This window comes from Myzus persicae, unplaced genomic scaffold (assembly GCF_001856785.1).
Source record: "Myzus persicae strain clone G006 unplaced genomic scaffold, MPER_G0061.0, whole genome shotgun sequence".
In the NCBI taxonomy this organism is placed as follows: domain Eukaryota; kingdom Metazoa; phylum Arthropoda; class Insecta; order Hemiptera; family Aphididae; genus Myzus; species Myzus persicae.
The window spans coordinates 198,608-486,965 of record NW_019101288.1 but is presented as its reverse complement, the minus strand read 5'-3'; the positions used below and the strand labels follow the sequence as shown (position 1 = coordinate 486,965).

Sequence of the window (288,358 nt, the reverse complement as noted above, 5' to 3'; positions counted from 1 at the left end):
CAACAGAAAAAAAAAACCAGTGTATAATAATAAAAACCCGATTACAGTGTGCGCGTGTGATTGTGTGTATTATGTGTCTGTCATCACCTTGCGTACCAATAAAAATGTTTCAATTTTCAACGCTGGAGGTATTTTTTTTATTTTTTAAGGATCTGGTTGAAACTTTGATTTTGTGGTAATTCAAAAATGAACAACCTTGCTATTTTTGGTGATCATGTATTATCTAGAATTGATTTAGTTTAAAAAATATTTTAACTGCTAGTTTTACCTAAGCTGTTTCTAGAAATTTTAAATTTGTTACTCTCGCTCGGTCAAAAAGTTCAAATGTTAAATACGAAATTCCTGTCGTGAATTGCTCTGATATAAATTTTAAAATATCTTAGATACATTATGAGCATTTTATTTTGTACAGACATTTTCGTGTTTAGATGTTTTAATTATTTTGTTACTAACAACATATATTGTTATATTCGTATACGGAATAAGGATAAACAACTTTTCACCACTACGTAATAAATATTGTTTACTATAAACAATGACATTTTTTAAATCTTCAGATTGATTTTAAGCCAGTATCCCACAAACTTATTTACACCATTCTACTTGGTCGTCGGTATTGACTTATAATCTACTCAGCGTATTGAATTCAAATTACATCCATAGTGACTTACTTAATTTAGGATGGTACACTCGACACCTCTTTTATTTATTTTTTTCATGTGGCAGCTCAACATCCTCATATGTCTTAATACTTATGTAGCATAGTTTATATATATAAAAAAAAAAAACTATAATACTTACAACTTACTTAAGCTCTCATAAGGTTAGGTTGTGTATGACAATTGACAGCTGATACAGTCGACACCTATTATACGACAGAGTGACTTTCTCGGTGTTTATATGATATTTTGATGAATATATTTCACATTTGTGTGTATTAATATGACGATCGTATCATTTGGGGTACATTATTTGCATACTATTTAAAGGTCAATATTATAATAATATGTGCAAAAAACAGCTCATCAATTTGTACTCGTCTCTATTCTGTTATAGTAATTCAAATAAAATATATATCGTCTGTTGTTCATCACTTATTTTATTTTTCTTGATGTTTTAATATTATTATTTGCAGTACGGCAAATTAAATCTAAGCAGAAAAATGTGAAATTAACTGTAGATAAAAAAAAAAAAAACACGAAAAGCTAAAATAACGTCTGAAGAGGATTTTTGCAACTACTTTAAGTAATCAGTACAAATGAATATCATTTGTCATTGTGTGCATGCTAAGTGAGTGAAGTTCGTAATAATTTATGTGCATCTTTTTTTTATCACTCTATGTCACAAATAAAACAGTCTAGAGAGGGGACTCGCGTTTACTCCCTCTCACCCTCAATCACCACTACCCTCTCTTTTGAAAATACGAACTCCGAGTTCAAGTTTTGAGTGGTCCCGGAGGACAGTGTGGGCACACACCTACCAGCGACACACGCGTATCTGTGGGGGTATACGGGCAGAAAAAACACGACGAGAAAACAATGTTCCGCATACGTGTCACCTTTCCCGCCGGCTGCTCAAAAACGGCTTGTGTTGTTTACGTGCTATAGATTTTCCTTAGTCCTGTTTAATACCAGTGTATAATATATAGGGTGGTTCATCAAGTAAGCAACCCCCCTCCCTGCACACCAGGTTTACCTTTTTAATTTATTAAAATCCTGATTTTTAGTTTTTTTAGATACCTAGGTCAAGTACAGGTAAGTCATTTTATTTTTAATGTTCCGAATAATATTTTGGTTTTAAAATATCAAATTATATAAATGAATGTTGTCATTTAATAGAGTAAACAGAACTTAAAATAAAAAAAAAACGACAACAACTAAGAAGAAATAGTTCAAAAAAAATTTTTGTACCGATATAAAATTACGTAAAAGAAATATTTTTACAAACGTTATTCGTTTTCTAATATCAAGAGTTTTATAGGTTAAATGGATGACACCTTGTAAAGTCAGATGGCTTACTTTTTTGGCATATGTTAGGTGTGGGAAGTTAGACAGCTGCAAACTTATAGGTGTTGTATGTTTAGGGTGAGTTTATATTTTTATTATTATACACAGAAAGGTCTACCCGTTCAGGAAAAATTATTATTTTTTATTTTCGTGTGGATCGACGATTGCCGCACACAGAATATTGGACGCGCTCAACGAGCGGAAATGATGAATTGATAATAGAAAAAATGTATACAAATAAATCTGCCGAGGTCGTGACTGTATATAACAAAATAAATAAATTATCAACAAATTAATCAGACGCATTTGAAAGTTGATGTTATACGTTATTACAATAATTATCTCGATGGCTGTCTGTATAATATTATAATGATGGCGTCCATTTTTTTGATTTGACAGGATGAGAAACTGAAGATTTAAGGACACCGATCCTTTTAGCATTGTACAACATTCGATATAAACGTGACGCGATTTTTCAACGAGTCATTTCCTCCGATCTAAGTCGTTGGCCCACTCCTACTCGCATAAATTTGTAAACGTCGGAAAAACGTTTATTTTTTTCTTTTCGTTTAATAAAGCGAACGGAAGAAAAAAAGCCGAGTAAGTTTATTCTAAGTTTTCGTTTCACTCCTACGCCGTAGTAAAATAATAATTTATTATGAAATATGAACTCACTTCGTCGGTTGTCCGCGTTTAGGATGTGCATTTATTTTTTCTCGGCCGTGAATAATAGTAATAGTAGGTAACCAGCTACTTTAATCTCATAATAAAAATAAATTGCAATGTTTTCAATGAAATTTAAACTGCCTTTACCGGCGTCCATTTTATGCATAATAGGAACGTATATACCGGGGGTGGCCTCTAACCTTAATTTTGGAAGCAGCAAATTTATAAAGTTAATTCGAGGTGTGCCACATTGCAAAGCAGTGTTTATAAAATGAAGATACATTTTTCATTTTGAATCAAATGAATGAACTCTGCCGTGGTCGAAACACACAGTGATTATTTTTGGTTAATTTATACATATTAAAAGCTCCGTCGTCGCCGTTGCCGTGCCAATCTATACCTAATAACGACTGAAATGATAACAAAACCGACGGCAATAAAAACATATATCTGACGGTTCTAATTAAATTATATATATTTATTCATTTTAGTCTAAGTTGGGTACAAGAGTCGCACGAAATTGATTTAATAGCCACTTTCAGCTCGCGAGTCTCGTTGTGGCCACCCCTGGTATATATTGTAGCCGTAGCTCTAGTAAAATCTGAATATAACACGTCATCGTGCTTTTCCTTCCGGGTTTCTCAACATTTATTAACAATTAATTACCGTCAACAATGTTACAAAGTGATTGTTATATAACAATTGTATATTGTTGTTTAGCCCAAAATAAAGTGTTACAATTAGACAGTTGTTACTGACCAAAATGGAGAATTCAGATAAGGATGGGCTATAATAATATTGTGGATAGGTATGATTGAAAAAATATATTTGCTATACATGGTTATAATAATATAATATTTAATAAATTTGAAAGTATCAATAATTATTATCAGAAAAAACTAATTACGAAGACCCTGCTTCTGTTAAATACTATGACAACCTACAGAATTTTTATTTTTCATATTTTTTCGTGATATATATTTCGTCCATATACCCTCATACAGTTTGAGCATTACATATTTATCACATTTTATCGATCATTCTTCCTTCGTTTACTAAACAATTAATTCGATTTTTATTTTATTTCAAACGTACTCTAATAACATTATTTGTGTGTCTCAAAAATACATTTGTGATGCACATAATATTATTTAAACGTGGTAAGTTACATTAACATTTATCTATTGGAAAATTCCATTTTAATAACATACATTGAAAATTTGAGATATTTAGTAGTTTAGTACCTTCCTACTTTGGTGAGTCAATAAAGTAAAAAATTCTCGATAATTTGAACAAATTAACCGGAAGGAACAAAAACAAATTATAGAAAAACAAATAATTTACACAAAATCAGTTTCTATTAATTCAATCTTACTGTATATTTATAATAATTGAAAAACAAACAACCGTACGGAAATTACATTTTTCATCAAATATTTATTTAAGACAAAATTTTTATACTTTCCATTAAATCGCGTTACTGAAATTTTTCCTCAAGTGGTCTTATAAAATAAATAACGAGCAGGTTTATGGAATACATTTTGAGAGATTAAGAAGTTGTATTCTTGTATCGTCAATGGGGAGAGGGGTGAAATATGTAGATTGCGTTTTCAAACTAATTGTATTCTGCAATGTTTAATGTATTGATATGATACAAATAAGAAATGTCAAGTCGTAGTCCAATCTAAGGGCTCAAAGTGTTCTTATAGACTACTGTTGAAAAAACTAAATTTATGTAATTCCTACTTTATTGATTGTCACTGACACGATTACAACGATACGATTAGGACTTTTCAGAAACAAGTGTATAGCCTTCTGATACTTCTAAAGGCTTCTCGCCATGTTTGTCGTTCGTGTTGACTATAATTTATGCTGTCCAACCGTTTTCTGTGAGTGAGATTGTCAAATGTTTTTTTCCTGTCCATACCACTTTTACAATGAATTATGGGTACATATAATATTTGCCGGGGTATAATAACCATATAGTTAAATCTCAGCAGATGAAAAATAAACAGTCTTCTGGCTGAACTTTTAAGACTATTGTATTATTACTAACACTAAACAGCAACTGATAATTCAACGTTTGAAATATTTACATAAATTAGCCCCAATAATTTAGGTCCGTCAGATTTTGTTTGGCCATGCGAAAGTATTTATGTTTTAATAATACATTTGGACTTTTAATACTGTACAGTATTACCGTATAATATTCAAATAATTCGTATTATCAATCAGAAATAATAATCCATGCATGACAATCGCTTAAGCTTCTGAATATCCCGAACACGGAGACGTTAGTACAATGCCAACACAACGCATCATTAAATTATATGCCAAAATGCACAGAATAATTGAGGGTTATAATAATAATAATAATAATAATATTATTGTTATGTTTAATGGAAGAAAGCTTTAGTACGATATTAGCAGGATGACGTTTCTGAATCGATTTTTTTCAAAAACCCAATTTTTTACGAATAAAGGATTTGTTGATAACAATCATGCTTTATGATTTAAACTCGTAAACAACCATTTGTGGAGAACTAAAAGGTTCAACATCGTTTAAGAATTTGTTATTTATTCAATAGTGATATAAAATAAAGCATATTTCAATTCTTCACTATATAGCGTATTAACACAAATAAATTATATTTGTAAATGATAAAAATGTATGAAATAATGAATGCAATCTGAAAAGCACTATTTTATTTACACTGTGCATATTATATCAATCATACAATATAATCATAAAACCGTGCAATATTATTATTTTACATTAATAGTTATCAATAAAACAAACAATAATATCATAACTAACCAATTGTTTTGCTGTTAACATCACAAACATTTAATTCAGGACAAACAATTTTCAATCAGGGGAAACAAATATATTAACAACCTGCAAAATGTTCTACCTTTACAACTTTTGGTTTTTTTATTGAGTGTTCCTTTGGACAAAAACTAAATTTCAAGGCTTAACTTAGAGTAATTTTGTTACCTAATATTTAGATTTGGCAATCGATATTTTCGTGTCGTATTTTCATGTCGGATTTTGCGCCGTCCGCTAACAACCATCTACAACGTCTCAGAATAATATCAATATTTTGATATTAAAATTCAATAAAATAGTTTTAAAAGAGTTTTTCTCGTTTATACTAATTAACTGCATATTATACTTTTTACGCAAAAATAAAGTTTAAATAAATATATTCAAAATATTCATAGTATTCCCTATACGGATGTATAAATGTATAGTAAAATAATATTTTTGCATAAATTTCAATGATTTGAATGCATATTTTAAGATTTTTTTTATGCATATTTCATCAACTTTTGCTCCTTCATTACTTCTCAGTCCTAACTCTGATCAATGAATTATACTATAATAATAATAATAATAATAATTTTTTTCACCGTATACATTATTTATTATTAATAAAGTTTTTGCTCAGCTTTACGGTTAATAGTTATAAGTAATTGTACACAATGTTCTAATTATTATAGTAGCACAGCAGTATCTACGTAAACATAATAACAGTAGGTATATTTGAGATTCAAATAAATCGTTTGAAGTGAGCTAAAGTTTAAACACCTTTTCTCTCGAAGTTTTTCACTTATATTTACCGTCTAGTGAAGTATTGCCTTCTTCTTTATGAATTTACTTGTCATAATAATATTATATATCATTACACCTTACACAAAGAGATTCATTCAATCTGATTTTTTGTGCTTTCAATCAATATTTTTTTTTTAAATAAAATTATCATGTATTTATATAATATTGTTGTTCGTAGCAATGTTCTGAAATAATTTTTTACTAACACTGATTTTGTAATACTTGTTATTTACAAAAGCAAAATACTTTACTGAAATTGGATTTAAGAATTTTAAAAATTTGCCTTTTGAATTTTGATTCAAAATGTGAAATTAAAATGTATAAGTTACATCTCACTATTATTTTATAAAAAATCTGCAACGGTGGCACTCGTACGGCGAATTTTAATTCATATATTTTGAAAACCTACGACCTGTTGATATGAAGCAAATTATCATATTATTTTGTCAACGGCAATAATCTTTTAATCTTCTGTGCTATTTCTCACTTAATATTATAATAGTATATTTATAACTTTATAAACTAATACATATAACAACCGAAGTATTAATCATGATTTGTTTTTTTTTAATTATTGCGCATTTTAGTTAACCTGTTATTGGTAAAAATGGACCAAGTATATTAAATACTAATGCCAATATTAGGTAAGTACGTCTATTTTATATTTTTATAAAACCATTAACTTTAAGGACTATTATACTTAGAGCATACATTTTAATAACTAGGAAACTATTATTGTCCTCGAGTATCTCCAAAAATTCCAAATATCAGAATTTGAATAAATTCATTAGGTATTAAAGGCAAAAACAAGGAAGTGGGTGCTCGGTGAATTATCACGTGTAAACATTAATTATCAAATTATATGAATTACAAAATGTCAATCTAAAGTGATAGCTAATTTTAAAATATTGAGTAACGTGAAAAATGTTTACCCCTCGAAACCAAATTGAATGTATAAATAGAATCATGAGATCAGCGGCGGGTTGAGCTTTTATTATGCAAATGTCAATCTACCGAATTAAATTAGGTACGCAACAGTATTTATATACATATATATATACATATATATTGTATAAGATATGGAATTCGTGCAACTATTGTTTTTATTTAATTGAATACACTCATCAAATTACATGCATAGGTAATAGAAAACGCGAAAATGTTCATGCTCATGAAATTTACATTTTTTTTTATAAGAAAATTATTGTTTTTATAACATTAAAACCCTACTCGTCAGTTCGAAAATCACATGACTTTTCGCGAAAGATTCCGTGAGGGCTGCGGTCGTGTCGACAACACGGCTAGCATCATAATATTATTATTATTATTATAACAATGTGGTTCTGACGAGACGACATCGCCGACAAGACCTTTATTATATTAGATTAGTATTATAATATTATCATTATATTAATAGTGTGTACAACGCACAGGTCGAATCATTTCATTCGCGTGCTCTCCCGGTAAATTGTCGTGCTTCCGAATAATTCATGAATAATTTTAAGTATTTAATCATTATGAAATCTACATCATTGTAAAAAAAAGAAATTGTCTATAGGTACATAAAAAAAAAACAAATTAACCAAAAACCTTTTTTTTTTTACTACATTACATTTTAGGTTGCACACACTTGTTTTTTACACGCGAAAACCACCCTCTCTCGCGTATGCCATTTCAAGTATTGTTATTACGGTATATTATCATGTTGTATAGTATTCACATTTTGAAATTATCTTTGTTAGCCCAATAAACTGTTGGAAAATAAATAAATTAACTACCTAATCAAACAATGTCGATAGCAAAAAACATAAAATTCCGTTCCAGGGTATAATATAATAGCTAGGTAATAATATGTTTTTCACTAACAACTATATTATACCGATAAAATAATAGGTAGTTGTTTTTATATGCGTATTTGTTTTTAAGCTCTCGAGGGAACAACTGTGAGTTAGTACATAATAATATTATACATATGTGGATAGCTATTATATTATCCACGGCGGGTATTGAACGTTTAATAAATTGTACGTAAAGTATTATTATTAATATTGTAGAATACGTCGTAATTTTTTCAAAACTCTATCACTCGTTATTGCTCTAGGGCTCATTAATAATTACTATACATGTCTTCAGTCATTACTTGTTTAAATATCAGCAATATTATCTAGGTGTACATGTATAATATGATTTATTATTGTTATTATTATTATTATTATTATTATTATTATTATTATTATAATATCGGCTGCCGTTTGGATTGTGTTTACTATTATCAACTACATTGGTTTGAAGTCACTTTGAACCGATATTTCCCGTAGCCCGTGGCTGTGAATGATAATAATTACAGGATTCGCTGACAAAACCATGAAATATAATAATATGTTAAAACCGTTTTGAACAAATAATTTCTATCGGCGGTTAGCTTTTGACGACAACTGTAATGATAATAATAATAATAATAATAATAATAATAATAATAATAATAATAATAATAATAATATCTTCGTCTAATAAAGGCATACCTACCTATGCCTTAAATGTATTGGGTTATTTCGATTATTATTTTTTTTTTTGTCGCTTATCAACTTACGATTTGTTGGGGTTTTCCGAAGAAAAAAAAACTATTAAATGAGGTAAACGATTATGGTAATCGATTCTTTGGTATCACGATTAAGTGTGGGTGGGCAGGTGATGGGTGGGTGTGAGTAAATTCAATATAAGCAATATATATATATATATGAAGGTGTCATAAAGAGTGGAATTGAGTATGCACCGACGACTTTGCTCGTGAATACTTGTTTTCAATATAACATATTATGTAATATGAATATTATGATATTCATAAATCATTAAATTTAATCTAAAAAAAAAAATACGCGTAAAAAATGTTCAGATAAAATGTCTTACATTTTTCATAGTTTTCAAAACCTGAACTGCATAGCTTTAGCTTTATAATTGCATCATACTGGTTTATCTATTTCGTCTTCATTACAATCGAATGAAATATGGTTAAAAAATATTTTCTGAAGTAAGTGTGTTATTTCCAACTACCAAAATACGCATAAAAACAACAAAGTATGCGCTTGAAATCAGAAAAATATGCCCTTAACGTCAACATCTGCAAATTCTGGTTAGGTCAGCAACGTCGAAAATTGTATTCACCAGCACACATCGACCACACAAAAATATGCTAATTCTTTAACAAGTCCTTCCCCGTATGATTGTCACTATGCAATAATCAATCATCACACTTCACTCTTATTGTTCAGATCATTGCTAATCTAGGGTCACTGGTCAATCAGCAATCCACTATTTTATAGTGTGCTCTTGAGATGTACTATTTGAATTTAAATTTCGGATAGCCGATATGTTTTGATTAGCTTCAACTTCCATTACAGGCCGTATGACGTATAAATAAATAAAATATTATGATGACGTACTGACTGCAGGTCACGCCTACGAACTTAACTTCATCGCGTCCAATAAATACGTTAAAACATTTTATGCTCATACATTTAGTACAATTTACATTATTATATTGGCGTTCTTAGAATATACAGTTGTATAGTCTCGCTATTGAATCTACGCTCGGGACGACGCTTTACAGGAAATATGATAGAAACGGTCCATAAACGCATTTAAAACCCCGTCCATCCACCATTATATTATTATTCGCGGGTTCGGGGTCCGTTCGTTTTTCTTTCGCCAACTCTATGCATTTTTGTTACCCGCTGTCCGCCGAATAAATTATCACCCGCCCCCCGCGGTGGGCCTCGCGGGGAATAAGAATCATTACGACTCCTTGTTGTATGGGACCGGCCACCGGCGATTCGGCGCTCTGCGCACGCGCGTGTAGTGGAAAAACCCTGTGCCCCAATCGTATAGATTTTGCAGAGGCTGAGCCCGGCGTATAATAGTTATCGGCGACAGGGGGGGGGGGGAGTTGATAAGTAAGCCCGGGCACGTATACTCTCTTGTAATGGAATCGACATCAAGCGGATGTTTGCGGAATCGAAGCGATTTTTTATTTTTTTCCATTCTTTTTTTTTACATATTTTTTACGTCGGATCAATTTGCGACGAAGAACACGCACTCGCGGCGGAAAGCTCTGGTATAGGTGCACGGCACGTTACACACGGAACGAATAACCGTGACGAGCTGTAATAACATTGTACGTATATATAATATTATTTAGACGGGGTGATTTGCCAAGCATGCTCTAACCCCCATTTTCTCAGTAAACAATGAATTCATTAGAATTTTGATTTTGGAAAATGTTCAAATTTACCTGGGCAGAGACCATATTTTTAAATTCTTGGCATTTTTTATACTATAGGTACTTAAAAATATAGTGTCATGTAGCAACTCAAAATTCTATTTTTCAAATGATAACTGTAAATTATTCAATAGCACCAGTTCTAAGTTCACCACATTTGCACTGCACGTGTAACAATAGTACTAAGGCCTTACTGCATAATCGAATTGTACAATGTCAAAAGCTCATAACATAAAAAAAATCTTCAACTATTAAATACCATTTTGAAAAATAATCATATTTTTTCTATTCTTTGTTATAATAATTTTAAGTTTTTACTTTTTTGAATTTTTTTGAGCGTGTCAATAGTCAAAAATTAAATTTCGAACAAATAACTGATTAGTTAATAAATTGTTTACGCCTCAGATAAAATAGAATCGCCTTGCACTCAATATTGCATTATAAATGTATGTTATATATATATTGTTATTGGATCATTACAAGTTTGTTAAGTGGTTATGTAATATATTATAATCTAATAAAGCGCATGAAAAGTGTTATACTCTGATTCACTCTAATTTGTTTAACAAAACCTGCTGAATACCTACGAAATGCTTTGGGTAGACCTGCATTTTTTTCGTAACACATATTTTAATCTTATATTTTTAGAACCAAAACACGTACCAAACGCGCGTTCGAACATTTCACTTATTTCTGTGACAATTTGCCAGAATGAATACTTGTCATGTATAGTTTTTTGATCCAAAGTTGAATAACAATGGCGTCTCTACAATTATGGTCGAAAAGGTTTTAATGTAATATATATACCACGACTATACTTACTGAAGTGCAGTGTCCTTATTTCTGTTATAAATTATGTGAAATTACCGATATGCCTGTTAAATACAATATAGCAATGCATATAACGACTGTAATTGCACTTGTTCTGATTTTCAGCTTGACAATATCATGCCATATAATATAACAGATATTTTTATCACAATAATTACAGTTGTTGTAAAAGTCGTGACAAAATAGATGATAATATTATGTATCATCGTGGTTTTTTGATAAACATTTCCCGTTCTTTACTTCACCCATATCATCTTAATCCTCCACTTTTTATTGGCTGTCAATCATATCCATAAATTTGCCTACCGTAATGGACAAATATAAACCAATCAAAAGTGGAAAACTACGAAGTGGTCCGGAGTTGTAGGAGATGCACATTCTGAAAAAAACAGTTACAACTGACGATACCTATCTATTTTGTAGTGGTAAAAGTGTCGCATATATTATATTTTATTTTATTCACCTGTTGGACGCATCGTCGGTTATTATAGATAGTAGTTTTGAACGATAAAATAGTTTCGCTAATTATTAGACCATTTCATGGTACAGTATCCGGCGATCGGCCAGTTCGTGAAACGCACGCAGTAGATGTAACAAAATTACGACGAATGGGAATAAACGTTTTTGTGAAAAAAAAAAAACAGCAAATACGTGCACGTAGGCACAACAAATAATAATAATAGTAAATTTTATAAATCCGGTTTATCCGAATGAAACTCGTGTCCGTCCGTTTAAAAGTTCAATCGGCGTTTTCCGAAGTCACATCACTATAATAATAATTAATAATTGTGTCACGACCAGATTTCAAATTCGCCATTATTGTAGGCACCTACCCGGACAATAATTATTTCTTGAGTACCCGTTTTACGCGAGGTACCATATTTAATACATTTGAACGAATAAAATATATTAGTTTCCTGACACTAAAAACATTTTAAACACACATATGTGGCACTCTTAAATATATTTTTGCGGTATTAATACTCATTTGTGTACTATATTATAGAGAATAATCCAAAACTATTAACTTCACTACGGATAAATGTGTTTTAAAATATACTTCTCAGAATGTTTACGGTGTTCTATTTTTTTCAAACCTGTTGTCCAAGCGGTTTTCAAACTATTTATTTTATGAATATAATAATATTTAATTGATAAGAGGCGTATATTCAAATGTTATTGTACATAATATCTGTAATCGAAACAAACAACATTATTATACAGTCGGATCGAGATAACTCGAATCTCAAGGGCATAAAAATGAATTAGAAATATGCATATTTGTAGTTGTTAACTCTCTGTTAAAAAATTGGAGTATCAAGGTTTTCGATGAATCAAAAGTCTATTGAGTTATCAAGACAGTCTATTACATGTATATGCGATTTACAGTATTTAGCGGAGAATAAAACGATTCTTCGTCGGCTAAGGACATTAAAGGCGACTTAAAGTCTCGTTTGACTTTGAGGAATATTTAAGTTAATAAGCTTTAACTACTATGGTCGAGGAAATCGGTTTTATTGCATATAGAATAAGGCCATCAATGAATCGGAGATTAAGCCGTAAACGGAACTAATCCTGTAACCTCAAATGATATGTTACAATTTCTTATAATACACATTTTTTTTTTTATCAGGGTTATTCAGAGAATATCGAGAGAAACATAATAATATGTGTGTTTCTGTGTGTTTTTTTTTTTATTCAACTTACAAACGAGTTTTCTTAACCACATGTTTTTCAACGGTTTTAGTAATTTATTTTACATTAATTTTCCACAATATTCGTAATAACTTTTGACTTTCGAAAGGCAACTTATAATTTGGTTTTCAAACTCACAAAGACAACGTATTTTTCGAAATTGCTGATATAATGTTTGGCATATTTAAACTATTTACAATATCGAATATTATAATGGTTATGCCAATTGCCGGCTGTTTAAAGTTTTGATTGCTACAGATCAAACGTTTGCCGAAAGACATTATTTTGTTTGTGGATCTGAAATTAACATCGTCGGTTTCCATTTAAAATGTAAAAGTTGTTACTCTCTCAGCAAACAAGATATGGATATACAACTAGAATAATATGAACTTATATCGCGCATATTATAATTCAGAGTTGTTCTGAGTTTATCAATAATAAAACAAAATAATCAGTGTTGGTTTGATAAACAAAAAACCTCCCTTGCGATTTAATGTCGCGTAAGTCCTATAAAAGTGTGCACAGTACGTTATTTAACTGACTTTTAGTTCATAAAATGTACCTACATTAATACTAAACTAATTATTATTTATTGATAAAGGGAGGCAACTGGAAAAGTGGGTGTCGAGTGGTTCATAAGTCTTAACCCTGCAATGGATATGTTGAATTTGACTTTAGTGATGATACATCATTCTATACGAAAAACGATTCTGAGCTTAAAAATGTTCGTAATTTTAACGAATTTTGTGACAGTTTTAATTTTAAATGCTTACAATAAAACATTGTTTTCATATTAAATCATTGATATTTTTTAAAAGATATAATAACAACTTATAAAGCACCTTGTACTCAACGTTGAAGCTTTTTTACCGAACGAATAATTTTTTATCGACATTTAATGGAAACAACTAAAATAAATTGAAGACAATTCAAGCGAAGATAATCTAACCTTTTGGAAGGTTATTAGAGAATTAATTTAATAATACTTTTACAATTTTAACAATTATTCGTATTAGTTATAAATGTTATTGCATAACCTCACAGAGTATGTATTACAGTTCTGTGTCGTTTTCACAGTAATAACATAATGTCAATAATAAATTATATTTTGCTATGGCTACAATACAATGTACAACAAAAATATTTAAATATTTAATAAAGTATGGCATTTTTGTGAAAAATAGGTCGGGTTCAAAATAATATTTTTCGGTTTTGATTTTGAAATTAAAGTGTCGCGGTATGTAGGTGCTCGTCTATCGTGACACATATTTATAGAATTCACGAATATGAATGGCAACCGGGATTATGACGTTTTTATTGCGACAGGCGCTGACTTGACAAATAAACTCGGCATATACCGTAAACGCGCATACCACTATTATACACATGAATGTTATACATGCATAATATTAATACGACGAGGGAGAACCAAAGCGTGCGCAAATTAAACCATCACACGAGGACGACAGATGATGGCGTCGGATATACACTTTACAATATTGTTATTATTATTATTATTATTATTATTATTATAAATCACGAGCAACGCCGTCGGAGTGGCGGAGAGATGAAAGGATTCTGCCGCCGGCCGGCAACGCGTCGGTGGCGGCGGCGGCGGCGGCGGCGACACGATGTCTATATATATAATATGTATACGTGTTATATAGGCTGCCGGCCGAATTGATAATAATAATAATAATATTATTATTATTATTATTATTATTATTATATCATACAATGTATATGATATAATATAAATAGGTATAATTTTATATGATATTTATGCACGCGCGTTACCGCGAGTGACTCGCTTCGAGACGACGTCGGAAGTATCCAATTATATTATATAATAACTCGGACCGACTAAATATTTCCGTTTTCATCTGCATATTGTAATAATAAATAATTATAATACAACAGTAATAATTATTACCGTCTTTACTGTCGTGATTTTGTCACTGCACTCGTTACTGATATTGACGATAATATTAATGAATAATAATATTATTCTATTCCACAGAAGTCTGCAAAAACCAGTCTTTAAAATCGAATTTCACAGGAGGGACAAAACAAACGGGACATGGTACTCGTATTTTGGTTACGTTTTTGCTTTGTGCTTCTTTTCGAAACTATTATTCATCAAACATAAATACCCTAACTAAACTAATGTGACGCTATACTGGAGTAATTTAATTTGGATTAGAATTAATAATATATATTCGTTCATGCAACTAAAAAAAAAAAAATAACAGTATATTATAATAAACAGTTTATTTGGTGGTGAGTTCATCGGCATAGGGACTTTAACCATATTTTTTGGTATGACTACATTATTTTACACCGACGAAAACTGGATATGAGTTTCAATATTCCACAAACAATTTAGGACTTAGCATTATGTTAATAGTTATAAAGCCTCATACTAGTGATGGCTAACGATATCGAAACTTCTGCACGATATTGAAAACGCTGCAAATACTCGTATTTGATAGTAAAAACATTTTTTTTTTTTTAATGATGGTTATATTCCAAGTAAATTAATATTTTCCTAGCAGTAATGAAAAGATATCGAATTGTGAGTATTAATAGAGTCATACCTACTAGCCAATATTAAAAAATATGAAGGTTACCAACCAAATAATTTTTAAATTGTATAATATTGAATAAAAATTATAGTATACATAATCTAACTTTTCTAATTTGTTTCGTTTAACAACGAATCGATTTGAATAAAATTCTGTTTTTGAAAATATCGTTAAGTATACTCGAGCTCTGTGTTTTCATATAGGTACTTTGGTTTTTTTTTTATTGAGGTCTTTCCCCGTGGCAATACAAACAGTTTTTTTTCCAAATGAGAATCACCCTTTATGTTCGAACTACGTTCAAATCTTCATCTCCCGGAGTACCCGTCGTTTGTCATAATTATTACTATTTTATAATTAATAGTGTTATTATTTTTATTATTCGTTATCTCCCAATTGTTGGCAAAAGTCGATCGAGTTCTAATAGGTGTACTATTAATCATTATACATTACAATATTATTGTCGACCATAATTTCCTCTCTTGTGTACGGATGTTGTGTGAGGCTGTTTATAACTGAAAATTAACATTACAATTTAGCAGCCGATCAACTGTCATGTCGACAAGGCACATGGTGACATATTTGTTATATCGTATATTTATCCCACCTAAAAATGAGAAAATCGATTTAACTCAAAAGTGGATGATTCACAATAACTAACGAAACTCGATTTGCAATATTATTTGGTGGTATTTTGATGTTGAACTTAAACTTTAAATATATTAAAGTAGGGGAGCACATTTGCGTACATTCTAAAAGCGTCTATTTTGCACTCTTCGCATTCTTCGCCTATTTATTGCTTTCATATTATAATATATTCCATACAATTTTGGTCGTTATTCTTTTTATTTTTATCGTAATTATATTAATCTATTCATTTAAAAACATATTATGCAAACGTCTTATCGATGTTTTTTTTTAATGTTGTAGTTTTGACTGATTGAGGTCCTAAATTGACCGTCGGTTCCGTACGTGAAATTGCCCCCCCCCCCCTCCCGTTTTGTTTTTTTGATTTCCAAGGTTTCAGGTGATTTTTAAATTCGGAGAATTTCTGCATGTATAGATAATAATATAAACCAGTCTTAATTTTTATTAATATACCTAGTTATTCATCATTAATAATATATCTATTGCATTATAAACTTGTGAGTATATGAGTTCTTAATTATGTACCTATAAATATCTTCGAAACTACATAGTCCACTTAAATTATTATTATTGTACTTCATGTACTACGATGAACCCTAAGAGGGTTTTTCGTACTCAATATGAACTGTAAATATTATAGGTAGTTGAGGAGATGATTTTTTTTTTGAAAATCTTTATATAATTCAAAACTTGAACGTGAATTCTGAATTATTAAATATTTTGAAGTAGGTAGTTAACCTTCGAAAAATAATAATTCTCAGGGGTATGAGGTGACCGAGTGGTCTGACGCGTCCGCTGCGACGCAGCCGGTCGCGGTTCGATCCTCGGCTACCTGGCGGCATTTTTCTCCGGACAAGTCGCGGTGACCGGAGAACAAGTGCTGCCATCCTCCACCCCCGGGGCATGGCAGAAACCTACGGGTGCCCCATTCGAAATTCTGCCAAAAACAAACACACACGTGTTCCCCCCTACCGTCCCAAAAAATATACAATACAAACCTACAATACAAATTCTACTACAGCTAATGGCCTCAGTTGCCGAAGCATAAGATTAATAAAAAAAAAAAAAAATAATAATTCTGTTATATGTAATAATAGGTACAGAAAATGTTGTACCTATATTGATTTCAAAATTACTGCAATAAATAATGAATAAAAACCCTCAGACTATATAAGAAATCTGAGTACTTATTGGAAAATATTGTGTTAAAAAAACGGAACAATTTTAAAAACCGAAATTTGAATAAACGTGTTATTAAATGGGATGACAAGGGGTAGGTCGTATGTATGACACTCTTGTGTAACAGCTTCTCGTAGTATTGTGTGTTTCGGTCATAAATCTTTTTTTCTGGTCTAAGATTAACCACAGATACCATATTATTATTCTTGTGTCGTTATTACGACGTCCAGCTCGTGTGTATCGTACAGTATTGTGCTGCGATATACCTACGCGATCTGCCGCGGTGCGCGCCTCAAACGCCGACGACTACGCTCGACACGCTTCAACGGGACCGGACGTGGCGCAATAATTCACGTTAAATTATAATAATATCGTCATGACATTATTATAATGTGTCGCGGTAATAATACGAGTCACCGGGACGAGGAGTGACGTGTGTGTAACATAACGCTGTGTGATGAAGCCAAAATTTGTATCACATTTTCATTTCCAAGTCGAAAAAAAATATAAATTTTTTTCTCCTGCGGCCGTCTGAAAACTTGTGGTAAGATTCTATTCCGAGAATTAATTTTCTCCAAACGCCAAAGATAAAAATAAACAGAACAAACAGTTTTTTTTTATATTTTTTTCGCTTGAGTCTTATATCGCTTTCGTTCCACGATTGTATTACTTCCACCTGGGTTGCATCGTTCAAAGTACAATAATAACAAGAAAATCATACGAAATCATCGATATACATACAATACATATATACATCAAGCATCACCATTTAATATTATTGGCACATCACTTAAGGAATTCAAGAAGTTTTCAGGGCCTTCAAAATTGAATTAATCTACAAGTTTATAAAAATAAAAAATATAATACAATCAAAATCAAAAAATGATTTACCTACTGGTTTGTTAAATCCGCTTTTATAAACTATGTACCTCACATAAAATTCTAAAATTTACGTAACCTCAAAAAGCCTAAGCATATCATAATATGATTACATTCACTTAAAAAAAAAAATTATGTTTATCATAAATATGATTTAAATCATTATTATTTTTACTATCACTTATTAAATCATACATTTTTACTAAACATGTTTAAAAATATGAATTATTATCACTTGTATACTATTTATTATTATTATTATTATTATCTTGGACGTTTTTTTCGATTTATTTATTGTTTTGGACAGTGGGTAGATGACAAACCAGTACCTAATATGAAATAAAATATAGTGAAAAACTCTTTTCTTAATTCTCCATTAAAAAAATAATAATTTAAATGTCCTGTCTGGGACCAGATAAATTTTGTCCACTGGCCACTATTTGGTAACTTTTGGCCATGATACGTGTGAAATGTTAGTTGGAGCCCATATCCAAATGAAAACACGTAAATGCATATTTTAATACGATAGGGTAATAAACAACAGTGAAATCACATTCACCTTCTTATATAGACGAGGCTTCGTCCCTCCGAACCAACGCCGTCCATCTAAAAAATCACGAATAATGGGTTGCGAGTTTGTATATGACTAAAACAAATGAACAATGCGTTTAAAAAAAAAAAGCAAACTGTTATAGCTGTACATATTTAAACCCACGGGATATTTGAACATGACGTTCTATAATATTGTTGTGCAAAACGATATAAATGTTTATACCCACAACCAGGTAAAATATTTTATATAAGTATGATGCAGAATTAACGTGCAGAATATGGAAAAGGTAAAATATATCCGTGAAAAAAAGGTAGATTTTATGTCCAAAACATTTTTTAATACTTGAAACTTACAGAAATGAAAGTTTTTTTTTACATCACTAAACGATATTAATTTCTTCTATTAAAAGTACTTAGGTAGTTGCTTTACTGTTTGTGAAGCTTTTAATTTGTTTCATTATTACCTACTCCCCTCTAGGCTTTCCGGTAAAAGTTTGTTTTGAAACACAATGATTAATAATATATTATCGTAATTATTATTACTAATCACATTAAGTTAGGTTTACTGCTGCGGTGTTAAAATATTTATAAATTTGCGGTTTTCTAATGCAGTGGTTGAGTTAATGGTGTGAAGCAAAGTGCGAATGGAGTGACCGGCCATTTGTATCACTGACATACATCACATTATTGTTTTTTTTTTTTTTTTAAATTGCATTCTCTGTGCCATAAATAATTGTACATAGATTAGTGGTTAATTAAGTTCAAGCGAGTATAGCCACTGTTATGTGCGAGGAGAGTTTTCTGTAAACGTGTACCGACAGGCTTGGGTGCTTATAAATTTATACTTCCATTTATACTTATACCGGGTAGAGGGTACAAATTATTTTTAATTATTAAATAAAACCAACAATTATCATTTATAGGTTATCAGATCCCTATTGGAATGCTCGAAAATAAATTATTATTGGGGTTCACTTAAATATTAATCCACCTTATTTTTATGGTATAACTTTGTGATTACCTAGTACCTGCATGGGTTTCGAATTTGACGATTCACCAACTGTCCTGCTATTTTAGGCACCTGTTCTTTATGGCGAATTATAATAGTATTTATTTTTTTTTTATTATTGTACTAAGTTTCAATGAGTTATTCAGTGTGACATTTTGACATTTCACCCACCAAAACCACTCTCCATGTCCACGTTACTCAACATGTCAAATAACAAATATTACTAGGTAACCAAGTTTGGACATATTTCCTATTATTTATATGTATACAGCTCTTATTACAAATAGCCGTACCTGAGTTATAACACATAACTCAATAATCTGTAACAGCTAAATAAACGTAACAGATAATATGTTAAACTAACTAAGTATTAATAGTAAGTTATGACTGAGAAAGTGAAAAATATCAATACTCAAGGGTTTTTACTACTTGTTGATAGTGGACCTGTTGATACTTGAATATCTAAATAATAATATGTATATGGAATTCACCCCTTCATTTATTTAAACATGCACTTTGACCCACATCATGCCCGATCATGGCTTTTCATATATACATCTATATATTAATTAATATACGAGTACATGCGTAATGAGTATATTATTTGGTTAAAATCAGTACAAGGGTTATATATAATAAAGTGGCTTAAATATAAGTGAGTCTGGACGGTGCTCGTGAAGCGATGAATTAATGAATAGAATTTAGTTCAAAAATAATTTGTACATAGAAACACTACTTTATATGTATTATATATTGCATATAAATATATAATATATGCTTTTTCCTATTAATTATTATCAAAATATTATAAATGTCTGATTCGACAACTGAGGCCATTCGCAATATATATTTAAAATGCACTGATCTAGCATAATAAACGGTTCATACATATTGTTTTTTTTTTTTTTTCATTGAACTTAAGCCCGGCAACTATTATAGCTGTTGTAGAGGTTATGAACTGTGATAGCGGTAAGGTTGGTGTGGTAGGTTGTTTTTACGATTTTTAGGGGTAGGTAGCAAACCCGTGTATGTGTGGCAAGGTTTTTAACTACTATGAACCCTGGAGGTCACCCATCCAAGAGCTAGTAGCTGTGGCCGTTACTTACTTCCAGTCGCATTTCGCGACTGGTAGCAGATATATATTGTTATTACTTATTATTAGGGCCCGGATTTAAATGCACTTAAAACCATACAGATATGCTCTAAAAAATAGCCAAAAATGCCCTTAAGAAATACATTTTACCACAAAAATGACCTTAAAAATGCCCTTAAAAAAAACAAATTACCACAAAAATGATATATATTTTTTTTTTGTACAAATTGTAATTTATAAATGAGACATAATAATTATGTTTACATAATTATTTTATTAAAAAAAAAAACTGAAATTTTGAAATATTCACTGATATGATGTTGATACGCATGTTTTGGCCGTTGTACGGGAAATATTATTCATTCTAAACATACCAAAATATATATTAAAATTTATGTAAAATTAACATTCTAAGTAAGTCTTTTGTACTTACTAAATTTTGAGCATTGCTTTGAACAATAGTATAATGTTTAATATTTTCAAACACCAATGACCTTCTATTGTCCGAAAGAATATTTTTGTAGTTTTTTTTTTTTAGTTTTATATCTATTTTGAACAAATATGCATTAAAAACCAACAAAATGACCCAATAATGCTAAAATTGCTCTAAAAAAGAAAAAACGTCGAAATGTGAAAAAAAATGCAAAATAAAATTTGTAGCTTCCAAACCCTCGTTACATAGAACGAATTATGTACTTAGAAAGCATTGTATATGATCAACCAAAAAAATATGCACTTTGCATTGAAATCCGGGCCCTACTTATTATTGTTATAATATCCACGCATGCCCACCAGCTATACTTATAAGTTATAAACAATTTAATAATATTTAATAATAATGATAAAATAATATAATACATTTTATAATATACTTTTAGGTTAAAATGTTTACTATATTAAGTATTAATAATTGTATAGTTACACGTTTATAATAGTTAACACCTCCGTGTGCCACGATAATCGTTCCAAAAAGCAAGTTAATAGATACGGTTTTCGATTTTCCACTTCGATTAATTTTAATGATAACAGTCAATGGCGTCATTTTCTGGATGCAAGAGTTTGGATGGTCTTTATAAATTATTTCTCATATTTTTTTTTGAAATTAATGACCCTTTTTGACACAAATAATATACCTTTGTGATAGTTTAAGATTCTAAAAAAGTCACAGTCGTTTGAAAATTCTTAAAATATCGTTCACTCATAATATATAATTATTGGTATACAGGTACGATACATTGACTGGGGAATGTGCGTAATGTAATATTTCAAGTTTGTTGTGAGATGAGCCGAATCTATAAATCGTTAGCACATAAAAATTCCTTAAAAAAAATTGAAAATTCCCTAAAAACTCCTAAACAATTGAGTTTAAAAATTATTATTATTTTTAGAGATACCCGTGGCTTTGATATTGGTCGTCTGAATAATTAAAAATATGATTTGTAAAATTAATAAACATTACTAAATTTCTAAATTTTAAGTTTAATTTGCACTAAAAAAAATTTCTAAGATTATAAAAAATAAATAAATAAATATATTTATGAAAAAAAACTAACAAATATAAAATTTGAGGAAAATTCCGCATATTGTACAAAAACTAAAAATGTCCTATAATACATGAAATACAGATGTGAAAATATAAAATAATTAAGTTAAAAACCAGAAAATGCTCTTATATCTAAAAATGCAAATAAACACAAAACAAAATTATTTTTCATTCTGAGTCAAGGGAGCATGGGACGAATTTTTAGCTAAGATTGCATTTCATAGGATCCGGGGGATATCAAATGAAAAAAATCCGAAAGTCATCAACATAGTCATAACTCTAGTCATAATCACAAGTATAAGTAATAGCGTGAACTAAAGTGCTATATAGTACCCTTTTTGGGAGACTGCGTTCTTAGTGGTTTCGCGGAATGACACGTAATATTAGTCTGATTGGCGTTTATTATTATTACGCAAGTTCTATCGTCGCTGTTATGACTGTTGAAACATTTTTCAAGACACGCTCAGGAACGGCGGCACCGACGTCGCACGATGACTTATAAATGACTGTGTGATGGCACCGACGAGAGTAATATTGCAAACAGTATATTATAATCGCGCCGGTCTGGCGACAACTGTTTGTCACTCGCAGACAACGCGTCGCCATCATTAGCCAATTTATTTATTATTTACAAGTTGTGAAAACAATTCGGGTTTCCGGTGTAGACGGTGTAGTGTAGGCCTCAGAAATAGCAGATTAACGTTACGCGAACACGGATACGATATTGCACCGCCGTCGTGGTTTTTACGATTTTTAATCCTCAACAGTGTGGTCGAGCCGATCGTTGTTTATCCGTAATCTGGGCTTATGATGACATATTGTTATGGTGAAAGCGACCGATAAACAAACACTTCGGTGTAGTCCATCCAAGCGATACGAAAATAATTGACTGACACGACAAAACATTATGTGTAACGCGAGTACAGTCTTTTTTGACAAAAAAACATAGGACCTCGCAGTATCTGATGTCGGCGATAAAAACATAATAATAATAATTATTAGAAATATTATTTACAATGAGTGTATAGGAAAACAACATTAATTGAAAAGCATAATACTGCATAACAATATACAACATATTTGGGCAACGAACAAAATGACCTGGCAACATCTTGTATTCTGAATACAAAATATAGTCAAAAATAGTTTTTTTAAGATATTGATATTATTGTGTTCGAATGCTATGTTATCAAGAATTTTCAGAGGAGCCGAAGCAGATTAAAAATATCTACGAAACTTTAGCTGTCATCATTTTTCAAATATGTATAACAATATTAGGCATGTAGGTACAAAACATTATGATATTACAACGCGAAGAAATTTCGAAACGATTTAGATATTATTATAGTTAAAACTGTTGTTACAATTTAATGCATTTGTCACCTCATTGTCGTCAATATTTCCGATTATTTTGAACCCCGGCACAGGGTTCTGGTTTTATCACTTATACTATTTAAAAATTAAAGTCATGTTTGAAAGTTTGAATTCTTAATCAAAATATGATTTCGTATTTCGCTGAACAATTAAAAGTTTGGTTAACACCAAACGCTCTCAATCGGAATATTAAAATATGATGGCAATGGATGTTGTTTTCATGAATTCGCTGTAAACATTTGAATTCCACTTGTCTTCCGCCGAGAGATTTGAACGATGACATGAGTAATAATTTAGAGTCCACCGTCGCTGGAACAGATGCGTTGGACAAAACTTTCATCCAAACATAGATAGATAGGTAATATATTCGACGAGATCGTCTGATTTTAGTTCGAGGCGAATACGTACCGCCGCTCTGAGTTTCACTGGAACAATGACTTTATAATAAACTAGAATAGGTTCCAAGTCGTATAATAATATAATAATCATATAATATTTATGTTGCCATTATGCGGCGATAGTGATGATTGAATATTCAATTTTTCAAAATTAAAAACAATTTAACTTGACACTAAAAACGACGACAACAAACGTTATTTTACATTGGCAAAACTGCAAGAATTTGTTCAACATAGTACATTTTTAGTTAAAACTAGACCGACTCAACAGAAATGCTCGTGGGGGTAAAGATAGCCTGTCCATGTGCATACCAAGTGCAACGAGATTCTTAAAGTATAATGTACGAATTATAATATGCAGAACGACTACTCGAAGAGGTCTACTTTTATACAACGATAAGACGTGTGGAGTGCACATGATAATATTTTAATATTGTGCCAATAACATGAAACTATCGCCGAAGATACACGCACGCCTACTGCTTTTGTTGAAATGAGGTCGTTTACACTATGAATAATTCGTTTTAAAAGACTTTTGCAGCGGACTGAAAATTGTTGTCTAAAATGGTTTTTCCGTCCACGATCGTTTGGCCTGACGCGAGACTTCAAAGCGGATTCAATCAACTATGTACATAATATTGTATAGAAAGCGATAAAAAGGAGGTCGTGAGTTCGTACGGTGCCTCGGTAAAACCATAAATGTGTAACTATTATTTCTGTACGAGTAAAAATTATTTATGTTAGTGCGCCGTATTAAAATCTAAACGGTTAGATCTTCTACAAGAAAATGGACGAATCTCTTTTCCAATATTACATCTATAGACTTAAGACTTACAACGCAATATGTTTGTAAAAATTATTATAGAAAAACATCAATATAAAAAATGATAAATACCTACGTATTACCTATAGTCTTTTTTCCAAACACATACTAATATTATATCTATTATTGTTTGTGTTTTTAAATATTAATGTTTTTCTAAATGGTATATCATTTACCAACAGAAACTGAAATTTCCTTTAATTGTTGTCAGATCAGAACTAAATCAAATGCGAAGGAAATGTATATCATTCTGAGTATAAGAAATTAAGTACTGACATTTTACATTTTCACGCAGTGTATGAACTAACATAATATTATATTATCATAATATTCTAATATTTAATCTCATAGAAACAGATGGCATTGTTTTACTAGATATATAGGTATGTCACGTGATGGAATTTAATATGTTACCATAATAATAAATAATAATATCACATTATAGGAGGTAATGTTAAGAATGAGGTCTACTAGCTAAGTCACTAAAAACCAGCTTCGGCGAAAAATGATGTATATGCAAACCTATATATACCTACTTTACACCATAACGTCACGTAGTGATCATATTTATTTTGTTAATGAAACTTGATAGTTTTAAAAATAATTTTCTCTATATTTTATTATCGTTGCATAATTATTATTTTTAATGATAAATGTATCGGGAATATCAGACTCGTCATCATGGTGTACCTAAATCGCCTATCCACAACGCCGTGTGATATTGTGTACTAAATAATACTTCTAATAACTTGATGCATATGTACAGTTTACTAAAATATATAGCAATATAATTTATATTTTCCAAGTAAAACGATAATAATTAACATATTATTAATATTATATTATCATATTAAATTATTAATATGTTTATGCAGTTGTAGTCATAGTGTGAGCGTTGATTGGAAAAGAGGGCAATAGCCCACTATTTTTTCCGCCTTACATAATTTTTATCACTATTTATTGTTCTGTGCAAATTGATGTCAGATGTTCACATTAACGAATTTCAATCCAGAAACCCTAATTTTTCTTTTATTATAATTATTATACTCAATTCATTTCACTATAGAATTTAAACAATTACGTAATATTAAACATTGTCATTGTAGAATTGTCAATTGATAAAATATATTTTAAAGTACTTAGATAACATGAAATTAGTAGATTTGATTATGACCCTGACAGGAAATAAAGTACGTCAATATACGTATAAGATTGGATAACAATTATTTATTGTTATACAACCATCAGAATGAACCAATGTTTAACGTGAATAAGGTTGTCTCCTGGTATTGCAATACTATACACATTCAATATTTTAGTTATTTTTTTGGCTGAATTTTCAATATTGTTTTCCACAGTTGAGTGACAAACGATGTGCAAACGTCACCCGTGAAAATGTCAATTTTCCGTAAACACAAAATTTCCAAGCTTAGTGATTTTGGTAACCGATTCGCAGGCGTACCGCAAAATATTATTGTTTATTATACGCGATTTGTCATTAGGCATAACCGGCGAGTCACATTTCCATAAACATAAATATATCATAATACTTCCTACCAGTCAACTGCCAAGCGTTGAGATGAAACATATAATTATCTTTATTGGCGTAGGTACCTATATAGTTCGTTAATCTTGATGGTGAATCACGAAATTATTTTATATTATATATACAGGGTGATTCACTAAGCACGCTCGCCCTGTTTTCTTTTTCGATAATGCATCTATTTAAAATCTAGTTTTAGGAATTTTTAGTAACACCTGCTCAAAGACAATATTTTTAAATTTTTGATATTTTTGATATTACTTTATGAGTTTCTTGTGAGGATACAAACTTCTGTTTTTCAAACAAAAACCACCCCCCTCCCCCCTGTTGTCTGCAAATTATTAATTCGATACATTTTCTGAAAGATTCAATTTATCAGAGTCAAAATTCTTACCAGTGGTTTTTACGTTATTTAACTTTGTGTTTTAAGGATAAAAGATAAGTAGTAATGGTTACTCATTAGATACGAGGCATGGGGTGATTGTAAAATTGTACTCATCAATATGAATATATCAACCTCAATAACAAGTAAAAATAGCCCAAGTATAAAAAATACTAATTCCAACATGACGTATATTTTTATCTTAGTGAAACCTTTTTCAATTGCTATTTTAATAAGTAAGAAACTACTCATTTGAATTTTGGATTAGGTACATAATATGCATTTCCAAAAAAATATCTACTTAATAATTTACAGAAAAAAATGGTGGTTATTAGACACAAAACGGACACTAATTGAATAGTACAACAAATTGAAAGAATTAAAAAAAATGGTCTTTGAGCATATTTAAAAATTTCAAGAATTAGAATTAGAACAAAATAATTGTTTAAGGAAAAATGGGGGCGAGCTTGCTTGGTGAATCACTATGCTTGTGTAGTATGACATTTTTTTTTTGTACATTTACGAGATTCGTCTAAATTATTTGCGTTATGTGTTTTTATTATTATCATCAGTTTTTTTATTTCGAAGTTATCTTGACGTCCCTTTTGATGAACGCGCGCAATTGCAACAGTAATATTCAGGAGACGAAAAAACCTTGTCACTTCAAACAGCCAACTGCAGTTAATGGTTCGTGATGAGAGCATGTCTGATCGAATCGCTTCTGCCCCCTACCCTCCCCCACAGACAATCGGGACAATAACATAATACAATATTATTATTATAAATCATTATTATTATTTCGCTATTCTATATCGTCGTCATCATTTTTTCCCCGTCGCTGTACCATATTTTCAGTCCCATCCCTGCCCCGAACTTCACGCTTCACCCGGCCATATGCAAGCTGACTCGGGAACAATATTAATATCACGCACTACCAAGATGCACCGCAAAAAAGAATTTAATCCTGATGGATAATAATAACTTCTGGTTTCGATGTTGTTATTATTATTATTATTATTAGTTTTTAGATACTGAGCGTAGCGATGAATGGTATGGATTTTACAATGATGTGGGTGAATGTGTCATCACGTTTTGTGTCAGTTAGGGTTAGCTGAAATCCTCATCATTGAGTGTGGTTTCTGGTAGCAAATAATTTATCTGGTTGGTATAATTTTTTTTTGGAAACCGTCAATTGCGTCTGAGACACAGGTAAATGATTTTTTTCTTTTGTCTGTGTTCTAGTAGCGTAAAAGTTTGTATATTTATTTATATATATATTTATATATTTTAAATCGCTCGCCGAATCCCACTTGCAGACATAATCGAAACGCTGAAAAGGTATAAAAGGCAATCGAATGAAGAACATTTATTTATTTTGTATTTTTTTTGGAGGGGGGGGGGAGAGGAATGGTGATAGAACATTGGTATACAAAATTGTAGGTTTCCTATACATATTTATAGACCAATAATGTTTCGATTTTTAACTTCAGTATCTTTTCTGGTATGAAACTAGTCGGTACATGGGGGGGGGGGGGTCAAAAGCGAAAATCACCAAACCGTTCTTAATAATTAAGACTTAATTAAGTATATGGCATTTTAAATGATCAATTTTCTTATAATAGGTAGTTAAATGTTGAATTTGACTATCGTCTGTGATAACAATTTTGATAACAGTATAGTTATAATGGTTAAAAAAAATGATAACTCATTATAAATAATTTTTATTGCATATGTTATCAATTACCATAGTTCATATCGTATTTTAGTGATTTCAAATGCATATATAGTAGTGTATTTTTAATACATTATAACTACGCTGTAACTTAGTTACTATTTCGATAAACCGACGAGATAATAACCACTGCCACGACCATTGGTCTCATGTCAGGTGCAAACACATATTTGGGTACTTTTATTATGTCTAATGTCTATATATATGTGTAATTCTTCTAACAATACAAAATAAAAGCAATTTTTTATTTTTTTGTTTCTCATTCTTAATGACACATCCATAAAACTTGTACTTGACCACAAAAAGTTTTGTGCTTAAAGATTTTGGGAGATAATATGAGAGGGTGTCCCTTAAGGGTTATAATTTGAGAAACACGAATGATGGTTGTTATTATTACGTCGTGTTTTTCCTTTGTATGGTATTATGCATAAAGCGTAATGGTCAGTTTCATGGACCATAAAAATAAAAAGTACTTATAGTCTATAGCTGATAACAATAATGTTTTTATTTTATTTTCTTATAGAGTAGAGTCCATTTTAGTTTAAACGTTCGCAACACTTAATTTAGACGTTTTTATCAACGTATAGCGTTGTTCTTAGATATTTTCAAAAGTATGTGGACGATTCTATTGTTTAATTTAATATACTATCCGTGTTGTTGTGTAATACATTTAATGTATTTATAAATTTATCTTTTTCCCTGTTTTGGTAATTATTCTTCAGTTACAGTAATAGTTATCTTAACGACTGCAGTGGCTAATTATTATAGTTGAAGCCTACAAATAATACCAATGATGTACTGTCCATCACTGATATTACTTGTTGTATATAGAATGTAGATACCTGCCTAGTTAGCAAACCTAACTCATCTGAAAACTAAAAATTTCTTATAGTCCAAATGTACTTCATAAATACATATAATAATATTATCGTCGTTGACACGAAAATACCTCCTTTATGCCAGGAGTACAATTTGTTTGTTTTTTGTTTTGTGTTCCTGGATTCAAAAAAAACTTAAGCTATTATTTGATAATATATTCTAAGTACGTACCTTCATCGAAGAATTAATGATAAGTCATAAATAAAACATCTTATGTGTTAACTACAAGGCTACAACTATAAATAGTTTACAAAATTAGTCCCGTGGAAAAAAAACATATAATAACATGACATTGTCTATCATTCAATAAACCTCCTATGTGAGGTGGCAAAAAAACATGTTGACTTATCAACCTTTAATGTTGCCAGGCATTGATAATTTAATTAATATTTCATCAAATATTGATTATTGAATACATGACTTGATGTGGCTTTAATTTTTTTAAATCTCTTTCTGTAGATCGTTGAAAATGTTTTCAACGTTTTTGGCGTGTCTCTAAATATTGGGTTTTAATGCATAGGAGGTTATATTTTCGTTTCAACGACGATATTTTCCTACATTGGTGTCTATCAGATAACCTTTATAGTATTGAACTCAATAAAATCTTAACTATGTATCCACGTGTATAAATACTTTTAATACTCCTACCTACCCTATAGATACGGCTATACGTTAAGTGTCATACAATACGTTTTGTTCGTTGTGATATAAATAATATAATTTACTTTAAAAATAAAACATAGAAAAAAATAGACACTTGCACTCACAAATAATTGTAAATATTTATAAATAAACTGTAGTCGTTTTTTTTTCAACACCAGTGCACTTATTTGCATAATAGTATATACTTCTCCGGAACGTAGCTTTTTATGCGATCGTTAACGAAAAAAAATACAAACAATACGGTATCTGTCCATTAATAATAATAATAATAATAATAACATTACCTATATAAGCTATATTGTTATATTATTATAATATTATTATAGGGATCGACCTTTGTTACTTCTGCATTCGTTTTAGATTTATCGTTAAGCATAAGCTATTAACTTATTTCATGGTTTTACAATTATTAATGATTAATAACAAAAGTTTTTTGGTGCATAACTTAAAATTCAGATATTTCTTTATTTTATGATATTTCAGTGGATATTGATGAATTTAGGGCATGTAGTAATTGATCAATACAATATTGCAGTCATAACTGTCATAATATTAATGTTGAGCAGATTAAAAATATTTCTAATTAAAAATAAAGACATTGCGCAGTCATGTATCGATGTCGAGATTAACAATGCACTGTATACCTCTATCCCATATTTACGTGTTTTATAATAATTCAAATCTCTATTGTACAATTAATTGTAGATTTATTATTCATGATTCAATAATCAACAAATAAATAAGAAAATTAAATTATTATTCTAAGTGAACGGATGGATCAGAATCTATTTTTAAAAACACTTTATGTGTTGTTAAAGTATTTGTATTGTCGTATACGCCACGCAAAGGCTTGGCGTTAAGAACAGATTCATTTCGGTTTCTGCTTCCCAAACCGTCGAACGTGAAAATTAGCGACACCTGCAGTGTTAGCATTATATTTAATTAATCTCATTGTGGTGACATTAAACAAGGTCAAACAGAATTTACACTCTGTAACACTAAGGTTAGTTTGCCTCTCAAACAACTGACCACGATAAAGAGTACTGGATGTCCGAGAGTGAGATATCTTTAGCATAGACAAAGTGTAACTATTTCTCAACACGTGAGATAGAATTATACTAAAACAGGATTGAAGAAAAACAAGTAGCACTTTAAATAAAAACCAAAAAAGAATAAAAATGGTCTTCCAAAAAAAAAAAAAAAACAGTTAATAGTAAAGACTTAATAACATAATAACGACACCTTGATAATCATCAACAACCCCATTACCGTAGTTTCTGTCGCCTTATGTAGCCATTGAAATTTTGTTCACTCGAAATTCCTTGACGTCTGCCTTGTATGTAATCATAAATTGTGGACAGTATGATATTATATTGTTTTTTTAATATGCGTTTTCTTAGAAGTTGTGTTTTCACACAGCAGCCCCGTTGCTTTAAATAAAATATGTCCTTATATTTTTAACTGTTGTATGAACACGTATTTTGGTATTTTGTTCTAGGAGTTATACGTATTTATGTATGTACCTATTGTACCTATTTGTAAGTAAGGTACGATATGTTATTGTTATTATTATTACTTATTTTTATTTTTGTTTTTTGAATTCTTTTTCTTTGAAATGCACTAGGTTTTTGAATCTTTTTTTAATTTCTTCTTCTATTGCAATTTATTATGCAGTTGTATTTATTTTTATTGGCTGTTTACAGGTTCAAATTTTCGAGTCATTCTGATTTTATTTCTCTCATATACTTTTTTTTATCTTGTTCTATTCGGTTTATATTGTATTGGACACTCTTGATTTTTCCGGGAGTCTTACGATTGCTTATTTTTTATCCATCTGTACGATTGGGCTGGTATCTGTAATTTATATTCTTCTCTATCTGTTTTTGGTAATCATTATTTTTATGTACATTTAAAGTAGTTTTGATTTTATATCAAACAATTTTTTCATATCTTAAATTATTAGCTTAGGTATATAATATTTGTTTTACAATTTTGATTTAAATTTAGTATTAATTGTTTTTTTTTATCTCAATGGGTACCTACCCCCTTTTTTATAGTGTATGGTTAGTTTTTCTAGCTAAGCTCAAGTATAACACACTTATTATCGAAATTAACTAATGCGATGACAGACAAACAAACAAAATCCCACACACACGCACACTCGTCGTTATAAAACCATAAATACCTCACAAAACGTTTCTGTCTCCGCACAGAATAACAACAATAATAACGAATATATTATTTTTACTCTACAATAATTGCAAGCTCAGTACGATTTTAGAGCATAGGATTTGAACCACAATCGGTGAGTTTGTGTCGTGTTATACACATAGTAGTACCAGCTAGACTTAAAAACACGAGCGAGAACGTACGTACTCAGTCGTCGCGCGTCGTCCAAAACACAATATTTTCTCGTATGGGCGTTCATTCGTGTGACGTTGCACTCATCGTGACAGTCTCGCCCTCGCCGTCGTTTGACAACGAAAATAACACTGTAATGTTCGTGGCGACGTGTCGTCTATCGGCTAACATAACATTACAGTATGGTGGGGTATACAGGGTTATTCGAAATAATGATTCGTCAGATTTCAAATGATTTTACATTTTTGGTTTTTAATTTTAGAGTTGCTAGGTAATATCGTACAACATTTGTACCTATAATAATATGTATATTGTATATATCTTTTTGTGTGTGTGTGTTTGAATCGACAGCGCCGTGGGAACTGCTTTATGTATAAATCTATTTGTAATAAATAATAATATTGCGAATTAGCAAGGCTGAGCATTAACACGTTAAAAAGTTAAAGTTAAGTTAATTTTACTTTTCAACTTAATCTGTTAATTTTTTTAATGATTATTAACTTAATTATTAACTTTGGAAGCGTTTGAATTAACTTGAGTTAATTTTATGTTTAAGAAAGTTAAGTTAATTTAAATTATTATGCAATATGTTTTCAAATTCGTATAAAATAAAAATACTTACCTATATTATGAAATGACGAATATTATCAATGCCCGTTATTTTTCAGCATCGTCGCCATTCTTTGATTTTTATCATTTTTTTTTTTTTAAAATATTTTATTACATACCTACCTATATTGTGTCTGCAAGGGATTCTTAGACTTTCAGCTATATAAAATATATTTTATCATATTTATACAATTTAAATTAAAGTTTATAATGTTATTTTATTATTATAAAATTGAAAATAATGAAAATGAATACTTAGGAATATTTTCAGAAAAACAATAAGTACAAATTCAAATGTATAAATATATATATGCATTTTTTTAAAATTATGTGAACTATTGTAGAAATACAAATTGCTGGTACATATTTTATAAGTTATAAGTATGCTAAAAAAATGTATACTGTTACCTTTTGAAACACATAAGATAATAATAGTTCCTTGGTCTAATAACATGAACAATTTTAGGTACCGATTATTTTTATTTTACCTATATGAAAAAAAGAAACTTTTTTTAACTAACTTAAATTGAGTTAAAAAGTTAATATTAAATGTTGGTTAACTCTTAACTTATTTCAATTGATAGATAATTTTGGATTAACTTTTAACTATTAATTTTATTTAGATTTTAATCAAATTTAACTTAACTGAGTTAAAAAATATCATTAACTTGCCCAGCCTTGAAAATTAGTAATGGTACCTATAATTAATGTTCTATAAGTGGCTTCTTTTATTCACAAAAACAACAGCATCTAGTAGAAACTCAAATTAATTTCATGCATATCCTGTTGTGACGTCGAATTCGCTAATTTTTTAGAGTTGTTTTTTCTGTGATCATGGTGGAAAGCACTTACTCGGTATTTTTAACACATCTAAAAAATAAGTAGCAGGCTAACCTGTAGGCGTGGGTCCAGGGGGGGCCCAAGGGGCTTTATAATTCTCCTTGGAAAATGTTGTGGATTATGTATTTATATGTATGTACATTGTACATATTACGCTATATACGATGCAAGTATTCGTTTTAATATCCATAGATTTATATATATTTTTCCATTATTCAGATTTTAATATTCAAACTATTATATCTTGACTTTTAAATCAATAAAATGAATATATAATTAAAAAATGTTAATATTATTATGGAATCTCAATTTAATTTTATCTATACTCTTTTATATGTAGGACCTAAAACTATAATTTTATTTTCATATTTTTTCTGAAAAAATATTATAATTATTTAATAACTTAAAATATTTCAAAGATTAATTTATTTTGAAGGGACTAACCCCTCCCCCCTCCCCCTTTAGTAATCGAATTTGTGATTATGTCAGACAATCCTTATCGGGTTATTAACACGATCACAACATATTATAATATTCGTATACTTGCAGCAATTACCTCGATGGTAATCCAGATCGGATTGATAAGCGAAATAGATCGAATAGAGATGAAAAAAAAAACCGTCGATAAATGTTTAAGAAATCTAGTCAGTTGGTGCTGTTTGATCTGTTAACGGACGATGTGAAAATGCCTATCCACCGACCGCACCACATTATACAATAATTTAATTTCGGGCACTTGTTGAGCTCTTTCACCACCGTTTTTTAAACCGTCGGTTTATGATTACTATTAGGGCAACTGAAAGGTAATAATTGTGTAGTCCTTATGACATAATATAATAGTATATACTCGGGTAGGTAGGCGTACAACAAATAGGCGTGAAACAATTTGCCGCGATAAATGCTATACCGTTTCGTCCGTTTCACCCTGGGTATTATTTGCGTTTGACCCATCGGCGAATTATTCGCATACTTAGTTTCGTTATTAAAATTGTAGACAGACATACGGGTATCGGATATAAGGACGCATATTTCCTATATCCTGCTCGGCTGGATTGTTGATTATTGATACACTGTTTGCACTGTGTAATCTACGACGACGTCGTCGCGAGCTTTGTCTCCGTTCGCCTTTGATCGGCGCTGATTCAAGTGCAATCGTGACACGACCCCTAAGGTACTTTATGCCCTGTGTCTCGACAATCGACGACGTATCGACCGTGCCGTGTACACCTTCCACCCCTTCGTCTACCATTACCACCAATTTGAAAACAATCGAGACAAAAGAGATGCACATACGTATACAACACCGTATGATACTGTCGTCGCTAAAACAAAACAATTAAAGTCGTGCAATGATTTTTCCACTGTTCTCGTCTACACCCACACACGACCAACAAACTTTTTCCATCGCTAAACGTTAAAAATTAAACGGGTATTCCAACGAGCGTAAAATTACAAACAAATGTATAAATATTTAAATCCACGTTATGAATAAACAATATATATGATTAAATGTGCCAAGTATATGATTTATGTACCTATGTTGTGTTATAATTGAGTGCAAACAGCGCAATATCATTTTTTATACCCTGGATATTTATTTATTTATTTATTATCAATAACGCCGTACAGTTTTTGTAATACAACACATAATATCAACGATAAGTTTATGAAAAACAAACATAACGATGTTATAAATAACAATATAAAATTGTACATTTAGGTGAATAACAAAATATAGTGTTAATGATTTAAATGAAAGAGAATAGGACTGTCTAAATTCGCTTGTAACGTACTGCAGCGACGGAGAGATTAGTATTTCATATTATATATATTTTTTTTTATTCGAATTTTAGCCTCGACAACAGGACCCATATTGGCTTGAAATTTCATATTATAATGAGACTGAAATGCAATGAAATATTAAGAGGATATCAGAGCACTAATTGTTTTTATCTGTAGTTCAAGTGCAACATAGACGAAACGTATATTCACGCAAAATCATGTATTGTCTTCATATTTTTGAGTACCTTATATTAGAGTACAATTCCTCCTAACAAAGACAAAAGTAAATAATATTTTTGAGGTTATGACATTCCGGCCTATAATAATAAAATATAAGTTAAGCTTAAGTTTACGTTAAGTCCTCAAAAGTATTGTCCTTAATAATTATTGCATTATTTATAATCAATACTTCAAGATTACTTAAAAACTATTTTACATAAATGCATTATGTATATAATATGTTGCGAGTGGGTCTGAGAGAGAAACAAATATTGCTCTGACATCCTCTTAAAAATTATTTTGTATCCATAATATTTCTTGACAAAAATACTTTTTAAGTTTCAAAACCGTAATATTTATCCTAGTCAATGTTTGTTCTACATTCAATTGAATTAAATTTTCATAGATTGATTCACTGGTAGTTTTCCTACAGATTATAAATAATAGTGGAATTATTCAAATATGATTACAAAACTATGGCCTTTAAATTATAAACAACTTCAAACTGAACAGAAATCATTGTTAAATATTTTGTTGTTGTTTAGGTACCTTCCGACCAATAACTTGTAGAAACGTAGACAGATACATTTTCATAATTTAAAAATGCAATTACATTCATTTTTAGGAAGTATCTCTGCGTGTTTAATTTCCATTTGCATTTATTTTGTGAACTGTTTTAAACAAAAACTAGTGAATTATCAATACAAAAAAAATATACACAACACCGTTTTCCTAACTCAAGTAAATTGCTTACTTTATTTTATAATATCCACGACGTTCTTTAAATTTAATATACGTTTGATGAAAATCACATTTTAAATAATATTGTTGTAATTTGTTTTGTTAATTTGATGCACTTTGAATAATAATATTGTATTCAATGGCCCTACCGATGATTAGTCTAAGTAATAAAAAAAAATGATGTTAATAAAATAAAATAAATATTATGTTTCTTCTCTTTCTATACAGTTATACGGCAATCTCTCTTAACCGGACTAAGGTATCAAAAATTGAATAAAATTTGTAATTTGAATAATATTTAATTAATAACAAAAATATTTATCATAGTGTAAAATTGTTTGCTATAATATAGTATTTATTATATGAATACATTTTAATCCCGATTTCAATCAGATTTTCATAATTTAAAATAATATTATCAGTAAATTATCAATATATTTCAATTAGATTGAAGTGATTGAATATAAAACTACATTTTATAATAATAATATAATTTATTTGTTATTCGTCTAATAATTTATTATTCATTTTGTTTGAATGTGAAAAACTGAACATTTGTTTGAACCTAACTTTACCTAACATTTGAATACATCATACAAATAACTACCATACTACCATCACGTGTTAAATAATTGAATTACCGTCCGAATGAAACGAATTAACCAATTTGGTCATTTTGTTTTAAGCAAAATAAAATTAACTCGACTAACAAAAATAAACGAACAAATAATGTTCTAACTAAATTCAATTTTTAGGGTCGATTTTCATTACGTTTGTTTTTAATGGTAATTGTATTGTACTATAATTGATTATGCAGACGAGTAGGTGGGTAGGTATTGTTTCAGAAAATACACGTTTGCGTACAAAAACGGCGAACGCGAAACATTTCCCACAGTCGCAGTCGCTGATCAAAACCAAATTTTTGAATTGGATAAATGCGACGGAAAAACCCAGGTACCTAGTTCTCTCTATGTACAAAAAATAACAAAATACAATGAATAAACTATTCGTTTCATTTTTTAATTTATTTTTATTTAAAATGCAGACACGACGGTGGCGACGTGTAACATATACCTCGTCGCCTTGCTGTCATTATATTAAGGTACCAGCTACGCTTATTACACGTCCTTCGTGTTGGTCTGCGTTAAGCCGATATTATTATAAAGCTGTTTTACTTTTGTTTCTCGTTTACTGCTGTAGGTATTTAACTTGGTTTTATTATTTTTTTGTCTAGCAACGACTCGCTTGCAGTATCTGTCTAAAGTCTGAACTATGCGAAAGTTTGTCAAGTTGTCTAGCTATGAGACGACTATAATACTATTCAGGGTATTATTCACCAAGCATGCTCACCCCCATTTATCTCAATTTAATAATTCATTTATTCAAATCTCGGTTTTTGGAATTGTTCAATATACATGTTTTAAAGACCATATTTTTAAATTCTTGAGTTTTTGTACTGCATAAGGATTGTCCTGTGTATTTGAAAACTTCTGTTTTTTTAATGGCGACCATGCTCTCCTTCCTTTTTACTGTAAATATATTTGGTGTATAATTGTTTTGAAAATCTTGTCGTGCTTTCAATATGAGAGTTCTCGTATGAAAAAAACAGAAGTTTGTAAATTCACAGTGTACTCCTTAAGTATTACAAAAACTCAAGATTTTGGAAATATGGTCATATTTAGAAATATAAAACTATTTATTTATTTTCCATCTATTTAAATAAAAGATTTTTAATAGCTGCATTATTGAAGGACAAAAATAAGAGCTTTGTAAATCACTTTGTAAACCATGATACCTATTTAATTTAATCCATGTTATTTGCTATGAATGTCGGCTTTAAAAATAAAAAATAAAAAATAATAATTCATTTTACAAAAGGAAATATTAACCAATAAATAAATGTCAGTAATTGTACCGCCGTCCATATGTTTTTTCCGTAAACTATATGTTGGTGTATATTACAATGAGCCTATACTCATAGTTATTAAAGCCTGTAGGTTATAACATTTCATCGTTACCCGCCACGGTAATATTTTCTGAGAAGGAAAACAAAACTCTTGTGCACTGCAAAATCAAAGATTTTTTGGGTTATTATTTTTTTTTTTTTAGGCTGTAGGAGAAAAAAAATAGTCGCAGAGGTAAAAACTCGTGCACAAACGCTGTAAAATTATTAAGAATACGTTTAAAGAGTTACGTGTGTCAGAAATCATCTAAAAAAAAATAAAATAAACCATACAAAACATTCCAGGCCAAAAACCTTCGTCTATTCACAAACGCCGCTTATATCGTATCCAAAATCATAATGTATCAACTTTGACCTAAATATGAAAACGGCTTAAGACACAGCAATCTGATTATACAACTCGTCACCCTTAAATCCCCAAAATCCGCCTGTATGTACGTGAGCTGTCACGGAAAGAGCTATTCCCAAAAAGAAAATATGGTAAAATTTCACAGATGAAAGTGTCACTAAATACAATAATGAGTGACTCCTTATATCAAGGCTGCATGTTTGAGCATTTGTTTAACAACTTACAAAAATATGATACTAATGACATGAAAAGAAAAATAAGTACTTCCACGTTATCCAATAATACACGATTTTCGTTTTAATTCACAAGCTGCATGGAAAAAAATGTGCAAAACCAAAAAACGCATTTTTCTTTTAATATTTTTTTGCGAAGAAACTTTCTAAGACAAACGAAATAATGACTATTAAAATCTCATCATAAACGTTCCCGAAATATAGTATTTTAGCTAACATATATATTTAAAGAAATACAGCCACAGTTTATTTTTACGGCATACCTACATCATTGCGATAATATTTCAATTTTATTTTGTGACCTGAGCCGTTTAATATGATTGGTTCGTTTAAATGGACTTTCGGTTCATGAAAAATTATTTTCAAATTACATCCGATTAATTCATAAATACGTATTATATAAATGTGATTCGTCTGTCGAGGCAAGTCGAGGTCTGACGTACCCATAACGTAGTCACTGGTCGCACCAAATAGCTGCTGTCTTACACTCGCTGGACATTATTACACAATAATTTATTATGTTATTGGTAATAATATCCGAGAGCCATCGTAAACGATTGTAAAGCGACTTTAGAGTAGTTTAACTGCCACTTTCTGTGTACGGATATTATCGAAAATGTAATTTTACAAGGCCTCAATCGTAACAATAACAACTAACAATACAATAATAAGAAAACTTTTCTTAGCTCTTTTTTCATTGTATTAAATCACTTAATATACACTGTACACTATAGTCAGTTTTAAAATAATAATAATACAATTTTTAACCAACTATAATGATAGGGACGATATCCGAAGTGGTTCAAAAAATATTATTTTCATCATAAACGTTGTAGATCTAAAATCGTTTGTAAAACATTTGAGAATTGAGAATTTCGTGTTTTCACTATTTTTCATGGGTTGGAAAAACTTAGGTGGCGGTGCCTCTCTCGACACAATAGATAATATTATATCTTATTTTAATATGCATAATTCAATTTCTGTTCAACAATATTAGTTTTAAATTTCAGTCAAACAGTTTTGCAAAACTGTTCTATAAAAGCTGTGCTATAATATCATGTTAAACATATATTAACAATTTTGTTTAAAAATACACACAAGAATAGTTTTCATCATAATACATATACACGATTTGTGTAGCTTCAAAAACAAGTATAACAACATTCGCAATACCCATATTTCACTAATATTAAATTCATAAAAGTTGGCATATTTCTGTTTAAAAAGTACAATATTATATTTGATGGTTTATCGCATGGGTAAAAAAACGTAGTTGTTCGGCTGCAGTTAGTTTTACAGTTGACTTAATAAAACAAAAAAAAAACTATATCAATAACAATTGTCAAGTAACACGGTATATCTATATTTGTATAAGACAAACATCGAAGATTGAACCATGTATAGTGTGGACATACTGTTGAGATGGAGGTAAATAATAAGTAAATAATAAAATACATACACAAAAATCATATTTACTTAGTTTTTTTGATCAGTTTATTACATACGTATTTACTGGAGTCTGTAGAAATCTACTTTAACGTTAAAATTATACGGTTTAGTAAAACAAATAACATATACATGGACACATGGTATATTAATTATACTGTGAACTCATGTGAACTGTAAACATGTAGGTAATCTAGTGAAGAATAATTACCTAACATAATAAGAATAAACAGAATTGTTATGTTAATTAGAAACGAATTATTATCGTAAGCCTGTAGATTGAAAAGTCTTTGGTCAAATTTGCGAAACCTCAGAGAACGTACGGACTCTAAGTCGTACTTATCTATTTTATAGTGAATTCTCAAAATATTATATTTTCATAGTATCAGGTCATCAGTAAATCGACGTAATGAGTGTATTATTTTCATTTACTCGTCAAGTAAAATTTGAAAACGTTTTATGCCATCCGCTAAACTCCCCCACTCAAAAATTGTATTGATAACTAACGTCTGCCAATGAATTCGGGAAATCCGAAGTCCTATATTCAGCAGTCGACAGAAACAACTATTATTATTATTTTTATTATTATTATTATTATTATTATTATTATTATTACTATTATTATTATTATTATTATTATTATTATTATTATTATTATTATTATTATTATTATTATTATTATTATTATTATTATTTATGCACGCGGCTGTGTATAGTCTACAGGGTGAAAAATGTTGAAGGGGTTGACATAATTATCTCGTTAGTGGGTCGTTGGACGAATGATGACGACCACATATTATCTGCACTGAATCGAAAACCATATACGATATGCATAATAATTTCCGCCACCGTCATCATCGTTTATTGTTGGACATCGGTGTACCTGCCGGCGATGTCATCGGGAAAACCGGAAGTTGTTAGTGTGACATTATATTACTACCATGCGATAGAGAGGTTATCCGGTGTTGTTAGAGGCGACAGCCAGATTTGTCTACAGTCATCGGCTTAAATTCGCAAGTCAAGTCACTATTATACGGCATATAGCACTACCGTACCATTAATGTGCGTTACATTCAAGTGCATCCATCATAGGAATCAAAATATCAAGTCAAATTTGTAAAAATATTTCACACGGATCCCGCAATATTATATATATATTATTTGTATTTCAAAAATAATGTGGCCCATCTATACAGCAGAAACTGAATTAATATTTAATATTTTCGAGTTTATATGTGTGTGTGAAAGTGTGTGTGTGTGTGTGTGTGTGTTTGTTTGTGTGCTTGTGTGTGTGAAATATTAGTATCATCAGGTATATAATCTACCTGCAGGTATACAGACTCGGAAGTTTCGTTTTTATTCCGATTACGACACAACCACAGGGATTTACATAATATACATTGTGCTGTGTGTACATACGCTTGATCCGAATATCCGATACGAGTTACGTACGATACGACCGGGTCTGTGGGTGCCGGCATGGTGATGGGTGGTTGGGTGAGGGTAATGCTGCAAGGGGGGTATTGCTTTTGGTGTTTGCGTAATAACATAAAACGGAACACCGTTTGTTCTGCAAAGGTTCGTGCATTATGTAAATATAGAAGTATTTCGGAACAAGTATCGATTTATATATAGATATATGGAAAACATTGCACGAAAGATATGTCGGTATTGATTTCGTATATTATAATACAATATTAGAATATAATATATGTACCTAACTCGCTATGTGACTTGTAATGGCGACTCTGTGAAGAAATGTCCTGCAATCCATTTCACTGTATTTTTTTTTTAAATGTCTGCGATTTATTTGAACAATTCGTACATTAAGTAAATAGGTACTTCTATAAACACCATAAAAAAAAACACATCTCGGATATGTAACAAAAAAGTTATAAAATCAAAAGTGGTGTTACAAGTGTATAGTAGTCTGGATGAAAGTCTGATAAAGTACAAATTATTATTATTTTAATTTTATGAAATATCAAAATTAGATAAATGATCTTGAATTTTCATCATAATTTCTGAGAGACTTGAAGATGTGGAACGTAAAAATAAGACTCATGAAACGTGAAAGCGTTTATAAAATAATTTAATAATATAGTTAGTAGTACCACTAGTACTTAAGAGGGTCAATTTTACCACTTATCGTACTGTTGGTAGACTGCCCTAAGTTAGAAAAATGACGGCAGTCAGCTTAAGAATTCTGCAAAATTCGTAGACGTATGTAAATAATAGAGTGTTGTTGTGGTGAAGAGGACAGTCTTTTTCAATAGTAAACGGCTGACAAACTTCGAATTATTGGTGAACCATTTCAAATCGACGAAAAATCGTTGCTATACATTTTAATAAACCTTCTGTTGGGGGGGGGGGGAGCTTGACAGTCATTGACGGTTATAATATAATGATATAAGTAATATTATAATAATAATAAAATGAGTAACAACATAACGAAGCTGCAGTGTACAATGTGTATTGACCTTTAGTTTATTTTTTTGCACCATCTATGCAAATATCATTGTTAATTAAAATCGTATTTTTAGTTCCTACCGCCTGTTCTACTAAACCTAAACCTGTAGAGTTCAAACATTCAAAAAAAAAAAAAAATCGTTTTTTCAAACCCTGATTGTTTATTTTAATTAGATCTCTTACTTTGTTTGCGATGGCTTTCCAAAGGTCCCTTTTAGGTTATCACTTCATCAGTGAACCCTACCATAAGTATTTTTTTTTCTCGTAGAACGCCTTTCATAAAGTACCTACCAGCTATTATCAAAGAGATGAACTCGTATAATGTGCATAGAAGGTAAAATATTGTTTCGCAGTATTAACGCTCACGAGTTTTCAATCATATTATTATTTTATCACAAATCAAATTATAGGCTGATTACTAGCAAATAATAATAAGGGTAATAGCAAATAGTCCTTGACTTATATTTTATTATAATATATGAATAGAAAATACAAATACAATAAAACATTTTTATTTTTTATTGATTAAATAAGAAAATAATCATTGCCAACATTACTATAAATACGTAACCGTGTACGTATTATATTTTATCTATAAATTATGAATAAGTACGTATCGGAAAAAAAATATAATTCCTGGTAAAAACAAATCGAGTGACAATATTATTTGTAATAGTCTTAACAACAGATTGGTTTTATTTTTCATTAGTATTGGCAAGCTCTCGGCACTGTTCCTGATCAGATGAAATTGAATATTACAAAAAAAAAAAAAACTATGACGAACCGTTTATGAAATCTATAATGTATCCTGTCTTCGGTAATCAATTGTTTTTATCGTAAATTTAATATAATTTTAAAATCCACGACGTGATAAAATAAATTGTATATAGGTATATATACATTATCGACCTACATCTACCTTATATCTGCGAGTTGTAAGTACATTATAAAATCTGTCGATAATTCGGTAAAGTGTACGAGTGACAACCAAAAAATATATGAATATTATATTATTTATTACAATTAATTCAAATCTATTGTCTCTTAACTCAACTATTCCCAAATCTAACAATTATGTTTTCATATTTAATCTATATAAATAAAAGCTTGTGTGCATGCGTATGTGTGTGTGTACTGTGTAATATGTCCGCAGCCTAATCCATCACACCCGTGGTTCTAAAATTTGGTGTTTAGATAATCCTATATATACAAGAGAATGTGCACTTTGAAGTCAAATTTTTAAATTTTAAATTTTAAATTAGGGGGGTTTACATGGAGGTTTTTTATTTTTATGATGTTTGTGTAGCTTGGAAGTTGAAAATATAATAAGTACATGCAAACAAACAGTAATTAGGCCACTAACTGCAAATCAGCCACTTTATCCTTCACCAGTCACCCCACCTAAACAAATTTCCATATACATTTCAATGGTTAAAAAAAAATTTGAAACTTCGGTGTGATGATTATCTGCATAACTAATACCTTGGGTGATAAACGTACTCGCCTTTGTATGGTAATATATTAATAATCATGATAACATTGTTGTCGTTTAATATTTTTTATGTAATGTGAACGGACCATACGGACGTATGTTTTTTGTAAAACCTATTAATAACAAAACAAAATGGTAGGTTGACTTTAATAGTTGTTAATAGTTGTGTAGACTATAGATAAATTAAACAAATAATTAATTTTGTTTGGACCATATGGACAAAAATCATAACTCTGTTGCATTAGTGGATGCGATAAAAAACTCTTGCATCTCAGAAAAATATGTAGGCGAGTTTTACCCCCCCCCCTCCCCCCCCAGTAAAAATTCTCGGGGGTACAAATCGCCAGTGACACTGGCGTTATCTATAGAATAATCTCAGAATATATTATAAGGTTGTAATAAACAGAAAAACTGCATCAAAACAGTATTATACAATGCGTATATTTACGTGCCAGCTAAAAATCCATTGCATTATTATAAACAGTGTAATAACTTTGAGAGTAAACATTGTTTAGATATATTGAAAAATGTAAATAACCTTATCGGAATTTAAAAAAATATATTTTTAAAAATTATTTAGGATCACTTTGCTTTATCATAATACATCTGAGCGAGTAGCTTACGCACATTTTAAAACCAGCCGATAAATCAATTAAAAAAGTTGACCATACTTAAGGATATGTGGATATAATATTGCGTTTGATTAATAAAAACGCCAAATGTGTCTCCTTGCAATACCAATCCGAAATCAAAAGATGTTTTTTTTTAATTTGATATTATATAACATAATAAATTATGTTCCCTTTATTTTCGAGTGTCACACATTTATGCACATTTTATTATTATGCGCCGAAATTATAATACGTATATATATAATATAGTATGCCAGTTTGCGTCTCTTTGATGAACATAAAAAAATTACGGTTAGGTCGGATGAGACGGAAATTATAAGTCTGCCCGTGATCGTCAAAAACAATAAATTCGTCTCTACTCCCATATAATATTATTATGAATTATTTTTCCGACTCCTCGGCCATAACCGTTAAATATTCATCAAAAATTATGACAGTCGGCTGTCACAGATGATTAATAATCAAACATTCGAGTATTGCTAATTTTAGGGTAATAATTTATGCAATAAAAAAATTATTATAATTATTATAATATTATTCGGAGCTTAATAATGTTTTGTTTTTATCGATATTTTTATAACTGTCCGGTGCGGCGTTGCAATGTCAACAATAATTTAATTTTTAAAGTTTTAATCAAGTATTTTATGAAGTTGATTACAAAGTTTTTCTCGATACACAATTGTTATTGTTGTTTTAATTATTGGCTGTGGCGAAACTCCCGAATTTGCCGAGGTCACTAATTCTCATATAATTTTTTTCCTTTTAAGGAGATTGGAAACGGTGATTTTCTGTCTTTGTCTAGCACACGTGGAACACAGGAATATAGATGTGTCTTAATCCCAAAGTACAGTTTGATCTAGTGAAGGATAAGAATTATAAAAACAGATTTGAATTTGTCGTCATGTCTACTTGAGATTGATTTCCCCACGTTTTTGATTTTATACCCTTAAATCCCGAAAGAATCCGCACTAAAAAAATAAACGATATACATTTTTTTGTAGAAGTTAAAATCAAACAATTAAAAATCTTTGAAAGTAAATCTCAAGTAGACTTGACAACAAATGCAAATCTGTTTTTAGAATTATTTTCTCTTCACTAGATCAATTGCGATAGGTCGGAATAAAAACTCATCAAATTTCTTATGTTCCACGTGTGCTAGACAAAGACAGAAAATCACCGCTTCCAATTTCCTTGATTTATATAAGGGTTTCGCGAGAGTAAATATTATTTTATTTACTGTGTATATTGTTTATATATAATATATATACTCGTATATATAACGATTACACTGTCCAATCAAAACAAAAACAGTAATTTTGGAATAATTTATAACTCAGATTTATTTATCATTTCAATATTTGAGATTGATTAGGCCAACGAGATAAATCAACTCCCGAATGCCCGTCATCCGAGATACCTATAACTACCAATATAATATCTATATATCATAATATTATACATTTATAACAAGGCTGCTATATATTTGATGTTATGCATATTTATTATTTACATCGGTAATAATAATGCCGAGTCATTCAAAATGATTCATCCGATGTTGGTCTGCACCTCCATGCCACCGGATCTTAAGCATAATGAGGCAATATAGAATTGGACGAAGAAACGCATTTACTCATAGTTAATGTGTGGTTCGCAGTAGAGAGGTTTAATAACCGTAATACAGGTAACAGTGGTTATTGAAATAATATTTTATGGTCATCAATAATATCACCATAATAACATCAACAACAAGCTAGCAATTTCAGTTCATAAAAACCGTAGCCAACCACAAGCGTCACCGCTTTCCGCCAAAGGGACCATAGTCTTTATCATCATAGTGTCTGTTTTTCAGTTGTATTGAAATTTTTCTGAAATAAATTAATGCATTTTTGAGAGACCCTGAACCAAAATTCATCAAATCGCTGTGTTAACGATATATGTCTCACGTCCATCGTATCAATTAATATAATGTTCCCATTATATTTTCTAACATTACACTTTCTTCATTTAATAATATTTCCACTCGTTTTTAGTTCATGCACACATAATATATCTTATTAAATATAGGTTCATACATTTGTCTGTACATCGTTTACCGAATTTTAAACCCACTTAAAAATTGATAACAAATTAGGGTGACTTTGGTACATATTGGTGTATTATGGTTGTCACATTATTTACATATTAAAACGTCATGTTGACAGTGAAATTATAAATATATTTTTGTATACTCGTAAAGAAGTGAAATATACTTCTAAAAAAAAAAGTTTGATTATAACGAAGTAGGAAACTACTCTTCAAATATTCAATATAAATATATATGATATTTTATAAGAGGTAGGTCAAAAACACAAAATATATTGAACCAATCATTATTTAATTCTTACGTATGTATGGTTTATTAAGTATAAAATACAATTAATTCAAGTTTTTGAGCTTCTATAGATCAATAAGTTGGGGAGGGGGGTTTTGAATAATCCCACGATTCGTGAACTCTTGAACAACAAGTGCTCAGTGATAACTATAATATTATATATTGGTACCGCGAGCTCGTTGAGAATAATGCAATCAAAAAATAACTTTAATAATTATACATAATATTATAATATATGGTAATAATTGAATACTAATAATCAATAGTTATATTTTACCAATTACGTGGGACGGGTTTACATGCATTTGGACAGCGTTGTTTTACTGTTTATACGTCATTATTATGTTGAATTTATTATTTTCGTTAGTGAATGTGTTTCTCAGCGATAATGACGAAATAAAATGTCGTCACAAAATACTGTTATTATATAAAGATTGATTCAACAAACATGCTCATTGCTCAATAGTGAATTTATTTAAATTCTCATTTTTAGAATTTTTAAATATTTTAACTGTTAAAAACCATATTGAAATATTTTGTGTTGCTACCTAAGGAGTGTCCTGCGGCGGTACAAGCTTCTGTTTTTTAAATGAAACCTGCCCTTAGTGAGAATCTATCATAAAAATTCCAAATATCAGATATTGAATAACTGCATTTTTGAAGGAATAAAAGAGGGAGAGATACCCGCAGAATACATCCTGAGGGTTAGGTTTAGGTATACTAATGGACAGTGGCGAATACAGGGTTGTATACTCTATGTATAGTATTCAGATTTATACAAAATATGTTGCCGTATCCATATGGTTTCCTATCATATTCGATATTATTAATATGATGCATTAAATTAAGACACCCTCCTAAAAAAACCCTGGTTAGGCGCCTGATTATTCGCCTAACGAATTTTGTCTACCGTGAACAGCATACAGGTATAATGAAACGACAATAAACAACGAAATTATCCTCACAATGCTATTATAATTATAATTATTATTATTATATAATTTTCGGCGGATTGTTTGTCGAGTGGGCGAAAACACTCTCGGCGATCTACGTGTCGGGGATAATTAATTTCAAACAAATAATTATCTCTCGTATATAATAATAATTTTATATTATTCGTTTTTATCGAGCATAATAGAAAACCGTTCTCATTTTCGACCCCATTAATATTGTAATATCCTGCTCTCCCTAATTATTATTAATTGTTTTGCTCCTTGTCTAGGTAGAAAAATCCAGTCGTCGTGCAGTAGGTAAAGATGCGAAATAAGCCAAGCCGCTTCAGGACAGTAATAATATCATGTGTGCATTCGATTTTCTAAAATCTAGTTTATATTATAGGTACCTACGAAGGGAATAATATAATATAATATAATATTTTTTCGTTGAATTTTTCCTTCAAATTCATTATTTTACACGTTTGCTCAGAGGCGTCTAAAATTATAATAGAAACACTCACACGCACTCGGGTAAAAGTTCATCTATGTACGTTTATCACTCTAAAGCAGTGGTTCCCAACCCATGGGCCGCTAGCAGCTGGGCACTGGGCCATGAACCATATAATATTATTATATTATTATAACTACCGTATATATATGTAAATATATGCTTACGTATATAATTGGGCCTCAGAGATTTTTTTTTTTACAAAATTGGTGGTCCTGCCCAACTAAAAAAGTTGGGAACCGCTGCTCTAAAGCTTTAAGTGCCATCTATATGATACAATACACATAAAATATAAGTTAATATCGAAAACATACCTAAAAAAAATTTACCACATAGCATGGTACTGTCTTTGGTAAAAATTGGAAATAAATATTGCATCCTGCTGGGAATACAATTAGAATAGGATATAAAGTTAGATAATATTTTATACTTTTGAAAAAATAACAAAACATAACATTCTTAAAATCAATAATAAATCATATTTAAATACATTTTTAGCAAGTTAATTCTTTCTAAAACTTGTCCATGTAATGTACTTTTATTATTTTTTTAATGAACATTTTAAAAACCAAGTTGTAGTGTAAAAGGGGCGGGTTTGATAAAAAATCAGCCTGTTGGCAACTCAGCTCTAAAATTGAAATCTCCACAAACTATTTGAAATGAATAATAGTATATAACTGAGGTTGGTTCAAAATTATTAACTTCGACTCTCATAAATTACAACAAAATATGTCCACGGATTGTAGTATCCAAAATCTTTTTTATTTTTCATAAATAAAAAGGCAATACAGTTTATGAATACAATTTGTTATAATTTGTTTTAAAACAATACGTATTAGATCTACCTAATATACATAGTAATATAAATAAATAAAAACTATAATTAATTATTAAAAAATATTTACAAGGGAATTGATTTTTTTTTTTTAGAACATTTACATTTTATCCTATGCATAAGAATTAATTGAAAAAAAAAACGCAAAATATCAATGTCAAATGTATGTAAGTTTCTGTTGGATGGATATATAAATTATACTTCATTTTAAAAAATTGTTCGTTAAAAATAAGTAATATTTATTATCATAATGTTTTAACGTGTTTTTATATGAACACAATTGTTATAGGTATCGTTTGTGTCGTATTTGATGTAGGCACTATTCCATACAAGATTCAACTGAGTACATCTATGGAATTTGATCTAAAATCGAAAATGGCTGAAACACAAAGGCCAAAGATTGTCACTTTTTTATATTCTCACTAGAGTTCTCGCGTCCCCTGACAAATCAACTTGAATAAATGTTAGGGTTTCCTCTTGTTCAAATTGATCATTATCGACAAGTTAAAAAGGGAAAATATAATTTATTAATTAATACACACATCCAAAACTTATTCGTGTCAATCGTATGTAGGAACTTTCATACCCGACTACCTGCGTAACTAACTATTTGTCTCGTATAAAAACGAAGTATGAAAGTATGAAGACGAGTCATGAGTTTTACACAGGACATTTTAACTACATTTTAAGACAGACTTTAATTTATTTTAATTTATTTAAATACCCATTCAAACTATTTTACAGGCGGTTCGGTGAAATTGCCGTCGACTGTTGTCGAGCAATATTACAAAATGTAATTAAAACATTTAGTCGCAGATCGGAGATGTTATTACTGCATCTACTGCAAATGTAGAGGTATATCGTGGCACTTGTCATAAAATCTTAATAGCGTCGACACTTTGTATGAAATACCTTTCTTTTGACATTATATTAGTACGTCTTGTTTTATTAAAGGATTAAATAATCGTTATGCGCACTATTTCGAAAAACTTGATCAGTCGTCGGATTGGTCGTTATATGACGTGTCGTTAACATGTTTAATTTTAATACAATAATAATGCGACTTATTGCGTTTTCCCCTAAGACCACTGTATACTATAGTAGTACAAGTATAATCTTTGTTCTCCGTTTATATTGGTGTGATTTTACACTGACAATTCGGGGGGCGCAACGATGTCCTCTTAAATCCACCTCCTCGTAAAACGGACGACGGGTTGTGTCTTAAATTTATCCAGTCATTTATACAGGCAATAATATTATACAGGGAGTGTACATGAAGGAACCTATATATATGGGTATGGGGTGTGTGTGTGTGTATACAGAGAGATTCGCCAATCGTGCTCGCTCCATTTTTTCATTTAAAATAATATAATTATTCCAATAGTGATTATTTGAACTGTACTTAATAGATTAATAATAATACTAATATTACTTATATTTTAGGTTTTGTAAACATTGCCTGAGTATAATATTAAGTAAAACTAGATTAAATATTATTTATAGTCTCTTAAAACCATTTTAGATCACATTATCCTTATTTTAGGTATATGAAAACATTGTGCTAACTCAGAAACTTCGATCTTCGCATCAGATATATAATAAAAATGTCCAAAGACATCACTTGCGAATTGCAGCTTCATAATATTTAAGCACAGTTGAAGTGTACGGTTCTCGTATGAAAACTATGGGGCACTTCTAGTTATTATATATTATAGTGTAAAAAATTAAGGCATTTGAATTTAGTTGGGTACTTTTGCTTTTGGCGAATCACTCTGTATAATATTTGGGGTACACATTTGGCCGGAGTGGTCGTCACTACAGCAGCCAAGTTCTTAAACATCGAGCCGCCCAAGTCACGTCCGAACGCTTTCCATATAAGCAGTTAGCACCCACGATAACATCCCTGAATATGACCGCTATTGCCGTCCTAGTGCACCTATATCCCGCAGTAGACGAATTTCGTCCGAAATGGGATTTTCACTTGCTTTTATTTCTCGTCGTTGTTCCGCCGGGGTCAGGTGGATGGCAAAAATCGTTTCTTCCGAAATAATAACAGTGTAATAGCACTACTAGGCCCGTCGTACAACGGGGTCCATTAATACTCAGCGAATCCTCCCCTTTGTCGAGAACGAGCTGAAAATCGTCCGCTAGCCCCCCGGACACAGCGTCGGCGTTCCTTCTTCGTCTTCTTGTTATTATTATTGTTTTTTCTCTCACTCGGTTTCGTTTTTTTTTATCGTTCACGCCTCGCTTGTTTATACATATATACACACCTTACCTTTATAAGCTCCGTTATTAGACCCAAAGGACAGTGATACTGCAGCAACAACCTGCGCCGAAGTTTTTTTTTATTTTTTTTTTTAGCATTCGCTGGCGAACTTTTTTTTCCGACCCTAAATCTTATACCTGCGTAGTATATACTCGTGATATTCTGTACAGGTGTCGGGATAGGAGAAAAAAATTGCTTGACTCACTTAATTTAGTTGGGTAGGTATATAATATAATCTATTTCAGGATTTTTCCGACTTACGATATATATTAATTTATTTTAATGATTACAAAAAAAATCACTGGTCGACTTAAAATATAAAGTGCCGTACATAATATTATGATATACGACTAGGGTGATTATTTTAACATTAAACTTTCACAATAACTCAAAAAATGATGATTTTTCACATAGTTCAAAGTCAATAAAATAAAATGTTTTTTTTTTTTTTTTTAAATAAGGTAATTTTTACTATTTTGAAATAACAGCATGCATTTAAATATATTTCAACTGAGTATATCGATGACTAATAAAATCAACTCAACTTAAAAGGTTAGGTAGTCAATTGATAATTCGTTACAACATTATCCAAATCTTACACGAATATAGACCAGTGATCCAACATTTTGGTATCGTTCACATGCTCCACTCATATAAACTTAAAAATGCTTACAGCTGATTAAAAACTCTTGGTAGAAATTCGATTTTTATGTGTATTGTACATTTTTAGGGAGCAAATGTTTTTAATATTCTGTAGTTTAAATTTTTGACAATGTTAGTACTTTTCAATATAATTATTAGTGTTTAATCTCGGAATAATCAGCCCGTAATTTTTATATTTAGGTACCTCAGTATGCATTGTAATGTTTTGTGTTGCAATTGCAGTTATTCTCTTCATTACAACCCTTCAATACTGAATAGCGGCACACTGCACGTATATATATATGATAATATACATTAAACATAGTATGCGATGACAACAATGTGATAATTATTAGTGACACATTATTATAGACAGGTACGTTTATCACACATGGTACCAGGTACCATTATCAGGTAACATTATCTGCTCACTCCGAACGTCCAGAGTATTGTTTTTCCTTAAAGTTGGAATGATTACAGAGTGTGCTTTTGACAGTTTGTATTATAGCACTATCAAGAAATGTTTACTCTAAGCTAAAAGGAGACTATTATTTGCATGTTTTGTTTTTAATATAGTTCAACAAATTACAAGGTCTAGTAAAAATCCAATTTTAAATTACAGAGCAGTCTAAGTCCAAAATTTGGTTTTGCATATTTTAAAATTATAAGCATGATCGTGTTTTTTCTCGAAATATTGTTAGTAAAAAAAAAATTGATTTTTCATTTATTGGAGGATAGAACAATGTCGATGTGGAAACACGATGTACAAAATATATACTCATGATAATACAGAAAAAGGAAAACGAATAACAATAATAAGTATAAAATAGAGGTTGTAATAATGCAGTGAAACATGTTTTATTTTGAAACTTGCTTAGTGAACATCTGATCATTTTTTACACATGCATAATTTCTGTGTTTTTAAAGCTGTAATAGTATTATTATATTAGTCTTTGGACTGTAACAACATTACTCTCAATATAGTTTGTTGATCCATAATAACGAAATAGACACTTATTATTTAAAAACCTATTAGCATTTTTGACTTTTGTATTTCATTTTATGTCACTTTTTCTGGATATTCATATGTTTACTATTTTTTATCGTATATTTTTGTTTTTACTATCCTTGATAATAACATCATACATATTTTGTAATCTCTTATTCCAAAGCTGAATATTTTTTACTTTAGCTGCACTTTAATGTATACGAATCAAATTTTGAGCGAGAGCCATGAGTTATACCTAATAGTACCTAGGTACTTAAAAATTTGAACGGAGTGAAGTAGTAAGGTTGTAATCGTAAAATGTTGGTCCAGTACTCTGCTCCTCCAAACTTTAAAGAGCATAAGACACAAAAAAATGTTTTCTTTAAATTATTATTTAATAATTTAATATTGTAATTTGAACTATTAAAAACGATTTATTCAAAATTCAACGTAAAAAAATATTATTTAAGACGTCACTCTTCTTTATTTAATTCCTTATAACTCATTGAATAGTGCGAGTAGAAACACTAGAAACAAAACCTTAGTCTCTTTCTTGGAATTGATTATAATTTTAAATTAAAAAACTTATTTTTTGTGTTTAGTGTTTCTTTATTAAATACTTATAAGTTAAAAGACGTATAACTAATGAACTACTTGTCCGAAATTTGATTTGTATCCTTCAAATAATAATATTCTGCTTCAAAATATTAAATTAAAAATGTATTCTCAAAATAGAAAAAACTTGAAAAATGGTAATTATAAAAAAAGAGTAGAAAATATATTTTTTCATTTCCAAAAATGCTGTTGTCTTGTTACGATCTCAAATTATGAAAGTAAAATATTTTCAAAAATTTCAGTGTTTTCTGAAATAACTAGTGAGTCTTGTTTAGTGGATTACCGGTCGTATATTCTGTCGTGTACTGCAACAGAGCCGCGTGTAGTGTATAAAATGTTTCGTGTTGTCGTTTTTGTTTTGTTTTCCGGCGAGACGGTAGCAGTGTTTTTTTTGCGCAATAAAATGTTTAAAAACCAAGGAAAAAAATGTTAATAATAATAATAATTTTATTGCTCGCAGTCCACCGCCGCCGCCGCTTGTTGTTTTTACTCGCTGTACCTATTATTGCGTGCGCGTGTCGCACTGACAGAGTTACGATACGACCGTCGGTCGACCAGACAAGACGTCTTCCTCCGTCCACACCGCAGCAGTTGTTGAAGTTACAATATTATTATTATTATTATTATTATTATTATTCGTGTTCCGAAAACGATTAACCGACCGCAATACGTCGCGAAGATAATAATATTAAGACGGAGGTAATATATATGACGCGAGCGTGTTACACGCATAATATATTATTACGACGGTTTTGTCGGTTTTAATATTATTATCACTATTATTATTACTATTTTTTTTTTTTTTTAAATTTGTTTATTGGACAGTATTATAGTTATTGTTTTGGCAGCCACTGAGAGGCGTTGACGGGTTGATGCTTCAATTAGAAATGTTGAGCGAGGCTAGGGATTCCGTCCGATCGGTCCGCTAATGAACGGGATTACTCCGCCGGGACGTCGTCGGGGTAGATAAATCAACGCTATTATTTCGCCGACAATCGTCACGTCGACGACGATGATAAAATAATAATAATAATAGTGCGTAATGCGACGTTTTCTGTGTTTTTTCGCTTTTTTTTTTTATGCGTCTCGTCAGACAGTACGCGCGATAACTGTTCGAGCAGTACACAATATTAGTATACACACACTTTAACGATACTCTATAATAATATGACGAGTCGGCCGAGTTTCGTACGACATTGACCGTCGAGTTTATACGGTGAATAATATTATAATAAAATATTATTAGCGACTCGCGCATGCGCAAGACGTAGACGCGCAGTTACTATTACACTAATATCGATGGAAAATACTCGATTTTCACTTATGTCCACACAACCGTCATGTCTCGGATAGCTTCGACAAGACGACTTGGCGTTTGCGATCGGCCAATACTGTAGTAGGTACAGTGAAACCTCCGAATACCGGACACTCTCGACAGCAGAACTTTTGAACGTTGGAAGAGGTTTATAACTGTATTATATTATGTAACAATCGGACGGGAAGCGCTGACTACTGCACTCTGGAGCATATTATCTGGCTAGTACTGAATTGGTCTTGAGATCCTACGCCTCACTAGCTAAATTGGTTTCCGTTTAAAAAAGCTATTTTGTTAAATTGAGCTGAATTGATTCCCATTTCTGTTCGGTTCCCACTTAGTACCCCTTTCGGGTAACCCATTACGGTGTAAACTTTACAATATATGACCGTGTATATTACGTTAACTGGCCAAGTCATCAGGTCTGCAGATCATAATTTGTTGTTACCCAACCTATAGAATAGATGATATATGCAATACTATGAGGCAATAACATGATTATATTTTACTTTAATAATAATGTTGGACGATAAGGGATGTTTATTTATTCGTACGGTGTGATAGGTACAACCAGCAGCAGGTTAGCAGTAGAACATGATGTAACGTCATATGATAAAATAACTCAAAATACAATTAATCGAGACAAAATAAAGTAAAATAAAGTATATTTAACATATTGAAATAAACTTATATTAAATTAAATTAAAATTATCTTATAGGAAATATTATGTAGTAGACGGCAATGATGGTTGTCAGAGGATGTATTCAACTCGGGTATTATAGATTTATGACTTGATTTTCGATCCAATGGATAGCTTCTAGACCGGGTAGTAAGAGATCTCTTTCGGAGCCTTGAAACGCTCGGATAGGACGTGCAGTCTGTCATAATGTGGTGACCGGACTAACGGCTCGCTCCCATGTGGGTGACTCGGTTAGACCCATCTGTGTAACGTCCGATTGCAACGGCAATGTCCCAATCTAGCCTAACCTGTAAGGGTGCAGGTCAGTGGTCACCAAAATATATTATAGTCATCGCGGAATAAACTAGACTTAACAATATAAGTAATAAAACCGCCGCTGCGGAAACTATAAATCCAGTAGGTACATATTTCCTCCGCGGGTAGAGTACGCCGTATTATCGCCTTCATTCGTTGTTAATTGACTTTTAATATTACATATTTATGATTATCGTGATATTATAATACTATATGTGTTAATCATTAACGTTGCAGGTGCGGGTACGTATGACGTGGTTCACGGATAAGTTAACGAGGCTGTGGTATAGTATAACCTTGGAAACGATTATTTTATATTTTAATAATAATATTACTATCAATAATTAATTACTTGGTTTGGTTCGATCGTCTCTTGCATTTATTGTTTATAATTACTGTTATAATATATCGCGGTAGACTAAGCTATTTGGTGGCCATAATAAAATATCCGATTTATCTGAGCCTGGGTATAAACCGACTAAAATGTAACTCTTTAACCTAACTGATTTGTATTGATGTACACTTGACAAATAATAAACGTAATAAAATGTTATTATTGATGATTCAAATTGCATAAACATTAAATTTTTATTATGTTAAACAATATTACTGCCCGTTTATAAATTATTAACAAAAAATAATAATTTAAGTAAGGTTAAAATAAAAAATAATATAACTATTATATTTTTTAACTTTTAAAAATATATTATCTTAACGTAACTTAGGTAACTCAATTCAAAATTATCATGAACTTACCCAGGCCCGAATTTATCTAACCTAACCCTACCCACGGCGTTGAGACTACGTACACCGTGTGTACACCAATGAAAATGTGTTTGGAACATTAATTGTACGTGCAATAAAAACCAAACTTATGCGTAAGCAATTTTTAACTACATTTATATAAAATGTTTGACACGGTACTTCATGGATTATTAATTCATTTATAATAGGAGATGCTCCGCCCCACCCCGCGTCACCACACTATTCGAGGAATGATTCAACAACCACGACTTTTTTGTCGGAGAGCTTGTTTTTGAGTGGGTGGGTTCCCGGGTAACCAAGTATGAGGTATACGATGTGGCATGTGGAAACATAATATTGTGATTAATATTCTTATACGCATTCCTTACTTTTTATTGTTATTATATTAACACACATACATATATGACGTGTCTGTTAAGGTTATTGAATATTTTATTTTGATTTCGACACAATTTTCTCATGTAATTTTTTTGAATTTCATAATAATTATTAATGTGTAAATAACCTATCGAACTCAATTTGATCTTGAGAAAAATGCAATAGGTAAAATGTGTACATATATTATAATAATATTTTATCTTATCGTTGAGCTGTAATAGTTTTAACTCGAAGCTAAAAGAAAAAAAAATATTTTTTCTGATTGAAGTGATAATTTTTCGATTACCACATAAATAATATAATAAACATAATATGTTGTAATAAAAATACATTTATTTAACGGTGTATGTTGAGTATTAGTTCATCCTCAACGTTACAATCGTTGACGTTTATGAAAATCAAAGATGATTATGAATCAATACTTTATTTTGTTTGCACGAGTTTACTGTAATAATATATATTTCATTTATGCAAACAATTTTTTAAAAATTGGTAAATTGTGAACGTACGTAAGTACATAATACTATTACGCCATAACTCATATCATGATATAATAATAAATAATCATTATTGTCGATTCGTTGAAGTTGTGACTTTAGAAACATAAGAGTATTACTGCAAGTGTCGTAATTGTATAATTCACAAATATATACCTAAACAATATTATATAACTAGCACTTTCTGGGCTGAAAGTTAAAATTTAGCTTAACAACTTTGAATTCGATAATGTTACTTAAATTAAAACAACTAATCAAGTTTCACGATAAAAATAACATTTTAAATGACTCGTAAATTAAAGTAGTATTTATCAGTGGACTTCATCCACCCGCGTATGGTTAGTGCTGTATAATTACTTTGCACGCACTTTGTAAAGTCAAAGCCATTGTTTAACGTTAGCATGACCGAAATTGTTTGGCCTCACTTAACATAATTTATGCCCTTATTTTTGGTTTTAATTGTATGTATGTGTATTCACAATAAAACTCAAATTAAAGACCGTAAAAGGTAATGTGCCTTTTTAAATGTTTCTGCAGATGATTACTGTTTGAATTTAGCCTTTATCATTTATCAATTAGTTTAAACAATATTTTAGTATGTTAAACTATTATAATCAAATATCAAAATAGCATAATAGCTTAATAGACGTAATCGTCTCTTTTTACTGTGTATTGTAAATCAAATTATTCAATTTAAGTTGTAGACTCATTTAAACCAAAATTTTAACGAATGCTTTCTGAATCATCAAATACTTACTAAGAAATAAGAATAATTATTATATATATATATATATATTTATAATTGTATTCCTTTATCTTATATTTTACGAATACTACATAATGTATGTAATTCCTATTTAAAATGTATAATACTTGGACGTATTGGAAATTTGTACAATTCTGATAAATTATCTAATATCAAATAGCAATTAATTGAATGTTAAAATCATCATAAATCTCATAATATCTTATGAATATATTAGAACTATTAGACCTAGAAACTATTATCTATAGTAGGTAGTAGGTACTTAAATTCTAAAGCTGGATTCGAGAATTATGATAATTTAAAAATATAGATTTATATTCGTCAATAAATCATGTCCGTCACAATTAAAAGTAAAAAAATAGTCGATCTATACTTAAAATAGAAGTTTTAACCCTTTAGAATAAAAATCTTTAAATGGTCAAATGTTACAAACAATTTTTAGTATATGTAAGATCTATAGGTTAAGATAAGTCAAATTTAAAAAATTAAAAATTATGCATTATTAAATTAAAAATCGCTATGAGCATGCTATGGTAATTGGTTAATCACCATGATTCCATTATAATTATATTAATTACATGTATGGCATTCATGACAATCTCATCGACCAATCAAACTATATTATTTACATTATTTAGATGATATTAAATTAGTTGAGAGAGATGCAATTATTTTATTAATTACGTGATGAGCCTGTTGACTATTTTTGTCGAATACACGAGGATTTCTAGAGAGTTTCTGGAATTTGATGTTAGTGTCTTAATAAGGTAGTTAATAATTAAGAAATATGTATTTGACTGAGATGAGTCTACCAAATTCTGCGAAATCTCTCTCGGCTAAGGGGTACCGTGTATTATACGAGTGTAGCCTATATCCAAAGGTGGTTGATTATAATTAATATAATTTGAATTGGTCTAAGATACGTATGATGGACTGTTTGATCCCTTTAAGCTTATTATTTTGCTTACTAAACCATTAAACCATTAGTTTCGCCATTCGATAATGTAATTGGATTTACTGTGTAATTTTGTGCATTGCATAGTCCTATATATGAAGGGCCATAATTCTAAATATGGGCTCAATGCTGCAGCTTTTTTTACTCCTAGTTCTGTTTTTTCATCTCTTTTTAAGGCAACGTCTTCAGGAATCCATACAAGATACATTCGATTTGTTGTGATCGTTACATGATATTTAACTACTATAATATAACAAAGTAAAAAAGTTAACTATAAACCTAACATAAAAGTATAAATGAATACCTCTGAGTACAACCGTCTAAAATTGGCACACTTAAGTCGGCCTACCATAAGTTTATGATTGAATGATTGCCTATTTGTCAATAGGTAATAAGTTTAATACCGAATTCAGTTGTTGAAACCCTGAGATACGTATATTATAGCTCGCTAGACTAAAGAAAGGATTAAATCGATGATTAGATATTTTTTAACTCTGTGTTCTGTATTATGTTTTTAATTATTTCGTTTTTAATTTTTTTTTTAAATAAAAGCTTGTATTGTCTTACAATTATTTTGTTTTGTCTAAAGTGTACCAAATGAGATGAGCTCGAGGCACGGGTAGTTTTTTATTTAATGATTCAATCATCAACTGGATTTTCTTGAATTTTTTGACATTTTTAATAGGAATGTTTTTGGCTCTTTTTATAAAGGGTTTATCAGCTAAGCTAAGTTTACTCACTGTCATGTATATAATAATAGTCACGTACATATAGTGACTGCAGTATTTATTGTATTCAATTTAATTTGAATAAATTAAATTTTATGTTAAATTTCATAACGAATAGAAAAGTATTCATTTTAGTAGTAACTGGATATGAGCGGAAATAAATTTTTTTGTGATACATAAATATCTAGTTTATAAATTTAAAAACTAAATGATGTAATTACAATATAAATTATGAATTAAACTCCTAAAATAATTATTTATTTTATTTTCCAATCAAATTTTATACAGCTTTGACCTCTGGACCATGTTTGAATTATATTATGATTTTTTTTTTTACAAAGTCAACTAAAGCCATTGGCTATAATAAATTTAAAACCATATTTCATTAACAATGTAATATTATTGAAATACATTCAAATATAGCTTTATTTAAAATTGTATATTTGAGTACGTTTGATGAGGATGAGCATTAGTTTTGTGGATGAACGTTCCGGACAGAATCCAATGACTACAAAACAATTGCAAAATTGTGAGATGAATATTATTATGATTTATTTCCCCTAGGGTTAAATGGGTATTAACATTTTTCTATTTGATTAAATGATTAAACTATTCATCAAACAATGCACTATAACGAAAATTAAAAACAGTCAAATTTCTTTAATGTAGTACTTAATAATATTTGAAAGGAATACATAATATTATAGTATAATGTCTACTACCTAAAACATCGTCTACGGGATATGATATTGAACGAATGACTACGATAAATTTGCAATAACCTTAACCATTCAAAATCATAATGAAAGAACCACAATTATAAAATGGTATTAAAAAATTGTTATTTACCTGCAAACACCAGCGGCAGTCATTGAGGCAAATCGTGTATTTTAAATATTTTTCACGCCAATTTATTTTAATTGTACACTAAAGTGTGTCGCAGAACGCTAACCCTGAACACTGTAATAGAATATATTAATTACAATATTTGCCGTGGTATTTGCGTTGAGGACTTGGGGATAATACACCTATCCGGACCTGGCCACCCATCCACCCACCAAACCATTACAGACATGAAGCGATTGCTCGAAATAGTTCTCCATCCCTCCACCACTGACACACGCATATCGTTTGAGCTGTGCCGTTATATAGTATCGAAGCCTGTTGAGTGACTGCTTTGGTACCTATTCATTGCACGACCACGACTTTGAGCAGAGATGACATCTTGATTGTGTTGTATTAACATCCCTCCTTTAGAGGAAAATCCTCATTGTTCAATAGAATAGCAGTCTTCAACACAATCTTCCACGACCATCTATTGCACGCAAATCCCGCGGCTGACTTTGTCTTAGATTATACCTTGGTTAGGGCAAACGTATCATTATAAAATTATGTTACCGAGCCCGTATTGTATCGGCACTTGTACATTATTTAGCCATCATACGATGCAAGTATAAACTGTATCATATTATTTACTGTATGCCGATTCAGTTCTGTGGGTGGGTTTACGTTGAAATGTACTTAAAATTTTTTGTTGCACTCGGCATAGAAAAAAGTCGTGCTCAAGTTGCACTGTTGTTCCGAAAATTGCGCTCAAAACCTATTTATTGACGAATATCAGTTGACGGTTGGAAGATTATATTTTCTATTTTTAATGTCTGAAGTTCATGTTTGATATTTTCATTGTAATAATTACATATAGGTACTATATACCTATTGTATAAAATTGTATGTTAGATATTTTAAATTGTATAGTCAATTATATAAAAATTAGTTAATTTTTCAAAATTTGTGCGAGAATAAAAACCCTACAACTTTAAAACTATGTAAAAACTAATTTTTTTTTTTTAAATATTAAATTACACCATAGTTAGCTATTTTTCTGATCAACTAAAATCTTGACTGCATTAAGTGTCGATTATAATAACACAACCTTTTCCTAGTTCATTTAAAAAACAATATCACAAGTTAACACTTCACCGTTCTTAAAATTAAAAACTAACATTATATTTGTTTTTCATTTAATCAAATTCTTTACAATGATTTTAAGATAAAAAATATAAATTGATAAATAATAATTATTATTATTCATGATTTAATAATTTAATAAACACACACAGACACACACGCTTAAATATTCCCTAACAACTACTCTGTTAGTAGTGGTGCATTTTGAACATAATAGTTTTGTTAGATAATAATATTATATAATAGAATAAAATTCAAAGTTGAACAATTACTATGTATGATTTAAAGGATAATTAAAAAAAATTAATAACATATCTTACTAGTTACGTAAAATGTTTTAAGTCAAATGCATATACTATACACGTATTACAGTTTTTAACATTGACTTCACTTAACAACTAATAACTACCCATACCCCAGGTCCATTTATTCATTGACTTACACACATTTTAAGTCTTATATGAATTTATGTATACTGGGAACATGCACAGTGAAATTGGGAAGATTTCGGAATCGCATAAAACCATCCCTCTTTGTAAGAAACTGAAGTTTGAGACGACTACACTATTTACAGTTTACTTGTCCCCGCAACGACAAATGAGAAACGCTTTAAACTTTCCTGTAGGTAAATACATATTTGAGTTAGGTCACGTGGGCCACGGAATAGTTTTTAAGCCCGATTTGTAGGTAGCTGTGAGTTTTCATCGAACAATTTCGCTTACGACCGAAGGATGCTGAAGAGTGGGTTCATTTTCTCCACCATAATATCATGTTGCACGAACAACTTTTAACCCTCATTAAACTTATATTTATTATTATTAAAAGCGTTTTAATTACTGTTCACAGGTATAATATTATATTATGGCCTTATATACTTGTTATAGTCTTATGACTAAGTCAGATATAATGGATTTTTGAACGCAATGATGAAAATATCCAATCGACATTTTCCTCTCGAAAAAATATCATCATAACATTTTGGGAACAGCCAGCTGTAGAATGCGGTAACCCATCGCAAATACCCTGTTTGTTGTTATATTATATAAGTTATTTCCACTGAATATTTAATGAACACGCAAACTATCATAAGCGAACTTAAGACACAATTTATTTCCATTTAAAAAGTGTGCTGAATTTAATGCCAGCCTATTTTTCTTTATAACGGGTTCAGACGTTTTTCCAGCCAGTATTAAAGATAGGGGTAGATTAACACAGGTATATAAGGTAGATAGTGATTTACCAAATAAACTTAATCCGTTTTACTTTTTAAAAACGTGTTTTTTTTAAATTCTGATTTCTTGAATTTTTATAAAATATGTTAAAAGACCATATTTTCAAACACCTTAATTTTAGTTTTTCCATTCAAGTATATAGTGTGTTGTAGCGGTACAAACTTCTTTTTACAAACAGGGACAACCTAGTTTTTCTATTAATTGTTAAACAGATGTTTTTGAAAAATGTTGATGCATCTAAATCGAAATTCAAACAAAAATATTCGCTAAATAAATTTATGAAACATAATGTACTAAGATTAATAGTGATCATATCTTATATAAAATATAATTAGAAGTTAGGTTTTTTTGAGCTTCTGCAGTTGCTGCAAATGTTCTCTTCCTCGTGTCTTGCATGTAGCATGTCTTTGTTCTTATATTCTTCCGTAGTATTACTTATTGTTCATTTATGTGCCACAGATTAAAATGTATATTTTAATAAAAAATAGTTGATAATGCAAAATTAAAACAGTTTTGCTGCATTTTTTTAAATTAAATGTTATGAAATATTATAAATGTACAGTGATAAACGATCGTATAATACTATTATATAGGTACGTATAACACGAATTGACTCAAAAACTAAATTTATTTCCGGGTATTGAGTAGTAAAAAAATTCGTATGTGTGCATTAATGCGCAACTTGTAACCCACCCAATAACTCTGGTGTTTCAAAAAAGAAAACGTTGCACAATCTAAATAAATGTTTAAAATTGAAATGTTGCTAATACATTATTACATCGTTGATATTACCTGCATGTGTTGTTTTATGGCCGATATCAATCAAAAGCTACACTATGTTGTAATAAAATACCTAAGTGCGCATGGATTCGTTAAAAATAATAATATTTGCGCCCGTGATAGATAATTTAATCCTTGTAGTCAATATTAAAGCAAAATATTACCTTCCATTGTCGTATATTATTGAAATTTCTAACTCGGCCCCGGATTTTAAATTTAACACTCTTTTAAACGAAGTATACCAATATGTAATTATCACCCTTTGATGTTTACTAATTATCACTGATTAATATATTTGTTAGGTTAGGTTACGAAGAAAAATCGATCATGCAGTCGTGTCTCTCGGAGCATATAATAAATAATTAAATTGATAGGACATGTACATACCTACCTGTTTCTACGCTCATGTATTGTTGTCGATTTTAAAATTTTCCCTCGAGACTGGTAAAATAATATAGTCTATATATTATAAGTAATACGAGGAAATTATGACAGTAATCCATTACTTCCTGTTTTTTGAGAAAACAATAACCTAGTACTAAAATAATTAATAATAACACTGGAATTGAAGTAGATACTTAACATTTAATTATAATATTTTGAAAGTATTTGTTTTTAATGTATGCATACGTACCAGAGGAATTCGAAGTATGTAGTTAATCAAGAATATTATGATACCAGCATATGTGTAGTTAGTATTTTTTATATTTTATTTCCATATTGCTCCCATAGGTTATACTGACAAATTAATTAATTTTTTTATTATTACTATGACATATTAAAGTTACTGCAAAATAATATGGGTTAATTACACATGTAGTAAATACTGTTAATGGTCAATACATATATAGTTACTTATAATTGATTCCAACATTTGTTTGTAAACAAATAACAGAATTTAAATCTCTCCAGCACCAAATTAAATCAATTTTTTTTTTAATGCCAAATACATTTCATACTATAAATTGAACTCAATATTTCCATAATATGACCAATTGTAACAAACCGAGAGAAATTAAATAATTGATGACACCACCACGTCGATGGATTGAAAAATAATCGTAATTAATGTAATCGCAAACGCGTGATTGCTATTTCCATAGTAATATTATTTTTACAGACACAAATAATTAATAGTAAATTCGGTAAATTTAATAATCAATATTATCAACCACAGTAATTAATTTTCGAGCCGTCGCCCCTACAATATACTACGTTGATTGGGCTGATTTTCAATTTAATTTCAGATACCTAGTCGTAACGTTTAATATTCCATATTTTATTATGATTAGAATGTACAATTGAACGAACAGTATAAAGTGTATACGAGTACGAATAATGTAATAAGTATAGTGTCTAGCTTTTAGGATTAGCGTTTCAATGAATTTACGGGTGGAATTTGTTAACCCCCTATGTATTTTTGTTATTCACAAAGGGTTGTATTTATTTTGGTTAGGAAATCTGGCTTGGGTTATAGAATATAGAGATGACTCTCTACTGGTATCGACTTTTATGCCACGTATCTATAAAAATCAGTATTTTTGAGTAAAATTCAACCTAAAAATAAATCTTTTCAAATTTTATATACAAACAAGTGTTGATATTTCCAATTTATTTTTATCAGTTTTTATGAACATACGAGTATAGGTTTATTATATTATGAAATGTCAAAAAGAAAAATACAGGTTTTAAAAATGTTGAAAATAACATAAATACATAATATACAATTTATTATATTTTATACAAATCACAGAATTATGGAAATACTTGCATTTTACTTTTGATTCGAAATTTATTTGATTTTTATTATATTAGTACTTTATATTTTATAAATTTAAAAACAAAAGTTATATCATAGTTTTGTATAAGTACACCCACCCCTTATTTGATGGGTGTTTTTTAATAATCTACGGGATGGAGTTTCGATGACTTTTCATTTTATGATAATATAATTAGTGTATAACTTCTTATCTCTGGGCTATTTTTAATTTTTTTTTTATATATCTTGGTCTTTGAAGTAATAATGCACTATATCATGAAGTTATCAACGGTTTTAACCTAATGACTAAATTAGAATATTATAATAGTATATGTACATTGGCAGTCTTGTCTAATATCTAACGATGCCTGCTGTCGAGGCTTGACTCGCCGAATATTCCCATTATTTACGCAATATTGTTGGACGTACGATATTAAACTCGTGGACTCGTGTTCATTCGTAAGAACAGAAAAAAAAATACATCAACATAGCAGTATAAGAGACGAGATAACTGTAATAAAAATGTTTAATATTATTCTGCTATTATAAAAGAAAAAAAAATTACACGCACTTACGTTTGAGAGGACGATGTGGAAGGTATATTAATAGACGACGGCAGCGTATGGCCTCCAAATATAATATAATCGGTATAATATTATACTTAACAACACCGGCGAAACATTTTTTTTTCTAAAAATTCAGGGCTCCTCCCCCCAGCCCAAAGGAAAGAAATTCCTGGCCACTATACCTATTATACACTGCAGCTGTACGCCGACATACGTTACACCGGCCGACTATACACGATACGTGCATCGCATTTTTCGGGTTACGTGCGCTGTGATTTTTTTTTTTTTCCATTCTCTCTTCATTTTTTTTTTCTCTCCTGTCTCTTGGCTTTGAAACAAAATACGTGTACTAATTGAATCGGAACCCGTCGTGTATTTACGTTTTCTGGAATCGTCCCAAGTAAATCACAGCAGTCGGACCGTTGATTGACGCCGACCGCAGGCGGCCGTCCTACTGCTGCGTTCACTGCACCGCACCGCCGCCGACTGTCGTACAATATTCGAGCAGTATTATCATAATACCCACTTCGGCGGGGCCCTGTTGTCGTGCTGCAGAGACGGTCCATATAATATTGTACCGTGGTCCGTGGCTGGTCCATATACCGGGTTAATGAGTCGGAGTTTTGTGAGATGAAAAAAAAGTCACGTACTGTTCGCCCCGGCCCCAAAAATCTAAACTTTTGTTTTTATTTTTACATTACGCGTATACCTACTTCTAACCGTTTTTTTTTCTTTCCCCCATTCAACTCAACCGAGCCATTTAAAAATTGTACGATAATTAATTATTAACGTTTTGACTCGTTCGTTTTTTTTTTCTATACCTATGCGTGGAGGTATATTTATTTTCGACTCAGTCCCGAAGGTGTACATTATAAACTGCGCCCGGCTAGACGGACGGAAGTGCAAATAAAATATATAATATATATATAACAACGGCTGCTCGGACATAAATATTTAATGATTTTTTTTTTTTTTTTGATTATTTAGACGTTTTCCTGCAAACTCGACGCACATATTATATACAATGTTAATTAACAGATGCACACGTACGCTTTGGGACTAAGTATAGGTATATAATTTATACAAAAGGGCGGAGAGACGAATTGTTTGTAGAGTGTGATTGTATAATAATACGAAAGTTTTTTATATTGTTATTACTATTATTATTACTACTGAGATATTATCATAGTAACTGTACACATATAATGTTAAAAAGGAAATTTAAATTAAAAATGTATTTTTAAATTTTGAAACCCGAAAGGCCAAGATTGATAACGCTATGACTGTATCAAAAAGTGTAATTTAAAAAAAGAGGGTAAGTAGTAAAGCTTTGCTGTACATTAGGTGTTTAGTGGGTCACAGTAATAGATATTATATTAAACTTGAATTTGTATTCGAAAAGCGATTCTAAGGAAAGACAGTTTGCAAACTTGTATAATAATATTACATTTTACTTTTAGTACCTATAATATATTATAATGATTAAAGTAATTAATTTTACTATTTATAATAAAATTAGTACTACACTATAGTAGGTCGAATTCATTTTTTTCCAAAAAAATTACATTTAAAAATGCCATTGTGTATATAAAATATAATATTATACTCTAAATATGTCATATATACCCCCAAAATAACTGAAATCATATGTAATTTCGTCCAAATATGAACTTAAAATGACTGTGAAAAATGATTGTATTATATATTTTTTAAATGTTCGGTTACAGCATAAATTATTAATGAGAATCGTTGTTTTAAAATGTACGTAGCAATAAAAATTGAACATTTTATAATTGTTGACTATTTCCGATATTTTGATAAATTTGAACTTAAAATACTTATAAAAAAATAATGCTTAATATATTTTCAATATTTTTCAACTGTTATTGTAATAATTTATCAAGATCTTTGTATGAAGTTTTCGAGATTTATGGCTCAACGAATAAATTTGTACTGATATTTATAGGAATTTTATCTATATACCGTCTTATAAAAACACATCTATAATTATTCATGCGGTTATCGCATTATAAACGAACATTCAAGATTCACCCTCTCGCTCTGGATTACCGGTGTAGTTGGTTTTTAGAATTATGCAAGTTCACATTTGAAAAAAAACTATTAAAAACGGTTTACATTTAAACAGTAGGTAATATACCTATTTGGTGAGTGAATTTGTCCAAAACAAAACGTTAATTTGAAATTTAAATTCACCTACGCCCGACTAATCAGCGGATAATTGAATGATTCAACTTAAAAAGATTCGAAAAAACCTCTTAAGAAACTTACAGCAATCCATATGTTTATGATATTCTTTTACGAGACGCAATAATGTCGAGTTAATGTCATTATTATACATAAAAAACAACAGCAAAAAAAAGTGTATTATACCTATATAGCTACACGTTGTTGGCTACAGTCCACTTTCGCGTACCCGTGTAACCTATGTCTGGGATTTTTGTCGTCATTGACCCTCCCCCGTTCAAAAATCGCTTCTACGCCCGTCACTATATCCCAGCAAAATTATAAAGGTCAAGGATTATTATTAGGCTTGCGGTAGTTTCCACCACGTAACTTCTTGTTCTGTTCGTTAAACACACACGCGCAATACTTATATTGTGTGTCCACAAAAACAGAGTAATCCAAAACCCTGTATTATTTTTATTGATTTGCTCACATTCAAGAGTTGGAAAATTGTTATTTATAGGTAATTCCAACAGTCAATAGTTTAGTCTAATGTCCCTCTCAAGCAGAGTTCAAAAATATGTAGGTATAGGGTACTGAGTAGAGTGGGCAGTTCAAGTAACAGAGTTATAGAGTGTACCCTGTGTTTGTGGACACGGGAGGTACATTGTTATATTATGAACTGTATCGACGAGCTCAAAAAAGAGTATATTTTACGCACCAATAATAGTCTCTATGTATGTAGTTGTTTTGGGTAGTTAAATGGCATAATATTATTCCGCAAAGGCCGGCTGACGACGATGTATATTATTGTAATGGCATTTTTCTTTGTCATGAAATAATAGTATTTTCTGTCCAAATAGATCAAAAACTATAAATTTGGCCATAAACAAAAAATGTATACTTAATAAATAATTATAATGTATAATACCTAATACATGGGGTTGAAATCGAAAAAAATCGATTTTAATTTTTCTTTTCGGTATTTGTGGTTTTTATTGATTTCAGTTTAAAAATAATTTACCTACCTATTAATATTAAAGTTGTATAGTTTTTATGTTATTGCACAATACAATATATTTAATAGTTTCCTAATTCGTCTTTGTTTTCGATTTAAGTTTGGATTTTAAATACCACTTTTACATTTTAACGATCTCATATTTCTATATATTATTTTTAACTTCGGTTATTTACCGGTTTGATCTATAATCGTTCTATATCGTCTTAACATTGCAACAAAAACGTATTACCTACCGATGAACAATATACTATATTCTTTTTGGTTATTGTTGAATTTTAACTATTACAATTACATTTTTAAATTGATTTACATATAATACAAATTATAAAACGGTTATTGTTTTGATAATTTACATTTTTTTCTATTTCAATATCAATTTCGAATATATTTAACAAATATTTTCGATTTTTTTAAAAGTTTTTTTTAACTTTTTTAAAATCGATTTCATGCCCTGAATTTAATACCAATGTTACTGCGTTTTTGGTGTAATTTCTGTGTGTCGGTTTCGAATTTTGAAATATTTTTTTAAACATGAACATCAGTTGATTCTATACTTTATAGATTTATACAAAAAACATAAGACTGTAGTTCATATTTTGTCATATTAAAATCAACATGACTCGGTTAAACGAGGTGCACAAATTGTACAGTAAAATATTTAATAGATAATATTATAATATTATCCGTTCGTGAAGTTGTGTCGTTTGTTGATCAAGATTTAAAACATGATGAATAATATCGTATACATTTTGAAATTGTCAAACGAAAATCATGTTGTATATATGCAAATCTTTGTTTGAATTTACAATTTCGAACTTAATTTAATTTTACGTCCAACGTCTACGTAAGTCCAATCGTGATTCCGCGAAAACTGAAATCACAAAACACAATATTATATCTTATTGGCGTTCGCAATTTTTTTGTTCTGTACGACATTTATGTACAAACGATTTCTGCGGATTATACGATGATGTATATTATTTATGACACTATATAGGCCAGCTCCTTCAGAATAACTGTTTAAATAGTTCTAAAAGTGCTAATACGGGGTTTGGCTTTTATCCAATTTGTCGGATTAGTAAAATTGTATTCCTCGCTGTCTGAGATTTTATTATACGTTGTAAATAATTCAACGTCGTTTTTGAACGCATCAAGAATGTCATATAATTTAATATAATAGTATTATATATTGCAGAACGTAATTTATGGTTTACTTTACCTAATCAAACATTTAGACATGAAACGTATTTTGATCTGTGACACATCAATATAGGATGGTATGCGGACACAATCTAGATGTTTACCGAATAATTTGAATAATATTCGTATAATGACAATAATAATACCAATAATACACAATTTGCAACAAGTATTTTTGCAATTATTTCCTTTTTGTAATGATGTTATGATTGTCGTAAAATAATAAAGAATCGAAATATATAAATAGTAGATATGTGTCAGTGAGATTGGAGAACTTCAGTTTGAAACCAAATAATACAACCGAAATGGAGTGGAACGTTTTATTTTTTATGTAATTCGTACATAATATATTTTATTGTGGTCTGATATTGACTTGTAATAATAATTAGAATCATAATTATAAATATTATCACGACGTACCGCAATATAATAATAGTAAAAACGTTATACTTATTGCGACTAGTGAAAAATATTATATAAAAGTGTATACAGTAGGAAAAATCAACGAAATTAATGTTACATACAAAATGAATGACAACCAACAACAAATACTGACTTAAATATTTAAAAGTGAAGATGGGCATGGGAAGCAAATTCAGTTTATTCTATCCGAAAGTAAAACGTATGCAGACGAACTGAAACAAAGTTTATCGCATGACTCTTGCAGGGATGAAACAAGAACCTCAAGTGCATTGCAAGGAATATACCTGTTTCCTTGTTCTCCGAGATAATATTATTATATTTTTATTCTCTTAAGATTTTACATGAAAAACAAACTCTACAACAGTAGTTGATTTCAAGATTTATTGCCGAACAGTTGTAAGTGTGCAGCTGTGTCGCCCGTGATTTCGAGCTTATAAATTCACTTTTGGCTATCGAGCTCCGTTTTATAGTTTCACGTATTTTCTATTTATTTTAATCAATATATTATTTCCGTTAGAGTAATTGCATTTCGTATCCGCTGCGACCTTGTTAAAAAAAAAAAAATCAATCAGTGTAAAGTGGTTTCTCCGTATGATACAATAACAAAATATATGTTGCCAGGTGGAGGTATACAATAATATTATATATTATTATTATTTATTGTGATATTTTTTATGTTGACGATTTTTTTGTGTCATGTTCGTATAAGAGGTGTCGTGTGAAAAATAAATGATTATTATCATGACTGTTTTGGAAAAACCACCATTACGCCGTGCTCAACGTCGATAGGTACCTAGTTACAAAAGAAAATTGCTTTATTTTTCTCCATGGGAATAAATACGCTCAACTGGCCCGATTTTAAAAGAAGTCTATCATTTTATTATTATATCTTCAATACTATTTTTCTAGTAGGGGAACATTATCTGTAGGTGATTTATTCGGTATTTTGATTTTCAAGCGAGATATGGGTAGGCATTTGAATTATTATAAATTAAAAATACTCACATCTCAATTAAAAATTAAAATATCCAATAAAAACAGAAACTTAAGCACAGATCTTTTTTTTACTTAGAAGTTTGATAATAGGTCAAATCACAGTAATATTAAAACTAATAGCACGGTATTGAAAGTAGTGAACGAAAATTTGGCATGTCGTACGCGTGTAAGAGGAGACAAGAAATGCATTGGTAGAGTCCTCTTAAAACATTAATTTTATGTCAGTTTTTACAAGTTCGTGCGGCACTTTTGCAGTCCTCAAAAATCTGTTTAATACACAACTATAATAGAGCTATTAAAATAAATTTTACCGTAAGTATTGAAAGGTATGCTTTATAAGTACACGTATTATTCATAATAATATGTCTATGTCTATATTGATTTAGTTACCATGTCAATTTTCTTTAAAATTTCGTACTTTCAATGGGTAATTAATGTCTCCTTAATATTGTTTTGTAAAATAGCAATATAACTATAGTATTCAGTAAAAAATAACTCTCTCTGTCTGATACGGTCTCGCGAGAACAACATCGATAGTGAGTGGGTATATATTATATTATATTTATTTCATGTTCCTCAATTCTGCAGGTTTGATAACATTTTTTTGACGTCTATATTATCGTATCCAAAAAATTAACGACTCGACGTCTAAACGCGTGAAAGGTAATAAAAGTATATTATAACAGTTGTTCAAACATATAAGTTGAAAACACTAAACATTTATATCGTCGTCACTGTCATCCTTACAGGCGTGAGTGTGTTAAACATGCAAACGTCACTATGTGAAACTACAAACAATATTACATTATGACCTTAGGTACATATCACCTGCGCAGTAGTTGAGTTATTCCGCATTAATTCGGTTCTGGTTAAATTTCACAAACAAATTACCAAATTCTCGTGAGTTTACTACAGAATAGAGCCGAACAGGGAGGCTACACGAACCTTCGAACACTCAAATAGAAAATAACAATCAAAACATATAAGGGCAAAAATGTATTATCATTGTCGTTAGGCACTAATAAAATAAACCTATTATTATAAAAGTGTTTCACCAAATATGCTCACCAACATTTTTTTTTTTTAGAATGGTGAATTTATACCAGTTCTGATTTTTGGAACTTTTAGATACCTATATTACCTATATTTAAGTATCTTAATAGTATGTTCAATGTTTTAGTTTTTTATTCCTTAAAAAGGTATGTACAACAAATAGAAATTCGAAGGAGTATGATTTCCGAGTTATTAAAATGTATCTACATTGTATACCATCTGAAGATAGTCAATTTTCTTTAAAAATGACTGTTGAATCTATAGTACTAATTATTGTAGGTACACAGACATTTTTTATAAAATAGGTATACAATGTTTTGACAGTTGATAGATTAAATAAATTATAGTACAATAAAAATATTATCAAATCAACAAAGAACCATACCTTCCAAAGCCATTATCATATATATAACTAAAAACTACTAGTTTTTAATTTCAATTTGGATAAATCACATTTTTCAAAAAACGGTTGACTCTCATTTTGAAGAATATAAGTTGGCAGTTTGTATTGCCACAGATCACTCCTTAATAATGACATAGAGAAACCTAAGTATTTGAAAATATGGTCCTCGAGGTCTATGGGTATTCCAAAATGTATAATTTGAATAAACAATGCATTACTAAAGGCAAAAAATCGGAGTGAGCGTGATCATACATCTTATATGCAGGTACTCTTAATATACCGCCGAAACTGGTGTAATACACGACTTTTGTATAAAATAAAAATCGGATGTATAAATAAATACGCTAAATCAAATATTAAAATGTTTGAACATAAATAACTTATGTTTAAAAACGGACCTGTTGAAAAAAAAAAAAATTATAATTTCGGGTCCTCAAAAGTTTTCTACTGTTTTTTCAAGCTTTCCCGTTGACCTAATTTATTGTTATATTTTTCGCTGCAATTCCGCGACGGACGTATTATTATTGTGTCCACCGACGATAGATCAATATATAGTGACCCACACGCCATGACCAGATTTCCTATAAAATATAACATAAAGAACAACGTTCATAATATTATGCCGTCGGGATGTAAATAACGCGTGTCGAACCTTCGCCGCCTTTGGACTTTCACACCGATCTTCCGCGCGGGTACGTGACAAATCTGAACCGTCGACTCGTAAAAAACGAACACTTTTACCACCGCCGCGATCGTAATAAACTAATAACTAGTAGTAATAATAATAATAATAATAATAATAATAATAATACAAAACGATGTGTATGTGTATAATATGTACGAAATTGATTTGTACGTCACGAATAATATACGACTACGCGGCAATAATAATATAATTATTTATTAGCGATTTGCGGCGTGCTCAGCGCCGCGCGTGTGTGTGGAACACGTTCAAACGATTATTGCAATTTTCACGATTATAATATAATAATAATATTTTGCTGCGTCGTATTATTATTGTACAGCTTTGCCATTAAAATGTCCAACTATAATACGCATCGCCGGCACATGTGCGGTGAATATTGTAATGCGCAAAAACGTGCCTAAAAAATTTAATTTCTTCGTACGCATCATAATGTTTTGAGCGACTTGATGCTATGAAATCGCAATTATAATAATGGACGGGTTAGGTGAAGTCGGCGGGTACGATTTATATCTAGAAAATCGTATCGAATAATGCATTTTTTTTTGATCAGTTAATCGTATTTGAGACCAACTCTATTCATTACATATCGCTGTTATATTAAATGTTTTCGTACATAGAACTCGTCGGTTTTGGTGCGTGAATGTTGATTACTGGCTGCGTGGGACGAACCAAAAAAAATTATTTTGTTGCTCGATGATTATTATTGTAAACCATTATTGGCGCTTTAGTTGATTGAACACCGACCGTTCTCAAAAATAAAACTAATATTTTTAATTCTCTAACGAACGTATCGATTTTACGATGTTGTGTGTACTCATAGTACCTACATGAAATGCGCCGACCAAAGGTGGTTGAAGGTAGAAAATTATATATTTTATGCCACGGACACATTATTCGCACCGGTCTAGGCGTAACGTTGATGTCGACTCGTATAAGTTAATAACAGCCAATAATATTATTAGGCGATTAACGCTGTAACAATAAATAAATAATAAATAATGCAATTTCTTTTGACAATTTCTTTTTTAATCGATCGTTACCATTATTACCACACTATTCCCAAACGATGGGTTGCAATATTTACATAATATTAAGTATATACATATGTGTATGTATGCAAGCATAATATACAGTACATACATACATAATTTCTTTCACTATCGCTGACGGGAGCAGCCGGAGGACGGTAAATATATTATTTATCAATAGGAAGATTCCTAATTTGATTTTTTTTTCAACGATTCTCTACAGAATCGAAATCGTTACGGCTTTGAAGTGATGTGAAACGGTTCCGGTGTACAAATACCGAGGTTATCATGTCAGAAACAGATGACACAAAATACACGAAAAAGATACTTTTATTTTTGTTCTGGTTAAAATGTTCCAGATACTCGATTCTACTGACAAAACCACCAATAATATGAACGATAATATGTTATATGGTATTATCTTTTTTTGGAAAATCCTGAAATGCAATGTACTAATTTTGCGGTGTCGTTAAGTTAAAATAATGAAAGACATTTAAAACAATGACAAAGCAACAGACTAAAATAGTCTAAGTATTTTAAAGTATTCTACTTATTACGTAGAGTTTTACAACAGATGTATTGATGACTATACAAATAAAACCTATCAAGAGAATAATACATTTTTAATTATACTTATGACAGTTGATAATAGTTAACGATTATTCGAATGCAAATATTTCAGTACCGAATAAAATGGCAAAATGTTCGAAACAGACAATAGGTACACACATATACGTCACCGTCTTCGAATGTGCCAAAACTTAAATTCGGAGGAGGGGTGACGCGATCGTCATAATATTATGATAGCTATAAATATTAATATCATTCGTACACGAATGGTAGGTTACACGAATTGTGTCTGCTGGTATTGGCCTCGCCATTATACAGGTATAGTTTATATGGTATCGCGGTTAAAGCGTATTAAACATAATATTATAATATTATAATGACGTTGTGACATGTCATTAAAATATATATCGTCGGGAAACCCTTCGTCGCACACGGTTGATCGTAAGTTTACCGTGGTGTTGGTTACGAGCATCCGCCTAGATTTTTTTACCCGTCGCTTGTCGCCAAAATAATATGGCGAGACGCTGTTTATGTACATGACATTGTCAGCTCGGTAGTAATTACGAAACGAAAACAATAAGACCATTGACATTTTTATTATTTGGTCGTTCTATGCGCCTTATGAATAATTAAGAAAATAACGACAGTTTAATAAGCGGGACATCTTACTATGTATTATCATAATTATAGGGCTTAGGTTCAAAGTTAAAGACCATTAATTAATCGATTAGATATAATATATATATATTCGAATGCTCATCTATGTTTTTTTCTCTGTGATTGTCTTCAAACGATCACATCCTCAGAATTAATACCCTGATCGTCAATTTTGATATAGGTTTCTTGTATCAAATTAGATCCAGTTTGAACAGTTAGGAGTGCAAAACTGAAAATCCTCAATTATTTTTAAAATAATTGGGACAAAATAATAATTCATTACAAACAATAATATTTGTTAACTTTTTAATATTAAATTATTTCGAGACGTTGGATATCAAAAAATTAGACCGTCTTCGTTTAAAACCAGTTTTCATCTTTTTTGCAAGGTGCACTTGATTCTACAACAAAGCGGTGGTTACCTATGAACTTTCCAATGTTTTTGTTAAAGTTAAATTTCAATAATTTTGAAAAAAAATTCTATGTTAGAACATTTTTTCTGAAACTTTGCTGTATAAAACATCGAACATTCAATGATTATATAGTGTTTTATCCGTGTAATAATTTGAAATCTAGATAACCCCCTCCCATTCATACACTTTCGAAGTATTTACTCGATGCTTAACTTCTCCATAGTCAACGTGTTTCAATGTCTATTCGATATATTTTTTGATTTTTACACAGACATTTTCAGTAAAATATGAAAAATGTCGTCTGACATTTAACATTCTAAAAAATGATATATCCTTTTACAAAAACTTATGTTGTACTTATATAACCATAATAATATATACCAGATAATTACCGCCTATACTATTAATGTATGCAAAGTTATTTTTCATAAACTCACGAAAAACGTCAGAGAAAATCAATTTCTCGAGTTAAAAATTGCCGTATGTATTATGTAATGCAGCAGCTGCAGACATATTATAATATTATAATAATATATCACACCACATATAATATAATAATGCGTTATAGTCGTACAAACTCCGTCGGCGTTGTTATAATAATAATACGATGTCAAAAGATGACTAATATTCGATATTTTATTCTCCTGCCCGGATATTTTATTCATTTTTCGTGCGAAAGCTGCAGTTTTAAATTCGATCGATTCTGACGAGGCACTGTGCGCGGTCTCTGTTATTTCATCCACGTCACGTCAATATGTAGACATTAGGTGGGCACTCCGCTCTCGCTGTCAATTTATATCGTGGCAAATTTCCGAAATCATATTTCCGGCTATTACGACGTTTCCGGGACGTCGTATTGTCATAGTTAACTGACAGATACTATGGGTAGAGTACCCAAATAGTAGGGTATGTATAGCGCGTTCTGAATAAATTTTCATTTCGAAAAACGGTGGGCGATTCGTTGGTGTGTATATTTTTTTTGAATCAATCCTGGCGATTGCCACGGTGAGTAACGGAGAATGGAGATGCATATACTCCGTATTATACAATAGTAGGAACGTCATAAAAATTAGGGTTATGAGTATGAAGTATTTCACTTAGAAATATCACCCTTCTTGAAATATTTCAATGAAAAATTGAAATATATTTTTTTAATTTTGTGTTTTTCGTACGTCTTATAAAATCATCACTAGATGACTGCTGTCATAATTGATTATCAATATTTAATTCCCGATCACGATGCAGAGAAGTTACATAGGTACATAAGATAACATTTTACTAAGTAGAGGTGTTCACTGTAATTCCAACAATAGTTTTGAATTAAAATTGAATTTTTTATTTTTCATTAAAATGAAATATTTCATAAAACTTTCATGAAATATTTCAAAAAATTAATTTCATGACATTTTAGAACCTTAAATATATAATGTAGCAATATTATACTGATTGCTTAACCGACCACGCTCATTACCATTTTTCCATACATTCATTCAAATTTTGATTTTTAGAAAATTTAAGTTTTTAAGTATAAGTACTTGATGACCGAATATTTTTAATTGAATTTTGTACTTATTAGATCTCATGGAATTGGGGGCACAAACAGATGCTTTGTTTTTTAACGCTAATCACTCCATTTTTTACTATATGTACATTTTTAAGAAGTAAAGTATATTTTAAAAATGTTGATGTATTTCAGTCGAAATTCAATAGAGTAGTTGAGTTATGTACTATGCGGATAACTTTCGATGATCGGATTATATGGAATTTTATGTTTGTTAAATTATATTTAATATTAATAAATATTATATTCTAACATGTTTTCTAACATTTAATAATTTTCAAAAATTTTCATGTAAATATATTATTTAAATTGAATATATTTATATAATAAATTAATAATAATATTATCTACCTATATCTTAGTAAAACAATTAAAGGACCACGATATTTAGTAATTACATACATTCATATTTTGTATCTTAAAAAAATCCATCAACTTCAGTTTTGGGTAAAAAGTTAGTCCTCATAATATATTATTTTGAAAATCATAACAATGTATCGCTTCGGGACACTGGTATAAAAAAACTAAGTGAATATTTAAAAATATAAGTAACAATTTCAGAAATGTACTAACTTCATACTTTCAGTTTAACAATAAAATGGGATAAGCATGGTTGGCGATTGGCGAATATTAACTTGCATTATATATTTGTATATTGTTGTGTGTTTCTAATTTATAGGCTAATAAAATATCAACAGGAGTATTCTATAGCATTAATCAATATTCTCATTATTACTTATTGTCGTCACAGATTTAAAATATACATACCGTATACCTATACCTACCAACATCTGTTTATGCGTCTTAAACTTAACCACAAACATAATAATTATATTATGCAATTACCGAAACTCGTCACAGATGCTTTCAATTATAGCCTATAAATTATTTTCTTGTATTGTTCCACCGAGTGACGTATATTTTCGTGAGACGATGTCATTTGGAAAATTTAACGTCGCACATGATACGTTTTAGCTGTAAAATATGGCAAACAGATTTATAATGAGTTACGTTCAGATCAGGTGACAGGTACATACCACGTATACCTATTAAGATTTCATTTTCATTTTATAACGCGTGGCATGTAGTAATAATTGCAGCAAGACGCTTCACCGTTGTATTTTCATTCCAAATAATTATTGCTTAATGATCACCATTATTGATCACTTAATAATAAGTTTTATTTTGTTTGTAATTGTGCAAATACATGTTGTTTGTACTATATAAATCATACAATGAATAATAATATAATACATCCAGTGTAAAGACTATAAATGCATATAAACGTTAAAGTATTTAAATTGCGATTTAATTGAAATATTAAAGTAAGCTAAACTATATAATGAAAAGTAGGTTATGGTTTATCAGGGCCAATATATTATGATTATTATTTTATTTATTAAAAACTATGGACTTCAGTTTTCGGAGTTGTATACCTATAACGAGTTCATAATACAATATGATAGTGCGCCATCATATTCATATATTATCCTGAATACAATTCTTAAATATTCTTTAATTAATTTTTGAGATGCATAATTTACAAAAAAAAAAAATATTGGTAAATTTACCAATAAAGTGTTAAAACGGTCAAATATAATCTAAGATTAAATAATAAAATATCATAGAGCCATATTTTGTATTAGTAAATAGTAAATACGAATGTAATTTACGAGGATATTGTTGTATACTTGACAAATTTAGTTATTTCTAATAATAACAACAAAGAACTAAAAATGTACCTATTGATCTGAATCAGTATAATAATTTTGATTAATTAAAAATAATCAAATATTAATAATACAATTAATAAATAATATTTGTTAAACTAACACAGCATTTCCTTTATTTTTGTTTGTACAAAAGTCAAAACATTTGTATTTATTTACTTTTAATTATTAGGTAAAGTCTATACAGTGTTGACAAAATAGAAAATATGATTGGTATAATAATTGTTGTAATTTTGTTTATTATCAGTTGATACAAAATATAACTCTTTACAATTCAGCATACCTAGGCATTTTTGATTAGAGGGGGGCCACACAAAATTATTTTGGGTGAAAAAAATTGCGAAATTTACAACACTCACATATCTACTGAACTTATAGTAAGCTCAATTAATTGTTTTAACTGTGAAAGTTAGATTTTAATAAGAAGATGGTATACCATGTGAGATTGAACCTATTATAAATTATTTGAATATCTTAAATAGCTTAGTGTGTTTTATTTCAATCGCATTGATATTTGTGCGCTTGAATTGTTCACAGTAGTATTTAAGTATGATTGTCATAATATAATCATTCAAGTATTTTCTATGGAAATATGTATTTGTTCACTTCAAAACCCTTTAAAAACTTCTAATAGTTATGAAAGGATTATAAATGAAATTAATGTATTATCGGAGAAACTTACATAACAAGTAACAAGTTGTGCAGCATAACATACGTATTAGATACGTCTTCAATATTACATTATATTTACAATAAACACACAATGCTGTCTAAATTATAATTTTTATTTTTCCATGGGGTTAACCGTTTTGCAGTTTCTACTGATATGATTGATTAGTTTTGAGAAATTACTGTCCATACAACAAACATAAAATATGATTATTTGATCATTTTAATACTTAATAAATAAAATATAAAAATACTAGGTATATAATACTTATACTATAAATTTAAATTACAAAATTCACAATATTTAATTTAAACAAGTGAATTTATTTTGCAATGCATTATTTGGTATATTATCAAACTTATATTATACTCAAAAATCGTCCAAAACTCATATTTCCAAGTCTTTCTAAAAACAACCACACAGAATTCGAAATCATATTGCAGCCTCGTCGTAATTAGATCACCGTAAACACACGTCACACATCATGCAATATAATAATATATTTTCTATTATTTTATTATATAGTGTCGTCCGACTACCAAACGCAACTGCCATTGTTGCCAGAAAATAATAATATTATATGTTCGACACATATTATCAATCCAGACTCGGAGAATATATTATGTAAACGAAACTGCTAATTTTTAGCTCTTTAATATGCACATAAAACGTTGAAATATGATCTAAAAATAGCATTGCAGATATTGTAAAACAAATTTTAAAAAAAAATTTTGATTTTTTAATTTAAATTTTTCAAAATAATTCATTTTTATCATAGTTATTTATTTATATCTATAGTATTAGTATAATACGGTAGATATAATACGATAGATACTATGATACATCAAGGTGCTCACTGTTCAAGAATTAAATACCTCGGCTGTTTCTTAACTAAAATATAAATCATTATAATTCAAAATTAGCTTCGAAATATTATGAACAATTTCATTTAAAACCGTAAATATAACGAAATTGGATGTCGTATACAACATCAAAGAAGTGTGAAATTAATCATAACATCTTTCTTTTGAAGTTGTACTACTTTTCAAAGAAAAAAAAATGCATTATTTGTTAGAACTTCCGAGCCCTGGATTTATTGTAATATTGTGTGTATTGCAAACCTACACAATGTTGACTAGGTCATCGGTCGTTATGAAAATAAAAACTGGTCCGTTTGTGTAAAATATCTGCTTTACATGTCATCAAAATGGTTCCATATATTATGAATGACCGTTGATTATAACTACTATAGTATAATATTATTTAATAATCAATAGTTCAAAGCATATGCTCCCTCCTCCAGTGATCGGCAATATACGTCAGCAAGAGTTCTATAAATTCCCATCCGAATTGAAAATCGTAATATTGTTGACTACTTGGACTATACAGGTGCACGGACAAATTGCATTAGAGCAAATATTTATAAAACACATTATTTGTATAAAAATTAAATACTCGGCCATTAATCATAAATCGTAATATATAATTAGTATACAATAACGCCGTGGGTTGAAGGTACACTTATCAGTTTTGGGTCACACCACATTACAATATTATTATTATATTTTAATACGTAAAATGTCGAAAATAATTTTAAAACAATTCATCATCGAAAATATACCAACACATTACCAAAGTTTTGTTTACTTTACTGTTTAAGTATATTTTGCATATTGTAGTCGGTGACTTGACGCAATAGGTGCCTAACATCATACATCAATAGGTTTAGTACGTTTTTGTTGATATTTGTCTTTTAACATCTAGGCAGGAACATCAAGTCCAATACGTTTTAAAAACAACTACCGTCCAATACTTTCTCATATTTTGACATTTCGTCTTAGTGATTTCAACGTAAATATTTAAACAATAATGTTATTGCGACTTAATGTGTAATCGTGCGAAAAATGAAGTAATATCCTAATAATATAAATGGCAGTTTTAATTAATGTGTATTTTTAGTTGATGATGAATTTGTTTAAAGAAAAAATCAACGGATTATCGCATGCATCGCGTGAATGTATCTCCGCAATTCCAGCGAAAGTAACAATGACGCATGATACGAAATGATGGTTTAGTACGCCGTCGATGTTTAAATCGGGACGTGCATACTAATTATTTTAATTATTTAACGTATACGCCCACACGACGGTCGTTTTTTATTTATAATTCATAATATTATTATCATTATCATATACCGACGCACGCTGTGTAAACGATGTATAATACATGCGATGATAATGACGGCGACGATGATAATGATAATAAAATATATATTATTATTGTAATCCTGCAAAGTCAGCTGCAGACTCGGGACTTGAGGATTTTCACGCTTCGGGGTGAAAATTCGTTAAGCATAATATTATTGAACTCGGTGATCAGTTTGCGACTCCAATAGCGTGTGGGGGAGGAGCAGCTCCCCGAATCGGCGCCATCGTGTCGTAGGGTCAACGTGGTCTTATTAGAGCGACTTGGGCGGGAGCGGGAGTTTTCAAATTTGCATATCATATATTTGACTAGAAGAACGAGATTTTAGTTTACGAGGAACGAGTGCCGTTACATGCATAATATTTTAGATTTGCATATTATTCAAAGTTTCTTGTGTGTCTACGCACGCACGCACACTGCACACGTACATTTATAGATTATAGAAGCTCGTTGTTAATCACTGCGTATACCGACTTGCTGGTCGATAGGTAGGTAGGTTACCTGTGACCTGCCTTTAACCGCAGTGAGACGTTCAAAACAATAACGTTTAGATACCGGCTTATACCGCATCACACTGCACACGCGTTCGTCGAGTGTTCCCAATAAATAATAATATTAGTAGGCGATGGGATGTCTGTGATTTTCTTGCGATTCGTTTCTCCTTTGGCCCCGGTGATTGATGAGTCGTGTGACGACGATCGAGGTAGATAAGTCATACTTACCCTACAGTGATGGGGAGGCCCCTGTCCTGGATGTTGAACGTCAGCTAAATGCAAACCATTTATTTAATATATCGAATGATTGTTTTTCGAAAAATATTTTTTTATCTTTGACATTTTTCTAAGTATGTTGATACATAAAAATCAAATTTAGGACAATAGTAGCTCATGAGGTATAAGTATTTAAAGTCTTGATGAGTGGAGTGGAGTCATACCTGGTTATTCCGCAAAATGTTGGCCTACTCCTCAGCTCATCTATACTTTACATACTTATAACTCATAAACTACTAGTCCGAAATTCGATTTTTACGAATCGAAATACTTTGCAAAATATTCTGCTGTCGAACATGAAATTAAAAATGTACTTGTTGTAATTCAAAAATGAAAAACTTCAAGATTACAAGGATAAACATATGTTTAAAAATGTATTTTTTTTTAATAGAACATTTTTTCTTGTAACAACTTGAAAACTAAAAAAACATATTTATAAACATTAATGATTTTTAAATAATGAGTTTCATGCATCAAATGAAACATCCAGTATTAATATGCTATACACATCTTAAAAAATATATTGTCACATGGTTCTATTTCCTATTTGATATTATTATTATGAAAATTGATTACTTCAACGGAGATATTATATTTATATGACTATATTGTTATATATGTTATACATACGTTTTAGTACAATTCGATGGTGAAGGAGCCACAAGTTCTTTGACACAACGTCAAACTTCATCTGTTATAGGTCTTTCAATTTCTTGAAACTTTCTTTGTTCGTAATCTAAACTAATTTAATTTTAAAAAAATGATATTTTATGTATTTATGATATTATTTTTTTCCTGAAAATGTTGATTACAACGGATTTATATGTATTTTTGCATACAATATTTTTCAAATTAGTAATCTTCATAAAAAGTGTTAATGGATATTCCAAAAACTTGTTTTAAATATTATAAAATATCAATAATAATTTAAGAAGAATACAATATAATGCAAACAATTTCTTTTTAATCTATGTTGTATTATGTATCCATAACAGTAAAATACGTTGGAAACATGTCCGGGCACATCAGTTGTATTATGTTTAATCTTAAATAGTACATTTTTATCATATAGTAAAATATTTTACATTTTGCAACCATAAACCAAAACCCAAAATTGGTAGATTTGTTTTTGACAACAATTTCAAGTCTGGACATGTTGTATGAGTACCCATATATGTGCGCTTTATGTTCACGCCGAGGCAAATCATTTTTAAAATGTTCATTAATTTCTGTTGGTATTGCCCATTTTTTCAGAGACATGTTATATTAGTGCAGTAAAATATAGATGTATAACAAAAAAAAAACTATGAAATTGTCGTCATAGACTTATAAAATTGTACCTATTTGACGAAACGATTGTCAAATCGACTCTGCAGATTGCAGGGCTCATAAAACTATACCCTGAGAGAAAATAAATAATACAATATAGACTATTTTAATTACTGCAACTTTTGGCTTCTTCTGTCCATTCCTCTTATATTATTTTGTGTTTGAGTATAGGTAGGTACAGCGCACTTCCCCGTGCCCAGTCGTTATCGTCGAGACTGTCTGGCTGTATAATAATAATATTATCGCAGTAATTATTATTATTATTATTATTATTGTGTGCTTTATAATTATCATCAACATCATCGCCAACACCACCGCCGCCGTCGTCTTCGTCTTCGTCGAATAATAATATTACAAGATACGGAGGCTTTAATGACCACACACTTGAGAGTTTGTCGTCCGCGCGTGTTCATAGAATATAATGCATTATATTATATCAACCGACCGCGATCGCGACTTAAGCGACGGCATAAACGAGTTTTGATTGATGAGGGTGCACGAAACACGATTGGAGACTAGAAAATTACACGGTTCCTGACGGCGACGTGTTAAAATGTGTACGTATAATATTATAATAATATTATTATATTGTTGTGGTGGTGATCATCGACTACGACGATGTGAGGCTCAGCGTTTTGGCCGAGATAAGAACAACTCGTACAGCGTATCTGTAGCCGGCGACCGAGAGCGTCGGAAGATTTATCGAAACTAAAATAATAATAATAATTATTATATATGCCTTCGCGACATTATTTCATAACGATGTATCGCTGCTATTTATCTTTGTATGTCGTGTACCCGGTTGCTAATACGTAGGTACTATCGGGAACACGGTGAAGTACGACGATTTTAAATATTTCTGCACTGCAAGATGTGTTATAACTTATAATATTATTCTATTATCACTATGGGTGGGTGAAAGAGACCTCCCTCTAAACCACCGCCCTCCATCCTCACGAGGTCCATAATGCAATCCGCGGACAGAAGGAGAGCGTTGAAGACGATATCACAGCACAGCAACCGTTGGAGGGGTCACCCACCCACGTTCTTCTCGCATCCCTTTTGATACCACAGCGATCACGACACCGCAGCACGTTATTTCAGGGAGTCGGACTCGGGTCGGCCCGCGAGACCGACAGCAGTGAACGACGACGCCCTAAGTGATTTTTTTTTTTAATGTGAGCTCGCCGACCTCTGCTCCCAGGTGAGCACACGCCTAGTGATGGGGCAAGTTCATTTGATAGTGGGGAGGGGCGCATCCCAGTATGCTATTGGTGTAATATCTACTTTGTTTTTGTTGCACAATGAACGATGGGGACCATGAGAGAAGCAATGCCAACACCAGTTCCTCCCCCGGTTCTCGATAACAAGGGGGAACAAAATGGTATACTGCAGCTACACAGACGTGGGCAAGGTGTGCAAATTAAGCTGTAAACATCGATCGTACATTTTCATACTTGTTAATTTGTATTCTTCATAAAAAATGTATTTTGGGACTATTTGGTAATCTGAAATTGTCTGCCAAAAGTAAATTACGTACCTCGTTAGCACGACTATGATGGCAAGACCACTAGGTAGAATAATTAAAGATTGCTATTAAGTATGTTTCATTTGATTTCCATTCTAATGCTTATCTAAGTCCCATGCCTATAAATAAAAGCCAATCGTTTTAATGGGGAAATTTCACGGAGAACCTTACAATATGGGTACATGGAACCAGTAATATGGGCACGCAAATGACATGCAAATGTGGCAGTGTCTCGTTGTATGGTCTGAAGTTCAAATACAGGTGGGTGGATGAAGACTAAAATACTTTTAAAAAAAAACAAATATTTTTTTCATTTAAAAAGTGATTAGGCACTCATTAGTGAAATAGAATAATAAAATAATTTACGCATGTATTCCTACTTAAATCATACTCAATGGTTCCGACCATGGTATATAACTGCTCCAGTTTTAAGAGTTTAAGTGAAATGTCCGTGTTGTCTCCCTCCCCCAACACACATGTACATTTCAGCCGCATATAGACACTTCGATCATCGCTCGAATTATACTTATTTGATAGAACATATACTATATATAGGTAAATATTAATTGCGTGATCGATGTGGTTGCAATATTCGGAAGGTCTAACTCGTAGGAACCACGATGAAATGTCGAAATCGTGATGGAGACGAATGAATCGTTTATGTAATCTGAAAATACATAAACTATATACGTATGACGTATGTATATAATAATATATATATTTATACTTACCACGACTAGTGATCGTAAAAATGTATAATTTGCTTTCATAAATAATATTTCGTCTGCCTGCACGATTAGATTGCAATCATACTATACCTGTGCATTATAATAGCTAGCTACGTAGGTATAAGTACTTACATTCTCCGCGAACTAATATTTTTTTTAAATCTACAACAAACTCGTACATCATAAAATATACTAAACGACTATGTATGGTTAGTAGTTTCGCGCATTATTCATCTACCGAATAATAAATACATTAAAGTGCGGAAATTGTTGACTATTATTACGACCTCGACAAACCTTTTACAGCTAATACGCATTTTTATTTCATTTTAGATATTTATGTATTCTCCTATGAGTTTTTATGTAAAAGGTAGAAAATATTATTCTATTGCATATAATATTTAGAAATCGTATCACAAATAAGTTTATTTGATATTGGTAAAAGGGGTATGAGTTGAGGAGGTAAGGAGATAATCTTCCAACTGTCCGTTTCCGACACATTTTTGTAAGTAGTCGTTATCTCCTCACCATTTCCTATAAATACTCTCCTCTTTGGACCTTTATCATTTTTACTTGATTCGGCTAGGGAGCTTAAAACCTTATACTGCAGATCGGTAAATCTGCTGTAAACATAATAGAACTCAGGGTTGTATTATTATTATAATATAATGAATTAATATCCTTACAGTTTATTATTCTCATAACAATGATAGTATAATACAGCCACTGTTATAATAATCTTACAATATTTATTTTAATATGAGAGACTTCTCCTCAGTTATTTTTGTTTTAGTTTTATCAATGCCACTGTATTATTTTCACAAATTTACTTTTGTTGTATAAAAACAGATTGCACAACATTCAATTAACCAGTGCATAAACAAAATTGTATATAACACTGACATATTTTTCTGTAATTAATTCAACAAGTAAAATACTGTTCAAATTGTCATAACTATGATAATCACGATTCGTCATAACTTGTTATTTTTTTTGTTCGTCATCTGTTATTTCACAATTATTCGAACGAACACTAACGAGATCGTTAAAAAACGCAAATTTTTATTTTATAATAATAATCTTGATTTTATGTTTATGGAATATATATATTTATACACAGTTATTAAATTGAAAACGAATAGAGATGTGTATGACCCTACGTATAACATTTCACAAACGTGTTTATGCGTACAATCGTATTCGGTGAAAAAGATACCATAAAAAAGTCCAGAAAATAACCACAAAAAAATTAATGAAACCTCTAAAAAGGCCTAAACAAGTGATTATACATAGAATTGTACTATACGTACTACTAATATTATAATATATTATACATCCAATATTTAGGCACTATAAATATGATTTTTAAACAAGTTCAATAAATGACTGTTCTACGTTATAACATATCAGTCACCACTTTTATTTGAAGTTATAATCTCCATTTTCATGAATTATTTTTGTATATATTATATCAATAAAATAATATTTAAAAAGGATAACAATACAAACATTTAAATACCCATTCTTAGAACTTTTATGACAAATAATTATTTTACTAAGTATACAGTATATAGACGCAAATGCACATTTCATATCCAGCAGAGAAGGGTTGATTGTTAAATATTAAAATAATTATTTTGGTGAATTTACCTTTCAATAAATTGTATATCATTACCCACCTGTTGATAAATATGTTGACATATTGATTGATTTGAGTGAAATACAGTTTACTCAATTTATATACCGTGTTGGGTGCCTATATATACATAGATAACAGAAATAAATAGATAAAAAAGAATTTAATTGAAGCCAAATTTAATTCAAATCTTATTTTGTTGTGCGATTTGTTAAATTGTTTTACACTATTGCGAGATCCCAAATTAAATCAAACATTTAAACAATTATGGAATTTTGTCCTATAAGGTAAATTTTTTCGGTGCGTGTTTTTTTTTTTTTTTTGGCCTTTTTTTTAATTTTAGGAATCTTATAAAATGTGTATATAAACAGTTCGTTAGTAATACTAAGTAAAATATACCCTGCAGATTTGAAACATATCTAAAACTAATAATAATATATTTTATTCGGGATATTCAGTTGTGTTAAAATATTAAAATGTCAATGAAATTTATACTGAATTTTTTTTTTTCAGGTAAGAAATTATGAAAATTTCGTCGTTGGATCCCAGGAAAATGGCATGTCATATCGCGAGATCCTGGTATGAGATATATTTAGATTATATCATATTGTATATAATATTTGCAATACGGATTTCAAAATACACAAATTTTTGGATTTTTAATAACAGTTGTGTTTACACGCACGTTATCGCTTGGGTCCCGCCTACTACTTAGTATATTCGTTTAATATTTATAGCATATACTAAAATAAATACTTTCAATAAGGTTTTTTGATAGGTTGTAATATTATAACATTATTATGTATAGCAATAAAATCCTTAAAAATGAAATGCAGTTATTAATCTGTTTCACTGTTTATAATTAATAGGTGAGGCATACTATGAGTATTATAGGTATTTTATCAAATCATTAGAATTTTTTTATATTTTAATAATTAGTTATGGCTTTTAGCAACTGAATTTTAACATTATAGCGGTTGTAAAGTATCGTGCATAGTAACAAGTCAAACACACACGTACACACACACACACACACATGCAAAGAACATCAACGTCGATCACGTACCTAAGCCATTATACGATTACGATAAAAAAAACCGCAATCACGCATGTGATAAAATAGTCTGTAGAATTTGTTTGAACGGTTATAAGAAAAAAAAATACTCGAAAGTGTGCTATTTCACACGTCGTTTATTTTGAGAAAAACCCATTTTTCGTGTCCATAACGTAGTCGTAATGGTGACATAACAGCATTCACCTAAAAATCGTCATATCTGGGTTCTTTATTTTTTCCCCAATGATCCTCACGTGTAGATATTTTTAGGGACGAGAAACTATTAGGAAAAACTAATAAGATATTAAAAAATGTAAACTAAAATAAACTATTAAGCTATTAAGCTAGTAAATTGTTAGAAATATTATGAAATTCTAATAATTGTTGGGAATCAGTTCTAGACTTGCCGACATTTGCAAGCTTTTTTAATCTTTTAGAAAAATCTGGTGTATTTGGACTAGTCTGTAAAATGTATTTTTAACCACAAAATAAACATAATGGAATCGTTATGGAATTATTATGGGAACAGTTTATGGAGTTACTTAAGCTTTAACAAAATTTGTACTTTTAGAGAACTTTAAATTAAATTATTTTTTTATTGGATTGTAAATGTGTACCTTCCTACGTACAAATTAAAAATTAAAAAAAAATATTTCTGTAGATAGTAGGTAATTCATTTTTAAATAAATATTTAATAAACAAAACCAATAAACTCAGACGTAACGTGAACGTGTTCTTTTGAAAAATAATGAATGTAAACGCCTTGAACGATTTGATAATTGAATATACATTGAACGTGAATGTGAACGAATTTAGTTTTTTAAGTAAACTTTTCGAATAATGAATGGGATTTAGTGATTTTGGAAATATATTTGAGCACCATTGTTAAGCAAATAATATTGCTTCTAGTTAAAACACTTTAAAAAAAAAGGAAAATAATATTAATAATAAATAATAATAGTATCACAATAATATTTTTATTATTTTAACAAATTTATTTATTTATTATTTTCACAAATTGAAATCATTAGACTTAGTAGGTAACCTATTTTATTATTGCATAGGTATTTTAAAAGTCCAACATTCATTGATATCGAACAAGCTGCATACCTGCAGTTCAACAGTTTTGATAGGCGTTAGAAGTTCAGATTAATATTGTGATGTTAACTAATAATAGTACGAATTTATATACATGTACTTACTTTAAGATTGTGAAATGTTTAACCACGATAAAATCACAAGTTTGAGTAGTATTTTATGTAAACTGTCGTGAAGGTGTTTTCGGCCTAGGTGACAAAATACATGTAATTTTATGTTTCAGCTAACATTATGGTGACTCTTCTGCGGTTGAGTTATGCGAGCATATTATATTAGAGAAGTGTTTTAGTTGTAGTTGTAGTATCACATAGTACATGTTAGCTATTATAGTTGCCTTGAAGTCACTTGATCTGATTGTGAACAGTCAGATACAGGGAGGAGGTTAGTTATACATAATATTTGTGGGTATTATTATGAGTACAAACCGTGTGTTTTTGTATGAAATAATGTAGTACCTAAATGATCATTGATATTAGTGTACCTTTCATAAACTATCGTACACTCTATTTCTATAATCACATGAACTTATTACATGCAACTTACCAAAACTAGTTGCATAAAAAAAAAAAAAATACTGTTCCTTGCTAAACGTATCTAGATAACACTTTATCCATCATACCAATTAATAGATGTATTTATCGCGTATTATTGACTTATCGAAACAAGTTTAAATATTTTGTCAATAATTTCGTATTTTTTTTCTGAAATAAACTTTATGAGAAAACTAGGTCTGTTTTCAGAAACGCTTTATGAGTTGTTTTCTTTATATAAGGGGTATCATCTATGTTTGATACAAAATAATGTCGGTTACTTACCAATATTTTTCTACTAAAAAATTGCAGGTAAAATTTTAGTCTATAAAAGTATTGGCCGATATTGTCACTTGGCATATTAAATGCATTATATCCCATGAAACTATTCAACAACGAATTAGATACAACATTAAATACGTTTAATTGCATTGTAAGCGCCAAAATACAAAATCATTATTACCTACATAATATAATAGTTTAGAAAATAATTACTACCGGCAACGACAGCAGTTGCAGATATTCGATCACCTATGTGTTTGAGCGATGAAAAACCAATATTATTCTTGAAACGAATACAAATGATCCGACCAATACTGCTGATGGTACTTAACCTAAAAGAGAGGTGTGTTTAGAGTGTAGGAAGTTGGTTAGTGTAAAAATAACGTTCAATTACAGGCTGTAAAACATTTTCTGACGTCGGCGGGTCGCTGCTTGTGCCGGAAGTACCGTCGGCTAAGCTTGTGCATCAGCTCATGGAAAGCTTTACTGTCAGAAAAGGCGTCTGCATGATATTTCTTGGACGATACCATGTTGACGAAGCCCATAGAACTGGCCCTGCAGCAGCTGACCATCCACTTAAAAAAGTCCCCCATGCAGCGGATGGTAGGCAGTATGTTGAGGGGCGGTGGTAAATCGCTGTGCATTGAGAAAGACAGGAACACTTCCGTCCGGCCGAACACCCATTCTACATACGAGTTTCCGGTGACTCGCTGGAAGGTGTTGGTCATGGTGGCAATGAGCATATTGAGCGTGACGATCACAGACAGTGTCTGGAACACGGAATAGAGGAGCGTGCCCACGGCCTGCGTGATGTAGTGGTTGTTGACGGGCGTCGAATCTTCGCCGTCTTCGGAGGGTGGGTTCTCAATGACCACCGAGCCGGCCGTGGATGACGTCATGCAGAAAACGCCCCAGAAGAGCGTTTTGAGCGTCGAGTACACGTTGATGAATGAATCGTCCTGCTTGGTCTCGAAACCGGTGACCGGATCGACTCGTGTCATGCCCCCGTAATACTGGTAGAAACGGCACAGGCCCGCGGTGAACGCCACGATGATGATGCCGAATACGGCGGCTAATCGAGCAAAGTCTGTGGTCATCTTTCCCAAGGACACCTGCAGTGGGCCCAGAGAGTAGCTGAGCTGACACAGGAACAGAAGCCGCAGGTACGACATGACTGTGACCACGGCTAGAAAACCTTCGCCAACCAGCGTCGGGTGCAGTGATGTCCAGTACTTGCGCTCGATGGGTGGATCGTGTGGGTGGAAGTAAGACGACCACCAGCACCCGGCTGTGGCGGCTAGCATACACAGTTTGACACAGTCATAGATGTTCCACAGCATGCTGAAGAACCGCCAGGGACCCTGAACCATGACCAGCTTGACAGTGCGCAACACGAACGTTACAGCGTACACCACGATGATAATTTTGAGCACCAGACCCACCGTGTCACCTGGACAATCGACCGTCGACTTGTCTAGGTTGTTGGCCCACGTCAGCACCACCAGGTACACGGCGTACGATGCCAGGTAGTTGATCATCCTGTTCACGGGCAGTGAGTAGTACTCACTGCTCTTAGAGTACGGAGCTACCAGGTACAAGAGGAGAATCCACAAGAGCAGGGGAACGCGCAACAGCACAGCCCAGGCCGCTGTATGGGACCAGCGATCCCGCCATTCGTACCAGTTACCCGCCCACGCCACCTCTAGAATTTGCTGCACGCTGCCGTGTGCCACGAACTCTTTCTGCTTCAGGTCCATGGCCATCACCAGCCGGTGATAAGGGAACGATCCAAAAAAGTTGCAGCCCTCCTTCCGGGTCAGTATCAGCTTCACCTCGCTCGAAGACCGACACAGCCCAATCAGGTCAACGGCGAAAAGCCGAGTCTGCAGGTTCAATGATTCGTAGTCGGACTTGAACAGTCGATTCACGTTGCCATGTTGTAACAGCTGCTTGCTCAGCTGGAACGCGGTGAGGATAGGGTCTTCTGACGTTAGGTAGATGTAAAACGGATTTGACAGAGCCCGAAACACCGATAGTTTTAGTTCAGATGCCTCGAGGCCATTGTTGAGTTGGGCCAACGACTTGCACACCTGTTGTGATATTATTTTATAGATAGAAAGAGGACTACGCGTGAAACATCCAAATGTTTGTAAGGAAAACACAAGTGTCAGAATGAAAAAAATTAACAATATTTTCGACAACCATCTGTTTTTCAAAACAGTGAAAACAAAAAAAAAACTTAGAAAAATAATATTGGTTTTACCTTAAATCTTAATAAATAATAATATTATATAAACAAGAAATAAATATTTAAAAAAATGGAATTCTTAAAATGCCGTTGAACTGTCTCATTTACTAAATAATTCGTTTGAAATATATTCCTCGGATTACTATAAAGAAATGCATTCCTACTGACCTCTTTGCAAAGACACCGGGCTTTGTGTGGTATCGGTATTGTGTGGCCGCGTTCTAGCAACAGGCTGATGATCTGATGGTGGCCGCACTGGGCCGCCAACATGATCGGCGTGAGGTACTGTGGAAACTCTGTGGAATGCTCATATCCCAACTCGGCTCTTTCCGGACTATTCGCTTGGAGGATGTCTAACAGTTTGATTACGATTGGAAAATAATTGTGACGGATGGCGCGCATAAGAGAGTCTCCGATTTCGAGACCAGGCTTCGACAAAAGGAGATCGATCATCGGTTCACAGTTGACTTCGATGGCCAAATTCAAGCCCGTTATGCCCTGATAATTTTTGCAATTCAGGTCAAAGCCACTATTATTTTCTAATAGTTTTTGGACTGCGGGCACATCGCACATTTTGATCATGTTCAAGTATTTTCTCTGCAGTTCTTCCTCCTCGTCGGGATGAAACTCATTAGTTGTGAACGATTCGTCTTCCGTCGACGAATTGTTAGTAGTTACCGCGCTCGCCTCATTTTCATCTAACGTTTCAGACGCCATGTTCTACTCTGTATATACCGTTAATCAACGATATATTAAATTGATCTAATCGTGTTTAATTCTAAATTTGTAACCTCGTAAACATTGGTTGATGTATAAACAAAATTAAATTACCATAACAAATAATTAATTAAGTAAGTGTAAACTATATTTCATTTATAAACAACACAACAGAGACGTGTTGCCAGACTTTTGTTTTATAGGTGTACTTGCAGTACACAAATCAAAACCGTATATATTGATGTAGTGTATTTCTGAGATGTGTATGAACAGCGGTAATGACGCAGTTACGAACCTTTTTTCATCACTAATAAAGATAATATTGATCACACCATTGTGAACAATTTAAAGTAATTACCTACTTAAATTATGCAAATATATTATACTAGCTGATCCAGTGCACTTTGTTGCTCGTTAAAAATGCAGTGGGGGCAGAAAGATTAAAAAAATACTTAACGACATATTCTCAGATCTACCAAAAACACACAAAAAAATGTCATAAAAATCAGTCGGCCCGTTTCGGAGGAGCTCAATAACAAACACTGTGACCCGGGACTTTTATATATAAGATTATGATTTATTTATTTTTCTTTAGATAATTAATTCTCGATATTAAAATATGACTGTTGAATTCGTTATTGTCTATTGATGGTATTCAGGTATAGATGATAGGTACCTAGTAAAGGTAGTTAGACAAAACTCTAAGATTATATTACCATACATAAAGTTCTTAATATCAAACGTGTGATAAAAATATATCTAAAATTTGATAGGACTGTGTTCGATATATTAAGCAGAAATGAAAAAATACTACCTAGTCGAAATAGTGCTGTTTCACAAGTCGTTTATTTAATATATATACTCTATTATATACCTAATGATTTTGCATATCATGTACATTTTTTGTTAAAAGTTATCATATTTTCTTAAAATTTCAGATAACTCTAAATATTAATAACAGATTTAATTATTAATATTTTTTAACTAACTGTTAGTCTGTAATCTATATATAACTATAGTCATACAAGAAGCTATTATATAGTTTATATATAATTTATATAATTTTTTAATTAATGTATAAAAAGTTCATCGAATTAAGGCTTTTTATTATTTTTTTAGGATTATTTTGACTATAGGATTTGTATAATTTGTTTTCTACAAGTTCCAAAACCGAACAAGTACTCCTTTTTTGTTATTAACATATATCATACTACAAATTCATAAAATAAGCATAATAATATAAGTGGAGTCCCCATGTTGCCCACAGCACACCTGCTGCCGAAACAGTAGGTATATACTTATTTCACCCTGTAGCTCCTGAGCACAATACCGAGCGAATACGGTCGTAGACAGATTGCGACCGTTCGGTGTCCCGCTGCGTAAAATAAAAAAGTATCACAGATTTGAACAATGCCGTTGTAGTATTATTTTGGTAAGTCCGCAAACTTTTTTTTTCTGTGTGGGAGTAAAAAAATTGCTTAGAAAGTTTCATTACAGAACACCACATCGCTCGTTTCTATACATCGGATACAAATGATGTACAACTTTATCTGTATTTTAAATAATATAGGACAAAATCGTAGTTGGGGTATTGCTGCACTACATGCGGTGACGTGTGGATCACGTGCAATCCCTCCGAATTCTCTACACCAGGCACATCAAAATAGCCCTCGATTCTTTTGATCATTGGGAAATGAAGTAAAAATAAAGGGAAAATAAACAAAAAATAATAATTCAATTTTGTGACGCATCGGTGTTAAAGAAAAACATTTAATTCATGTGTAATATTATACATTATGGTATGTACTTGCAGTATACTGTGTTCAAAAATATTAATTTGTTTATCAATAGGTTTTTTTTTGTGCATGACCCATATTATTATTCTATTCAATATTTTTGTCCCAGATGATAATGTGCGTCTATACGGAGAAAATACGCATCAAATGCATTATTTAAAAAAGAAACAGGTGGTTATTGTTTCCGTGGCTAGACGCTTACGACACTTACGAGATGGATCTACGCGGGATTCGAACTACACCAGCCCATATCATATTATGATAATATTAAACTGTCATGTCCGCATGAACGGTATCTGTAGTAACATATAATATTATACTATGGAGGTACGTTGTGCTTTCGAAATAAGGACAAATATTTCAGGTCTGACGTGCGGATACCGCGGAGTAAAGGCTCGTATTATTGTCTCGGCTGTGACATAAAATCTATTTCGTTTTCCAATTATTATATTTAAATTTTTTTTTACTTTATCACGTGCGAAAGACTTACTTATGATTTCTTTTTTTTCAGAAAATATAACATTGCTATTCTGGCTAGTGTCAATCGTTAAATCTATTAATTAATTCGATGTTGATTTCAATTGAAGTATATATGTGTCAATTATAGTTAACGGTTCACGAAGTCGATTTTATGTATTGAAAACTATACTATGGTATTTTAAAAACCAATAAGTACTTGAAGACCTATAAAACGTGAACTTTGATGTGCGTTTAAAATCTACCACAGCCTCGAAAAGCCCAAAAAAATTAATTAGTATTGTTTCGACGGCTGGGGTATGCGGTTTCTCCTATTGAGAACCTAACCTAACCTAACCTACGAGATTCAAACTGCATATCATATCATAATATTATTACACTTTCATATCCCCACAGGCTGTATATAAGCTTATGCTCTAATAAAGTATAATAATATTAAACTACATAAGTATCTACTTTGTGATTTCGAAATAAGGATAAAGATTTAAGGACTTGACGTCTGGATACGGCTTGGGCGTATCTATAGGATATTTTCGGTTTAAGATACGTATAATATTATATGGGTAAGTAAAACATATAAAATACGACCGATCGGATCATAAACATAATCAAATCATTATAATATTGAATCTAATATATTATAATATGAAAGAAAAAAGACCTTTTTTGCCACCGATTTGCAATCTAACCTGCTATTGTATTTTAATATATTTATCGTTATAATATTAAAACTCAATAAATAATTGAAAAAAAAATAAATTTTCACAACAGTAAAAATGAAATTCAAAGGCACTCGCTAATATTTTGCGTGCACTTTATATTTTGTTTACGCAATTCAATTCCATTCTCGGCCATTATAATATGTCTTGTGTTATACACTACAATACGATACACATTATATCCATGTATTTTAATCTGAAAGCTTTTTATATGATAATGATATAATTATAATAATATTTTGAGAAATTATCATCAGACACATGATACGAGTCTGTACGCTCGATGATTTATATGGTAATTCCAGTGCATATTATTATTACGTAGACCTTGAACAGTTTTAGAAAACTTTTTGAAGTTTATTATTAAACTCAACTTATTGTGAATGTCGAGCTTCGACCACTAACTAAATACTGGACCGATGTGGCCATATGGTTAGGCACTGGGTGATTGCGAAAAAAAATTTAAATTGTATATACGTTACAATTATATTGAATTATATTTAAGAATTATGACAATATATCAAGTTGATACTTTCTCCGAATTGAATTAACTTTAATTGGTAGTTGAATAATTTTTTTTCTTAAATATAAACTATTGTAGCTACAGGCAATAATTCTGAACTTTGACTTATCTACTTGAGTTAAGTTTTTTCATTATCTTTCCGACCTTTGAATATTTCATAGATATCGATTTGATATTGTGTTTTTTTTTTTATCACAAGGGAATTCTAATCTTTAGATAATATGTAGGCCCTAAGTCCAACTGTCTAAGATGATCAAACAGTTTGCTATTATCGTAAAAATGGATATGCATTCTGAATAAAATATAAGACTCTTATGGCTGTTAAAAAAATAATCGTTTTGAGCATGTGAGGTTACATAAATGCATTTACATATATGATAGTTAATGCAATATATGAAATATTTTCCACAGAACGTTTCGAAATAATAATAATACGATAGGCGCATTTAATTTTTTTTTTATCATTTTTCTCCTACATCATGACCGCATGGCTTGATTTATAGCAGAAATAATACGCTTGTGATTTTACAATACACTCTTACGTCATCCGGACTCAGTACAGGAACATTATGACTAAATTACAATACTATTTTATTTGCCAATGATTTTTATGAATTACCAGTGATGTTCATAGCGATTTAAAATATATTGGGCCCATCTTAACAACAATATGAAACATCGCCCGTTGATCATGTTTCATTGTACACGATAATTGATGTATTTAATACGAGGGCAGGTACGCTTGTGATGTAAACATAATTGAACAACGGTGCGTACAGTGTAACTTTACATAATAATATTATAGGCAATAAAACCATTTAAACCACTCATTCCCCAAATTAAATTAGCACTTAAATAAACAATACCAAACGCATGAAAACTGTTCAGGTAGGTACCGGAGCCGTGTATTGAAAGCTTCTACGAATGTGAAAACATAATTTAATTACAGAATTAACGAACATTCAGCTAAAATATTATCATACGCCTGTTAGTTTGTAAACGTTTGAAAATTTAGTAGATCAAAAACGAAAATTTGTTAGAACAATAATCGTCGAGTTTCACGTTTACGGTGGAGTACTTAACCTGCACATTTATTACATTTTAATATTGTTATTCATTGATGGCATATAATTCAACAATTTTTAAATACACATTGACTTGTTCGTTTGCATTACGATTTTGTAATATTCGATGTATGTTTAAATCAAAATACGTCAATTAATACTATAAAAAAATTACCCGCGTGCCATGTACATTTATAATCAATATGGGTTACGGTATAATCAGTGTTGTGATTTATCTAGATAATCCTCTGACTGTCAACAGAATACCCTCATTCCGCTCTTGAAATTTGAATCGATCATAAATCAAAATGATTTTCGATTAATAATAATAAGTATTCCCTAATATAAAATAAAATACAATACTAATTTTGGCATTGCATGGCATCTATATGATTAATATATAAAATATACATAACACTATAACAGTGTAATGAAGCTTATATCCAATACACCAATGACCAATCTATCAAATTATTACCAGAATTTTAAATACTGAATATTTATATAAATTGTTTATTTAGGTATGCAAATACCATTCTTATTATCATGTATTGGCGTATTGCCATTAAAAAAAGAAGCAATTATTAATTTGATTTGCCTGTTTAGTTTTGTTCAATGGGTTAAACATTAACGAATTATTCAAAAATAATATTTTATGTATACAGAAAATTTCTAGTCTAAATAATTTTTAAGTTTTGATTTTTAACACCAAATTTTGTTATGTTCTAAAAACTGTCCTTTACTTTTTAAACTCAAGTTAAAAAACAAAACATTTTTTCAGAAAAAACTTTTATTTGACTCATAAAGTTACATAAATCATGACTATGATGAAATTCAGATGCGTTACATAATATTATCTGATATAATTTATACCGTTAGTTTTGTGATAAATACTTGTTACAAAAAATTTTTTTTTTAATTTGGATAGTAAATGATGGTTTTTTTTATCTTATCTAGATAATTAAATTATTATGCATCTTCATCTAGATAACTATTTTAACAATTATCTTTTATCTTTATCTAGATATTTATATTAATCTTTGTACAACACCTTAGGGAACTGTGTCAATAAACGGTTTTCGATTAATGTGAGATGGAAACATTTCGTTTTTAAATTATTGTTTTTGCTATTGTTTCATTCTATTAAACGCTCAAAACTTCCGTTTATACTTTCTGTTTTTCGGAAAATACAACTTTGTTATTATCTACGGGTTGTGTCAATCGCGTGAGGTCTAATAATTATTCAAATTTTTGCATTTGAAGTATTTAATATAGCTGATAAATCATTCATTTAGTTTATTTTATACATTAAAAACTACTACAGCGCTGTAATAACTTGTAAGTAAGTACCTGTAAGACGTGAACTTTGTTAAGCATTTAAAATCCTCATCCTGCCTCAAGCCTTTGCTCGGCGTCTTGAAAAGCTAAGAAAAAAGTGAGTGAAAATCACAAGAATCTCTCATAAATTGTCGGATGAGAAAAGAAAAATACCGAATAGCGTTAAGTTTAATATCGGTAATTGTTGTGATGGATGTTTTAAAAATATTATGCCGTTGTGTTCGATCAACTTCGATAAAGTGCTTCTGCTGGGAAAAAAAAGTCGAAAATAATCGACTGTCGATTAAACAGAAGCTCTCAAATCGTTTGTGATTAACGTCTATCCATTAATTACTATTGAATGGAACTGATCGGAAAAACGTTCAACGGTATGGTATTTAACACTCTCTTAACAATGGTTGTTTTTCCAATAATGACTAAATTAATGAGGGTTGTGATTCGTGGATTGTGGACACATAGCGTGGAGGGTGGTGTAAGATGTGTTTACTATATAATAAATAATATGAATTTTGATTTGGCAGAATGGGTGTATGCATAATATACGGTATCGACAAATATGATGATTTAGGAATCGCTGTTATTCCCTAACCATGGTCAAATATGTCTTATTAGGTTAGCCAATATTGGATATTTAGATATTATGCCATAGTTGCATTAAAATGTTCATTAGGTATCAAATCATTATTATATTAGGCAATGTTATATACAGTATTTTCTAATTAATCCCAAGTTCATTAAATGACTTAACTAATATTAATTAAGATGTTTGGTTTTAGCACCAGTGCATTTTCTTGTTGTTAATTTAATACCAACCTACATGTTTTAATCTAAAATTAACCTTTTCTCAAAAAGGAAAAGAAATCAAAATGTCAACCAACTGAGAGTGTATAAGTTAAAAATGCGCAATTATTTTACTATTTGTAATAATAATCAGTTTCCTCGGAATTTTAACTTAAGATTCGAATAAAATATTGATGAGAATATTCCTAAAGCATAGTTCTAGGCGTATTATAATATTGTGTCTTACCGAAAAATGATTTGATGAATAATCTCATATTATATGATTTGAATATTTTTATTTTAGCATCATTATATTATTTTTCTTTTAAAAATTAACGTCAGTGACTAAATTAATTTACGTAAATTCCTTACCAAACCAGGTATTATCGTTACCTTGTTGACTTTAGTCGTTGTTCGCGTTGACTTACCTATTGCCTTATTGTTCGGTAACTTACTTCACATAAAAATATATGATACTGAAATTTCCGTTTAATGTGATCACATTCGTACAGGACATTTTGATCGTATGAACCGTTAATTCCATAAAACAACATTTTATAATAATCCTGTAGTATTCATATTCCAAATTGTAAGTGTAATAAATAATAATAATAATAACAACACATTACATAAATATATTATATTGTGGCAAAACAAAATCTATGCAAGATGTCGAAGAAAAGAAACTATATATAGAATTTACAATTGTAGATTATGCACTGCAGGGGCGTGATCGGGGGGGGGGGGATGTTCAATGTTTATACTTGACTAATATATATGTAGATACTTACTATTTACATTTTAATTCATAATGTATTTTGATTATATGATAATAAACAAAGTTGAACTGAACCTCCCCCCAATCAATATTTCTGATCACGCCTACGATGCACAATAATATATTTTATTATCGTAATAATTTACGGCTCGGCCTGTGTTTTACAAATCTTGTCATTCCATTAAATGGTTGATTCAATATTATTTTTATAAATCAGAGTGACCACATTCACATAGTTCGTTGTACATAAATAATTATTGTTACTATTCCCAAAGTACGCCATACTACGCATGCAGAACAAGTCGTGCTTATCAATATTGTTTTAATATTTTATTCGTTAAAGTAACCAATATAGTGACTATATCGGAATACGTGTGTAGGTAAGCGTGAGCTCGGAAAATCCTGAAGGGTCCATGACTATATTATGTTGCGCACTTTGCGTATTATACGTATACCTGCCTTTATTATTGTTTTTCAAATGTGTATTTATATATTGATAATATTATTATCATGAAATGTTATATACTTTACTCCGACTTTCAATGCGATCCGTATAATACGCGTCTACGGACTTCGTTATCATATTCTATCCATAAAAAATGTTCACTAGCTATTATTGCCTACCACTCTATACCTACCTCACCTGTTACGTTACACCTGTGACCAGATACCGGGCACACACCGCTTACCATTACCGCACATCTGATTTAGTTCCACAGCTCTGCTGCATGTAAAAATAATATAATAATAATAACAATTTTATCTTTTATTCATCGTAATATCTGAGAATTCAACACGCGCGACTCACCGTAGACAAAAATATATAAATGTAGACTTGGAATAAAAAAAAAAAACACCTCCGTATACAAATGATATAGTCGTCTGCTGCTGCGGGGCGTTTTATAATATATATATATATGCGATACTGTAATAAAAAAATATATATATTGTAGTCGGCTTTGGGGAGTTTTTTTTTTTTGGTCGTTCGGTTCAGTAAAGTTTTGATTTTTGCGTGTCCATATATATATATATATATATATATGTATGCCACCGACTCGGGGAGCCAGTTACGTTTGGTTACACGTGTTAATGGTACCTGCCACAAAAAACGCAGTGGCCATAAAATAATAACAATAATAGTAATAATATGATGCAGTGGTGGGGGGGGGGGGTATTTTCCGACGGTAGAATAGTGTTTCAAGATAGTAATAATATTATTGTATATTATTATCGCGTGATACCCACACTAAAATCCTAGTTGCGTGAACCCTGCTGCGCATAGAACATACATAATATAATTGCTTCACCCGTTGCCACTAAATATTCTTGCATTTGTTTGAAAGCCTTACAACACTGCAGTCACAATAACAATTGTGTGCACACAATCGACGATAAGTTCTGTATAATAGGTATTTTGACAATATTATTGTGGTCGAGTGGTTCGTTTTGACCTCGCACAACTAATTTTCAAATAACCGAAATCGATTTACTTGTTCAGATTCTACGGCACTGAACGAATGATTCACCAAGTGGGGTCGACCCCAATTTATTCTATTAACAGTGAATTTATTATGATTCCAGATTTTGGGAAACATGTGATCATGTTTGTATAATATTAAAATTCCTTTCAATGTTAGGTTAGGTTAGATTAGGCTCATTCAATTAATCGTTTTTACATTTTTTTTATTTTTATACATAGAAATATTATATGCATATAATAACAAAAAAATACTGTATAAATAAATAATATTAAACTTACCTTTAGGGAACTTGGAGTGAATTGAAACTAGGCTAAATAATATTATTGTTGTAAATAATAATTTGATAGCAAAAAAAATGAAAATTGCAGATAGATATCAACTGGCTACGTACAATATAATATTAAAAATCATAGATAATGGTATACATACATGTCGTCTACAAGATATTATTCATTATAAACGTGTCATCACTACGATGTATTATTGTTATATTTCAGTTGGATTACTCAATTGAACACCAACCCTTCTATTGAATATATTATCTTGATATTGACCTGACAGTACGCTTGAATACATTTCACATTATAACTTGATATACATAACATATTATTATTCATGTTTATTTTCTTGGGTTTTGCAGTTTGACTTTTGAATTTCTGAAAATGCCTATGTTTGCGCAAAACATGAAGTTCAAACAAATACCGCATAGACATGTATCCATTACGTGGTTTTAGGAGTGACTAAAAAATAAAAATAATATTGGCAGGTTTTTTTTTTTTAGATACCTTTATTATATTGTTATCCGTGTTCTTGTGCCGTCAGTGTGCCCCCAGCTCAATACAAGTAGCAACTCCGAATCTGTTTTATTCACACTACTATGGAGGGGCTCCTACACATTATTGTGTAACTACTATTCGTATTATTTAAGTGATTCTTAGTATCATCATAAACACAAATTGTCTCAGTAACTTCACGCGGGAACGGTCTCCTGTCCATGTGCAGTCTATGGTGTTGCTGTTGTGACTGAACGTCACTCCCGTATGGTTTCTCACCCGAGTGTATAAAGTTTCGATGCACAAATCACACTGGCATAACCGTATTTCGGCGTCACACGTCCTCTAGCTACAGGTGGAATCGTTCATTTTAGTATCAATGGCACCGCTAACTTCGACGTTATAATACATATATTGAGTCCTGCTGAATACTGTAGGTTTGCCGAATATAAGTGAACAAAGTCTGACTGTATTGTTATATTTACGTCACAAGCTCAATTTTGTTTTTCGTGCAATTACGTAGTTAACAGGCGGTTCTGTTAATAATTCATTGACAGTTTTAGGTGTCAAGCCAGTATTAATTGTTTTACTACCAGTAAATTAACATTTAACTCAAAATTCGAACAATCAAAGAAATAATCCAATAATTCATAAGATATTATTATTACTAGAGCAAGGACTTTCATGCACTAAAAAATCATCAAATATGCATTTATGCATCAGAAAATTAAAAATATGCGGTTAAATATGCCGATAAAAAAATTAATTTTATTATTATTCACTATAAGTAAATTGATTTGAATTTTTTTCGAATATCGGATCCCATTCTTCTTCATTATTATCCGTTGAAAATACAGATTCACCAAACTCGATTACAAAATTACACAAACAATAAGCTTTTGTCGAATTTTTCTTTTGGCATATTACTCACGAACGTTATATACAAATTAAACTCGCGGAACTTACACACGAGTGGCAATTCTACTAGAACTAATCTAATCCACCCACTGACTATAGATAGTTACTTGATACTATACAATTTATCTCTATCGTCTTTATAAGTTAATAACAAAATTGTTGATCTTGATTCTTGGAAAATATTCACCAAAGTGCTCGATTTTCGATAAACCATCAAAATATGCACTAAAAGCTTAAAATATGCTCTTTCAATCAAAATTATGCCCCTTAAACCAAAAAATGTCCAAATATGCAAAAATATGCACTAAAAACTTTTAGCTTTTGGTCACAAACGTTGTGAAAGGTATTGTGTACTTACTCTGCATACGTTTAACTAAACCAGGAAAAACATGCAAATGCATGAAAGTCCTTGCTCTAATTATTACCGCGACTGAGGTGTCTTGGTGGCTGTCGCCATCAAATTGGTAGTGAAAAATACGTATAACAAATAACTATTGTGTATTTGAATAGTTGGAACCAAATTAAATACAAAATATATACTGTCGTATACATTATTTTTGATATTATACTTACCACTTACTACATAGTATAATAATACGTCATTAGACATACCTGTTATACTGATTTAGCCATACCTATTATATTATTGTGTATTTATCACTTATCCAGATCCAACTACCCGAGTAAATAAGATATATTTGCGGTACTTAAACATTAGTTATAATATCATATCTACACTCTGTAGATTTAGTTGTGCACTTCAACAAGTCAAATGTTTCAATAAACTACGTGTTTAAAACTTAAAAATATAAAAACCAATTATATTATACAGTATTATACACAAAACCATTGTTAGGTACAGCCGTTAGGTGGTACATGTCTTTCACACGCTGTGTAATAGGCCATTATTATGTGATATTATTCCAGTTACCTAATACTTTTTACCATTATAAATTATTTTTATTTTTATTAAACGTGTAAATGTTTCACTAAAAACAGATACATTTGATAATGATATATCGTAAAATATTAAAGCGTACAAGCAGGTTATACTCCGAATCACATTATTATTATATTTTTTTACGTGAATTAAAGTAAAACTGTACAAAACATATTTTGTGCATTTCGTTGATTCATAACAAAATAAAAACTATATCGATAAATCTGAATAAATCTGAGCATAATAACAAAATTGTTTCATCGTCAAGTATGTATGAATATTTTTCTATATGTTTGCCATTGTAACTCGGCAGTTATTTTATGAAGTGCTTAGCAGCTATACCTAATGTAATAATTATTTATGAGTATCTTATTACAATTTAATTAATTTTGTTTGTAATATAGATACAAAGATCGATTTTAAAATCATAATTATTAATTTTGATCACAATATGATCATTATTTAAAAGATAATTAATACAATGTGATGTTATAAAGATTCGACTCCAAATATTACCTAAACATTTTTTTTCCATCGTTGTCTTGGCGGACACCTTTTATTGTTGTGTGTAATTCTGGATATCAAGATGTAAACAAATTTTTAATGATTTTCCCAATTCGTAAATATTATTTTTTTTAATATTATATTTTTTAGAACACTGCAATGGAAATAATGTACCAAATACAAAAATAATTAAAATCTTACTACAAAACATTATAATATTTTAAAAAAACGGTATTTGTTAAAATTATACTGATTTATAAGACTATAATTGGTGTAATAACTCTCTCACAATAATTGGAGATTATGATTTATGTAAAGAAAAACTTTCAATATAGTCATATATATATTCTACGAATGTTGATTAAAATTATAAATTTCTCTTTTAAAAAACATTATTTAAAAGTAATATTATTAATTACCATTGAATTATAATTTTATACCATTTACGTTCTAGCTTTGAACAATTACGTTGATATAACAACAAATACTATCTTTATTGTTGGGAAAATCTAAACTAGCTTAGCATATAATAATACAATTTTCGTTTTCTTGACACTTGTACCTTGAAATGGCTTGTTCGTAATAATATTGAAATGTATCATGTATGCTACGGCAGCCGGTTGATACCTAGGTAGAATATAATTTAAAATATTTATTGAGACGACGAAATGCAGTAGCAATAACGTGCAGATACCAACCGTTGCACATACCACAGTATACCGCTATTCCAATAGTATTGGTATTATATATTATAGACGTCAAATGCGCCAAAACGAAGACCCTGAAAATATGGCAAGTTTGTTATTCGATATATCAAGTACCCTCTATGTTTAGTATACAATATATGGTGCAATTAGTTTTTCGAGTGTTTCTTTTATTATTATTTCCGACTATTTGCTTACAACCTGAGTACTTGAATTACATACATAGTATAAATATAAAATCAACGTCGATTTAGGAATACATTTTTTTTTTTTATTAATGCAATAAAATTTGTTTTTCGTTTTTTTTTTTAATAGTTGCTTTGATCAAAAATGTTTTTGCGATTTTCAAACGAATTTTGAAACAGTGCGTCGTCGAATCACAAAATATATTAATATTTAATTATTATTGTAAAAAAAAATATTATAAGCACCCTATGCATATACCGTTTGTTTACCGCTTACGGTTTTCGACCTGGGGCTCAAAAACTGCATTTTTTTGGACGGTAAAACAATCAGTGGTGCTCAGGGGTCACAAGCGAAAAAAAAATTACATGATAATATTTTTTTAATGTCTGTGTACGGTTAATCTGACATTCTGACTACCCTTCGACCAGTTCGTTATATGCAAATACATAATATAGCTATACACCTGTGTCTGTCTACCTGTCGTCCACTGTGTGTGCGAATAATGACGTTAAGCATAGACATAATATTACTAAAATATTATGTATTACATAATTTGTCTGTATGGACATAATATTATGAAAATCCTGTGGAGTCGGATTTATTAATGTACGAGGAGGAAATTATTTTTACATCCGTTAGAAATATATACCTATATGATATTATGACATCTCGAAAACATTAAGACTGCACTTTCTAAAAACCTGATTAGTAAAGTAGTTGGTACTCATCTAGGCATCAAATATAATGGTTATGGCGCCCATGATTTTTTAATACAGGTCGATCAATACTGCAGTAAACATTATGAGCAAATACCGGTAAAGTTTGGATACTAAAAAAAATTGTATTCATCCTCAAAACTGAGTATCAATATGACCAATATCATGCCAACACTTCCATTTTCAATAGAACTATTATATTATAATAATTATAATTAAATCATTATTTTTAGAGACATATACTTACCTATTTTGATTATTTGCTCAGGTGACATGGTATTCCCTTATACGCTTCTCTATATGAATATTGTTCATTCATAACATATATAAGTGAAAAAACTTTGGTGACCTACAGTAATATGATGCGTTTCGTGTCTCAGCGCGTAGTTTATTGACCAATAATATATTTTATATCTATATAGGTACCAACCGCAAACGAATAAAACATATTATTATTATGATCGAGAGACTCGAGTGATATTGAAAAGTAGGTAGGTAGACCCATGTCTCCAAGGTGCGATATTCCCGAGTTGGAAAAATATTTGGATTGGGTTCTCGCGGGAAGTAAAAAAGTTGTTAAAGTAAACTTTGGAATAAGCTATTATAATTGGCATTGCTGCGTAATATTATTATTACATACACGTGGATCGCTATGTTATATTTAATATTAAATATATTTTAGCTGCTGCTGGCTGCTACCCATAAATACACTTTCCTATGATAACAAATACATACCTAACATACCTACTCCATAGATTGGAAAAAAATATTTTCAAACGAGAAAAATTATGTCAAGTTCAAATGAAACAATGTGATAGTATCTGAAGATAATACAGACATATTGTAAAGCACGCCTTTACCAATTTATAATTATTATTTTATGTTATATTATGACTTATAAATGACTCTGCACGCTCAAAAATTGCTAAATAAAACGAGTTTAAGTTTTGGTAAATGTATTAAATTAAATTTATAAGTGTCTTCCAACAGATTTCTATGTACTACAATTTACCGATGAATTTGGCACTACACTACAGAGTGTCGTATAGCCAAACCTAACCAACTTCAATACAAAATAAAAAAAAAATTATAAACTGAAAATATTTTGAACTTAGTTGACAAAAATAATCGATCTGAACACACGATCTGAACATCATAACATAATTGATTTGGTTATTGTCTTTGTAAGCGACATAGGAGACGATCATATTGTGAAATCAAATTAAACATTATACTAGCAAAATATAATTTAAAACTTATTTTCTGCAATTTTATTTTATATTTAATTATTTATTAGTTTGATACCGGGCTCCCAATGGAACAATACAATTTATAGTGATTAATAAATACGAACAATATAACATAGCCTTTAAACTAAACAAACAATAGAATGGATCAAATAAACAAATTTTAATTAAAATTTGAAAAAAAACAAATGACGGTCAAAAACAGATTGCGTTACAATTACCTATTATTAATAAAAACATTTAAGAGAAGCTTAGGTATTCATAATATTGTACCTTCAAAATTAAAATGTCTATACCAAAAAGTTATGTTTAGAATTTTGAACGATTAGTTAATTACTTATAAACTTGAAAGTGTTTAAATTGTCTAAGAGTGGTGTAACTTTAGAAGAGAATACATTTTTGCACTAGGTATACGCCGCCACTTTCCTCAGCTCGTTATAACTTTAGATAGGTACTTATAAGTAGGTCTAACTATTAATACTTGTCCAAAATTCAATTTTAATATAGGTATGAAAATGCCCATAAAACTAATCAACTTCAAAACATAAAATACATAAATGTATCACGGGATTCAAAAAATTAATGAACTTATAATAACGACAAAATTTATTTTTTTTAAATATTGCTTTGTAATGATTTCAAAGGTGTAAAAAAAATATTTCATTTAACGTTATTACTTTTTTAGAAAATAAGCGATTACTTTTAAAATAATTACCTTATTGTGAGTAAATGCCAAGTGATTCTTCAAAAAACATTTATCCCAATTTTTTCCTTTAATAATGCTAATTTACTCATATTCTTTTTGAGTGTCAACTATAGTAATTTTTGAGTAATTAAAATGTAAATTTACTAAGGTTTGTATAGTTTTAGTCCTTAAAAATTAAAAAATATGAAATTTGTGAAGTATTGGATAATATCTATTTTTTATTTTACTCGGACAATGTTTCCAAATTATACAAATTGATAAATCTAAATGAATTGATATAATTTTTAAATGATCATCGTTAGTCGGGTTAGGTATGGTGAGTATCTAACTTAAAGTATTTAAAAAATGTCAAATAAACCTATTTCAAGAAGAACTATTTCCATTATCGTTTTTGATATTTTCGTGAATAAAATTGTATTAATAATGATAATTCGCTTGCTTGGCACTGTATTTAATACTTAAATAAACTAATGATTTAAGGAAAAAATATAATAATGCATATGGCTAGTACTTGAGGATCCTGCAGACAGTTGTACCACGGCTATTTTTGACGATTTCATATGGGATCCCTTGTGCACGTCACAGACCATTTTGTACGAAATGCATTATACTTACGTATATAATAGTACAATATTATAAATCACTGAAAGCACGCACGCATTCCCTCTCAAATAGTCTCATATTATATTGTATATGTACATGTTTATTATTATTTATAACCACGCGCGCGTGTGTGTGTGTGTGTGTGTGTGTCAAGTGTACCTGGTGGTGTGTGTGTTGTTTCCTCCTTTTATTTTCTTTATTTTTTCTTTTTGATCTAACCAGTATTCACCTCACTCCCAAAAGACTTTTAACGTTTTTATGCATACAGACGTTGGTTTTATACTTCATATAAAGAGTATATTATAGTAGTATTATATACCTATTAGGTATATTATTTATTAAATATTATGTACACATCTTACAACCAAAAGTTCCAATCCCCGACGTAATCTATTGTGTATTTTTGTTTCGATTTTCTCAAATTGTTTTTGTTGTTATTGTTCTTGAACTTCAAACGTTTAAACATGTTCGTATCGAAAACAGAATATCTACCTACGATTTCAGCTTAACCTGGATGTGCAGCATTTTATTGAAATTGTATCTCTTTTATGGTTTTTAATTTGCATCATCAAAAGTCATGACATTTTAATCGGGGATATTGCAGGGCGATGCAATTGACAATCCCCGTGGTCAAAGGTACAACAATAATGTTCACAAAACTCAACGATTGACAATAGCGTATACATGATGTAATATTAAAATAATGATGAAGGGTTAAACAAAAAAAAAATACTTAAGTTTAAAGGTAAATTTGTTTTTTATGTGTTGGTGTATAACTTTTTTGCCCGATAAATGTATTATGAATTTGTTAATACATATATTTGTATCATTAATTATTATACTAATTATAGACCATTGGATATCAATATTAATTGATACTGCTTTTATAAATTTTAATTAATACATTGACGTACAAATATCATTTTTGCATTATCTTAGTTTACCATATTAATATTAATATTATATGCTATTCGTTACAGCCGTTGCAGTTCATCCATTAAAATAATGATATAACACTCTTACACTTTATTCTATACAATTTTATACAAATATTTGTAATTGTTAGGTTCATTGTTTGGACGCAACTTGTTTCGTCCAAAATCCACCTTTATTTCTTCAGCCCAAAGTTAAAACTGATCAATATATAATAACAGCTGAAGTTTTCGCCCAAATAATTTAACGGTCGTTTTTGTTTTCGTACAAACATCTTTAATGATTTTATAATATCTTTACACAAGCCTCAGATTAACCACTTTTTCAAGTTATACGTCGTCATGTCAGTACAGAATTATGTTTCAAGTTGCCCAATACAATATATATATAAACGAATCAAAATATTAATGGCATTAAAGCTTACTATCAACTATAGGTAAGCATCCAAACAACTTTCTCTGCATAAATTTAAATGTAACATTGGTAATCAGTGAACAAACAAAGTAGGTAGGTATGATACTTACCAATAACCTAACCATTTTTTTTTTTATTTGATTCTAATATTATATTCCTTTTGAGTGTTTAACATTGAAATAATCATACAAAAGTAATATAAAAGTATTTGGTTTTTAATTTAATTTTAAATTTCGTATTAGATGTGTATTATAAGTCAATAATAAAATAATTATTGTGTCACTCCAATTCAAAAATACAAATTTAAGTGAATGGCTGTTTGGGCGAAATCGCAAAGGACTGTTTCAGATACTTTCGGGTAAAAACGTTTATCTAATTTGTGAGGTAAAACAAAACCTCAAATGTTAACCACTTTTTATAATTAATACATTCAAAAAAACTTTTTTCCGTTTTAAGCTTCTTAAGATTAGTTGTTCTTTACATCGGTAATATTTTCAATATTTTAAGTCTCATATATTACGACAGACGATAAAATAAATACCCTGACAATGATATTTATTGAAAGTTGATGCTTAATTAAAAATAAACCGATGTACTTTATACTATCCATAAAAATGTATTTTGGTAGCCGGATTAATACAACATTTAAAAAATATTAAATTAAATAATATAATAGTAATTTAAATTAAAACAGTGAGCGTTAAATATACTACACAGGATATTAAACCTATATTTTCCTGTCGAGGATAGTCTGTAGTTGTAAGTTGTACGTTTTATGATATCATATATTCCATAGTATTTAACCCGAATGATAGTATATTAATAATAATTTATGTTGATCACATATTCAAGTCTACAGGAAACTTTTTCTTTTTTTCAAACACTAAACATAATAGTTATTATTAATTATTTAAATACTTCCAACGCAATACATTAGATAACTTCACATATTTGTATTAATATTAATATTAGCTAGCCCGTTGGTTAAAATTATTATTTATAATTCTTTAATGTCTGATGGACGCATAAAAATATTCATTTTTTTGATTGAGAAAAAAAATACTCACCTTGAAAAATAATACGTTGCTAATCGCTCTGATGAACAATTTATTTAATAATATAACTACTTATTAGTACCTGTATTGATACCTAATATCAAACATATTATGAACCCAATTACGTTATTTTTGAAAAATGTTCATTGGTTTACATTTTTCCTATTTTATTTCCCTATGAGTAGCTAAAAAAAGGTCCAAAAAATTATATATTAAAAACTGTATATACACCTAGGCCTACACCAAGGCAATAAGATTATCTTATTACTTAATAATATAATAATACATTGAATTAGTAAATTAAACTATGCATATTATTAGACAACATTATTTGAATTATTGAGCGAAATAAAAAATGATTATTATTTTTACATTTCAATACATTCTTTTAAATATATTATATATTAATATTTAATCACTATTTAAATGATACCTATATAAAAAAAATTTTCATTAATCGTAACTTAATAACTAGTTTTTTAAAATAGTGTTTACGTGGTTTTTTAAATATAAATAAGGGTATTGGCAATTGGAAAAAACTACCAAATCCTTTGACAGTAAATATTGTAAATTATTAAAAACTATTTATTCATATAAAAAACAATTTAAATCAAAACGTAAATGTGACTGAACAATTTATAAGTATTTTATCGCTATATAAAATACTACTGTTTTTTTTATTCTAAATGTATAATATGTATAATAGGCTCAATAAAATTGTATTTACCTTCACTTTTACCTTCACTCCTCATAGCATATAATCCTCCTATATTTCTAGGTCTACTCAAGTTTATTTATTATTTAGTTATTTATGTAAGAACGATTACTTAACGAATGTAAGTTTTCACTATCTGAAGTAATTTAATAGTATTATTCATTACAACTTAACACATAATTTATATATTTTACACCTCCACTGTACATCATGAAAATTTAACATCGATAGTGATTTTGTCATAGGCACTAAAATCAAACAAAAAAATAATCGCAATTTACTATTTGTAAGAAACAACTGAACGGCCCAAAAACCACCAAAAAAACTAAGACACGAATAGCAAATCATAACTTGAAGACTGTGTGCGTTCTATGGTGTTCCGTAATAGGTTCTTCGAGCTAATGATTAGGCTCACATGGATTTGGTTTCCCAGTTGAGTGCGTCCACCTGTGTTTCACCAACGTGCCTTTATTGGTAAACCGCTTGTCACACATTTCACACGAGAATGGTCTCTCGCCTGTATGCGTCCTATTGTGTACCGCCAAATGGCTTTTTTGAATGAAAGTTTTGTCGCACACTTCACATGTAAACGGTCTCTCACCTGTATGTATCCTATAGTGTGCTGTTAAATAGTTTCTTTGAGTGAATGACTTGCTGCATACGTCGCACGAGAATGATTTTTCGCACCCGTGTATCTTCCTATGATTCAGCAACGAGCCTTTATTTGCAAACCACTTGTTACACACTTTGCATGGGTACTGTTTCTTGTCCTTGTGTATCCGCCGATGCTTCGTCAAATTATAGCTCTGATTGAACCGCTTGTCGCACACTTTGCATGAGTATGGTTTCTCACCTAAATGCGTTATTTTCCGGTGTATTCTCAAATAGGCGACACTGGAGAAGGATTTGATACACAAATCACACTGGTACAACAGTGTTTCGGTCTCGCATTTCTTTCGGCCACAGGTTTTATTGTTCATTTTAGTATAATGTCTATACCGCCTCTAAGTTCAACGTCGTCTTGAGTATTATATCGAGTCCTGCTGAATATAATTGGTTCACCGGATATAAGTTTATAAAGTCTGACTGTTTTGTTATAGTTACATAACAAACTCAAATTTGTTTTTTTTTTTTGTACAATGATGTGGTTACCAGGCGGTTCTGTTTCCAGACTTTCAAGCCAGTATTAATTGTCTTATTACCTATAACTTTATAACAAACTCAAAATCTAATATGGAACATAATTATCTGAATTGCAGATTACCATATTTTTTTTATATCGATTTACTCCACTGAATCAGACGAAGACTAATACAGTTTATATGGTGTATAAATCACACAATCTACAAACGTTAAAATATATAAACATTGATCAGGATCCGAAAATATAACACTCGATTAACACAATGATTAGTTTCTACGTTAATAAGATTTATAATCTAAGGTTAATATAGTATTTATAATAAAATAAACTAAAATACACATATCAATACTAAGGTACCTTCTTAATTCAATTTATCTTTCACAGAAATGAACTTTTTATTAGAAAATAACTATTTTATTACATTTTAACGTCGCAGGGCGTTAGGTTTAATCAAACATTTCAAAACATATTTCCATAGAGATTATCATCAAGTGAGTTGAAAAGATGTGCTAAAAAAAAATTAATACAGTAACTTTTTTATAGTATAAAAAGTTGAAACATACGCTATGAGTATCATAACTTTCCATTCATTTATAATAACATGTTTATTATACATGTATTACCATATTGGCGAGGGAAGGCAGTAGAAATGAGGGTTTATAAGAGATCGTTTGGGAATTATGGAAAAGTATATAACTGAAATCCGTACCTACACATCTTTATTATTATGTTATGTTTTGTATTACGCGTCGCTTGTAGTTATCCGCGATTTCCCATTTATGTGATATATATATATATATACATATTGTACTCCTGTAATAATTGTAGGACTGAATCGAACATTAAACGATTAATAATTGACCTGTTTATATAAACTGCAGACTGTTTGGAAAGTAAACTGTATCCTAAAACTTGTGGCAAACCATGGCAAACTTTAAATTAGTATAATAATCTGCAACGTTTTTGAAAGCTCTTGCAGCATAATAGTACAGGATGTAAAACGTTCGACCGATTTACAGTAAACTTTGTGCTGCAGTGTCCCGGTTTTATTATAAAGGCTTAAAAATCTCTGAAATACCATTATCCGAGTCAAACGTTTTCAAATAGTAAGACGTCCGGTAGCTTTCGAATATCTACACTATTCTAATTCATTCGTTTAGTTAAATTATTCTTCTATCCCAGTAAAAAGGTCTGTTTTTCCGTACATCGTACGTCACAGTTTAGTTTTTCCTCGTCTATGATTTATTCTATACAAATAAAAAATACTTTCGACACATACGCATAAAAAATTGTTAATCGTGCGTTTATCGATAATATTCCTTTTTACTTTTATTTAATTCTATTTATAATAATATAATTAACCTCTTAATCTCTACAAATCGACTTGCTTTGTCGTCTAACACGTGTTTTTCTCATATCTAAACTAAAATTATAACTACATGGTGTATTATTATTTAATATCGGGTATTGCATAAATAATTGTTTTTGACTACATACTCAAAGATATTATGCATTAAATTGCTAATGAATTTTATATTTTTAATAATTAGTAAACATATAAATATATATTTATTGTATTGCATTATTTATTATTGTAATTTTTGTATACTATTCAACAAATTTTCTGTTTTTCTATTTTGTGTACTGTATAAATAAAAATCGATTATGTGGCACATTTTTTATATTTCTCTCGTGAAATGAACCTACGGAATGTATTGTAGGCATGCATTATAAATTATCATACTATTGTGTGAACTTAATTATTTATATACAATTATGTTGCTAGATAACAACAATACGCCATAGCTATAAGTTATAATCGAAATCCGAATAACTCGTACGTACCCAATACGTTTAATGTCAAAATATTATATTTAGGTAGGTATATAAGGCCAGCTACACAATAAGTGTAATATTTATATTATAGTTTTTCGTTACGATTATTTGCATCAGGCCCACTACCATTCATGTGGTTTTATTTTTGCATTTTTTCGCGACGTCTTGTCGGGACGATTCGGATTGTATACATCAGGAATCGTGGACAGCCGTCGCCGCATCCCTACGTCTGCACCGTGTAAGTTCACTGTACACGCTATTAAAAAAATACGTAATTTCACGGAGAGTACAAAAATAAATATTTCTACTGCGGATTGTCTCGGAGATCTGATTTTAATATTGTCTTTTGTTTTCGTCGAAAACGCATTTGCAGTCTGTCGGTCTGTCCGCCAGAAGCCATCGGCGGCGACGTGCACGTCACGGTAAATTATTAATAAGTTTTATTCCCATGTACGCCTATAATGTACTAGTGGTCGCAAACAACTGTAAATAATAATCCCTTCCATCTATGTCCTGTAATAATAACAGTTATGTCATCCCGAACAACTTTTATTACGTCAGAAGACGCGGCTCTGGCACGTTTCAAATAACGTCAGTCCGTACACCGTGGCCGTGTGCCCGCACGGCAAAAACGATTTTTCTATGAATTTTTTTTAAATTTTCTTCCTCCCACTATACGGTTATGTTTGGTTACAGCACACACCGAAGTACAAGTCATTATTATTTTTATTTTTATTAAGAAAACAACCCCATCGGCGTTTATATTGTATTACTTTATTATTTTTCTCAGCTAGGTAGTCAATATTACATTGTTTTATTAGGTAAAGTAATAATATAACTATGTTTATTTAAATTGTATAGTTTGTTTGATCATAAATAATATGTGTAGTTGAGAAATTCCATAAAGCAGATTTTTGCTATATGTGGTGTCCAGTCAAGTGATTCCACTAGGCTTAGTAACGTTTTGAAGATTATTCTAAAATATACGTTCTGGCATTTTGCATTCAGTCATGGTATAATAATAATAATATGCTGCTGAACGGTGAAGAGCTAAAAACCCGGGTGGTCATCTATCCGGAAGCTGGCAACGTGGGGCGCAACGTAGCTTCAATAATCTTAAGTGTTGCGGTCAGTCAACACCATTTGGAACATTAATATTTTTATCTAGCCTTAGGTAGTAGCATTATTGGTTTTCACAATACTCGAAATACAGAACACATAATTCAATACAATAATATTACATTCCGTTATATAAATATTATATAAAAAATATACCTCAAACACAAATATGTTTTAAAGTCAGCAGTGTTTACTTGGCATACTTGTCTGATGCCCCACTCACAAGAACCCTTGTTTGGGGTAGATTATTGAAAATACAGTTTAATCCCTGCTGTTTTTTTCGATAAAATGTATAAGTATTTTTTTTTTTTTAAATATTGATTGTACCTAGTAATATTTCCAATAAAGAATTCTGGTTTTTAATTGATGATTTATTTGATTTTCGAACGAAAGCGATGGATTTTTAAGCTTTATGTCATATAAATATCATAAGTTATGATTCATAACCAATAAACGTATATGTGGACTCCCATACCGTGAAGTTCTTTATCTTTAAAAACTTATATTATAACATACAACATACGTTATAATAATATGCATTAATATTATATATATATATATATAGAGAGAGAGAGAGAGAGAGAGAGAGAGATAACGTACATAACTTTCACAGATCGCAGTCGGAGAATACCACATATATTTATTATTTTAATAAACAATCCGAACTTTTCGGCCACGTATTTTGGAAATTCCAGTATTTTATATGATATTATTATCATCGTTCGTTCGAGGTGTTCGAGCTGAACGACTTTCGTTCGCTATTAATACGTGCGCGAGCGACTTACACGATTATTTTTTTTGTTTAAACTCCACAGAGGTTTACCGACGCGTACATGTGTGTACAGTAAAATCAATAATGCACCTACCATTATATTATATTATGGTATTATACCGCAGTCGCTGGGTCGTAATTTCATTTTTTGAACGCAAACAAGGCCACTAAAATGTTTTTGTCGGTCCAGCTGTGTTGAGGCGAAACCGACATTTTAGATTCACACGACCGCCGAGATCGATAACAATAAACTATTTAAGTTTGAGGATAATCTCGTTTTGAAAATCGGCCTATGTAAGTTGGTCGAAAAAGCTGAATCCGTCTCTTTTTACTTCCCACCGAGTAGCATGAGATTACAATATATTACTATTCCCTGGTCATATGCTCATTAAATAGTTATTAGTCTTATTCAAAGATAAAAATAAAAAACGTTAGTTCGATTCATCTCTTGGTAAAAGTGATGTCAAACAAATTGAAAATGTTTTCCATGTTTCGAGAAAAAGCACATCTGTTCGAAATGGTATTTTTTTAAATGTATAAATGTTTATATTTATAAAAAATAATAAGATCTGATTATTTAGGTTGGTAGTTAGGTAGTACCTATTATCATTGTATTACCATTGTTTTATGCTCACTTCGGTATCAAATAAAATTGTCACATCGTTGCAACACTATAATTATATGTTGCGTGTTTAAAATTATCCGAAATATTGAAATTTATCACATGAATTAGTGGATCGTAGGCCGTAGGTTTTTTCAGAATATTTTTGTTTCTCTTTTTAGGAAGTAGTAGCTAGTCTGATATCTTAGAGGTGCAAGCGGGATTTTGTCCATCGTCTGAGAGAGGGTAGGCTAGGTTATGTAGATTAGGCTATGATCAAGAATTGTTATACTATTTTATTTGTTTTATACATACTTAATTTATATAACATTATTACTATATACTTTTTAAATATTATTTATCACCAATGTTGGTGATGTAACAGATGTTTAAATTTTTCTTCACTTGAACATTACCGATATTTACAACTAATAGTTAGATGGACCGAACTGAGTAACTTTGATCATTCATCATCAATTGATAAAACGAAAGAGCAAAAAATAGCAGCTAAAATGTATATTAAACAAACCTTAGATGCTGTTTATTTTAAGTATGCCATGGTCTGCTATTTGTCTTAATACCTATAATCGTTTGATAAACACTTTCAATTATAATAAGTCATCATGTTTGTATATGTTTAAGTTTAAAATTGAACAAATCAATTAGCTTTTTTAATGTGAAAATGAATGATAGAGTTATAAAACAAATAGCTAAATATTTCATATTAAAAAGAAGTTTTAAACTATAGTTAAAAAACTTTAAAATGTTAAAAATTCTTTTTTACTTTTAAATATATATTTTTTCCCTTTGTATGTTTAAAAGGTTGAGGTTGATTTTTGAATATTTACTTTTAAAAACGAGATTTTTGGCCCGTTTTTAGAAATATTTGATCATGTTTATGTTACACGTACGGGTGTCTTATGTGGGCAATAAACATAAAAAAAATGTAATAGTTTTTTTTTTAAGATTTTTAAACAAAAATTGTTAGTTTCTACTTATTAGAATGAACGTCGTTGGACATAACGATAACCCGTAAAGATCAAAGACATAAAAAAGATTAAAATATTTCAAATAAATCCAAATCATCTTAGATGACAAGCATTAAAGAAGCTTTTTACATTTAAAAGTTAAAACTGTAGACAGCCGATGTAATATTATATACAACGTAACCCTATGAGAGGTGCATAATTATAGGTCTGGATAAATCAACTGGTAAACTTTTAAATGATAATGAGTCTGTACTGGTACATTATGGATACATCGATTGAATATTGACATTGAGATCAAAGATAAAAAACATCTCGTCGAAAGAACGTCGACTGCTTAGCTCAACCTTTTGATAACCGGAAACTCGCAATTCGTTTATTCTTCCGGTATCCGCCACATACTATTGGCACCGCATTATATCAATAGGTAACTAATAAGTGCTCAAGATCATAAATCATAATGACAATAATCTCTGGTCTTCGCCACTATTGCACGATAATATGTAATCGTCCTCGCAGTAGTCACACATTTTTAACTACCAAAAAATACTGTTTTTCGTCTTAAAATAGTTATGATTACAAACAACGCGATACATATTATGAAGTTTGATCTTGATGTGAATTCGAATATTTTGAGCATGTTGTTCGGTCCCAAAGTTGGAATTTCCAATAACTCATCTCTAGATTATATATATATTTATTAGGTACATTATGTTTTGAACTAATTTCACCTCAAAGTTAAATCGATGTGTTTTAACAAATATAAAACTTGTAAAAATCAGGTAAATTTACGACAATGATGTACCAGAAAAGCCTATATATAACGCCGTGAGATCATAATACAGTAGAACTTCGATTAACCGTCACTGTCGGGACCGGGGCTATGACGGTTAATCAAATAGACGGTTAACGGAAATTTTGCAAAAAAAAACGTGTGCATACATATATGTACACACATTTATAACATATAAATTAATTATTATAACACATATAAATTATAAACATACATACCACACATATTATAAAAAAAAATCTGTAATTTTAGTTTGGTTTTTTGATTCTCTAGCTTTTTTAGCAGCAATATTACGTATTTGACGTAGAAGTAAGACTTGCGTAGCATTTGACAATCGTCTAATCGCCTCATTATTTATTTTTTTCGGCGATGACCGATGACGGATAACAGAGAGTGACGGTTAATCGAGTGACGGTTAATCGAAGTTCTACTGTAAGTACATTTTCATGTTTAAAATGTTATGTCTTATGATATTATTTTATGCACCAAGACGATTTATTAATTCTATTTAAACTTTGTAATTACAATAAGTTTTGGCAATTCAAGACGATTTCGTCTCTATAATATTATCACATAAATATCTCAAACATGGTAGCACAAGTCACAATATTGTTATAAAGAAGATAATGTTCGTTGATTGTGTTGTCCAAACAATATAATTATTGAATGACTTACTATGAAATTAATAGAACTCAAAATAGTTCGTGAAATAAAAAATAAATGCATCATAGTTAAATCTAAATCAAACTTGTGATGAGTCTCGTGAGCCGTGGGAACAGTAGGCAAAGTATTAATGTTAAATTGTGTTTTAAGCAAAACATAGACAATCAAACAAATAGTATACCTTCGGTACCTCCGAGAATGCAAATTATGTTGGATAAGACAAAACCAAAAACCAAGTGAAATTAATAGAATTATTTGTATAATGTTCTTAATTGCATTTTCTAAGAAACGGGTGGTTTAAATACATCTTTAATGTATTCATTGCCTTCAATATGTTTACGTAATGTTTCTAATGCAAGTGTCACTTCTTTACTTGTTATGGTGTAGGGTTCTATTTGTAGGTCTTTGACTTCTTCTTCGTCATCATTAATACATTGAAGATGATTTCGTCTTCAGTCCATTTACCACAAGTATCCAAATTTACATCGATATTGTAGAATGATTAAAATGTCTCATTAAGAGAAAGAGAAGCTTTACAGGAGTTTGAAAATGTACGGTTTAAAAATTGTCATAACTAACTTAAAAATAATAATATCAAGAAAATCCTTAGAGATGCCCAAGATTCCTGGATCTTTTTGCCTTGAAATGTTGTAAAAGGTAAATTCTATCTAACCTTAGAAATTACAGAGTAAAATGTATTATTGTGAAGGTACGATTTCCCGTGTTATAGGTAGGTTTGCAAGGCAGAGACTACAAATACCCGTGTGGCGTCATCTTAAGATTTATATAATTATTGTCTCTGTTAATAAATCTCATTCATTGTAGCCATAATCAGAAGTTTCCTACAAAAATTATTTTGTGTTGAAGTTCAAAGTCCTGATTTTGTTCAACATTTTACAATCGTTGTATTTTACTATAATATTGCAACACTTAAGACAATAATTATAGGTGTATGGGGAAAATGTCAACTACACTTTATTCTGTATGGCCCTATTTCATATAAAATTGTTAACACTCGAACACGTTCAACTTACTAATGAGTATAGTATTGTACGAGATACTTGAAGTTAAATTTTTTTTATTTAATAACATTATGTGTTTTTAACTAACGTATTTTCCTCTATAGAAGCTAAACAATTAAGTTGGTTAAAAGTAACGTTTTTAATTAACGGTTTAGACGGTTAAGAACTTACTAAAAGTCTAACAAAGTTACGACTACTTATAAGAATCGAATTTCAATTCTGTAGAAATATTTGAGTTTGGTTAAATTGATTGTTTTAATTAAAATGTTGTTAAAACTCTATTTGTATTTCACTAACTTTTCAAATATCGAGTATTTGCAAGTATTTTTTTCTTTGATGTATATATATATATATGCACCAATACAATAAAATTAAACATTTATTGAAATATTGCTTTCAGAATAGAATAAAAAATTGTAAGTAGAAATTAGGAAAAACCCAACTAGCTCAAATATTTTTACCGAATTAAAATCCAATAGCTTGCAGTAAGCATGCATCATTTTGTTATGCTTTCAGATCCAAATAAGCTTAAAGAAAGTTCTTGCAGAAAAAAAATATTTAGTTTTTTTTAAATGATACGTGCACTCGTTTGCCATAATTCTGAAGGTGTTACAGAAATGATTGTTTACTACTCACCCAGCAGCGCGAAACCACACTCGTCATATAAATTGCCTAACGAATACTCCTTGGAAAAGAGTACTCTTCAAAAATGTATATTTTTTTCGAATTTACGAGAACGTCACACCTACATGCGTTGTCTCCGTCTTGTATAACTACAACAATTTCTGTTCAGAACTACTTTTGTGTTGTTAGCTTTGACACAAGTGAATCGATTAATTGTCAAACTTATAAGTAAAAAATTAGTAAGTTAGTTTGGTCTTGGCTTTTTTAGGATATTTAAATGTTTAGGTGAACTATGACTCATGAGTAAAAAATGTACACCAGTTTAAAAATGTTCACTACCTACGGTTGAAAATTGAAATATCTTAAATCAAAACTCACTCACAGTTAAGGTTCTTACCTAACTGTTTTCTACAAATATTATATTTTTTGCACAACTGCAGAATTATTATTATTTCAAATAAGTAATTCAATTCTAAATCATCATCACTGAACATTTTATAATAATGCATTGATTTCACTGGCATATATCTATGTTTAGTTTAATTAGACATTCGAAAAGCCGTTCGACGAATAATAGATAGTATACTAAACAAAATTTGCAGATAATTTATTTATTATTTTCAGTTACTTTTAATATGGTTAAATAAGATTCCAGTCTACAATTGTTTAGATCATATAGTTTCAAAATTATATAAGTACTTACCTTGCCAAAAGCCACATAAATTCTTGGCATCAAATCGTTAAGCGTGTGATGGTGAAATTGACATATATATTTTGTTTTAATAAATAAATACTATTTACTATATTATTATAATGGTGTTAAAAATAATAACAATAATAATTACTTTTATAAAGGAATATTACTGACTATTTTGGTATACCCTGCAGCTATGAACAGACTCATTTTTTAAAATCATTTTTACCAATACCTACTTGGAGAAGGAAAAATACATTTGTATAATTAATAAAAATTATGATTTATTCTTTTATCTTAATCTACATACATACAAACAATATTTGAATACTTTTACAATACCTACTGGTTCAATTGTTTCATAATTTTCATTATTTAATTAACTAAATCAAATACATAAATATTTCAAAACAGGACAACCAAATAATATTAGTATGAGTAAATACTCAATTTCACCATTACAATCTAAAAACAGTAAAAACCAAGATAAAAATGTACATAAAACAAGATTTTATCATTTTTTTTTTCATATTTTTTACAAAATATACAATTTTTACGATACGTACAATATAATTCACACTGATAAACACAATTTTGGGTGATATTTATTTAAAATAGTTTTTTGAGAATTGTCTACTAAAATAAGTAATTGTAAGTAATATTGTTTTGATTGTTGAAAAAAACAAATCATTTTCATTAGTTGTTCGACTGAAATTATTTTCCGAAAACTTTTGTTCCAACGAAAAAACGCTTTCTGTGCGAAATCCTTTACAAATGGATAATCCGACGAATAATAACATTACATCCATATAATTAAAGTTCAGCGGAAAATAATGAAACTCTGAAATCAATCATTCGATTCTTATAACGCAAAATAATTGGGATTATTCACATTATTTTTAAATAAACTGATTGGGTACTCACAATATTTTTTCGTTTGAATACTTAAACGTGTTAAGTAGGTAATAATTCAGAAATGTAATCAAATATTTATTTCATATTGTTTTAGTTAAATTATAATAAATTACGTGTATAACGAAATTTAAAGTAAAAATTGATGCCGATTACTTAGGATAATTATTGATATGAAATCTATGGCTAGGTAATGGTTATTGGTTTCATAACGATATTATAATAAATAATTATACGATATTATAATATTGTTGGTATTATAAAATATTTGGACAAACTGTAGGTAGGTACACCAATGTCGTGTCGACGCGCGTATAATAATAGCTCGTATTATTTTTAAGCAAAAACGATTTTATGTTTTTTTTAAACAAAAAAAAATTTCGGTCACATGTTTTTTTGTCACGGCCAATAGGCGCTTTATTTATACAGTGTGTTTAAAAAATAATTCCAAAACCCATAATTTCTATGACACATATTTTATGAGCAGACTAAATATTATGTAACGGTCAAGGACGAATTAAATCTATCTTAAAATCCCTCATTTACAAATCTATTAGATACTTTATAGGCAGTTAAAATGTTAGGTATATGACAAATTGTCATCACTGGGCCTTGCCTGTTCAGTCAATTTAAATGTGAATTTTTTTATTTTTAAAACTTTTCTGTACGATACTTTTCATTTGTAACTATTGCATAAGAATTTAATAAAAAAACTTTATTTTGTATTTTTTACATTTCATATTATTTTGCATCACATTTTATATACATTTTTCACGCACGTTGAATGTTTAATAATAATTCGAGTTCTTACGATAAAAACCCATGAATATAATACATGGTACGGACAAAAGAAAAACCATTCAATTTGGTTTTAATAAATTGAAATTATTTTTGAAAATGGTTTTCAGATGAAAACATACAGAGTACAGTTTCAAGCACTACTCGATCAATAATAACTTTAGAGTACAAATTGAATATATAAATGTATTTATATTTTTTGAAGTATAGACTGCTTTAGTAAAATACCTACCTACTAATTATAATAAACAGGTATGTATTACTTTTTTTTTTACTTCTAGTTTATCCTTTATTTGAAACAATCATTTTTTGTATTTCATGTAAAAAATTCAACCGCGCTACCAACATGTTATTAATTTTATTTTTATCGATCAACATTGATAGGTTTATTACTCTATTGTAGTACTTTGGTAAACTTTTTAACTTAACTTTAACTTTTTAACTCGTTAATGCCCAGCCTTGGCAATTTTTGACAAAAAGACAAGTATATTTATAAATGCTCATGATTATTGATTAGTATTAATTATTATACGATTTAATAAACTAAAAACTGTTATACACCTTTTTTAGCACCTGTAACACAACTTTTTTAGGCGCACTCATTCGAGAGAAAAAAGTGTATTTATATCAATAAAACATCATATTGTTGTATAAAATCGTGTGAATAGCTAAATATTCTAAACCGTGCAATTTGTTTGTTTTCTTTAAAACTATTATAGAACTATTTAAGGTACGTGCAAAATGTTCACTGTTCTCTGAAAGTGTGTTTTTTACCGCTCACGTGATCCCTAAAAACATCTTAACCCCGGCCATATAAAATAACAGTATTTATTGTTTTAAAGGAAAAACACAATTTAAAGCTCAACTGTTCGCAAACCAAATGAGTGATTAATAATTTATTATAATCCGTTAGAAAACAATGAATTTTAAAACTGTCGTACCAGATTAGGTGCGAAATTTGGCAGACACGAAATATGCCATATGCCATGCACAGGCCAACATTATATAATATTCTGTCGTGTCGACGTCAATGCGGCCAAAACACACCTCTGCATACGATAATGACAAGTATAGAGATAGGATTTACGTGCATTAGCATATTCTTTTTTCTTTTAGTCCAAATACATTTATTGGTTGACAGTTATGTCTACATATCTAGGCTCATATCGAATTGAATGGAACAAATTTTGTTTTTTTGTCGAATTTAATCAAAATACATGCATGTTTTGAATTTTTGAATATTTATTAAACAAATTAATGTAATTTTCGTTTTATTTGTCGTAAATATGCAATTTATCGATTGACTTGTTCGGTTACATTGAGTGTAAAAGCTAAGATAATTATTACGAAAGAATTTTAAGCTCTGGGTTTCCAAGTGTTAATTTACTAAGCAGTAACATCGGTTTTCTCAGTTAATACATTTTAAAGTCAGAAGAAGCTTCATTTTCAATTAATGATTATAGTTTGGAATTATTGATAAAATAGTAATTGTATATTTTATCACGTTACTAAATGCATAACTAAATGCTCATTTTCTAGTTTAATATTACATATTTACATTATAATCCCTGTCCTAATACAGAGTAAATTGATTTTTATTCTGAACGTACAACATACATGTTACCGACCGAGATAATAACATTTACTGTCAGTGCACTTTCCCTTATGATTAAGGCAGACTAACCGATATTGTCATCCAAGTATGTCAACGTTTTTGGAAAACATTTTTCATCGAATATTTCATAAAACTTAAAATAAAAGAGGTACGAAAGTGTCGAATTCGTTGTGCAACCTATAATACAAAATAACATTAAATAGGTGTGACTTTTTTTCGTCTGAAAAATATTTGTCGGTATATATTTTTTATAAATCAATAACATTCGAGTTTAGATGAATAAACAATTTCGAAAACACTAAAATCGCTCGAAGAAATTTGAGGTTTTCTCGAAAAACCCATCGCAATGTCCCTTTTACCTATTTATCGTGACAAAATCACTATTTTAATATTTTATTACTTTTTTCATAGATTGATTAACACCATTCATTGGTCACACCAATACAATAATTTATATAGCTCTTTATTTGGATTTTTCAACAGTATTTAAATATATACTTATTTCCTACATATTCTTGCCTCAATGTGTCACTACATTATAATAAGTGAGTCAAAGGTAAATTATTATAAAATCCAAAAAATTAACGACAAATTGGCGTTGCCTGAATATTATTATAATAGGTACAGTGTTATTATTTGATCTTTTGACGCTGTTGTTCATTATATTATTATTGTCATTGGACTTATTCCGGTGTATCGTTGTCATAATATAATAAACATATTATGTGTGCTAAAGGCATTGGTTGAATACAGTACGACACTGCAATGTCTCTTTAACGTTTTAACTATCGTAACAATGTCTGTCGCGTTTATAATATTTTATTACTTTAGGCATAATATATAGATTATGAAAAACATTATACTGGTAGGCAACCCAGATGCAATCGTCGTTTATCGTTCATTATTGTGGGATTTTCTTATACATAGTTTGAATTGTATTTGTCTCATTAGGCGAGTCGATCATTTCCCAATTCTTCCGGCCCCGCAATTTACCACAAGTGAGAGTCGAATTCAAATCATTATAAAATCCAAATAAACAATGAACTTTACAGATAAATGACTGCATCGGCGGTGCCAATCCGTAAAGTAGTCACGGTATAATATTTAGTATATTATCGTTTTGATGTGTGCACATGATAATATTATCATCGTCATCATAACATATCAAGACTTAACTGGGTACGACGTACCGCCCGTAGAACATAACACGTAATACGCGTATCGTAATATGACGTGTAGGCATCGAGACAGAGTGAGTTGCAGTCGTGTACACCTGACTGCGACAGGCACCACGGCCCGTGGCTGAATATCATTTATATAATAATACGGGTTTGGCATACGCGCCACGCTACACAAAACTTATTCTTGTCCGCAGCGCACGCCGTCCCGGTAATTTTGGCATCTCCGACCGCCGTCGTTCATTGGGCAGGGGAAACGAGTGCGGGAGGGGTAAAAGAAAAATTTAAAAAAAAACACATCACCCGTGTTAGCCATCTCGCATTGTATACCGCCGACTGATGGTGTTCGAGCTCAGTGCGAGTGTCATTTCATTATTTTCCATCGGCCGTGGGGAAGTAAAAAAGAAAAATAATAATAATAATAAATAGGTAGTAGTCGATATTATAATATGTATGTGACGATCGTTAAAAAAAACTACGTATATTCGCACAGCGCAATGATGATGACGATGATGATAATAATAATATTATCTCTACGTTTATTTTTTTGTTTTTGTAGAGTCCCTTCCTCCTCTCGCTGCACTGCTTCTGTTGCTCTCCTCCTTGCCGGGCAACAACAAAGACGAACGGCGGGGGAGTTTTTTTTAATGGTTTATATTAAATTAGAATTTTTTTTCTTTTCTATATATTAATTTAACTTGCTCGGCGAAACGTTATTTTCGTAAAAAATGCTTCCAAGTCTTGGCATTGGAGGTCCAAAAGCAAAAGTCCGCTGTGCCACCGTCCTCATAGGTTTTTCGGCTTCTAAAAATACGAGGAACACAGACGTTTTTCTTTTTATTTTATTATTACATTGTTATTATTATCATCATCGTCGTCGTCGTCATAAGACGTCTCCGTGCGTATAATATAATTCACGACAAATCTATTTGACGACGTTATTCATCTCTGCAAAAGAAAAATACTAGCAATCTAAACGCTGCATGACAAAGAGCTGGTTTGTAATTACACGGTTTTTGAAAATATTTTTCAAACTAGATTAACATGAGTCACAACAAAAATTAGCCGAGCGTTATTGAATTGGTGATATAAGGGGGCTATATTTTTAACGTAAAATCCTTCATTATTTCAAAATATTTAATACGTCATGTTGTCGTTTTAAAAAAAAAGGTAAAAATTAGAAAAATATAACAGAAAAAAAAATTAATATTTTCAAAAACTTTCACACCACCTGTATAAAAGTCGATTGAGAAATAATAACTTGTACCTTGCTAATCTGCTGAGAATTTCAAACTAAAGTCGAATCTATAATATAGTATCTAGACGGAAGACATAGTCAGTACGGTTTCGTCCAGACAGAAGATAGATACCCATAATTGGTGTCGATTGCGTTCCATATTATTTATATACGTGCATACGCCTAAATTGATTCTGAAGGAAAATCCGTAGTCAAAATAAACTTGAAGATCAATACCAAATATGTGTATTAATTTGTCGACAAGCGAGCTGTATAAATTCCACATTATACAGTATTATTATTTAGTTTCTAATTTGCTGATTGCCATTTTTATTGGGTGCACGTGTACCAAAATGAACTTAATAAATAGTGAAAAATATAAAAAAACTATTATAAGTTTATCGATTTCGTGCATTAAAAAAAAAAGAAACTGAACGTTAAAAATGTTCCGTCGTAAAAATGTGTAAGTTTTTTTTTTTTGCAAAATGTAATTAGTAATTTTATTATTTAGTTGAAAGTTTTATTGGACACGAACAATTATCTGAAATAGTTTTAAATCGTAATTACCTATGATTTAAAACAAAAATCAGTTGACTATAATATTATTATGTTGGTAGGCCGTCGTCTAAAATTTTATATTTTATACCAACTGAACTACTGAAAAACGATGATATTCAAATTTTAACTCCAAGAAATATTTTATTAATACAAATAAACATTCATATAATTTACATGCATTAAAAAAATACTCGGAACATAATAATTGTGTACCTACATCCAAATTCTAAATAATAGCCAAGACGCAATTTATGTCAAAAAGGTATTTTGGGACGTAACTTCCAGTCAGTTGTCTAGTGTCGTCTAGACACAAGCATGTGGCTGTTGCGATGAATTAATGAGACAACAACAATAGTGATAATAATAATAATAACGATAATTGTTAATACTCAATAATTATGAACTGTCGATGAATCAATATGATATATCATTGAATTATTATAATTTTGAACAAACATCAAAATGTTAAAAAAAAATGTTTTAAACATGTTTGAGACGGTTACTTAAAAGTTAAAACAAAACGACCTTAGCTGCGGAGTGATAATAAGTTTGTTTAACACGATCTATTACTGTACAGTTTTTTCTTGAAATTATTGTATTTTAATTTTTTAAATAATGATAATATCTCGTAAGATTAGTATTTTATTTTTAAATAGTTTAAAGCAATCCAAACGTTCGAACTTTAGTCAAAAGATAATGTTATATATAATAATACGCACGTCGTTAATAATTGGCAAAGACGGTGTCAGGTACTTATTTACTTTGAGAGTTTGAAACACAAAGTAAGTCAGTAACATTGGTAAATCTTCGTTTTATTTGTTGTTCTCTAAGCTTATAATTGATATTTTAACCATCGGTTGTTGTAGGTAGATTCGATACAAACCATTTCCCACAAAATAGTTGAATATTCTCCAATACTATTACCACTGCAGTCATCATTGTGACAGTCGTATATTTGTTATATTGCACGTATTATATTAAATTCCTGCCGTTACACCTACATTAATATTCGTGATCGAACACAATGGGTTGGCTATGAGGGTTGGAATCATCCCTTAGACGGTTTCAAAGGTACCTCTCTCGGTTATATTGTTTAATTTACAAAACAGTATAATAATATGTTTGTGGTGCATCTTCAGTTTTCAGAGCTACGAATATTTAATTAATTATAATTTATATTCATACGAATCTGAGCAGGTGCATATTTTACGTCTAGTCCCAACCCCTCCTCTATTTTTTGTCAAGTGTAAGTACCTTAACGTGAGCTTTTGGGCCACGTTATATACTTTATTCGTATACTAATTAATCAAATTTGGCGCCGCCAAAATGCTCAAATTCTCGTTCGACTTGGTGTTACTGCGTCGGTATCATATAAATTCAAAATAATAATATTATATCACTATGATAGGTTATTAAAAATTAAAATATCTACGGACAGTCTGTTTTTACCCGAACGGCCATTATTGTTGTCGTCGTAGCTCGTTCGTTTGCACTGCACATTCTGTTATGCAACCATTTTACCGGTACCTATGCCTACAAATCGCGATCCATAAATAAATTCCCTAATACATATCACACACACTTACACACCATGAATTGGAGTTGGGTACCCATAGGTATTCCATTCGTTAGATAATTATATTATAGTGAACGTATTATATAGGTTTGCGAAAAGTGTTGCATGTCTATAGGAAATTAACCTCGGCGGGTCTGATGAGGTGGTGTAGACAAAAAAAAAAAAATAATAATAAAGAAAATAACGACAAAGTAGTATAATATAGTGTTTATTAAAGTTCTATATTTTTTTTCCCCGGACGCGCTTGATATATATACTTATACGATTTAAAAGTTTTATTTATTCTGTTTTTTTTCCACCCTTCTTGGAATAATATGTTTCGACCATAACCGTTACGCGAATAGGGTTTTTTGTTGCCTACGCGCGTGTTGTGCCTACCTACAATATAATAATAATATATTAATATATAAGTAATATAAATATATGCATAGACATTTAATTGAAAAAAAAAATGCAGACGCAAGAAAACCCGGAGCAGTAAATTTTTTTTAATATACATATTGTATAGGTATAGGTAGGTACCTACCGCCGGCTATATACTACCATCGTGCACCGCGTATACGGTTGCTCTTATTAAATTAAAAATAAAACCGGTAGGTATTATGAATGTCGCTATGGGCCGAGGAAATTAGACTGGACAGTTATTGCTTTACGGCATTTTTTTTTTTCTTTTTCATTTAATAAAACACTTTCGACGTCGCCGTCGTCCGGTGCAGCGAAATTCCGCGTGTGTGTGAGCACTATAGCGAATATAAAACGTTTACGTCGCGAAGTGTCCTGGACTTTGGCCAGTATTATATCATAATATATTGGTCTGGCGACGAAATTCGCGCATCCGTCGAAACAAACGGATTTCGTCGTGTTTTTAATGGGTTTATTTACCGCGACGCAAACGCGTTGATGCCGCCGGACAATAAAATAATGTATAGGGACGCCGAGGCAATTGAATTATGTAATAAATTACACCGAACACAATGCACCAGCTTGTGTAATATATATTATTATTATTATTATTATTATAAGTATTATTAATAATAATATGCGACCGACGACGGTGTGCTAACGACACGAAACCCCGAGCCGCAGTGGCCGTCCCGTGAGTGCTGTAAATACAATGTATCTTATTAAAAAAATAATAAAAATAATAGTTTTTATAAAAACACTTAGGTACGTATATTTTATTGTATTATTGACCGATCACTCCAAAATTCTTAGCCTCTCGACTACGACGTTTGACGAGTGCGGTATATCCCGGAATGGTATCTGCAGGTATACGCGTACCTACCATCAAATAATATTACGCGATACCAGACATTGAAATCGGAATGAATTGTTTCTATTTTAATTTCGATTTTGCTTATTGAATTTATAATTTTTTAATTTTGTACAGTATCGTTTTAATTGTTTTTTGATTTGTAATTGCATTTTAAGCACAATTCATTGTTCTATTTCATATCACTTTTACATTATTACGAATTGAATTTAAAATTCTACCAAGGTATAAAGCCATCGAGATTGTCATATATGCATGCCATACGCCCCGTTACTGTGAAAACGAAATATTACTTTTATTGAATTTTAAAATGTATTTCATGTTGATGGGTCTGATTACTTATACTACTATTATTATTATAACAATCGCCAACTAAACACACATTTTAAGATCATTTTTTCACTTGATATTCAAATGCTATACTTGCACTGTCCATATCGACGTATTAAGGCATTTAATTTTTTTTTTTTTTTATCGATTTGTATCAACTTCAATATATATTTTGAATAAAATTAAAAGAATCTTTTTGATTTTGATACTACTTTTAGTTTCTTTGATACTTAAAATCAATTTTAAGTATTGATAATAGCATATTATCAATATATCTTTCTATATAAGTATCTCACATCACTAGGGGAAAGGCTAGTTTAAATTTTTTAATCATTTCCACAGTCCAACCCTCCGAGTAGTACACCATACACTAGTTACTTAAATTTAAACTCAAGTATGATGTATATAAGCCATACAAATTAAAGTAAATACATCACAGAGATACACGAATTTATATTTTGTGAGACCACATTATTTGCATTGTTTTGATTTGAAATTATTTACAGTCATTTAATAAGTAGGTAATACATAATTGTAATTATATAATGCGAAATCAAATTTAAATTTATATTTATAAACAAAATCTAATTGTAACCGTAGTCATTGGTTTTTGGGAATCTGTTAGTAATGTTAATATCTTTCACTGGTACCTACAACCATATTTTTTATTTTAGCTATTTTATTGCAATAGTGTGCAATTCACGTGTTCAATGTGCAGCATACAAGACAAAATAAATCAAATAATTAATTACTCAATTGATTTAAATACAATATTAGGCGTATGCATTTTCAAAAATTTCAACTGTAATAAATATTTGTACTTGAGTCAAACGAGGATAAGAAAATAACACATTTTATTTTATTTTACTTCTTTTTAAAACTATATTTAATTTTGACCAGCATTATGTTACATTCAAAAGTTAATATTATGGTTTTTGAAAATTATTAAGTATCATAAATTATTTTGCGATATACCATTATTTATAATTATGAAACTTGAAAAAAGTTTAAAAATCAAGCTGTCAACTGGGTAACCGCTTTGTTGTACTTCAGAAGGTGTCGAGTGTACCTCGTCATTGAGTAGGTCACTGTAAATGTGTTAAATTTGAATTCAATGATAAATCATTGTATACGATTAAAAACTATTCTGAGCAGAGACGTTTTAACTTTTTGGCAACCAAGATTCCATAACAATTATTTTAATAATACATTTACAATTTTAACAAATGTTCGTGTTTTATTTTTTGTCTTAATACTTGAAATACTACTGAGGAATTTCTAATTTTTACCTACAAAGTACAAACTAGATCGATCCAATTTCCAACCAGAAACCTTGTCTAAGTTTATGATCAGATCATTTTGTCTACCAGAAAAAGTACCTTCAGACACGTCATTGTAGAATAAATACATTTAATCATGTGTGATAAACATTATGATTTTAAATTAAATTTCAAAAAATGTGTCCATCACCTCAATATTATATACACAACCACTATAATTCAGACATTATCACCAAGCATGCTTACAGATTTCAAAATTATAGAGATAGGTATATAACAATTCTTTCATATTAGTTATATTTATTAAACCTATATACAATGAAATATATATTTATTTTAATATTTAATTACGTTATTATATTATGTTTTATAGTGTAATTATTATGGAAATTTTTATTTTTTATTTAAACGATTTTCAGAGACTATGAAGTGCTATTGTTATAGAATTATATTGATCAGTGTTTACTAACATTTTTAAGTCATCCCAACCCCCATAATATATTCTAAACTCATTACTACGAATGCAGTTTATACTAATTCCTTATTATGAACAAAAATTGAAAGACTCAACTTAGAAATAACTAGTTTTATCTTCGATTTTAACACTTTCCAGACAAAATTAATTTACTTGAAGACTTAAGATAATAAGTACGGTGCTTATTTGAAAAAAAAGAAATTATTTGTTTCACCGAAGAACACTCCTTAAATGGTATGAAATGATGGTCTTTGTTTTTTGGTTGGATCTAAGTGTTTTACTATTAAAATTTTACAATAAAACATAAAATATAAATTAGAATAGTGCCCATCCATTTTGAGTTCACACAGACGAAATAAGCCACCAACCGTTTTACTTAAGCCGGACTCCATATCCTAATAACTTTTATAGGATATAATATGCATGTGCTTAATCTAAACCAACATAAATTGAATGAACTTTGACTTTCTGTTGGATGAGATCACAATCAACATACGAGTACCTTATTTTGGATTGTAAAATTAATACTATAATAATTTTCTCACTCAAAACTATTAAGCTTTTTTGTCTCTTACGTAAGGTTTATAGGTCTCTTCACATTAATCACAATAATTTAATTGCGTTTGGCTACTTTTGTGCATTAATCACTATTAAACAATGAGGATCAAGACTAAAGTTTAGCTAATCTTAATGAAAATAGTCTTCATTTCATTTATAATGAGAATTATACCAATTGATTTTTATCAAATATTTATATTTTTACTGACTTAAATTCCTAAGTGTAAAACCACAAAATATTATTAATTAATTTTAATTAGCATTTTAACAACATATTTTTCGGCAAACAAGTATAGAAAACAATAATACCATGATAAAAGTTGTAGGGACATACACTATGTGTATTTTTCTTCTACCTAAAGGATATAAATAACTGCGATCTTAGCTTCGGAATATGGGTATCTATCATTGATGCGCCAACATCATAACATACCAAACACATTTGCGTTTTTTTTATTTGTAACTATGTATCTATGTTAATGGATAATTATGTTGTAATACTATATAGTTATAAGTTAATACCTATACTATCTCATTTAATGTTGATAAACAAAAAAGAAATTCATTTTCAACTGGTAAGCCTCTTTACAGTAGCCAGTTTATATTATGTGCATATTATTAAGACTATATGTAACTTAGAATATACGTGAGGTAATCATTAATAATATTTGTTGGGACTTTTAAGTTATAACCCTTCTCAATGATAAATGCAACAATCAAGTAGGTAACTAATTATACAGCCAAAAAACAATAATTACCTTGGTAGTAAGGTAAGACATAAACAACTACAAAATTATTAAATATTGTGCATAGATTTATGCAACATTAAAAAAAAAATGTCTATTTTGTATAAATTATTGTATGAATAACGTTTTAAAAGATGGCTTAAAGTTTATAATGATGTTCAGATATTTAAATCACATTATTCATTTGCAGATTATTTCAAAATATATTAAACCGTTGTGAATAATATGAGATGAAAAATATTTACAAATATGGCTTCATTGAAATTAAATAATGTACGGCCAAAGCGGACACGACCATTGATACTTTTTACAGTAATTAATTATACAGACTAAATTACAAGACCACTGTATCATTAGTGGAATGAAAAACAGTTAAACATCCTATTATGTTGACGGGCTCTTAACGAAGGTTCGAATACGACCGCAATTGTTGCCACCTCACCTGGTATTTGTACGTCCATGACTGACGTGTAGACTTTAAGCCCGGTCCAAGCCTGGATGTCTACCAAACGAACCCATGTTCTAACGTCGAATTGAATGAAAAAGAACTAACTATATTGAAAAAATGTTAAGCAATCGCCAGTCGTATTTGTTCACAGTAAATAACATTAAAACTTCAAACGCTTGATTTCAAAATGATAATAATACACCGATGTTGTAGGTAACACACTTGTATAATGTTTGAGTTATTAATACATTATCTATTATAGTCATAATGTGTTAGTAAATTCTTAGCGAATCAAGATTAATAATAGAAAATAGAGCCGGGTAATATAAAATAGCCTATACAAACTGTAATTGAACTCAAAAAACAAAAAGTTTTATTAAGCCTGCCATACACTCATATAATAAACAGACTATACTAAAATCGATGGAAAGTCGAGTGATACACGATTTTCTTACAAAAACCATCAATTTTAAATAAATATTTTATGTACCTACAATATTATTAAATCATAAATTTATATAATATATAAATGTATCATTTCATCATCTTTTAACCAAAAACAATAAATAAATAACATACATGTATTTATATAGTATAGAACAAAATTTGTCCTCAATTATTCGTCTTCCGAGAAACTTACATTTTAGAACTTAAAAATAGCACTTGAGCACAAAAATGTTGAACGTTTACAAGCAATGCATTATATGTTATTCAGTTTTATAGGTTATACACAAAAGTTATGAAATAATTTATCATGCGAAAGAGAACACGTCGAACAAAATTCAGAAGAAAAAGGTATGGTTAAAGGCCTCTTTTCCTTTTGAATTGTTTATACGCCCTTTGCCTATGTACGGCCGTATAATATATTTATACTTAAGTAGGTAGTTACAATATAAATGTAAAACGTGTACCTATATAGATGAGTACCTACTAATACTACCACTAATAATATAATATAGTCAGTAATAATGTATACCTATCCACAGAACAATATTAGTATATTATTAGTAATATTGTTCTTGTAATATTGCTGTACAATGCAGCAGAATGCAATTATCCAGTCATAGAAGTTCGAACTCAACTTGTTGGGTCGGTCATTTGAACGGAAATCTCAAAGCTGAGAAGCTTTGTGATGGGTGCAAATAATAATATAGTGGGACGATTAGGAAGTGTCCCAGGGTGATATAGCGTAAAGGTGATGGATCTGATTTAATTTCATGTCCGACTGGCGATTATCGCTTCGCTTCGTTGGAATTATATGACATATTGTCCTTGTCCTAGTTTCGAGGATTTAAGCTTCCTGACTTGGAGCAGGAGGCGAGTGATTACAGTATGATAATATTATAAATCAACCAACTGCCAATGCCCGACAAACGGCGGGTTTCGATCCAAACAACGAATTAAATAAAATAAAAAATTCCAAGTGTTCCACATCAAAAAACCGCTGTGACCGAAGTATTTGTTCCGATACAGTATTAATTAACTAAAATTTCCCAACTACGACTTATTATAATATTATATCTAGTCTGGAGTCTCTGAAACAGGGTATACTTTATTCCTTTTCAATATTTTTGTACTACAGTTTTGCATGGCTTTTTTTTTTATTTATCATTTCGGTCGTAATTTATTTTTTTATATATTTCGAGTTTCGTACTTTATTTAATAATATTTTGTAATAATGATGTTTGCCCATATCCTATACTACATCTACTATATCCTATAGTCGAAACCGAAAATTAAAATTATCACTTTATTATTTTTATAATACAAATAGTAATAGTAGATGTGTGACAAAATGTATTACAGCTGATGATATTATTACCCACAGGACTTTTCGCGATATTCAATATTTTGTGATTCAATAAGTTCGTATATTCTCTCCGTAGTATCACATGAGGTTTTTAATTATATTACCACCACCTATCGAATACATTGATATTATTTTGGCTTTCTCATATTTATAATTAGATTTAATTCTCGTACGAAAAGTTTATCGTGTAAGCTGTCGATACTAAATAATAAGATTCTTAACAAGTATAATTATTATAATATATTTCACACATTTCCACTGTTTTACCTGCCTACAAAATATATGTGTCACAGTTAAAGTATTTCGTGATCGAATAATATACATTTAAGTCTACACAACCAGATAATATTTTAAATTGTACAATATATGAGTTATAAACGTTTTAATATAAAAATGTTCATTTCACATTTTCACTTACTTGGAGTCTTCCGAACATCGCATAATATGGTAAAAAATCGAGTGAAAAAATATAACTCACATATGCAAACTTATTACAGCTAAAGCTTTTTTTCCGTTCGGAACAAATTATAATACATTTGAAGAACGAAACATTTTCAACTAAGATACAATGATATTATAGTTTCTCTTATAAAATTGTTTTTACATAATATTATTATTATTTTCTAAGGTTTATATTTTGTTGTTTACTTTATTTAGAGGTCAATATAAGAATTATTATTGTCGGGAAAGTATCCTTATTCGGTATAACTATTCAAATTGGATGGTAGATAGGATAAAAATAATACGATGTGCACTTTTGCTGCAAAATATTTTGTGGTAAATAATACGTCATTATTTTATGCTTAATAAGCTACCTAGGTAGACTATTAGCTATGCCTAATGATTCCACTGCAAATTAATAAATTGTAATTTTATTGTATGGGTACTCACTTCTATGGTATAATATAATATTAAAATACATTTATATTTAAAGTACAAAATCTAATTTACGTGGGCATTTTGCAAAGTAATTTCTGTGAACACTTCCCGTGATGTGGCAGTAGAACAGAGAGCATTAAGAAGCTGAATTTCAGAATCTTATCAAATAAATAAACTTCAGTTTGCATTATCGCCCGGGTGCATAGTAAAATGATTGTTCACATTTCACCTATTGTGAACGATTGATTGATCTGTGACATGAGAGGCAAATTTTTAAACTGTTGCGTTTTATATTCATCAGAATTATTGTTGGGATATACTTTCAAGCTATTATTCAAAACGAAATTGAAAAAAAAAATAATCATATAATTATTAATAATTTACATAAATACAAATAACGAATTGCTACAAAATATTGCAAATTACTTTCGATCAAAGTTATGATTTATAATGATAAGTTTTTAATAAATTACAAAATATTTTTCGACTGACATTGCTATACCGAACAAAATGTTTTGGAATCTCTAATATAGGAAAACAATTTAAAACCTCATTCTGACGTCATACTATTGCTTAAAATTCTGTTTACTTCTTGTTATTATTTTTATTTAACACATAGCTTTAGTAACGGTGGCCTTAAGCTTTTTTTATTTTTCATATTATTATAGTTATGTATTTTTCAATTAGCTTTTTATTAATTATTTATCTGTTATATTTGTTCTCATAATGCTGACGCAGAGAGAGAAAACTATTCATAAAATAATAATAAACAAATAAACGAGGTAATAAATATACATCTACGAGTTATTCAGTTACGTACTAATGATACTAGGTATTCATATTATATAAGTACCGTATTAAAAAAAATCAATTGTTATTCTTCATTTTTTTTTTTTTAAGATAACCTACCTACTAAATTTTGGATATTTTTGAAAATTTGGTTATTTTTTATTCGTACAATTTAATAACTAACTCAGCTACCTACTTTTTGCATACTTTGTAATATTAATATTTAATATTTAATACACACTATTATATTTTGTTTCATTAGAATTTTATTTTTAGTTTTTTGTAATTTTTTTTTTCGGTCTTATTCTACTTTTAAAAGTTAAATAGAATTTTCCTAGTTTTTTTCGTTATTCGTATACTAATATATCTTAAAGAACATTTGATGTCTAAATATTTGGAATATATTAAAAGTGTCGGATAATATTACACTCAGTAATTTACAAATATTTTATATTTTATAAATCTTGGGTACTATCTATAGTAAAAATTCAATTTTTCTAAAGTAAGTTATTGGTGAGGCAGAGGACTTCAAGCATGATGTCTTGCATTATGTTTCGTAATCATTCAAAAAGCCAGCTATATACAAAAATATTTCATCTTCGCTGTATCTAAGGTACAAACCATTCAATTTTTTTGATTTATATTATACATTTTTGGATATTTAGGTTGTTTTGCTTTTTGAGGTATATTTTTTTAAATAACGTTTATCAAAACGTCAATCCATATCCATTATACGATTTAACGGTTCTCGCACTGTCAGCAAATATAACAAATTTCGAAATTAATTAACAAATCAATCAGTCAATGTAATTGTCTATTTCCTACAATCAATAAAAATAAAAGTTATAGTTTCATTCAGATACAATTATTATTTTTATTATTTTTGCAATAATATGGTACATATAATTCAAATTAAATTATCATATTGTCTTATTTATTTTAATTATTTTAATATTTACCAACAATACCATAAACAAAGTAAGTGCGTATTCATTAATTTTAAGTGTACATAGTGTGCCTGCAAAATGACTGCTCTTGTTTAGTCTCCCTAATAGCTATAACTTTGCCATTGTAATAAAATGGCCATCACTGGCCGTCGCGGCCATCTCTGAAGAGTCTTGCTATACTGTCGTAGAATTTGACAGAAATGTCCGAATGTGTGGGTAGGCTCGAGACTGTAGGTAATGTATTGTTTTATGTTTGTTTTGGAGTATTAATTAAGTACGTGGATCCGATGGAAATGTGTTTTAGACTTTTCTTGCAATCGTATATTCTTTACAACCGGCGAACAGCGTCGGAATGACAATATCTTGTGGTCGAATTTAAGGTCTTAAAAATATAAAACTGACGTCCAATCGATAAACCGTCGTGAATTGCATCAAATATACAGTGCTGGCCAAAAAAATGTAGAGATTGTATTTAACTTGGCGAGTGCGGAGGTAAGACGACAGTTCACTTATACATAATAATTATACGTGTCACGAGATAACCTAACCTACACGGCATAATATTTTATTTGTGCACCGTAAACGTCAACGGGAAAGGATCATCTTAACTTTAACTTGTAATATTTAATATGTATAGATATAATAATAACAAGTTACTTGTAATGGGTACAAGTTCTAAACGTATTTAGTGGTTTTGCGTCAATCTTTCCGTCGTGTCACAAGCGTATTTTCTGTGTTTAATAATACAATTTGTGAATATTCAGTATTGTATAGTTGATATTTGTTCGAAAATTCTGAAATTTAAAATGTTTTATTGACTTATTCACCACCACGATCTCTAGTATATTCTCAATAATTTTGATGAATTTTTTTTCTTCCAGACAATTCAAGGTATAGTGGTATATTACATAATATTATATTATTAATTATGTGTGTAGAAGCATATAGTATTATTATTAGTGAACTTATTAGGTGTTTTTTTACTATTTTTGGTGCTTTTCATTTTAAGCGATTATATTATAATGTTTTATAGAAGTACAAATGTGCAATATCCGAACTCAATTTGCGTATTACTATGTAACGATTAAATGTTATTGAAAATCATTATATTAAGTATGAAGATTTGTGTAGTGTTACTTCGAGCCCATTACACAATTATTTACGTGATCGAATAACGAACGTTATTCGAAACAATTGATTGATTTTAGTAATTAAATTTAATATATTCGATCAGATAATAATAACGATTCGCAGTCCAAACATTCACTGAAATTAACTGTGTTGATAGAAGAAGAAACGTGAATCGTTAACAATGAAAAATAATTTTGTAAAATCTTAATCTAAAGTGATCAGTCACGAAGAATGTAAATAACATAAATATACAAGATATTATCACAGATTTGTTGTCAAAATTAAATTTAAGACTCCACGATATAATATAATGTAAGATAATACCTGTATAGGTAATAGGTATTGCGCATTTAATTGGAATGATTGTAATCTCATCAACCACTTTAGTAGGCAATTTATTTTGTACTATTGATAAGAATTTGAATTATATTTATTGCATTACTGAAAAAGTAGATTTCAAAGTGAGAAATGTTCATTTTATTTTTTCTAATAAATTTCATACAGGTCTTTCGTGCAAATACGACTAAATAATATTCTATGTTTAGACATCATGAGGAAAATGAATATTCAATATTTTAAATCAATTTGACTCATTTCATTTTACTGATCTACAATCTTTTCAGGCATAAAAGTCTTTTGATAGAAACTTAAAATTTGATTTACCCTCTCTTGTCTTGTGCAACGTTTGATGTTTAGACGTTGTTTTTGTTTTTTTGCTCCTTTGCTTTTTGTGACATAATTTGCATAAGTGTATCTTTGAATAATTCAAAATTAGGTTTCTTCATAAAGTATTAGTATATAAATGAAACGATATTTTTTGACTGATAAGTTACTCTGACTCAAAATAGTTTATACTTTGTTGAACAAAATGAAAATCCAAAAGTATATAATGAAAATCTATTACCTTCATAATATATTATTACGTTTTGCATAAATAAATCATTATAAATTCATCACAAAAATACTATTTATTTTTCCGAATAATTTCCTCGAACTATTATTATTATTTGCTTAGATTTATTGAAAAAACAATTTTGATTATCAAATAAAAATATTTTTTTTTTTAAATTTGATTCTCATAATGTTCCAATATATTATAAGCTTTGAATTCATACTCGATTTACCAAACATTTTGTATTTCAATACCAGCTATAGCCATTAGCCACTAACCTTCTCTACTAGCTTTACTAATAGTCACTATATATTATAAAGCTAATTAAGTGCTGCATATACGGTATATTGTCGTGCATTTCCCTGCAGCTAAAATACCTAATTAATAAAAAAAATTAGGATAGTTCTGCGACCCGATTATTTTTCGTATCAGAAAAAAACTAATTAAACCAGTATATTATGTTATTTTTTTTACATATTTATACTGTATACGAGTTCATGCACATTTATATAAAAAGAATGATTATAATTTTTTTAAACGATCAACTTACTATTCTTGTTTATTGCGTAGTTAGAACTTTTTGATTATTAATATTTTAATAAGATTCTACAGATTGATTCACCATGCTCGTCCGCGCCTTCTTGCAATAATGAATTTATTCAAAGTTTGATTTTCGGATCTCTTATGCATAAGTACCTGACTACTTTGAAATGATACGACTTAAAGTCATATTATTATTATGCCATTTAAGGATTGCCTTGTACTGTACGTACTCTACCGATACAAACTTATATTATGTAAATGACAATCATCTCTTTTTACTATGAATTTTGAAACGGATTATTAATGCATATAAAAAATGTTTATCTTTATGTATATTAAACTTTAATCTATTCGTTTCTAAATTATTTAACTCTATGCATTAAGGATAAAAGTCTATCATTTTAGGTTTAAATATATGGATGCTATGATGATTTGAAAATCATAGTAATTACTAATTATCATTAAATTTATATATTTTAATTGTTTGTGTTTAATGTTAATAGAATAAATAATAGACTGAATATTACATATATATTTTATACATAAAATCTTCTTAATGGTATAAAAAAAACCAATAGTATACTTAAAAAATCCAAAATTCAGAATTATAAATCTACTATTATAAGAAAAAAATTGGGGTGAGCATGATTGGTGTACTACCCAGTGTTGTGTACGTTTTGGCAGAGTTCGTGACCGGATCTTTGTAATTTGAGGGTAGCATTACAATATATTTTAACGTACATAAAATATATCGAGCGACAGGATTTTAGAGAACATTCCACGAGTAATAGTTTATATCAGAAACTATGACATAATTAGGGTTTACGAGCCCTTTTAATTTTTTTTTTTTAATGCTCTAGACCTAGAACATTTTTTAAAATACAATTCAGGCTGTTAAGTCATGTGAAAATGAAATGTACATTCCACATGTTATATGGAAGGGAACATCCCAGTTTTTTATTATGAAAACTGCTCTAATAATAATATAATCGCGGTAACCGCAATACCCGCTGTATACAACTCTATTTTTGTTACAATTCTGATATATTTTTCTATCGGATTTTTTACTGGTAGTTTTAAAAAGTGATAATATCTGGACATAAAAAACATTGTTGTTCGGTTATGGAGACCAATAAAACTAGTACGCCGTTTTTACAAATTAACTATAGTACACGAAAAACGTATCTATGAAATAGTATCTAAATTCGAAAGGTAAGATAGAGCTTAAGCTGCCATAGTCCGTAGAATCCACCTTTTTATTCGTACTACTATAACAGCAGTATTGCACACAATTATACTTAATCATAAAACGTAATTTTTTTCAATTGTTTGAGCTTATTAATATTCAATAACAATGCCAGTAAAATAAAATAAAATAAAATAATATAAATTAATAATATTATTAAAATAATTTATGTAATAAACGAGCTATCGAAACGGGATAGGTTAGTGCTTAATACATTTATGTAATATAATCAAAGCAAATATAACTAGATAGTAAAATATTTCTGATTTACATATGACAAAATTCAGTTCGGGCATTCATCAAATTACGGTATGTATAAATATACTTGTATAGTAAACAAGATTTTTAGTTAAGTATATATATATGTATGGTCACTATAAAATTGTACGTTTTATGTAAAATATAACTGACCAGCAATAATTAACAACACGTCGAGAGTCTAAAATAATTTATAGACGCAATAGTTGTACGAATACAATTTTAATATTAACGTTAAAATATAATGTTAACGCCCAATGTAAATGCACAATAATTCTCACCATACATTTATTTGCACTAGTTTAAAATTTGTCGTTTCCATTATTTCTTGCTCGGTTGCATCAGCAAAACATTTTTTTCTACTTATTTTGAAAAACGTATAGCTTTCCTGCTAACATAATCATTAACCTGCCATTACCCATAATGGTTCAATAAATTGTAATTAATCATGCCACCACACTAGGCACTGACCACCCCTGAACGTTTGTCAACTATTAATTCGTTGGTATATTTATGTAGGAACATGTTAGTACAAGTTAGGCGTCAAAGTCTCTCTTCGTGAAGCGTCATTGTCATCTGAGTGATGAAGATATGGGCACGACGGTGTGACGTGCTAAGATATAATAATATTTCGTTTTATGTCACACCGCGCGTAGGTACAACATAAATATTAAAGAGATCTCCTTTTTATCCAAATATTTGCAAACATACATTTTAGCACCGTGATCTACACACAACCCGGGGGCGCGTATAGATAGATTTTCAACTACAACATTGTTCGAATTAAAATATTAAAAATAAAAATACGTGTTTACGTCGTATTATTATTAGTATACAAACAACCGGACGTTTCAGTGAGCGGAGTTGGCGTGATAATAACCGGCCACGGGGGTAGTCTGACAAGGGAATAATAATATATAGGAGCTGAGGGGATGATTCGGAGCCGTTGAAATATTAACGTTTCGATTTGTTCAACGTGGCTGAATAGAAATTGAACACTAAGTACATGCAACAACCGTACGTTATAAACCCGTAAATGGGTTCGTTCGTCTGCGTATAACATAGGCACATTAACATTATAATGCATTATATTGTGCTTAACACTTAGCTAGGTATATGATGTACAGGTTGTTTCGGGGTTCTTAGTAAAACTTTACGGTATGTGATCCCACGAAGTGCCTACAGTTGGTGGAATCGTGAAATAATGTTGTATGTTCTGCAAATGTGGACGGGTCTTAAGGTTACTCGTGACACCTATACCGTTTAATTTTAAGTATATTATTACCTCGAATACCATAATATACCTACAAAACGACAATGGTTTTCGCCAATATTTTGATGTGTTATGACATCGTCAGTTAATCTCAAAAATCTGATGTCATTATTGTAGTAGAAGTTTTGACGTGAAAAAAAGTCTCAGAGAAATAACAGCTCATTAAAATAACAATGTATTAACTATATCCGAATCATCAATAAAGTTCCTTAAAAATTCGCAAAACCCAAAATCGTCATTTTGTTTCCACTCAATAACAGGAGATTCTCAAAGTTTGTACGACAAATCCGGAATTTCAGCATGCATAATAAGCAGTTGCTATAGTCAGAGACGCGCTTAATAATTTAAAGTTACGAAGAGAAGGGGAAGGAGGATGGGGGTTAGAATAGTTTCTTAAGTAGGAATGTGAGGGGTGTCCCACCCGCTCCATCATCCAGGGTTTTCTGGAAGCTAATAACACTTAAACAAACAGATTAAAATAATATACTGTCAATCTATTATATACAAGGTAATTCATAAAAAGCAGGCTAACACTCATTTTCTTGATAAGTTTTAACGTTTTTGGAAATGTTTTTGTTTCCAAATAACTTGAAGTATAGGTACCAGCTACCTCTAATTATAAAACAAAATAACATTTCGAACCAGTTGTCAATTGTTTTCTAACTTAATTATAATGAGCGCCACTCTACTCCGACAATCATACCTAACATTTTAACACCCTCTACCCACAATATTGTCTGTAGCGCATCTATTTTATCGTGATAACATTGTGAAGTATACATATACTCATTTTCGTCATTTTTTGTTTAAAAGATACATCTACACCTAAATGTTGGTAATAGGTATATTAGGTTAGGTACACATAATAATAAAATATTTTGTTTTGACGCTGAAAGTGTAATTCATTATGCTTGTTTATGTAACGTGGTCGGAATCTTATTCGGGGATTAATTTCTGTTTGTTTTCCATTTCTTGTTTTTCAGGCACTATTTTAAGACATGTTATTATTCATAATAAGACGTGTTTAGGTCCTGGTTTTAACATTTTAATTCCTGGTTGCAAGTTGTTTATGCTTAAACAACCACTTAGAACTGAATGAACCAATAGTAAGCTAATAGTTACTTAAACGTGATTTAGTGGACCATGAATGCTGAATCTTAATTAACCAATAAATAAATACATTTTTATTCAAATCTGCATAATATTATTTATATTTTTTATATTTATTATATATATCAAATATTTTATTACATAATTGCTTTTTTCGTCATATTTAAAAAAGGTTAGATTACTTAGGCTGTACTATTCTTAGGCAAGTAATACCTAACTTTTTAGTTAAATTTTATCAGTATTAGTTGTCGAACTAGCTGCTGTGTGTCATTTTTATAATTTACAACAATTTAAACGGAGCTGAAAAGAGTCGAGTGATGTGTATACTTTATATTGTTAAATTGTATTGTGTTAATATCGTGTGAATTAATTTATTTGAAGGTCTAACTCGTCATTATAAAAACAATGACTTTATAAATCAAACAAGTTGTTTAGAATTTATATGATTTTTACACAATATTTTTGTACATTTCGAATTTTTTTATTTCTTAAAATATGCTTAAAATGGATTCATTTTAATTGTATTAAATTTCAAAGTTATCAATAATCAAATCATATTGTTGCTATGAAAATATATAAAATTAGGTTTGTCTTGTCACACGGCACGTGTTTTCAAATAACTCATTCCTCATTCAAGCAAACTGTTCATAATAATTGGACATCGTGATAGTAATTGGAAAATTATTTTAAAGCCCATCAAAACGAGAAATTGATATTCTCGCTGTACTTTCGAGGACATCTTTGCAGGGACAATATTTCCTGTTATATAATATTAATTACCTTCATTTATAACTTATGAGACTGTATAACAAAGCAAAAAATAAAATAAAAAATATTTTATATTTTTATGATTCTTTAAGATTTTATTTGACAAAAAAAAAATAGGTACCAGTAGATCTGGTAATGTGTAAGTGATGTAATCTCATTCCAGTGTGCATTGAAATATTTAGATTACTTTTAATCAACTGCCTATTTATATCTCATTACTTAATGTGCTAAATAAGTAATTTTAATAGCAATATAGTTTGTATAATATTATGATAAAAAAACACAGACCATCTCCGTTCAGAATTTTTTTTCGTATGATGTATGATTTGTCGTTGGATTTAAATTTAACACAGCCATTACACAGCGACTTGTTCAGTGACGAGGTGCACTCGACTACGACATATTGTACAGCAGAGCAGCTTCATAATTGATCTCTTTAGTTAATATTGCAATAATACGGGATGTATTATTCGGTGTAATAATTGCATAATTACACTCAAACATAATAATAGTACGCCTGATAAACGGTATCGATAGTCATTATTTTCGTATTTTGAGAATCACAATAATATATCCTCTACGCTGAAACATAATAATTGTCAGCTTCAAAGTCAATAGTAGCCAGTAGGTATACACCTTTTGCATTATTATAATAGTGTCACTACGGGGTTAATACTCGAGACGACTTTTAATGAGAGAGACCCCCTTGACCGCACGCAACGTTATTCCCACTTGTCGCCTTCCATTCGAGTTCGTTCTAAAACTTCTCAAACAGCACGTATGGTAAGTGTGTTACCTAAGGCATTAGATTGTCAGCGGATTGCTGATCTCAGTGTGCGTAATTAAAAATAAAAAATAAAACATATTGACGATTCCTCTCGATTCCCTCGTGTTGTTTGCGTAAACGACAGTGACCACACCTTCAAATATCCGCTGTAATACTGGCCACTACACTCTGGACCGAATATTACGAGTAAAATTAAAAATTAACAAACGTTTTACGAATTGTAAATCAACCAATATTTTTTTAAACCAACCTACATTTTTATTGGAATAGAGTGTATATTTTTTTTATTCGGATGCTTTGTTAAATGAGGTGTTTTTTTGTAAAATGTATGGCGGAGAGGCAACAGTTAAAATAATATTGTAAAAGATTCTCAAAACATTAATAAGACAAGTTAAAAAATAGACATTCCCCTAAGATGCCATTATGTCATTTTTCTCTCGTTAGTTTGAACTTAAACAATTATATCGCGTGCGATAATGTGACTTTTATAAGTTTATTATCGACAAAAAGGTCATTCCAATTTATATAATACAGAATCGTATAGGTACGTACATACACGTAAGCAATCAGTTTGTACATTAGTAGTTGTAGCTGTGACTGTATGTGATTCGTTGTTACGTATATTTAAGTGTTTTTCGTTCTAAATAATAAATGAAATTCATTTTCTTTTGTTCATATACGATTTCATATTATTTATTGTTCTAAATTTACTCACAATTAAACTCAAATTTAAAAAAGAAAACCCCCGGGGAAGTCTCGCTGCTGTATTATAAATGTTTCGAGTATACGTCGTCACAGAGTAGATCATAGTTGCAGTAAAATATAATATATAATATAGGTAAATTATAAGTATGAGTCTTCAGTTTGATTTCATTAATAAACCATTGCCAGTTGTGGATCTAGAAATCTGAAATGAAGGGAGCAATGCGTACTATTATAATTTTAGTACATGATATATATTATAGTTAAAATTTGATATCAATAGTAGCAATTTAATTTATATTTTTAGTGTTTAATATAATTATAAAATTTTAATATGAATAAATACAAAGTGCATGGTATATAACATTTCTCTTAGCCCACTCCACTCTGGATCCGTGCCTGATCATTGCATGTAGGGGAGACTGGGGAGCTGTGGCCACCTGAACGGGAAATCAAATATCCAAGAAAACAATAATTGCATTTTTATAATAAGGTCTGTTGAGAATTGAAACATAGAAGTATAGTTAATATTATTGACTACATTGCCAGACAAAGTTTCAAGTTCGTAAAAATGATGATAATTGCGTGTTTACGTCATCACGTATTGCTTAGATAATATAACGTTCTTGATTTTAAGAAGAAAACGTAAGATTGACTGTCCGTTTGAAAAGAAATGTATTTAAATTTAAAAAGTATTGTTCATTCCGAGATATTGTTGGCCGGTCAGACCAGCCAAATCCAAGATAACAGACTCACCGTGTATGCATATATTTTAATATAGAACTTTGAAAAAGGGTATTACAGGACGTTATTATTATTATTGTTATTATTAAATCGAAGCGCCCTTTTTATTATTTTTTTTTTTTTACCTCCCTTAAAATCGTACCTATGTTTGTATAGTATACACCGCAGCATTATATACAGTACTGGTATTATATTATGTGTTACGGTTTAATGCGCCGAGCCGTTCAAAAGCTCCCTTTAGCACACCATGTGAGCAAGACCCACGACGGCCGAGATTAAATATTGACCGTTGCGCGGTTTCGTTTAGGAAAAACATCCATACATTTATATGTGCTGCAGCCTACCTGCGTGCGGGGGTCTCGTAAATAATTGGATTTAAATATTCACCTGCGGGCCCGACCATGATATTATATACAGAGTGATTACGATTCTCCGAGTAAATGACGGTAACCTAAATCAAATTCTGGTTTTTGAGTTTTTAAATCTACCTAAAACGCCAATGTTTCCAAATTCTTGAGATTTTTTCGTGCTACGCGTAGGTATACCTACTCAAGGAGCGTCCTGTGAATATACCTACAAACTTCTGCTTTTAAAAAAATAAGCCCCATTTTCTGCTGTAAACTTTAAATACCAAGCAGTTCATTTTTCTGAAAATTATTTGACGTATCAAAATTGAAATTCAAACAAATAGTGTTTGAGACGTTTGAGTTATTTAACTTTGTTTACTAAGGACAATTGGTACATGGTAATGGGTTTGGAAGAAACCGGGCTTATTGTGATTGGAAGATGTTAGTTTTTAATATAAACCTTTCGGCTATCAAGATTAATAATTTGTAAAAATGGTAGAAGTAGGTCGTCCTTATAATAAATACTAGATCCAATATCACATCTACTTTATATTTTTGTAAAGCCATTTTTAAAAACTATTATCCTTGATATAAACATTTTAATAACTGAGAAACTACTGGTTCAAATTTTGATTTCGGTACTTAAATTTTCAAAAAAAAAATCATCCACAAAATAAATTAAGTAGAAAAGGGGGTTGGAATTTTTAAAACAGAAGTTTGTATCACCACATAGAAGTAGAGAACACTACTTTAGTACAGCACAAACAATTCCCAACAAATGGAAAATATATGGTCTTTATATGCGTTTAACTAGTAGTTACAAAAATCAGATTTCGAATAACTGCATCATTAAATGAAAAATGAGGGTGAGCATGCTTGGTAATCACCCTGTATGCAAGTATGCATAATATATATGAATACATACTGCACGCCATCAATGAACACTCTATATGTATAAGTACTTACCACGTGCTCACACATATATATATATATATAATATATTATTATGATATTGCGAATATTAAAAGCAGTTTTTTTATAAATACCTATGGTGAATAGACGCGTGGGTTCAAATGCAAGAATAGTGAGTCGTATATTCAAAAGCGGAGATCCAAGCAAATATCAGGGTGGCGGGGGGTTAAATATTCTATGGCATTTAGAGCCGTGGGGTCAAAGTCCCCACTCCCCCCCCCCCAGAACACCTTCATACCGATACAAACACTTTTCAAACGTACCTCCTAATAATTTATTCAAAATATAATAAAACATAGTTTATTTAATGCATTATTTATTATTGAGTAGAATAATATTGTAAAATAATACATTTACCACTTTGAGGTAATATTTCTTTTTTTAGTTTTTCAATAAGGTTATTATTTTATCAGTAGACTAGTCCCTCTGATTTGCTCTCACAGTCTGCTAGTCATATTATGCCTGGTAATAATATAGTTTTGAGATTAAAGTCAAACTTAAAATATTATTCAATAATCAGTAATTCCTATTGGTTTTTTATGCATTTATTTGGCCTTCGAATAAAAAAAATAAGTAACTACACAGCGCATATTATACATTATAAATAAATCTAACTAAAAAAATGTTATTTTGAGAGGGCTTGAAAACATTTTATTGAAATAGTCGTCGTCGTCGTCGTATTGTTTATTGAATTACCGTAAAAAGCCGACATACGAATTCAAATATAATGTTCTTGCTGTTAAAGTTTTATCTGATTCACTCAAACTTTTAAACCAACGAAGCTAAACGTGAACTACTCTGCGTGAATTTTCTATGTATTACGCACTTTCAGTCAAACAACTAATGCGGGCGCATAACGTCCTCTCAACAGTCGTACCAGACGAATAATTATAAATTGATGTGAATTTATTAATTGTAAACTGTTGTGAGTTTATAATTTTCACATATTTTGACGATGGCGTTATCGTTTAGTAGGGTTAATCGATTTTGCAGAATTGTGCCATATCGTTGTTAAATACAAAATGTCTGACTGTATATTATGTAGGTACACCGCAACGTCCTTCTAGCAGTGGTCTCGTGCACCATACCGTAAGTACATATAATTCATATACCAGAGGTCCGAGGTTTGCCGAATTGGTAGTACGCTCATAATACTCCATGTTATACTACTTGCAAGGAACCCGAGGAATTCAGAGAAAAAAAAATAGTAATAATAATAATTTAGGACTGAAAGAGTTAGTGGTAAATAAAAACAGCCGAGCCAATGATTTACGAACCTGCATTTATTTTGATTTTCGTTACAATAAAGCCGTTGGAAATTCTTCGGCCACCATAATATAATAAATATTATTGTAATGAAATATTATGTACACGTCATTAAATCTTTATTACGGCCGAGTAGGTATTGGAAAACATAATAAAACAATATTAAGTACCTACCTATAGTTTTCGGTCGCCTGCAGGATCCGCCCCAGTAACTACGCGCACAATTTTAAAGGAATGTTGGGCGGCTCAAGGCCGGAATAAATAAGCGACTTTTCTCGTGTACGGATTGAAGTCTGTCGTCGAAAAAACTATATTAATTATTATACGACTGATTTCAGTCGTCGTATGGCACTGATCAAGAAATGACTTAGGGACTGACACGCCGACTGCTGCGAAACGACTATGGGCATAATGATTCGTCTGGTAGAATTGTTTTTTCGGCAGAAAAACATGAAAACTCATTGTGTGAGTACGAAAAAGTATTTCTATTTTTTCTTTTGCGGCCAGGTATATGCACGTAATATGTTAGGTACCGGTCATATTTTGCTCGAAAAATTTGCGAATCGTCCACTGTGCGCGAATATAATAATAATATATTATACCCTACGTCGTTTTTTAACATATTTTTTTTTTTTTACCCTACAACCGAAATCCAAAAGTGTATTTCACCGTTTCGTGACTGCAGTTCTCATGTAGCCGCAATAAATAATATTATAATTAACACGGTGGGGAGACTGCGGGGTAGAGACGATTTCGACGAGTCGTCCTCCTCCCGCCATCGAATTACCTACTTCCCCGATGCACTGTACCTACGACGCCACCGCCCCATCGTTTCACTGATTATTGCATTATTTGTATTTTAACTTGCCTCGCTGTGGTGTGTATACAGACACGGGTTTATTTGTGTTTGCCTTTACCCTTTCGAATCATCACAGTTTTGAAGACCCAATTACCAACCGCTACATCTCCGGACCAGACCGCGATAATCTAAACATCATATAATATTATAATGTACTATAATATGTATGCGCATTGTGCCCCGCGGTCTACAAGCGTAGATGACGTCCTGTGCAAAACATCATATTATTATTATTATTATTATTATTATTTATTTATTTATTATGCACAGCGTTTACGTGAAATTTCACCGCAGTTGTACTTCACTACTCCTCAGATAGATGCAGGTGCCTCTCAATGCAGCGTTTGCTGAATTTAATAATATACTAATGTCATCCTGCAGCAATACCAAGTACAACTTGCTGTAGCGTCCATATAGGTAACCTTTTGGTATATAGTGTGGTTATATTCGTGACTTACAATCCGTGACAAACTCTCGGACGACCGCAAATCTTCGCCCATGGCATGGCAAAGGGGGGGGGGAGCTGCCAAGGCCCCAACATATCGAAAAAGAGGAGGAGCGCAAAACTTGATCAATTATTGAGGATTAGAAGGCGTGTGCAAAATCGCCATCTCGTCAGGAGAGCTACTATTGCTTGGTCTGGCTCTGGCGAACATTATTCTGTATTATAATTATGGTAACGACGAAATCAGAAAAATCCAAGTTCGTATCGTTTTACTCAGGGGCGGCTCGCCATGAATCGTATGAGGGGTGAGGCAGAATCTGCCTGTCAGATATGTATTTTCAAAATATTTTACAGACAAAATGCTGTTAAATTATAAAAATGAGTTTCAAATTAACTTTTAAAATAATTCAATTAATATTTAACTCTAACCTTTAAGAACCTATAAATAATAAACCATATCATATTTAATATGTATCTCAAATGTTAAAATAAAGTCAACCAAATATATATATATATATATATAAAATATGTTATTAATTACTATGTTAAATTATAATTGTTATTTGCTTGATAAGAACCGATATCTTTAGTTTGTGATAAAAGTATTGAGGGTAGGTAATACACTACTACATGACATTGTGACAACCTCCCAGTTCCTAACTCTATTAGTGGGAGTTACGTAGGTTCGATAAATGACTAATGGATATTGCTGACAAATTCTGGGGGCCGAATCGTTCAGCCTCATTTCATAATAAAATTCTGACTTCCTCTTCTACCATGATATATTTTATAATCGTACAGCCGTCCAACTCGTCTGAAGCTAAATATTATTAGCCTCTCGGCACTCTTCGGCTTTCGTCGAGATTGTTCCACGAATTTTGTTCTAAAATTATTGAGAATCGTTTCAACGATTTTTGATAACAGTGATGTATTATGTACTATTATAGTTAATAGTATACACGACAAAATAAATTTGTTTTGTTATTATAATATTATTATATATACCCCCTTATTTGGTAATCGTTACGAAGTTTGACAACCGATCCCTTGTTATAGCGTTATTTCAGAACAGGTATATTACATTTATTAACTGTTTACAAAAATGGTGCATCGATTATATTATTAATTATTTGATTTAATATAGCATGCTATTATTTTCAAATAGATTTGATTTCAATACTAAGATACCGCAGAACTGTGTGAATAAGTTATAGTGAAATAACCTCTTAGAATCTAATATCTCAATATCGTATACTGAACTATTGAAACGTGTGTCTGCGTAATATCGAGAGAAAAATCGAACTAAGAGAATTACAAGCTACAAATATTTTTTATATATTTTTTAATTACAATTATTAAGATTACACATGTCGTATATTATATATCTAGGATAGATTTTGGTGTAAGTTGACTACAGACAGACCACCACATCAAATGTTGGTTCCTATAATGAATGTCTTGTTCTACAAATATCAAATAATAAAATACAACCCGTTACAAGCGTGAAGGGATACGGGTGTCCCATATACCGTGATTATTTCTAGACAGGTACCTAATCAATGTTAACGCATGGCTTAAAATATCAAAATTATTTAATGTAATATAATAAATTATTATTCATCATAAAATATTAATTAGTATAAAATAAGTATTCCTATCAAAATTTCAAAAATTACAAATTTATTTCAACGGGCCCCTAAAGAAGCTGAGCCCCTGTACTTCAGGTCCAACAACCCCTACCACCACCCTACATGCGGAGTCCCTGGCTACAGCCCTAGCGAGTAGGTGCTGCGCTCGTCGTCGTATTATAATATAATTGTATTAATAGGTATAAAAAACTACAAGAGTATAATTATTATTATATTATTAATAAGGATGACAAAACGAAAATTAATCACTTTTATAATATTAGAAGACAATTAAAAAAGGTCAACGTTGGTGTAAGACGCATTAGACGTCATTATTATTATGAGTGTTTCTGACTTGTTGTTTCAACGGGTCATTATTAATTATTATCGCATGACCAAAGAATTATGATATTGTAGACGCAGAGTTGTTAAAACTCGTTAACGATACACGAGACTTAGAACAAGCATGAAATAAAGAAATATCATATTATAGAACAAAACATATTATATTTATTGCAAAAGCAGAAAATTCGTTCAGAAAAAGTAACTACACCTATTATATTATATTGATCCAAATAATATGTAACTATAAATTAATAAAAAAATATTTGGCTCTACAGTTTGATTCACTATTATATTACCTAATATGTACAAATTGAATGAAATTCACTGTTATTTTCATAAATGAATTATTTTTTCATTATTATTTGAGAGCAATAGTTTTCTAATAATTAACTGATAACACATTCTAATTAATTACCGATAACGTGAACCAGACTTGTTGCAAACCGTGAATTCCACTTCGGTACACAAATACAAGAAATAAAGATAACATATTTTTCTCTGTGTTCGATAATACGATATGTGTTAGTGTTGTATCGGTTATTCCTATAGATTCACTAGACAAAATAAAACTTAAATATTTAAGAGACTTGAACAGCTCTTCGGGAAATATTTTGGGAATATATCGAGTACCTTGGTTTAATTATCTTAATGATCTTAACCAAATAAATGCCATTCTAAAAATCTAAATTGTGAACATATTTTACGCCTTCGTCTTTGCAGTGTACTCTAATATTATACCACGGTTTAGTGGTATTAAACTATTAAATTAATAAACACCTTGCGATGAAAATTAGTTTTTTCTGCTTTTGTAGTTTTGACCGAGATGAAGCTGTTTGTTTGCAGATTTAATTAAGTTTTATTCTTTGTCTGTTCCCCGGTATTTTGGGGCGAGCCAAAAAAAAAATAGTTTACTTACTTCATTTCCCAGTAGACTTTTATGAACCATAAACAAACCGTTCGAAAGTTAAATGAACTGAGATGCAACAAATATATATTATGAAATGTAAATATAATATTATAATATTAAAAATATATGGACTATACTCTTGAAAATTAAAAACATCTTATTATAACTTATAAGTCAGAAAATCAAATCACTATACGGTCATACTTAATTCCACGTACTTATACAGAGTAACTGTTGAGTCTATAAAGTTAGAAATAATCCCTAAGTTTGAATACATAATCAATAACGAATGTCATATTTTTCTTTCAAAAATGAATAATATCACTAAACCACATAGAAAACAAGTGATAAATACTATCACTTAATATAATAGGAACATAGTAGAAGTGTATAGAATAATATAGTTGACATTTTAGGTAAGTAATCAATTTTAATCAATAAAAAAAAACGAATATTAAAAAAAAATGTTATTAAGTCTGGTAACCCAGGCATACTGTTCTCGCTTGTGGCACACGATTAAGCCTATAAGATACTTTTAAGATCATACACTAAATTTTTAAACCATTACAATAATGCATTTGAAAAACGGTTTCATGTGGAGATCAGCTTACTTTTAGTGTTATCATGGTAAACTATAATGTTACTATAAACATATATATGTATGATATAGTGTACACTGTGCAAGTATAATATCGCCTTACAAACTTTAAGTGCTGGTTTATCGGAATATGATATTATGATAAATTTTCAATTAAAATACATGTCGTCTTGATTTAAGAGCTTATGCAACATTGTAGAAAATAAATAAAAACAATAAAAGTAAATTTGAAAAAAAAAATCAAAATCGAGTTCGGACATTAGTACATGGCTTTGAAGTTATTATTGTTTAATTAACTACTAAACAAAACGAAAATAATGAATTTATAATATCTATATATACCTTACAGGTTTCGAGATCGATCAGGAATATAAGTCGATTGTATTAAAGATTAATTGTCCCAAAATCTGTCGATCAACACGTTTTTACGCATCATTATAAATAAAGAATAGTATTTATTAGTGATGAAAAACGGTCCATATTCAGATGGAGAAATAATTAAAGAAGAATATTATTAGGTATACAATTTATTATATTCTTCTGCATGTAATAATATAAATATTATAGCTACCTAAATAAATCGTTCTTCTCGATCACCAGATACTAATAATTTAAAAATGCATATCATTTGTTGTAAAAGGTTGGCGACCCCCACCTAAGAACATAACAACAGCCATCCTAAAAAAAATATCTTTAAGCGTGTTTGAAAAATTATTCTTCTGAAATAGTTTTGAGTTATTTTATGAAATTACAACAATTTGGGCGAAGCACCGAACGATGAATGTCAGTCTGCATAAATTAGGTTTTACAATCATTTTAGGAAATAATTTATTAAGATGATGACATTAAAAATTATACCCAAAATGCAGAGTTTAATTAATGTTGTAAAGTATTTTTTTTTTTTGTTACTTTTCAAACAAAACTACAAAATACCTTCTTACTAAAATTAGAAAATTGTAAAAATAAATATGCATTAATTCTTTGTTTCATTTACAGTAAAATAAAGTGTTTTTGGCAAAGCAAAATGATTAATTAACTAATACTAACTTATATTATGAAAAATGGCCTCTGACATTTAAGCCCGAATCTTAATGATTCGAAACTTTTTCACGTCAAAAATATTAAAACTGATTGATTGGACAGCCACAAGTTGAATAGTGGATTTTTTAGCTTAGTATTTGTACAATAATTAGCAACACGGAGCTCGGTGCCGAGAAAACGTAGAGTAGTCGACTTACCAGCGTTAATCGTCGGAAAATTCAACAAATGTGTTCATTAAATATTCAATAAATAATACCTATTCGACATCTTTTTTTTCGACCAGAATATTTTAGGTGCTCTCCCCCTCGAATTTTCAAAAATCGCTTTAATTTGCATTGTTCATAGCACCAGAACCGCGCTGAGCTCTACCTGCCATAGAGATGCCATTATATTATTTATTATAACATAGTTTTATTGGTTCCGATCGAAAAGAAAAATGTATTGGTTTTACAATGACGAATTTTTTTTTCTGTTAACACTCCCTTCAGAGTGCTGAAATAACCACAACAATTCCATGTCATTTTATTCACCGCCTTTTCTATAGTTGATACTTTGAGAGGTAATTTAAAATTGATCGTTTTTCTCAATAGTTCTCCAGATCAGTACTATAATATAATACCTAATGTAGTAAAAAACTTTTGAAGAAATACCAACAACCACAGTTTCGACTAAAAGAAGATTGTTTTTATTTCAAGTCAAAATAACAGAGTTGTTTAAGATTCATTGATCAGATATAGTAACAATATAACATGATGTCAGAGAGTGTTTTATGATATTATATACTATATTGATACGTGAAAAGAAGAAATAACTAATAAAGTTAGGTATGTACTGTGCTCATAAAATATACATTATTATGCATACTTATGATTTAGAATATTATCGAATAGCAATGATTTTATTTATTACATTATTTTCTTTACTTCATAATGTTTATCTTTCCCGTGTATTTAGATGATAACATTGACTTACCTATCGATTTCGTTTGCTTAGAAACACATCAGTAAAAATAATAATGTTATGAACGATGACGCGATCGCAGACAGATGAATATTGTAACACTATGGCTTAGAATAATAGGCTATCCCATTAAAGTTATTGTAATTAAAGCCGCATGATTGTACTCACGTAAATATTAGTTAGAATATTAGACCTACGCATGGAAAATAGAAATTCTTTGATCCATATATATTATTTAATTTAAAACTGTATTTTTCTAATAAGAGTATTTTTGTTGTCACAATAAAAATACATAGTCGTTGTTGGAATTGTACCATACTTTTGTTCGAATATTGTATTCGATTCCACATTTCGTATTTTCGTCTTTTGCTCGTAAAATAGCGATTCACAATAATAATTTTGTAGGTACCGAAAATCATCTACCACGGTCGATGATCCAAAATAAACGAATACGGCACCTACCTGTTGTATTGGTGGCATTTTCATATAATATTTCCGGTCTCTCGATTTTCATAATATCTCACTGTCCGACGACGGAACGAACTCAGTAATAATAATAATAATAATAATAATAATAATAATACAAATAATAATAATAATAATAATAATAATAATAATAATTATACACATGCAGACTGTTAGCCTGTTCGAACACTTGGGGTGTACCTATATAGAAGCGAGTTTGAGGTGTATACTTATAGGTACCGGTAAAATCGAATCGATGGAACTTCAAAAGATTTCGTACTGTTCTAGATATGTTCACGATTACATATTATCTCCAGCACAGAACTATTAATTCCGATACGTTTATAATAATATATTTCAGACACTGTCTAATTATCTAATGTATAACAAAATAGTAGCTGTCGTCTCATTTTTTGGGGGAAAAAAATGAAAAAAATAGAATAAAAAAAAAAAACCATTAGAATTATTTCGTTAGTTAAATACCGAAGCCATGCAGTTTGTGTTGTTGAATGAAACACATTATTTTTTTATAAAAACATTTATTTTCTTAACTAAATCCTATTAAATGTAGTATTAAGTTAAAATTGTAAGTCTTAACATTAACAAACAACTAATTTTTAATTTTTAAGAAACTGAACCACATCTAAACTCTGCTGTTATCCGGTACTTATAATAATATTGCAAACAATATCGATTGAGAGATGAGATCAATCGAAGTATTTTGACACATATACACGTATTTCTTATATTATTATACTCACCTCTATCGACACTTTAATAATATGTGTATCGAATGTTGCACAACGTTTAATACTATCCGTTATACGTAGCTGTAAGTTATTAAAGATGTATTATACGCTCACAAAACCAATATATACCTAGCCCACGATATAAGATTATGTGTATAGGTATCGTGTTCCGGTCGGTGTGTGCATCATATAATATTATTTTCGCCTTTGAAAAAATTGATTTTCTTGAGAAAACGATATTCAACAAAAATAAATGCGTACTTTTATGTGAAATATTATGCTAAGTGAAATCGGCGGTCTTGAAAATTATTATTCAAACAATATGGTAAACACGATGCTGGACAAAAATAGTAAAAAATTATAATATGCAGTCTCGGTTTCGTGAAATTAAATTTAAACAGTCAATTTATGATAATTATTTTATTACGCATCTATTACCGAGCACTCCCGTTTTCCCTTTAACAAATTAATGCTTAGATTTTTGGAATTTTTAAGTGAATTCTATTTGACATTGTTCTAAAACACTTAGATTTTTTACATCACTAAGGAATGTCCTGGTGATACCCACTTTTTTTCGCACGAGGATCACTCGTTTCATTAGCATAGGAATATTTTTTTTTTATTATTGTTGTATCCTAATTGAAATCTAAACGAGTAGTTTTTTGGTGGTTTAACTTAATGTATCTACTAATGATATGGGTCGAAAAGATTTGGGGCCTTTATAATATATTATATTATGATTTGAAACTATTTCAGAAACTACTATTAATCTATAAACATATTTTAAATTCAGAACAATTTTGCCTGATTATATCTAGTATTTTTACTAGATCCAATTTTACATATATTTTAGAGTTCAGTAAAACAATTTTTAGGGACTATTATCTTTTGCTAATAAATTAGAAACTATAACTACTCGTTTATATTTTGATTTAGAAACATCGATATATTCAAAAAACTCTTATAGGTACTCAATAATCTACTGAAAAAAATCGATCCTTAATTGCATTGAGAAAAATATGTGAGTATCACTACAGAATACTAATTAGTTTGTATGACTAATCTAAATATTTTAAAATACAGTATTTTAATTGCATACTTAAAAATTCCAAAAATCAGAATTTTAATAAATAAGGAAAAGACAAAAATCTAAGTAATTGAATAAATTGTATTAAATATTATGTAAAATATACTTTAAGTTCATTAGCTAATAAATGCTTCAAAGTTACTCAAGTAAGTATAATATATTGCATAATATTATTAAAGTTGTGAAAAAAAGATTTAAATTTTTATTTTTACTCAAAATACTTTAATCACAAATCATAATACATGCTAGTAAAATTAAGACAAGGACTGGTATATTATTATTAATCATATGAATATCAAAAAAATGAATAAAACATGATAAATGAAAATAAATAAATAATGTTTAACATACTTTGGAAATGAGATCGTTAACCATAGCTGCGTGTAGCATACATACTACAAAATACAAAACGTATACAATAACAAGCCTTGATTTAAATGATACAGCTGTTGCCCCTGCCGTTACCGAAAATATTATCCACGACTGTTAATATTAGGGAATTCAATCTTCACCAACACATACATAATACTTTAACTACCTGAGAGTATACCTACAGTAAATACCTTAGTCTAACTGGTAGGTTTTCATATAATTTGGTATGATTTTACGGTTAGATCGTTATTTGCTGTAATCGTGACGAACTCGCTGAACAGTTTAAACTTTTCAGACGAGCCAATACGAGGTTATGACATTTTGTAAGACTGTAAACTGTTGATGGTGCCTAACTAATTTAGTTTTAAAGACTTTCTTAAAACAAAATAACATTGTCTTGTGCAAATGTACGATTGTTAAAAAGTATTTATTTTCAATTGATTTCTTCAATGCCTATTCTAGAACTTACCACCTATAGTGTGTTCAACAAAAATTACCGACAAAAAAATTATTAAGAGTGACAACACTTTGGAGTGTACTGTGAAAAACGTACGTATAGTCGTTGAATGCACACTGCATAATTTTATCGGACGGTTTCGTTAATAATTAACCGATTCAATTTCTTACCTGCTAATCTAAATCGCGATCATAAGTTATAGCATACGATTTGTATAAAATAAATTGAAACCACGAATTGACGATGTAAATTTGACGTCTATAATGCTGTTGTAGTTGTGCACTGTTCATATCGCTCACCGAAAATCTGTCGCTTACAACAAATAATATTTAACTATCGATGTGTATTTCGGTCGTGACGGAAAAAATGCGTAGATATCCTAGAGGTACCTAACCGAAAATAAGTAATCGGGTTCGCATAAACGTATGTATTGATAGGATTTTGATGCAATGTCATTTTTTTTTCTCGTGTCTTAAAATGTCGCAAATGTCTTCAGGTGTTATTGATTATTTTAATTATGTTTTAATTTTACACTTACTGGCATATTGTTTCGTCTTTTTAGGCAATTTTTTTTAGAATATTCTTAAAGTACATAACAAATATTTTTAACTCAAATTTTTATAATAATTGTTACAAAAATAAAAACCTGCATATTGGTTGACACGTACCACAAAGTGGTCAAATTGTGATGAACGTGTATAATATGAGATACGCACCACCGCACCGTTTTCATGTCTTCTGAAGAAAAAAAATTCTACAACATGTTTCGTTGCATCTATTGTGTTAATTTTCAAATAGTATACTTAAATACATTTTTAATTGTGTATATTTTTTTATGGTATTTTTTTGTGATTTTTTAGGTCATTAAAACCCAGCCCTAATTATAATAAGCGTATATATAAGTTGCGTGATTACTTACTGATGAACGGCGCCACTGTCATATTGTATTACTATATCATTTTATTATTGCTACACGTCCCTCCTACCTATATAGACAATAATAATATTATGCATTACAACGGCGAAGTATCTGCAGTCTTGTCCGTAGAGTTTTAACGGCGGCCTCCTGTCATAACCACCCGAAATAAACCTGCCCTGTATTATGGCCTCGTATACCCGGCCTAATGACATTCGTACACGAATTCGAATGAAATCTGTATTAATTAACATAGGTTTTATCTACGCCTCCCAGTCATTAAAACTCATTTCGATCCACCAACCACCCTTAATGTGCGTAATATAAAATATTATACGGCCGAAGACGCGGGCAAATATTATGTGAGACAAAATTAAATTTTTAAAAATTAAAGCAATTATACGCCTCAAGCAAACATTTTTCTCCGACAAACTTACATAGTCGTCCCAAATGTGATTTGTCTACATCGGTGTACAGAAACAATATTAATATTCGGCTTTGGAGTAAGGAATTAAAAATGCATGTTGTTACTTGTTAGTAGAAAAGGTAAACAAATTTAAAAACACCAAAAATACGAAAAATAGAAAAAATTGTAGCAACAAAGTAAAAAATAGTATTTTTTTAAGAAAAATGCTTTTGAAAGATTTAAAGTTATGTAAAAAAAAAATGTTTTCGTTAGTAGTTTTTGAAATAATTAGTTTCTAATATATATGTTACGGGCAAAGTGGAAAATTCGGGCAATGTATACAATGTCCGGGCATTGTACACAGTGACCGGGCATTGTATACAATGTCCGAGGTATATTGGGCAATGTAAATTGTGAAGTATTTATACAAATAATCTGCATGATATTATTTTACCTAATCAATGATATTATATACTAATAATTATTATACTCGTTTATATGGTTATTTATATATGAGTATTATAATTTTTTTTCTATCAATTAAATTTTAAATGTATTTAAAGGTAATGCAATAAAATATTATGTGCATAATGTTCAGTTATATGATATTATACATGAAGTTCATTTGTCAATTGGACATGGAGGTAGAAATAGAATGGAACACGAGATTAATAAAAAGTAAAAAAATATAACTAGAGATGTAATAATGGTATACTTAAATAATTGCGAATCGTGTAAAAAGAAGGGAAGTACAGCTAAAAAAAAGGGTTGGTTGTAAAACCAATCATATCTTCTAAAATGAATTCTCGCTGTGAAATTGACTTGATCAACATGCAAACACAATCAGATGTCGATTATAAATTCATATTAGTTTATCATTATCATCTAACAAAATATATTATGCAGATTATTTGTATAAATACTTCACAATTTACATTGCCCAATATACCTCGGACATTGTATACAATGCCCGGTCACTGTGTACAATGCCCGGGCATTGTATACATTGCCCGAATTTTCCACTTTGCCCGTAACATATACACCAATATTATAGATGGGTGTGACCTTGTTTTCCAATTGTTGTAAACTTACATTAAGCATATTATAGGCTAGTGATGCAGGAGTAGTTGCAGCCTGCAAGTAGATGACAATGTCTTTATATTTTTTCATTGATAACCCCAAATAGTGGTTATTTGCATCAAAACGACAAGCGATGAAAAAAAAATTAATTTACACGCTAATCGTTGATAGGAACCTATTATAACAAAATAATATACTTATTACTTCTAACAGTCGAACATTCGCACCCCGATAACCGGACTTACTACAATGGTAGCTGATATTGGTATTATATAATAATATAATGTTTTGCGTTTCTGTGATTTTACGAGACTTGATCAAAATCACTGATTGGAACAGAAGCAGTACAATGATGTTATTATAAAAAGTTTGCAATATACATTTTTTTGTACTGTATTATTATACTTATCTATGCACAAAATCGTATTTCATATAATATCACTTACAACGAAATAAAAAAATTGAATTTACCTGTATAATACGCGATGCTCTTGTGCAGTTATGTTTCATTAAGTTTCAATGGGAGCAATGAGCTACATCGGAAACATTTCCAATTTATTTAAAATATTGTTCTTTAGTAACAACGGGTACGAAATGCAATAAGAATAATATGTTTCGTGTTTCTATAAAATATACAATAGGTACAACCTAAAAATTGTTTATCGTTTATGATATTCGAAACGAGTGCAGATGATGAGTATAATTAAACAATCCAAACCGTCTCATTTTTTTTGTTTTTTATTTATTCATGCGAATATAAAATCCAATTTAAAACTTTTACCTCGCATGTATATTGTCTGTTTTTATTAAAGTTGCATTATGTGTTATAAGCTTTTTTGTTTTTAGGTACCTACCTACTTTTATTTTAGCATTTTCGTTAATGTTTCCTTAATTTTTTTAACGACTGCATTACACACGAAGGTACCTATATTTTTAGAGTATTTTCATTTTGAGTTATTTTAGTATACAGTTTACTGTTATTATCTTCGGTTAATTAATTAATTCATTTCGTTGTGCCAAAAACTTTTTAAAAAACTCTAGTAATTAGTAAAATAAACTTAAGATCGAGATTAACAGATTTGAATAATGAAAGGGGAACTTACAGATTTCCAAATAACAACTACATTTTAAGGCTATCAATATTGTTCACAATTGTTTATCTTAAAATACAAGTTTTTATAGAAATATTTGTATACAGCAAACCTTTCACCAGTAAAGTTTTCAACCAATATAAAAGCATTTATGTCTGGGACTTCACTGAAATGCCAAATGGTGAATGTACAGTTTATAATTTCTAAAGAAATTATTATGACACACAAAAAGTTGACTTTTCTTTCTACTAAATATTGTTTATGGCGTATAATAATGGAAAAAACATAATTTTCCTCTTTTGGTGAACTTACGAAAAAGTTTTTTTTTTTATCAACTAAACGAGAGTTAATAATTTTGATGTGATATCAAAATAAATGTAGTTGCTCAAATATATACGAACTATTTGAGCAAAGAATTTATCTAATTTAGGAGAACGTTTTATTTTTAATTTTTGAAATGTTTAAGTGCATGTCAGTGCAGTATTTGTATTCTATCTCATAACCACATTCAACATACATAAAAATATTTCAAAAAGCAATTTTTTTGCTCCAAAATATGACCTCTGAAATAAAAAAAGCAATAACATTACCAATACATTCTTTGTTCAGCTCGGGATTTAAAGAGAATTAGAGTAAAAATATTTTTGGAGCAGGGACCTTTTGTCTCCTTAATGCACACTTAAGTAATGTCGCCATCATTTGGCACTTCCATCTCCTCTTCTATTTTCCTAAATAATTACTTTGTAGCGACATATAATCACCTACATATTTAAGTGGCATGATTTCCTTATTGTATCACTCTTAAGTACATTTATTATTTTAAAAAATGAAACTAGATTATTACGATATTAGTGATTTACTAGAAATGAAAAAAAAACCTGATTTCATAAAATAAAATATTAAATGTATATACAGTTTTAATTCCAGCTAATTACTATTTTAATAAACATAATAAAAATACAAGTTACAACTATTAATTCTATATATTTATAATTCGACACCCACCTTGAGATTTTTTATCATCCTCATATATTATATTATCATAGAAAACGTATTATAATTGAAGACTCGGTGTGCAAATGAAAGGCATTCTCTCGTCATCGAGGTCTGTTGGCACGTATAATAATAAAAATGATGAAAATAAAATAATAATACCTAGAAGTATAGTTTTGAACCCAAAGTCGCAATGTTCAAGTGTCAGACACCGGGGTTTTGTCGAGTGTCTATATTTCAATGGACGTTTTTCATATTTATAGCGTGTGCGCGTGCGCGCAGGAAGGCCCTCTGACTTTTAGAAAAAAATAATATATATTTCTTTGAGTCTCTTTTTACTGTCTCATTTTATCATCTTGTTTTTTTTTTCCAGACCGACGAAGAGCCCATTACAAACAAGCGTAAATACTTGGCAGACGACCGGAGTGACTCGGGAAAGGATTTGAAAAAAGTAAGAATTCCTCTATTGTAACACTATATAATTATAAAATATTTCTAATTTCTACTTTATTTTACTCGGGCTGTAATCATCGACTTCGATCGCACATCGAATGTGTCAAAACCACAATATTATCATATTATCATCAAATTAATATTACATTGTTACATTTCTAAAAAAAAAGCTTTCTACCTACATGTCGTAATATATATTTCCTTTTACTATTTTCATCGACTCGTAACCAAATCATCTGGCAATGGTGCCAAATATTTTGAAAAGAAGTTTTTTTAAATTTAAATCAATATTGCATTACTGCAGTTCCTATTATTATTGTGCATTCCGGGGAAGAGGCGTTTTAAGCTTCTTCCGGCCGTCTTCGTTTAATAATCGGTATCGCGAGTACTACAAAATATTATTATTTTCAACGATACAGTAGATGGTGCAGTTTGTCATTATTATTTTTTTAAGTTTATACTGTCTTGAATAACATTATGTTTTCTTTACAATTTCACTTGACTTAAAAGTAAAACGTTCAGTAAGATTCATTCTTGTGATTATTCTATTCGTCAGCGTTTGATTTCTTTGAACGATTATTATACACAGAATAGTAAGGAATTTTAATCAGGCAAATGTTTATGTCACGATTATTTGTAAAGCAGTTGGGATTTCCTCCTTCTTATGTTGTATTAGTAAGACGCACAAAAGGAAAAGATGAACTGATCAAATGTTAACCACACACTGCAGTAGCAAATCATAGTAACAAGTAGAATACAGCCCTGTGATATTTTTTTCTTTCATATTTAATTAATATTATGTATAGTTAATAATTTCACAATTACTGTCATACTTCTGATGAATTATGATAGTTTAAAAGGTAAAATAAGCTTTTCTACCAAAACCATATACCTTTCCCGCTATAGTTATATAAGGATTAAGGGCCAATATGTACCGATTGATAACTCTCAATCTATCTTGTTTTACCAAAGTTTATTTTTATTAAAACCTATACTGGAGCCACACAAAAATAAATTATATTTTGTTATTGTAAATCGATTTCTTCTAAAATAATCTAATAAAATACAATTCATAAATATTAATTATTTGGTAATGTCTTATATTGGCAACTTATTTGTATTTGTTCCTATACTGTATACAAACTATAAACATAAATGCCGAAGTACTCTATTGCCCATCACATTGAACTATGTTGGTAATACAATAATGATTGCATTTATTTCTCAGTTAAAATATTAATTTGAAGGGAAGTCGATATAGTTAGATATTATGCAAACAACTTGTTTTGGCAGAAACGGGTGTCGGCCGTCGTATCGTTTGTGGTGGGAAGGAGGAATAGTATACCATTGACGGAAGCGTGTTGCGCTCAATTTAATCACAGGTAGATAAATTTCGGTTTTTGTTATTTTACTTTTTCATTGACAACGTGTCAAAATATATTATATATATATATCTTCCATTGAAAGCAAGTTAAATTGAAATTTAAGCCCATTATGAAAAGACTTACTCAATTTGTTGTGAGCGTAATATGACGTGACATTGATGCAGGGTCCTACTACTGCAGGGGGGACTCTCCTGCAAATGACAAGTTGTACACATAAATTAAATTGTTTTAAAATTACAATTTGTTGTCATAAAATATAATTAAAGAAAAATAATTATGTTTGCGTTATAGCTGTGTTTAACACTATATCCCCATTCAGATACCATTTAAATTAATTGTAGGTAGTTCACTGATTACTATAAGAAACACAAAGGTAATATGGTTCAATTAATTTATTATGCTCAAATAATATTCGTTAATAATACATTCTTACCATCTCAACTCAAAAATATGGCAACTTTGACAGTTTACATTAGTTTTCAATGTAAAATGTATATATTTTGTCAAGTATCATAATATTATAACAATATTTTAACAGTCTGTTAATCAACAAGATTTTAGATGAAATGGTTTTAACAACCTTTCGTTGATTTGCTAATCAAATTAATGTGATTTGAGTTTATTCTAAATTAAAATCTATCTTACAAAACAACAAAACTTAATAGTTACTATTATTTAGTAGGTAGGAACTAGGAACTAAACGTTTTAATTTGTTTTGTACATTAATATAACCGGACCTTTAACAAAAACTAGACAATTTGTTATAAACTTCAATATTGTATGTCCGGTATTTGTTAAATTAATTTATCGAGGAAACTCGTTTGTATGTATATAGTTGAATGTATTATTTTAAGTAATTGAAGTGTCGGTAGCTCTTATTCTAAATATAATGAAGATATTCTTGGGGTTTTTTTTTTAAATTAATTTAATTTTTAATGAATTATAATGAGACTTGAATTTTTGAAAATACAGAGTATTTTACTATAAATTGATATAGTTCTTATACTTGCTAACTAATATTAATCCAATATAAGGTGTTAAAGAACTCGTTGACATTTTGAGCGTTTTTTGAAATCACTTTTTTAGATCATTGTAAAATATAAACTATTAGTTATATTAAATTGAATATAACTCCATTACAATATACCTGCATTATATTTTAAAATTTGAACTACTGACTTTCAAATAAATTATCTCACTGTATGTTATAAAAGAATATTATATCTATATGCTACGAAGTACGAACAATTTCATTCTGGAGGTGTAGACGGGTAATACAACGATAAAAGAATATCTAATTAAAAATAGGCCTTGTTTCCGTGAAAATGGGAAAACTTGGGTTGTAGAAAAAAAACGGCGTTACATCTCTTTTAAAAATATAAAGGCATCAAAGCAAAAAACCATTGCAAAAATATTACATTTTTACTTTGAAATGGTAGTTTCGTAATTAACATTAAGCTATTTTTGACGGCCCCTTGTACTTTAATGACGAAAAGTGTGTGCTTCAATAGCACTTGAGTGTTGAGTCAATTTTAGTGGTATTTCCTAGTATGAAAAAGCACGTCGTATAATATTTCAATATAAGTTTATGGCTGGGGTTTTATAATAGGCGACGATTCGTCTGAGTTTGAATTTAAACAATAGTGGCGTCCTTCATTATGTTTTATTCGCTTTTAATTTGTTCAATTTTTTTTTTTTTTTTTTTGATCTTGATTTCTTGTGATTGTAACAACAAACGACTGTTGTAATAGCTCAGGCAAATCGTTGTGTTTGAGCTTTTACAAGTTTTGGATTTAATGGAATTCTAGAACTTGTACTACAAATATTACGAATCGGTATAAAATGTTCTACCTGGTATTTGTGTTTTTTTTTTTAACATAGATGAAACAAAGCTTGATTAATCATGCATACAGTTTTGTAATAAATATTAGTGGATAGTTTTTCACAACATAGTATTCTTTTTAAAATGATAAATAGCTTTTAAAAATCAAAGCCATTATCTTTTAAATAAAAACAATATTTCATTATAGGTATCAGTTTTCTATTTTACTTAATGTTATAATTTTGGAATATTTTGGTTATATATCATAACTTATAATTATTATTGTTTTAAATTAAATGCTGATAAATCGAATTTAACTTCATCTATGTAACTAAATAACTACGATTGAATGTTATAAATATAGTTTTATTAAAATGTAAAAATTCATTGGTGGAATAAAAAAAATTCAAATATTATCAATTATTTTACTCATAGAAAGCATTAGTTTTCATTTTAGTCTCTATTGTAACTACATTTTAAGGGTTTTCATAATTTTTCTCGTGTGTCATACACAGACGTTTATTATTGTCAACATTCTTATAGTTTTTCAACGTTATGATAATATGGACATTATTGTCCTCTATTCGTTATTCACTGCTCCTCCGTAAAACGGTTTTATCGTTTACTATCAAAGAAGAAAATAATGATATGGGAACTCCTGTTCCTTCAGAAACCATTTACCAAGACCATCGTCAATGCAAAGCACTGTGATAAAATCATGTTTTTTTTTCGTAAAGTTTTATCTGTTCATTTTTTCTCTAAAATTTTAAAACGAATTAATTGTCTCGATCTCTTTTGAACGACTTACTATGTATACACAAATATCTTCTAAGACGCATGAAAACAGCAATCAATCAATTAATACATTAATATACAGAGCGATTTGCCAAGTATTACATACTTAAAGATGAAAGACAATATTTTTAAATTCTTGAGATATTTTGTATTATTCAAGGAGTGTCCTGCAGATAAGAAACCTCTATTTTTTCGATTACTACCCGCCTCTCCAATGTAAATTTATTGTTTTGCAGATAATCGTTTCAAAAGTGTTGACGTATCAAAATTTTATTGAGTAAATTTTGAGTTGTTTAACTTTGTGTACCTAAGTACTAATTACTTTTTAAATTTACTATTCCATAATGCAAACTGCAGCAGCTGCAGCACCATGTCAGCAAGTGTATCTTTTGTGAGTAATAACAACATATGTATATTTTATGATAAATTGTTATTTTCACCTTCACATTTTTTTTCAATCGAAATGAACACTAGTACACTGAGTACACTATTGAAATCAACAAGTATTATATTACATTACTCCATAGTTGATACGATTTTTGCTCAGGCCACGTCACCTTCCCTGATGCCTAATAATATTATTCGCTCGTCCGTCAATATAATTTAATCAAGATCCGAAGCACAGTGATTGGACCCAGTGATTGTTGACGGTTTACAATTCAGAAGCTTAATTTATAATAATGATAATATAATGCATGCGTACAAACAATAATAATTCAAAGTTTTAAGATTGTGCGCGATTATATTTTTTATGATGTTTGTCGCATTTGACATATCACAATATTCTACAATGAAAGAGTGAATGTTTCAACAGCATTATATAATTTTCTTCAAACATCTACAATCTACTATCTACTTGTACATCATATTTTTTATGAAGCGGGGGAAAACAATTTATCGCAGAAAACGTTTTCAGTGTTTTTGATGTCAAAAGCATGATGCCGTTCTCCGTAAATGGATTGCTTAGAACTTCTCAATCGTCCGTCAACGTATGTATTTTATCACCACTCCGCATTTTGTTTTTTTCCCATTAAGAACTGAAAAGCCAATAAATCATCTTTATCAGATATAATATAACACTTATATTTTATTGTATTACCTTGTAATAAATCATAATCATTTTCCTAATGGTCGGATAGTGGACACTGGACTTATACTCTAAACTGTGTAGTTTAGACATTTTAATATCCCTAAAATCGCTCCATAATACTATTGATTATTTATAATCAATGGTAATACTATAAAATAATTGGAGAAAATTGTAAAAAAAAAAAAATAATAATGAACATTTAAATTTAAAACCTGTCGCTCACTGATACAATACTGAAAAATAGCTAAGATTGGGTCAAAAACGTTTCCTTTAGCCAGCATCTTCTCAAAACGAAGCGCACGAAATAAATTACTAACCATTTGTGTTGTAATTATTTTTTTTAATGACGTACCCTTTCAAAGAATTTTGTAAATAAACGCCATTTGCATCTAATTCTGTATTAAATTGTTTTTTTAACGTGCACGTTAATTGATGATCAAGTTATTCAAATCAATCGTGAATTTTTCAAAACTACTGAAAAATCGAGATTTAAATACTATATATAATTAGCATTAAAATTAATGTATATAATTTAGATAAAAATTCGATGGTTGATTTGATATTTAATTGTTCGTTATATTTTAAAATTAAAATCAATTTTGTGACAGATATCTATTAATTATTCATCCAATGTTAGTTATGGTATTTGAATTATATTGCTTAAAATATCTGATAATCATTGAGGTATTCCAATTATAATAATGATTAGGCACATAAATAAACATAATTTATTTAGGTACAATAGTCGCCATTTATTGAAATTACGGTTAATGGACTCATTCCCCTATTGAATTCAAATTGCCTGGTCCCGACTTACACTTTCAGTAACCCATACGAAGCAATTCGTCAATAAATTATAAAAAGAATATTTTTAATTTATAACCTTCTACCAACCAGAATCTTATATCATTTTGGGCTACAAAACAAAATATGGTGGTTGTTCTTAATAAAGTAAACATGAAAAAACAAAAAATAATATATAATTTTAATTTAATTCAATATGTTTGTTGAGCCCCTGGATTACTCACAAGAAACCCTAAGGCACCCTTGAGCTCAGTTTAAGAACCACTGATCCAACAAATATAAAATGTGAGTAGAACAACTAACTTAAATCTTGTAGTCGAAACGTATTGATAAAAATCTCGGCTCAAGCATTCGAATAAATATGAAATATAAGGGCTGACTAAAAATATAAGACGCGGTTTGACAGTTTTTCAGTTTTCTCCATAAATCGGCCTTAAAAAGGTCAGCATCTAATATATAAAGCTCTAAACAATAACCTCGCAAGTGTACTTCACTTATCATCTCAAACTCCCCGAGGATTGAAATGCTGGGACATTTCTACGAATTTTACAGAAGGTTTAGTGAATGCGTCACGAAATCGAAGGAATTTCTCGCATATAGTTCTAAAAAGTGGTATTGCATTTTGTATTTTTGACATTTTATCAATTTTTTTTTTAAACATAAATTCTTGCACAGCACATATCATACATAGGCATACAGTTGTCTAATCCGTTTGGATTCACAACGTCAAAACATATATTCAGTATATTAGATGTAATATTACTTTTGTTCATTTGAAGTTGATAATGAATGAACATTTTTGTTTTTCATAATAATATACTAATTGAAATAGTTGAAAAGTTTAAATTCATTACGCATATGTCATATTATGTTTGGTCACTGTGTTGGATAATCGTGTTACCATATTAAAACTAAAATATATTATTATTATAGTAACGTTACCCTATTATATTATAAGTAATTAGTTTATTAGTTATTACCAACATACAACACACAAAAAGTATGGATAAAAAGCAGACTCTCATAATATGTAACTAAAATATAAATATGTTATAAGACCCTTTCATATTATATTATTATGATTGTGTTTAAATCGTATTAAATGTAATTCACTCAGTACTTTATTTAATCATAATAATATTATAATGTAAACTGTATTTCCTGTTTTGCCAAGCAAAAGTGAAAATAATTTAATTCAATCGAGGGAATGCAAATTTTAAGTACGAGCAGAGCCTTTACTACTTATGTAACATGTATAGTGTTACTATTTTTTTTTTTTTTTTATTAAGTTGTTTGCTTTTAAACCAATCTGTGTCATTGTATATGAAATAAATGGTAAATGCTTAAATTTAAAAATAGATTCTGATAAAGTAAGTACATAATATTGTGATAAAAACGTGGTCAATGCTCAAGATTTAAATCTATGTTTGCTCAGATCTATTTAATACTATTTTCAATTTTGAACACCGCTTTCTGTGTTTTTTTCCAAGAAATAATTTGAAAATAAAATCGAAAACTTTCATCGTTCTAAAATATTTACCATTCTACTCCAAACTTAAACGGTATACGAACATTTTATCATTAAATGTTTAAAAAAAATATATTTCACGAATACACCGATAAATTTCACTACGAATGTAATGATACAGAAGTTGTTATATTAACAACTTTATTGATCTTATACTTTTAAGAACAGACAAACTAATTTTCAGTAGACTTATGGAAGGGAAATATTTTTGAAACACATTAATTAGGTACTGTAAAAAAAGTAAATTGTTTGGTACAAAATATAATCAATAACATTTTATCTTTAACGCTGTTTTATAGTTAATTCCAAAAACCTTTGAAGAGGATAGATAAACATAAGAATAGTTTTGTGTCAAATTAACAGTTCTTTTATACTTAGTCTTATTTATTTATGTATTTAAAACAAAATCACAAAATACAATTTTTAGATCAAAAACCACTATAAAATGTTCTTTGAATTTAAAAAGCACTGCCATATTTCTTGAAGGTTAGTCGTATAAAATAATTCTGTAGATACCTTTTGTTGGTTGTAAGTTATAATATGAGAAATTCTACCATTAACTTATAAACTTAATACCTACTTACTAAATATGTAATTATTTATATGTAACAATAACTTTTAAATTCTAAAAAATAATAACTTTTAACACGTTATTTCTTCAACAGTAATCGATCCTTTCAGTAATAATATGAGGTCATAAAATGAATTTTTGTTTTTATTTAAAATTACATAAGAGTCAAAAATTAGTTTTTATTATTCAACTAAACATTATCTTACTTATACTCGTTTGTTTAGTGCGATAATGCTATTCGCCTTGAATTCCAATTTCAATTGTAGCGAAGAAAACGCTCAGCAGACAATGTATGGTTACGTATCGAAGATTTATACAATAAACTTCTAACCGATCGAGTAGACCCGCTGGTGAATAAAATGATTTTTGCACGTGAGGGACTTACGAATTACTAGTTATCCATTTCCGAATCACTCTTAGTCGAAACGGTGGATCAACGTGCAGAGTACAAAATCGTTTACTCCGTTTCCCGTGTACCTAGGTACAATAAAAACGATATCTGAACACGTTTATTACTCACCAGCTGTAAATCGTAAGTTACTCATGCTTTTTTTTATGAAAAAAAAAAAAATCCCACAATAGCCACGTACAGAGCATATTTTATTTTTATTATTACACACATATCTGTACGGCCGTTGTAGTGCTGTACCCGTGTACCTTTTTTTCTGTGTGCGATTTACTTCCTCGTCCCGTCTATCATCCATCTTTAGTTAGCAGTTTCTATACATTCCGTTTTCTTTATTTTTCAACATGTCGCTGCTCGCCCTACATTATGAGCATTGAGTAAAATCGATCATCTGCCTCACGATAAATGTATGCTTAAGCCAGACTGTATTATACTACCATTCAAAAGCCAAATAAACTCTGCAGGGACACATATAATAATATAATCACTAAACATATTCTGACGTACCTACACAGATGATAAAAGAGTCGAAGAACGTATTTTCTGGTGGAAGACTATGTATTTAATATTTTCTAGAGATTGAAAAATGTACAGCGCATTATAATTACCGTAAAACGGAATCCAGTTGTTGATTGTTCTATTATCAGTTTCAGAGGAAAATAAAACTTGTACGATTTAAAATTAACAACATTTTGGAGATTCATAACTATGTATCCTTTTTTCAAATCAACAAAATTGTTACAAAATATGAATTGTTAAAAAAAATGAAAAAATGTATCCTTAGTAATCTTACTTTAAATTTTAAAACTAATAAGTACCTACTAAATATATTCATAAGCCTTCTAGAACGAAAATACGGCATTGTCTCTAATATGTTGTATCAACTTTCGATTTTATAATAAATGTATTATCTTTACAATTGCACTATAAAAACAGTAACATTTGTAAGTTTGAAATATGCCTCAATGAAGTGTGTCTATATTATAATTTTATAATTACACAACAACCGTAATAATGAGTAAAAAAATAAACAACTTAATAATACAATGCATAAAACTTTGTTGTGGTATTCTTTTATGTAGTTTAATTGCAGACTCTTATCACAATACACGTGAAACAATGATATTGTATATTGATGGAATGTGGAAATAAACATCAATATAATAATAGTATTATACATTTTATTACAAGACATGAAAAGAAAATATTATACAATATTATACTAACCAAACCGCCAATCGACAACGTAAAAATATATCACACATTATAATTCTTTCCGTTTCGCTGCATAAATGATTATTTATTATTTTTGTTATTTGTTAACTTTATCTTAAATCCCCCTATCTTCGCATTAATATGGGTGGTGAGTTATAGAAAGAATAACGTGTCCCTAACATATGCTCAATGCCCACCCTGTCACCTACACAAACGAGTTTACAACGGCACTTAGCATACATATAAGTGTATATTCGCAATTCTTATATTCTATCTTACAACTAGAGTTGAGAACATTTTCAATAATTAAAATAATGCATTTCAAATTAATTATATACCATTTTAGATTGAATTTAAAATAACTTAGTAGTCAAAGTTAGTATTTTAAATATTACCCATTTTATATTTTTTAAAGATTGAACAAAAAAGTAATCATTTTGCCATACGTTAACCAATAATTATTTTTAAATCAAAACAATAATTATAGTTTTTATGATGGAACAATTATTCTTTTTAATTTATTTAAATAAATTACATATAAATTTTCTATATTCAATCCATGTATGATGAAAATAATCACTCATTTTTTTTTTTATAGCCTTTGTTTTTTATTTAATTCGTAGTTTTTATACAATTTAGTATTTTATATTTTAATTAAATACATAGCTTGGATTTTCATTTGACATTAAGTATTTATTAAATGTTTTAAGTGATTTAATTACATGTTTACTTCATCACGTGGAGGACTCAACCGAACGCAATTCATAGTGGGACAAACTGGAATTGAGATGGTGGAAACTTTTAAGTATCTTTGAGTTGGACTGGATAGAACAAATGGAGTATAGGCGGAAGTTCAAAGAAGATTAGGACCAGTAAATACATGTGAGGCGTAACGTCGAGAGTTTGAGACCATGTTTAATGCAAAGACAACAATGTATAGAAAATCATTATTAGACCAATTTCACGATAATAAATATTCATATGCCACCAAGACACGACCTTCAACGGAAGCGAGAAACAAATTAAAAAGTAAATAAGTGGTATTTGAGAGGAAAATAGCAAGACAAATGTTTGGACTCAAAAATAACATAGGCACTAGAAATCTAACCTAACCTGAGGAATACGGTGGACATGGAAGGCAGAACTAATGATGACACAGATAAACTATTAAATAAACATCCAAAGAAGATATATTAGGAATACCGAAGAACACTAGATGGGCTGGACTGAAATTAATATTATGTATTGTATCTGTCACGCAGGAGTGAAAATGTTTATTAAAATAGCTTCATAGACACCAGATAGAAATAGAACCGTACGCCTAACCTTAGAGACCAAGGTAACGATGGTGCGACACCAGACAGGACTTGTGTTTATTAAGAGTGGAGAATCCTGATGACGTGGCAAAGGATAGACCACTGAGAGAAATTATTACGAAGGGATTTAATTATGCCTAAAAAAGTTCGTTTTCCATACATCTACTACGACTACTTGATATGCTTATATATTGGTTATAATAAACAAGGTGTCTAAAAATCACAGCTAGGTAAATAATCTTGAGGAAGGGGGGGGAGGCTTTTTTATACGAAGACTGCAAGTCGCTATGATATATTTTAATATACCTTACTTGTAATGTTCACGCGTTTTTCATACGATTTCCGCACAAGTTTGATTTCTGGAAAAATATAATTCATCGCGTCAACAAAATATTGTGTACGTAGGATTAACATCATCACGAACTTAGATTATACGATTTCGTTATCGCTTTAAAATTATACAAACAGTACCTTCTTCGGCATTAGCATTAGGTACCAGTGAATGGTCCGCAGGGAAATAAACCACAACTCTTTTCTTTATTTTACGAATAACCAACTCCGCGAGTGCTATTAAAACTTCTTGAATGTATATACGCAGATAACAATGGACATTATTATATTATTATACGCTTAACGAATTCACTAAGCTCTTTTGAAAGTTAATTTAAATGTTTATTTTTTTGCGATTGGTCGGATGTCTTTTGTCTCTAGTAATATTTTTGAGAGCGTATATATTATTTGAACCATTGAACGTACAGCTTTTTATTAATTGTATGCGTTCCAGAGCTCTTAAAGCATATTAAATTATAAAAAACTATGACGTGTTATTCGAATCGTTTGATTCATGCGTAGGTCGACTATAATAGGTGCGCTTAGAAAATACTGAGATTGTGGTGTCGTGGTATTGAAAATTAAAATTAAAGTTTATAATAAATTATATGAAGGGTCGCGTTTTGATTTTATATATAATTGTTCGAAAATAACTTGCCTTTAATTTTTAATGCGTTTTAAACATTGCATATTTGTATGTACTATGTTTTGCTTTCATGATATAATTAAATCATAATATACACTATGCAGTAAAATTATATTATAATATTATTATTGTGAAGTTTTCCCGAGCGTGATGTACAAGTGTACCTACAACTCTGGATTTCGACGGCGAAAAAAATATATTCTAAAGCGGACTATTATTATTATGAAATAAATAATAATCAACACGAACAATGACAGTTTTTTTCGTACTTTCTTAGGATGGATATTATATTGAAATCGAATTTAATACTATATTTCCACTATAATATGTATTTATGTAGGTACACGTATTTATACAATATTTTCCATTTCATATTAGATATATTTTAGCATTCCGGGTTTATCTATTTCTATAATATGACATCCTCCCCCTTCCAGCCTCCCGATAAAGTATGGGCACCTAGTAGCTACCTACGTAATAATATAGATATGTATTTGCCTTACGCAATATTGCAGACATTGCACGTAGACGGGAATTAAATATACAATACGTAAAATAAAAGTGACTCAAAACTACGTGCCTATAGAGATGACTACGGTAGAGGTACCTGTATTTACCGAAAATCAACGATGAAATGAGAATGTGACCGAATAACCATAACATTTTACACTATTGTTTTGTCGTACATTATGTTTGAACTGTATTTGAAACGATTTTAGAACTATTGAAAAAGAAGTCACGCTTGAACAAAGGTTGAAAAATAACGTTTTAGTTGATTAATGAAAAAATAAGTGTAAGCGTCGGTTGTCGGTATATATATAAACGTAGCGATGAAATCTAATTATATGGTATTGAGTTAGTATGAACATTTTATTCATACATTTAACCTTTTAACGAAACCTTTTTTATACAAATTATGAACAAAAAGAATAAATATTTAAAAATAGTATTTAGGTATATACTTAAACGTTTAAATATTTTATGGACTCCAAACATTTGCCTTACCAGTACAAACACCGTGAACAATAAAGACGAAAATTATTAAAACTTTTAAAGTGCATAAAGTAAGAATTTAATCATTCAAATAAATATGAGTAATGTGTAAAATATTTGGTTCCGTCGAGCCGATAAATTCATACGATGAAGTTAAATAACTATTTTAAAAAACCATGTATATACCAGTTATATATATATTGGATTATCGTCATTGTCTCACTGTTTGTGTGCAATGATGAAGTTTAAAAATGAAAAACTTCTTAAAAATTCTTATTAATGTTCTTATTTAACCACAATAGAAAATCTCCTATATAAACAAGAAAAGATTTTCAATATCTAACCAAAGTTTTTGTATTTATCCAACACCGAATGTTGTTATTATGATATTATTAATGTACGACGTGAACATTTTTTCGTGGTTTTGCAGGCCAAGTTGGAAACTAAAGCACTGAAAGCGAAACGTCCCGGATTTACCGACGAAAGATACAACGAGACGTCGTACTATATTGAAAACGGTAAAAATACAAAATAATAATAGTACGCGGCGTGATGCACCGTACAGGCTATCCATCTTTTTTATTTTAAAATACAATTATTCAAAATCTTATTTTTTTGTATTTTATAACCACATACTTATAAGCCATATTTGCTAGTACTTAAATTGTTTATGCAACTTAAAAAATATCGTATGGCAATATATAAATTTATTTTTTTCAAATAAGAAACCATCCTTATTCAAAATACATTTTGTTTATTATTTTTCATACTGTTAAAAAGATGATTTTTTTCGTAGATCAATCGAAATCCAAACGATTATTTTTAAAATTATAGTAATTTTTACTACGTTAGTACAATTGTATAGCTTATAAGAATTACATTGTGTATAATCAGTACTAGGTAGTCTAAATATTGCGTATATTTTATATTTCATTTAAAATTATTATCCTTAGTACTTAGGGTACATAGCAGTAAAAAAGGGGTGGTTCACATTTGAAAATATTAATTTTGCAAGGCCACGCTCTTTAAATGTTAGTTGAATATGGTATCAAAACAAAGTATCTGAAAATATGGTTTTTAGGTATGCTGAAAATTCGAAAAAATAAAATCTTATTCAATCATAAAATTCATGTAGAGCTTTGGCTGCAGAAAAACCCAAAGTGGTATCGAGGATTCGCATATTATTGTACTTACATTATTTCGTTTTCGTTTAGGTTTGAGAAAAGTTTACCCATACTATTTTACATTCACTACGTTCACCAAGGGCAGATGGGTAAATCAAAATATATTGGATGTGTTCGCCAGGGAGTTCAGAGCGCATCCCGCTGAAGAATACGTGAGTACCTACTTATATATTATATTATATTATTTACCATCAGTGGCGTGGAGAACTTGAAATTTTCCAAAGGCTTTCTGGTCTAATATTTCACCCCATCCTGCAGCACAATAACCCGATAAAAACGCACTTACTGTCATATAATAATATATGTAACTTCCTGTCGTAGTTATTACTGAAACACTTATAATTAATACTAAATTATCGAAGAAACTTACCTAAGAGTACTATGCCTCTTCCATGATATATTATTACAGAAAACATAATACAGATATATAATAGCACCAATATCAGCGACAATTCGTAATTTTTATTTCGTCAAATTTCATCTATAATATAATCAATAATCATACTAAACACAATTTAATTGTATAATATAATATACTATAATGTTATGTAAAAAATAATACCTAATTATATCAAAATATAATGTCCGAAATGGGCATGTGACCTCTCTCTCTCTGCGTCTTGTCCATCATCATGTCCGTTTACATTTAGGTACCTATTCAACCGTTTCACTCGTTGTGAAAATAGCTGCTAGGATAAAAATAGTCCCCCTTTAAAATAAATCGTTGTATTTTCTTCACCAAAATGTACGGGACTTGCATATTACCAATAAACATACCCACGCGCATAAAACGTAATCGTTACTTACGCAATTTATTATTATATATTATTTTAACGTTTTAATATCGATTTTTTTTCATTCGCAGGAACGTTGCATTAAATCTGGTTCGTTGACCGTAAATTATCAAAAAGTGGACACGCAATACAAGTTGAAACACAACGATCTGCTGGCTAACGTGGTACACAGGTATGTAATATTTCGTTTTACATCCTCCAGCGGGCTTGTGACATTTATCAGAACCCTAAATAATGGCGTTCAGTGTGGTTGAATAATAATAATATTATTTGTGTACAGACAGATTCACCGAGCAAGCTCAGTTCTTTTCTTTCATGAACCATAAATGTATTCAAATTCCAACTGTCGGTATTTTTAATAATACTTGTAAGGACCATGTAAGGACCAACTATTTATTTAGTTTTCTTAATACAATTTTATGAATGCCCTTTGACGAAACAAACTTCTTTTTTTCAAATGAAAGCCAATAGGTTAGGTAGATAATTTTGTTAAAAACGTAGTGTTCAAAGTTAAATATCTCAAAAGTTACTAGTTTGAATTTCTATATTATAAATACTGCGGAAATTTAAAAATTGATAGAGTAAAAGGGCTATTTTCGTTTGAAAAAAAATAAATTAGTACAGGGCATAATTCCTTAATATGTATTGCATAATACATCTGAGTATTTTAAAATATGGTCTTTAAGTAAACTTACTCAACAGTCATTGTTTGAATGTACGATAGGTGACTATATCCGATATTAAAAAAAAAAAATCGTGAGTGAGCAATGAGCGTGCTTGCTTGGTGAATCACTCTGTACACTCTTAGCCTTTTGGAAAAGACACAAAAATCTATACCTGTACCGGCACAGACTTGAAATGGCGTATATTATATTAATTATTATTATGATAAAGCTTAGCCCAAAAATAGGACTACAACTAAAACGACACAAAGGAAGGATCCCATCAACTGCATAAAGTGCATACCTACACTGCAATGTCTAACAATTAACGTCCCTATAGGCCTGGTAAATCTAGAAGCGGAAATTAAAAGTAATGTTGAAATTATATTATGATATTCTGAAAGGTTTGTTTATTATTTCCGCCATTATGCACTGCTTTGTGGGAGGCGAACGCATGTGAGCAGACCACCATACCTATTAGAGTTTTAAAGTACACAAACCATCTCTTACGATGTATAATATTATTATACGTACCCATGTGTCTTACCATAACAACATTTCCGAGTCTTTTTAAATTGGTAAAAAAAATCAAGTGTACACCGCTGTACGTTAAATATAAAAAATCCAAAACCTTTAGTTCTAAATAACAATTAAATAATGTTAAATTCGTTAGGTCTAAAGTCTAAACATCGATGAACGCGAAAATCTTATAATGTTTTAAATCTAAATAATTTAAAATGAAATTTTTTTATCAAATGAAAGCCTTGCTTTTAACATCAATCGCGGTATTATTTCATTATTAAAACAAGTTTGTCGTATAAATATACACAAATCAGATTAAAAATAAAATACGATATAATATGTTTATATCTGTATAGTTTATATAAATTTATAAGATAGTAGGCGTTACTTGTCTGTGTGTTTAAAATACCGTCCAATCTTGTTGAAAATGTTTATTCGTTTAAAATCAATGCTGTTGCGTAGTTTTCGATTTGTAGGCGGACGCAGGAAGATGGAGGGGGGGGGCGTATTGTCTCTTATTTTTTAAAAAATATATTGGAAAGTACATATTTTTTTTCATTTTTTCATTATATAGTCTTTCTTATATTGTTTTTTCAATTCAAGCACTGCTGGTTCGTTTACGGTGTTCAAAGACCAGAGTTTGCGTAAAATGTGTGTGTTCAACAAAAAAATACGTCTCATTCGATGCTGCAGTTACTGTTCGTTATATAATTATGTAGATTTTTTGTTCATTTTTAAATGATGTCACCCAGCGTATCTTGACGTTTGATAGTTGACATTTATGTATATTATACATAAATTAATGAAAAAAAAATGAATCCCTCCCCTTCAAAACTAACGACCTAGTCCGCCTGCATTTATCCGATACGGCAGAGAGTATATGCGTGTGCTCAAACACATTCGTTCGCATTGTTTCCGACACTCTCGAAACTTTACGTGTACTAGCTGCGATCTTGATTACAACTGCTATACTTTTTATTGTTTAAGAGTAGTCATATACATATTACGAACGTGTTAAAATATGTACTCCTAAAAATATCTCCCAATTATTATTGTATTATAAGAGTGGGTACTTATTGGAAATACAAATTGCGCAGGTTTTGCTTGAAAATAACAATATACTCGCATAATAGAACATTTATATTTTAATATTATTATTATCATGCACAGGGTGCTTTCCCTGGTCTGTAACTTTTTGACTCCTGCAACAAAGAGATTGTTAAAAATATGTGTACAACCCTGCCCCCCCCCCAAACTTGTACGGCGGCGATCTCGATTACAAATTTATTACAGCGATATTTTGAATGTACGCATGCATCATATAATACCTATTATACCTACGCATTGTTAAAATTCTCCTAAACAAATCTCCCATTTATTATTGTACTAACAGTACAAGAAACCTCTCAACTCTATACGAGTAAAAATAAAAATTGAGCAGGTCGTGCTTGAAAATAATAATACTTAAATAGAACATATTATAATGACTACAGGACGTTTCACCAGGCTTTTCTTCATCTGTAACTTTATTTTCTGTCTTTAACGTTTTCGAAAAATCATTACCTACTTTATTTAAAGAGATTGTTAAAATGTGTACATCCCCCCTCCCCCCGGACACGGTAATGAAACAAACTAAAACCTTTATAACCACGTGCCCTACCTCCGTACCTACCTATACGTAATTATTAAAATATGGCGGACTTATATCATAGGAATGAGTTTATGTAAATATTTAAAAAATGCAATATCACCCCATTATGTTGTAGGTACCATTGAAACGGCTTGGGCTATTATAAGCATGTATATACGAGAAAATAATCGCCGAGGACAAACTCGATGAAACACCCCATATAATATTATGTATGACCCTACGTCCCTACAACATATACTTTCAAACTACAATAAAAAGAAAAAATAGAGCACGGAACAATAATAATGCTAAGTCGATCGGCGCTTGCGCTCGACTTGAGATCCCCCGTTTCGATTGTTACGTGGTATGAACCACATACGTGGTTGTCGGACAATGATCTCGCTTCGTTGACATATTTTGTAGACATGAAAAAGAGATGAATCAAAAATACGTGTATTCAAATATTGTAATTTTTACTATTTGCAATAAAATAAATAATTAATTCACGGATTTCAAGAGTTTTCATTATTCCACACTCAGAGTGATTCAAGCATGCTCGCCCCATTTCATTCCTATTTGATAGCAAATTTATTCAAATTTTGATTTTCAGAACTATTCAAAATATATACTTAAGGGCCCTATTTTTAAATGCTTGGATTTTTTAAACCGTTTGAGAAGTGTCCAATAATGATACCAATTTCTTTTTATGAACCTACATTTTTTTCTATATAAACTGTTAGTCAGATAGATTATTTTTTTGAAAACATTTATATACCTATCTATATCAAATTTTAACTAGGAATTTTCGAATTATTTGACTTTGTGAACTAAGGATAGTAAGTCCATGACAATGAATTTGAAATAAATGCAGTATGCAGAGGCTATATTTTTTTAATAATTGTATTAATATCAATCGATCATTATTTTAGATTTTGTAAAAAATATTGTCGAAGTATTATAATTACTGAATCAATTATATTATATTTTTGTAAAACAATTTTCTAGAACTATATAATCCTTATTTCATAGTAGATACATACATTTTAATATCTCAGAAACTACTCATTTCAAATTTGATTTTGATACTTAAAGTTGTTCAAAAATAATCATCTGTTTAATAATTGATAGTAAAAAGCAATCAATGGGAAAAAAGTTACTATCGCCGCCACATGACGCTCCTTAAACCGTGGTATAAAAATCTAATTAATTTAAAAGCATAGTCCTAGAGTATATAAGATACTTATAAAATCATAATCTTAATAAATCAATCATTAAATAAAATAATGGGAGTGAGCATGCTTGGTGAATCACCCTGTAATAAATTATACACCGGTATTACATTTTTTTTTGGATTAAGCCTCCAAATACTAAGGTCGTTAGCCTGGTTCTGTGGGGGGGGCGGTTGGTCAGAACACATTTGTATGTGCGGCAAGGATGCGTTGCTAAAACCCCGAATGGTCACCCATCTGAGTGCTAGCAACGACGGCCGGGACGTACGATCAGAGCGTTGCCGCGAATTGATACGACCGCTCCTCGCCAAGCCACTTGGTATTAAATTATTATAGTATAAAGACCGTACTTACGGAAAACGACTGGCGTCGTTCTTTCTTCGCTTTATTATTGTTTTTAGTTCGTTTGCCGCGTTGTACAACAACAAATTGTCCGACTGCACATAATTATTTAGGTATTATTTAGTATAAAATCACCCCGGTTCGACGTTGCTGTTAAACACGATCCAGTGGTCGTCTAGAATTTACGACCCCTCGCCAAAGGAACAGACACACCTCGACGCGACGAGTTTTGCTCATATACACCTATTATTATATAATACCCTGCGCGTGGTATTATTTTGACGATTCGTTCGAACTGTCGCGAAATGTCATTCCCTTTGGGTTTACGATTATGGCGTATTTCGCGTACGTATTTATGGAGTTTTGGTTTTTATATCTTCTCTTAATCACTGCCAATGTCGCCATTTTCGATAAGATTTGTGTCCTCAAACCTACCCACCCACAATCGCGGAAAACAAAAAAAATCTTGTGACGTTTTCAATCTCCGATTTCCGAATTTTCACAGCAACGATATACCACGAAGAGCACTAAAATAGTAAAATGTGTTCATCAGATGAAAATAAAAACACATAGCTAATATGTTAACATGTTGTTTCCCAGCAATATTCTCTGGGTAATATTGAAATTCAATCCAAAACAGACAAAACTATAATTGTCGTCGATAGGCAATGAAGCTGTAAGTATAATGACTGAGAAATTTATCGTTTGTATAAAGAATTCTGCATAGAGAATTGACAAAATTTAAGTTCAATTGAATACATTTTCATTTGATAATTATTAATACATTGATGCGATGTGTGTACTGAAAACGGATTTTAACAGATTTTAACTTTGGATTCTATTTTTTTTTTTTTATCTTAAAAAGCGGAATTTGGCTGTTAAAATGTTGAATTGTACATTTTAAAAGTAGAACTTTGACAAATTTAAGACATTTAAGTCCAAATTTGTTAAAAGTTTTTTAGTAGAATCTAAAAAATATAAGACTAGGAACCTGTGATAAAAATCTTTATCGCGTAATCATATCGATCACTAAGTTGAATTGTAAATATATTTTTTTTTTTAAATATTTTATTACCTCTTCAACAATGAAGTCATTAGCCGGGAGAGAAACAGTTTACAAATAAATACATTCATCTTAATAGTTATATACATTACAATGTGCTTAGCTAATAAGTATAATAATAGTTATAACTTATAACTTACACTAGGTAGTACATATGAAAAATATTTAGACTCTGTTGTACAGATAAGTTTTTTTTCCTTTCGTAGTTATTACTGAAATACCTATAGTTAATACTAAATTATCGAAGAAACTTACCTAAGAGTACTATACCTCTTCCATGATATATTATTATAGAAAACATAATACAGATATATAATAGCACTAATTTCAGTGACGATTCGTAATTTTTATTTCGTCAAATTGCATCTATAATATAATCAATAATCATACTAAACACAATTTAATTGCATAATATAATATACTGTAATGTTATGTAAAAAATAATAGGTACCTAATAATATCAAAATATAATGTTTTTTCAATTAATAAATTGAAATTTTTTAGATAAAATATCTTCAATATTTGGTAGTTGTGGAAAAATTTTTCTGTCTTCGGCTAAGTAGTCCATTTATTTAGAATGCCCAACTCGAGAAGGTAGAGTTTTATAGATATTAATGATGTGTTGCAGAATTCGCACAGAGGTCTTTGTTCTTTTTTCATTAAGTGAACGTGGGTAATGTTTGTGTGGCCAACTTTTATACGTGACCATATTATTTGTTCAGGAGGGGGGTCACGGGTTTTGAGCAAAAAATCTTGATTTTGTGAAGTTTATTGGAAAATATGTTTTCAGCAGCAAAAACAGTTTCAAATCCCCTTAAGAACTTTGCTACAACAATAGTGATTTATAATAAGTCCAAATAATAGGTATACAGTTTTGATAAACGTAGACGATAAACATATTAGACATATGAAAGTATATCTATGCATCATCAATTAATAATATTATTAGTTATAAACTGTGTAAAATTATGTATTCTAAATAAATTTAACTATTTTTATATTATTTTAAGCATACAATTTTGAAATGAATACATTTTAATAATCTGAGTCATCGATGAATTTAGGTTAATATCTGCAATGATAGTTCAATGTGCCGTTATTATTGTGTGCTTTGGGCCAGGCTTGGTTAGCTGTCCAAAATATACACAACTAGGTCTGTGATGGTATAGATAGGTATACTATTCGTTGTCCATTTTACAATGAATTCTAATATTATATGTAGGGTTGCTAATTATTATTTTTCAACTCGACATAACCATATCCCAGCAACAGTATGGATGAAAACGGTTTTAAATCTAAAACCCTTTTTTGCATATTTTTCCCTATTGAAAGAATTTTAACAAACGACACATATGTATGTGTGTTTATGTTACAGACATGAAGTACCAGTGACCAACGATCCAATCACGATCGTGCACATGGACGACGACATCGTGGTAGTCAACAAACCCGCAAGCATTCCGGTAAGTTGATTTGTTTAATTTACCTAATTACATCCTATATACACACCAAAACCACCTTATAACTGTGGTGATTTATTTTTGGCCCAGTTGAGTGTCGTGGGAATAATACGGTATAATATTGTTATGTATTATTAAAACAACAGTAACGGAAAGTGTGTCTGAAATTTAACGAAACACATACACCTAATTATAATTATTAATTTGTAATTGATAAACCCTGTGGCCTGTACATTATATTGTACATTGCTATTATTATAATATACACGGGTGTCATTAAAATCGGGGAGCAAAAAAAAAAAAATATCTACAAAAAAGTGTATCCTGTTAATTTTTCAAAAGTGAACAAAATTGTCACTCACTTTTATCCGTAACCCTAAATAATTAACGTTTTAATTATTTATTTTTATTCAAATACCGCTAATTTCGGGGCATCGCAATATTAAAACTTAAATTTTACGCAGAGAACATTATTAACGTTAATCGTTATCACTAAAGTTAAAGTACCTATTTATAAATTGAGGATATATTTGACATTTTTACACATTTTGTTTTTATTACATATAAATGCATATTTGAGTACATTCAAAAAATTAAGAGCCTAGAATTATATAGGTAAAAATTGGAAAATGTTGATATTTAATATTAAATAATATATAAAATCATTATTACTTTTTAGACAATTTACCATTTCCTCTTTTTGATGGTAAATCTCATACATTTCAAAATATTTAAATGAATATTTAGTAACTCTATAAATATTAAATTCTCTATTATTCCATTCTTCAATAAAACTGTTAATTGATTGATTATATCATTACAATCCTATATAACAATGACTGTTGTACATTTGTGCCTACATAACTTCCTTGAACCACGTCTCATGACAAAAAATACCCTACAACAATATCAACTTATACCATAACCCATTGCTATAACACATGGGTGACTAACTTTAAAATGAATCTCAGCCCGAAGCGGACACTTGTTCTGGTGGTAATGTGATGAATAAAAGGGCAAACATTCAGGTCCACTGCGGTTTATAACTACGGGCATAGAACTATAAAACATGGACCACTCCTCAGACATTTGCACTAAATACAAAAGTGGTCCAGCCAAGTGTGCCCTTTGCATAGGTCATCATACCTCCAGCTACAAAGGACGACCCAATATTCAGAGCAAGTCTTAAACGTCGCAAATCAATTCAAACCAAACCACCTAATTCGAATACAATATTCACGTCCCCTCATCTCGAAATTCCCTATCACATTCCCAAAGCTTCCTACGCCTCTATCGTCGTGTTGATACCAATGATATCCTTTTACCTAATTGCCACACTAACGATAATTAATTTACAAAATTTATCTTAGAACTATCCACATTAATAAATCCCCTCACTATGCTCCTTACAGCTGTTCTAAATAAACAGCTTATTCCATAGCCCAAACATTAATCATACCTCATTAACTAAATTAATCCAAAATTTTTAATCGCCTTACATTATGTTATCTGTAAATTGTTCTTTTCGTGGGTCTTCGATCCATATTTATCTCTACACTATTTTAAATTATCTTACATTGTATGTTCACTATTATTATTTTGAAATGTATTCTATTTATTTATATTTATCTCATGTACCTATATATATATATTGAATAATTGTTGAGCTGTAATAGTTACACTAGAAAGTAGAAGCTAATAAAAAAAAAAAAAAAAAAAAAAAATATTGTCTGGTCGTCCGGTAGGTTCATCCGTGCGGTCGTTATCGGCACAACACTGTGGTGTTCGTGTTGGCCAAAGAGCACAACCTGAGAAACCTCAGGACCATACACCGTCTGGACCGGTTGACCAGCGGTCTGCTCATGTTCGGCCGGACACCACGGTACGCCCGCATCATGGAGGCACAAATCCGCAACAGGCAGGTGAACAAACAGTACGTGTGCCGAGTCGAGGGGAGATTTCCCGAGTGAGTACAATACTATGCCATTATTTTTGTTTTTATGTAAACAATTTGCAGTAGTATAATGTATACCTAATTAGTACCCAACACTGCCATTAAAATATAATGTATGGAATCACGCACGGTGTAGACTGCGTGCTTGATACGACACAGATTGACGTTTTTATGGCAATAATATTTCGTTATCTTAATTCCTATGTTATTATCGTCGACCGAGAAACCCTTTTGTCGTATTAACTGTCTAATAATAATATGATAACGAATTGCTGACCAATTATTTATATCAGTGTACACCGTGGTAACTTGGTGTAACTTACGAGTTGGTTGTATTTCCAACATAAAATGTATCATGTGACAAACAAATGTGTGTTTTGTGTGATTTTCATTTTATTTGCTTATACATTTTAAAATTGCAAACTGTTCTATGAATAAGAATCACTGAATTGTATGTTTTTTATTGAAAAAAGTTGAATATCGTTGAACTCAATTATAAAAAACTGGTATAGATAGTGAAAAAAGTTCTTTGAAAAAAATGTTCAAAAGTTTTGTATAAAAAGACACTCATTTTTTTAAATGTTAAATCCTTTGATCAATGTCAATGTCACTGTATTTTTAAAAGAAATATGATTTATTTATAAGTCTTTGTATAACTACTCAGTTTTAATTTAATTTATATTTCGTTTAATAATATATCAGTTCTAAAATGTGTTAATGTCGGAGTATTTTATAACCAGACGCTATTAATTATAAGCCATTTCACTCTACCTTTAAATTTACAAATATACTAATTATTAATGAAGAATTATAATATTACAAACAAACAATATGATGAGTATCTTTTTACACAGTGTAAAATATTTACTTATATGATGTACCTATGTCCGTATTCATTAACTCATGAGGTAAAATAGTAGTAGCGTAGTATAAAAATAAGAAAAAAAATAGGTAGATACCTAAAGTTTTTTAATTTTTAATTGTTAGGAAAAATTCTGAGTAGTAAGTTAAAATTAAATGTGTAGGTAGCTAAAATTTCAAAAATAACTATGGAAATTTTCTTGAAACATCAAATTTAAACTTATAGGTATAGGTATACATCATTAAAGCTAGAGACCCTTACTCCTACAACTTGTGTACACAATAGAACTTTTATTTATTGTGGTCTATTATTGTTATTATTATTATTATAACTAGGTCGACCCCAATCATTTTATACCCCGCAACCTACTTATTTCTCAAGGCCAATGGCCATTATATAATAATATAATATTACCCGTATTGTTATCTTAATATAGGCAAACGATCGAGTGCAATCATCCCATCGAAGTGGTCAGCTATAAGATAGGCGTGTGCAAGGTATCCAACAAGGGCAAAAACTGTTCAACGACATTCCAATTGGTGGGCTATAACGAGAAGACTAACATCAGCGTGGTATTGTGCTTCCCGCACTCGGGACGCATGCATCAGATCAGGGTACACCTTCAATACTTAGGTAAGATGTTTTTGATTATAAATACCAAAACAATTCATCATTGTTCTATCATACCCATCAAATTATAACAAAGTGATAGCATTTTTTTGCAAAAAGATCTGAAATTATAATTAATAGATTACCTAAAATGTCCACTTTTTGTGCACCTCAATATTTTAACTCTTAACCTCCTCTCTAAACTTCATTATACAAGATCTGAAATTTAAAAATGCTTTACCTATAAGGACATTAAACAAATTAATTAAAAAATTAAAAACGACCATCCCAATTAAAATGAATTATGTTTCGAATGTTAAGCGATATTGATTATTGTTGAACGTAAGTCTCTCGCTCTTCGTATTGCCCATATTGAACTCCTTAGAAACGGACCGGTTGCAATCCTTTAAATATAATAATATTGTGTATTTGCCTGTTAAATGCAGGATTTCCGGTGAAGAACGACCCACTGTACAACCACGTGGTGTTCGGGCCAGAAAAAGGCCGCGGCGGCGTTATTGGCAAGTCGGACGAGCAGCTGATTCACGATTTGATAAACATCCACAACGCTGAAAACTGGTTGGGCATGGACGGTGACTCAGAACTAATGCCGATATTGAAAGATGTAGACGTCGTCGACGAAGGGAAAAAAACACCACCGGGTAAGCAGAATGAATTAGTCCACAATATAATACAATAATTAATAATTTACTTTATTATGTGTATTTATATTTGTAAACAAATTTCATTTTTGTAGTATTTTGTATTTTTAGGTTGGACATTTTGAATAACATTTTTTTTTCTTTTTTATTTGAAATAAACAATCTGTACAATTTGCACAATAAGCGCATATGATATAAGTACATGATACGTGACAGGCGTGATTTAAGCAGCCACCCATTAGTGACTCTTGACTACTTTTTTGAATAACATGATATCATTATTATAATGCCATCATATTCGTTTAATATGCTCACTTTTAATTTAAAATTGATATATGATTCGCAAAAAAAAACAATAATTGGAGTATTACAAAAGACACCAATATTTATTTAAAATACATTAAGTACTATCTAATAAAAACGAAACCGTAATACACAGCCAGCCATCATAAATCCGTAAGCTATAAATTGTTAATGACTTATGCATTTCAGTATATCATAATACATAGACATCATAATAATTGAATTATAGTGTTTATTGTACATCGGTCGTTCGGTGATTTTTTTTTTTACAACTGTTCTTGTTGCCGTTTTTCTCATTAGGTTGTAAATGTTGTAATATAGTTGAACATCCACACCCCGTGTTATATAAGCTGACATTACACGTCACACATAGTCAAGATCAAATTGTTTCACAGATTTTTAAAAACTCTTATATTTTTTATTTCAATAAATTCACGTATAGAACAAGTTTATTGTGAGTGATTATTAAAGTCATGGAATTTGTTTAAGCGCGATAATAGTTGTAAAAATAGTGTTGTTTTTTTCGAGTTTAATACGTACTTTGTATAACCATATCATAAACTATTTGTTCGTCAACAAGTTATCCTATTCATCACGACGAAATGCCGGTATTTTTTATTACTGTCACCCGGACGAATCTATTGGCAATGTTTTTTCAAACCATCGTACTCAGCCGTATTACTATTTTTGGATAATTTCCAAAACCTATGTAACTACAGCAACATTAAAATATTTTAGTCATTTTTATAAAAAGAATTAGACTGCAAATCTTCACACACCTTAAAAAAACGTATACTCAATTTAATTTGAAAATTTGTATTCCTTTTTACAAATTAATTCTTTAGTTAAATCTGTTGGACGTACATCTTAGGTATACTTGTATAATTATTTGACTACAATAAAATGAGACTAGAAAATAAAATGATAAATTGAAATACTAAGTACGGTTTCCGTGTACAGAAATATGCATAGTTCCACCCACGTAATAATTTTTTTTAATAATAATAATATTATCTCACACAGTTGGATTATTTATGAAACGGCGCATCGTATAGGCAATATAGCAACGTCCGAGTGTGTGTTGGCACTAAAGTATAGAGAAACAGTTTCATTAACACTGCTCAACTGCTACGATTTAATATTTATAATATTATTTCTGTATTGCATGAACTATTACTAAACATATTTTATTGAATCAATAATGAGCAAATGGTCCCTTAAACATGATTTGTTGGCCATTATTGGTCCATTACATTTTATTGAATTATATTTTATTAATTAATTTTATATGCGACCCGGCATATTATGTATTGTATTTTACAAGATCGCATCTGTTAACTCTATGCTATGTCATTTGTCCATAACGATTTCAAACATAATCTTAACTTTATTTATATACTAGTATAAATTGGGCTATGGAGAAAATCATTTTATATTTTTCTTTTTTTTAAACAAGAATTGAATAAAATGTTTAAATATTGATTTTTCTTATTACTGTAGATTTATGTTATAACTCTCATTAAGAACATAATATTGCTTTTTTAAATTTTTATTCATTGCAGTTTTTTATTATTATTTATTTAAAGAAGGAATTTTGACACAAATAATACATGAACATTTGACTTCTTGCATATTGAGCTTTTTCGTTTAATTTTCAACTAATTATCTTAAGATAATATTATAATAACAACAAGATACCGAATTGATATACATTTTCCGAAACAAATAAATTAATCAGCTTATAATACAAATATAAATTCAATAGGTTATTTCAACTGTGGTCGAGACCATATGATAATTATTTAGTATTTTTAAGTACGCCATTTTTAAGTCTTTACTATAAAATATATTAATTTTAGAAGTATCAAAACATATTTTTAAAACCTGAAAAAATCCTTTTATGAATTATTAAATTTAATTTGTTCATACCCTTTGGAAATAAAAATGTAATTTGTCGTTTATAATATTTTATAAACAAGCTGTCTCATTTATTTCGCATCTTTTGTTTCACTTGTTTACTTCATCGGCATAAAATATTAAATTTATTCCAGTATAATTGTCATTATAAAGGTATATCTATTTATGTTTATAGTTATTTGTATTCAAAGCTACCGACCATTTAGCATAAAAGTTTACCATATTCATCATGGGTACCTTTTTTTTTTCGTTCAGAACCCGGAAACGGGTGGGAACTGTTTAGCACAAGTCTGACACCCGGTCCCGTATCGTTTATTCGTCAAATACACTTCAGATAATAAGTACCTACAATCATTTATGAAACCATCGCTTATTATAATCGCAATAAATTATTTGTCTTACAAATTCAAAATCGCAAATTTAATGTGTACCTAAATGAAACGAATGTTTAGATTTTACGTACAAAATATCATCACTGTTGGAAAGTTAACTAACGCAGTTGAACGATTTAAAAGAAGAAATAAAACTCTATTTTTTCAAATAAATTATATAATAACTATAAAACGTGCTGCATTTGCTTTTTATACCATAGAAAAAACATCTTTATTTTATCAAACTAATTTTCACGACTAAAAACAAAAATACTTTATTGTAATATATTCATTAAATATACAACCGAACAAAATAATTGTATTATATGGTTAATTAAAATCATTTTAAACTTATAAGTACAGAAAAAATTATGTAATTTAAAAATAGATATACCTATAATAATATACACAATACAGAATACACATATTATTATATTTCATTGTATCTCAGTTGAGCACTCCTATATTTGTTTCTATTATTGAGATCCCTGAAAATGCAAAGTCATACATATATATATATATATGAGTAAGGGTCTCTTGAGAAAATGACTTAGCGTGGTTTCTAGTATTTGGATTTAAAACCTTATTCTTATGTAGAATGATTTCTGTTATTGTTAGATAAATCCTAGTGTTTCATACATTTAAAATAATGGGTATTTTATCGTTAAATTAAAACATTTAATATTAAATAACTACATGAATATCAAAAATGTCATCAACGATTGTTGTAAATACATATTTTAACTCGTAAAAAGAAGTAATTCGTATCACATATATATTTTTTAAATTTATATTTGATTTAAAAAAACACGAGCTAACAAAACTGAAATCGTATTAAAAACTTAAAATCCTTTTTTAATAAGACTAATTGTACCGTTAATAATGCACTTTAATTATCATTATAAACAATTCATCAGACTGTATAAACAATAAATATATTCATTTCCGACGTATACTAATATCTATGAAATCAAAAAAAATATATTTTACTAAATATATATTTAGAAAACATATCAGAAAGGTTATTTGGGGTATTCGGTAAGTGCTACGTCAAAGAAAAATGTATATGTATATATATATATATATTATAAGACATCTATGGTAGATGTAACGATAGGTAGTAAGTATTTCATCATAACTGAAATGAGAAAGCTCAGACAACAGTATCAAATATCATGGTATCTGTGGGATGTAAGTGATCATTTTTTGGAACAAGAAAATGAGAAAATAAATGATAGAAGAAAACGATTTTGAGACAAATTGTTGTATTCTTTTTCGACCACTTTTGTATCACGTGTAATACTAGTCTCTAATCTTTAATATTTTTCTCGGTAATATCTATTTGTCAAACTTAAAGTATTGAAAAATACTTTTAATCAATTATTTAATTAATTATAAGAAATATGCCACCAATAGTATTATACTTACCCACTACAATGTCATCGAAAAATCCATTAATTAAGTAAACAATGCGTTTGCATCACATCGGTTTCTGGAAATTCATACGAAAAACCTCCGTTTGAAAGTAGGTAAGACAACACGGCAGCCATAACAGCAATATCATTGTTACTAAATGGTATTGGAATTTATTATTGTAATACTGTGATTTAGTATTATAGGTACTTAATGTGAAATGCAAAATACTAAATTCCGACTGTTTTTGATATAATATTATTGTTGTCTACAAGGTTTCAAGAAGAACGAATCGGCAGTGGAATTGCAACATCAGTTGCAGATAAAGAGCAGACAAGCCAATCAGTTACAGTTGCAGTACGATAATGCAATGAACGTGTCCACGCAGACAGGACAAGACGTGCCGGACATGGATTTCGACGCCGAGAAGCTCACCCACGACCCTCATTGCTACGAGTGCCGGGTGAAATTCAGGGACCCAAAACCGAAAGACCTCATCATGTACTTGCATGCTTGGAAGTACAGCGTAAGTATTTAATTCAACAATAATCTGTACGCAGACACGCCGTTGTAATAATATTATTGTTGTATCGAATGATTCGAATCGCCGTCGCGTAATGGAATTAGAAACCATACCTACGGTATTTGGCACGTGAGCTGATTACGAAAATATACGCAATAATAATAATAATAATAATAATATTTCGGTAGCCACGAAAATAGCATTGTATAATGTCTATAACAGATCGATTCCGTTCTATTTAATCTTAATCCCCGGAATAAAATCGTCTTGGCATTGCATTAAGTCCTATGTTTATTTTTATTTTTTAATATTGTCGTTTTCTCTTAAATTATAAATTAATTAACGTCGTAAAAAAATATTATGATACAATTACCGTTTAAATTAATTAGTTTTGTACAATGATATAGTTTTATTTGCTTACATTTTAGAATACAGCCACAGTATTTGTCATTAAAAAAATAAATGTTCTTATTTCTACCCATTTTTAGGGACGATATGACTTATTTAATAATTAGTTCGTTCAAATTGTAATTAAACAATAATCATCGAATTAATAAGCTAATTCAAAATATCATGCTTAATTTACTTAGTTTGTTAGCCTAAATATTCGCCAAAATATAGTACTTGAAAATTCAAGAGGCTGACGACTTATGAATATTAGTTATTATTCACATAAATTATATTCAATACTTCATAAACTGAAAATAAATTTAAAAACAATCTAATATAATATAATTCATTTGCAATCGTACTGAAAAATAACAAGTTAATTCGATTTTATTTTAGTATAACATTATTATTCCTTAATATTTTAGGTAATTATCGAAATGACAACCGATACCATGTGAATTTAAAATAGAGAGGGAAATATTATAGAATTATATTAAAGTCTTATGGCACCACTCTAAATTTTTAAGGCTCACAGGATACATCGTCATTCGTCATACAGACCAACTAAGATATAAGGATTTTAATAACTTAAAAACAAATATTATTAATATTATTCGATGGTTTAAGATATATTTATGATTCATCAGACATTTCATGTATTAATAAGATAGGTAGGTACCTACTGCACTTTTTACGAATAATATTAAAGTCATAACGTATTATTATTTATTTATATATATATATTTTTTTTTTTTTATCAAAACTCCCTTGCTACCCCGCCCATTACAAGTCTTTTATTTCCATCATAAGCGTGTACTTAAAAATGTTAGTAATCGCATTAAACTGTATTTGACAACTCTTCCGACGTTGCAATTTATGATAATAAATTCTTTTTATTGTTATGATATAAATTACATCTAATTATAAATTATAAAATATGTAGTGTCGTTAAAAACGTTTTGTGTTGAATATCTACACTGTTAATCACGTTAATGTCGATCATATTTTTCATAATAGTTGTTGCTTGATCTGAATACTTCTCATTAGGTACTTAATCTTGTATTTCCCTATTTATTTCACGTTTAACCTTTAGACGAAAATAATTTAAATTTGCAAATTAAACAGCTAGACCGTTTTTAATTTTATTTTGTGTTATATTTTATATTATGTATTAATATCTTTGATGAGTTTCCTAGTTATGTGGTAATTTTATAATTTTAAAAAGTGATAACCTTATATAACGATATATTACTAGATACGATAATATACCACAAAGAAGTACCTACTTCATAGTTTATATAATTATTGAAAATAATAATTTAATAACAGTTGATAGCTAAGGAAAATACGTTCAGACAGTGTAACTTAATTTCGATATTGTGCTTATTATAGTAACATTTTAGATACTATAAAATAATACGACTTGGAGCAACAATTCGCTACAACTATTATATTATAGCACTGGTCCATAAACTGAAAAACCGGATTGAAGGATTTGGTTTTAAAAAGTCTTCTCTTCTGACACGGGTAGTACTGTACGAAAATATTACCTACTATACGTAAAATGTTACTTAAAACGATAAAATCATGTCCCTGTAGTTGGTAAATACCAATTATGTGACGGTATAGACGGTAGGTACTTAAAATATAGCTTCTAGCTACACCGACATAGTCACACATCTTCACACATCCTCAGACTTACGAGGACGATTCGAATAAGCCTACAGTTGTATTGTAGCTATATTGGTACTTGCAGACAACTTCTCATCCTGCAGCTGCAGACGCTACAGGATATTTCGGGAACGGATATCCATTGTAAACTCTGTAAGCGCACATTGCACACTTGAAAACGCCTGTAGTGTATAATATATGTTTTACTTCCGGATCCTTAGCTCTGTGCATCTGATCGGTTTGTTGCACATAATATTAAATACAACGACTGACTCAGTGCAAATTCAATAGAACCTCACCCGATATGAAGGTGCCACACACCACTTTTTGCCCTACCCTGTCGCAGTCTAAAATGTCATTTATTGCGTCATAGCGATAACGGTAACGTGTAGGCCCAACACGTCACGCGTGTAAAGCAGTACACAATAACACTACCTATATACACGGGTAGGTACACTTGGAAACTATTATTCGAAAATAAAATTTACGATGCGAACATACATAAGCCCCGGTTGTAATGTCGCATACAACAGCGGGGGGGGGGGGGCTTGATGTTTGAAGTGTTTCCATATACGATATTATATAGGTACGCGTCTTCAAAAAGTAATTTATTTTATGTTTCGGGAGATGTGCGGCGCGAGAAGCGAATATTATTGGTCTTACGACAATGTGCATATCGTTTTGGAAAATGTTTTTTTGGTTTAATAAAATAAATAAGAATATACCCTGCATTTACACAGCCCGCGGTGTTGACCCGCCGTCTACGTATCAGTGTATCACAAAAAAAAATCGGGGGGGGGGGGAGCTAGGCTACAAAAATAATTTCGACAAATAATAATACTATAATATGGAAAAATGTAACATGTCCTTTATTTTTGAGTAACATCAGGTAACCCCGTTTTGAATAAATTCACTGAATCTATGTCTACAAATATATTATAGCTTTTACAAAATTAAAAATATGATTTTAAATAGGCTATATAAAATAAGACAAATAATTTACTGTACCACTACTGTATAGTAGCTACTTCATTACCTATAGGCTATAGTTGATACTTAAATAGGCTATTCAATTAGCAAAGTACGTACCCCACCAGACTAACGTATGTTTACTCATAAAATAAGTTAATAATAAAGTTATAACTTTCAACAATAAAAGGTAAAATAAAAAAATCCTGCGTTAAATTTGAAAAATTATTATATTTTTACAAAGGTGAAATTTATTGGATGTATGTTATTCAATTTTTAATAAGATCACGGTAAATAAATAACCAGTTGTACTACACAGTGGTCAACGTTTAATGAAACATTCAAACAACAGAGTTAATTTTGTTAAACTTAAATTAACAAGCTTACATTTCCAATTTGTTTGGTCTAATCAAAGTGGTGCCCAAGGGATGGTTCCCTGATTGACGAACCACTGCAGTACTACATTATAGGTTTCTTAAATAATGTTTCTATATTATTTGTTGTCATCTATATAAGGGACTCGAATTAAACGCGTCCAATTATCTATTGAATTTGAAAGAAGAAACAACAAAGACGAGAAAATGTCAACAATTATTTAGATGGATATGATGACTTCCGGAAATATTACATACGCGAGTTCCTATCGTAAACCTTAATATAAGACACGAATGTTACATAGCTACCTAGTTCTGGTGTGACCATGGTCCATTGAAAGCTGGATCGAAGGGGGGTTAAAACTTTGTAAGTGTACCTACTGCATACTTTGTTAATAAAAATATGTTATTTAATTTTACTTAATCACACCAACTACTAGGACTTTATAGTATTGTATAAATAATATAATATGCATATCTTATATTTTAGTTACTACCTTAATTATAATTAATTTCCTTTAATCCACGATACATATTTTATTGGGAGGAGGGAGGGGATTATATAATAACATAAATGACTCGCATGAAAAACTCTCAGAACTCATAGAACTGTTACATTTTGATAACTGTTTTTTTTTTTTATCTGAAAGAAAAAGACTTTGTTCTTTTAACTCTGATTTTTATTTTAAATAACGGTATAAAATAATTTGTAAGATAAGCTTTACATTTTTCTTTTTTTAAGACATAATATCATAAAGTCTGATATTAAAATATTGAAAAAAGGAGTTCAATGGGGGTTGTAGAATATCTTCCATAATTAATTTAAAAAACAAATTTGGTTTATTTTAGATTACAGAATAATTATTCCGGTAAAATGTATTTTTGAGGACAAAATTGCATTAGTGCCGAGCGCATTATTCAAAAAAATAAAATATATTGGAATAAATCTCTTGGTTGGACCTCTCCCGCCACGAACGCGAAAAAATCTACTTGAATAAATTAGTTATGAAAATATTATACTTATTGGGACTTATACATAGTCCTGATGATCGTATTATAATGTTACATATTATTTTAATTACCTACTAACGTATTTATTATTATTACTCCGTATAATACTGGCGACGACATTTTATACAGTGTTCCTAGGTATTTGACAAAGGGTATTAAATAACATTTTAGCATTGAATACATCATGCATACTTTTTGTTTAAGGTACCTATTTTAAATACACCTTTTATCATATTGAACACTATTGAGTTTAAGTTCTGAAAAAATGTATCACACAACTACCGATTTCTTTAAACTGACTCCGTCACCGTAAAAAGTTTTCATGAATGGCGATACTACGTAATTAATAAGATTAACATCTTAAACACATCGTATTTATGAAATATGAAAAATTATATAACTATTTTTTACTTCTAAGTTTAATATATATTAATATATCTAAGTTTAAAATACCTATATGAAATAATTTCAAATGTGTGTAAACTACCACAATATTAGGCTATAGCCTGTGAGCTGTCTTATAATAACTGTAATATACTGACTACGATTCTTACAACCATGATACATGATATAGGTATCTTAGAAAAATAATTGTGTAGCTATTCTTATGTTTTATTTAATTGATTTATTTTTTTACTCGATTGTATATATTTGAGTGGATACCTACTTATAGTGGTACTCAAATATTTTTTTGAGACTTTAGTAGGTACTTGTGCAGTATATTTTGAAATAATTTTGTACAATAATTATAATTATCTCCGAAACAATAACGAAACATGTTTTTATACATAAATATTTATTTATAAAACTTTTTTCCCCTACGTAGTTACACAAAGTTTTACTAATATTCTTGCATGTCCACAGGGGCCTGGATGGAGTTACGAAACGGACCTTCCAGTGTGGGCCAACGTCGAATGGAAGGAGCCGGAATAAAAATGAAATCATTTTCCGACCTATTACAGCAACAGGGTGGGCCTAACGCGAGTCGATTGATCGAAAAAAACTGTTATTGGAAGCTTCTATAATTAAGATTATTTTTTTTTTTTTTGGTCAAGTGACTAATAATAATAATAAAAATATTGAGGTGGCCCTCCTCTGTATAATATTGTATAAGTATTAATAAATAATAATTTAAAATAAGTAATTACTTTTATTCTTTATCGTGGATTTCGTAGTACTCGGAAGTAAAAAATTTAAAAATTAAAAAAACAATGAGTGCTCGTGGTTATTATTTTCTTTCTTTTTTTAATTGTGATAAATAATAACTGTCGTCTTAAAAGAAAATACATATTATACAATATTTAATATTATGATGAAAGTATGCGTTTGTAGCTATAATATTATTATAATATACATGTCATACAATAATAATTGTAAATATAAAAAATAAATATACGCTATACCTATATGAGGTGCGATATAATGTACCAACACGATATCATAATAATATTTATGTACGATAATTATTGTATGAATAATGATAATATTACACTTCGTCGAAACGATTTTATTATTATATTATCTTTTACGACAGCGTGTCGCGTTTTTGTGTGTTTGTGTGTTTATGTGTGTATTGGTGTGCTTTGTGGCGTGAGTGTGATTTTTCACTCGCATATTTTGACTTAAGCAAAAAAAATAAATCTACAATAACTAGAAATCAGACTCGGGATTTTTGTGAGTTTTTAAATAATATTATTATTCTTCGTCGTAATTTTAGTGTATTCGTTTTTATTTTATTTCGAATACCCTATTAATTTTAAGATAAAAATTATAATACTACAAATGATTGTTTATAAGAAAAAAAACCTCTTCATATTACCAATAATAATTAAGTCATCTATTATAATATATATAATTATTATTATACTATCTACTATCGCGCTCTGTAACCGTTGTATTCGCTAAGACATTATGTTTTTGTGATTAGTTTTGTGTTGGTAGTTATATGGTTTTATTATTGTTAGAGCTTGTGTATTATTATTATTGTTAGTCAAATATAGACACTTATTATACTAGCATATACCTATTATAGTAATGAATAATAATAATTATAATTTATGATTAATGTTATTCTTAATATTATTATCATTATCATTATGTGTATTACTTTATTATCATTATTATTATTATTATTATTATTATTATTATTATTATTATTATTAAGCATATCGGTTGGCCTACACCGAGCAACAGCGCAGTGTTGTCCGCAGAAGGTGAACCGAAACGCAATTTTTTCGTAGTCATTTCCATGTAACACTTATAATATATGTGTCGTACTTAATATCTCTCGGCTTGGCCGACAGTCAGTGATTTCCATAATCCATAAGTAGGATTAGTATTTGTTTTTATTTCAAACTATTGTAGTTATTATTTGTCTAGTGTGCTTAATAGAATATTAAACATTGAAAAAGAACAATATTGTATTTTTGTTTTGTTTTTTTATTTCCATATTATACATAATAATATGTAATACTTATGTGTGTTTGTTGTGTGACACTATTGTACCTATACTATGCTACTATAGGTTTTACTTCTTAGTATTTACACTTAGAAATCAAAATTGATCCAAAAAAATATTTTTAAAAAAGAAATATTATTTTCTTTAAAAGATTAAGAAAACGTATAGCCCGAAATAAAAGTATTTGTAGGTACTAATAAAGTAAATAATAACATTATATCAATATTTCCGTAAAAAAATCACAGTCAGCTTTGACTAACGTTTATTTAACATTTTGACAAAAAAAAATAGATAGTAACTTAATGAAACAAACACCGGGGAAGTCGTGTTGTATCGTGCTGCTGTATAGTTGGTATCGAGACATCGAGTGTCGAGTGTACTTCGTCATAGATAGTAATAACTAATAAGGCACTTTAGTAAAATATGTGTTAATTTTAAATTCAAATACAAGTACATATAGGTAATCTGGTAATCGTATAAACAAAAGACATTTCTGAGCGGAGACCGCCTAGCTGTAGCCTGTAGGCCTATTTTTTTAATTACATATTTGACTTAATATGAGTAATAAGTAATGAGTAATGACTAACAAAGTATTAGATAAGATTATGTTAAACAAGGGCCTAGAACCGGAACCAAAAGAACAAGGTGAATTAAAAGTTAACTTGACTTTAAAATTAACCTTTTTTTGAGGGCTGAAAACCGATTTCAAAATCGATTTTAACCATCACTTAACATTGTGAATAATCTTCTAATTAACCAAAAATAATAAAGAAAACCCATAATTTGTATCAAAATAATAATAGTCTTTACATTTTTATAAGCAAATCGATTAAAAAAAAAAAAAACAATCAATAAAGACATCAATTTAAAATTATGTTTTCTGCATAACTGCATAAAATTGAATTTCGATTTCAAGCCATACTTAATTTATTTTCTAATAAAAAAACTTATAAGGATTCTTGCATTACATTGTCAAGGCATTAAATCAAAAATCAAACAAATTATAGCTACAAAAAAATGAACTGCAAAATAGTTTACATATTTTTGTGATTTTTACAAATTTCTCAAACATTCTAACTAACCTGAAACGCTTACAAAACAAAAAATGTGATTATGTATTTCGAAAATTAAAAACAACTTATAGAAAGCTTTTATTAAATTATCAAGCTATTATACTCTCCAATAAACATTTTATCATGCCCAAATCCAAAAAGAACTTCAAAAATAGTAGACAATTTACAATGCCTATATTATCAATAGTACCTACAAGGCTACAGCAAAAGCTTAAATATTTTTTTTCAATATGTAATTTTGATCAAATTCTTTTATATATATACTATTTATATATTCTCTCGATGTTCAATATATTTTAAGCATTATTCCCACTCCTAATAATGATGTCAGGCACCAAAAAAATTTAAAACACGCATTATTATAAAATACTATCTGTCACGGCGCGGCGTTGCCCATGTATTATATAGCTATATAAAAACCCCCCTTTTACCCCCTCAAAAGTCTAATTTTGAAAAATCTTTTCAAAAAATAATAATAATAATATTTACAAATGATTCTAATGATTCTATACACATATTATTATAAAAATGACTATAGTTATAATTATAATTTGTTTAGTTAACACGTTTATCGCATATCGATAAATAAAGTATTATTATTTTTCAATAACGCAATTTGTTTAATTGAGCTATTCGGTGTTTACCATATACAACTCTTGACTTAATACAAATATTATGTTAGTTTGTAGTTTAAAATGTCGGCAAGTATTCCTACGTCATAAATATAGCGGTTGCAGCCATTGCTACGTACGATCGTCAGTAGACAATTTAACTGTCGTAGTTTCGTGTCGAAACAAAGGTCTGTTATATCAATATCATTTCTTTTCTAGCTGATCCTAGACTCTATATGAGACTCACATGTGATTATGTGAGCAGTATACCATCAGGTAGTCTAACAATCTGCACTCTGCAGTGGATTGCGGACCGCGCTATGTGCACACTTCATAGTCTATACGAATAATATGTTTAATTATAATTTTATTAACTATTTTGAATGTTTACATGCCGATGACTCAGCTGACAGCCATATTTTAACGATTAATTATATCTTTATAAACTAAAGCTTGCTGTAGCTTTTTCAATTCGAAAAAACATTCTGGAACTCAAAAAATATATCATCAAAAAAATTTTTTTAAAAAGGGTTCTTCCAAAATTGTTTTTCTTAAAAACCTACTCCTGGCAATTACGAACAATTAAAAAAAATGTTGAGCCAAATCGGCCCAGCCGTTCTCAATTGATGAATTGTTATACATTTTTGGCTCCATTTATATATATATACATAGATAGATACCACATTTATCGCCCCACTCGGTAATAGAAATGAAAATAAAAAATTGGGGATTACATACACTCATTATACTTGTTTATTTATATGCCCAAGATAAACTAGATTTAACTCAGTGTTTTGGAAGAAACGAGTTAAAAAAGGAACAGATTGTTGGAACGAATTCCTGTTTATAAAAGAAGAAAGAGAAAATGAACGAGTGCTTTTCAAGGAAAAATGACGAACATTTTCGTTCCTTTCGAGTTCCAATTTACACAGATTTTTTAAATAATTCAAATTAAAAAATGTTTATTCTTAGTGTGTATATATAGCCAATTAGTGATCGTTATACAGTATCGAAGTTGATGGACGATAGTATACTATACAACTAATTTATATACTGTTTGAAAAATAATAAATTTAGATGAACAAAAGAAAAAAATGTATTCAATAATCAATGTTATATTTTTGAATTAAATAGTAAATTATAGATATACTTGTAGGTATGTATATGTATAAATAAAAAGTTAAGTACCTAAGTATAAATATGAAAAAAAAACATTGATGGTTAAAAAATAGTTTTTTATTTATTTGGAACTAAAAAAGGAACTTGTTCATTTTCTCGAAGAACGACAAAGGAAAGAATACCTTTTTTAGAGGAACAAGGAACGGAACGAATTATTTTTTATAAGGAACTTGCAAAACACTAATTAAACTGCAACGTTGTCTTATGACTTTATGAGTTTATAACTCATGATAAATTATACTCGTATACTTATTGCAAATATACAAATCTTAAACAATACTGACTTGACGATATTCAATACCTAATAATAGATTTAAGATATTACATCATCATAATTTTGAATAAAAAATAAAATAATGTATAATTCAACTGTTGAAATTAAAGTAAATTGGTGGCTTGGTACATAAATCAAATTATTTTTTATTCTACTTAATGATAAATATTATTATAATTTTAATAGTTTCATATCTTTAAGTGATAGTAATTATTTAACTCTTTTTCTAACTTTATATTATATCATAATACTGTGCTGCCTACTTAGGTTACTGTTAACTAAATATTGAATCATAATAAAAAATAATAATCAACATAATATATACATATAAGACACTTTAACTCTGAATTTCGATTTTAAAATGTTAATCAGAAACTAATGCATATCATGTACAGAAAATATTATTGTAGTATAAAAAATAAATACATCTGAAAAATTGATCATTTTTTGTATTTGTACCATCTATAATATTTATATATTCAGTATTTCAGTATTTTTCTTATAAAAATCAATAATAATTACTTTAAATTAAAATAAAAGTTAAACATTTAATTTTGAGGGAGAGTAATAAAACAAAAATGACATTTCTCTTCGGTTCTTTAAAAACATATCTTATACACAACAGCCGAGCCGAGCCAGTCTAGCTGATATACATAACGATATTGCTATCGAGTAAATATATTTCATTTTTGTTTATCCAATATTGAAAAATAAAAATAAATTTAAATTGTATTATTGTTCGTTATATTGTGTACACATTGGCTTATTAAATATAAAATGAATGTAAACGTATGACTGAACAGAACGAACGCGAATAATATAATATTGTACCTACTACCTATACATAAAAAGGTATAAAGACATATGGTAAAAAAATCCAATTAAAAAATAAATACTTCTTGCGAGTATAAGAACTCACATTAAACTATTAATGCGTAATATTATACAAAATCTTGGCCATACACGACTTCAAGTCAGTTTCTAATAGGAAATTCGCAAGTATAAAATAAATAAAAAACGTCTTGTTCTGTACTACATTTTCGACGATCCGGCCTGCATCATTTCTTGCGGTGGTACTTCGACGACGTCATCGTCCTCGTCCTCGCCGTTGGCCGACGGCAGTGGTAGTTCGTCGTTTTTCACCTGGAAAAAGCACGTGATCTCTTTCTGCCAAACCGGAATCTCTCTGGGGTGCACTGGATTGCCACCACCCGAGTATTTGTCTAAAGCGAACAAAATAATAATGATTACAGCATATTTTTTAATAACGGTGAATTCGTAGATGAAACAACGAAAACTCTCAGAACCACCACCTCCACACGCCATTATACATGGCCGGCGTGCGGATTGTGCGAAACACTTGTATAATGCAAGAATAATAACACGCCAAAGACGTGAGAGTGCGATTACTTTTGGATGTGGACGGAGACGACTCTGATTTATGTCCAGACGATGACGAACTACTGCAGTTACTGGCCGCTTTGCACGCAGCAATTTTAGGCACTTTCCCAATGGAAACTTAAGATGATAAAAACACATGAAAAAAAAAGAAAAAATGAGATTAAAAATATTAATATATTAAATAGGTAATATGTTATTATTGTAGGCTTCCATGCAAAGTAAGGTGGATAAAATATTCAGGAAAAGAGCGTTAACATTATATTTTGTCCAAATGCATTGACAACGTTTTCATCAACAGTTCTATTTAATCGATTCACAATTAAGTCAATTTTTTTTTAGTATTTTAATATTAATTATACCTATTCATGAAGTTTGAATGTTTTCTCATTTGCCGCTTGATATAATATATATAAGATACACACGAACCATCCCCAGCGAATAGCAAAGTTTTTCAATCGTCTAAAATATTTACTGATTTTGTGTACTTTATTGTCGCGTATTATTTTTTTTTCCAAAATTTTTGAAAATCAATTTCTTCGGTAAACAAAATCAACTATTGGTCTGGCGTTCTGAATATACATTAACATATTATTTTGATTTCACTCGACTACTGTACTGTTGTACTGATTTAGTATAATATTACTCTGCACTATATACCTAATAAGTAATGCCTAACTATAATATTATATATTATGTTATAACTTATATTACTGGAACTTGAAAGATTATTATGTTACATAATAGAATTTTTTTTAAATATAATCTATTATTGAAGCACTGGTAGTTCGGTAAATGTGGTGTCGTTAACTTTTATTCTAAAATGTACAAATTAAAAAAAATGAAGATCATTTTAAAAAAGACACTTTACACAGTGCAGGCATTACAAGAGAGAGATATAGAAAGGCCTTAATGGCCAAAAATTGGAAAAATAATGAGAATCCCATAAAATATACTTCCCTTTAAAAATACAAAGTATTTAGAAACACCTAACTCCCTCCCCCTGAATCAACTACTATGTTTCCCGTAATTATTACTCAATCATAATACACAATTATTGTATTGTTGAATTTGTAATCATTTGTATTTAAAAATTATTTTGCTTTTAAAATAAAACTGCGGTAAAAGAATATTATAAAACCTTTATGTATTAAAACAAATAGGTACCTAGCTATATTTATGAATATAAAATAGCTGTGTATTATATCTTATTCTCAGTAAAGTTTCAGCATAATTTCGAGATTAAAAATAAAATGTAATCAAATAGTTTTAGAAAAGTTTTTTTAACAAATATTATGTGTAATGTACGTATATATTTTTACGCCAAAATTAAATTAAATATTAAGAAAAATTGTTATGTAATATACAATTTTTAAAATATTTACTTTACACATATTTATATATTTTTTTAGATGCATTAAACTGTAATATATTTCATACTATTTAAATTTTGTATTCGTTTAATTTAGGTATAAATTAATTTCTTTAGTTATTTTAACATTTGAATACGTTTTTTGCAAATGTTAATCCTTCTAACTTCTCTGCCTTACACTTTATTACTATCTGTTTTGACCTACGTGTTTAATACCTAATCAATATTTAGTCATTAGTCATCCATTCTTTAATTCTACTGACACCTACCTAATTTAATTTACTTGCAACCATATCAACCGACTGCCATTTTCGTATGTATGGACACCAAACGCATGAAAAGATTCAAGAATCTCAGCCAACCTACATTTATACCAAATGTCTCCTTCTCGATTTAAGATTAAAATATTGATTAAAGAAAAATATTGTCATTTGTAATATGCTAAGGCTTATTAAATTTGAAATTGCATTCATTTGAATAATTTTAAATTGTAATCACTTGAAAGGTTAAAATAATATAAGCATAACATTTTAGTTCAGTATAACATAGAGTAAAAAAATATAAATTTCATGTGGTAAAAAGTCTTCCGTTGTCAATGACACTGGACTTTAACCATTTTGAATACCAAAAATCAATCAATTTAAACAGCTGTGTACACAAAAATAGCAACAACCTATCCAAATTAGTGATGACTTCACGGGTAGACGCTAGACGGGGATTATATTCCCCTTGGCCTGCGCAGTAAGTAAGCACCTCTATATTCATCAACGAAACATACAACGTTTATTATAAATATTTCATACCTATATATTGGTATAATATAAAAATTACTTCTCGTATACCTACCAAACAACGAGAAAAAATAGATGTTTCTGCTTGTGCAAAATACCCCACTTTGGACTTGTCAAAAGTCGCTCATGATACGTACGAACCCTTATATTTGTATGCATTTCATATTCTATACATAGATCATTTTATTTTTATAACATGGTATTAATCGATGTATGATAGCCAAATAATATAATAATAATATAATTATAATATAATAATAATATGATCGTTTAATACAATAAATAATTTTTACTGTTATAGGAAACGAACAAAATCAAATTCACAAAATAAGTTCTCTAATACCCTATAAATTAAATAGGTATCAACAAAAAATTCTAAAATGCATCCTCCAACATTTTTATCACCTATATAATTCGGCGTGGTCGATGAAAAAAAATTCTGACCTTAAGCTTAACAACTGTACACTGAATTTCTGTATACAATCAATGAATAACTTATATTATGATTAATTACAAAGAAATTTACTAACATAAATAAAGATTAATAATTACTAATTATAATTTTGTTAGTTATTTTTGTCAGTCATTTCACAAACTGAAATTAAAGTACCTAATACAATTTAAAAAGCAATAGGTACAGTGTTGAACAAGTTAAATTTTTTAATACGACATTTTTTCGCAAATTATTAAATAAAATTAGTACCTATTTTAAAAATGTATTTATTAATTTTTTTTTAATTCTATAATGAAAATAATATATAATATAAAATAATATAAATTAATATACACACCTAGATTTTTCCATGTCAAAACACAAATGTTTAAAAAAAATTATTACATAGTGACCCGTTTTGTATTGCATACTATAGAAGTTAATATATACCTACACTTGTGGTAATAATTTACAACTACCGCAACGGCCGAATGCGTATATTATTATATACTATGCGAAGTTACCTATATAAAATATTCTTCACAATTTAATTTGACAAGTGATAACAAAGTATATTATAATGATATTTGAGATTAGGATGCTTAGAAGTTACCAGTTGAACATCTATACCGATATAAGCTATTATTATTATTGTTATTATTACTATGTCTATGTGTACGTGCAGAACACTGTTTTACACATTCGCGAACACATGTCGACAATCTATTCTATGAACACGAAAATGTTTTTATTTCTTCACTCAAACAAATTTTTCGAATTATCCATAAAATATACAATGGCACTAATGGCACGACCGAAGAACACATTTATAGATTAATTTTGAGCAGAGCGATGAATGTATTGCTTTTACCATGATGTGTCATGTGTGTTTCATTGTGTGTTGCAGGCGTCACCTAGATAATCTTCAATATATTTTTCTATTTTTGTGTTATAATTTACAACACAAAAAAAGAAAAATATGAAACAGTTAAATACGCAAAGAAATTACTAAGACTCCTGGTATTATGAAATAAATGCCTATATCACGAATAACTATGTTTGAATAAAGAATATTAAAAACTTGAAAAATCCAAAAGTCCCTAACGCTAAATATAAACATAAACATTTGAAATTTTCAAACAATTTACAAACAATATTATCTATGAGTGATTAGCGATTACTAAGTTCAAATGTTGACAACATTTCTGATATTAACATGTAAAATAACGATTTCTCTACAAATGATTTTCAATGTTATGTTTTAATTAAAAAAATATTATTCATAGAAATTTGAAACTTTCTAACTTTCTTTTAGTAATCATTTTCTATATATAATGTATAATATAACGATTCTTCTTATAGGTTTTTCATATAAATATTAAAAACAATTGTCATGTTGAATTAATAATCTTGAAAATGTAAGCAAAAATTCCTCATAAGTTACAATTATAACAGTTAAAATTTACCATAAATGCATAAGTACAAGTCTTTTCAATTTTTATTTTCGTTTGAAGATTAAATTTCAACAAAATTCGTTAAAATCACGAATATTTGAAAAGTATTTTATAATTAAATGTGTAAAATATTTAATTTCAAGAACAAAATTCTTTGATAATAATTATTATAATGTTTTTGGTGAATTTTCTTACAGAAACCTAAAATCTCAAAAATACACACACATTCCAAGTTAAATGCTAACAATTTGAATTGTTTTCTTTTAATTTAAAAAATATTATTCGTAAGGAAATGAAACTTTTCATAATTGCTAATGTATATTATTATTTACTATGTCTAATGAAATTTTCAACATATTTAGATTTATTTTAAGATATTAACACCGTTTTTCAGTATTAAATTATAAGTTAATAACAGCTATAGAATAGAATAGATATGTAATAGATATAGAAAATAGTATTATTAGGTAAATAAAATAATATTTAAATAATTATGTGTTACATAAATAATACTATACGTAATTTGTTTTCGAAAAAAAAATTAGTTCAACTTGTATTTAATTGAAAAATGAATTATTAAAAGTAATATAAATAGGTATTATTAGAAATATAGGCCGACCGACAGACTGTTCCCTCTTAACACAATGAAATTGAAATTAATAGTTTACGACTTAAAATACAGTAATCCGAAGTCCGAAAAAGTATATGAAAATATAATTTCATAATAAATGATCATTTTAATGATTTTAAGCTATAATAATAAAATTGTATTTTCTCGCTAAAATATAATTTTTATTATGATATCTGCAAAATTGCATTCAATTCTATACCGTTATATTTTTCAGTATTAGCCAGACGCCATACTGCAAATAAAGCAACAAATTTACTTTCAAAATCAAAAACATTTATATTGTAAATGCACCACGTTTGAAAAAAAGTCGATTCCAAGTATAAACGACGTCTGCGAAACGTGAGGCAGAAAAATGATTTTCTATTCGAATGCACCCAGTTTTTATAGCTAGCAAGTAATTTCATATCGAAAGCATATTTTAAAATGTTACATTCGACTTTTCTTGACTCATTACGTATTCATCATATTAATGCGTTATGATGTTTCGATGAACCAAAAAGAAAATTGGTAATTTTATCTAATTACCTTTGTTCAGTGTATTTAATGCTTAATGTAGACATTAAACACTATAGTAGGTACCGTGAATTCTGTTAGTTATATTTCTACAAAATGTCATATTAATTTCATGTTAAATTATGTTAATTTTATTTGATGACTTTTTAGTTTTTATGTGTATTAAATTAATTTGTCTTACCTACCTGCTTGTTTGTAAAGGGGGTGTTATTGGGAAAAATCTCTGCGATTTACGGATTAAACTTGTATTTGGTAGTCAACTACATCAAACATATTGTTTGTTTTTATTACATTTTCACCTGTATTTTAATTTTTACCAAAATTTTTAATTAAAGTTTGCCCCGAAGTAAATAGTCTATGTCGTATTATTTTAGTACATTAATATAGTCAATAAGCTACTAAATATCATTAGAAATAGAAATCAGAATCATTTTTCTGACTGAATGGTTCAATGATTTATGAATAGATTCAAATTTAACACTTTATTAGTTGACTAACTCATTGACGAAGTACACTCGAAACACATTATTTCAGGGAATGACTTGCCCAATTTGTTTGAAGTCCCTTTACTCAAAATAAGAAAAATAAATGTATGTTACATAGCGATTTCTCAAAACTTACAATAGCCAATCTATATGGCGAATTTATGTAAATATTATTTAAGGATTGAATAATTAATTTTCATAAAATATTTAAATGGTTATGTATTTATGTGTTTAAGATGAACAGCGAGAAATTCAACTGCAGTAGATATTTTGGATATTTTAAACTCATAAAATTGAATTTGAGAATCGTTTTCCGTTCGTTATCGCACAATATTATGTAAGTATTATCTAAATTGTCAATCGAAAGGCAACCACGGCAAGCAATAAATAAAAATAACAAACGCCTAAAAGTATACATATATATATATAAGGTATACCGTATAGCAATGTAATAAACTAATAACTGATATAATATTATGAGTATTTACCTGGCACCTGCTATAACACATCAAAATAAGAAATAAAACACGGACTTTTGGAAATTTTAAACAGTTTATAAACTGGTCTTACACTTTTGCTCAATACCTTCTATAGCAAAATTAATCTATCCCTGTTGCATTTTATAGTTAAAGAACTTGCATATTGCTCAAAACAAATGTCTGCTTGGCAATTCTGTTAGGAAAGACTTGTCAAATGATTATTAAAATAATTACTTTACAGACTTAGAATTCGTGGACAATGAGGTACGAATGATCGGGTATGAGATATGTAAATATTATTCAACCTTAAGGCCTCCATATAAATATAAAGTATTAGTGGGGGGGGGGGGGTTAGAGCTCGGCCAAAGTCAAAAATCTCTGAGAATACAGAACATACTATTTTTCTGTTTTTACAAGTGATAAAACAATTAATATCAACTAAAACAGAGGGGGACATTGCCACCCCCGGCACACCCTTGCTGCCGCTCATGATCCAACCAACGATTAATTCGTAAAAATGAAACTCAAAAATATTATTTAGGTAATAGTCATTATTAAAACTTAGATTTTAATGAACATAAAAAATTACCAAAAAATGTACTTAGATGAGCGAAAAAAAATTAATTTTAATATAAATATTATAATTATAAATTAATAATTGTTAATTAATTTTTTATATTACACAAAAAAGGTAAAAATTCGTTTTAAATAATGTCACTTACTCTTATAGCTCACTGATTGCTTGGTCCTGACCATGTTGATATTTGAGAGGTAAAGAAAAAAACCAAAGATCACTACTAATTTATTAATATTATAACGCGTATTATAATATCGAATTTAGGAGTATAACAGTGCGACTTATAATTTCAATGTTTATTGAAATTATTGAAAATATTAGTCTATACAGTAACCAGTATTATAACAGGTAGGTACTGAGCGTGGGACTGGCGGCACGATATTAAATTACATATTATACCCACCTGTGCTAGTGTCGCCGGTGCCGTGCCGACACGGTTTTAACCGGATAAATTTAGTTTGCGAGTTTAATGTAATGTCGACATTATCAGACGATTAACAGACACTAGAGATTAACAGAGAAAATACCTACTGCACAACCGATATATAGGTATAATATAATAATATGATATCAGTACAGACAGCACCTATCTTATCATATAGGTAATTTCGATACTACGTATAATACAATAAGTAGATACCCATATAATATATATAATATATAAAATACCTATTTAAACATCGGAAACTTGCGGTCCGGCAAGGTCAGTTATGTAGTACGACGACTATTTAATATTTATTAATTATTATATATAGCATCGATTAATATTAATCACTATTAATAAATTATGATATGTCCCAGGGGGGTTCGGGGTTAGTGACACAAAATGGCAACGGGTACTGTAATTCATATTTTATTCTGTAATGTTTTCCCGTACAACAATTCAGTAATTTATTATACCAAACATTTTTTCTCGAAGTATTAATTGATTTTGTTAATATAAGTTGCAAAAATATCCATATTATACGTACAATCATAACTCATAAGGTCATAAGGTACAATATATTAAATTTCATTAAATACCTAGGTACCAACAAATATAGTTATTTTTCTTCTTGCGCAACCGTGTTTTGAAAGAAAATTTTTCTCGTACATATTTTTATGAGACGTCTTATAACATATCGTTTTCACGAAGGTACCGAGAGCAAACAGTTTACTAAAATATTTTCTCCAGTCGATAATCGGCTAACCGACTTTTTCAATGGCTCAGTGTTTCTAGTAAGTACCCTTGATAATATATTTTCGTTTTGGCGGCGATGAACAAAATTCATATTATGTATAGGTAGGTGCTATACTAAATAGTCATAGTACAATATACATGATACATATCATGTAATATGAGTAAAGAGTCAGTAAACCGCTTACTTTCGTTATATCTTCGCAAAACTACGTATACGTACATATAATATGTACTAGGTCAGCGGTTTCCAACCTTTTTAGCTGTGCGGACCACCAGTTTTATAAAAAAATCTTTGAAGCCCACAAATAGGTCACCTATATATACGAATGCAGAAATATATGTATATATATATACATTTATATGTAATATGTATAAATGTATAATGTATATATGTTACGGTGAAAGATGAATATTGGTGAATGTCGTCATTCTCCGGTGAATGACGTCTATTACCAAAATGATTTGATTATGTAGGTAAATGGTGTAAAAAACCAGATTATAAATTCAAATGTACATCTTTCACCGGCCATTGATGTCATTTACCAAAACTGGTGGTAAATGATGATAAATCTCAAATAATACACTGATTTTTTTACCATAGGTACTACTTATAATAATGATTCATTGTTGGTGGGTAATTCATTTTTTATTTTAGGTATTTATTTGAATGGGATAATAAGTTAATTAAAAATAATGAAATACGTACATATTATAAATTATTTATTTGTACAATTTTGGTTACCATGACATTTTGAACTGCACAACATTTCTGCTGCATTACAAGCACATTTTTTAGTTCCACAACCAGTTTTACAGTTGCATCGATTAAATCCTTGATGACCAGCTATTCCATGTCCTGCGGCTTCTCGTAATGTTATTTCCCTGTCTTTAATTTTTTTCATGGCTTCATCTAGCTCTAGAAATTTTTCTTTACACGGAGAAATTTGTGCTCGTGTATATTTGTGTTTCAACACCCCATATTCTGTACCTGATTCAAACATTCGGGTATTTATTTCATTTTAAATTAAATAAACATTATCAAATTAAAATTGGCTTACATAATTTATACATGTCATCTTAAATGTCTTATAATGTCTTCATATCATATTATTACTCGGGTTATCGACGTTATTGCTTGTTGGGATTTTCGTTTATCTATCTACTTCCGTCATGATATTTTTAACTAACGAAGCTTATTTGGCACCTACACGCTTATCGCTGTTCGTTCACACCGACATAAAAGTATTGAACATCATTCTCCAACTAAACTGGTGATTGACGACAATAACCGGGGAATGTCTGCATTTACAACATTTACCAATTTTTAGGTAAATGATGTCATTTACCGGGGAATGACGTCTTTTACCACGTTTACATCTTTCACCGTAACATATACAAACGTCAGTTGTTAGGACTAAAAAGAATTACAAAATCAATTGTTTATCACGAAAACAATTTATTAAACTTAATCACAAGTTAAACAATTTAGTGTGATTTTTGACATTACTTGTCCTTCACGAGAGAATCAATATCGGTATGAAAACTAGATAGTTTTAGAATTAAATCATTTTCAACGTTCAGTTTATTCCTATACTTATCGTTTTTTTCATTATTTGACACTAATTTAACACTACTGCGGAGTGTAGATAATATTGATAAATATTATTGTAACCAGAAATATTATTGGGCATGTACTAAAAATATTTAAAATTAAATATTATATATTTATATGGTTCACGGCCCAATATCACGCTGCTCGAGGCCCACAAGTAGGCCGCGGCCCATAGGCTGGGAACCGCCATACTAGGTAGTAGGTACCTACCCAAGGCCGCAGCTGGGGGGTCACCCCCCAGAAATGTTTTGTGTTAATATGTCTTGATAATATTATACATAAAATACATTACCACCAAAATGTGTAATCTTACAAGCCCCCAAAATTAATTTCCAGTTACAGCCCTGTACCTACATATTATATTATGGCTTTCGTGCCGCTTTCGTAAGCCTCAGTGGGTTTTTCGTTCAACGAAATATTAAGATAAATTACAATTCCACCGTTTATTACAAATATTTAGATAAAAAAATTGTCATAGTGGGCACTAGGTAAGTGCCTAATTTAAAAGTTGTCGCATGGTATCAGACATCAGTATAGCCCAGTATAGGTACCTATCTAAACTTACCAAGGTATCAAACATTATTAGGTACCTATAACCTATTGATTTTTAAGCGTAATTACGACACATTACAGACTAACTACAGCTTCGCGTGACCTGCTAAAGCCTATAGGCCGCATCATGCGCGTGCACGGCTGAATAATATTATTATTTATTCAAATTATAGTTATCTGCCAACTCTTTTAGATGCGTTTGAAGGTCTAACCTAATTTTCAAACAATATAGACAGCCGCGCATGCCTTTGTAAAATCGGCATTATAAATCGGCTTGTTATTGATTATAGGTTGACAATAAAGGTTATGTTATTTTAAATATGGTTAATACAGCCAGCAGCATAGCTGCATTCTGCAAGAGCTCTGTCAAGTGGGGGGAGGGTATTTAAATACTATTTTATTTTATTAGTAATATAGGCTATAACAGTGATTAAAACATTACCAACAAAAAAATCCAAGGGGGGAGAGGGGCACCCATTGCACTCTCATAGCTACTTCACTGAATACAGCAATAGAGCTAACGAGACGGAGAATATTGTAATGTAGGTAGGTAATGTTCTATGGCAGTATACTATGTAATATGTTTACAATACAGTATAATTAAGTACCTTACCTGCAAAGATGGATATTAACTAGGTAGGCAAATACTTAAAGCTAAGTTAAAAAGGTATTTTTTTAAAAATGTTTAACTATCTGGTTATTTAATTTCTAAATATCTTAATAATATAAATAATTATAATGAATCCATTATGATTGCAACTTTGCTTTTTTCGGTTGATTTGAAAGACCTAAGTCAAGTTAATTGTTTTCAATAACATTTACACAACTATACCTAACTACTAACTGTTCGGTACTATAAAGCATATGAAAGATAGTACTCATGAATGGTGTACACAATACGATTTATGACGACTTGTCAGTTTTCAATTATTAATGGTTGGCAGTCGACGCAGGAGGGTACCAGCTAGTATTATACTGGTTACCATACAATAATCGTAATGTGTTCAATCCATTGTATATTGTGTATAAGGTACCTGTTGAAATCGAGAACAAAATAAACTCATTTTCAATCCCAAATCTATATTTATATTGGAAAAAAAATAAACGTAATGGATAATAATTCACGACAGCCATTGAACGAGTCCGTTTTGAAAAAGCGCGCAACTGTGCTTTTAGGAGCGCGCGCGACGTCATTGGTCACATTGCTATCTCCACGCCTATCACGGTTCATACTATCGTTGACAATGAATAATTTATTGTTGTGGTGCGCGGCACGATCCATACCGTTTACACATAATACTTTTATCAAAATACTATCATCACTATTATAGTATCGTTCAAAGAATATTTGCTTTTATAATGATAATAATAAAATAACGTTTTCATGATTAGGTGACTAATAATAATATGATGTACTAATTAATATTGTCGTTCACTCGTCCAGCTTATATATTTTTATTTTTCGTTGCACACCAACACACACACACACTCACTCGCATACCGTCATCGTCATTTGTCTAGTGTACAGCCATTGCGGGCATCGTTCGACGACGTCCTACGCTCAGAAGCGAACTGATAGCGCACCTCAGTGTACCTACCATATTTGAAACCAACGGATTAAACGCCGGCAAGATGAACGATTACACTGCCAAGGATTTGAACGAGCCAGAAGACGGAGACACTAGAGGCGATGACGCCGACAACATTGACAAGCGTGCGTTTGATGAGATGAACAGTCAAGTGAGTGTTGCGTACCCATATATGTTACTTTTTATATTATCTTAATTTACATGTATACCTACTAGTGCTGTCGAACTGAGACTAGTGCTCACATCAACGTACAACCTTGTCAAAGGGTTATATCAGTGCCGCAACTAAGGTTAATAGGGCCGAGGTGCAATACCAAATAATAGGGCCCCTTACTTACCAATATTTTACAACATTTTTTCATGAAAAATATATTTATATATGTAAACGTTAAGTATCCACCACAATTTAAATTTATTTTTAACTAAAAAAATACAAATTTACATTAGATAAAAACATTTACATTACAAAAATAATAACATATTTATAATATTAAAATTACTTTAAAAAATTTTTTTTTCTGCTTTTTTGATTGGCAAAGTCAATAATTAATTTTTCTACATCAAGTTCTTCAGTGCGAGCTCTTTCTATATTTAATATACTTATGTTTGTTAGTTGGTCTTGAGATATCGAGTTTCTTAAATAGTTTTTAATCAGTTTAAGTTTAGAAAATGACCGTTCGGCCGATGCTACAGTCACTGGTAAACTTAAAAATATAATACAAGATGTAACAACTTCACTATACAAAGATGATAGGTCGTTTTCTATTAAATATAAACATAATTCTTTAATTGTTTTCATATCAGTGTTTTTTATAAATTCCTTTAAAGATAGAACTTGACTAGTTAAATCGGAAGTTACGTCAGTTTTGTAAAACTGAATAAAATCATAGCATGATTTTACTATTTCTGCTTCATTTAATTTTATTATATTTGGTGGCAATAAAAAATTTAAAGTATTTGATACTACTTTAAGTCCTTTAAAACGATCTTCGAGTTGAAATAAAGCAGTATCAACTAATGATAAAAAAGTGTCTGCTAGATTTCATAGTTTCATTTTCATCACTAAAAATTATGTCCGAAGGAAAGTTTATTGACGGTTTGCAAGGACCATATGATAGAATTTGTTTTTTCAAATTAGAACTGATTGTGATATTTTGAAAATGTCCTCTATCTGTTGGAAACTCCAACTTTAAATCCAATTCACCAACTAATCATATGCAAATGAAAAAAAAAAAATTTTTAAATTTCTAGAATAGGTACTATAATAACTTTAACTAATTGATATATTCCTGGTTTATTAGAAATAAACTATTACTGATTCTGCTTTAACTGGTAACATGATTGTTGCTACAGAACATAATATATATTTTATTTATAGAGTATAGACATTAGACACATATTATTATCTATATTATTTTCTAATTTACTATGTAATAATTTTAAGTCTTTTTCAATTATTTAAAGAGGGCCCCTTTGGGGCCCTCTAAATTCTCTGCTGGGGGTGCAATGCACCCCCTGCACCCCCGGTAGTTGCGGCACTGGGTTATATGTATTTACCAGTTTATTATTTTTAATAAAATAAACAATAACCATACCGACGATAGGTATCAGGCTATTCCATATTATTCATTTGCGTTTGCCTTACTGCAATGTGAGTGTAAACCCTCGGACTCGCTCTCGTTTTAGTCGTATGCCGTGCAGTGAATCATTTATACTATAACACCAGCTATTATGTTATTCTGATATTTTAACTCTGAGATTGCTTCTGCTTAGACGCTCAAAGTCCCAACATTCAGCATTGGCTTTGAAAATATATTGACTGATCGACTAAGTATGACTACCTATTTACTAAAAGTTAAAATACAACATAAGTTAATGATGATAGGTGTTAATTTGTGTTGATCAAACACCTACAACGTTCACTTGCGGGTAGTCTGTGTTCCTATTCCTAAAAAAACCATATTGTTTCGAGTCATGTCTTTAATTTTCTTACAGTAGAATGGTAGACATTAAAATAAAGATAATTTCCATTTGAATTATGCAGATAACAACATTCTACGACTGATATTTATGTCTTATATTATAATTATTTGGGGGGATTTTTTCATTTAATCATGAATGTAATAATTTATTTGACAAAAAATGTATGATTCAGTCCTGCCATTCACAAATAATAGCATACTGCAACAATTGTTGTAGCTAGAAATGGATTAAGATTCACTGATAACAATTTTTGGTTGGCATTTTTGTTCATATACTCGTAATAGCATACTTCTTTCTGAAATACCTTGTATTATAAATATGTATTATGACCTCCATAATATGGAAACAGTAACATTAAAATACATTTTTAACACGTTGACTGCCATGCAGCCGCTGGCTGCCTCAAGAATATTTATTATTTAACACCAAGTTCATTTTTCAGTGTTATTATAAATTTGTATGCATACTATTGAATTTGAAAAAAAATTAAAAATACAACAAAAAGTGTTTTATACATCCAAAAATTGCAATTATTCCCGCCACACCACAGCACATTTCCTAGATCATTATTGTAGCGCCACGGAAAAGTTAATAATATAAATCTAAATTAATTTACAGCAGCCCTCGGCCGTATCGCCTCCTACGAATGATATGGTGCGGCAGCCGGCGGTCTAAAAATTATCAATACCTGATTATTTTTATACAAACGCCGGCTACTGCATGGCAGTCAACGTGTTAACCTTCTAACTACAAAGCAAAGTATGCTTTATTATTGAAAATGTGTATTATTAATCTCACTTTAATAGAAACCTTTCATTTTTATATCCATACAATTTTTTTAAATTCTTATTAATTACTTTAAATAACAATTTGATAATCTTTGACTTCTAATAGACCAACAATTATATATTTTTAAACATTCATTGATAGTATACATTATCTATTTTCTATTATAAATAAATTAAGTAGGTTGGTGAGTATAAGAATCATAACATTATGCCCTAGATAAAAGGCAAATAATACATTATAAAAAATTTTGTAAAGGACTATTAATTTCTTTGTAATACAATTTTTATCTATTAAGAATTTTTTTGATAGTTTTCTTACAATCACATGCAAACTGATCACGCTTGATTTTTTTTAATTCTACTAAACACAATAGGTAATACATTATGCTGAGAATTTTAAAGCATGGTAACACAATTCATCTTGTATTATTTTCCTTTTTTCCTTTCATATGTAGGTAGGTACATCTAAATTTAATAAATGTTTATTATTTTTACAGAAAAATTACCAGTATAATTTATTTTGTACCTATTGCTTACCTGATTATTGAATTACATTTTAATGTAGTGTATATTTTATTTCAGATTCAACTTGTTCTACAAGATATGAAAGACAAATTCCAAACTATGTCTGATCAAATATTGTCGAGAAATATCCTTTTTCAACTACCTAGAACTTAAAAGAAATATATTATTTGACTTTGTCTAAGTTTAATTTAGTAAAAATGATGTTATTGTTTCTTAACTAATAAATACTAGATGATATGGGTGCACGTATCGATGATTTAGAGAAGAATATTTCCGATTTGATGATCCACGCTGGTCTCGAAACTCCAGACAAATGATATTTAGAATACTATCGTATTACAAGAAATGAATAGGTCACTTAACATTAACAAGATTATATGTGTATCAACTTAGGACCTACATAATTATTTGAAATATGATTAAAATTTAAACAAGGTAAACTTAAGTGTGTCATTGTCTATAAGTATCTCTAAACTCTGTCTAGCGTGATAAAACTCTGCAGTCCAATGAAAATTGTTTCTTCTGTTCACTGCAGTCCAATACCCTACTATAGTTGTTTCGAGAATTGCCTTGTTCTCTTGCTGGACAGAGTATATTAAATTTATTAATATCTATATATTATAATAAGTGTATTCGGTTTTTGTTTTTTTTTGTACTATTTAGCAGTTTTCTGCAATATTAAAAATTAAATATAAAATAACTTAAATTATAGATCCATACTAGTTTTATTTATACTCTATTCAGTTTATGGAAGGCTAGTCAGACAGATGAAAAGGCATTGAAACGGTGCATTTATCCTCAATATCGGCACCAACACTGCTACTTTTACTCACCCGCTAATCGTTTTCCGGAAATAATTTTAGTAGGATCATAGCCAACTTCAACTCGAACTCATTAGATATACTTAACTAACCATTTTTAAACTGAATAGACTATGATACAGTATGTTCCTTCCATTAGTTTAATTTATTCAACTCAAAATGACCAATATTAACCTTATTAAATCTAAAAACAGCTCAAACGTGCGATTTATTTTTAAGGAAATTTCACTGATGAGTAAATATTAGTATTTCTTTATACATTGAATATAATTTACCTTAAGTACCAATTAATTTATTCAACTTTAGGATTATAATTTTTGTTTTTCATTCAAAATATATTATACTTTTATTTTAAACACACATATTGTAGTATTTAGAGATCAGGATAACCTAACCTTTAATAGGTACCAACTGTTTTTAAGTTTAATTAAGACAATTTTCTAACCTAGGAATATCTGAGTAATATAATATGTTAAGTGGTAGTTAAAAGAGACAGCGGGGCACTTACATGTCATCTATCTGTAGTCAACATGTAATATTTGTCTCTTTTTACTAAAAGCATTTACATTTTGTCCATCATACTAACAGAACTTGCAATGTAACTGGCAAAGTCTCAAAAACACTTAAATTCTTTATTTAGTTTACTCAAGATTGATAATACTTTATGGTTTGTTTTTTCAGTTCAGTAATATCACTAAAAATTCTTAATTTTTTTCATTTTAAAATAAAATTTAGGTAGAATATTTAAATTACATTTAAAATGTTGCACTAATGATATCACTTAATTCCATGAGTTTAATTAGATTTCATTTCATTTTAACTATGCAATAAACAAAATATAGGTATTTTTCATTAAAAAACAGTCGGTACTTAATACTCTCAAGGTTTTCAAAATATATGATCACTATAGCATGATAAATTCATAATAACATTGTACAATAACTAAGAATCATTTAAACATTTTTTAAGAGCAATAGGTATTTTATACATTTTATTTTAAGTAAAACTATGATTTAAAAGTTCAGTGGAAATGTTTGATAACTATTTACATGACAATAGGTGTGTGGTTTTAATTAAGTATTTTAGTGTAAGCTAATTGGCAGAAATATTGGATATGCAGTTTTTTTAAAAAACAATTGCTGCTTATTATTATGTTTTTGTTATAAAAAAAAATGTAGGAACCAACAGTCTTTATTTGAATAAACTATGTGTAAAAAATATTATGTTTGGCTCCTAATTTATTAGTAAAAAAATGTAATGAGTGGTTTTACTAGATAATGAAAAAAATATATAGTTGTTCTGTTGTCTAATTTACATTATAATTATTATTTATTATATGAGTAGTTAAAATTATATCATTTTTTTTTTTTTGTATCCAAATAGTTTGGTTGAACATAATGTGACATCATTGGAATTCTATATTATTAATGTAGTTAATAACAAAGACCCTACTACCTAATTAAGTTTATTAAATAATAAACATAACATCTAATTTAATTTTAAGTGCATGTTTTATTTTAATACAATCATATAAGACAGAGTTTATAATGTTAAGCTTTGTCATTCTCTTTATATATCTATTATATGTATTTGTTACAGTTGATTTCTATTACATTTATCCTTATATTGAATAAAAACCCATACTTATTATACATCTTGTACTAATAATGAGTATTTAACAAAATACTTCATTTTTAAACCTTTACTAGTTTCTTAACGAAATATGACTTGCATTGAAAAAATGTAAATATGAAATGTTCAAATATTTAATTAAAAAACAATTAATTCGATTAAATGATTTCTAAGCAGAAAAGTTAACTGTTTTTTTATTCAGTTATAATAAAATAATCTTTTAAATCTAATCGCACGTCAATGCTTCACAGTTCACCATAAAATAATGTGTTTCAATTTATTTACATTTATAATTAAAAATAATTTTTATTTACTAGCTGTTTGTTTTTGTTTCTGGGATTTTTCCATACCTACTACTTATATTCAGTGCTTGAATAAAGTACTAAGAAAGATTAAAAATGCATATAACAAAAGAAATCCACTGCTTATTTTTTTAAATGTTTTCATTTTAATGTTACAAAGTAAATAATATTTTTTTATGGATTCATTTTAACTAGTTTTTTTTGTGGAATGCTTTTCTAAACATTTTGAAGATGTTACATATCATATTAATAAATTTAAAATTACCCAGGTTAACTTTTTTTTTCTATTTTGTCTGACAGCGCTGCATAAACTGTGTTTGCATTGCTTCTGCGAGTACCCAGGTTAACTTAAAAATATAGGACTAATCCATCTATTTTTTATAGTTCATTAGTTGTGTGATTAGAAATTCTCAATTTTACTCAATTAATATATTAATTAGCTGAATTACCCGGCGTTGCCTGGGAAAAACTCCTTTTAGGTGTAAAACGCTGTGAAAGCAATGTCTTTTTAATTGTAAATTATATGATATTTTTAAATGTAGCCACATCAGTCTAGAATTGAAGTAGTGTTGTTTGGACACCCCCTTCCATAAAGCCGTCCAATTTTTGTAAATTAATAACCATATTACTTATTGTTTAGTATAATAGCTGGTTTACCCGACTTAGCCCGGGAGGTATTCAACTATTTTATATAAAAATAATGAGGATGAAAAAACTACTATTTTCTTATATTGTACCTTTTTTATTTATTAATTTATTTTTTATTTATTTTTATTTTTCTATTTTTTTTATTAATTTTTATTTTTTTTTTTTTATTTTTTTTTTTTTTCTTTATTTTTTGTTTTTTTTTCGTTCTTTTTTTTGTTTTTTTTTCTTTTATTTGTTCGTTTTTAAATCTTTTTTTTTTGAATTTTTTATATTTTTTTTTTTTTTTTTTTTTTTTTTTTTATTTTTATAGTAATATTTATTTTTATATTATATAAATTAATAAATAAAAAAGGTACAATATAAGAAAATAGTAGTTTTTTCATCCTCATTATTTTTATATAAAATAGTTGAATACCTCCCGGGCTAAGTCGGGTAAACCAGCTATTATACTAAACAATAAGTAATATGGTTATTAATTTACAAAAATTGGACGGCTTTATGGAAGGGGGTGTCCAAACAACACTACTTCAATTCTAGACTGATGTGGCTACATTTAAAAATATCATATAATTTACATTTAAAAAGACATTGCTTTCACAGCGTTTTACACCTAAAAGGAGTTTTTCCCGGGCAACGCCGGGTAATTCAGCTAGTATACTATATACATAGGCGTGTCCACGGGTCTTGCCTGTCATGCACAGCCGCACAGGCATGACCTGCAAAATTTGATCTAAATTAAAATAATTAATTTAAAATCTTTAAATTCGGGGGTCATATCCCAATACCCTAACAGAATTTTTTATTGGCGTGGGAGGGGGGTGTAATTTTTCTCTCCTGGATATTCCACAGTTGTGCATGAACTACGAATGAGGTCTGGACACGCCTATGACTATATATATAGTATATTTATACTATGTACTCCAATAACTATTATATACATCCATGGTATCGTTAATTGGTTTGTTTCCTATTATAAATTACTATACGTAATTATTCATTGTTCTTTAGTTTGTAATATTTATTTCATCATATTTATTTATTTATTCGTATGGCCATATTAATACATTAACAATACAGATTGATTTTTATTCGTAAAAAATTTTTATTTGTAAAAAATGCCACGACCACGGCGACAGAATATGGGCCGACGATCACGTAATTGTATTGCCCAACAGTATATATTGGAGTACATCTATGGCATAACTGGTCATCGTTCATTGATTACCTATTGTTTTCTATTAAAATTTACTTTATGTATTCGGCGGACGAAGTGAACGCATACCGCGAAACATTAAGAGGCCATAACTCCAAAACCACTTATCGCACGGCGTACAAACTTCACAGAAACCATCTGCATACTAATCTTAATAATATGTCCTGAAATTTTTATTGAAATTGGTTTTGTATATCTTGAGTTATAAAATTTATTCAAAATGTACACTAATTTTTATATTTTTATATATATTGATAGGGATGCTAGAAGCTTATAAAAAATTACAAGATAACTGTTTTACTAATTTTTAATTTATTTAAAACAATAATACCTACATAAATGAACTTGTTATGTCTTATATTGATTGAAAAAAAATTATTTCAAAGTGGTTTTATGTCATAATAAAAGTACTGTGATGTTCAAACATTGACGTTCCATTTGGATTTCTGGTCTAAGTGTGCAACTGAAAATTGCATATTTGAAATTACCAAAACACTTATTAGTTATTATGCAACTTATGTTAGGTAATTATATTAAAATGAATTTATTTAAATATTTATCTTGTCACATTCATGTAACAATAAAAATTGTATTATTATTGTAGTGGGTAGAAAACATCTCACTGTGTTTTGTGTAAGTATGGATTAACATTAGACAGGTATTGACAATCAATAGTCGACTAAAACTTCCATACAACAATATTTTAATAAACAATCATTTTTAGATGATATTATGTAACTGATGAGGACCTTATCAGTGGTAAATGGCCTACTAACCTACCAAACATCCAGAACTTGGGCCAATAGGTCCACCGAGAAATAATCAACGAGGATCAAGTTAATGAAAATAATTATCTCAAGTTTATTTAAATGAACACGAGGTTGTTTAGTTAGAAGTGGGGCAGAGGACTTGTAGCATTTGCATATTTGTTTTGCACAATCACAAAAATAGCAGAAACAAATGCATTTTATGCTGAAACTAAGCTAGTTTTGAAATTTTATTGTTGAGTGTTCCCACACACATGTTTTTCCTAGAGACTCGTCTCGAGCATTGCTGATTAGATTTATTTACGGTTATTAATTTTATTTTTATACCGATAATATTCACTGCATAAGATATTATCAATACGGTCCACGGGGACGTTGGTCCCAGACATCATAATTCAAATAAAATATATTCATACAATTAATCTTATTTTTTAATGCATATTTTGTACATTTTAGTGCATATTTGGTGATTTTTTTAGAGCTACTAGTCCTCTGCTCTACACTTAGAAGTTAATAGTTAATAAATAATAAATTGAACTTGCCAAGTTTAAAGTTAATATGGAAAAGAATTTAGGTTGATATGTTTAAAATCTTAGTTTAAAAAATGTTGATTTACTTTATTAATTAGTATGTGGACCACATTAGGAGTATTTTATGTCTATAATATACATAATATTATTTTACTAAAAAAACAGAACTGAAATTAATATAGTGTTATACCATAACTATTATTATAGTATTAAGTTATTTTTATTTAAAAAACTGTGTACAATAATATTGTTTATTAATAGATAAAAGAAAAAATATAATTTTATGAATTATATTTAACTTAACCAAAAAAGCTAAGTTTTTTTTATCAGACAATGAATTTAAATAAGCAAGTTCTAAAGTTAATTAGAAAATTAGTAATTAGTTAAAAATAAATAAACTTTTATACCTTTGGAAATAATAATTTGGCATATTCAGTGGATTCACTTCAGTTTTTAGTAGTGGGGCAAAAGTTTTGAAATTTCATATAGCATACCTATAGGTCAGGAATGGCAAACCTTTTGTATACTGCTTGCCCAAAATTACCTTTATTTTTTTTTTAGAGTGTGCCATGAAAAAAAATATTAAAAATATTATATTTTGTTGTACTATAATATGATTGTATAATTAATGTATTTGTGTAAAAATTTTGGTTTAGGTACATAATAATCATAATAATATTGCTTTGTTAATTATTTATTTTGATGGGATTTTTGTTGTTGGACACTTGATGCCAATTTGTTGATATTTGGTTTATAATTAATTAGTAACTTTTTATAAAGTACATGCGGCACTGCGTTCATCAGTTAATCATTAATAACCGATAAAAGCCACATGCTTTTTACCTATTACCTATAGTATTATTTATTATATAAAATGTCAGCTTACCCTCAAAATCTTTTCGCGTGCCAAAGATTTTCCATCCCTGCTATAGGTAATCAAAAAAATTGTTTACTTTGCTCACACTCTTTTTCCCCTTACTTTTTTTTTTATCTCTATACAATAAATTATTAATTTACAATCATACATAATGTTATTTGTACTGTTATAGCAAAATGTACATATTTAAATTGCTAAAAACTCACGGAGAACTAAATAAATATAATATCTATCGACTATCTCAGTCGCTGTGGAAAAATTTAAGATTTTCCTATAGAGGTGGAACAAATCAAATTATTATACTAAGTACAATTGCTTAAATGGTAAGTACTGAAAAAGTGAAAAATAAAAATAGTTTCAGGGGTTTCTAAGAAATCACAGATAAGTGTGATTGGTTCGTTTTTAGAATTGTAGTTTTTTTATTATTATTTCCTGGCGTTATATGATAGACAACAGTTATTGTAACTGTAAATCATCTCTTCAATATTCATAGTTATATTACATTTGAAAAATATGAATTATTTATTTCAAATTCCTACTTATATAGACATAATTTTTTTAAATAATTGATACTGGTTGATATAGTTTAAGTTTGCAGTCTGATTGGTAATCTAGTTGATCTAGGTATCCTCAATAAGTATGAAATCAGATTGTGTATGTTAGATCTTCTTGAAAATACGATTGCATATAAAATATGTTTCATTGATACTGTTCTACTGTGACGTACAAACGTATTTGGGCTGGGTATGAGCTAAAAAAAAATGTTTACTTATGTTATCATAATTTAACAAGAACATTTTTTATATAATATTGGTAATTATCTTAGGAATAACAATAAATTTATATGTTTTACCTATATATATATTTATTTATGGGTACAATTTATTCAATTTATTTATTTGTTTAAACTCTAAAAATGGTACAGCAAGAGAAAAAAATCAGTTATCACCCAAGTACCACTCCCCTACCAACTGGCACACACTCACAACTCATTATCCGTTATTTTTGTATAATAATTGTGTCTCTGTGCATTTATTGATTTATTCACATTTAATAATAATAATGACTTGCCTCTGGCTCAATAAAAATGGATAAAAAAAAACACAAACAACTGAATTACAAAATTTAGCAAATTACCTAAAGGCTAAAATAAAACAAATTGAATTATCTTTTTCAAGATCATTGAATAAATTAATTTTTAATATTTATCATGCCAGAGCCTCTAAACCCTAATAATATTATTATTTTATAATAAAAAATTTTTTTCAAGAGCCTGTTATATATTAAGCTGACCCTGAAATTGTAGGCAGACTGCCCCACTGGGCACTGGAACATAGATGCTTAAGGTTATAAACTGATAGAATAGACAAATTTGACTAAAATAGTATTAATCATTACGTGACCAGTGATAGGCTAATCGCTAATAATTATTACAAAATCATATACATCTTACTATCTGCAGGTCTTCAACTAATTGCTGTCGGTTTTTTTTAACTATTGAATGATAGACTTACATTTTGTGGTATAGTGATTCATCTTTAAGGGGACGCTACACCCGCATGTGTTGTCTCCGTCTTACAAACGTAGAACATAGCAAAAACATATTTTGCGCGGGAAAGAACCGAGAAAGCTACAGTCATAATTAAGAAACGAAATTTTCACCACATAAAAAGGAGAACTTTGGCTGTGCAATATCGTTTTTATTTTTTCGATATCACTTATATGAAAAAAGTTATTATTGTTTCAAAATACATTTGTTTTTGTATTTTTCAAACTTGAATAACTTTTTTTGTACTTCCGATATCGAAAATATAAAAACGACATTGCACAGCCAACGTTCTCCTTTTTATGTGGTGAAAATTTCGTTTCTTAATTATGACTGTAGCTTTCTCGGTTCTTTCCCGCGCAAAATATGTTTTTGCTATGTTCTACGTTTGTAAGACGGAGACAACACATGCGGGTGTAGCGTCCCCTTAATAAGTTTACAATTACAACTATGAAAATAAAACATTAATTTACTTTTATAAAACTATTCTTGTTAAATGGTTAAATTATTTGGGCATACTACTATACTGTCTATACTAGTATGAATTTTGATACAAAAACACAGCATAGACTTGTAAAATAATCATACAATTTTTTATTATTACTTTATTTTCTCTTCACTAATTCAATTGACAATTATATACATAATTAAATTAAATAATAATAAAAACAATAAAGGAAGATAAAAAAATAATAATAATACAGATTTAAAAAATGGTATTTGATTTAGTGTAATAATATATGTGTATTATATAATGTTTCAAAACAATTATTTTTCAATATAATAAAATACAACATATAATTAGTGGAACGCAGTTTATAGTTTATCTCGCACAGCATTTAAACTTCAACATACTGTTATTATATATATTTCAATAACCTTACTCATATGAGAAACAATTATAACAATATACATAGCACATACGAGATTCTAAACGCAATTAGCCTACAGTTATATCACATAATATTATATTATTATAAAGCAGTTCGTTCGTCGTAAACAATCACTGCTTCATTGTCAACCAATATATCTGTGTCTTTGTTGTTGAGGAATTGGCTCCTGGATTTACTCATGGCGATTATGGCAGCTTCATCATTTCTCATGCGATTTTTCCTTTTTTTACTGAAATTTACCTAAAGAAAAAAATTATTCAATATATACGTTATATTAAAATCTAAGAAAAAACCCTTAAATGATGTCAATGCTATATCACCAATGCTTTGATTTTTTCAGTTTTGAACATTTTATTATAATTTAAATTAAAAATTAAAACCATTATGAAATAGTTCACATAAAGAGGCCACAATGCAAAAAAAATATTTTCTTAAAATTATAATTAAATATTTATTTATTGTAGTTAGAACTATAAAAAACAACTTGGTCAAAATTCCAAATAAAATATTATTTGAGGATATAAAAAGTATTTCGAATAGCCGAGTGATGTGATTTGATCTGGCTAAATACAACTGCTTATCTTACACATGTAAAAGTTGCTCACTTCTTTACACAATGATTTACGCATCTAGACCAGCGGTTCTCAAACTTTTTTTGCATATTATTAATCTGTCGCGTATCACTTATGTCTATTTCCATGTGACCATGTTCAAACACAATTTAAAACATTCATTTATTTACTCTTTGTTCTATCACTTTGTGATCTTTTGCATACCGAAATGTAGTCTTCCGCATACCATAGTTTGAGAACCTCTGATCTAGACATTTTATTTTTGATGTTAAATTTATGTACTTTTTGTACTTAAGACGATAGAAATATCAGAATATTTATTAAATATTAAAATCACTAAAAGGGATAATGGCCGATCGAGCCAAGTCATTTTGAGATAAGTGACTGCAACAGTTACAGAGGCAGGCGTACAAGACAACAATTATTATTATACGATTTTAAATATTTAAAAAAAACTTGACATTAGATCAATTCTGATTTCACTAACATCTTAAGTGCATAAAATCATATCACATAAACACAACAAAAATTCAGCAACTGCAAACTGCACATTTTTTTTTTAATTGAAAATACCTTAGCATAAAGCTCTGATAAATTGTCAGATGTTGAAAATGGCCGTTTCTTGTTTCTCACATGTGTTGGAAGACTTCTTGTTCGCAGTGTTATAGATTTTCCATCACATGTATGGCAATTTTCCAAAACTAAATAAAATGTCATTTAAATTAGTTGTTGTTTATTTTTGAAACCACTATGTACACGTTTATATTAAAGTTACATTAAAATAACAATTATTCAGAGATTGATTGTGAAAAAAATAAGTAGTCTATTTTCAACTTTACGTCAATAAAGGACAATATATCAGAAGGATTTAATTATTTATTACATTTAAATAAATTGTTTTATCCAAATAAACTTTGGCCCAGAATAAAGAGATAAATACTACATGCACCGCAGAATATTGTTGTATGTTTAAGAAAATTCTAATCTAAAATTTAAAAAAACAAAACTAAAAGTGAACTGCTGAATGATAATTTATGTTACGGCAGTTACGCGCTTGTGAATATTATACATTAAATGGGCTGAAGGTTATTCAAATGTAATAAGTAATTAATAATTATATAATAAAATAAATATATGATAAACGAAAAAAGTCAGAAAAAACATGTTAAAAACATTTTAGCTTAACAACAAACATAATACTTACTGCTGCTGGAAGTAAATTGATGAGGATTAAATTCAGAGATCTGAGGTAGAGCGTTTGGCAAATGGCAAGGGTCATTTTGGGTCTCATTGTCAATGTAATGCAAATTAGGTACGTCAAATGTTTCATTGCTAATAAATTCTTTTATTTCACGAATACAAGGATCCTGAAATAAAGAAAACTGTTAGTTCTGTTAGTTATAAAAATCCATTAATAAAACATACAAATGACTGAAGTTGCTTTGCTGGTGGTACAGAGGCTGATCGAGGTACTGTATTTGTACTAACAGGTTCATCTCCTTGATCATTGAAAAACCAATGATCGGGAGAACCTTCTCTTTCAGGGAACAACTCAACTATACGGTTACTATATATAAAACTTCCAGTTTTGGGGTCTAGGAATACAGTGGAGTAACTGAAAAATAAAACATTTGATAAGTTTAAAGTGACTTATGTAACTATTTAACAATTATTTATGTAATTCAATTTGCATTATATATTATTATAATGCTTAATCGCCGCTTACTGGCCATTTCTTATAGTTCAATTATGAGTGCCAAAATAACTGAACAAGTTAAGGCTATTAACTTTATAGTGTATATTAAGTGAACTTAATTTATTTAAAAAAAAAATAATGGCATTAAGGCACTAAAATGAAAAAAATATAATTGTAGTTTTAAACATTCAAAGCATTATGTTTACTATGAAGCATCAACCTATATGATTTATATTCTTTTTTTATAGATCAAAATTATAGATGTAATAATACAGAGAATATTTTTACAATCAAATCATAAATTAACTTTTTTTAGTATAATAATACTCTTCAAAAAACAGTAGAACAAAGTCATTATATAATTATAAAGGTTAATTATTAACAACTTAGTGCAAAATAGTTTATACAAATACATACTGATTTATTTAGGTTTTATGTATTTTAAAGGCTTAAGCTATAAAATAATTTAAAAACGCACATTGAAGATATAGTTGAACATCCTTTTACAAATTTATGTTAAGATAAAAATTAACACATTTAACTAAAGGAACACACATTTAAGTTTTATGGTTCATAAAATATACAATAAAAATGTAGTGTTAAAAACTATTAAGTTAAACTATTGATAACTTATGCATATTATGAAATGTTTTAAAAACATATTCAAAATTACCTAGGTATGTTGGTATTGCTTCTTTGTTCTTCTTCATCACAACTGTTTTGTACTAAATAAAAAAAAGTAATTATAAATTATAAAAAGGCACAACATAAATAAAATAAACAATATGCTTACCATTTTTTATTCTACAAAAACAACAATACCAAATTATAAACACAATAGTTATTGAAGTAAGTACTATAATGACAATAGCACATGCTATAACAACTGACAATTGATCCTTGTCCACTTGCCATCCCAAAACGTCCAAGGTCCAATCAAAACCTCCGGAAATATCCTGCAAAACAAAAATATTAAAATTTCATGAAATGTGTTATTTTTTTTTATATTATTATAAATAATATTTTGTTAAGAATACTATCTATACATACTTCATTCAAAATATATTTTAGTAAGCAATTATTATTTACACAAATAATAATTAAATTAGCAACTTGTTTAGTTCACTAAACAATGCTTAACAATTTAAATTGAATGCATAATCTTAGAATTAACATAAACATTAAATATAAAGATTAAAAAAATCAACATGATATATTGTGTAAATAATAATTTTTTAACAACAATTAAATAATCAGATAAAACCTACAGGAGGCCACATTTTTGCTGTCAATGTAGTAGATTGTTGAAATACATTCCCGCGCGTGTTTTCTTCAGAACTTGGAGGTATGAGATCATCTAGAAATAAAATATAAATTGTATGAAATATAAAAGAACAATTAATAAAATCTGAAAATTAATATATTAGTACCAATAGTACTGTATACACTATTCTAACATTTAATTTCTAATGCAAGTGTAGTTCATTGGATATCGCTCACTGGAATATTTTCAATATGATACATATACTTCTTAAAACTTTTTAAATCTCAAACTAATGTAAACACAAGTTATACCTTCTTCAATAATTGTAATGCTATTTTAAATGCTTATATTATGGTGTAACTATTCAATATTAATAACTACCTATAAGTTATTAAATAATAAAAGACAAATTAATTTTACTAAAATCATTCAACAAATCGAAAATATTATAAAATGTACTGTTATTGTTATTACTTATTATTATTATTATTATTTAGTAGAATGTATTAGTGTACCACAATATTAACATACATTTCTGTATAATTTGTTATGCAAAAAATTTATAATAAATATCAAAAGCAGATATTTTTTTGAATTCACTTTATCAGATAAATACCTATACATTTTTTCCCTTGACAGTGTAGTATGTTTTTATTTTTGTAAATTTAAGATTTTAATGCCAAAATTCACATCTAAAATAAATTTGATGTAAAAGTAAATAAAAAACTTTTTTATATCAAACATAAATAACACAGAAATTCTAAATAAATAAACAAATTAATAGGTAGTTTATTAGTAAAAACTTAAAGCCTTCTAATTATACACTAAAAATCTAATAAGTATATTTGCTTGATAAATGTATAAATTATCTAAGGCTTCTAGCACCAACTATTTAATATTGTTTATGTAATCAATAAATGATATGATAATGTTATAATTTCTGTTAATTACACACTTAAAAAAGTTTACTCGGGTAAAAGAAACTAAATTTAACAGTAAAAATAACTAATAATAAAATTACTAACTGAACCTACCTATGTAAGATAGTAAAATTGTACATCAAGAGCAGATATAAATATTATATACCAATAGCGCATTCAAGATTACGCTTTACTATAGGTAGAACATTCAATTTACATTATTGATGAGATAGAATAAATTGAAATTGTAAATATTTAAAAAGCATAGATTTATGGCCAATAAAACACTTTTTGCAAAGAAATTTATTACATTTTTTAAGGTCAACACATTTCAATATACATTTTCATATGCATATATGTTATAAATTATCTCGTAAATTATCAAATACAATATAAGAATACAATTACTGTGTGGCATCTACCTACCTAGTACCTATATAGGTACTAAGAAAAATTCAGATGCTTAATTTTAAATTAAACCCGAAATATTATATTCATTTTGTAAACCTTTTTTGACATTTAATATCCTAACCTACCCTAACCTAACATCCAGGAAACAAAATATATGTATGAAAATAACACAAAAATAATTTAAAGGTTCTTTGGCACTGTTTCTACTGTGGTTTGAAGTAGCCAACTAGTGTAGGAATAATTCAGTAGTATCACTATTTGTTTACAATTTCACCACAATGTAAAGATATTAAATTATGAAAATTCATAATTTAATTCTAGAAAAAACATTTTGTCTGGATAACAGTAAAGCTAGTAAATTTAAATTATTTGATAACAGTTTGAGATGTTTTATTTTTATGAATTATATCCATATTAATTTAAAATGAGTAAAAATATGGTAAAACACAAGTTTAACCACAATACAACCTAAAATCTAAATAAAAAGTTACATGGGACCTAACTGAATTAAATCAATTTCAAACTTTTCAAATCATAATAATGCATGTACCCACCCATATAAGCATATAGCATGTAAGCTATATACTTCCAGAAACTTTCTGTTTTAACCAAAGAGTACAAAAACCTGTTTTTAAATCTCACTTCATGACATTTCTAAACCAGTTGAACAAGTGCTCTTTATCATTCACTTGTAAATTAACAATGATTATATCATTGTTATAATTAATATTAACATTTATTTTGATTTTGGAATCAAACAGAATTGAGTCATAACAACTGTATGGATAATTATATAAGATATTATTGTAGGTACCTTAGTGAAAATTAAAATAATTTTAAAATGAATCCTTTGGTAATAATATATTGTTACAAACTTACAAGGCATATAATAGTATACTATTCTAACCACTAGCTGCCTATCAGACAGCAAAAGAAACTAATTGTGACATTTCTATATTCTTTAACAATGATAAAAAAAGGACAAATAATAATATTCAGGGAGGCCTGAAGAGCACAATGTACACAGGTGTCAGTCGTATAGAAGAAAAACAACAAAACCGTCAATGGCGTCCGGGAACTATAATACTCGGTAGCCAGTAGGTAGCTTGCTACATACCCGCACAGGCGTACGGGACTAAAATGGCGTATCGGATGACAGCGTTGTCCGCACGACAGGATGATTATTGCTCACATACCTTGTTCGGTGGCGGTGGACTCCGGCCGACACGATCCGTAGAGTCGGGCACGACGTCCGACTGCGATGAGCGCACCTGTACCAGTGAATTGACTACCTACCCCAAAAGTAGCGTCGAGGTACAATAATTACGGACGGCGTACCCACCGTCGGAGAACCCGTGTAGGTCGCGTAGAGGACACTACCGCCGACGATGGCCGCAACAGTGTTGTTACTCGACTGCCGATTTTCACCGATCCGACGACATTTTTGACGTTATTCGAGCGATTCCGTTCGCAAAGTGGTCGCCCGATGTGTCATTGTGTCGTAACCGTAAGACTTGTCCGTGTGTGTGTGCGCGCGCGCCTTATCAGTAGATAATGTTTTTGTTGATTTCCGCGTTGAAAACGATAACGTCGTCGTAGGTAGTTGTTATTGTGATTGTGCGAAGTGAAGGTCACGCGCGGTGTATTCATCGTAGTCGTCGGCGTCGGCGGCGGCGCGGCAGCTGCGTTCACACGATACGCAGCGAGTGCAACACGTCTTCGCTTCCGCTAAATGATGTACATTTTTGATCGCCTAAACTTTTTTTCAAATTTGCTTGTTGCGCTTTGACGTAAATTGAAAATGATTAGGTACTCGAAAACAAAAATAAGGAAAACCGCGATGTTTTACGCTAGATCGGTTTTGGTTTTTGGTTTAGCTCTCAGAAAAATTACCGCTGTGGCGCTGTAGATAGGTACATGGAATTTCCTCTGAATGTTTATATAAGCATTTGTTTTTCCCAATTTGATCACTGCTTGTAGCTCCTACTTACCAAAAAGTAACTTTCAACTTCAAACTATCAATAACCTAATACCTAAGTTACAAAAATAGTTAGCCCCGGACGAATAACGAAGTCTGTACCTCTCACATTTTTGAGTATAGGTACTTCCCTATTTTGAAATTTATTTCTGGCGACGGTTGTTATTTAAAGTTAATTTAAAAAAAACACAGTACTATGAGTTTTCACCTTTGTTGCACCAGGTATCAGACCACATAATTCAACGTCCGGGGTAATTTTTGCCGTTCAAATAATATTAATATTTTGAATACAATTGTATTAATTACCAAGTATCTATTATATAAGAAATAATTAAATTTTGTTTCCTCTATTGAAGTATATTAATTGTCAGGTACAAATTGATTATTTAATTAATAATAGCAGTGTTTAATTTTAATATGATATAAAAATTATATTTTAACATTTTTGTGATTATACCATAATTACTAAAGGATAACATTACTCTAATTAAGTATGGAAAATGCACAAAAAAAAATAGTAATATTTACGTCAGGTTTTGGAAAAGAATACCAGTGACAAAAGCATTTCCGGATATTTAATTTTGAATTTATATCCCTACAGCGAATCCAACTGTATAATTATGTATATTATATTAGAATTTGTATCAATAAATATACGAAAACCTCAGAATCAGAGACTTATTTAAATGTTATATTACCTCTATGACAATATCATGTTGCTGGTTTTACATATTATTTCCTATACCTGTTGCATAACTCAGTTATAAGATACTTAATACCTACACAGCTCCCTCTAAGTGGCGTGGTTTTTTATGGGCCTTGTTCCAATGTTCATCGGAGTAGTGGTCTATACTCTATTCAGTCTCCCGCGGATGTGAGAAAAAATCATGAATATATAGATATAGCTAGTAGTGTATAATGATAATAGGATTAAATTATTGTTACCAAGGTAATTATTACTTGGACAATTAATCACCAAACCTAATCTAGCCTAACCAAATAGTAGATAGGTACGTATCTACAGTATAACATTCTAGCAGCATAAGTAATATTACCTATGTCCTATGTAAACGTTGTTATAATCTCACTACTGTTACCATTAAAAACTTTTACATTTTTGACGTTATTGAAAATCTACGATTTATCTTCTGTTTAAAAATCTATAACTCGTTTGAAAGTCATCAGCTACGTATAGCCGTATATAGATTATAGGTACCTAATCAGTACTCTATAATCATTGATATACAATACACTATTTATTGTTCTATAATATACCGATACCGTTATGGATAATATAAACCATGGTTATTAGGTATTGCCTTGTAGGTGAATGTGCTATTTTATTGTTTAATACTAAATGGTGATACCGTGCACTTCGTTGCACATTAAACAATTAATAATGCCAACCCTATACGCGTATAATATGTTTTATTTTACAATATAATGGTTAAAATATACTTATAAGTATTATTGTTACAACAATATTTAATTTATTTTGAATTATATTATGTATTTTTATTCCTTTTTTTCTGGAAAATTCTGTCGAGTAATTACTATTACAACTATTATTATTACTATTGTTAATATTACTATAAACCAATATGTAACCTTTTACAAACAAAAATTTCCATCGTAAATCTCAAAATCCCTGTTTATGCACCTCCTGAGATTGGACCTCTTAATTTTTAAATTAGCCTATCTTCTTCCAGAGGTCTAATCTATTCCTGTATACCAAATTTCATAGCATTCGGTTGAACGGTTTAGGAATGCATAAAGAACAGACAGATATTCATTTTTATATGCATAGAAGATAATATAATTATAGGTAGGTATACCTAGGCCATTGAAAATAAAACTGTTTAAATAATAGATGAAGGAAGGGGGGAGGTGAACTCATTTTAAACCTAGCTTCAGTGACTCGTCCAAAAGAAAAATAGTTTTGGACACGCCACTGGTAGCCACTATATAAGCTATAATTAATTATAACCAGAGCAAGGATAATTTGTATGTATTTGCATATTATTCGCGCACTATAACACATAATATATACTAGGAATTATTTTAGTTAATATATTTACATACATGGAAATTTTCATATTTTATTAGTACTTATTTTACTACTTAAACTGCATGTTTAATTGTGTATGTGTTTTTAAAACATCTATGAGAAAATTCAAAAGTTGTTATTATTAAGAAAATGTAGAATTTGAATTTTGGAATAGGTATTTTATATTTTTTAATTAATACCTATTGCTATACACTCATACAGGCATACACGAAATTTTATTTTTATCTATGTATGTATAATCGAACGTGTAAAACGTGACTGCCTAATTGATTGGTTGACTTTGCAGACTGATCCCAGTTCTACGCTTCTATTAGCCTATAAACTATAATGATAACTAGAAACTTGATATTTTCATAGTAACTTCGTACCCATAAGCAGAGGCATGGGCGTAGAGTTGGGTTTTTATTTAGCCCAGCCCAGTAAGTTTTTTTAGGTTGCACTTTTAGAATATATTATGCTGTGTACCAAGGTATCAAAAACGTTATAAACAATAGCCCACCTCCCCTTATATACATTTATAACGATATGCCTACATATTGTAGATGTGTAATAAAAAAGGATTTTCTAAAATTATCATTTTAAAGAGGCATACACACATTTTTTTATTCACGATGGAGATCTTGAATTTATTTTTGTTTATAAATGGTGGCTTTTGAAGGTACATAATATCGTAAAATTACTATCAGATTGGATGTAATAAATTTTAACTTTTTAAATATTTTTAACCACGTGGTAAATGGTTAAATCGTAACCGCATATTTGTCCATTTCTACGAGCAATTGGTTAGAATAAAAGTTACTTATTAGTAATAAGTTATTTACGCTGATTTAAAATTTGTTATCATTTTTTTTCTATTTTTTTCTTAAGTTTAAAAACTATTACACCGAACATTAAATAATATGAATTGATGTTTAAATAATGTAAGAGCTGGCATTTTTCACGGGCAAGGATGTATATGATGGGATCAACAGCCAGTAATTCATACTTTTATAGTTAAATATATATCGGTATAGTAATTGTAATGGTATCTATCTATTTGTACATAACCATTTACCGAGCATATATCTATTATCCATCTTAATTTTTGATTACCTATTACCGAAAAAAATATAAAGAAAAAGAAAATATCGATTTAGATCTTGGACCTATTGATATTATTTCAGTTGCTGCAAAACATTTACCGAGCCTTCACATCCAGCATCCAGTTTTTTTTACAAAATACCTGAGCTATCTCCAGGACCGATTATCATTTATTACCCGTTTGGGAATATGGCTCAACAATGTTCAATTCATTATTGTGAAAATATAAAACAAATCCTAAAAATTGTTAACCAGATGGTTAACTCAGATGACGCAATTTCTATACAAATGGCTAAAGGTGTTTTAGGCTTTATTATAAGACACATCGTTGGATGCGAATTTAACGTAGGTACATTATACCTAGGTACAACCGAATTACAAAACTTATTAATTCTTAGAACTTAACAATTCAGTAAAATCGATAATATCATTCCTTGTAGAGTATGTAAGTACGAGGTACCTATTATAAACTCGTGAAGTCATGTTGACAGTTATGTTAAAAAGTTAAAGTAAGTATTTAAAATTTAAATTTAAGATATTTTTACTAAAACTTTGAACAGTACAAACAAAAATGCTGAGAACAATATTAAGAATTCTGTCTTCCATCTCCAAGGTAAAATGTAGGTAGGAGTACAGTATACTAGTGATCTTAAAATTCCAACTGTTAAAGAAACTGTTAAACGCACATACTTAAAATACCACGTAAAAGCTATCTTGCACTCAAACGTATTAGCCATTAGTTACAACTCTCGCTCGTTTTAAAACGCTAACATTCCTAATGCATTGAGTAGGCGTATAAAATGACAACGGTTGCAGAAATCTTTTAAAATAAATTCCTTCTTTATCTCAAGAAAAAAAATGAACAAAAAAAATTAAATCATAGCGTAGACTCTATACACTGTAGAGTGGATCAATCGGTCGTCTATCACTCATCTTTTTTTTTTTCAAATGTGATTACATTTATATAATATGTGATCATATTAAAATGGTTTGTTACTATATGGTACCTATAATTGGTACAGAACGTTAAAATTGTGCAGATTGTTTAAAATATTTTACGAAAAAAAAAATTTTACTGAACTGTGTTTAAATATAGTAGTATATAATAACTGTAGGGCTTGGAAGTTGGTACATTTAGCATTTTTTTTTTTTTTGAACTTTTAGACGATGCTCTCCTGGCCACAAATGTGTTTAATTACCACGTAAAACTGAACAACTAATTTGTATTTGGCATTTTTCGCATTTTTTTTTTTTGTTAATTACTTTTAAGTCATTTTTAGGTCATTTTCAAACATTTTTAGTAGGTTTTGCTGATTTCACACTAGTTCACTTCTTATCCTTTCTTGTCGACCATTATGCCGATAACTTAAAACTTGTAAATTACCACGGACTAAGATTAGTAAATATCCGATTTTATCTCGCCGATGACATTCGTCGTGGTCGTGTTATAGTGAATAATATTGTACCTACATTTTATTTTTTTTGTAATGTTTTTGAGATGCGAAAATTAAAATGTCGGTTAGAGCTCGTCTGCGTGCATTTGTGTCAGAATTCGTCGACGATATTTTTTCATCCGATGGCACAGTTCTTTATTGTAAAGTATGTGAAGTTAAGGTAGCCTCGGAAAAAGAACTCATTATTGGACAATACATTTCCCGTATAAAACATAAAAATGGTATAGGTGGAGCGCAAACATTTAAAACAAAGTCAAATTTTTCTTACTACATCGTCTACTTTTAATTAAGATTTATGTCAAGCTCTTTTATCAGCCAATATTCTTCTACTCAAAATATCAAATGAATTATTCCGTACATTTTTGGAAAAATACACTCACAAAAGTATTCCTGACGAATAAACGCTAAGGAAAACCTATGTTGCTGAATGTTACAAAGATTGTATTAACAAAATAAGAAGTTATTGTGAAAACCAAAAGCTATAGGTTCCTATAGACGAAACCACGGATTCAATAGGACGGTATGTGACAAACGTAATTGTCGGTACATTGGGAGTCGGTAGCCCGGGAAAAATATTTTTGCTCAATTCAGAAATTTTAAAAAAAGCTAACCATACCACCATCGCCATTATTGTGAGGTCATTTTTAAGGACATTTTTTGTCATTTTTATGTCGTACCTATTTGCATTTTTAGGTAATTTTTTTAATGTTTTTAAGGTAATCAACTTCCGAGCCCTAAGTATAAGCTATACATTTGAACTAAAGGCTAAAATGAATTCTAAAATTATATTAATTAATCAAATTGTATGTTTTGATGTTAGTATTGTGTTAGATAAATCATTGTTTAAGGTTTAACAATTTTCGTTAATGATATTAAATCGAAAAAAAACATTGAAAACACAATCGATGCAAAATGTTCATTTTTAATTATTTTAAAAGCATAAATGAGCGATAGCAGATATTTTTAATAATTTAACTTTCGGCAGTCATTACTAATTATACATTAGTCAATTTTACATATTATGTTTTCTCACTTCATAGATACCGTGGATTCCTATTATTATATAATATATAATAAATCTCAACGTTGGCGCAATACAAGCTAGAAAATAAATTCTAATAGGGTTATAACTTATAACCTCACACACACACACACACACAACTAGTATAGTCATCCAGTGGCACCGCTGAACCCCTCACAAATATTAACGCGTCTCGTCTCTACATAATAATATGTATTATGTATGAGGTTACCTACGTGAAAACTGAAAACGATAAACCGTCTCGACTTTTAGAGTCCGCCAACAGTAAGTACAAGACGGACATATTATATTTATTCATTTTTTATTAGACACACCTTTTATAATATATTTTTTATTTTGGCGTCGTAACTACAAACCTTATTGGCAAATAGTAGGTAAATACTTATGCAGGTACAAAATATACCCCAAGTGTGTGCTGTGAGATAGAAGAAACTAGATTTAATACCATCGATTTTATCTTAGATGCAATAACCGTGGCATCTTATGTAATGATGTATACCTACTCAAACGATAATCTGATTACAAACCGTATCTCGACGAGTAAGAACCATTATAGTATAATAGGTATTATATATATAATTAGAAGCTGATGGCTAAGTGACAGGAGGAAGCATCTGGGGATTTCACGGATCTCAAAATCAGACATTTTATAGGTAACTTGCGGTTATGGCAGTATTAATCATTAATCATATATATTATGTACTTAATATTTCTATACAATAATATAAAAAGTAAAAGATTTTTGTTTTTCGGTGAATATACTAAGTATTTCTAGGTAATCTGTGCCAATTAAAATAATTACAGAGTTAAAAAACCTCCTAGTATTTTAATAAGATAATTGTATTATAATATAATGTGTAAAATAATAAAATATATATTTCTAAATATATCTATTATATGGGATATCAAATGACATAATATTATTATACAAACATTTATATAATAACACTTAAAATCATCATAATCCACAATCCAATATTTCTTCCCATCACTCTCCCTATCAATCAATGTCATCGGCATAAGCTTACTCGGTCCAGATACCTTCCTAGAAAACCGGCTCGGCGGCTCAACAAAGACTATTCGATAATAATGTACTCATGTTTGTAATTATTCATTATTTTTGTGCATACTAAACGATGGCTACGCTGTCGAAGTAATGCGCAAGCAGTCCCGGCAGCGTCGTCCATAACAAGAAAAAAAAAGATACCTTCCTAGATAAATAAATAAGTTCTAGAAATATTTGTATTTATATTCACTGAATTTGTCCGGTCATATCTTTCTTATTATTTCTGTATTATTGTATTATTCGTATAACTATAATCTTATACAAATTTAAAATATTAATTTTCTAATATAAAAAGAAAAAAAAAGATGTTTACCATAATGTCAGCTTATGCGAGAATAGTAGGTAAATATTCTATATTATTACGCATACTCGTAACTCGTAAATATCTCACATTCTCACTTACACCATTATAGTATCACTAGTGCAGTGTTTAGGGGTGGTGGACCAAGGAGGAAGTTGCCTTTGGTTGCGTTTTTGGGGGTTGAAAAATGTTAAAAGTATTTTTCTTATGTGCACCTATTTTCTTTCGTCTTACTACAAGTATGATTAAGTTATATCTTAGAAGACAGAATTTATATATATATATAGGTACATGAATTATATATTAATTTAGTTTAAAAAAATATTTAGTATTATAGTGGTTAAACCGTTTAAACATTATACACTATACAGTAAAACTTCCATGCAACGAACTTCCTTTTAACGACATTTTCTGAAATACTTCTGAGAACTATTACAACCCTTCATTGTTAATCATGTGTACCTACATTAATTATCTGTATAATGAATCTGATGTTTCCGTTTAACGAATAAGCTGTTCGATTACAAATGTAATCACAAAACCTGTTACAATATTAAATATTGTTCTAAAATACGTACAATTTTATTTTATCCGATAAAGATTAATTTTACCGATTAATTTTACTGTAGTGCTGCATGTTGCAGTTCCAATATTAATTGGATAATACGTAATATACGTATATATACTTACGCTCAAATTTTCTGTAATTTTTTTCTACTCGTACAAATAATTAATATCGAAATGTAAATGTTTATCAATTATCGATAAATTTTAAATTTTAAATTAAGTTGAGTGTTAAAAAAAAGATATGGCCCAAAATATCAACCATATTGAAAAATCGTGTAAACACTGTAAACATAATTAAGTAAGTGCAAGAATCTTCTCTCATCAGTAATATAAAACGAATGGAAATGTAGATATTAATTTTTCTATTGACTTTCTATGTACAAGTATTATTCATAATTCTATTAGCTATTATAAGTTTATTTTTTATTTTATTGTTTCATCAGTTGTTTGGGTATGTGTAAACTATTAATAATTGTCATCAATTGTACCTACTTATAATGCAATATTATGTTACTAGTATTATATTGGTAGACAATATTCAAACTATGTATAAGCTATTTGAATTTTAATAAAAATGTTTAAGTACCCATAGACTTAATAATAACATTCAACAAACCTTATAACATTATAGTTATTATTATTTATTTTTTTAGGATAATGTGAAAGAGGATGCAACCCGCGTTCGTTATCTTCATCTTAGGGGCTCCTAACATAACAAATATTTTATGTTTTATATGTTTAGCAGTTCACTTTTAGTTTCTTTGGTTTTACATTTTTAACATTAAAGTGAATTGACTGTTATAAAATTTAAAGGTTACAGTATTATGGGTGGTCTTTTAGAGGTTTTTTCGATTATTTTAATTTTAAAGCTATATAGTTATGAACATCTTTAAATAGTATTAACAAATGAAGTACTTCACAACTCTCTTTAAAATTAAAATATCTAAACAAACCTTCAAGAGTACACAAATAAAACCATGTTGCCTTTAAATGTAGATATTAGTTTGTTCACCCTAATAACAAAATTATATCGAAAATTAACGTACATTTTCTAGTTAACTTTTTTTTGCTCTGTTTTGTAAGATAATATTGTACTACTGTGTAGTCCGCTTGGATTTTTGGGCGTAATATTACTTAATAAACGAATTAAAAAAAACTCCTTTGAGTGTAAACTGTGAAGCTGGTATTACTTCAAGAGAAAAATCTTAATCAAATTTAATTGCACTAATATAATATTATGTTAAAATAAAAATATTTTCCTTTTCATTTTCTCTTTTAATAAGTAAGTGATTTTTAAATATAAACTAATCAATAGTTAAAATAAACATAAATGTGTATACATAAAAAAAAGGGACTATATATTCTGCAGTAGCTAACTAAATAGAAATATTAAAGGGTAAGAACCCTCAAACGTAGTTCTCGGAAATAAAATAATACTATTTTTTTATTTCTTCACAAGCAGACGACTATAATTTAGTAAAAGATGTAATTAAATAATTACTTAATTGACCGTGTCAAATTATACAATAGTTAAACATTTCATTATTACAATGTAACATCTATACATAATATTAAGTACACAATAAATTAGACTTTTAAATAAATTCCTAAGGAACTGAATTAATTTTTTAACGAAATACACTATTTGTTAACTAACTTTATAATGTCTATAAATTCGTCCTAAGTTTAAGAAGACCTTCATGATGAATGCACGAAAATGCATGTATATTTTATATTTATAATTATAATATATGCATTAGAATTTAGTTTGAATTGCTTTTATATTATTTTTTTTTTTTGTTACAGTTTCCTAATTATGCGCTAGATTGCAAGAACAACAAATTAAATAAGCCCTAGTGAAATTGTGGGAATTCAACGATGTTGTTGTGAGTGTGAGAACCAGAAACGTAAAAACATAATATTCTAAAGCCTATCCGGCCAAGTATTATAAAATATATTACAGGATGGCGGGGAATTGAGGATCGATATAATATAAATTATGTAATGACATTTTATGTTTGATTGTATAACATACTATTATTTATATTTTTTAAATTTATGACAAGAGCGACGTGCGGGCTTCAACAGGCAGTATAAGTAATAAGTGCCGAAAATATTTTCGTAAAATGATTTGGCTCCAGTTTTGTAAATCAGTCATCGGTATTATTATTTATTAATGATATTCACAGGGGGAGATTAAAGTGCAAGATAGTAGGGGTTAGTAGTGTAAAATTATTTGATACTTTCCTATGAAATTATATTAATCTTTTAATAAAATAATGAGAATAATTCCTCTCAAAAAAAAAAAACACAAGATCTCTGCCTATTATTGATAGATTTATGATTTAACCGCAGATTCAACTTGACACGTGTAAAATTAAATTAAATTAATAATAATAATAATTTATTCAATTATTTCAATTAAATAATTGTTAATGTCAGAAACAAATAAACATTTCAAGTGTCATAGCCCATTGACTACACAACTTGCTGGTGTTACTATTATTACTATAGCTGGAACAACAAATTTGCAGCAATTCAATTACCAGTGAATATATTAAACTGACTTTGGTGAGTCAAAATGCGTTCTAACTTCAACTTCTAATGCATATATTACAATGATAATTTTAAAGCATAGATATGACTATCATCATTTTTTCCGAATTACTTTTAATATACCGGCAGTGTTTATCTTATTTCTATTCACACAAAGTTCCAGTACTGCATAATAAGGACCCGACATTGGGATAATTAAAACACGCCATTTGGAGTTCTACCCAAGATTTTTAGGAAATTTTAATTTATGAAACTTAATCAATGTTTCATACTGCTATTTTCCCATAATCTACGTTGTAAAATAAAGGGGTTTTCTCCGAAACTCAAAATCCTAATTAAATAGGTACCAAAAAACGGTCAATTGATGATGGTTTTTAGTCGCGTATGTACCTATATAATATATAGTCAGACCAAGCGGCTATAATCCGGTCGATACGACGTAATATACTAATATTATGTAATATAAAATGTTAGTATATAGGTATATTCTGCAGGCAGAGGTAATAACTATGATAAGAAGAGCGAGTGAGCGCCCAACAAAATAACCGAGGGCTGTAATGGGAAGTCACAAAGTCAGATTAAAAACGTCGGTAAACAAAATAATATTGACACTATTTTGTCTTTCGGCGAAGACTTACGTAAACGGTCCAGGGGCAATAAAACACACACGCCGTATTAATATAATATGGCTTTCAAAACGTATCAATAAAACGCGCCCTCCGATTAAATAACAGCACAACACAACAACAACAACAACAACAATAGTCGGTAAGAACCTACCCACTATAACAAATAATGACTGTTATTTGTCATTTTATCTGAAACAAAATATATTATACGAACAATCGTGAATGGATTGAAATCAATGCCTCGACTTTAGTGAATTCCTACAACAAGGGCCACCATTGAAAACCGTAGGTATTATTCGTCTCGGCGGAAAAATAAAAACCGAATAACTTATTTATTTATTTACTTGCTTACTCAAAACACTCGGATGCATATCAAAATTACAGAACTTTTATGTAGGTAGGTATTTATAATATTTATCAACAATAGCGATTAAAAACATAAACATAAATACAACAATATAATCCACTATTGTTTTTCGAAATTAGATTTTCGCAATAAGCTAAATAATATATGAAACAAAAATAAACTGTGTATTTTAATAATACTAAAAAACAATAATGGCTAATAACAAATTCATCAATACGAGTCCATCTGACATATTATGGACGTCGGTATATCTAAATAATAAATGTGATGTAAGAAATACGTAAAACGTACATAATTATATTTTTCTCTGAGTAATGTTTTCATTAATTTAATATACGGAGTTGAAAATGCGAAATACGAACCCACATAGTGCGTGTAATAATAATGCCATCACACAATTCACACCAAGTGACAAGACGTGACATCGTGTCGAAAACAAGGACCGGGTAGTGGGTACCTACCTACATATATATATATTATAATATATAATATGAGCTTTAACAACTGTTTATCGGTTCAACGGTTACAAGTTTACAACACATGAAACGGGACGTCGTGTCTATAGTGTCTACTTATGGTAACGGCACAGAGTACACTTTTTGATAAATGTATAATATTATATGAGTCATGAGTGTACACTGTACGACAAGTATGACGTCCTGCTACTATTGTGCCCGGAAATCGGTATATGATAGCATTGTATATTTTTTTCTTGCATCATTCACCGAACTTCGATGTAAAATTTAATTTAAGGTCCGATTTCATGTTTATGACAGCTTTATCTTACGTACCTACAGTAACAACAACCATGTACGTACAATGTACATATTATATAAAATAAATACATGCGATAAATAATAAATACTAAAATTACCACAAACGTAAATTTATTTATTTAATGTGTAATATGACATGTACATTTTTTGATCAGAACTCTGTAAATATTGAAATATTCTCTAAAGTAAACAACACAGGCTCAACTAGAGCTAAATTTTAGAGGGTCCTAAAATTATGGATACTTATCTCACATCCATAGGGAGCTTTACCCCCCATACCCCAAAACATAAATTTAAATATCATAAATATCAAACTTTTATTCTAACTTAATTTAGTAACATTATTACTTATTTAATTATTGTTTAATTGTTTGTATTATACACTTACAAATTGAATAATAGTCCTATATTATTACCATATAATATTTTACAAGTTTCAACTAATAACATAGATACGTTTGATATTGGTTGATAATAAAAACGTTAAATAAAATAAAACCTTACATAAAATAAATAAATCACTGTTTTTCAGATTATTTTTAGGGTTTTATTATAATGACCCAGGGGCACTTTAGCACCCTCAAGCACCACCTCTCCTAGTTATGCCTATGGTAAGCAATACAGTAGAGTCTAAAATATATAAATAATATTACTATAATATAGGTTATAGGTATATACAATTAATATCGTTTATAACAATTAAAGGTAGGTAGGATTGTAGGAAGTATCGGTGGCATATTCAGCTTGATTAGTTATAGGTTTGGTTGGTAATCTGACCTAATTTAAAATTACCTAGTAACTGAAGCTGAAGGTTTCCAAGCCTTTTTTTTGACTATCTACATGAAAATTACACAATATTTTAAAAAAATAGTGTAATATGCACACATCATCATACTCGGTGCACAGTAGTGCATCGGTTCCATAATGTCATTATAATATGGCTTGTAATATTATTATTATTTTTATTTTTATTCATCTAATTAAACTAAAGCGACAGAGGAAATTAATTTTTCCACATTTTCATTAGATAGTAATATTTGTTTAATTTAATTTTTATATTATAATCCTAAACAGGATACAATAATAAATAATAATAAATCAAAGTAAATAATGGTTTACTACGTTGATAATAACAAATAACAAACCCTAATAATAGTGCACTGAAAAATATACTGAAAATTATTCTGATAACTGTTGCTGATCGCCAATAAAATGTCCGAGTATAAGTATTGTCCTGACGAACATTACAACACTTTGTCAAACAAGGCAAAGCTACTGATTTACTCTCCGTAAGTGTTGGAATGGAATAAATATTTTACTTTATAGATTGCCACTATTACTATCAGTAAATTATTATCAGTTACCAACTCAATTTTTCATTTAAAGAAAATTAAAACTTAAAATTATGGAAGTCAATTAACTAAAGCATTAAAAAACACTAAGTATAATAGAAAGGAATTAAGACTCAACTAAAGAAGCACTTCACTAAAAAATTGTAAAGAAAAAAACGAAAAACAGCCGACTGAAACTGTACTTCTCTCAAAATACCCTGCTGTTTCTTTCATCATCATAATTATAATCACCGTAATCAAATAAAATGTATGTAATGTATGTTCATTAACGTTGATATTTATAATATTTATCATATTTTATGCTCAGATTTTTTTAAAAATTTTAAAACAATTCATTTTTTTTAAGAGCAATACTAAGCATAGAAAGAATATAGCTGAAGATATGAATTATAACTAGAACTAGAATTAAATATGCATTTGGTTTATTAAAAACACACAAAAATATGCAACTAAAAACCCGAAAATATATGACACTTTGATACAACTACTGCTCGGTCACAAATACCAAAAAAATAGTGTTTTTCCGTTGCTTTTAAAAACTGTATACTGTCCACGAAGTTTTGTACTCAGTTCTTTGTATTTTTGGCATTTTGAATGGCAAATGCCAAAATTAATTTGATTCACAAAGAACACACAACGCACTCACAATATACGACGACAATGCCAAAGCACATACTAATTTTATTGTAGGTAGTTTAACTTTAAAATAATCTTAAATATTAAATCATTTAAATATAATCTTCCATTGCAGTTGGGCTCGTAAGAGTATATAACAATATTAACTATTAAGTAAATATACATTAAATTATCATACTTATAACTACTATACGACTATATTAAAAATTAAATCCTAACTTATTTCTTGGTAATATTCTATTTTCTTCTCTCATTAACTACCACTGGTGTTAAAATATACAATACAATATGCATTTTATGTGTTTATAGTTGAAATATGCAATCATATGCATTTTATTATAAGTATACAGAAATATGCAAAATAAAATCACCACCATTTTCTTCAACATGACGTGATTTGTAGACATTATAAACGAAAGAAATAATCAGGAATTGCAAAAAAAAAACATGCCATTGAACATAAATCATGGTCCCAATTATAACAATGTTATTGAAACATTTGCAAACATAAAAAAGCAAAAACAATTTTAGCTAAGCTTAATTAAATTGTGTATATAATATAATCGCATGTAAAATAAAATAAAGGTAGTAGATACCTATTGATTTATTTATTAGATAATTGTTGATTTTATAGTATAAAAGTGTTTGATACCAGCAGTTGCAGCTTTCATATTTTATTAACTTTTTTTTAAATTGCATTACTTACTCTGGACGTTTGAATATCATAGAGAATTAATTTAATTTAATTTAAATTTAAAAGTGATACTTATAAAAGGTAATAATTATTTAAAACATTTAAAGTGATGACTCAAGATCCAAGGAGGTGGGAGGTAAAAATATTTTAGAATAAATATCACTTGCTTTTAACAAAATTTCATGACCCAGTTTTTGCTAAATGTCTCCGACCCATCGGTATAATTTCATAGACATGTCTCCGGGTAATGTAAATATATATATAGGGACAAATATTTTAGTAACTACGTTTGAAATAATTTTATATAAATAACTATTAATGAATCGTTCGTTATTTCATTAAAATTTATAGAATATAGCGCAACGTTTTCAGGAAAAATATTCTGTTTCAGAATATAGAATAAATAAATGTATTATAGACTATTAGATATTATTATATTGAATATGAAACTAAAAAATGACAGAAATAAAAATTCAAATCAAATTTTAAATTTACTTAAAACCATTAATAATCACTAGGTATATACTTGTATATTCGTATTGCGTAAATATTAAATATTATATATAATGTATATGAGTTATTACATAATGCAAGGTATAAAGGTAGTTATATATACATTTTATACAAATAATAATATATCAAAAGTATGATTAACAGGAAGGTCCTGAGTGATCAAACATCAGACTTCTGCAGGTCACCTATACATCTATATAAGTCATAATATTATATTCTCTACAAATAAAATACCTATATTAGCTATACTTACATTTCAATGTTAAAAATATATAGGTCATATACTATATTATAGTTTATTATCATTTGTACGACGTACACTTTAGATAATAAATAAAAATTTCAAAAAGAACTTTTATTTTATTCATTTATGTTTTGTATATGTTTACAGTGACCTTCATTGTATTTTAAAAAGGCAAAGGTAAACACATTTCTAATGGTTTCGTGGACTTTTCAATAAAATTATTAAATTCAACATCTGGAATTGTATTATTGTGTCAACAATTGTGTCATTGTGTGTCGTCCAAGAAGTATTGAGGGGATTCAATGCGAAATGTTACGAGATAATTTTATTGTATTTGCTTTTTCGTTTAAGAGTAATGGGTATTACTGTACACACATTTGTATAAGTACTATACCGAATTATATTTTCGTTTATTATTATTAAATACGCTTTTATATGCGAACACATTTTTTATCCATTTCAAATGGTGGTTTCAATAAGCAGCTTAAATAATATGTACTATACAATTCTAAGCAGATATTTTAATATTAAATATACCTTTAAGGTTCATTTTAGTAGAGATTTTTAAAGACCTGATGGACATGACCTTTTTTATTAGTTACCCCGTCGTTTCCCAAAACGTCAAAAAATCTGTAAACCGAACAGACCTAACTGACAGTATGTTGAACAAATTCACGCATTTTAATTTCTTTTTAATACGCATGTACACTAATTATAATAAACAATATAGGAAAAATGTACAAATTTGAACTGAAGTTGTTGAATACATTTGAATTTGTTGAGTTCAAATATTTAGGGAATAACTGTAGACCTATAATACAAAGCGTATATTTATATATATATATAATATATATCTACTGTAGTCTACACATAGATAAAAAAATAATCACATAGTCATGTTATAAAAAATGCTTACTACTTACACCTGTTTCTAAAACTAAACTCCTAAACTATAATTTAAGTTTTCAATTACATACAATGCAATATAAAAATATGTGCACACATATTTCGATTAACTTATAATAATATAATAACAGTAGGTAACACGTATTAAAGTATGTAATAATAAATTTAATTTTATGTTTGTTCTAAAAGTTATTTTTTAATATATAGAATTAGTCAATATTTAGTATAAAGCACCCTCCTCCCTCCCGTACATTAAAAAAAACCCAATATTAAATTTTATAAATATTGAATTTCGTACTCGATATAATAGATATTAAAGTAGTTTTAAGTTTAAAATGTTATAAATATTGTTTTATTAAAAGTTGGTGAAAAATTGCACAATAATATATGTTAATAATTACCGACTGAATGCTGATCCGACGAAGAAGAAGAAAAAATAATTAGTACAGAATAACTGCGGGGAACGTCTTTGAAATGACCCTCCTGATTGCCGACGAGAAAACGGCATCCCATTTATTAGGAGCTCTGAATTATGGAGAAATATTATATTTATATCTAAAATATTAAGCTACCTATACATTAAGTTTCAGTTGCAAATCAAAGCTTATTCAAAACATGTACTTTATTTTACTTGATTTATATATTCATGAGAAATCGTATAAGGAAAGCTAATGAGTGAATAACAAGTAACAACCGCTGTCGAACATTATAAGTTATGACTTATGATCATTGAAAGCAAAAATGGAGAAAAATTATTTGTGATTTTTTTATTTTACTTATTTTGTATTTTAGAGGAGAATAAGGGCCCAATTTTGTGTTTTGCACACCCTGCCAGTGACATCTCTCGGCACGTTTTGGTTTCCTACAATGTACCTGGCCATAGTGCGAGTAATATAATTAGTTTATATTATAATTGTATTATCCTGTTACAAGCCAGCTGTGATTTGATTTTTAAAGGTCCGAAACCAAAATTCCGAAATTCTATTAGCGAGGTTAAGGAATGGGTGAAATACAGAATACCACACACTTTAACATTAAACTCAAATTAGAAATATCACCTACCTACTATATATCATCTAAAGTCCTGCAGTGTCCATAGTTCCACACCATAATAATATTTTATAATACAATTTTCTCATTGAAGACACATACTAAAGTTTCGCCGGCTTTAATTTATTATATAAGTTTATGTAGACCCAAAATAAGTTCCATATCAGCTAATCTCAACGAGTAACGATTACTGATTATTGAACTCGCATTAAAGTTATATAAAGACTTAACTGATAATTGTCTATTGTTTTTGATAATATTTTAAAATACGATTGTTCACTCGTTAAATATAATTCCTTTTTTTCATTGTGGTCAGATAATAATATAATAGCTTGTATACCATTGTGAAGTATTTCTTATTCTTCGCAGAGCCTATAATATTGTGGTGTGGAATCATAAATAATCATACATTTATACATCTTACAAATTTAAAACAGATAATTCGCATGCCTAATTGTAAGGAACTCATTAAGTGTATGACTATATTACTATAATAGTAGAACTTAGTAAATATTAAAATCAATCATTTCTAATTTTTTCTTAAATAATGTTATTTTTGATTTCGATTTTTTTTGATAAGACTGTCTAATATCTAAAAACGGCCTTAACAATCGCCTTAATTATTATTTATTGAATTTGAAAAAAAAATTGGTACCATTTAATAATTTTATAAAAATAACCTCTAATAAGTTAAGGTAACTAGTAAGTATTAACTTTCATAATTACATCGGAACTTACAATCATATTCATTTAATATGAATTGTACAATAAATTAAGTATTAACTGAATGCTACCGGCTACCATTACTACTTTAAGGCTTTACCTATCTATATTCGTAGACGATAAACGCCGATACTTATTGTGCAATTCATTTAGCTACAATTAAGTAAATATACTGATATAAATTGGATATAACCAGTTAATGAAATTATCAAAAAATAAAATTATTTCTTTACATATTATACGTTTGAATTTAATAGGTAATATACCATGTTAGGCTATATTATACTGTGTTAACCTACACATAGGTATGTCGTAAGTGTCCAATACATACACCTTGATTATATAGTTATATTATACTCGTACCTATAAAGACTTGTTCCAAGCTCATAACTAATAATACACTTAAAACTGATAAGTATTAATTACTATTATTGAACTCAAAATTGTCGCTAAACATGGATAGTTTACCTATTCATCTTTATGATTTATTAAAGAGATCCTCATACCCACAGTATATTCCATACATTGTCCATACGACCATACTGCACCGAACAATTTAGAAAAAGCTCTCAATGAAGCAAGCAGCACATTTTCTAACTAAAAGAAACATTGTATAATGTGTATAAATTTTAAAAGTAGGTAGTATGTAGCTCAACATCTTAGTCCTTAAAAATGTTTATACAGCTGAAAACCAAAATAATTGTAATTTAATCTTAGACCTACACTATGCTAATAACCATAGTCCATAGGTGTTGAAGTATAATAATAATAAATAATAATAAACCTAACCTACGACGTAGACTCCACTATCCGTACATAAACGTATCTAAACTTAATATAAGATATCATCAACTAGAGAAGTATAATATACCTAATAACTATAACATTTAATTTGTTCTAAAAATTAAGCAAATCTATAATATCTATAAATTAGAAATAATATTACATAATACAATAAAATTTGTATGTAACATTTACTGTTCATACTACATCGTATTTTATTTTTTAATATTTACACTGGTATTTATAATGTTTTGTATAATTTTTGTTGGGGTACGATAAAGTAAGTACCTCTAAACCAAATTTAATTGTAAACTAATTGTATAAAATTCAAATTAATTTTTTTCAGACTTATAACATAATAGATTGTTTATTCGAAGATTTAGGCACAATTTCTCGTTTGTAAAAAAACAAAACTATGCACTAATCATTCTAATCTCGACTAGCGGCTGCTCGGCGGAAGCGATTTTTCTGGAGCCTTTAAAATGAGCTAATCCACCCCTTTTAGTCAAGTAGGCCATAGTGTGAATCGAATAAGTTACACGCTTGCTATAATGCCCTGATACAACACATTTATTAAATATGAAGCTAATCACATATGAATAGATAATATATACACATGAACAGTGAACGCAGAATCTTGTGTAATAAATATATATACGTACCGTATAGGGTACACAACACATAGATATATACTTGAAATGCTCACAAAATGTTTATGATAGTAGTTTTATGTTCAAAATATGTTTAAAAATACTTTTACTCTTTTTGAGTTAGGCAGCAATTTTCATCTTTTTTTTCATAAATTTCTATTAAAAATGTTTTACTCTGTAAAAAATCTTGAAGAACTTACATTTAATTCACGATTCTTCATATTTACAATGTACATTATACTGAAATCAAAAATAATAACTAAACGACATGTCAGCAATATTTTTTGAATTCAGATATTTGAAGTACAAGTGTGAACGAAATTGAATGTTTAAAAGAAGACAAAGATTTTAGTTATTTTGTTGTAATTAAGAATATTATTCGTTAGGACCTAAAACTTTTAAGTTTATAAGGCATTATATTTTATACACGGTGTCATTTTTAAATCCAATGTTTTTAGCAAAAAATAATTCAACCTATTGTATTAAAATATAAATTATTTTAATTGAAATCTAAATATAATATCTTTAAATATACTAATTAATAATGACTAACAGGCCGTCTTCGCTCAGAATCTTTTTTCGTATGCAGTGAGTTATCATTGAATTTAAATTTAAATTTAACACATACATTACAATGACTTATTCAACTATGAGGTACACTCGGCATCTATACTGTACCTACAGCAGAGCGGTTATCAACTTTTTCTCTTTTCCTAATTTAATTTGAATTATTTATCATCATACATGATTATTTAATGGCCCGTATGTGTGGGTCGTAATGTCTTTACATTTTTGAAAAAAATTATAGCGCATTTAGACATTTTAATATAGATGATACGAATAATTGACAACCGAACATTTAAATACAACATTGGATGTATAAAATGTTTTATTAATATTAAATCTTAGGTACTTATTCACTATTCAGAAATGCAGCACATAGGTAATAGGTGTTATCTATATAAGTATACTTAGTAGAGTTAAAACTGTCTTGATTAATATATTAATATATTATACATTGTGAATTCAGTATTTACATAGGTTAGTTATAAAATATATCATGTACCCCATCATATCGATATAAATATTAATGTTATTCATGACAAATAATCTTTGGCTGCTGTCGATGATATCAATATAATAATTTTTTTAATATACATTATATTTTAATACATTAAATTATAATAACTATATATCGATCGTTACTATATTATGTCTATATTGCATTAAGGTAACTGTATGAACACAATATATAACATTAGTATTATAGGTTTAAACAAGCCTAAGAGCCCATCTAAAATCAATTTATAGAAATTGTTTATTATTAACGTGTGCATAATATTCGAGATCAGGTGTAGACTTTGCCATTCTCGAGTTATACTTCATGAAATATATTGTATTTTCCCCGACGTATACACCTTTATTGCTTAAGTTATAACTTATAACCTTTTAGGTGAATACAATCACCATCTCGATAATTCGATCAATTTTGAAACATCAATGTCTCGTTTTAATTTAATACTATACATGTAATTATTTTTCTTAGTATTTATTAGTATGCATTTATGCGCAGAGCTGTGACTCCAGGAATCAGGGACCCCGTGGGTGGTGGACAAATAAACAATGCATTTTAATGAATCTATAATTTGAGAATATCAATATTTACCTAGATACTCATATTATCCATACGTTTATAATAAACAAATAACCGTTTTAAATTACGTCATGTATCGTCAATCGTCATAATATGTATATAACCTTATTCTGGGTGTAACGAAAAAGTTTGAACTACGCGACGTCTAGGTACCTAATACCTAATCTATAAACTATATTATATGAGTTTATATTAATATAATATAATATGTTATGAAACATTAGTGAGGACAGTGAGGTACAAATCAGTAATAGGTGAACATCATATTATACTATACGTACATAATAATATGGTCTATATACCAGGGCCAGCCACTACGTGTAATTTGATAATTAGCTTAAAATGCTATGACGTGAGTAAGCACATTAGCTATAGGTACGTATATATTATATACCTACGATATTGATGTGTATCATATACCTACAAGGTGATTCTTTCAACAGTGAATAGTAGAAACACATCATCTCGAATTTATTCACCTTTTTTTGTTTTATATAACTCGAAGTCATTACAATATAAAATATTTGGAAAAAACATTTACTTGCATTAAGCTATTTTTACTATTATATAATTTGAAAGCTTCTAAGTTTCTTGAAAGATAGCATTTTTGTTAAAACTTCATATTCCACATTAAAATATTCTTTTTTTATTTGTCAATATCAAAAAATTCAAATTTTGAACAAGTAGTTAATTATTTATAAGTTGGGTTCTGAATATAATATTACACTAAAATTGTTCAAAGTTTAGTTGCAAATTGCATATTATAACTACCAAAAAATATCTAAAATATTCAACTAAAATTATAGAAAAGGTAAACTAGGAAAAACGGTAAAAACGATTTGTATAATATGAAAACATCCATTAGATAATATCAAATTTGATATTAATAATAATTATTGTCAACAATTCAACAATTTGTCGAATATACCTTTTTTGTAAACAAAATATGCAAAACTATGCAAAGCAAACTTTGTATTCAATTATTTTAATTTCACAAGACAAATTTATATTTCAACCAGCATATTATACAACCATCACGCATATGTTAAAACGTATAAATGCATTAAGTTCCGAATCCTAGACATAAGCTTATATAAGTATATGAAGTTTAGAAGAGCACAGCTAAGAACACCTGCCAAGCAAAATGTTGGTCCTTTACTCATTACTCAGCTCACATAAACTTACATATACTTATAAGTTATAAGTCATAAATTGTGGTATGGTTTGATGCAACAAAAAATTGTAAAATATGCATTTTATTTACCAAAATTTACAAAAATATGTAAGAAAAATCTTTTTTTTCTATATAATATTTAATATTTTTATATAAAAATCAGAAACTACTAATTATAATTATTATAAAATATAATAAATAGGTATTTATGAATATAGATTAAAGCTTGTCATACTAATGAAAAACAAAAATAATGTATGGGTAACCATATAGGTAGTTTGGCTAAGAAAATATTATAAAGTAAATTTAGGACAATTCAACAAATAACACAATACATATATAGACGTTTATTAAATAAATACCATTTCAAATTTATAAGATTAAAAAAACTTAAATTATGCAATTACGTGTATTATGTTCAAAATATGCAAAATATGCTCAAAAATATTGTTCGAATCCAAATCGTGGACATATCCGACAATTAGTTAATTTGGACTCAAGAAAAAATATGCTAATGCTTAGAAATCCTAGCCCAGATCATAACTAATCAACTACATAGTACCTACTATCTAACTACAAGTTTGAAATTTAATTTCTATATAAGATAGAAATTCCCAGCTAGTTAATTTGATATCTAAGTAGGTAGATTATTCATACAATGATAATTATTCGGAACTTGAAATTATAAAAATGTATGCTTTTAAAAAAGAAAAAACTTAATAACGATAGAAATACCAAATAGGGAGTTATATAAAAAATATATTTACAAAAACGTTTAAGACTTTTTTAGAAAATGATTGTTCACTGTTAAAATAATATTCCGGTATAATAATGTGCATGTAGCATAAATATATAGTATATATACCTATACGTTTCAAGTGCAAATATCACTTAATTATCTTTATTCATTAAGCAGATTATTATAATTAAATGTTTATCATAAGTTGACGTTTGTACGATGAAATAGGATAATATAAATGTAATGAATTATCAATTAAGTAACTTTATTATTATTATGACCTACAACATCCTAATTCTCAACTTGGATATACCTAGATGTAACTACTTAAGTGTAAGTAAGTATTAGGTGCCTACTTATAGTAATAATATGATTTAGAAAATAAATTTAAAATATAAAATTGATCAATTAATTTTGAATTAGATATTCATAAATAAGTAAAGCAAGCGTCTAATCAAAAAAACTGGTCTTATTATCTATTACTAAGTGACTTTTATTGAACTTATTTTAATTGTTCACGTTTCATACTATTTTACATACACATATTATAATTTTATGTATAACCCATAGATCGCATAAACTGAAATAATAAATTTACAGCCATAGAAATAATAGTTGTTCATACCACTTTTAATAGTGAATAATTATGTACCAACCTAATAACAATCTATAGGTACTTCGTTGTAATATAAAACATTAAAACAAGTAGTTAGATATATATTGTTAAATGCGGGCAACTCCTTAAATTAGGTAATTTGATTAAAAATTAAATACTATCCAACATAAAAACCTATTTTTAATATTACAAGTAATTATTCAAGCCATCAGAAGTAAAATTACTTTTTGTGTATTATTTAAAAAATATTTATACCAATTTATTTTTTGAAAATTGCACAATTAATTATTTTCTAATCAGAAGGAAACGCCTAGGGGATTGAGGATTTAAGAACTATTCATTTACGAGTGAATTTATAACGATACATACGAAGGTCTAAAATGATAACATAGGTACCCATTGTATTACACATTAATATGAAATCTACAAATTATTGAAATTATATGAAATTTCATGCTTGAGTTGACTTTAATAGTATCTATTGAGTATTTATAAAATATACATTATATGATAAGTACAGTACAGATGGAACAAACGAAATGAATGCAATCGTATTGATTATTTGAAGTAGATACTATAAAACTCTAGTTCGAAACATAAAACTTCATTTTTATTTCAAAGAATTTGAATTTTCTTATAAAATGTAAAAATAAAATATTGAATCTTTTGATTTATAAAAACCAAGGAAAAAGTACGTACCTACATATATTATATTTCCAATTGCTATGTCAGTGGAATTAAATTGTTGTGCAATTTGACCCGAGCTTAGTGAACTTAATTATTTTTAAACCAGCATTAGTCCCGGGATAAAGATAGTCGTATAAGCTACTTTTCAAATTTCCAGTAATAGGTTTGCAAATTTCATTTTCCATTTCCTAAGTTTTCGGAAAACGAAGGTGAGTTAATGGTTCATTTTAATGTATAAATTTTATTTGACACTACAAAAGCGTAGTAAATTGAACAGTAACTGAATTTGTTATATTTAATAACATTTTCCTGCATGATGGCTTACGCAGTACAGCACATTTCAAAATACGATATGGAACGATACAAACGAACATGTATTTGTGTGCAATCTAAGCGAATATTCTAAAAGATTTAAAATACATTAAATACATTTTAGTGTATCACAATACAGAGAAAAATAATTTACTTAGGTAGGAAATATAATGGATAAACGACTTTTTAGCGTATTTATATTGTACAGGCTTAGCTACTCGTGCATTATAGGGGTAGGTACCATAAACAGCATCTTGGTGTGGGGAGGCATTGAGACAATAGAGGTGCAGCTGTCCTTCACACGAAAACAGACATAATTATTTTTAATACCATTTTCTTTAAATTATTTTTCTAAAATAAATTTTAAAAAAATAATGTGACAACATTTAAAAAATAACATTAATTTTAGATTTTTCGTTAAAATCATCTATAATAATTAATAATTTATTATAAACCCAGTATGCTTGTTTCATTTGAGAAAAATTTAAATGGTAAATTTAAAATAATAAGTATTAGGTAATATGAAAATATTGGGTAATGCAGGTTTAAGAAAATAAATAATGAATATGGTCACTGTGACACTGTGCCACATATTATTATGTACCTACCTAACGATAAAGAAATTGCTTGCATTTCAAATAATTATCGTCAACTACCTTTACCACATGATTATATATTCATCAATATAATTACTATCATCAGATGGACATTACCGTTGTTCTGAGCTCTATTTATAACTTTGTATATTATTTGATACTCGGTAAAATATACTCGCACAGGTAGTTGGTTTCAATGATACATTTCATAATTTCAAAGGTTTTGGGTAAAAATTTCACACATTTGTATTAATATACCATATGCGAACCTACGATAGCAAAGGCGCAAAGCACTGCGATGGCCGGTCACAACTCAGTACCCACAATATTCAACACCCATTTATTTTAATGGTAAAGATAAGACAGTTATCATATAATATAATAATAAATAATACCTAATAACAACAAGATAATTGATATTATGTGGTTGAACTCACTTTTATTGTAATCGTCGTACGGGTAATCCATGTTATAATAGTCGTCGACGTTGTCCATCGTGCATCCGACTTACGATGATATTATGATTAAATGGACCAGGAAAAAAACAATACCTAACGAAACTTTGAACGGTACTCTCGGCTTAAAGAGACATGATTATAATATAATATTATGTTATTTTATTATTACACGATTATTTACTATATTTTGTTTATTATCTTCGAATATATAATATTATAGCATAGTGGGATAGGACGCGATATATCCAATAATATAGGAACCTAATAATAAAATGTTTACCATGTGGGCGTATTAATAAGAAAAAAATTCATTGGAATAACACCACAGGACGGGATGCGGCTCGCGTACTGCTTTGACGATGACGACTAGACGTGGAGACCGTCACACTCGCTAGCATCGCAACGTGCACTGAGGAGGGCGCCGCTTTTTCGACTTTCCTACAACTCGACTCTGGGCGGTGACTGGTGGTGGCGGTGGCGGCGGCGGCGGCAGATGTTTAGTGGAGGTGACCGCGGTAGTGGTAGTGGTGGTGGTGTAGTACCTACGTCGCACGGTATGATGTATAATTATAGATCTTGGTAAAAACTATTTCCACTCGTTTAATTTAAGTTTTTCGAATTAGAGCGAACTAACTCGCTCTCTGTCTCTGCCCCGCCATACAGTCGCAATCATGTATATGCTGTAACAGCCGACAGCTCACTGTTCAACCCCTAACCACTTATCCGGTACCAATCCGCCTCCTCTGGCTGCTGTCACGCAAAACAATAATTGGCGTTCTCGAACTATTCTTTGTCGTTGTAATCGCATCGAGATTTATTATATTTATTTTTATCTTGTATAACATTGCCGTTCCATAATAAACGATATCAAGCGCAGGGCAGTGTTATACGACGGAACACGACCTTCGAACATCGAGACGGGTTAAAGTTTAATTTTCACGCTCCGTAAAACTGTACGTAATAACAATAATAATTATGTGTTATAACGGGTGATTACTATACATATATATATATACATTTCTAGGACCCAACGACCCGACGACGACGATGACGACGACGATAACGAGTAACGGCCACCTTATAGTAATTCGATCTGCAAGTAGTACCTATGACGTAGGTATACATTAAAAAGATTGGTGTGTGTAACAAAGCTATTATATAATATTATAAATTATATTATAATATTATGGCACACAAGAGTCAAGACATCGAGAGGGGTCGTAATAATCTTTTTCCGAATGCGATAAACTTTGCTTTAAAATTATTATTGAATGTACAAACTATGTAACACACTCGCCTCGCCGCCGGTGCGACGTACCCGAAAACACGACGAGGTATGTGTGTTGTATCGATAGACATCATTTTTTTCAACAAGCTTTAAAACATGAAATAAACTCGTGTTTATCTAGTACATACAGTGCCTTTATTATATTGTATTACGAATACCGCGTGAATATGATTAATATTCTCAAGCCGAACAATGTCGATAGGCATAATATTTTGTCAAGTCACCAGGGTTTCGGGATTATTTTAGACAGGCGCGTGTCCCCATTCAAATGATTTTGATTTCTATTAATCAAAATTGCTATTCATTCCGAGACGAATGATAATACCTAATATTTGTATGTTCGATTGTTAATACGAAAGAGTGAAATTAATTTCACTTTTTATATTCTTTATACATATATATAATAATATTTCGTAGCTTGTAGAAGTCGTCTACGCATACGTGAAAGACAACCTACCATAACGTATGTATGTATGTTTAGAACCTGGCAACTCGCTCTGCAGCTGTATATACCTCTACCTACCTATCGAGTTTATACCTCGTCATCGAGTAGGTCGCTGCAATTGGTGTGTTAAATTTTAATCCAATGGTAAATCATCATCCATTTCTAAAGATAGTATAAGTTTATGTTCTATTATATTAATACTATTATTATTCGTATTTTCGTGATTTGATAGATTACTTTTAAGTCAATACTGACCGCGACGTACCGACGCACTGAGGAAGGTATGAAATAATAATATCTTCAAGGTCAAAATAGGTTAAAATTAAACTAAACATATTTAAAATATTACCGTGTACTGAAAAAAAATTATAGAAAAGTTGCGAATTTCTACGATTAATATGTTTTTGAATAATTTCATTTACAGCAAACATCGTTTGAGGATAACATGTTATATTATTTGTACGTTCGAACATAAAAAAAAAACCATAACAAGATTGGAGAATTGCTTATTACGTAAAAATTACTGTTCATTTTGTTTTGTCCTTAGATGTATTTAAACATATCACTGTACGTGTAATAAATTGATTTCAATTTAGTAGTTAAGTTAAAATAATTTTTTACTATCAATAAAAAAAAAAATTAATAACTTAGTAAAACTGTTTTAAGAAACTGAATTATCTCATCTATAAGTAAATAGGTACTTAAAATACAAATTATTGAGTTGCGACATAATTAGTTGAACTACATGATAAAGTTTAGGCAAACCGATTTTAATTTCGACGAATAATGAAACTACCTACTAAGTTATATCTATTACTCTCTCATCGACATGACTGATATGCCTATATGATGACATGAGGCATATTAAATTATTGTAAAAACTATAAAATATTATAACTTATAAGTAATTATTTAATGTATTAGTTATTATTACCAACCCATTTATAATGACATACTATTTTGTAAGTATTTATTTTTGTACTTATAATACTGTTCAAAACAACATTAATAGATAATATTTATGTGTCACAAAAACTTTGATTAATCTTTCAATTGGTTTTGATAAATATTTTGTTGTAGGTACACTGAATTTTCGGAGTTAAATACTACTCAAACTATGGTTAAATACTTATTTAAATTTTTATGTTAAAATATGATAATATGATGTGTTTTTCATCAAACTTATTGAACTATATTTATCAATTATATTATCATAATAAATTAATAATTAACTATTAGTGTAGGTATACATTATATATATATATATATATATGCAACATTATCACAAGAAAAATGGATGGTTGGACATTATGTCAAATTCCCGGGCAATGTGTAGCACAATGGCAGAAATAAGTGTGCCAATAGTAAAAATAATCCACATTGGCTAGGCTTCTATACGATTTAGATACAGAGTTACTGCAAATACAACACATGCGAGAGCTTATTACCTGTAGGTACGTAAATAATAATAATATATTACATAATAGTATGTGTCTACCAGTTAACATCGTTTATAAATTGTAATATTATTATTAATTTAAAGAAAATACGTTGAACTTATTTAAAATACTATGTATAACCTATTTTATATACCTACCTATTATTGAAATTTATTTTATTCTATATTATGGACTATAGCTGTGATGATAAAATAAAAAATAGTTGTATAAATATTAAATATTAGGTTTTAGGTGTATATGTAATGCGAATATTTCAAAAAAAAATTTTTATATCAATCCGTTTATCTATCTGTTAAAATATGATTTGTCTATTTCATACTGTGATTACTAATTATTATTTACATGGGTACAATAAATTCACATATATTCAGTTATCACTTATCTAGGTACATTATAATATTGGTGCCAATTATACTTAATACCAATTATAAATTGGTGGCTGTTTGAGCATTGACAATTTTTTTATTGGTAAGGGTGTTAGTAAATTAACATTTAATTTATCCAAATTAAAATATGTATTCATACAATACGAATTTATTAGTTAAACCATAATCTTCGGTAAATAATAAATATGGACTTTTCATGTTTTTAAATTTTTTCCTATAATTATTATGCAGAATTCAGATTCAACATTTCTCATGGAAATGTAAAAGAAAATTATAGAACAGTTTCTTTACATTGCTAAAAATTGTAATGAACCTTCTAATTGTCAACTATGTCAAATTTCCAAACAGTGTTTACAAAAATTCAGTAACATAATAAATATTCAGTACTTAAGTAGGTATATATATTGCTGGTATTATATATTATATTTTTGCAAAAACGGAATAATTTATTTTTATGTAGGTTACTAACTATACCTAAGTATATTGCGTATTGTTAAATACTCTATTATATTATTCCTTAATAATCTTTGATAATGTAAGTAAATTAATATATAATTTAATGGTTTAAGGCAGCGGTTCTCATACTTTTTTGTTCGCGGAGCCCTTATGTTCCTAAAAAAAATTACGGAGTCCCCAAAATTCAGAAATGTCTATTTGAGACAACAATAATTCATAGAAAATGATGTTGATTATAAAAAAATGTGTATTTATAAATAGTTTACAGTTTTACACTTTAAAATAATACATATTGGTACGGTTCAAATAATAATGTATACAAGTATAAAAATTAAAAATGTAACTAAGAAATAAAATAATAATTTAATAATTTGAATTTAATTTATACAGATAACATATGGGAGCTACGGAGCCCCTAGATTACTCTCGCGGAGCCCAAGGGCTCCGCGGAACACAGTTTGAGAACCGCTGGTTTAAGGAAATAAATACTCATAACAAAGTGTATATTACTTACCTTTACAGGTTCACTCTCTAACGTTTTCCATAAATTAGGCACTTTAAATATCTTGAGTCTCGCACCTTCGCCTCATTTAAATGGTGAACAAAAAGAATGTCTTTTTCATAAAATCACATTTTTTTTCAAATAGACATAAAGATCACAGATGTGTTGGAAATTGAATAACTATATTAAAATTATTATGCTATTTTAATTATAGTATTATGATCTGTAGTAATAACCCAAAATATTTGAAGACCATCCATAATAAACTGTGCAGGTCGATCATCCTGCGTGGTTTATTGTCAACTGCCGATGTTGTCAACTTAACTGTACCTATAGTACCTACTATAATAAATAATAATATGTCCTACATATACCTACGATAGGTACACCGAAACGATGTGCCCGATTGTACGAGCGATTGTTCCATTCATTGATCGTCTTCATTAAAATTCAATAAGAATTATTATTAAGTATTAACTTCACGAAGTCGGTTCTGGCGGTCTACGTTATTAGGTGCAGAGAAATCATTTTTGCTAATCCAGTCGTTCATCGTTGGTAGGTGTAGGTGGGCCTTGGTCATACTCATACATTGTAAAATATATATATCATAGTATATCACGATGGTAGATATATATAACATAGTACATATCCAAGTTTAATAAATTACATAAACAATCGTTAACGATTGCGTTTTGTCCAAAAATTCTTCAGCTGGTTGAATGAAATAAACATTTGAATAGGTTGAGTATACCTTCTGCAACGTTGGAGATTCGTGTTTATATAATAAAAGTGTTCCGCGTTACATTATACAAATAGCTACTGCAAGCTATACAATATACATAATACATATGCTTATAATATATAGCGTGGCCGCGTTGGTAAATATTTTCAAAATGCATTATAATAAAGTAGGTAGGGTAAAATAATGTAACTATAACATTGGATTTAAATGTCAAACCTGAATGGCTGAATACATGAATTCTTACAAATTTAAAATAACTCGACACTGTGGCTACGTGGGATAAATAAATTTGACGCTTTGTTTATTGAAATTCGTAAAATTCAGAAAATTGTTTGATAGGTATAAAATTAACATTATAATTGCAACAGGCAAACACATACACTATACATATTTTATGAAAATGTATATTTGTTCTATTTTATTATGTGTGATAAACATTCAATTTAAAAGATTTACAGATAATTATTATTTATTTCTGTTGTTTGGAAAACATCTTATAAAGTTATGAAAAATTTTAATTGTTTTCCATGTATACTTTTTCTTTTTTTTTAGGTTTTTATAGACTTCATTTGAAATAATAATACTAAAAACTTGAAAGTTTATCTGCTGTATAGATGATATGTTTTTAGTGTAGGTACTATAAAAAAAATTTAAAATGTAAAATAAAACACACACACATTATAGTAAAACCAATAGACCGAAAATATATGTTATACGAAAACAATGAAAGCGCAGTCAATATGGTGAAGTCTGATAGCACCACAAGTTTTTCGGTCTGTATGATTTTCCAATGTTTACAGTTCAGTGGTAAGAATCAAAATCAAAGACATGCCAATAATATTCAAGAAGAACTTCGAGTTTAGATACAATAGCATCCACCCACAGAGGAGGGCATACACAACGCTATTATCGTAAATTATAATTTTACATTCTGAGCGGAGCGATGAATGTTTGATTTTACGATGTGTGTTTTTTTTTATTTGTGTCTGTCAACACGTTTTGGTGTAATAGAAATGCTTGAATTTTTAATTTTAGCTTTTTTTTTGATAAAAAAAATCTATTTGGTACTTTGAGAGATAAAAAGTAGAAAATTCTCAGTAATTTTCAAAAGCGTCAGGAAAAACGAAAAAAAATAAATTAGGGAAAAACTGAGGTTGTTTCTCAAAAACAGTTTTTATTTCTTATTGGGAGTAACTCTAAAAAATTAACTTTTGATACAAATTTTTACTTTAATTGGCATTTTCTATACACCAAAGAATGTACAAAATATGTTGACTCGTCAATTGACATTTTCAATTTTCAATTTTTTAGTTTTTGTTTCTTTAAATTTTAAACATTTTTTTTTGGGGGGGGGGAGGGCGTCACAATTCAAGGAAATTTAATACAAGGTTCCTCATAAGTAGTAGTAAAAGCAGCTGAGAAATATTAAAGATCCATAAGCACGGGGTTTTTTTTATTAGTATTTATAAAGTTCACATTTTGACAAATTCAATTCAACAAAATCTCGAAAATTTAACAATTCTTTTATAGCTAAGAATTGGAAATTTAAAACAATAATTTTCATACATTTTAAATTTCTATGAAAGTTTTAAGTTTATTCTATAACGAAAAAAATATCTAAAAACTATATAAACATAGTTCTTGATATAGAAATATTTTAAGTTCAAATGTTGACAAAATTACACATTTAATCAAAGAATCATGATTTCAGTTATTATGTTGTTGTGATTTAAAAATATTGTTCGTGCCTCGTGGGTATTTGAAACTTTTAAAATTTATCATTATATATTTTATGCATACAAATAAAAGTGACACATTTTCAAATGTTATTTTTCACCTACTGACTACTGTTGCACTAATACCTAATGTCCTAATAGTAAAATAAATTATTTTAAATCATTGAATTCAAATTTAACACATCCATTACAGCGACTGTCTATAGACATCTAATGTTTGTTCAAGAGAACACTTCTCACTTGATGCTTTTTTAATTCGTTTATTATGATGAACAAAAATTATAAGTTTAGAATGATGAATTTATATGTTTTTTAAAAATGTAATCATTTTTGTTAATGCTATAAAAATTAAAAATACATGATTATAAATTCATGTTTTTGAGGGAAACGTAACATATTGAATTTAAATATTAATATACAGTCCGTAGTCGGATATTTATTTATCTCAAATATAGGTAGATACTCAGTTTAGTGTGTGATAACACTGATAAGTAATATTTAATTTAGGTTGTTGATTAAAAACTGTCAACTATTAATGTAAGAGTTAACAAATAAATTTAAATTTAAATCATGCCAGAAAAATAAATTTGAAAATATTAAAAATATTAAAAATTGTATAATTATTTAGACGTTAATTAAAACATCTGCAGAAAATAGACAGTTTTTAAAACCAGAGACCATTGCAACCCGATGATGACCAAAGTCTTCATATAATTAGAACAAAAAAAAAATTATCGGAATCCTACTATTTCAAGAGTGATAGTACCCTTCTATTAGTAGACAGTAGTAATCACACGCCCACCCTTATTAACTTTAATTTTTTTTCTTAAAGAAAATCATACCGAACAGAGCAAGATAAATTAAAATGATATATCAGAATTATAATAAATTTTATTACATAATGCAGTAAGTATACAGTTAAATGCATACATTATTGATGTGCTATTATTTTACGTCAGTGCTTTGAAGTTTTGAACAAATCATTTAATTAGTTTTAATTATTATAGATAATATATTAATCATGAAAATTATAATTTATGGTACGGGGTGTTTTTATTTTACTCCCCACACCCCCTGGTTTTTGTATTTCTGCGGATAGAACATCAAAGTATACTATGTATATACATTGGGGTGCCGCACTGCTGACTTAAGTGATGTCTTGTGTGTATGCTGACGTTATCCTGCACATAGGTAGGTAACCTTTATATATATATATATATAGATATGACATCTACGTGGTCTCAGCGAGATCGCAGTCCGAACGGGATTAGGTTTTGGCAACTGCAATGCACGCGATATATATTATTATTATTATTATTATGACTCGCTCCTCCGTCGCAGGGTCGCCGGAGTTAAAGGCGCCCGGGCGAAAAGCGCACGGCTGCGTGTGAGTCATATTATTATTGCTCGGCGTAGGCGTACCACACAGAGATGACGTCATCGCCAATAAAACACACAGACACGACGTAGCACGCACACTCGGACGAGCAGACGCACACTCGGACGAGCGTTATTGTTGTTGTTGTTGTTGTTGTTGTTGTTGTGGTGGTGGTGGTGGTGGTGGTGGTGGTGGTGGTGGTGGTGGTGGTGGTGGTGGTAGTGGTGGAGGCGGCGGTCGGGGGTGGAAGCCGACGATATTGTCACTCGTGGGGTCTCGAGCGGAAATCCACCCCCGGACCATGACCGTAAGGGGTGCACGCGTAATAATATAATAAGCATACATTGGTATATATTATTATTATAATAGTACGTATTGTCGTATTATACACGTTTGAGCTGAATTGAGCCGCGTTAAACGGTGCATGTACCTACGTGCATCGGATAAATGTGTGGGACAACTCCTGCGGATTCTGTATTGTATTATATTATCGTGGGATACGAACAAACGTGTATAAGGACATGTAGGTATAACTATAAATTACCGTGCACAATATTATTATGATAAAATGCACACTACAATAATCATACTAAACTCGTCGTGGACATATTATTATGTCTATCATGACCAGTCTATATCAATGTCTGCAGGGGCGTACCTGTATGACGATTTAGGAAGGGGATGGGAGATCACCGTAGAAAGGCCAATCCGCAATAATAAAAAAAATCTGTATACAGAGTAGGTGTGTAAAACTGTTATTACACAACAACTAGTGAGAAATTTAAGATTAAATTGTCAATTTTTTTGACCCAACGAACAAATTTCTATTGACCATAATTGAAAAAAAAACTAATTTCTTTTAACTTTTTAACTTCGTGAAATCATTCTATCAATATATTTTTAATGATTAAAATGAACTCAAAAGACTCAAGGTTCTCAACGTATAGAAAATACTAATACATATATATAAATATTTTTTGGTAAACATTTCAAGTATTTAAGGTTATTCGTTTTTGAATCAATAGAAAATAATAAAATTGTTCTATTGGGAATCGTTAATTTACGGGTAAATATATTATAATGTCGTAAAATGTTTCAATCGCTCTTAAAAAATTAATGTAATTTAAACTAAATATGATTTATTAATGCGGGTAAACTTTTTTTTATTATAGATAGAAAACTTGTGGGGAATCGTTGATCAATTTTCGTATCTTAGATATGAAAAGAACTAACTACAAAATAGTATTAAAACTCTTAAGATTTTGATAAGTGTAAACGCTTAAAAATAAATAGTGTGCCTATTTTCGATATTTTTTAAATGATAAATGAACAACTTGCTTTTAAGATTTTTGACAGGGCAAAAATTATTGATCGACAATAATTGAAAAAAAAAACCTTAAATTTATCATGCCTATAAATACCTATTAAAAAAAGTCAAAATATTTTTTAAATTATACATGATGCCTTGTTTAAAAACATTTGGTAAATATTTAAAGTAACAGTATCCATATTCTACGCAGTTATTTTTGAGGTACATCAAAATACAAAATCATTTTTGTTGAAATCTAATTTTGAGTAAAAATCTCTGTTTTTCCTTTTTTTTGTTTGCACTTCTGAAAACTGTAATCTTTAATCCCTCAAAGTACCAAACTAAATCCGTTTTTCTTCCATAAAAGATGCTGAAATAGTAAATCGAAGAATTTGTATTGTACCTGAAGGTGACAGCAGACCAAAAAAAACCACACACGCAAATCATTGTAGAAACAATATATTCATTGCCCCTAGCTCAGAATATAAAATATATAATATCCATAAAATCAGTGACGTTTAAATAATCATTTCACGGAATTCGAATTTTCCCCTCAAATTATTTATTGAAGGCACCCAAGAATTGTTCGTAGCACATCACTTCCACGTGGCATATATTTAGTATGGTGCACTATGGTTATTTGAATAATAATATTATAGTAGAATCATTTTTATGATTTATATTAAAATGCATATACTTATCCAATAACGTAAAGTTATACATATAGAAGGATAAACTAACAGTATTCGTTTGTAATAAATTTAACTTCTTGTTACTGCAGCAGTAATTCCTACAGGGAGAACATAAAAAGGAAACAAAACAACGTTGATATGTAATAAAACTAAAGACCATAATATTATGTATATATGTAATATGCCGGCTATTTAAGCTATATACCATGCTACCTGGCCGTCTGCTCTAATAATGGACAAGTCGAGATAGAATTCACTCCAATTTAGTAACGTTTCAAAGGCAGTTCCACATTGAAATTTATAATTCTGGTAATTTCAAACTCAGTTCATTCACATTAAAGAAATTAAATTCATTTCTGAAGATTAACTTACGATTTTCAAAATATTTCACAATAATTCCAAACTTCCAAATCAACAAACATGGTTAATATTAATATAATACTTACTCGTGAAGAGTAAATTTTAATCTGTTTTAAGTAGATTGTTACCTAAATTATGTAAAACAGATTAAAATAGAATGGATTCGAATTAATGTCGATAAAATAAATACTCCTGAATTGAAGCATATCTTTAAGAAGCCTGTACGTTACTTGTTTTACTGTTTTGCTTAAAAACATGCCTTACAGGAAAAACTCTCACGCCTCGTAGAGTAATCCGATTTCGATTATGTTTATTTTTGGAAAGATAAACACTTTTTATAGGGCCGAATGGACTTGGATTTAAAAAAATATATTTCTAAACTATATTTTAATACTATTCAAAATAGGTAATATGACAAATTTTTAGAAGCTTATTTTTATTTTGTGTTTCATAACTTATAAGCAATGAAATTAAACGAACATAAAAATAAAAATTGAAGTCCGATGCACCCTGTAAAATATTATCCTCGAACAAGAAAAAAAAATCAAGTCAGACCATTCTAGGATGCCTGTGAGTTTTTCTTGTAATGAGTGTTTTGAGCAAAAAATCACTCTTTTCATTTTTGGTCGGCGGTGCCGTTGATATGTGCTCACATGCAGAAAGTGCGTTGATAGCCCGATAGAAAATATATACAATCAGACACACACTATAGTCACACTTATGACTAATCATCTTTGACGACTAACACAAATGCCATTAGCGGAGGCAACGAAATTGCATAATGACTAAATATTGACCCTTATTATAGACACACCAGCAGATCACTTAAATTATCACATTCAGGTAGTTGACTGAGGACCGCGTCAGATAGTCTAGCCATCTCTATGCATAATATTTAAATAAGTGGTACTTGTGGCTGGTCCTCAGCCCTCCGCTTCAAAGAATATTAAAATAGCCATCCTTGATTCACACTTTTCTTGATTGGGAATATGACTGTGATCATCCAACGTTGTTTCTCGTGCAAAATAATTTTTAATTTCAGAAATATTGAACTCTGTGACAACTCTAGCTCTACACTCTTCCCTACTTAATTTTTGATATTCTCAGTATGTTTTGCCATTGACTGGTAATAAACGGTAATTAATCGTATGGATATTTCAATATTTGATAATTACAGTATAACAACGTAACTTACGATTATGTAATTTCGATGATGGGATTATAATTGACCATTTATCCACGTGTATACAAGCAATAATAATGTCACAAGTACTAATGGTGATATACCATATACGTGTGTCAAATCGACGAATTATCAACCGAGTACCTAATAATAATAATAATTATAATAATAGCTATTATTACTGCGTTGACAAAGTTTTATTTTTTATTTCTAGTGCAGTAAGTGTGTGGAAATTAGAGTTCGGGAAAAGAGGTATCGGGTTTACGGTCTTTTGGGAAAAATACGATTCCGGAAAAATGGTGGGTACTCTCTAAGTCTCTCTAGCCTACTGCACCAGTGCCAGATTAATACCAAACGGGAGAACAAGCGAGTTTATTGATGTCAATAACATTAGACATGACAATTATAGTAGCACTGAATACAGTACATAGAAATTCGACATAATTACGGAGGAAGCAATGAAACGAGACAACAACGGCACTCTGGCACTCGTACTTATATTATGTAGAAGTTATTAATTTATTATTATACATTTTGTTAAGTACCTAATAAAAAATAATTGTACCTAGGTTTGTGGTGAAACTCACCATTACTTATAACATTACCAATAGAAACGTTTTAATTGCCATTTAATTTGTAAATAAAAACATAACATGTAAAAAAGCCAAAAAGATACTTGGGTACATTCTATGCAATTAGGTATGTATCTACATAATATATTATATGCTATAAATTAAATATTAAAAGTATGACTAAAATTATTATGATCATGAATATTTTATTGGTAGGTAAATTATGTAGTACTGAAGTACCAATTCTATGTCCAATAAAGTTACAACTATAAAAAGTACTTAATTCTGAGATTCCTCATAAAAAAATCATAATTTATTTTTATTTTCTATAATATTGTTATAGAAAAAAAGAAATAACCACATACGTTATTATAAAAATTATTAAATTATAAAACCCTAGCTTATAATGTTCTGATAACATAACCTAACGAATTAAGTAATTGATTAAATTGATTTCGAATTGAGTCATAAATGATTAATGTAACAACTCGTATTTGTTCAAATCGTCCGTTTTTAAAAATGAATTTAAAATTTATTTACATTATTATATAGGTTAGGTTAAGTTATGTTTAAACCATTTTATGTCAAAGTTATATTCCGTGTGTCAATAATTTATATAACTGAAGACAATAACTAGACGTTATTTATATTGCTATATTGCTATAATATTACCCACTAGAAGTTGATTTCCATATATATTGGAAACTTTTCAGATAGGCAGGTATTTTCGTAGTCCATTTATTTTTTAATAAACAATACTTTTATATAATAATATTTTATGACAGAAAAATAACTTTTTATAAATGCAACTACAATTGTATTATGTACGATGTACCTACATTCAAATCAACCAAATTAACCAAAGATTACATACATTAATGTAATTATTGATCGTAGCTGGTAATTAATTATAAATAATTGAAAAGTGAATAATTGGGTACCACTTTGCTGTACATTAGGTGTTTAAACTTTAAGAAGTCACTGTAGTGGGTGTGTTAAATTCGTATTCCATAATCATTGTATACAAAAATCGATTCTGAGCGAAGATGGTCTGTCAGTCAATACAATAACTAAGTAAATTTGATGATACGACCTATTGAATTTTTTTAATTTCTCGGTTCAGTATGAAATACATATGACTTATGAGTAACCTTGTGTTACATTTTCAATCCTTACCTATAAAAATTGAGCATTTGATAAATGTTTGAATACAAAATAATTTATAATTTGTCATGACTTTGATAAATGTTGTCAAATAATTTATAAAATCAAAAAAAAAAATTTGACTACCCGGTAAACTTTCTTTTTCGTTATATGTAGGAAAATTTGTGAAGAATCTTGTAATAAAATTAAATATCATTATATCATATATACATCATAATCATAAATTTCTACTCAAAATAATTTTGCAAATTTTTGTGATTTTGATGAGTTTTGTACAAATTCAAACTTCAGACGCTAATGAAAAATTATTGTGGATTTACTCTCGACTTTTTTAATTTCCACTAATAAAAATTTAGGAGAAACCTTTTATTAAATTTTCAAGTTTTTTTTTCGTCTGTAATATTTTTTACTTACTAGCGATGTTGAACCACATACAATTGTTGTTGTCTTATTAATAACTTCTAAAAAAAACATGTGTAATATAAATTAAGCTTGTTAAAGAAATTGTTTTTCTCACAAAGTTTATAATTACATTTTAAATTAAGAGTCCAGATTATTAGATATACAAATTTGATATGCAAGTTATGAATTTATTCTAACATAATTATATCCTGCAAGTATTTTAAGAGTTTACAAGTTTATAAAATAAATATAATTTTTAATACAGTTATTCAAAAATAAATTAAAATGTATAGAAATGAATAAGCATGAACAAACTTGGGCGTAGTGGATAGGCAATACAACATGCACGCAAACTGTTTTGTAACGTTTAAGCGAGGCAAGTAACTTATAATGTACATCATTCTATAGGCATTGACTTATAACTTATAAGTATCTACTTATCATAGACTTCGACGGCTCAAATTGTTTTGGAGAACTAAAGCCCCTTCATAAAATTTTCTAAGAATGATATATGCGTAGTACTAACTATAACGTATGGTACTATTACGTGGTAACAATTAAATTGTTGTCTATCAACGCTGGTATACGGTGTGTAATATTGTTTATCAGCAGTGATACATTTATACCAAATGGGGGAATGTGAGAGGATTTGGATGTTCGGTAATACAGTTAAAGTTATAACCGAGTACAGTTTAGCGTATATACTTAAAACAAAATAAATGTAAAATAAATCATTTTTCTTTACCGATGATTTGGCAGCAACAATACCCGGAGCTAATCATGTAACGAGATTAGTTCAGCAGACGTATGTCTAGCAGGCCGAACGATTATTAAAATAGATTTTGTTTACCAATCAAAATAGTTATACCTATTTATAGTGGGACTTCGTGATATAACAGAATGAATGAAAGATGACAAGCGCGTCTGTGAAATATCTATAGGGATATTATATTATTATAACACTAAACGTAATATTATAATTATAAAAATATAATAACTTCTAACCTATTATAGTACTAAGTACTAACCTCTGAATTGGTGGGCTTTATGACGGAAATTTTATGGAAATTATGAATTATAATTATAAAGTAATATATTATATTTAGTTAAACCTACAGTAATACTAGCAAAAATATAAATTATTGGTAGCTAGGTATTTATTTATATTTTATGTAGTACAAAATAAAACATCCTTAGAAATATTGGATACCAGACCGTCTCCACTCAGAATCGCATTACGTATTCATTAAATTAAAATTGAATACATCCATTACGATACAGTAACTTACTGAATGACGGTATACACTCGACAGATTATTATTGAACTTCATTTAGGTAGGTATGATAGGTAGTAACTGTATTTATATGCTATAGTTAGTATTGGAACTGATAGGTGATATTTTTTGGCCAGGAAAATATAAATATAAACAAACCACAAAAATGTTTTTGTTTATTTTTTTATATTGAAGTATTTTAAGTTGATGCCTACTTCAGTATGTACCAACAATTAAACTAAGTATAGCACATTACATCTTAAATAGCAAAGTAATAAATGCAGTAAGTACATGGTCATAAATTACCTAGTATAAACTAGGTATAAGTATTTAAATAATTTTAAAATTACAATTTCATAATCAAATAGGTACGGTACTGCAATGTAATAAGCCAATAACCTAGGTAGGTTTATAACACAATGAAGTTCAACAAATTAATTACCTAATACCTATGATAAATTCAAATACTTTATACTTCATTTTAAAACATCTGACAAATCATAGCCAAGCTACACCAGTCTGTGGAACAATATATTTAATTTTAATTTTTAATTGTTCCATAGATAAATTAAACAGAAACTACATATTTTTTTTGGAAGCCCTAAGCATAAAAGCTTTTAATTTACATTCATCAGACACATTTTGCAGGCAAATTATAATAAGTAACTTTTTTTTTTATAAAACTTCACTGATTTCAATTGCGATGAAAACAACTTTATCCATCACAACATTATATAGCTGTTGCTACAAACAGTACAAACCTACAATATATTTTGAAATGGAACGATTTCAAAGGTGCAATCATAAATTTCAAGCAATGAAGCAAATTAACTTGCATTAATTTAATGAAGTAGATGTTAAAAGCGTTAAGTTATAAGTTAATAAGTAGTCAATAAACAATATATTTCACTTCAAAAGTTAAAACTGAATATTATATAGAAATCAATTAATTTAACTCACTTGATTCTTATCACATGTATTGATTTTACAATGATGTGTTTTTTTTTTGCGTTTATTGTCACCTTTTGCCCTGCAGGGAAGTAAAAATATTTAGATTTTCCACAACATTTTTTCTGTTTTCTGTTAGAAAAACAAATTATTGGTACATGGTCAAAAGTAAAAAATTCACAACAGTTTTCATATGAGTCAGGAAAATCCAATTAAAAATTAAAGAAAACCTGAGAGTTATACGCAAAACCAGTTTTCTAAAAAATAACGGTAGATACATGAAATTTTTACAAAATTGTTATACTACAAATGTCTATGCATCATAATACTTTCGAAATACTACAATTATTTTTAAGCTTTTTAAAAGTAATTTTTTTTTAAATTTTAAATTGACCCTAACATACTTAAAAGTTATGATTTAAATAAAATGAGGAGATCTGCTGGATAACTGTTTTTGAATTTTATAAGAGGTAAATTCACTTTAATTTTAGAAATTACAGAGTAAAATGTAGTATTGTGAAAGTAAAATTTGCCATGTTGTACATTTAAAAGACGGAGACAATGAATGCCCATGTGGCGTCCTCCTAAGAAGCCGCTAAACACTATTCAGCATTTCAGCACTGTTTACAATTGAATTAGGTACTTCAAAGTTCAAAATATATTTTAGAACCATTTCCAAAATATTTGATAAATTTGTCAAAATTTGTGATTACAGGATTGATAACAAATTTCGTTATCATTAAATACTATAATTTATAGTATCTACTATCTACTAATGATTGTAAGTTTGTCATTGCGCTTATTATTAATTTTTATATTACTTTAAATTTTTATTCCAGCTTAACTTATTTCATTGTCTTGTTACACTGAATACTTTCATAATGCCACCGAGGAGGTTAAAGGTATGTAAAGACTATACTGAACAGTAGTGTCAAACATTATACAGTATATTCACACAATCATAAATTGAAAAACAATTTTTAACTGAATTTTTTTGGTAAGCTTGGTAATAAATAATAATATCTTATTTTATATTAATTATGCTGAAGTAAAAGTACCATGGACCATTGAACAAATGTTGAAATTCATTGATCTTTGGCGATCACGTCTTACACTCTAAGTAAATAAGTGTCCTGGATTTATAAATAAAACTCAAAGAAAAATTCTTCTGAAAGAAATAGCCATCGAAATGATCCTAAAATTACCATCAATAGAAGTGAGCTTTTATGTATGTATATTAGATGTAAAACAGTGTGATAAATCATATTAAACCAGATGTATTAATGTTTTTAACACATTGATGTTACCGCCAGCTGTCATCCAAATTCTCAAATTGTATATGTTTGTGACGGCTGGCACCCTTAGTTGATCATTACTACCACGCCTCATGATCCCCAGCGACGATAAATGAATATGGTTTTATAAAAAAAAGCTTGGTGGCGTCATCACAGTTTTATAGATGAAATAAAAATTTGTTTTTTATTTTCTACATTTTTAAATGTTTTTTTCAAATATAATAGTAAATACGAATGTGGAATAACACTGTAAAATATGATTGGCTTACCAATAATGCATATCGAATGACCACCGACGGTCACATGGCTATCAACGTGTTAGTGAACAATGAACATATTCTGCCTTATTACTTGTAAATTGCTTTATTATACAGTAAACATTAGTTAATAGTAAATGTTTATTTTCAGTTGATGAGCTGAAAGAACTCCATGAGCATAACATTTAATGCATCTTATAAGGGATCCAAGAAAAGCTGTAAAAGTGGAACTGGTTAGTTGACATCCCTGAAGCTGTGAGGGGTATAGATTTACTGAAAGATAATGTTGCTATTCGGCCTACAGTGTCAAACATATCAAACATACCTTATATTACAAATCCTGACCTTGAAGTATATAATATTAAAAATGATAATCTTACTTATACATTCTTACATTTACTTTTAACAGGAATCAATTCAACTTCAGAATGAAAGTAATAGTTGTTGATGAAAACAGTTGTGATTGCGGAGAGGTAAGTAAATAAAAAATAAAAAAATACCTTATTTAATGTTAATTGTATTAATTATATTACAGAATTTTGAAGTTGGACATACTTTAGCTGGGCATCTAGAAAAAAAATCCGCCTTGAACAAACTAACATCTAAAACCAAGTCAACTCAAAATGTATGAAAACAAAAAACTGATAAAGTTTTTTATTCTACACTGAAAGTTATCTTAAGTAAAAAATCAGAATTGATTGTATTAGTACAGTATTTGCGGTTGAGTTGGAAAAAATAAAAAGTAAAAGAAAAGTAAAGATAAGTGTTAGGTATTCTTTAAAAATTATTGTTTGAATTGTGTATGAATTTATTTCTATTATATTAGTTATTTTTAAACTTTCGATTTACTATTCATTATTTGTTTGAAGGCAGTAAAAAAATCAATTTTAATTTGTATTGATACAGTCAAGTGCAACTAGTAGTGGGTGGCTTCTTATCAAGTAATCATGTTATGTGGGTTATCATATATGTTTATTGTGATATAATTTGTATAAATTGTGTACAAGTTACACTATTGTGAAACTATACTTTACATACTACTGAGAAATTAAAAGAAATTAAAAATTTGTATTGTTAAACATTTTTTTTACATAAATACAATTAAAATATCTTTGTTTACATATGTTTTCTATAAATTAGCTGTTATAAAATCTTATATAATATATAATGTTATTTACATAGGTTTTGAAATTTTGTAAAATACAATTAACCTTTGTGTTGAGTAGAAAAATTACACAATTTTTTTTTACCAGAAATAATTTGTTCTGCATCAATAATGAAGTGGATAAGATTGATAATATTGGTAATATAATTAAAGGCTCTAAGCATTCAGAGGAATTTCAATTTACTTCATTGATACAGCAAAGTGGTAACCATACATCAGTAAATAAACGGAACATTGCCTTACAAATGGCCCTAAACAAATTTGAAAATGTTTAAATATTATTAACAATAAATCTTTTCATTCGTTTTATAAACTTAAGCCTTATTTTTAGAAACTTATAAGAGTAACAAAAGTTAGTTCCTATTGTGAAACATTTTTGTCTTAAATTAGGTATTTCAGAGTTACTAAAAATGTCAGCCTTGACTTTAGGACTTTAATATTTAACGTTACAATTTAAGACCAGATTAAATATATATTGAACTTTTTTTTCGGTATGATAAACTAAATCTGATCAAATGTATAGTCGATATATACTTTATGTATTATTTCTATTCAACTTTATAATGCAATTTCTTGCAATTTTTGATGTGTTAGCAATTTTTACAATTTTTGTGTGTTTAAATGGACAAAGTATTTAACTCAGCTAAATGTATTGTATAAAAACACTATTATGACATACCAAGTTTTCGTTTTGAGTAGTTAATCTGTGGTTGTTCCAAAAAGACATTATTAAGAGTCATTATTGTACAATTTCAAATTCGATTTCTTCTTA

The 288,358-nt window shown here is 29.4% G+C and overlaps 4 protein-coding genes and 1 pseudogene across 5 annotated transcripts; 3 read left to right on the top strand and 2 right to left on the bottom strand.

Annotated features, from left to right (window-relative positions):
• Positions 1-90,699: 90,699 nt before the first annotated feature.
• LOC111028551 (RNA pseudouridylate synthase domain-containing protein 2-like) lies at positions 90,700-206,115 on the top strand. Its single transcript, XM_022307242.1, has 11 exons — positions 90,700-90,762; positions 169,957-170,034; positions 183,368-183,455; positions 184,152-184,273; positions 184,987-185,087; positions 191,739-191,826; positions 193,569-193,789; positions 195,076-195,272; positions 195,695-195,910; positions 200,190-200,440; positions 205,717-206,115. The coding sequence occupies exons 1-11, from the start codon at positions 90,742-90,744 to the stop codon at positions 205,783-205,785; spliced, it is 1,452 nt and encodes a 483-aa protein (XP_022162934.1). The 5' UTR covers positions 90,700-90,741; the 3' UTR covers positions 205,786-206,115.
• A 4,860-nt stretch (positions 206,116-210,975) lies between these two features.
• LOC111028555 (PCNA-associated factor-like) lies at positions 210,976-218,989 on the bottom strand. The gene is made up of 3 exons (XM_022307247.1): positions 218,726-218,989; positions 211,858-211,965; positions 210,976-211,670 (listed from the first exon to the last, which is right to left on the bottom strand). The coding sequence occupies exons 1-3, from the start codon at positions 218,757-218,759 to the stop codon at positions 211,480-211,482; spliced, it is 333 nt and encodes a 110-aa protein (XP_022162939.1). The 5' UTR covers positions 218,760-218,989; the 3' UTR covers positions 210,976-211,479.
• A 4,216-nt stretch (positions 218,990-223,205) lies between these two features.
• On the top strand, positions 223,206-229,282 carry LOC111028547 (heat shock factor-binding protein 1). The gene is made up of 3 exons (XM_022307235.1): positions 223,206-223,664; positions 226,867-226,933; positions 227,038-229,282. Exons 1-3 carry the CDS (start codon positions 223,557-223,559, stop codon positions 227,124-227,126), a joined length of 264 nt encoding a protein of 87 aa, XP_022162927.1. The 5' UTR covers positions 223,206-223,556; the 3' UTR covers positions 227,127-229,282.
• A 6,723-nt stretch (positions 229,283-236,005) lies between these two features.
• On the bottom strand, positions 236,006-268,967 carry LOC111028545. 2 transcript variants are annotated; one of them, XM_022307233.1, is made up of 8 exons: positions 268,552-268,967; positions 239,575-239,663; positions 239,100-239,262; positions 238,980-239,031; positions 238,036-238,225; positions 237,815-237,977; positions 237,184-237,311; positions 236,006-236,278 (listed from the first exon to the last, which is right to left on the bottom strand). In XM_022307233.1, the coding sequence occupies exons 1-8, from the start codon at positions 268,607-268,609 to the stop codon at positions 236,120-236,122; spliced, it is 1,002 nt and encodes a 333-aa protein (XP_022162925.1). In that variant the 5' UTR covers positions 268,610-268,967; the 3' UTR covers positions 236,006-236,119. The 2 variants fall into 2 exon arrangements, with proteins under 2 accessions (XP_022162925.1, XP_022162926.1); XM_022307234.1 differs by lacking the exon at positions 268,552-268,967 and adding an exon at positions 242,098-242,457.
• Positions 268,968-285,750: 16,783 nt separating this feature from the next.
• On the top strand, positions 285,751-287,490 carry LOC111028543 (annotated as a pseudogene).
• Positions 287,491-288,358: the final 868 nt, after the last annotated feature.

Coding starts and splice junctions, on each gene's coding strand:
- LOC111028551 (XM_022307242.1), top strand. CDS start 90,742: ATGTCATATCGCGAGATCCTG. Junction 184,274..184,986: donor CGCATCCCGCTGAAGAATAC/GTGAGTACCTAC, acceptor TTTCATTCGCAG/GAACGTTGCATTAAATCTGG. Junction 185,088..191,738: donor CTGGCTAACGTGGTACACAG/GTATGTAATATT, acceptor TTTATGTTACAG/ACATGAAGTACCAGTGACCA.
- LOC111028555 (XM_022307247.1), bottom strand. CDS start 218,759: ATGGTCAGGACCAAGCAATCAGTGAGCTATAAGA. Junction 211,966..218,725: donor GCAATCAGTGAGCTATAAGA/GTAAGTGACATT, acceptor TATCATCTTAAG/TTTCCATTGGGAAAGTGCCT. Junction 211,671..211,857: donor GTCTCCGTCCACATCCAAAA/GTAATCGCACTC, acceptor TGTTCGCTTTAG/ACAAATACTCGGGTGGTGGC.
- LOC111028547 (XM_022307235.1), top strand. CDS start 223,557: ATGAACGATTACACTGCCAAGGATTTGAACGAGCCAGAAGACGGAGAC. Junction 223,665..226,866: donor TTGATGAGATGAACAGTCAA/GTGAGTGTTGCG, acceptor ATTTTATTTCAG/ATTCAACTTGTTCTACAAGA. Junction 226,934..227,037: donor TGATCAAATATTGTCGAGAA/ATATCCTTTTTC, acceptor ACTAATAAATAC/TAGATGATATGGGTGCACGT.
- LOC111028545 (XM_022307233.1), bottom strand. CDS start 268,609: ATGGACAACGTCGACGACTATTATAACATGGATTACCCGTACGACGAT. Junction 239,263..239,574: donor CAGCAAAAATGTGGCCTCCT/GTAGGTTTTATC, acceptor TTTGTTTTGCAG/GATATTTCCGGAGGTTTTGA. Junction 238,226..238,979: donor AGCAATACCAACATACCTAG/GTAATTTTGAAT, acceptor TTTATTTTTCAG/TTACTCCACTGTATTCCTAG.